Source organism: Squalius cephalus (genome assembly GCF_949319135.1).
Source record: "Squalius cephalus genome assembly, chromosome: 14".
NCBI lineage: Eukaryota > Metazoa > Chordata > Actinopteri > Cypriniformes > Leuciscidae > Squalius > Squalius cephalus.
The window spans coordinates 30162501-30406293 of NC_137135.1; the positions used below are offsets into that span (position 1 = coordinate 30162501).

The 243793-nt window shown below is 37.5% G+C and overlaps 11 protein-coding genes and 4 long non-coding RNA genes across 21 annotated transcripts; 7 read left to right on the forward strand and 8 right to left on the reverse strand.

The window, feature by feature from the left end:
- Nucleotides 1-44965: 44965 nt before the first annotated feature.
- On the reverse strand, nt 44966-47839 carry LOC307171035. The gene is made up of 3 exons (XR_013823477.1): nt 47693-47839; nt 45349-45405; nt 44966-45256 (listed from the first exon to the last, which is right to left on the reverse strand). It is a non-coding gene; the product is annotated as an uncharacterized lncRNA (long non-coding RNA).
- Nucleotides 45233-51584, forward strand: LOC307171036. The gene is made up of 3 exons (XR_013823478.1): nt 45233-45294; nt 50910-51046; nt 51146-51584. It is a non-coding gene; the product is annotated as an uncharacterized lncRNA (long non-coding RNA).
- Nucleotides 51585-60324: 8740 nt separating this feature from the next.
- On the reverse strand, nt 60325-84727 carry LOC307171040. Its single transcript, XR_013823479.1, has 5 exons — nt 84467-84727; nt 83168-83237; nt 66680-66807; nt 66125-66263; nt 60325-60499 (listed from the first exon to the last, which is right to left on the reverse strand). It is a non-coding gene; the product is annotated as an uncharacterized lncRNA (long non-coding RNA).
- cpxm1b (carboxypeptidase X (M14 family), member 1b) lies at nt 69603-84173 on the forward strand. 2 transcript variants are annotated; one of them, XM_079892406.1, is made up of 13 exons: nt 69603-70502; nt 72890-72999; nt 73698-73837; nt 73932-74016; nt 75129-75279; nt 75732-75820; nt 76764-76887; nt 80582-80778; nt 81223-81402; nt 81562-81856; nt 83148-83287; nt 83409-83511; nt 83628-84173. In XM_079892406.1, the coding sequence occupies exons 1-13, from the start codon at nt 69875-69877 to the stop codon at nt 83936-83938; spliced, it is 2553 nt and encodes an 850-aa protein (XP_079748532.1). In that variant the 5' UTR covers nt 69603-69874; the 3' UTR covers nt 83939-84173. The 2 variants fall into 2 exon arrangements, with proteins under 2 accessions (XP_079748532.1, XP_079748533.1); XM_079892407.1 differs by lacking the exon at nt 69603-70502 and adding an exon at nt 71380-71395.
- Nucleotides 84728-84799: 72 nt separating the features above from the next.
- Nucleotides 84800-93274, forward strand: cox18 (cytochrome c oxidase assembly factor COX18). The gene is made up of 7 exons (XM_079892408.1): nt 84800-84967; nt 85635-86050; nt 87951-88051; nt 88949-89115; nt 89260-89375; nt 91073-91180; nt 92432-93274. Exons 2-7 carry the CDS (start codon nt 85649-85651, stop codon nt 92597-92599), a joined length of 1062 nt encoding a protein of 353 aa, XP_079748534.1. The 5' UTR covers nt 84800-84967; nt 85635-85648; the 3' UTR covers nt 92600-93274.
- Nucleotides 93275-93485: 211 nt separating this feature from the next.
- igfbp7 (insulin-like growth factor binding protein 7) lies at nt 93486-102961 on the forward strand. 2 transcript variants are annotated; one of them, XR_013823480.1, is made up of 6 exons: nt 93486-94004; nt 96812-96921; nt 98423-98530; nt 100302-100428; nt 101296-102478; nt 102560-102961. XR_013823480.1 is itself a non-coding variant. In XM_079892411.1 (5 exons), exons 1-5 carry the CDS (start codon nt 93590-93592, stop codon nt 101313-101315), a joined length of 780 nt encoding a protein of 259 aa, XP_079748537.1. In that variant the 5' UTR covers nt 93486-93589; the 3' UTR covers nt 101316-102961. The 2 variants fall into 2 exon arrangements, 1 of the variants encoding a protein (XP_079748537.1); XM_079892411.1 differs by having other exon boundaries at nt 101296-102961.
- Nucleotides 100343-100685, reverse strand: LOC307171043. Its single transcript, XR_013823481.1, has 2 exons — nt 100605-100685; nt 100343-100497 (listed from the first exon to the last, which is right to left on the reverse strand). It is a non-coding gene; the product is annotated as an uncharacterized lncRNA (long non-coding RNA).
- A 40-nt stretch (nt 102962-103001) lies between the features above and the next one.
- polr2b (RNA polymerase II subunit B) lies at nt 103002-113564 on the reverse strand. Its single transcript, XM_079892410.1, has 25 exons — nt 113447-113564; nt 113036-113108; nt 112719-112869; nt 112517-112629; nt 111394-111613; nt 111088-111246; nt 110788-110952; nt 110488-110684; nt 110035-110154; nt 109723-109909; nt 109464-109607; nt 109215-109354; nt 108959-109070; nt 108702-108856; nt 108417-108615; nt 108092-108260; nt 107419-107515; nt 107225-107319; nt 106661-106911; nt 106328-106417; nt 105510-105617; nt 104449-104562; nt 103954-104114; nt 103677-103872; nt 103002-103325 (listed from the first exon to the last, which is right to left on the reverse strand). Exons 1-25 carry the CDS (start codon nt 113463-113465, stop codon nt 103236-103238), a joined length of 3525 nt encoding a protein of 1174 aa, XP_079748536.1. The 5' UTR covers nt 113466-113564; the 3' UTR covers nt 103002-103235.
- Nucleotides 113565-113755: 191 nt separating this feature from the next.
- On the forward strand, nt 113756-118721 carry noa1 (nitric oxide associated 1). The gene is made up of 7 exons (XM_079893586.1): nt 113756-115088; nt 115398-115562; nt 116086-116297; nt 116457-116588; nt 116678-116794; nt 116884-117001; nt 118327-118721. Exons 1-7 carry the CDS (start codon nt 113849-113851, stop codon nt 118557-118559), a joined length of 2217 nt encoding a protein of 738 aa, XP_079749712.1. The 5' UTR covers nt 113756-113848; the 3' UTR covers nt 118560-118721.
- Nucleotides 118722-118743: 22 nt separating this feature from the next.
- Nucleotides 118744-126711, reverse strand: rest (RE1-silencing transcription factor). Its single transcript, XM_079893585.1, has 4 exons — nt 126534-126711; nt 123504-124441; nt 123314-123397; nt 118744-122495 (listed from the first exon to the last, which is right to left on the reverse strand). Exons 2-4 carry the CDS (start codon nt 124429-124431, stop codon nt 120502-120504), a joined length of 3006 nt encoding a protein of 1001 aa, XP_079749711.1. The 5' UTR covers nt 124432-124441; nt 126534-126711; the 3' UTR covers nt 118744-120501.
- A 2870-nt stretch (nt 126712-129581) lies between these two features.
- Nucleotides 129582-150421, forward strand: b4galt1l (DP-Gal:betaGlcNAc beta 1,4- galactosyltransferase, polypeptide 1, like). The gene is made up of 6 exons (XM_079893587.1): nt 129582-130600; nt 132335-132570; nt 139375-139562; nt 145475-145597; nt 148050-148154; nt 148339-150421. The coding sequence occupies exons 1-6, from the start codon at nt 130312-130314 to the stop codon at nt 148466-148468; spliced, it is 1071 nt and encodes a 356-aa protein (XP_079749713.1). The 5' UTR covers nt 129582-130311; the 3' UTR covers nt 148469-150421.
- Nucleotides 150422-161309: 10888 nt separating this feature from the next.
- On the reverse strand, nt 161310-165419 carry exosc3 (exosome component 3). The gene is made up of 4 exons (XM_079892964.1): nt 165125-165419; nt 164644-164793; nt 164387-164538; nt 161310-162780 (listed from the first exon to the last, which is right to left on the reverse strand). Exons 1-4 carry the CDS (start codon nt 165356-165358, stop codon nt 162573-162575), a joined length of 744 nt encoding a protein of 247 aa, XP_079749090.1. The 5' UTR covers nt 165359-165419; the 3' UTR covers nt 161310-162572.
- Nucleotides 165420-165936: 517 nt separating this feature from the next.
- On the forward strand, nt 165937-184553 carry tcerg1a (transcription elongation regulator 1a (CA150)). 4 transcript variants are annotated; one of them, XM_079893302.1, is made up of 21 exons: nt 165937-165986; nt 166401-166602; nt 166727-166888; nt 167746-168031; nt 171319-171555; nt 173156-173218; nt 173820-174017; nt 174608-174720; nt 174797-174885; nt 175088-175248; nt 175599-175677; nt 176188-176323; nt 178309-178398; nt 178517-178635; nt 179518-179668; nt 180502-180666; nt 180950-181132; nt 181385-181564; nt 181665-181748; nt 181939-182039; nt 183958-184553. In XM_079893302.1, the coding sequence occupies exons 1-21, from the start codon at nt 165940-165942 to the stop codon at nt 184157-184159; spliced, it is 3048 nt and encodes a 1015-aa protein (XP_079749428.1). In that variant the 5' UTR covers nt 165937-165939; the 3' UTR covers nt 184160-184553. The 4 variants fall into 4 exon arrangements, with proteins under 4 accessions (XP_079749428.1, XP_079749429.1, XP_079749430.1 ...); XM_079893303.1 differs by having other exon boundaries at nt 174611-174720; XM_079893304.1 differs by lacking the exon at nt 173156-173218.
- Nucleotides 184554-185254: 701 nt separating this feature from the next.
- On the reverse strand, nt 185255-186940 carry gpr151 (G protein-coupled receptor 151; the record flags this gene model as incomplete). Its single annotated transcript, XM_079891713.1, has 1 exon — nt 185255-186940. One exon carries the CDS (start codon nt 186938-186940, stop codon nt 185672-185674), a length of 1269 nt encoding a protein of 422 aa, XP_079747839.1. The 3' UTR covers nt 185255-185671.
- A 1749-nt stretch (nt 186941-188689) lies between these two features.
- Nucleotides 188690-242939, reverse strand: ppp2r2ba (protein phosphatase 2, regulatory subunit B, beta a). 2 transcript variants are annotated; one of them, XM_079891710.1, is made up of 9 exons: nt 242488-242939; nt 200792-200889; nt 198856-199021; nt 198288-198400; nt 194111-194288; nt 193735-193899; nt 191164-191333; nt 190507-190598; nt 188690-190374 (listed from the first exon to the last, which is right to left on the reverse strand). In XM_079891710.1, exons 1-9 carry the CDS (start codon nt 242564-242566, stop codon nt 190095-190097), a joined length of 1341 nt encoding a protein of 446 aa, XP_079747836.1. In that variant the 5' UTR covers nt 242567-242939; the 3' UTR covers nt 188690-190094. The 2 variants fall into 2 exon arrangements, with proteins under 2 accessions (XP_079747836.1, XP_079747837.1); XM_079891711.1 differs by lacking the exon at nt 242488-242939 and adding an exon at nt 215643-216250.
- Nucleotides 242940-243793: the final 854 nt, after the last annotated feature.

A 243793-nucleotide genomic window follows, 5' to 3' on the forward strand; every position in this document is an offset into this window, starting at 1 on the left:
CAGATTGTGAAGCAGCAGTGAAAAGCTCAAACAAAACAAACACAGCACAGACCCTGACTCGCTCTGACATACCCCTTATTCATAAATAAGGCTATTCGCTTCTATTGTCTTCGACAAGTGATATTCTGAATATTCAACACACAGCTATTTGTTTTTCTGGCCTCTGGTCCCAAATATGAATGTCAATATTGACGAAGTCCGAGGCATTTTCCTACACCTCAATTCTGCCACAGGTTTTTCTGGGACGTACAAAAACAGCACAAGCTCTCAGAGAAAATGCTGTTACCTGGGCCCCTGAGCACTGAACGCAACAGTCGGGCCTCTTCTCTCTCGCATAACGTCCCACGGGGGAACTTTTTCACTGGTTCTAGCAGTGAGAGAATGAGGCCTTGGGCAGCGCAACCGACACGAGCGTTGCACGGAAAACACGTAACCGCAAGAAGATGATGAAATCATGTCAGAGCTAGTTTCGAAACATATGCACCAAGTCTGTTGATTATGAATAGAGTCTTATCATTAATTCGACTGCATACGAACATGGGACATGAAATCTGCATGAGAGAGAGGGAGAGGTGGATTAGCTCCAAAACACCCCGAAGGAAGTGGGGTGTACTGAACTGGAACAAACCAGTCTCCAGCCTGAGGGAGCGGAGCATGTGTAACAAAGCAAAAACAAAGCTGCCCATAGGCCTCCAAGCACCCCCTTGTCTTGAAACACTCCACCAACTCACCTGTGCAGGAAACAATCCGAACTCAGGAGGCAGGAGCACGTCGGATTAATCCGAAACGACTGACAAGTATCATTGGAGCAAATAAGAAGATTATCATTCCGTGTTCTTTACGGCTTTATTTCAAAGGGAAACACCGTGAAAATCATCCGAACCAACATATGAACACATTTTGATAGAACGATCATTCTGTGTTTTATTGCACAGCACTGGCGAACGGCCTCGGAAAGGTTCCCATCGCAGGAAGTGACATGCAATATTATCTCTGGGCATGACAGCAGCATAAAGTATCAGAGGATGGCTAGCATCTGGATATGAAATTAAGCTTTTATTGCTGTTGCATAGTGTTGGGGAGTACCATATTTCAGGAGACTGCATGGCATTGCTTTCAGAGATATGACTTTTAAGGGATATACAACCTGATTTGCTAATGCATGGGCTGATGGTCAATGTAATATGTTAGAAATGCCTTAGATTTCCTCTAGCTCAAGAGAATGACCAAACAACATTAAGCATTGCCACAAAAGAGACAGACTGTGTCTGATAATGGTGATAAACTGTAAAAAATACTGCATAAAGAACAGGCATTGCTTTTCAACCCATGCATGCATTATGGTTCATTGAGTAAAACACTTAACTTCAGGTCGCTCCAGGGGCACTCGGAGTCACTTTGGATGAAGGTAAATCAGCAAAATGACTAATTAGCTGGCCCACACAGAATTTGCAGTCACACAATTGACACTTTGTTAAGCCCTGTCTGTTACTGACCTATCGTACCTTAAAGGTACACTGTGTAGGAATTTCTCCCATCTAGTGGTGAAATTGTATTTTGCATTTAAACGAATAGTGCTCTCTAGCACCTCGCTTTTTCAAATGCGTGTTGCAACTACGGTAGCCGTTATGTACCAAGAAGCTGACAGCATGTCTTCCAAAAGCACTTCATCGAGTTTAACGATACATGTTCTACTGTTATGCTGCCTATATAATGAATTACACAACCAAGCAATGAAAAAAAGCTAAACATTGACTTACCTGTCGTGAAGAAAGCAGGCAACTTCAGCGTCCCTTTCAAAGTCTTTCTCCTTCATTAGCTCTTTCCACCTGGGATAAGCACATTTCCTTTTAAATTCAATTTTTTGCTTTTTTGGTGATGAGGATTCCTTCTCCTGTGGCTCGGCATAAGTATGATCCTGCATTATGAAGTACCGTGCAGTGCAGCCTTTCAAATTTTCCGGGGCAGTGACAAGCGCCTCTCACTGATCTCCTTGTCCGTTTCAGCTGGTTTCAGTCACGTGACGCTGGCTCTGAACGAAAATGCGTTGTGGAAACGCGTTGAGGTAGGCTAGTGCTTTTTGTCCCTCTCTGCTATTATAGTTTTTCAAAATGGCGGAACGACATGGAAGCCTCTTTGGACTTATCCGTCCAATGTAAATAAAGATAAGAAATTCTTCGCTTACGAGGATAAGTCAGATCATTGGCAGAGGTAATTTTACACCAATGAGGACATATTTATAAATAAAGACATTGATTTTAACTAATAAAATACTTAAAAAACTGCACAGTGTACCTTTAAGCTGGATGCACACTGTATGATTTTTGCCACGATTTGATCATCTGAGACAAATTTTGTGAATCCCAAAAGATTTCTCTGATCCTAGATTTCTCTGATCCACTCCAACGAAATGGCAGTGTCAGAAGTTTTGAGGCACAGTCCTGCAGTGTGACTTCTCCAATGACAACCGTCAAATCAAAAACCAATAGGAGCGCAGAACCTGATGAACCTTGCATGCATCGGTTTATAACATGTCTGAGATCCCACAGTGACATGGCTTACAGGGGGATCATGTTCGTACAGTCTGACAAGCAACAGAAGTAAACGACCATTATAAATTGTACAGCATGCACCCAGCTTTAGCAACCACTGTCGTTCGCCATTTTACAGCCCTGGTTTCCCAAACACCTGCATATGCTCAAAGAAAATTCTCTATTGACTACTGTGATAGTAACTAAAATTCACAGTTCATAAGGAATGTGTAGGGATAGGAATGTTATTCTAGTTTTTGCATAATTTAACATTTCTTCAAATTGACTTTTTCTGAGAAAAACAGCAGATAAAAATGCTTTGCAATGTCAAAATTCGTTCCAGCCTAAGAATAAGTCAATGTGTTTTTAACACTTTATTTTACTTTTATTTTTGTTGTTTTACTCAAATAAGCTTAGCTTGTGACAAAAACTATGCCGTTTGCGAAAATCTCCTTTTCATACATGATGTTCTGTAAAGCGTGTCTGACTTAGCGACACAAAGGAGGGCGGAGCTTAGCAAAATCAATTCCTCAGGTCAATGGTCAATTCTACAGAAATCTAAATAGATTCTGCTTTCAGATGCTTTTCAATAAATGTGTAGTAGCCTACATTAAGTTTCAATTAACACACTTGGCCATGTTTTAAATCCATTATGCAGATTTTTCTCCAGAAAATCAACAAAAATGCAAAAAAAGATTGCATGTTTTATCTGGCCAGGCTAATTAGTGATAAGTATCTCTATAAAATAAGTTATTGCACATGATAACTAACTCTTCATTCTACATAATGCAGGATCTGAATTTGGTTACATGAACTAAACTTGTAAATACAGTAGAGTATGAATGGCATCTGAAATTGCAGCATCAATATTACAGAAAAAGTGTCAGTAAATGAATGAGTAAATGAATTAAGTGTGTCAAAAGAGGGATATTAATTAAGGGACTGAGTGATATAGTATAGAACAATAATATACTCATGTCCTGCTGGTTGGAATAAGCTATGAAAAACAGAAAAGAAGGAAACGTGCCCTCTGTACAAGGGCCATGTTGTAATTTGCAATCAACCGGCAAAACTATGGGAGCGAGCATGAAGGAGCCCCTGTTTGCTTTGCTGATCTGTATGAATGATATAGTGTAGTCCAGGGGAGGTGAGGATGAATCATGTTGATGGCCCGACTGCTGTTATGAAAGAGAGCCGGAAAGCCTCCACTTCCTGTATGACACACTCTCCATTTCCTGCCTGCACACATTTCTCACACAGAGGGTGGCAGAGCCGCGCAGCACTGGGACACTTACAGAGCTAAAACAACATCCTGAAGGAGGAGGTTACCGGGCCTTAAAGCCAGCGGGGTTCTCCGTCTGGGGAACGCTTGTCAAAGCTGCGTTAATAAGAACAGACGGAAGGACCGCGGGTGCAAACGCCCCTCCTGACGGCCGCTGACTTTTAAATAATCCTGTGAACTTCCAAAATCAACCAAAAGAAGGTTAATGATGCCCACCCAGGTAGAAGTCATTATGGCGGTGTCAAAAAGTGGATTATTGTGGCCCTAGGTATTGTCTAATATGTACTAACAATTTGTAATTTCATTCTCATAACAGCTGTGGAGAGGGATCGCAAAGCTTCACGACCCAAATTAGTTTATGGCATAACTTTTAATTGAAATAGATCTGTTTGCTTTGCTTATCACTCTTTAAGTTATCTCTTCATCTCTCCCGTCTCACTGAGGGATTTCAATTCACTCTTCCACTCTATTGTTTTACCAGTTTAAGGTCAAGTCTCACTGGCGTGCTGTAATCATCAGCATCCTCCTCGTAAACTCCCTAATTTGTGCTTGGTAATCGCTCCTTATATTCAAATAAAGCAATACCTGTCACAAGGGTGGGCATCTTCGCCTAGCCCTCAGCGCTACAACATTAGGAGGGGTTAATCTACACAAGATCCGCCACATGCACTGCTTATACTCCGAGTTAATAAGACTAAAGCAGTATTAGCCCGGCTCCATAACATTCCCCCGTAATAACGCCGTCGGCTGTCAATCATAGGCACAATTAAATTGTTTAATGAATAAATTTGCATAGATAATGGTGTGGCTGTAGGAAACATCTGGTTCCTGCAGTTTAATGACATACCTTGCATCAGACCCCCATATGGAATGCTAAAGAAAATGCTGTTTTGATGCTAACTAAATGAAAAGTATCACTCAGATTAATCTGGGCTTTTTGACAGAGATGAAATCACTTAACGAGAGTGATTCTGGCATGTTACAAGCCTCACAGTTAATTGCTTCAGGAGGAGCCGGCCCCGTGTCTCGCTTTCGCCGGCAAACCGAGCCGCCTGCCCGAGAAGTCACAGTTTTTTCCTCGCTGCATTTCAATATTGCAAAGGCATCAGGAATTTCGAGACAGTGCCAAATTAAATGCAAATTGGCTCCCCGATGCTATCACATCTGGCTGAACTATTCCTTAAAATCTTTATGTGCTGTTTTTACAATTTAGATGAACAATTGCCACTACATTGCTAATTTCTTCTGCATAAACACTCCACGCTGCCAAGATATACATTTGAAACTTATGGCCTGAGAACGGGACGTGCTTTTAATCATGCCGGAGGAGCTGCGGAAACGCAGACATCAGTGTCATTACCGTGCGATTCCACAAATCATGCGATACTCAGCATCGCATTACAACGCAATCGCTTGCTGTTTACAAATGTACATGCATTTGTGGAACAGATTTACTTAAAACGTCTCCGTCTACATATAGTATTCTTTCACCCTCCCTTCTCTAGGCAACTGACAATCATCAGTTTCAACTGCTTGAAGGTGTGATGAATTTAGAAAAAGTTTCATATGGCCTTGAACCAAAAACTGTAAATCATTAATTAAATGATTTTTTATATCTAAGACATTGTGATACCCTGTGCATGCATACGGAGATTGTACTGGGCAATAGTGCTACTGTCTGAGCATGTCTTGAGAGGAGTGATCTACACATGCCCTTGGATTCTAAAAATTACACCTGCATTGTAAAATAATTTCCGGTCCCACTTTATATTAGGTGGCTTTAACTACTATGTACTAACATTTAAATGAATAATTTGAAACAATGCACTCATTGTGTTCATACATGTTTTTACGTTGTACTTAAAAAATACCTGTAGGCAGCTGTATTTATTACAGCTGTAATTAATTTCTGTAATTTCATCTACAATTACACTGTTGAGCCTTCCTTACACCTAAACCCACCCTTGAACCTATACCAAACCTGTCCCTAACCTTACCCGTATCCCACCTCAATAGCAGTAAAGTTGTTTTGCAAAACAACATGAACACAATTAGTACAGTGTACTTATTTTTTATGCAAGTATATGCCAGTTAAGAATACCTAATATAAAGTGTGACCGAATTTTCAAAATAAAAATTGCATTTGATGCTAGAACTAACTTTGCATCAACATTAACTCAACTCTCAACTATTTTGCATAAAAAAATCTGAAATTATTTATATTCAATCAATAACTGACAAGTATATTTTCCCCATCTAAATATGGATAACTCTAAACCTATTCACAGTTTACACCTCTGGGGATTATATATTTTTTTAATGGCTGTCTTTTACACACACACTCTCTCTCTCTCTCTCTCTAAGTAGTCACCATACTCGCATACCAATTGCAATACAGTATGTCTTAAACTTCTTGTAGAGTTGTTCTAAACTTGTACTTCTTGTAGAGTGCAGTTGCAGGGATGGTATAAAAATCTGACCAGGAAAATTAAAATCATGAAAGATTTCTCATTATGTATTGATGGCCTAACATCTCAAGCTATACTGAGCAAAAACAACCTAAGACTAATGCAGACTGTAAAATATTATTATTATGATTTTGCTTAGTTCAACAGGACAGATGCAGCAACTGGAACAGACATCTAGTAACCCGAACTTCGGCTTTAACCCGGATTAGATTGCTGCTTTTCAGCATGTTAAACCTACTGAGAACTATGAGAACTCCAAAATGAACAATTAAATCCAGACTTAGTAATTGATGTATGATGAACAGGGAGCAATGTTTTGACAGCGCCACAGTGTTTACTATCTGTGCATATTTCACTGGGACTGGAAAAAGTATTTTAACACTGAAAAGAAGAAGAAAAAACAATACTTCACATTTAAATATTATGAACTTTCTTAGTCCCTAAACATTCAGGCCAATGGCTTGCATGGGAACAGTCCTGAAGTAATGTTTGCATACATATTTACGACATTTTATATTTATACATTTTATAATACAAGATATAGATTTTCCTTGAACATCTGACATTCAACTCAGAAGTTATTCCAAAACTTCCAAGAGAAGGCCACATGAGACTGCAAAGCAATTTACTAATCAGTATCGGCCCTATAACATCCTTTCACGTCCCTGCAGCCCGAGACCCACAGTCCGGGTCCGGTTAAAGGTCTCCTCCTCATGAGGATTTCGGAAGAGCGCAAATATTTCTCCCCTGAGAAGCATGTTGGTCAAAATGCAAACACGAGACAGCCATCGTAATGAGAAAGACGTCCCTTCAGCCAGATGATTCTGACAGAGCCAGGACCAAAGGATCCTGTAGACTGATTAAAACACACTGAGAGAAAGATTAAGGCCTTGTCCACACTAATACCTTTTCGTTTGAAAACGCATCTTTTTCGGCCTTCCGTCCACACTGAGACAGCGTTTTTATTAATGAAAACTAACCTTTTTGAAAACGCTCTCCAAAGTGGATAAATTTGAGTTTTTTTAAAAACGATAATAACGACGTAAGTGCGATATATAAATATATTGAAACCATATGTATACATGTTTATACCTGTATAGTGCCTGTTATGTGCAATTCACTTTCACACAGTTGCTAAAATATGTTACTTCACATCACAGTCCTGCAAATATGACAGAAAATTGACTCGCATTTGCTTTCCTGCGGCAATACATGAGAGCAGTTGCGTTTTAGATCAAATACACGGTGAGTAAGTGCGACCTGGTGAATCATCAGTGCGACATCAGTGAATGCTGAATAATATTAATATTTTTATAATAATATTTTGCTACATAAAATTATCCTGCGTGAAGAATTGCGCGATAACTTTATTATTTATTTTACCGTCTGTATCATCTCAGTGAGCTTTTGTGAGGGTTTACGCATGCGCAGTAAGGTGAATTTAGAGTTTTCAGAGGTTTGTGTGAACGAGAAACTTTTGAAAAACGCTAATGTGGACGGAGTTAAACGAAAACGCCATTTTCAAATGTATCCGGATTAAGAGTGGAGAAAAGGCAGCTAGAGCTCATGCACTTGATTGTGTTTCTTTTAAAATGCATTAGGTTTGGCGGAGAGGCTTGGGAAATGGGGAGCTGGATTAGGTGCTGCGAGGGAGGGGGAGGCTCATTAATGTTGTTATTATGTTTGGGACATGTTTGTTTGAAGATCCTGGTGCGCTCTGTGTTGACATATTGAGAAGGCTGCCTAGAGGGACCCTTTACACGCAGCCGGCTGCACTCGCACTCAAAGACTTATTGTTACGACCCACGTTCAGGGCGACAGAGGTCAGTGGCTTTCTCCTGAAGTCCTTCGACAGCCCGAGACCCTGAGGACAGAGGTTTTATTTAACAAAATTACAGTATGTGACCAGGTGGATTCATATTGTCATTGTTAAACGCAATAACCGACGTGTACCTGTTGGCTCGGCTATACTCCATCAGAAGCCTCTAAATCAGCAGAAATCATTGAGTCTTACAGGTCTCAAATCCTAGTTCTGATCAGTAGTTCGAGTCGTTACCCTAAACCCTAAGGACACATTAGGGCTACTTTATTTAAAGAGCAATTCTCACGGTGCAACTAATCAGAAAAAGGAGCGCGCTACCGGCCCGGGCAGCTGTGTCCTCATGCCAGAGGTTTTGAGGGCTGAAAAATGAGTTTATGGTTTCTGAAATATGTTTTGAACAAGAGAGGGTCTCCAAAATAGACAAAGGCATATCTGCCAAGATCGAGGAGTGGCTGGAATGTTCTTGTTTTTTTAGCGTGGGTTGAATGAAGAGAGGTTTGTCTGGCTAGTGTTCTCCAAACCCACACAATCTCCTTTGAGTGCATTTATGCTCAACACACACACAAACATTCAAACACACACTCACACTGGCCTGCATTGTCTGTTCAAGAGCATTCCCCACACTGAGACACACCTCAATACCACTGACCCAACCTCAGTCCGGCGTTTCCATCAAAAACACATTGCGTCAACAGCTGCTGAGACTCTCAGAAAACTCTCCTTAGTATTTTTCATCATATCATTTCTAAACCTTTTCGCTCAATGCCCAGGGGGTCAATAATACTTGATGAAAGCAATCCGTTAGCATTCCTAATCTCAATGGCACTTGCTTGGCTGGAGAAGCACAGCCCTGTTCCACGGCCATATTGTTTTGAGCCAATGACCTGAACTTAATCATGTGACTAATGACTCTAAATGCAGCAGACAGGGTACATTTCACAAATGTAAACAACAAAAGGTACTGCTAAAACATATATATGTTGAAATATTTGCAATATTCTATAATGAAATATTTGCAATTAAAAAAGCTAGTCAGCCCATTTACCCCCAAAATAGGTTCAATGGTAAACCGTCTACTATAATATAATGAAATATTTGCAAAACATTATATCTGTCAATTTTTATATAGCAAATGAATATTAAAATGAATATATTAAATCTTTCCCCGACATTGACGGAATTTTCCATCATTTATTCCAACGCTTCCCTGCCATTGATGAAAATCCATGTTTTCACTGTTATACGGTAGGGTGCGCTATTACGCATCTTCTGAAAGAATACAGAATCTCTGGATCCAAAAACAAACGAAGCAGAAGCAGAAACATGCGATAGACGCATTGCTTACACATATGTAAGCTAAAGCAATCATCAAACATCCCACCAAAACACCCAGGAACAGCACTGTGCAAGCTTTGGGGGTGTTGATAGACTTTGTCTTCTCAGTCTATGTTTTGATTATCATTCTGAAATCCATCCGGACGTAGTCTTTGACGAAATGTGATTTTCTCAGCTTTTTGTTCAAAACGTTGCCATTTTTTAAATGAAACTTACCCATATTGAAGTGTTGATTAAAAAAACTCTGAATATGCTTTTTGCAGCCAGATGGCATGGCCATGCAAACCAGCAAAACCTGGACCTCTTGATCTGGATAAGCAGCTAGTCCCACCTTAAACTCATTCCATTGGTTGGGCCAATGTTGCAAAGTCAGGTAAATCAAACAAACAAATCAAAAAGGTCATAAAGCATCACAAAATCAACCCATAAATATCTGACGTAAAGCTGTCTTGGAAATAATAAACTGCACATTAATGTATTTTGATTTTATACTGTGCATTTTGATAGCATATATTTCAACAGGATAGCATACAAAGTATGTGCTTAAAACATTTCTGCCGTAAATTAAACATAGCAATCAACTTTTCTAACTTTCAATGCTGTTCTGGAGTGTGTAGCCACAAGGACACACACCGGTTGTAGGGCCACTGTGAGTTCCCACCTTGGCACATCGAGCACCTTCGGCAGCAGACGAATTCTGCAAAAGACAGGATGGAGCGACACACGCTTCCTCTCCTCTAAAACAAGGGGGCTGAGCGTTTTCGCACTCCATGAATGCATTGCAGCGTGGCTCGGCGGGCTGTTAATCTGTTTGCACATTTGTGGCGCTAACAATGTGTTGACAACACGCTGACATCACACAGATGTCAGACGCATCTGCCTCTTCTGGCCCATGAATATTAATGCAAAGCGCTTTGTCTCCTCCCGTTTACAGCAGGCCCTCGCTTTCTGTCGGCACTCATTTACACCAGCTTGCACATGTTTTCTTTACCTCTGCACTGCTCATTTCTTTATTCGTTTTCTCTCGCCCCTTCTCATCTTATTGTTTGATCAAGTGATATGCTTCACTTTCCCTCTGTGCTGGAAACACTTGCTCTAATTGGAAAATGTTTCACCTCCGCTTTAGTAAAGGTGTCATTTTCTTTGGTTTTTCTATTCTTTTTTTATACAATGTAAAGCAAGCAAACACCTCTATAGTGCAATAAAGAAGGGATTTGGCTTTAAATCATCAGTTCTTCACCTCTATCAAACTCAGGGTGCCATTTATCCAACCAATCAAAGCTGCTGGACTATATTTTCACAGGCCCACCACATATATGATAAATAGCAATTTTTGCAACAAATTTTGATGCGTTCAAATTTATGCGATTCAGTGCTAATGCAAAAAAAAACTAATGACATCCATGACATCACACACTTTTGCTAGAACACAATTACTGCTTTACAATTTTCAGACTTTTTCTAACTTATGCTCACAAGTCATCTCACAATTTAAAAAAAGAAAATCCTCATCTATATTAGCTGACTCGATTACCTTATTTAAATAAATGTAATACATTTTCTCACAATTCGCAATGATCATTGTATGACTGAAAACCAAATGTTTAAATATGCAGGTAATCCCCATTCAACCCCCTCCACGTGCTCCTGTTTTCCCAGTGCATTGTGGGAGCAATAAGGAATCATTGGTTAAAGGGAGTATATTCTGCTCTGCACTGGGATTATCCGTAAAGTGTGGGAGATAATTGCCCTAATCAAGAGAGGTTAATTAGCCCGACTGTGTCTGCAACCAAGGAAGAGTGTTATCAAAGCGGTGCCGCTGGTGTGGTGGGGTGACACAGGCCTCACCTCTTTTGCAATTAGGGCATCTCTACAGAGGCGATAACGCAGGGTTAAATATTCACTGTGAGCACCGCTGTGGCGCTGAGAGCAGATGAGGTGTTGTGTCAGACTCCGTGCCCCCAGGAAGAGGGGAGAACTGCAGAGGAGTGTAAGCATGTCATGTGATTGCTGGACAAGGAGCCTGATTGGCTGATGACAGATGAGATGTAATCAAACATTACCACAAGGAAACATCACTCTAGCTAGGCTTTTGAAATCAATGGATTTGTTTCCAGATTAATTGGCTCAATTCTTTAGAAAACAATGGTGGCGATAAATTGAGATATTACAGACACCATAAAGTATTAAAACTGTTATGAATGATACTGTAGAATAAATGACTCAATATGTGTACATTCCCTATCAAAAATAAATGGCCTATATAAATACACTATTCTATGTGTAATATAACGAAAAATGCTTGTCACTGAGATTAATTTAAATGCCTACTTAAAGGGATAGTTCACCCAAAAATGAAAATGTTGTCATCATTTCCTCGCCCTCATGATGTTCCAAACCTGTATGAGCTTCTCTCTTCAGTTGAACACAAAAGAAGATATTTGAAGAATGTTGGTAACCAGGCAGTTGATAGCTATTGACTTCCATAGAAGGGGAAAAAAATACTATGGAAATCAATGGGTGCCGTTAAGTGGACATCATTCCAATCCAACCTCACAAGTCACAATGCCTTGGAATCGAAGAGTCGATTCCTTTTTGGACCAACTCCTATTCCTATAGCGACTTTTATACTCCATCACTACTCATGTGTTTCATATTTCAAACTTAATTTTTGCGCTAAAAAAATCCTCATCTATTTTTGCCATATGTTTTTCAATACATGACAGAAAACCAAATGTCATCTGATGTAGGACAAAACATTTGCCAACTGACCAGCTGTCCAAAAACTCTCGCGCTCGCCCAGTCATATTTGTTGTAAACAGTGTTGCAATGCGAAACAATGAATCGTTTTTCTGAAGCAATAGGCTGAATTGATTCAGAGCTTCAAAAAGCTCCGTTTCGCCCACCACTAATTCCAGCTTCAGTATTTAATTACTGTTTGGTGTAATACAATAATACATGAATTTGTTTCAGGGTACAAATCAAAACATGTAAAAATCAAGCACGCACGTGTTCAATCATGTGCACTCTGTCGAGTCCGGGTTCCATTAGGACTTTTAGTGCAACGGTGTACTACAGTTCAGAAATACTGGTGGATTCCCTGATGTTTACTTAACATTTCGTTAAAAATATATAGCATATAAATGTATATTTTTATGCCTCTTGGTGAGCGTTCAGAAAGTAAACACACCTGTGATGTGTGTTCTATTCATATTACACACAGAGTGGCGCTCTTGAGCTGATCAGCGAAGAAGAGCGATATGACATGATCCCGTCAGTGGCTGCATCCGAAATTGCATACGTGCATCCCAATTCGCGTAGGCTACGTACTTATACACTATTCTATGACGTTTTGTAGTATAAACAGTGCGAGTAGTGTGTTTACACTGAAAACTCCAAAAAGAAAAGGTGCACTTTAAATACCCGACTGATAGACTTAACCGGGGGAAAAAAATAGGGCAAGTCCGAAATTGCATACTCTCTTGAGTAGGTAGGCTACTTATTTTGAATAAGTAAATACTTCATGAAAAATTCATAAAAAAGTATGTTCTATATGAATGTATTTAGTGTGAAATCCGGACATAGCTACTACATTCGCCATGTTGCCATTAATTATGTGACCTACCAGCATCAGTTACATCGCTTCATAAATCCTCTCCCGTTGCCTCATGATGGAAAAGTGTAAATCATATGCACACATATACACACATCATATACACAACAAGTAGAAATCCGGGTACTTTTTGCCTACTCTTTTATGAGTAGGCTATTGTGAATTCGGACATACTTTTGTCACATACTGTTTTTCGCCTACTATATAGTAGGGAAGTATGCTATTTCGGATGCAGCCGAAGTGTGGAATGTTGGACACTTCATGCATTCAACTGTCGCAGCTTTAATTATGTAGCCGAGGGAGAGGAGCTATCAGACTCTGATGCTGAATGAGAAAATAACCTTATAAACTTACTACACGGTTGAGTATACATGCATAAGTACATAGTGTATAGTGTGTCATCTGGAACACAACTATACTCCCTAGGTACTTATTTTGAATAAGTATGTCACGACTGCTAAAAAAGTATGTTCTATTTAGTATGAGTGTGTGTAGTAATGTAATCTGGACGTACAACATGCGCCATGTTGTCATTATCATGTGACCTATAGTGGTGCTGGTATGATGTCACTTTGTAGGCCAATCAGCAGTTAGCATTGCACTGGTTCCCTCAACAAAACCCCAATAGGTTTTTTCCTTAGGCTTTTGGATTATCCCAAAAAGACAAGATCTGTGATCAATGTAAGTGTATGATACTTACACATTTTGTCCATCAAGATCATTTTTACAGATTAACACAAATTTTATGAATTCTGAAGCCTAAATGCAGCTGCCAGAAGAAAAAGGTAAGATAGGCTATAAACGAACTACACCATGGTCCCACAACTTCAACGTCACCACCACTAAGCTTCCGACAACTCGTTTACTTTTTTATCTAAACACTTTTTCCCAGAACGTTTGAGTTAGAATAGTTTATAAGAGCACTATTATAAGCGTAATGAGGCTGTAAAAGCAGGCTAAATTTCCCTGTTCGGGGTGATGACGTTTAATCTCCTCGACAGCATCTGTAGTCCAATTTAGCAACTTGTTAGCAACTGCCTTCAATCTAATTATGATGTTTCTTATAAAAATTGTGATTGCAATTTAAAAACTGGGTCCCACTTTATATTAAGTGGCGTTAAGTACTATGTACTTACATTGAAATTAATTATTTGATACAATGTACTTATTGTGTAACTACATGTTTTTACATTGTACTTACATTTTAAAATTTCCTGCATGTAATTACAGCTGTAATTAATTTATGTAATTACATTTGTAATTACACAGTTGACCCTTCCCTTACACCTTAAACCTACCCAATCCACCACACCTGTCCCTAACCTTACCCGTATCACACCTCAATAGCAGCAAAAGTGTTTTACAATACAACATGAACACAAAAAGTACATTGTACTTATTTTTCAATGTAAGTACATAGTACTTAACGCCACTTAATATAAAGTGGGACCAAAAACGGATTTAAAAAAATCCAGGTTTTGGATTGGAAAAACTGTAAAATTACAGTATGAATATTTATGGCTTAATTTCTCAGTCTTTAAAAGTTAAACTATCAAACTTTTATTTTGGCGGTAAAAAAATGCAGTGAACCCTTAAAGCATTAAAAGTATAAGATGTATTGGTGGCACAAGCTGCATTTTTAAATTAAATCACAGCCTTTGAGGTTTGATAATCGCACTAAACCATATCACGATTACGTTAATTGCGATTAATCGTGCAGCCCTACTTACTGCTAACTCTTAGGTAAAAAATAAAATTCCATTACGATTATTAAATATGACCTGCAATCACATTTGGTGTTTAAGCAGGTAATTTTTAGGCCTGTGCTCAAAAAAGGCGGTAGGATGACCAGGATCAACACAATTTTGATAGTTCATGATAGTTGTTTTTTGTTTTGTTTTGTTTTTTTGGTGCTGAACTTTCTAGAGTGATGTTTCCCTTATGAGACTGATATTTTTTAACACAAGGATGGTGGAGGAAATCAGAATGTAAAGGAAGATTCCACAGGGCAAAGGGGGGCCGTGCCTGAGCGATGCTCTGCGGTGGGTTGTTTGAAATAGTTCACACTGATGCAGCCTGCTGAACATGCCCAGAGGCTATTGTCCATTTCCAAATGGCAAGCCTTCCCAATTAGCAGCTCTGCACAGCCGTGAATAGATAAACACATCTGTGCCTTCACCCCTTCATTTTTAATTCTTCGTGAGAATCTGCCACCTCTTAAGCCCGGCAATTATGAAGACAGGTGTGTTTTTGGCCTCTAAAGCCTCTACCCTACCCCTATCAAGACAAATCTCTGAGATGGAAGAGGCGCAGATGCAGAAGATGACAGAGAGAGATGTTTGCTCGAAAGTAAATGGTGTCATCTCTGGCCCCCCTGTGGAGGCACGTTGCCATCACAAACAGTCTCTTAGTAAATATCACTCCAGGAAAACACACCGTCACAGTCCATTTCAGCCCGAATATTTCACGCTGATTCATGGCTAATCTTAAATAAAGTTTTAGCAAAAGATATCCAAGAGCTACATTCCATCCAAGAGCCATGTCAGTAATCATTTTTATGGTCTTCGATGATGAATTGCATCTCAGCAATTCGAACAAAGCCAGAAAAATACGACACTGTACTTCCACAATAAAACTAAATCCTCAGACAGTTCGGGTGCTTTTGCAACACACTGTATGTTCATGGAGACAGTATACGCTGTGAGCGAGACAGTGTTGATGGTGTGTTTAGGTAGAGGTGCTGCATAGGGGAGCCAAAAGCAGGTCTGATCTATAGAGCTGTAAGTCAGAATCGATCAGGTCCAGCACATTCTGGCTCTGGGGAGATCCAGGATGGATGTCTAGGTCTCCCACAGGCTCTGAGCGCAGAGGCCCGGGACTGGAAACTGAGGTTAATAAAGACAAAGAAAGAAGAGGAATCTTTCTCTGCTTTAGCTGAGGGCTGTGAATTTTAAATGTTACACCAATTTCTCCACTTTAGTTAATTCAAAGGGTTGAAACTTTGGTGAGATTCACCCCTTTTGAATTAACTAACGTGGAGAAAGTGGTGTAACAGGGGTCATTTAAAATTAATATTTAAAAAAATTATATATTTAGGGACCATTAACATTTTTCTGATATTATTCTCATGAAAATTAAGCAGAAACAGGTAAGCATTTCCACCCAAGTTCTCATTAATGCATGCTGGGGATTTTTATTATTAATTTGTAATTATTCTCAATGGTCCATCTCTGTAAAAGAGTTCAAATTAAGTCCAAATTAAAGCCAGTTATGTCAATTAAATTTTAATGGGTTTTAAAAATGCTTTATTTTCTGTATGCAAAAAAAAAAAAAAAACTATATTTTTTTAGTAATGTGAACATGTTTTTGATTGTTGATATTCACCTAAATACTGCCAAAAAGTACAGGTGCTGGTCATAAAATTAGAATATCATCAAAAAGTTGATTTATTTCAAGAATTCAACTTAACAGGTGAAACTAATATATTATATAGACTCATTACTTGCTAAGTGAGATATTTCAAGCCTTTATTTGTTATAATTTTGATGATTATGGCTTACAGCTTATGAAACCCACGAAATCAAAATCCCAGAAAATTAGAATATTACATGAAATCACACAGTAATTACACAGTGATACCATGGTCATTGAACCAGGTTTTGGTTCTTTTGGCAGTGTGGGCAGGTGCAAATCCTGCTGGAAAAAACCTGGTTCAATGACCATGGTATTACTGTGTAATTACTGTGTGATTTCATGTAATATTCTAATTTTCTGGGATTTTGATTTCGTGGGTTTCATAAGCTGTAAGCCATAATCATCAAAATTATAACAAATAAAGGCTTGAAATATCTCACTTTGCAAGTAATGAGTCTATATAATATATTAGTTTCACCTGTTAAGTTGAATTCTTGAAATAAATCAACTTTTTGATGATATTCTAATTTTATGACCAGCACCTGTACATCGTAGATTTCAATTTTAATGTTCGTAATGATTTTTTATTAGTTTAAATGGTTAGTTCACCCAAAAATGTTGTCAGTAATTATGTCATTAATTACTCACCCTCATGTCCTTCCAATCTTTTTGACGAAATCTGAGAGCTTGATGAAATCTCCCTCCAGACAGCTACGCCATGTTGATGCTTTAAACAGTTTATCGTAAAACTAATCCATTTGAATTGAGCGGTTTAGTCCAAATTTTCTGAAGAGTCTTGATCGCTTTATATGATGAACAGATTGAATTTAGGCTTGTATTCACTTTTGATCAGCGTACATAAACAGAAGCTCAACCAAACCTGCATGACGCACGAGAATAAACCTCTTGCAGAAGCTCAAAGATGCTGCATAATACGAGAACAAACCTCATTGGTTCTTATCAAAGCTCAAACGTGCTGCATAACACGAGAATGAACCTCATTGGTTCTTGTGGAAGCTCAAAGGTGCTGCGTAACACGATAATGAACCTCATTGGTTCTTGCGGAAGCTCAAAGATGCTGCGAACACGAGAATGAACCTCATTGGTTCTCGCGCGTCAAGCAAACATGCTTGAGCTTCGGGTTACCGCAACTCATGTGTGAGTTGATGAATGTTTATATGTGAATAAAAGCCTAAATTTAATCTGTTCATCATATAAAACGATTGAGTAGTTTCAGAAAATTTGGACTAAACGCTCAATTCAAATGGATTAGTTTTATGTTCTCTTTATGAACTTTTTGAAGCATCAAACTGGTAGTTGCGTAGCTGTCAATGGAGGAACAGAAAGCTCTCAGACTTCATCAAAAAGATCTTCATTTGTGTTCCGTAGATGAACGAAAGTCTTACTGGTTTGGAACGACAAGAAGGTGAGTAAATAATTACAGAATAAACATTTTTGGGTGAACTATCCCTTTAAGCTTCTGTTGGCGTATATGAAAGTTTATTTTATAAAGAGGATAATTAGGCTTTCAATATGCAACGTAGACTCAAGTAATTATTTTCCGCTTCTAACCAAATGTAGATTCTGACATTTTGTCATTTCAAAAGTTGCTCAAGTTGTCTCTCTTTTCTGGGGCCTGCACCTGCAGTGCCTCCAAGTATCTGACATCAATTAATCATGTCAAAGGTAAATGCAGAATAAATAAAAGATTTCTACATGTATGGCTGATGAATTATGCAGACTCTGTTTTTCTTAAGTTTTTCTTTGTCCTTCTGAAACATTCTTTCCAGTGAAACCCAAAAGGCATTTCAAATTAAACAACATGGTTCTCGGATGAAACAATAACAGTAACACACTTCGTCTCGGCTTTGTTATTAACGTGAAAAGATCTGCTTTGTGTCGGCACTCCCTCGTGGGAGCGAGGTAGAGATGTGAGGGAGAGACGAGAGAAAATGCTCTGGGTGATTTGAATCTCTTGAGAGGTGGAGGACAAAAAAAACAACCCTGTGACAGACTCCGTTCTGACTGGGAGCTACTAAAATCAGTGTTGATACAAGAGGAGTTCAATGTGATTTTTTTTCCCCCTCATCTTCTGAACAACAACAAAGAGTGAGCTGAAGTTTAATAAGACACTATGCTTGACACATTTCAAGTTTCTGTTCTACACACAAAGGTAGAGAAGCACCAGTTGAAGGCAGATGTTGAACGCGGTCCAAACGCCACAGGCTTACAGAAACCTGGATTCATATTTTTTTAACCCGAGGACAAGAATGCGCTGGTGCTTCTGCGTCCCTCATGATTTACCATGCTCGGTGAAGTCTTCTCCATCCTTATAAACACTGACGTACCTTCTCTCTGGTACCTGATGGGCCTCCTGTCAGGAAGGAAAGCAGTGCTCAGACAGGCAAATAATGGAAAGCCTGCTTTCAAGGGCCGAACACTGTTGCAATTATCATTATCTTCTTGGAGGCCTGAGGCGCTACTCTGACTGATGCCATCTAATCTTAACAACGAAACTTCATCTGTATCACTGCACATCTAATGTTTGTTTTATAGGAAAAAAAAGGCTTTCTGGTCTGCATTAAAGTCCTTTTAAATTTTGTCCAAAGCATTGAACTCTATAAATGAAGCATCAGCCACATCATTACCCTCAAAGTTCAAACAAATTTAACAACATCCACATTTTCCTCTGACCTTTTAACACAAACCAATGATTACTGGACGATTAGCATGCAACCTGAAATGCCTTTGCAATCACATATTCCAGCATCCTGAGACTTCAGCTTTTGAACAAATTTTGATTCACCAGAGCATTCAGTCTTTCTGCAATATATTTATAAAGTATATTTGATACAGCCTTTAAAAAAAACCTGTTGTACACAATCTTCTACATGCTTTCTGTCGTCTTATTGAAGTTTATACTTTTTAAGTAAGTTAAAGGCCTTTTAGTATAAATTTAAAAAGCGTCAACATTCAGGTTGTGAATGAAAGTTGCCGTAAATGTAAGAATCATTTTTCTTGTTAGTAATATTTCAAGATGAACACTTGCTAAAGTAAAGCAACTTATAGCTTTTTACTTGGTTATGCATATGCATTGATGATACATCAGGCTTTTGAGGAACGTCATTAAATTGCGTCGAATTGCATCATTTAATCATTAAATTGCATTGCATTATATACAATAATTATGTAAACACTACAAAGCTTTGATCATAAAACTAAGCATTTAAATATTATCTTACAAAGACAAATGAATGGGAGATTTATGATTATTATTATTACCAGTTGGGTTGAACTTTTTTGCAAGATTTCACTTTTACTGTGCACAGGCATGACTTAAATTTGCCTATTTTCACATATAGAAAATGTCGCAGTTCAGCTTTACAGCAGCATTCTTAAAAAATGTAACAGTAAAACTGTTATTTATGCAGGCCTTTTTTTTTCTCTTTTTTTAAAAGAAATTTTAAAAAATGATCTTTCTTGCAACATTGCTGAGAGAAAGATGACTAAAGAGTCAGAGGGGAATGCACACAAATCACAACAGGTTTCCACATATTCATTTCTCTTCCACACATTCTTTCTGTCCCGCTGTGTTTGCAGGTGTACGCGTGTGTGTGTGTGTGTGTGTGTGTGTACATGTAATCCAGGAGTCCTGTCTTGCGCTGATGTCCAGGGTGAGGAATGCTGGGAGAGTTCACATCGCACTGAAGCCAGCCTGGCCAGAGAGAGCCCAGCCTCGCCTCACTGCAGATCTGCAATGAGTTATAACCCGACTCTGGACAACACTGTGTTTCCTGGGTTCATGCAAATGACAAAAACATGTTCTCCGATCTCTCGCGCTCTCTTTCTTTCTGCCTTTTTTTCCCTCAAACAGGCATCAGGGATTTCAGAAAGAAGCTTGTCTCCGAGTACGAATATGATTTTTGGCATAGACTCGTGGAAAATTGTCAAATGCTTAACGAAAAAGACCCCGTTACTCAGGAAGTTCATCATGTTTAATGACAGACTGACAATGAGCAGAGCAGGAAGTAGAGCTTATTTAACCCTTCTCAGACTTAAAATAGAGATTTACCTTTTACATCATTTCATAGATAAATAAATGACCACACAAATAACAACAGAAACATGCTATCATACACATTTCAAAATTAAGATTCTTTATTGGCATCGATATTCTCTGAGCCTTTAACATCCGTGGAACATTTCCACTGCACAAAAGTGTCTTTACAGCGGAAAATGAAATGTTTCTTTAGATTATTAAAATGCTGACTTGCTAAGAAAAAAATTGGTTCTTTTATGAACTGTTCACTAAAAGCCTTCCTGTAGCTCAAACAGCGTTGGCGCTTGCAACGCCAAGGTCATGGGTTCGATTCCCAGGGAAAGCAAGAACTGATAAGAATGTAAATGTGTGCCTTGAAATGCAATGCAAGTCGCTTTGGATAAAAGCGTCTGCCAAATGCATAAAATGTAAAATGTAAATGAAAGGTTATTTGGGGAACCCAAAATGGTTCTTCAATGGCATCACTGTGAAAATCCCCTTTTAGAACCTTCCTAACTGGCAAATGAGAACGTTGATATAGTTGATAAAGTTGTAAAAAAGTTTATTTCTGAATGTTTTCTGAATTTTTTTATTATTTTTTTAAAATTGGTTATGTGAACATTAAAGGGATTCACCCTGAAATGAAAATGAAGTCATCGTTGACTCACCCTGGTGTTGTTCTAATGCTGTTTGCCCTTCTTTCTTTTATGGACCACAAAAGAAGATTTTTTGAAAAAATGTTCCACTCACACTCGTCAAAAATACAACATGATCCAACACAGCATCAGTGTACTTTCTTCACTGAGTCAAATATCACCAGACCGGAACTCTGTTTGTCCGATGACAGTTGACAGATGTGAACGCGATAACTTCATGTTACGACGAACAAAATGGATATCCACCTCAGAGAATGCCAAGTTTTTGTTAATCTTGATTTCTCACAACTTGTGTGCTTTTTCTGGGTGAGACGGAGTGAACTCCAGCGCTAACAGAGTCTCAAGACCACGCACATCGCGCAGCCGTCCAGAGAAGACCAACAGCCAGTGTCAAGAATTTTGTTAAACAATACATTAAATTTCAGTTGGTTTTTCACTAAACCCTATCATATAACCCCAGAACACTTGGGATATATGGCAAGTGTCACATGTGATCATTCAGGGATACTTTTGTATGTAATAATGATTGTAATATGTAATACTTCATTTGTAAGTCGCTTTGGATAAAAGCGTCTGCTAAATGAATACATGTAAATGTAAACACTTTTGTGTCTTTTTTAAAAAGCTTGATGCTGGTCGCTATTCACTGCCATTAAATGGACGAGTGCTAGCGGGAATTTTGTTTAAAAAATTCTCCTTTTGTGGTCCATAAAAGAAAGAAGGGCAAACAGCATTAGAACAACACCAGGGTGAGTAAATTATAACTTAACTTTCATTTTAGTGTGAACTGTTCCTTTATGGGAACTTTCCATTTTATAATTTTGCTGAATTATGAGAATGTTACCTTTAATTGTTCTTGAACATTCTGAAACAAGTAGGAACATTTAAAAAAAACATGTACAACTAAAATTTTCAGCTAAAGAAACATCCCATGAATGATGTTTTTGTGCTAACATTTTGACTCTAAATGAACATGGAAGAATGTTTGCAATGATGTTAAAGTTGCTAAAGCTCCCTGAAGGTTCCCTGTTAGCTGAGTTTATTCTGAAGAGTGTAGAATCAAAGTGCAACACAATGTAATACTAACAGCATCTGAACAACATGACAAACTCTCTGAGATGATCATACAATGACATCCAGATGCATCCGGCAATGGATTGAATTCAAAGCGTTGCCTGGTGAGGAAATCAAACAACATTTGCTACAACAAAGCACACTTAACAAGAATCATCATAATGCTCAGTGCACAGTGCTGCTGACAGCCGATACCACTGTCATTCCATGCAAACTCATTCCCAACTGTGACAGTGACCTCAGATCCTTCTGTAAGTGGTTTCATGCTTGCAGTATTAATATGGTATTGTAATATTTCTCATTTGTTGATTTTAAAGAATGTTAATTTAAGGAGACAGCGTGCAGCCCTCACTCTCAATCTAATCAGAGCAATGTGTGTACGGTAATGTGCTGTCTATATACATTACTGCATTAACACACTCCAACTCAAGTGGCCCAATTCAAAAGGACAAAGAGACATAGATATTTATAATGCATCTTGACTTTAATAAACCTCTCATAGACCCTGAGCACCCAGAGTTGTAATGCAGTTCCTTTGGCAGTTACAATTACATTGTAAAGTAAAATGAGATCTAATCCAGCTCAATCCCAGAATTCTGTTCTTGTATCGAAAGTTCATCTGCTTCCCACTGAAAGCGTTACTGCTAAAAGATCTAAATATAATTTTATAATGGGAAGCAAGAGGGAATATCCACAATTTGACTTTGGCTTCAGCAAGGTCGTGGGCTGGATTTCAAGTACAAAACTGCCTGCTTAATGTTTATTTAACCATTTCAAATTGAACATAATTGAAAGGAACTATTATGAGAAAATACAGATAAGAAAGCTTAATATGGGACTTTCTAAATCTGAACTTAAGTATAAATGGGATCTAATAAGCAAATGTGAAGTATTTATCTTGATATACAATCATGTATCAGAAAATATAACAAAGAACTGAAACGATTTTGGCATCACTGTGGCATGTGTTAAACCGTTGCATTAAATATGTGAATTATATCAATTTGAGATTAAGGCTTCACTCTAATTCACTTCATTATAAATGAAAGATCTGCTTGTTCTCTTTCCAGTTGGCTCACACAACCTTACGTGCACAAAATGGCAAAACGCACACACCTGCACAGTGCATACACATCCATATCCACATATATCAGTTATAGTCTTTAGCCAGCAGAGGTTGCTGTGTTGCCCCATGTTGGACACACACTCAGAAACACACACACACACACACCTCTCTCTCTCTCTCTCTCAGAAAAAAACCCGGTGTCAGAATCACAAAGACAATCTGTGATATGTTTTCATTTACTTGCCCCTGATTACACCCCTGATTCATCATATGAATAAAAATAAATCTAACCAAAGACTTTTCATATCAATTCTTTTTTTATTATTATTTTTTTTTTTACAAACACTCTAGATAACATTAAAACCCTTTGTGGACAGAGATGCAGCAGGGACCCCTTCTACTGTAAAAAAATTGCATGTTAAGAATGATTTATAATGTATAGTACAATTTTTATGTATTTTCTCTACTTTGTAAAGCTGCTAATGTTGCAAAGCCAATAATATGTCAAGCAATACGTCAAAATACGTTAAGCAATTTTCAACTTTTTTTATAAGTTATACAAGATTCAACTAAGTCAGTTTAATATAATTTAAAGGGGTCCTATTACGCTTTTTAATTTTTTTAACTTTGTGTAATGTTGCCATTTGAGCATAAAAACAGATCTGCAAGGTTACAAAGCTCCAAGTCTCCAAAGGGAGATATTTTATTTATCAGTGTCCACTTTTCAAGAACTACAACGAACGTCTCGATCGGACTACAACGCACTTTTTCCTGATCTTATGAAGTCATAATGTTCCTCATTTAAATAATCCCCACCCACTGAATATGCAAAAAGCTGTTTTTTCCACCCTGGAAAAAGTTTGTCCTATAAGGCTAGGAACTCTGTTACTGTTACTGAATATTATGACCTCAACGTTTGTCTGTGCGCTGCACATTTTACAGAAAACAGCAGGCAGACAGAGTACAATGCAGGCTATACGCACAAATGTAACCATTCCCATTTTGTCGGGAAAATCTGTTGTTTATGGATCACAACTTGTTAGTATGTCTTATTATGTGTAGCAGCATGTGTTTTCTATTAACAGTTCCAATTATTAGTTTTATGTAGTTGCTATGATAACCTCCACAAGCCTGCTAACTAACATTACAGTAGTGTTTACTTTAGCTTATGTACGCTCTTGCTTTTGTAAGGCTGTTCACCACCCCTTAGGAAAATAAACCATGATTAATTACTCTTTGTATTACCATATCTTTCCGACAAATATGATTATGGTGGATAACATCATATCTTTAAGAAAATAAAAAAATTAAAACATACCACTCTGAAACGTACAGTGAAAACCGTTCTTGAAACTCGTTCACCACGATCCTCTTGTTCGGCAACATTAGGGTCTGAATCAGGCTCGAAATGGTTTGAAATTTACGCCAAAGTTAATATTTACATCTGAGTAGAGCTTGCGGTTATAGAGCTGGTAAGTCCCGCCCCTTTCGCTAACCCCACTGGACCTCTAGGTTGAAAAATCGTCAATGCAAGTGAATGGGAGAAAATAATTATTTTCTGGTCCCGTTTGAATTTTGTCATGAATGTTAACATATGTTGTCTGTGAATTTTTAATATAATTTTTCGTGTAAAGAATGCTACAATTTAGCAGGTAGAAGTTTGATACGGTTAGACTTTGTGTGAGAGCACTTTGTGGACTACAACTCTTCGCTGTTTTCGACGCGAATCTGAAGAAAGAACAGCCGATTTGGTTTGAATGTTGACATTTGGGTACAAAACACACAGGCATCTCAATCTGTCTCCATATTATCGCAGCATGAGCACCGTGATTTGACAAGTGGAGGGAAATGTGTTATGGGGTGACGTCACATAGGCGACATGTAGTCTTTCTCGTTATGTCTTTTCCACAACTGCTAGCCAAAGAATCATACAATATACTGTCAAACTCGTAACATGAAAAATTATATAACAAATTCACAGACAACATGTTCACATTAATGGCACAATTCAAACGGGATCAGAAAATAATTATTTTCTCCCATTCACTTGCATTGACGATTTTTCAACCTAGAGGTCCAGTGGGGTTAGCGGAAGGGGCGGGACTTACCAGCTCTATGAAGGTGCTGGACATTTCCCGAACACGCGCTAAATGCTGCCAATCACAACATACTGGGCTAGCTAACCAATCACAGCACATTTCGTATTTCAGAAGGAGGGGCTTCATCGAAAATGACGCCTTCAACCAGACTGGGGAGAGAGGAGCTGTAATAATGTAAAATATGTGAAAAATAATGTTTTTTGAACAATCAAGCATGAAAACATATTCTAGTACACCCCAAAAACAAAACCAAGACTTCATAAATGGCATGCCATATCTCACAATGGCATGACCCCTTTAAGTTGAAATGACTTAAACATCCAAGTTGATTGTAGGCTACTTAAAAATTTAAGGCAGCAACTTTTTTTACAGTGTAATATTGTATTTTTAACATTTTCTTTTCTTTCTTTTTTTTTTCAAATGAGTCAAATCATTTATAAAGCACTTTATACAATACAGATTGTTTTCAAAGCAGCTTCACATTAATAAACAGGAAAATAACAGTTAATGTTGTAAAATTCATCAAATATGAAACTAATTCAATTTCAGCAATAAGCACCTTTACAGATAACAATAATGTAATTATCCAGCTCAATTCAGTACAAATTTTGTTCTCCAATAGTGTCAGTGCAGTTAAATTGATTTGAATAATAGTTTAAATCAAACAATTACCCCCTGCAGTACAGCGGTTGACGATCACAAATAAAATACACATCCCATACAGAATACTGTATGAGAGAATTAGACATCTTTTTTCTCGAGTCACATTACAATTACAAATCACAAAGTACAAATCCATTCAGCAATCTTAACCTGACTTTTCTCTCTCTCTCTCTCTCTCTCTCTCTCTCTCTCTCTCTCTCTCTCTCTCTCTCTCTCTCTCTCTCTCTCTCTCTCTCTCTCTCTCTCTTTCTGGCAGAGGTCATTTTGAGACAAGACCATTCCCACTAATGAAGAGCCATGGATTAGTTTTCTGCCACATTCTCAAGGTTTTGTATCCTGGCGCTCGGAGCCTGGCAGGTGGCTGGTTGGTTCTGACAGGCCCCAAGCATCCAGCAGTAAGCCCGGCTCTGCGTCTCATGGGCCGATCGTCTGTATCTTGCCTGCTCGTCGCTCCTCCATTCCGCAGCCATAATGCAGAGCGTGCCAGGCATTCCATCAGAACGAAGGACAGGAAGGGGCGGGGTGGAGGCCGCAGTGGTACATTTTGGCAGGGCTCTGCCTCTTCCCTGAGCACTTGTCTCTTTATTAGATGCAAACACAGTCACATAAACTTTCCTTTTATTTAGTTCTTTGCTTGTTTTGTTCATTTTGTTGCTGACTGAATTTAATTGCCTTTGAAGTAATCTTGGGACAATACTTTAAAGACCTGGGTATATTTTTCTCAAACCTCGGTCACTGACTGTACCATGTCTTTGGCTTTTAGGTTGGTTTACCCACAGTTTGCATATTAGAGGAGATTAATATGAGGGTGCTGTCAGAATTATAGTATGACAATGTGCTTGCCGAGACCTCCTTATGGAACTTTAGGTTAAACACACTCCTAACATACCTGAAAGGAGAGGAACAAATAAGTTATGAAAATGTATGGTCATACCTCTAAAACAAAATTGCAACATGTTTGTGTTTTGTTGTAAGTGCTTCTCATGAATATTCGGTAGAAAATTCTAAGATTAACTTGTGGGAAATAAAATGCTTTTTATATGGCTCTCTGCAATACTTGATTCTGATTGGTCAATTGCATTTTCAGTCAAAGAGTTTTGTATAATGAATGTTGAACTTAAAGGAGAACCCCGGTCAATTTAAAAAAAAATGTGTCAGTACAGAGAACAATGACAAAAATCGGTGTTGCCTACACCGTGTTATCCTCTTTTTAAAATTTGCACCCTGTTGACTTCAATGGGGCAAGTTTTAAACCTGCTTTTAGCCTCTTAACATCCTTGATGTGTCATTACAAGTGCCCAGTTATTCCTTCAGAGTGAACACGGTGAATCTGACTGCAGTAGATGTGAAAGATATGAATAAAAGTGATGTTAATTCAGCCAGTGCACATACCTGTATTTACTTCCTGTTTTCAGTCGAAGTCCACAGTAGTCGATTGTCGAGTTCACGCGCATAGGTTTAGTTACCAATGATCACGCACGTGAACTCGACAATCAACTACTTGTCGAAGAGTTGTCCTTTAAGTAGATAATGATATAATGGCACTCTTCTTGTAGTCTTTCTGTTCACATAGTAAAATTATTTCAACACTATTATTTCTGTTTTGGTTCACTTAAAAGAACCGCTTTTGATTCACTAAAAAGAAGCGGTTCATAAGAATCATTCGATTGGGAATCAAGCTACAAGATTCAGTTATATCTCACAGTTCTGAGAATTTTGAGATATAAACATGCAATTGCGAGTTATAAAGTCAAAATTGCTAAATACAATTCTGAGATAAAAGTCAGAATTGTGAGATAAAAAGTCGCAGTTACCTTTTTTATTTTATTTTTTTTGTGGCAGAAAAAAAGCTTCCATAGTGTTCTGTCTGCAACATGCGAGAGCCTTAAAAGGAATTTATTAAAAAATGAAATGTAATATGTACTCCAATAATCTTTATTTACAACATACAGTGTATGGTGCCAAATCTTTTCTTTAGGCTGCATTGACTGATAGTACCTGGAGAGTACAACATTTTGCCTCCAAACTTTAGTGCCAAATAAACTGGAGGTGTCAAGGCATCTCATTTCAGTTCCAGTGAATATGTAACTAACTCTGATCTCTTGTGTTCTGCCCACCCAGGCTTGAACGACAGCCAGAGTACTGAACAGCCGTATTAAGCAAAGGTCACGGAACCAGCCTCGGCGTCTGTCTAACGCACACATCTCTAATTCACAGAGGAAAATGCGAAATCTGTCAAATCTGACAGACATGTGCTTTGAGCTTCCCAACTCGCTCTGCTTCGTGCTCCTCGCGGCGACACCTGTTTGAATAGATTCCTGCGCCCCGAAAGCACACGCGTGTGACCGCCGCAAAGAGAAGAAGTAGCCTACCAGAAAAGACAAACTTGGGTCGATCCTATCAATTAATACCAATAAAGACCTTAAGTGACAACACAGAGACACATTAGGCCCAACAAAGCACGGCAGCTTTGTTACAGCGAGGCGCCAGCTGCCGGCCACGGGCCCGGAGGAGCCAGCGGGGAGCCGGCGGTTCTGCACCAGCGGGCTCCGGGGCCGGGAGGAGTGAGGGAGGGGGGGTGGCGGTGGATGGCGGGTGCAGGCCGGCCCCGTTCCCTGTGCGAGTGCAGTATTAATGAGGCGACAGCACGGCCCTGCTTCCGTATTCATTAGGCATCTGGGCCAGCAGATGTGAAGTGCTGCCTCAAGACGAATAAAAAATGACTTCCCATCTGGACTCCCTAAACTGGAAAAGACAAGAGCGCGTGGTTCTCTTTTTCACTCTCACTAACTCGCTCACTCCCTCTTCCCTGGCACTCTGTCTTTCAGTGCCGAGGCCTTTAGAGGTACGGCTTTTGTTGAAGTTGGGGGAACTGGGATCAGACACTGATCACGGTTTATAAACCGGAATAAAGGTCATTGTTTGACTAATGCACGCGGGCATTCTCACTGCCAGATTAACATGGGTGAACTTCAGAACATCACGGTTGTTATTAAAACTCTCTGTGGATGCATTAGAATCCACACACGACAATGTGCTTTTATTAAGTTTATGGTAAAGGGCACATACACTTTTTTTTCAACAGCACATTCAGCTTTTATAGATAACACTATTAGATCATTTCTCATATAATCACCAAGTATGATGAATATGACACATGATCAGTCTGTTTTATCACATTCTATGACACTGTCAAAAAAATGTTTGTGAAAGTTTTCAGGTTCTTACTTTAATGCTAATTATTCAAGGACACTAAACACTGTACATTTTAATTTAAGCATATAGTATGGAAAAAAAAACACATGACGAATCAGCATCCTAGATCATTTAATAATATTCTGTTTCAAATGTGCATATTTTATTCTCTTCCATACTGCATACTTCTAGTACTGCAATTCAGCTCTGCTAAAAACTATATTTCATACTTCTAATTTAAGCCACTGCAGGCGGTGTTTGAAATTCCACTGATATCATCTAAATAAGACTTTGAGTGATTGAGTTTCTCTCGCTTTTTTCCCTGTTTTATAAGATCCTCTATTAAAGGGCTCATTTCCCCTCATCTGCTTCCTGTGTGTTTTATCTGCTGAGTCCAAATGGACATCAGATGGACATGGTTCAAGCTCCTGGGCTGTACTGAGGGTTACTAGCTGGAGAGTGTGTGACTGTGAAGGTCAATGACAGATGGCAACTGCAAATGTGTCTGCAAATAGAGAAATAATTGCCCTCACTGTCTCTCTTCTCTGTTTCTCTTGCACATACACATATATACATATACACCTGTCCTTGAAAGAAATGAATAGTTTTATTCAGCAAGAATGCATTAAATTGATCAACGGTGACAGTAAAGACATTAATAAAGAGATTTCTGTTTCAAATAAATGCTGTTCTTTTCAACTTTCTATTAATCAAATAAATAATTAAAATGCATCAGTTTCCACAAAAATATTAAGCTGTTTTCAACATTGCTAATAAAAAGAAATGTTTCATGAGCACCAAACCAGCTTATTAGAATGATTTCTGACGGATATAATTGGAATCATAATATTGCTGTTTTACTGTATTTTTGATCAAATAAATGCAGCCTTGGTGATCATCAGAGAGTTTGTTTATAAAATCTTACCGACCCCAAACTTTTAAACGATATACAGTATATAGAGGGTATATAAAGGTAAAAAGATAAATACTTTTCAGTGCAACTAAAGATTTAATTTAGCAAAAAACATTAATTTGCAACACAAAAATATTAATTTGTAGATTGCAATCGTACACATCTTGGAAATATGTTATTGGCATGTAGAATAGACACTCCACATACAAATCTCAGTAATGGTGACAACCAACAAATATCATTCTCCAAGCTCTAGCAAAGCATTAACTGCATAATTTATTGATGCTGCAGGGAGTTTAATAAACTGCCAACACTGCTCAGTAGTTCAAATCAACTGTTTGTTAAACTCTGTTTGGGTAGATTGGACACATATTCCTGGTCTAACTGTGAGTTTCTTTAATGAAATTCTTAGTTTAACTTTGACTCAAGAAGCTGGATCAAATGTAATCCCTTGTTTTACAGTGTACCTGACACCCATTAAAGCGAGAAGAACCACATACTGAGGGGGCAAAGAGGCCCAATACACAAAACCTCACCAATTAAAAAAATATCTTTCTGAAGCAAGCTTTTATTTTTTTTATTTTTTTTTTATCTTGTCTACAAAATACATTTCAATTTGAGACTGCAATAGATATTCACTGACAAAACCCCTCAGTTTACAATAGCGGTCAGTCCTATTCAGCTATTCTGCTCAACATCCATCATCGCTGCATCCCCAGGAGGTGCAATTAAAAATGGATGCACGGCGATGGCTGAACAAAAACTTAATAATAGAACAAATAAAAACAGACATCAGGGCTAATAATCGGCGCTGGGTGATTTGGGTGGTGTGCGTGGGGTTGTCTGCACGGGGGCTTTACAGCAGATTGGTGAGAACCCCCAAAAACAATTTGTTTCACTCAGACGGCCAGTGTTGCATCTCCCCAGGCTGGACTAAACCTCAGGCATGGCGGCAGGCCTCCCAGCCGCTGTCATGCTCTTTATATGAAGAGTAATGGAGGAATGTGGTGGCCAAGCCCTCAAGACAAGGGCCAAACCGAGATGGAGACATTGGCGTTATCTGCTGCATGTAGATTTATCCTGTCAAAAGCGCCAAGTTATTGCATGGTGCATGAAAGCTGATTCAGCAGTAACGGCTCACATGAGAAACCCATGGAACGTGTACTGTTAAAATATGTTATTTAATTGAGATGAGGAGCTGTAGATTCTTAGCTGTTTAAGTAAAACAATGCCAGATGAGGAAATTAAATATTTTTTAAAGAAATTAATTTATGAGGAAGAAAATGTATCACATTTTCAAACATTTTACAAACATTAATTGTAAAAAAAAATAGTTTGAACTTAAACAAGTGTTCATGCTGCCTTCAAATTTTAAGTTTAGTCAACTCAAATATCCAAGTCGTCACTTATTACAACTTCATATTTCAAGTTGACTAAAATTAAAAAACACAAAAGGCAGCACGAACACTTACTTTTTTAAGTTGAATCAACTTTTTTTTTTTACAGTTTATGATTGGATTATTTGAAACAAACAATCATGTTTTGAAAAAAACAAACATGTTTTTGTTTTTGTCACAAAATCGTTTAATCATCATCATGATGCACTTTTTCTATCACGCTTTGTTAGCAAAATTTAACCACAAAAAAAAACATTTTAGTCAGTAATTTTGTTTGTAATGTAACATTAAATAAATAAATTAAGTAAGTAATGATACACTGCTACTGGTTGGGGGTGGGGGGGGTCTTTAATTTTAAAAACTGGTAGCCTACTGAAAATTGTATTACTATAATCGCATAGCTTACAGTACATTTAGCTACTTTCCATCACTTTCTTTTTGAAGAAAGAAAATGTCTGCAAAAGGGCAACTAGTGTGGATAATAGTGTGGACAACTCAAAGTTAGAGATTAAATATATAAGCGTACAGATGGAAGGGAGCAAATTTACCATAACATACAAGCAATTGCTGATGAAGAGAGGCGCTGGGTTAATAGAGGACTGACAGCACCTGCAGTCACCACCTCTCATTAACCAGCAGGAGTTAAAGAACCCAAAGCCACATAAATAGGCGCGATTTAAAGTTTCGCAGGGCAGATAGAGGGTCAGACAGAGGGGGAGAGAAGCCCTTTCACCGGGAACATCTGGAATTAGCCAGCCTCTCCAGATAGAGACACACACCATTTTGAGGATATGAAAGCTGTCACATCTTTTATATGGCGGCACTCTCATTAAAGACAGGGAGGGCGTGCGCCACGGTAATTGTTTTAATTTATTTGTTTATGGCAAAGACAGAGGGGGACGGGCACATGGCACTCAGTTTTTTTTTTTTTTTTTTCTTTTTTTTATTGGGAACATATGGAACGCATTTATCACCATTTGCAGCGATCGGCCTAAATGATTTTATTAACTAATTTGTAACTTTACACTTTTTTAATCAAACACATGCTGCGCACCGTAATGTTTTGATAATGCTCCCGGGCTTTGTAAAGGGAGCCGTGGCAGAAGCCAAAGGGAAATAAAAAGTGAGAGAGAGTGAAACGAAATGAAAATGCGGCGAAGGGCTGCCGGGGATGGGAGAGGCCGCGATGCCTCGCAGGCATTAGAAGGCGGCATCGGTAATATATGGCGGTGATGATGAAGATTATTATGGCATTCTGCATCGAGGGGAAGTCGCAGAGGGCTCGAAGGTATTTAGGATGTCATAGAGCACGATTGTTTACCTAAACTAAGTGAAGCGATACAGGCGCTGTGACAGAAAATGCAGGTATTGTTCTCTAGTGAAGTGCAAAAGGCACGACGCTGCCTCATTGCCAGGGTAATACGCGCTCCGTGGGGAGGCATGGCTACTGTGGGAAGTTATGTTGGGAGTTGAGGTAATGTTATTTGGGACTACACTCCGAGGGCATGGATAATGCTAACTGGTTGCAGGGTCCTTCTATGAAATGTGCAGAGGTCTCAAGAGATGTTAATAAGGCAGACAGCACAACTAAACCTTTGCAATATATAAATGAGGTTCTAGCATTGTAGAGGGAGAAAAGTATGACATTACTGGACATACAAGAAGGCTAAGAAGCCAAAAATTCTTACCCCACTGACAAATACATTTTTCTGATTCTAAGCATAAACGTAAAATGCAAACTTACACTAGCAATCAAAAGTTTGGGAACAGTAATTTTTTTAAAAGAAATTAATTGGCTACTATTATTCATCGATGGAACATTAAATTAATAAAAAGTGACAGTAAAAACATTTATGTTACAAATTACTGTTTTCAACATGATAATAAGAAATGCTTAATGAGTACCAAATCAGCATGTTAGAGTGATTTAGAATTTGAATTTCTGAAGGATCATGTGACACTGAACACTGGAGTAATGAGGCTGAAAATTCTGCTTTGAAATCATATGAATTAATTACAATCTAAAATAATAAGAAAATGTTAAAGAGTTATTTTAAATATATTTTAAATAATGTTTCACAATATTATTGTTTTTTCTGTATAATTTCAAAAGCATTAAAAAAAGTGCACAACCCAAACTTTTAAACGGTAGTGTAATTCAAGATATGGGCTACTCTCTAAAAACAAGTCTTAATATCTTACACAGTTTTGCTTCTCATGTAAATTGATCTTGTTTTAAGGATGTTTGGTTACTTTCACTGGAAAAAAAAAAAAACGAAGATACAAAGTTGCTGTTTTTGCCAAATGTATCTGCTCAAGCCATCACAAAACTTCATTTCACTCTGCCGATGATCACAATCTGTTGAATTCTGGGACTGCAAAGCCAAAATGTTCCCACAGGGGCTCCAAAAGCTCATAAGGGCCCTGCAGTATAATACTGTAACTCTGCCTCAGACATGGACTCTGAACGTCATCCAATTTTAAACTGCTACACAAAGAGCCATTTTTAAAGAGAAATTTCAAAGAAAACTGATTTTTGAAATTCGATGGAAGTTTAGTACATATTTGATGCCCTGTTTACACCACAAGTAGACGAGGGAAACATACTTGTTTACACCTGTTTCAAGCCTTCTCTTTCGTCCACTTTCAACCACTTCTGTCCTGATTTCTTTGAGGGGAGGGTCTACGGGCGGGTAAATGTATGGGCTTTTTAAGATCTTTCGATCTAATGGACAAAATAATCTTGTGCAATTTACATATGAACGTGACTGGAGACGACGGAAAAACATACGGAGAGGAACAGCTTTCATTTTTGCTCTGATAGCCGTTAAACCACGGCAAAGGCTGTGAGTGTGTGTTAGAAATCAGGAATGGTGAGAGAACATTTTGCTTGGTTTTTCGTCTTCAAACTAAACTTGGGTCTTCAGCCGACAAAGTTTAAATCCTGTCTGGCTAGCATGCTTCCTATAATGTTTACACATTAGATCAGTAGACGGAGAGTAGGCAGTCATTTGTGGCTGTTTGAACGCATTCGACCACACAAGCTTTTACACTTCGAAAGCAATCCGGTCAAATGCGTTTTCGACTACCTCTGGAAGTGGTCGAAAGAGGACAAGCTCAAAACGTTTTAGACCCCATTTACACCTGTATTTAGCTTCGTCCACTTGTGACTCCGACTGACCCAAAACGCATCCTAAAACCAGTTGTAAACAGGGCCTGAGATAGCTTAGCCTTGTGTTAGAAATATATATATATATATTATATTAGGGCTGTCAATAGATTACATTTTTTAATCGCGATTAATCGCACCCTTTTTATGTGATCAACTGTGATAAATCGCACACTTATCGTAAAATTAAACACTATTTATTTTGTTTAACGTTTATTTTTGTCATCATTTCACAAAATTACTATATCTAGCAAAGAGAACCATCAGAACAGTTTCAATCTCAATTCAATTTCATTTTCCTGCTTGCCAAACTAAAACAGAACACACAGAAGCTTATTTTTCTAGTAAGCATTTAACCAGCTGCTAAGGCGCCTTCATATTTATTTTTGTAATCATTTCACAAAATTGCTATATCCAGCAAAGAGAACTATCAGAACAGTTTCAATCTCAATTCAATTTCAGAAGTTTTCAGAAGACATTTAATATTGCAAACTCTGCCTAGACACCAAATCAAAAGTCACTTTAATATGAACATTTATCATCAAATTCAAAAGCAAATGACTTGAACATGCATTTGGACAGCCTGGCAAGCTTATCAATCTCTGCAGATGTTAGAAGAGATAGCTTGTGGTTTTGATGAGCCAATGTTACCATCATTTGTTGAGCCTTTCTTGCGTAGTATCCGGCTGACCATCTCGAGGGTTGAATGCCACCTTGTGAGAACGTCTTGCACTTGAGACTCTTCGCCCAGGCCATGAGCAATTTGCTGTGCTTTCAGGTCTATCATATCAGATGGGCTATGTTTGAAATGTCCGACTAATTTACGACATTTCACTAAAACGCCATCAAAGCTGCCTTCACGAAGAGCAGTTAATGCAAATGAATGCATGTGCCAGTCTTTATCGATGAGATGTGCAGTTGTACCCAAGTAATTATGCTGGCTTACTGATGTCCAGTGGTCCCCAGTCAAAGCAACACTCTTTGTTTGTGATACCATCTCTACTTTGCATTTCTTTTCGTTAATGTACAGTTTGTGAATCCTGAGCATGATTGTTGATCTTGACGGTGAAGATCTAATATATTCAGATCTAATATACACTCACCTAAAGGATTATTAGGAACACCTGTTCAATTTCTCATTAATGCAATTATCTAATCAACCAATCACATGGCAGTTGCTTCAATGCATTTAGGGGTGTGGTCCTGGTCAAGACAATCTCCTGAACTCCAAACTGAATGTCAGAATGGGAAAGAAAAGTGATTTAAGCAATTTTGAGCGTGGCATGGTTGTTGGTGCCAGACGGGCCGGTCTGAGTATTTCACAATCTGCTCAGTTACTGGGATTTTCACGCACAACCATTTCTAGAGTTTACAAAGAATGGTGTGAAAAGGGAAAAACATCCAGTATGCGGCAGTCCTGTGGGCAAAAATGCCTTGTTGATGCTAGAGGTCAGAGGAGAATGGGCCGACTGATTCAAGCTGATAGAAGAGCAACTTTGACTGAAATAACCACTCGTTACAACCGAGGTATGCAGCAAAGCATTTGTGAAGCCACAACACGCACAACCTTGAGGCGGATGGGCTACAACAGCAGAAGACCCCACCGGGTACCACTCATCTCCACTACAAATAGGAAAAAGAGGCTACAATTTGCACGAGCTCACCAAAATTGGACAGTTGAAGACTGGAAAAATATTGCCTGGTCTGATGAGTCTCGATTTCTGTTGAGACATTCAGATGGTAGAGTCAGAATTTGGCGTAAACAGAATGAGAACATGGATCCATCATGCCTTGTTACCACTGTGCAGGCTGGTGGTGGTGGTGTAATGGTGTGGGGGATGTTTTCTTGGCACACTTTAGGCCCCTTAGGTCCAATTGGGCATCATTTAAATGCCACGGCCTACCTGAGCATTGTTTCTGACCATGTCCATCCCTTTATGACCACCATGGACCCATCCTCTGATGGCTACTTCCAGCAGGATAATGCACCATGTCACAAAGCTCGAATCATTTCAAATTGGTTTCTTGAACATGACAATGAGTTCACTGTACTAAAATGGCCCCCACAGTCACCAGATCTCAACCCAATAGAGCATCTTTGGGATGTGGTGGAACGGGAGCTTCGTGCCCTGGATGTGCATCCCACAAATCTCCATCAACTGCAAGATGCTATCCTATCAATATGGGCCAACATTTCTAAAGAATGCTTTCAGCACCTTGTTGAATCAATGCCACGTAGAATTAAGGCAGTTCTGAAGGCGAAAGGGGGTCAAACACAGTATTAGTATGGTGTTCCTAATAATCCTTTAGGTGAGTGTAGATCTAATATATATATATATATATATATATATATATATATATATATATATATATATATATATATATATACATATAGATAGATAGATAGATAGATAGATAGATAGATAGATAGATAGATAGATAGATAGATAGATAGATAGATAGATAGGTCCAGTAAAGCCCAGCAGCTAGCGCTTATGATAGCAAATTTAAGCCTTCCTTTCAGGAATCCTAACACAGATGCCATAACCCCAATCATTAAAAAAGCATGCTCAAACTGGCTCGCAAAGGATCGGCATGTTGTGTGGCACAAGCGTCACGTGCCAACAGCTCCATTATGAAGGTGGCAAAGTCAATTTTGCAGTTTCGCTGTGTTAGCATCCAACGCTTCCCTGCGTTTAGACACAGAAGCGCAGAAGGTTATGAAGCGGGGGGCCGAGAAAACAATGTCAGCCTGGATGATGTCACCTGTCACCCACATAGAAGCTTGACCAAAGGCGACTCAAACTACTCTGTCTCACTTTGTTCAACAATTAGAGCCAGGAGTCTGGCAGAGCGAGGAGAGAGCGACGCTCTAGCACACATGCTACAGCTAGTGCCTGGGTAATTGAGCCCCATTTGTAGATCGACAGCTGGACAGAATTCACTATTGCAATTTGGACACAAGACAACAGCAAAGAAGCCACATGTTCTATTAAAATATGATGATGTGTGGCCCTCCCGAGGTTCTGTCTGCTCCCCAGATTGTTTGATGTCCTCCTCTTTAGGGTTCTAATGGGAAGTGCTCCGTCCTGCCACTCCGCGGGCCACGGCTCTTTGCGGGCGCGACACGTAATGGAGAGTGTCAGTTGGCACGCTCCGGCGAGGCATTGGGTGGGATTTGATGTTCTTATTTGGGGCCAGATGTTGGTGGAATTGAGAACATGTCAGCAACAGCTTCACTTCCGAGGTCTGCGAGCGCTGCGAGTTGCATAAGACGAAGCATTAAAGGGAAAATGTCAAATGAAAGATGCAAAGGATCAAAAGTAATTAACTTTAAGACATGCAGTGGCCCCAAAAAGAACTTGGACACTTAATGCTTAAAAATATGAAAATTAATTGCATTATATACATTTAAAAAAAAATCAAACCAAGTGCCATTTGCAAGTTAATGATGCTTAAGTTTCTCTAAGCCATTTCTGCAATGAATTTGAACAAACTGATGACAATGTGATGTTCCCAAAGTTCACACAGGTGTTCAAGAAAACTAATAAAAGATGTTGTTCATCACATCAACCATCAACATGATCCACCAACATTTAGCAGCCAGTAATTGTCTGAATACTTTCTGGCTTAATTTTCAATAATATTATATTACCTGTATTATATTAATTGTACATTGCCTCAACATTTTCATTTCTATGATGTTTTTGAAATTAGATACCACTTTGTGTAATATTGATAATTATTTAAAAATAAGGAAAAATAATAAAAAGAAAATAAGTACAATTTGTTTCTATTAAATGGAAATGGGTACATATGTACAGAGAAAAAAATTAAATAAAAATGTATTTCTGTTAAATGGAAATACAAGTGTACAGATAATACATATATTGGGGGAAATATAAAAACCACATATGTTTGGGAAACATATTATGTCATTTCTTATTTTGTATAATTTCCTACCTTTATTCTAATTCGGTCTATTAATTGTGAAGCCTGTGTTATGTTGAAGAGTAAGTGTGTAGTCTGCTCCTCCTCTCCCTGAGCACAGGTCCCAGGCGCCTGGTCCTGAGACGGTTTCCTGGGCGACACCTGGCCGTGGTGTTGTGATGAGAGAGCCCATGTGTTAATTAAAGCCCCATCTGCGAGGGGGAGTCCATCTTCACAGACTAAGACACAGGGGACAAGAGCGCACACACACACACACACAACACAATACACATCACTCACACTCTCTGATACCTGCGGTGCCATGAGAGAAACACACACACAGCCCAGAGCCCTCTGTGTTTTGGCCATTACGTATAACGAGTCAGTGGATAGTGAGAAAGAGGAAGGATCAGTCTCTGTTTGTTTTCGGATCAGTCTGATGTGTGAGAAATTGTGGTCACCAGATAAAAACACCCCCGTGGACGTGATGGCAAAACAAGCAGAGTCACCCTCATCGTGACCATAGAAACACGCTGCTGCTCATCCACATCATAGCAAAATTAATCTGTATTGTTTAAAAAAGAAAAGTTACATTTATTGTTAAATATTTGTATTGTACTTCAGAATTTTTTTTTGAAATATATATTTATTAATATATGTTTTGTTTCAATGGCTCAAGTTACTCCGTTACTAGCTCTAAAATTACGTTTCGGAATTAGCAACCAGAGGCGTGGGATGAGATGTGTAAGAAACTAGTCCTACACACAAGTGCATTTTAAGGACAAAAACCTGACAAAATGTCTTCTGACTTCTGAACAATGTCTTAAGGTGTGGTAACCGTATAGAATAAGCAGAATAATTGACTCCGGTCTGTGAATTAGTACAAAATAATGCACACCCGAAGTCTGCTTCGGGCTACAATTATAAAATGGCTATCGTAATGCATTTTTACAGTTGCTTCTATTCGAACTGAAAATGTTGATGATGTCTGAAAACAAATCTTAAATGAATTTCTTCGGTAGTCAACATCACGCCACATACAATATGCTCAGCTGTCAATAGAACTTAACTTGCATCGACCCCAGAACATTTTCAATACTCTTTCCATACACCTGCCTCCAATATTTGAATGGATAAACAGCAGGGTTTTCCACATTACTCAAACAAATACATCACATTTCAGAATTAAGAGTGCTTTAAATCCATTTCATACCAGCAGTAACAGCCTGAGTACATGAAAATACGATTATCTGACAGGAGCCCAAACAAACATTTCTATACAGGCTTTGGCAGGAAACAGACAGAACACCTCTCTTTCCAGGCTGCCAGAAACTCTGCGCTGAGTAATTGGAGTTTCTCCCGTAATGAATGGCTCTCCGCTGGAGAATGGCTGCGGCTCACTTTAAACTCTCCTACATGTTCTTGGACGAGGCCTTTGCGTCTTTTGACAGCTCGCTATTGTGCTGCAGGAGTTATGCCTCTAAACATATGATGGTTAATTTGGTCCCAGTTGATTGTGCAATCAAATCTAATTACATGTGAGAGCACTGGTGCAGTGCCAGCGGTGGGTAATATGTTCGTTTTTAATAGTGCACGTCAAAAGCACTATAGGCTATATGAACTGTCCTAAAAGTCACCATATGGAGTTAGGTGCACCAATTTATTTCCTTATTTCCATTTCAATTTCATCATGGAGACGTGTTCAGCGAGAACTCGGCCTCAGAGTTGCCGAGAAATTTGACATTAGGGATTCTCCTTCAGAGACTTCGTAAAGCTATTTTTTGAGGGGGAACTGGCTCACTTGGTACCCAAAGAAAAGAAAAGACTATATTGTATATATACACCTTTAGGTGTGCAAAGGTTGACCTGTTGTCTTTACCATCTGTTTCCTATTATCATTCTTGCTACTTTCCGTTTTGTCTATACTTGTTTTAAATTGAAGAGTTAATCGTTGTTCATATGGTATGCATTTGAGAAGCCACAAAATGAGTGAATGGTTGCTATGGATGCTGGTCCTGTGGGATTAAGTCAGGAGTTGAAGCAAGAGTCAGACTCTGCTTGTTGGGCCCAGATGGAGAGCTGAACCACTTCCTCTCCTTCACACTCATCCTCTCGATTTCTCTCTCCCACCCTTCCAGGACTTACGGTCCACTCCCACACTCCTCTGACAGATGCGAGATACACCCCAGGGACTGGCCATTACAAGTTTTAACATCTGAGGTTTGGGTTTTCATTAGTGCACTTGTCTGTGCATGTATCCACATAGGAAAGCCTGCTTGTATGTATATGTCTAATAACATTAAAAGGAAAAAAAATTCAAATTGACATTTAATCGTAATTGCTTCCAAACTAAATTCATCATTTAACCCTTTCATGGGTTGGTTGTAGATATACACATGGCAAACATAAAGAGACACAGGTGATAATCATAAGTAACCATAGAAACAAACAAGGACTTAATCCGTAATCAAGGAAACCAAAACTAAACAGACGAGGGAAACAGGAACTAAAGGAAACAAAACAGAATACCAAAATAAGAGTCCATAGAATGTAACATAAACCTGACAAAACCAAAGCATTATTTGAGGTATTTCATGCAGCATGATCAGTATAGGATTTAGGTATTAAAGTGTAATATTTTGCATTGTTCAAATCCCTAACTATAAAAAAGGAACAACAATAAAGTTCCCCTTATAGCACACATCAACATTTTGATGTGACAAAGTCACACGTTGACATAACAGATCACAACTATGAGAAATAATGTCGCAATTGTGAGATAAAGTTCCAATTGTGAGATACACTCTCAGAACAAATGGTACAAAAGCTGTCACTGGGATGTACCCTTTAAAAAGATTCTAATATGTACCATTTAGGTACTAATATTTACACTTTTGGTATCAATATGTACCTTTGAGGTACTAATATGCACTCTTTAGGTACAAAGATAAACCTTTTGAAAGGGTACTGCCCTATTTCTGACAGCGTATAAAGTAACGCTTTGTAACATAATGTTCCAATAGAGAGCAACAGTCGGATTCAGGAAGTAAAAACTCCATTCATTTTATCCATAGGGAAATTGATTGTTAATGATAACTTATAAACCTTTACAGACAGCCCTTCTGTGAGTTACAAGGTTGTTAAATGATAGCATTTGCCTCTGTTGAAACTGTAAGCCTGCATTATACTTTATTGTGTTTAACAGCAGACTTCCCCGTGAAAAACTACATTATGCTGTACAGAAAATTACACCAATCAGAGTCTAAAAAAACAACACACGCCAAAATATCTCTTTAACTCCGCCCATTCCCATGAATCACCGCGAATGACGTAATCGAGTCAGTCTCCCGAATCTCTCAGTCTCAAAATACTTAAATGTTTGTATATATATGCAATAAACTTATAATCAACATATAATCAACATTTGTAAATTGTCAATTTTTTTTTTATTTGATTATGTTGTTCGCTATGCTTCCCTCACTAAAGCCATTAATTACACAGTCTTGTACCTTTGCCTTTTCATCCGATTTTTTTCTTCAAATCAACGTTTGTAGTGTTGTGGTTCATGTCTTATAACTCTTTAATAAAGACTTTTTAACAAATCCCTATGGGAAAAATGAAATACTTCCGGCACCGCCACGGGCACTGTTGCACTCTGATCGCAATTATGAGCTAAAGTTGCAATTGTGAGATATAACGTTGCATTTGTAAAATATAGAGTCACAATTATGATAAATAAAGTTGCAATTGTGAGATGTTGTCACATTGTGAGATATTCAGTAGCAATTACAAGAAATAACGTACAATTGCAATTGTGAGATATAAAGTCACAATTACAAGAAACAGTCACAATTATTAGAAGTAACTGAAATGTAAAATCACAATTTCATTACAGGTATTTGAATATGAGGCGGCTTTTACCAGTAATTTTTGGGCTTGTAAAGAATCTGTTTTGATGTGCTATCATTAGAAAGATAAACAGAGCACTCGCAGATATAAAATGCTAGCGTACTTGTTCTCTTAATTTAGTTGTCCATCACCTTGAACAGACAACATGATTACTTCAACAGGAGAATTAGTTTAATATTATATTGCTCTCCTCTGGGGAAATGACAGCTAATCGCTGCTCTGCTATCATTTGCTTTGCCACGCAGCAGTTACGGTTGCATCTAGACGCCCCCAACATAAATTAATCACGGCGAAATAATGCGAGATGTCACTAATTCCACAAAAACCACGTGCGGCGATGACAGAGGAAGTAATGTGTGCGCATTAGCGCCATGATTGCGTTTAGCATGCTTTCGCTCGTGGTCATTCACCCTGCAAACTTCATTTCGACAGTATGACAAGATTTTTCCAAACAGCCCTCATGAGATTTAGGTGTAACAAAACATGATGAAAAATCAAGGCCTTTTGGTAGAAGAACACAGCGTTGTGGTGATTTTCACATGTTCGAGCCCCCGTGTTTGTGTTTACACATCGAAGTATTGATTTGTCTTATACTATTTATAATGCTTCAAAGATATTTCCCGAATGCACCGATCATGGCAAGCGTAAGAGCGGTTTGAGCAGGGTTTTTGTGCTTGTGTTTGGGGTCTTTTCCTCATATTGATCACTTGTATCGGCAGAACTGGGAGCCACCTGACTAATTTCTATTCAGCAGAGCTGTTGTGCACCATAACAGCATGTTTGGTCCAATACAGCATCCGCGATCCCTATATCTCACAAAACACGCACATATAACAAGCAGGCATGACTCTAGGGGAAAAAACTGCATTCAGGTTCAGACATTCAAGGGCTTCAGGGAGTTCAAATGAAAACAAATGTGTGACGGGGAATCAGGCTAATTATTTTTGAACAATTCCAGTGACTGGCTGACCTGCACTTGTATTAAGTGGCTACATTTCAGGGTAGCACAGCTATGCAAATGAAACCTTGTTCTTCCATTCTCTCTATCTCTCTCTCTCCTTTTCTCTATGCACCTACCCTTCTCGCCGCAATATCAAAAAACAATGACCCCGGGCTAATTATTAGCGAGCAAGTGCCAGCGCGGGGGAAGGAGCCTTTGTTTGTGGCTTGATTTGGACATTAATGATGGACTGGAGAACAAACAGAGGGAGTGTGTGTGCATGTGTGTATGTGTAAATGAGTGACTCGCTGTGGTGATACGGGATGCGGCCTCTAACCACCAGTCTAGCAGAAATAAACACGTTCAGCCTTGACTGAACAAACAGCCCCTTCAGCACTCTATAGTAGAGAGAAATACATTGTTAAAAACCAAATATAGGCAATTCAGATGTCATAAGAGGCCAAAATGTAACATTTTGCAGCCCATAAGGAACAATATATATATATCAATATAATTTCAACAATATTTAATTGCAGCACAGTTTGTAAAATATAATTTTTTGAAAGAAATTAATACTTTTATTGCATTAAATTGATCAAAAGTGACAGTAAAGACATTTATAATGTTATAAAGGACTTCTATTTCATGAAAATGCTGTTTTTTAACCTTCTATTCATGAAAGAATCAGTAAAAACTGTTTCCAACATTGAAACAATAAGAAATAAGCAGCAAATCAGCATATGAGAATGCTTTTTGAAGGATCATGTGACACTAAAGACTGGAGTAATTATGCTCAAAATTCAGGAATAAATTGTATATTGTACAATAAATAAATACAAAATAAATTTTAAATTGTAACAATATTTCACAATATTACTGTTTTTGCTGTATGTTTGATCAAATAAATGCAGCCTTGGTGAGCGTAAGAGACTTCTTTCAAAAACATTAAAAAAATATTTTTGATCCCAAACATTTGAAGTTATTTTTGTTTTTTACGATTAACATAACCAATATACTGCAGCAATTGTACACAGTATTTAAGCAATAGAGTCAAAATGTAATCTGCCAATAAAAGAATTATGAAAAAGCATGAAAAAAAAACATCTCTCTCTCTCTTTGCAGATTTGAAATCTTCAAAAACATTCATTTCAAATGGTTTCTGAAGTAGTTCTTTTGCCTTATTATTATTATTATTATTGAGCAATGTTTGGAACAACACTATACAATATATAACTGCCATAAATATTCAGATGAATTGCATCACTATGTCTTCTAGATCAACTAAAATTTCTCCCACAATTCCAAGTGATTCACAAATGCATTGTGAATCAGTTAAACTGAATCATTTAAAGAACTTCTCCCAAAGAACCATTTGTGAAACAGACATCGCAACAAAGAAAGTGAGAGGAAAATGACAAAAGGTGGAGCCAATGTCACGGTTTTGGTCTGTGTGTGTTGGGACTCTTAGTTTGACGTTCTTTCTGTTCCATTTTAGTTTCCCTTTTCCTGTTTAGTTCCTGTTTCCTTGTTTGTCATTGTTTCCTTGATTAGAGTCTCACCTGTTCCTTGTCATCCACAGTGTATTTAAACCCTCAGTTATCTTCTGTTCATGGTCCTGTGTTGAAGATTCATGCTGGTGTTTTTTCTCCTTATAATTAAACATGAGTTTATCGTTCTTCTGCGTCAAGCATCTTGTCTCGGATTATCAAGTCAAGCCTGCACGTGACAGCCAAAGGAAGTGCTGGAGAGGAACAGAGGAAAATAAATTCAAGTTTCAAGGTCAGAAAGACTCCAGCAGGTTATAGCAGAAGGGTAGAGAGCATGAAATCATACGTTATGCTGATAGGACTCGGATTCTCTCAGACCAGGCCACACAGCTCAGCTGGGACACTAGAGGAAAAAACACAATTAAAATAATTGAGCCTGAGACCTCAGGTCGGCAAAAGATTATTTACATGCTCATTAATAATAAATAGGATAGACTGGCATGAAATATGGAGCTTTGTGAGGGTGTGTGTGGTGTTTGAAATCATGAAGCTACTTATGGATTGTGTGTTCTAAGCCCCACTTGTACAGTATGTGTGTTTATTAACAGCAGGTGGTTACTCAGATTAACACACAGGTGCAGGTTACACCTCCTAAAGGTGTAAAGAGTGAACAATCATCTCTATATCAACATGTGAAGCTTTATCCTCATGTCTCCCCATAACAAATAACATTCATAGATCTTCAAATGTATAAATGTTTTTGCAAATTGTCAGACACAAAAGCTAATTTCTCGTAGAAAGCTCATTTGCATATGCAATTCTCACCCACTGACACATTTAAATAATAAAATATGTTGTTGCAGGTTTCAAAGCTTTTTGAAGTGTTTTTCAAGTATGGGCATTTTTCTGATCTTCTTTTAAAACTCAATAGTTATTGTAGTTACCAATAGTTAGTGATTCTGATCATTTTATTTAATTTGTCTATGTCTTAAATCTGTGATTTATCACTTTCAAAATCAAACTTTCTTTATATTATCATAGTTCTAAATTTAATATTTTTATAATGAATTTTCAGAGTTTAAAATTGAAAGTGAGTCTGGGATAAAGTTAAAAATGTTTGTATATATATATAAAATAATAAAAAAGGTATTTAAAAAGTAGCAAAAATAAATGACAAATGCATGGTAAAAGTTTCCAATGTGAGAAGAAACAACAACAAAAAAATCAACCCCTGAGACAAAAAAAAAGTTGAAGAAATCCATAATTTACATATTAACAACATGCCTAGCCTACTGTACCTTCGAAACTGCTTATTATCAGTGAAAAATGGATATATTTATATATTTCAACAGCTTATTGTCTCCAGTTACTCAGCAACATGCGTTGTCAGAGTTATTCTCTATCAATTTAAAACCTAATATAATTATGGACCTATAATCTAATAAAAAATCCTGGACTCATTTAAGTTGTCTGATGCAAATTTTGTTTAGCCCTGCTCCTCCCCTAATTTAGTTGGACATGGTGGGCAAACACTGACAGGATATTTTTAGATCCTGTTTGAACCCTTTTGACAGATTAAGAAGGAAACGCTGCCCTGATGTTTATCTGATGGAGAAAAACATCCCAGCGATGTTAGTGTGAAACTGGCAAGGCCGTCTGGGCGGCGTTCAGAGAAATCTTTTGGTTAGCGGTAGGGCAGCCCCTCTCTCGATCTCTCCTTGACCTAATAAAGCAGCTTTATCAGACATCAGCAGTGACCGTGTGAAAGCTGGCCTGGATAAAGCAAAGGAATGAAACCCAGGAGCCCCTGATTGATGGACTGGGCGCTTGTCAACGCTTGAGATTATAGAAACCCTGGCTCTCATCGCGCGACGCCCCTTTTGGGCCGCAAACAGAAACATCTAGAAGCCTCCATGCCAATCCTGCTACTCCTGTGAATTCCCCCCCACTCCACACAGGAATTCCAGACTGTGGGGAAATTAATGTTCGGATCTGGCGTAGAGGAGGGTAATGCAAAGCGCTGCCAAGTCATCTGAGAGATTTTTTTTATTTTTTTTATTATTATTATTTTGTTTGCTCCGTCCGTGAAATACGGCTGATTCCCAGCTCCGCGTTTTCGGCTCCCAGTCAAATCCCAGCCGTCTTTATGGATTCTCCAGATCTCATTACAGTCAATGAGCCTGCAAAGACTTTCAGATCAAAGTGAAAGACTTTTAGCACTGGTGAGAGAGAGCAAGAGTAAGCCAAATCAAGTAATTATAACCAAGGAAAGGCATATCAGGAATACCTGATAAATAAATACTGGTCAACAACAATTTAAGCCAAGGGGGGGAAAAATCAGCCCAATGCAAACAATTTCAGGGTCCTAAATCTATAGCAGCTTCATCTGAATAACATTTATTATTCACAGCCAGACACAAATTTCCAAGTTGCAGAAGCCTGCAAGCCATTATGCGATAAGACAAACGAACGCGCGGGCCTGACCTTGAATAAATCGGTAAGGCTGGAGGAGCTTCGGGTGAGCGTTCGCCGCACGAGTGTCACATCTCGATGTCGGAATTGAAATGAGGTTTTGTTTATAGACTGAAGCTGTCAGGGTTACGGATGAACCCGAGGAGTCATCCGTCAGATCGCATATGCAAGGCCGAACAGAAGGAACTGTAGCTTTTTACTGATTCATTGTCTTTTACCATGGGCTTAATCCTCTGATCTAAAATGTATGGCTTGTATCTGTTGGAGATTAGCCCGACGGGACGTGTTGCGAGATGCGAAACAGAGCGAAGGTCAGGAGGGAGCTTGTAAAGCAGAGGGCACAGCCAAACACACAGATACGTAGAGCACCTGAAAGAAAAAAAGAGAGCATCTTAAGAGCAAATATCTCAACAGCCTGATAAAATGCGTCGTTCCTGAGAGTCAAAATGCTAGTCAGCGTCAAAGCCAGACCTTCCGCCGCGTTGCCGTCAAATATTTGGACCTGAGAATGAAAAGCATTTTCTCATTACTTGTCAAGCACCTTGTAAATTTGTTTAAAAAGGTCTGCCAGACTGTTCCAGTGATTTTACAGAGCCAAGACAAACTCGATATGTGTAGTGTACACTGTTGAGTGATTGCTGAAAATAATAGGCATTTGGCTCGAAGTCCAGAGATATATTTTCTTTAGGCTATAGAGCATTTCCTCCTTTCAAAAGAAGTGAGTTAATGTTATGAGTCTATGTTTTAGGGCTCTTAAAGTTGGGTCCCTACACTCGAATCCGAGACACACTTTACGGCTCGTTCCTGTTACACTGTACATTCTCATGCCCTTATCATATATGGCTTTACAAATTGGAAAAAAATACTAAGCTCATAATACTTCGTTTTCTTTTATCACAATATCACAATAAAAAGTGAACACAGGACAAAATTTAGAGCGAACATTAACAGAGATTTTGAAGCCAAAAAAGCGCATCTATCCATCATAAGAGTAATCCATACGGCTCCAGGGGGTTGATAAAAGCCTTCTGAAGCGAATTGATGCGTTTTTGTAAGAAAACTATATTTATAATCACTGGCTTCCGGTAATGGACTTAAACGAGATTTTTTCAAGAGAAATGTCGGAGGAGCTTGAGTTTGTTACCCAACCACAAGAGGCGTCTACTCTCACCTAAGTTCACGTTACTACTACATCCTATGTCAGAGGTCATAATTTACATTTTTGGGAGAACTAATGATATCATTCTACAGGAAGTTACATAATGTTTGGTGCAAACATAACAAACGTGAGCAATATTAGCAATAGTTGTGGTCAATAGTGGAAAAAGGTATTCTGATAAAAATTGTGATTACATTTTTTTTTTCAAAAAGCTCTAGGTTTTCCATGCTTGTTTGTAGGGCTGCACAATTTGATTATATATTAATATGACTATAATTATTATTATGAATTATTAAAAATAAATATTACTGTTGTTTTACTGTAAAATTAAGTATTTAATAATAATAATGGTTATTATTAATTTATAGCACAACTGTAAAAGTAAAATAGTAATATTTATGGCCGTTTTAATGCCTTAACTGTAAACCATCAAGCTTTTATGTTGTCGAAAAAGCTTCTCTATAAGCCGCCTCTTTTGTTGACGTTGAATGTGAAGATGCTTGTCACATGTTGCGTTTAAAAAAGCACACTTAAGAGATCCAAACTCGTAGCACATGCAGATTTGAGTTTGTGTGGAGCAGCATTTACAGCTAACAGAGCTGCTCGGGACAAAGTTTAAGATATCTTAACCAGAATATTTCTAAAAGTCTGGTTTACCCTCTTTATTAAATCATAACACAGGCCATATTTTGTTAATTTACAGAGTTTAAACGGTGCAGCATCATAGGAATGACATTGCTATAATACAGGAGAGTACACTAAGCCCATAGCTGACCAATAACTTGTTAGACACAACTTCACGGGCAGACTTACAGTTCTGCACCAGCTCGCCTCGTTGCTTTGTTTGGGCCTCTTCTTGAGGGGGAAAAAAATAAAATAACATTTCTGCACCAGCACACTAATAACAACCCACTACCAGACTGCAACCCACACACATACTGCACTCCTCTCCCTCACTGCCTTCATCTCTCAGATCCCCTTGCTTGCTTCATCTCCAAGTCCCTCCATCCAAACCCCCAATGCACTCAGCATCTGCTTGCAGGATGAATAAATCAGTGCTTCTTCCCGGCTGCGGTCCCCTGACTGACAGAGGCCCGTCTTAATTGTAGCTGAAAGCCGGCTTTCTCTGTGCTAATTAGCAGAATGCGCTGCTAAATGATTTAAAAACTCGGGGCTTATACGAGCCCTGCCGATCATCACTTATTCACATGGAGCGCGGCACTTTGTGAGAACATGGCGCCCGAGGTAAATTAATTTACTCCAATTAGCAGGCCCTGTCAGCGCGCATCAATGTCTCTTCCTAGACATGCCTCTGAAAAAATAATGCACTTGTTTTGTCCTCTGCTTTGGTTACATCTGGTGTGCAGTGGAGGGGAATCGGGTGAAGCAACCGTAGGAAAACATACAGCTCTTGTCTTGGACGACTAAATACCTTCATAATGCCATCCGAGATGAAGCGGAACAGGAAGTGGTCACTCTGAAGGTGGGACTTTCAACCACATGCATGAAGAAATCAGAAAAATGGGGAATTTTACTATCTGTAAAAATGGACAGAAAACAAAACGAGGCTTTAAAAAGTCTTTCTAAATCTAATTGCACCAAAAACACTTAGTTAGGGTGCGTTTACACAGGACGTCCTCTTGCATAGATGTGGTGCAACACAACTGAAATCAGGGGTCTCGAGAGGCAAATTGAAAAAAACGGAGCTATTTTTTAACATGATACAACATGCCGAAAAAGCAGTGAACAAACTTACGGAATCTTACGGATGCTAAAAATTCAGCTTTGACATCACAGGAATAAATGACATTTTAAAATGTATTCAAATAGAAACAGTCACTTCAAATTGTAATAATATATTTCACAATATTACTGCTTTTACTGTATTTTTGATCCAATAAATGCACCCTTGGTGAGCATAAGAAATTATTTTTCAATTATTAATTCAATAAAACAGAAGAAAAATCCAAAATATTATGTCTATGGAAAATAATGGAGTATAAATAAAATGTAACCAAAGCCAAAAACGCAGAGAGAACAACCCCCTTTGCAACAGTTGTTCTGCCAAAACGTTACAGAAAGTATTGCCACACAGAATTCGTATTAACTTAAAATACTCAAAAGGCAACAAAAACTTCCCCTAACTATTAATCATGAGGAAAAGAATTAGTTTTTTGTTTTTTTGCCTGGCAGCGTACAACCCTTATCTCAGTTACAGTTTAGTCTTAAGATACCATAATGCTGTTCACTTCCTGTACCTATTTTAATTTCTGCAGATGCATTACAGAGGGCAAATTCCTCATCTTATACAGGGATTTGAAATGTCACTGACAGCTGAAGCAGCAGAGATCAATCTAGAGCGAGTGCACCGCTGAAAGCTGCCTTTGCCTGCTAATGATCGAGCCGACTGCAGGTAAGGAGAAAGAGTTGGAAAACACTACTGGAGCTCATCTTTTTCTCATCCTCCACAACTACTGAAAGTTGATGTTCTGATCCATCTTCTTCTCTTAAGAGACAAGCCAGCAGCCAACACAAAGGCAAGTGCCAAAAACGGTTTCATCCGAGGATTCAGACAAAAGCACGGGACAGGTTTGCTTGGAATGCCTTCCAGATGATGTCAGACTTGAGCACAGGCAAACATACAAATCCAACCCGGGCGTTTTAGAGTTATTTATGATTCCACTATGATAAATCTTGCGAGCGGTGATTCTTTACGGGGCCCTAGGGATCACAAAGCATTGTGGGAAGCCTACATGTTATCTATTGCATCCTTGTTTTACGTGGAAATTATGTTTCAACAAATGCAGCGCCTGATTATGGCCCTACCCATGATGCATCAGAACATAGATGTGAATAGTGTTTCTCCAATTCTTTTTCTACACTAAAGTAGTCAAGTAGTCAAGTAGTAAAAGAACACAGCAGACAGAAGGCCACAGCTTAAAGAGAAATAAGGGAGAAAGAACTTTTAAACTATTTTACACCCCACTATAGCTTCCTGATCCTGCTGCTGAGGTGTGGACGGTGTGAATAAAACTGACATTGATAATACGTTCTCTTCAAATTGGTATGATTGCATCAAAGCATGCTGGAATATCCCCCCCTCCCCCCCCTTTTTTTTCTTTTCTTTTCTTTTCTTTTCTTTTTTTTTCTCTTTGAAGACATAAAATAGCTCTAATAAAAAAAGATTTTTGCTGTCATATGGCAGCTGTGTAACAATGCAACACTTGAATTAAACAAATATTACTTTAATTAACTGATACGAACACACTTATGTGAGCCAAAGCATTATGACCACCTGCCTAATATGCTATTGGTCCTCCGCATGCTACAAGAAAACGGTACTCAGGCGACCTTCTTCCACTGCTCCTACTTCCAAGGTCTCGTTCCGATGATCGCGTGCCCATTGTAGGCACTTTCGATGGTTGACAGGGGTCATCATAAGAAGCTACGCAGCCCCATATGCAGAAGAGTGCAATACACTGTGTTGTGACGCATTACTCAATAACCATCATTAAAATTGTGTGTGACTTGTGCCACAGTAGTCCTTCTGATGGCTCGGACTAGAGATGGGATAGCCTTCATTGCCCTTGTGCATCCAACACCCTGTTGCCGGTTTGTGGTTTATCCCTCCTTGGGCCACTGATGGTAAATTCTCACCACTGCTGACTGGGAGCAACACGCAAGCCTTAAGGTGATGATACACAGGGCAACTTTTTGAGCAATGTTGCAGGGAATTGCTTCCAATGTTGCTTTCCCATTGAAAATGGGCAATAAATATATATCTGGATAATTTAGATCGGTCGTGGGCCCTGTGTCTCATCTGTTTGCCCACTGACGGCAACATTGCCCAAAAAGTTGCCCTGTGTATCATCACCTTTACCGTTTCAGAGATACTCTGACCCAGTCGCCTTGCCATAACAATTTGGTCCTCGTCAAAGTTGCTCAGATCTTTATGCCCATTTCTCCTGCATCCAACACATTGATTACGAGAACTGATTTTTTTGCTTACCATCTCATCTACCCAGACCTTAATCTGTTAGGAGATGATCAACGATATTCGCTTCACATGTGACTTGGTCATAATGTTTTGGCTTACAGTGTATATAAAAACTTCAATTCAGAGAAACTCTATCATAGGCTCTTTAATATTGTTCCTAAAAGCATAAAAATGGTTCTGAACTTTTTACAGTTGTCATTTTATCTTTCCCTTCATCTCCATTCATTTTTGTCTTGAAAAACAAATTATAATTGTGTTATTTATGCATAAACACTATTAAATCATGATAATTGCCTCCAAATAATTTAATAAATGTAATAATAAATTGATAATCTATAAAAAAGTATTGAGTAAATGCATTAGAGAAATTTAATTGCAATACAGCTTTGTCATATGGTTTTGTTAATATTTAAATAAACTTGTTATATAAAGTTGATCAGTAGACAGCATCAACTAATTAACCTATCAAACATGCAGCAAAAAAAATGATGTAGAAAAAATAATGTTGCCATATGGCTACACCACGCAGTGTTAAAAACCTGGTGTCACTGTTCTCTAACCTTTCCAAATGTGAATGTCCTGGATGCAAAAGCGTGCTTTACCTCCACAGTAATGGTGCTTCATGTCCTGATGATCAACTGAGCAGAAATTAAATCATGGCTTGTTTTTGGCCAGCTAAACTGAGCAAACAAGCGTCCAAACATCTGCATTTGCATTTGGCAACTGTGGAGTCGCTGTTTTGTAACCATGATCCTCTTCTGGCCCAGGTGTCTTTTTTGTTAAGCACATTTGGCTTTATTCTAGGGGCTACACCTTACTCATCCTCTCATCTTCAACATGTTTGCAGATTTAGGGGTCTTTGGAGGAGCTGGTTGGATGTGGTAAGCAGCATGCGTGTCGGTCTGAGGGCTTGTTGAAACAGCGATGTAGAAAAAGATATGGCATCCTGACAGAGGAGGACTCGCTAATAAGATGAGAGTGGGAACATTGACTTATGACACCTCCAAAACTAAATTACATGAATCAAAAGAACATAAAACATTATGAGGCACAGTCCAGATTCTTTTTTAATGCCACCCAAACAGTGTTGGCTAGAGAGACCTGGCTATTTCTATTGGACCTCCACCAACATGAAAAACAACAGCATGTATAAAAGTGTTGTGCAAAATTCAAAATTCAAAAATTATTTTCAATTCATGAGTGTGAATTTGAATCGATTAGTACCCATAAGATGTCAAATTGTAATTGTAATTGGAAGAACATTAAGAGGAATTGAATGCGTTTTGCAACTTGGAAATTAAGTGTTTTTCCACCATGATCTTAAACAATTGTGACCATAGTTAAAATGCATGATAATATTTGCAGATTCCTTGTAACATCTGAAATTGGTTGTTTGGCATGTGTTTTAATGCATAATACTTTCTCAAGGTGTAACAATGAATAATTAAGTATTATAATGTATTATAACTGTGATTACAATTATTCATGAGACCATACAATGTATTATTAATGCATTCAAAATACTTTTAGAATGCGTTATACACTAAGCAAAAACATTAGGACCAGTCACAGGTGAAGTGAATATCACTGATCATCTCCTAACAAGGCCACATATTAAAGTTGGGGTAGATTAGAAAGCAAACAATCAGTTCTCGTAAACGTGATGCCACTTTTTGTAGCTGCAGTCCAATCAGAGTGCATATGATGACCCCTGTCAGTCATCGAAAGTGGCTACAATGGGCACGCGAGCGTCAGAACTGGACCTTGGAGAAGTTAAAGAAGGTCGCCTGGTCCGACGAGCCCTGTTTAATTGGAGAAGTGATGGCACCAGAATGCACTGTGGGAGGACGACAAACTGGTGGAGGGAGTGTGACGCTGCTGAGAAACCCTGGGTCCGGCCATTCATGTGGATGTAAATTCGACACATTCCACCTACCTAAACATTGTTGCAGACCAGGTACACCCCTTCATGACAATGGTGTGGCTCTTTCAGCAGGATAATGCCCTCTGCCACACTGAACACACGGTTCAGGAATGGATTGAGGAACATGATGAAGAGTTCAATGTGTTGCCCTGGCCTCCAAACTCCCCCGATCTCAATCCAATTGAGCATCTGTGGGATGTGCTGGACCAACAAGTTCGATCCTCGGCCGCTCCACCCTGCAACCTACAGGACTTGAAGGATCTGCTAATGTCTTTGTGCCAGATACTAAAGGACACCTTCAGGGGTCTTGTAGAGTCCATGCCTCGGCGGGTCAGAGCTGTTTTGGCAGCACGCGGAGGAACAACAGCATATTAGGCAAGTGGTCATAATGTTTTGGCTCATCAGTGTATATAAAGGCTTTAAATAAAGCATTTCCAAAATAAATTGATTTTATATATTTTATATATTTTTAAATATTACAATTGCATTCATTTATTTAACAAACTTTAGACTTTAATGCATTCTGAAAATTCACATTTGAATTACAATTGTGCATGTTTGCTCAAACATCAACGACTAGAAATTAAAATGCATTCTCAATTGAATTCTGAATGCTGCCCAACCAAAGCATCACTGTTCATCAAAGCTGCCCTCGCTGCGGCGCTTTCAAGAGCTCTCCAAGGTGCTGAAAAGGCCACTTCCTTTCACCTGCGAGGCCCACTGACTCCATGTCAGCCCGTCACAGCACTGCAGAACTTTGAGCTGCCTCTTTTGCACTCACTCTTCGTCTCCTCCATCCTGAGCAGAGGACGAGTCTGAGCAGAGGGAGTCGCGGAAGACTCCGGGGTGTCTTTGTTTAGATTAATGACTTTTGAAAATGCAGCAGTCTCACGGATTCATGGCCAGTGCCCCACGCTGAGCTCTTAAGGGGATGCTGCAGAAGGAGGCAGACTGACAGTCAGGCTGTCAGCATCATTATCTGGCCTGAGTCCTCCCATTAAGGTGGCAAAGAGCTGAAGGGTGTCACCCTCCGGAGCAGAGATTTAGCCTAAAGCTCTCATCTGTGCAGACAGCAAGCGAAGAGGACCCTCCCAGGTGAGAGCGCCGGGGTGAACCTTGTTTCATTACCTTTCTGCACTAGTACATCGACCTGTTAGTAACCTTACCGTGACAGGGAAAGAGACTCTGTTAACGCTTCTCAGCTCTTTTGTCTCAGACTGACAAGCTAAACTGAAGTGAATATGGGGAATGTAGCGACAGTTTGTGTCCAAACAGGTCCTTAAATTATGATTTCTAGTTGCATTAAAGACACCTTTTCATGACAATAGGCAAACATCATCTTTTAAATGAATATAATTCTTCATGTTGCCACTACAATACGCAATATGATTATGAAATATACCTAAAACATAAAAAAATGGTGAACGCAGACTTTAGTCATCGTTTCCATGCTGTGGATCTTTTCATTGAGCAGCTGATTCAATTATCACTTTTAAAAGTATCTCAAAGCATATTTGTTCACTTTCCTTATGCAATTTAATGAATATTTCTCCTTAGTTTTGTATTTTACTATTATTAGTTCGGTAAGTTTTTTTTTTAAAGAAATTATTACTTTTATTCAGCAAGGGTGCATTAAACGTATCAAAAGTTACAGTAAAGACTTTTATTATTTTGCAAAAGATTTTTGTTTTGAATAAATGGTTCTTTGAACTTTGTATTACAGCTTCCACATAAAAACTGTTTTCCACATTGATGACAATAATCTTCACTATGGTAAGCCTATTATAATTATATTTTAGGGGCAGTGTACACAACACTGTTTTCAACTAAAAACAGATAACTTTTAATGGGTTTTGGCCGTTCATATACACAACAACAATGTTTAAGGGAAAACTGATTTCGAAGTGCAGGTTTTTGAAAACAATACCTTTATCGTCTCCATGTAAAATACAAAAACGCAAATTTGTGAAAATGGCGACATCTTGCGCATGCGTATTATGTGTTAAGTCTATAGGCGCATAGTGTATCTTTACAAAGTGACATCACAACTACTGGCCTGGCAGCATAGTACAGTGTTTTAGTCATTTTCACAGATCCATGTGATCGAGATCGTTTTGACAACGTTGTCGTCTGTATGTGAAAAACACAAAGAAAAAACTTTTACAGTTTTAGTACATCGTTGTTGTGTAAATGTACCCTTAGACTTGACGGGTGGTTTTTGTGGGAAATTGCGTACATACATCACTCGCCAATGCGTGTCTTGACATATCCTTAAATACAGAAAAGTTGCTCCGGCTACTTTGACATGTGTCAGGTGTGAGCCTCCAGGGAATCATCTGTTTAAAAAAAAATGCGACAGATCTTGAAATAAAACAAGAATCAATACTGGCTTCACTTTTCGGAGATGGCGAGAACTGAGGGATTTGAAATGTAAAAATGAAGCAAACATGGTGCTTTTATTTGTCAATTATGGATCGCTGAATCTCCTGCCTGCATAACAAATTTACTCTTGGATACTATTAAAGACACCTTGAACCAACAGGTGAGTAAGGTATTTTATAGAACAGATAAATTGCCATCTGTAGCTCTCTAACAGAGTTCATTGTAAAGCATATGTAAAGCATTATCTAAAGCATTGTAAAGCATTATCTATCTATCTATCTATCTTATAGGCCTATGTCACGAAAAAATTGAAGACCGGAAGTACGTCTTTTAGTCGGGATACGGCTCTTCCGGTTAGCTTTTTACAATGGCGGAGTTCGATAGATACCGCTGGACCAAATCTCTCCGCAACCTGCCTGAAGTCACATATGACGATGTGGTTCGGATGGTAAATGAAAACTCTCAAGCGTGAAAGCTGAGGTATGGCTGTCTACATCCTGATGCAGAGCAACCCGGTACACTACAACAACAGCTGCGGATGTAGCCTGCCATTGTTGTTATAGCTCTAGCCGTTCGCCAGTAAGGTAAACTTTTCTATGGTAACAGCGAGTTGGACCAATCAGCAGACGTTGCTGCTACGCTTAGGATTGTGGGTAGTGTAGTTTTTTTTTCATAAGATCGCGGATAAAACATGTTTTTCTTAAATACGAACTTATAGCTTCTACAGGAGCAAAAACCTTCGTTTCACAACCTCATAGTTCGTGGTCAGTCTACCTCGGATGGTTTAGACATTATGGCTGATAATCTAAATCCGTATTGAGAAATACTGTTGACGGAAGTTCTGAATCCCTACTCCGCGTTCCGGAAGCAGGAAGTGCGACATAGGCCTATTCACAGTCGCGCAGAGTAGAAGCACAACCAAAACAATGTTCTTCAACAAAATGCATGCAGTTTTGCTTTTTAAAGGGGTCATATAATGTCATTTTTGTACAAGCTAATATGATTCTTTAGGGTCTAAATTAAAAGTTTGTAATATACTTTAATTAAAAATTCTCATTAGTATAGTAATAAAACACTAATTTTACCTGGTCAAAAACAGCTCTGTTTTCAGCACTCTGTTTAAGTGCATGGGTCTTTAAATGATAATGAGCTTTGCTCACCCCGCCCCTCTGTTCTGTGCGTACACCGTTTGTAACACAATAACAATAACCATAACGCGTTGTTCATTATAAACGTGGGATTATGAATTATATTGAGAATGTCGTATATAGAAAACATGCTGTAATGTACCCTGAGTGTAAAAATGATTGACATGATTGAGTGCGGGCTATGATTGACAGCTCGCTCACGAGGGAGCGAGGGCGGGTCTGTGTTGAAACGCTGCTGTCAATCAACCATCGTGGGAGGGGGCGTCGATTTTGTGATGTCACAAAATCGAACAGCTTGATTAGAGAGAGGGGAAAACATATAAGAAGATTTAAAAAAAAACACTGGATGGATTTTTATCATTTTATGATGGTTGTGTACAGGCACTGCCAACACACATTTCAGTACAATCAACTTGTAAAAGTGCATGTACCATTATATGACCCCTTTAACTGCTAGAGGGCCAAGAGTTACACAGTGTACCACAGTTTACTGTGAGCTATAAAGACAAAAAATGTATTAACCCTTAGGTTTGAATGGGCTTCCATACTTTAATTGAACATATAAACAATTGTAACACTGAGAAAGGTGTAATTGTGATATAATGTCAGATTATTAAATATTAAGTTGCAATTACAAGAAGTTGCAATGTGTATATGTATTTTTATGTACATATTTGTCTTTTGTAAAGCGCTTTGTAAACATTATTAAGAGGTGCTACATAAATAAAATTTAACTTACTTTTACAGGTGTGCTGATCGAATTCAGTTTGTCACATTTCCAGGCCCAGTTCCCACTTCTCAGCATAATTTCGGGGTCATCTTTCATCTGTTAATTAAAAAGTGGAAGAGATAGAAAGGTTTAGGTTGTGAAGAAAACTACATTCCAATCTCATTGACAAACACAAACTCATCCCTGCTTGATTTAAACAATGTTCAAATGTGTCAATGTTTGTAACTGGACTATAATAAGCTCTAAGCTGTACAGATCATACACAACAGCAGGCAAACCATCATTTCAGTCCATTCTTGTGAATACTATCATCTTCCCAACTCTTCTCATCAGAGAAAAACAGTGCTGATGTTTGCCACATGTCACGACAGGGTTGAAATCAACACATTGCCATACACTCCATAAACAAGTCACTTCTAATTAATCTTCTCCCTGTAAGACTCAAACATGTATATGGTAAGACTTTAAATGTTTCGGCGCAGCTCTACAGCTCTAAGTAGTTTGAAGTGGTTGGTAGTGGGAGTCACAGCTAAATCAGTGGCTGTGTGGTTTATTTTTTTGGGCAAGAACCCATGGAGGAACGGCGTATCCGAGTGTGGCTTTACATTTGGAAGTGGTCTCAATAAAGGCCTCTGTGAAAACCTATACTCAACAGGAGTGGTCAGAATTAAGTGTAGAAACTAACACAAGCCAGTTAGCATTTCCACAGGCCCGGCCACATATGGCAGCAGTTCAGATGTGAGGTTGTCGTCGTCGCCTCCACTGCTTTCGCTGCTCGGGAACGCTCGATCCAGACCAGCTGTGCTGCACTGTTTAGATTAATAAGCTCAACGTGGAAGACATTAAGCACTAAGCGCTGACCATGCCAACTCCGGAGAGGACCGTAATGGCTTCAATATTACTGGGGCATGTATGAAAGAAACCTTACATTAATTCATTTAATCAGCCATTTACATCCTGTGGAGAAGGAGGCGGGCGCGTGTGCAAGCCATGAGAGGGTCGGGCAGTGATCTAGTCTCGCTGTCATTGTAATAGGGTCACTTTGACACATTGGGCCAAGTCCAGTTTGTCTGATAATGGCCTCGTTTAGTCTTTAGGACGAAAGCGTGGAGCGGATTGTGTCTGGAAAACTTAAACAACAATCAAAAGTGACATAAGTGAGAGCAGCACAAACTAAAAGATGTTTTTTTTATAAAGCTACAACTTCTGAATACTCGAATATTTGAAGTCTTTTGAGTGAGATGCCAAGGAGGAAACGGTTATTTTATTATTTGAGATGCTATGAGTTTTTATTAACATTTTGAATTATTTTGGTTAAATATTTTCCATTTTAATGTTTGTTAAAGTTCTAGAAATATTGTTTTTGAAATAAAAAGTTACATTTAAGTAACAAAATAGTTGTATTTAATGGTTTTAGTTACTATCATAACTCAGCGAGGAAACAGTAGCAAAAGTAACAGGTTGCAAGACTAAACCCCTACTCCAAAAATGTTTTTTTGCAGCCGCCTCCAAAAACCATGCAAGGAATCCTCATTGTGTCGCGGTCGGCTTCGAACAGTCCTCTTGAAGGCGTCCCTTGCGTAATTGTCAAGATGTCCTTCAGCAGCGATCAATGGGGGACCCAGGCATAAATGGAAGGCAGTTTCAGAGTTTTGTGATGATATGAATTCTCCTCAACGTCCCATCTATCAAGATAAAACAAATGCTGCTCATTACTGGGAAAAAAAAAATACACCAGCGTTCCAGCAAGGGCAATTTTGCCTCCCCAAAAAACGTGTGGGAGTTTTTAATATTGTGGAGTGGAGCGTGTGTCACCCAGGGACCCACTTCAGCTCTTCATCAATCTGCCGTTCCCCCCCTCCATCCCTCTACCTCCCACCCCCACGGACCTCGCCGGAGATCTACAGACGAATCTGTGCCTTAACGTTTTAGAACAATGCTTCTTACTGCTCACCAGAGAAATGTCCTATTTGATTTCAGGGGAAGTAAATGGTCTTTTATCTGTGGTATAAAATCGGTTAAGTTTTAGCACCAATTGTCTACCCTTGAAGAAAAGAAAAAGTATATCACATATTTAAAGATTTATGACTAAGATTTTGAGAGTTTGATTGATGTTTCAGTCATACAAAACCCACCGTTTTCATTTTAGATGTGCAGGCTGTTACTGTATTTATCAAGGTGGCACATGGAGACAAGAAAAAGTAAAGTGGGTACACAGAAAACGGGGCACGGTGAGAGCATGAAAACGATTCATCTCACCTCTTATACTGGCCTACAATTTGATTGAAGGACAGACAATAGACAAAAATTGGGGTTTTCAAGGGGGGCCACAAGGGGGTGCAATAGGGGGGCTGTGGATATGTTCAGAGAAAAATTAATAAAACTTCTGTATTAAAATAAATGTTTACATTTACTGACTTGCCATTTCAATCTTGATTTTCAAACAATAGTTAGAAATCATGAAAAAATAAATCTATATTTTCTATTGGTGTATAACATACCACAAAAGATAGTTGACTTAATAGAAAGTAAACATTTTCCAATTAATATTTTAGACACAATTTGTAAATTGTAAATAAATGGGTATTTATAGATGGCTTTATATTTTAGGAAGGTGGCCCTCACAAGAAGATCATCATATTTTGGGGTTTGTGGCATCAGAAAGTGTAAACCCCCACATCTAAGTGACCCGATCTTGGTCATTACTCAAATAGTGCTAGTTTCTGCATTTTGCTGTGTATTTGTACTCAATTTGATTAATCCAAATACATTCTCTTAAATCTCTACGCTCCCTTATTATTTTTCTCAAACAATTTCCTTACTATGTGTATCTGCCGTTGAAGTCTAGGTACACTGATTTAGCTTAGTCCGGAACTATGCCTCATTCCCGTGGGCTTTTGGGATCTAAGCCATCTGGTTAGCGTTCTCACAGTCCATTTCCCCGTGCTGCGCTCTCCACAACACTGGCTGAGAGGAACTAATGTGAAAGTGAGGGAGAACCATTGAGCACAAAAGCTCATTATACATCTACACCAGTCCGAACAGCTTTCGCTGGGTCACACACCAAGCAACAAAAAAAAAGATGCACATAGTAGGCTTTATTTAACAACCAGAGGAAGGGATTCTTTCCCATTGACAAGACTTCGCCTTAACCTTGCGCTTTTCTCCTCGGCTCGTCCAAAGTTTCCTATCACGATGCGGTGGAAAATAGCCCTGGAAAGAAAGGGATTAGAGATCCTTACACACACAAAAAAATCATTTCCATCTGGACAAAGAGAGGTGGGGGGGCAGTGGGAGGGAGGCATTGAGAGGGGTGGGGGATTTCTTCCCAAAAAAACATCTGGAGAAGCAATTTGGTGTAAATAAGGAGACAGCAACTCACTGCCCACCCAATAAATAACACACAGGGAAGGAGCTAGTTCACAATCTGGGCTTCCCCGGAACATGACACTGAATTAGACTCAGCCAGCAAGTACAGGGAAAGCTGGGAAAAGGGTGGACACAAGTGCGCATACAGCGTTTCCTTGCGTGCATGTGTCTGATTTGCCTATCCTGGTTTTGTCTTTTGGCTGCGCGACAATAACTGGCTGGTAACACACATTCTCCTCTCCTCCACACAAAAAAAAGGCCTGCCTTCTTCCGTTCTCGAGCAGAGGTATCGTGCTGGAGAGAACACAGCTCCAGTCTGCCCCTGTGGGACTTTCAGCGCCTCTCTCAACTAGAAATATTTGTTTTCTCTGCTCAGATAGTGATTTAGGTAAACAGCATATTGCCTGCTCAAGTTGGCACAAACATGGTTTGTTAATTACATTTTCCATGCCAGACAAACATTCAAAGTAAGGCACATATTTTTTTGTACGATTTGTGAACAAAAACAAATATTCTTGTATCACAGCAGCCGTTTTTCAATCATTTATAACTGCTAAATGTTAAAAAACATTCTTATATCCTGGTTTAATATGCAAAGACGACTACAAGTAAGCCGTCTGAAGGTTGTTTTACCTGAAAAGTCTCAGTGGTGCTGTCTAAACATGTTTGTTTGAGCATCCCGACCAGCAAGACACAGCAACATTGGCTCAACCAATGGTGTGGGTTTGGGGGAGTGGCTATCTGTTCATGCGGCCAATGATAAGTTCAGTTGGGGAAACCTGAGGATATTCAGATTTACATTTTAAAGGTTTGGGGGTGGAAAGATTTTTAAAATGCTTTTGAAAAAAGTCTCTTATGCTCACCTCCAAGGCTGCATTTATTTGACCAAAAATACAGTAATAGTATTAATATTGTGAAATATCTAGTTTTCTATTCTAATTTATTTTAGAATGTAATTTATTCATGTGATGGCAAAGCTGAATTTTCAGCAGTCTTCAGTGTCACATGATCCTTCAAAAATCATTATAATATGCTGATTTGGTAATTCTTTCATTAATTACTCACCCTCATGTCGTTCCAAACCAGAAAGACTTTCGGTCATCTTTGGAACAAAAATTAATATCTTTTTGATGAAATCTGAGAGCTTTTTGTCCCTCCATAGACAGCTACACAACTACAACTTTGACGTTTCAAAAAGTTTATTAAGAGATTGTAAAACTAATCCAAATGAATAGACCGGTTTAGTCCATATTTTCTGAAGAGACTCAATCACTTTATATGATGAACAGATTGGATTGAATTTAGGCTTTTATTCACATATAAACATTGATCAGCGAAGATAAATAGATGCTCAACCGAACCTGCTTGATGTGTGAGAACAAACCTCTTTCCAAAGCTCAGATGTGCTGCGTAACACGAGAATTAAGTTGCGTAGCTGTCAATGGAGGGACAGAAAGCTCTCAGATTTCGTCAAAAAGTTCTTCATTTGTGTTCCGAAGATGAACGAAAGTCTTACGGGTTTGGAACGACATAAGAAATAATAATAATAATAATTTGTTACATTTATATAGCACTTTTATAGGTACTCAAAGCACTTGGGGGAATCTCCTCAACCACCACCAATGTGCAGTATCCACCTGGATGATGTGACGGTACCCATTGTGCGCCAGAACATCCACCACACACCAGCTTACTGGTGGAAAGGAGACAGAGTGATGCAGCCAATCAGTATTTATATGGGGATGATTAGGAGGCCATGATGATGGACAAAGGCCAATGGGTAAGTAAGGATGCTGGGGTTACACTGCTACTCTTTTTCGAAGGACATCCTGGGATTTGTAATGACCACAGAGAGTCAGGACCTCGGTTTAAAGTCTCATCCAAAGGACAGATGAGGGTGAGTAATTCTAATTAATGACAGAAATGTTCATTTTTGGGTGAGCTAACCAAAAATGAAATGAAAATTAGTGTAAATTGTGATACTCTTTGTCAAGATTTGCTGATGAATAGGAATTTGAAAAGAACAGCATTTATTTGAAAAGCAAAAGTCTTTCCTGTCACTTTTGATCAATTTAATGCATCCTTAATGCATTTAATGCACCATAGCTGAATAAAAATATGTTTACTTATTTAACTTTACTTGCCCCAAACTTTTGCAAGAGAGTGTATATTTACGTATATTAGCGAACGCAAAATCCTAAAGCATACAGTATATAAGAAATTGCACAAAGACACTATTGCAGTATGCCACATTCATGAATTAATTAAAAATTCCCTCTTCTATTTAAACATAAGATTGTTTAATAAACTTCAGTCACAAAAAAGTTAACTTTCAGTTTACCAACTGGCTGAAAAGTTTCAGCAGCCACAGCATGAGCTGGTTTCTTGCAGCAGAAGAGAGCTGCCTCGTGCACACGGACTCCCAGCGCCCAGCGGTGGAAGTGACAGAGGCAGATGGCACAGGCCCGGGTCTAAGGAGAGGAGCACGGGGTGCCAGGGCTGCACGAGCAACCCGGGACAGACTCTCAAGGAGCAGTAGGCCACCTCTCTACATCTATCAGGGCCGGGGTGTTAATGAGAACGACGGAAGGAGGAACGCAAGAGAGGGAGGAGAAACACAGACGAAGGACGCACTGATAAAAATGACAAAAGAACAGATGCAGGTGAACAGGTAGAGAGAGAGGGAGGAGTTGAAGAGGAAAGGTTGAATGTCACTAATGATAGCTGTGAGATTACTAGAAGTGCATGAGAGGGGAACGTGAGGTGCATAATGGGGGGGGGGGGAACGTAAGAATTTCCAGACTTGGAATTGAAATAAAAGGGAAAATTCAGAGCTGGTCTTCACCACAGGAGATCATGCTTATATATCCCATCATTCTTTGCTCTTGCAGCCAGGTGTGTGTTTTTGTGCGAGCGAGCCCAGCAGAACATCACACATGCATTATGGGATGCTGAGGGGGCGGGGGCAGGAAGGGGACAAGAATCATGAATATTTTATACAACATGAGAGGGACCAAACTGGGGTCGTCAGGAGATCATCAGCTGAGCCCATCAATATTACATGACACCTCTACATTTATTGTTCATGGAAGGGGAAATGTCTTGGGAGGGGATTTCATCCATGTATTCTTTTCGGATGAATCAGTGGAAGTCGAGGGAAGAAAAGTTTTATGGTGGGTTAAACTTTTTCTCGTAGATTTTTACATATGGTCAACTTGACATTTACCAGAAAAGCTCTGCCAGATATAAGATTACAACTTTTTAATTCTCAAAGTGGAAAGTGCAGCATGTTGATGCCATAACGTGATGGTTGGGAAGCGTTTGCCACCTGCTGATCGCAGCTTCCGTTTCTCTAAAGCACACCAGATGTATTTACCCGATTAATCTCGATTATGCAATGCAAATTTTAGCAAGATTTTTACTTCAAAGGCTTTACATGGGAGTTAAATAATAAAAACAAATGCCAAATTAGCATAAATTGACACATGCACTATTTTGTCTGAGAAACATCCCATGCAAAGATATATTAGGCTACATTAAAAATTGTATACACATATATTAAAATATTATATTATTATGATAATATTAAAATAAATATTTCAAATAAATACATTTAAATAATAAGTATTGCATAATGAATAAATCTATTTTAATTAAACTACATTCAATTTTCTAGAATTTACTTCCCAAATTCTTCTGAACAATCCTGAGTTTCGATACTTTTATAAGCCTGCTGGAAATCAATAATTGAGCAGTGCGGTATAGCATGCATGCTGTTAGATTTTCAGGTGAGGGGAAGATTGAATATTTATAATTCTGAATTCCTGTAGCGTTCAGGTAGTACACCGTGGTAATGAGAGGACACATCGAGCAGATCCCAGAAAAAAATAAATAAAGCTGTACAAGAACATGAAAGAAACATCTGAAGGCACTTTACTCACTGAGTATGTCCTGTGTTTTATTTGCTGTTGTTCACATCTCTGGTTTTAGGTCAGGACAGTGCGGTTTTCATCGGGAGGTTAAATTTCTCAAGCTGTGGAGGTCTATGACGGACTCCTGTGAATTGATGCAGCTCACCTGCTGTATGAGTGAAATTGTGGTTCATTTGAGTGGTACAGTAAACTGAAATGAGAGCACAAAGTCAGTGTTTCCTCAAAATCTCTCTCTCTCTCCACTTCTTTGTGTGAAACTGACACTTTGTGGCTGTGTAGTTTTATTAGACAGAACATTGACTTTTCAATTCACACATAACTACCATTACAGATGTTAAGATGCAGAACTGAAACTGACATCTTTAGCAAACAAACTCACTTAGTGTGAATCATAAAATGTACAAGAACTGATCAGAGAGTAAGCTATCAATAATTCAAACAACAATCGTGCCATAAAACTCCCCATACACACCCTCAAAGTCTTGTCCCCAGCTCTCTCTTTCTCTCTCTCTCTCTCTCTCTCTGTGTGTGTGTGTGTTGCAGGCTGGAGTGTGGGCCCCTCACCTGGCTTAGATCAACAGAAGTTGCTCAGCAGGTTCTCAGGTTCCCTGTGTATGGTCTGGGTCCACAGCTCTCATAGGTCATTAAAGGAGCGGCATGCAGCTAGCTCTCACACAACCGCTGCTGGGTCACTGTACAGGATGGACACACACACACACACACACACACACACACACACACAGTCAGACCTGCTCCTAATGAAACTCTCATGACTTCAGAACTTACAAAACAGACCAGCTGAAGAGTGCAAGGTACCAGACATAATTTTAGAAATTATGTACTGTATATGTGTGTGTGTGTGTGTGTGTGTGTGTGTGTGTGTGTGTGTGTGTGTGTGTGTGTGTGTGTGTGTGTGTGTGTGTGTGTGTGTGTATGATGAATTATCTATTTATTTTAAATATATTAGATATTTTATATTGTCAATTTTTTTTCTGTGTGTGTATGTATATATATATTAAATGGAATATTTTACATAATTTCAAATTGTTACACTCTCACACACACATATACACACACACACACACACATACACATATACATACATACATATATATATATATATAAATACATACATACATCTACATATACATATATATATATATATATATATATATATATATATATATATATATATAAATACATACATACATCTACATATACATATATATATATATATATATATATATATATATATATATATATATATATATATATATATATATATATATATTAAAGACGTTTAATGCCTGATATACATATATAATTGCTTAGACCCTTGTTTAGAGGTTATTTAATTGATCAGTACAATCAAAGTCTAATTAGTTACTCAATTTATAGAGCAATAATCACAACAACTATTGCCAAGCAGACCGATGGGAGCAATAAAGCATTTGCATTGCAGTTCCTACTAATCCAATTTCATATATAAGACCATCAGCCACCTGACAAATACATCACTTATGGTTTGACATGAATAGTTCACATACACTAGTAAAGATGACCTCGGCTCATATGTACAAAGAAGTCATGTTAACACCTATTCAGACAACATAACAGCACAACAGACACTATAGCACATATATATTTAAGGAGCGGAGCAGGTTATGAATATTTCGCAGTGTTAAGTTTCCTATTAAGCGTTGACATTTCACTCCTCACTGTAGGTGGTACTGGGGGAAACTGACAGGTTGAGGAAAGAAATTTCCATGCAAACTTCATGTTTTTTCTCACATCCGGTGTGTGCATGTGTTAGAGAGAGAGGGGGAGAGAGAAAGGGGTAAATTGAATTTTTCAGTAAACTACACCCTCCAGCGCATAAACCTTAATACATTTTAGTTCTATGCAGATACTAGCCTAATAGCCTACATATGCCTTCAAAATTAAAAAGCACTAGGCCTGTATAATCAAATAATACATATTTCCATCCTCTGAGTTTATTAACCTTCAATGCATAATGCCACTAAATTAATTTATAATGTTAAAAGACACTCTGAAATATTTATTGAAAAAGAGAATCTAGACCAAGCATTACTAAAAGAAAAGATGAAAACAACACATTCAATAATTGATAGATCATAAAATGATAAACTGCTTTAAATGCTCAGAATTGTTTGTCTGTTTTTCACATTTCTGAAATGGTTGTATGAAGTTTATTGATGCGCGTAATGCATTAATAATTGATGGTGATGTGGTCTTTAACCTCGTTACTATATGGTAAAGCGCAGCGGAGCTCAGTTTTGGACATGAAAGCCACGAGTCACCAGTGCAAATAACATCTTTCCATGCATAAACAACATCTTATTGTATTTAATTGATCAGGACTGTTTGGGCATTTTATTTCGTTTTGTCAAAACAAAAATTAATCAAAACTCTCCACAATATCGGCCCTCGTGTTTTAAGCGTTCAACCTTCACGTCACCTTAAAAAATATACAGTGTTTGGTCGCCATCTAGTGGAAGGTTTTAGGTAGCCTAATTATATTTTTTACAAATTGTAAGTGTAAGTTATGTTTGGAATTGGATAGGCAACGTTACTTTGCTATTCGTTATTATATATGTTCGTTATTAAAAAAATAACATTTTAACATCAACAACACGACATTGTTGTCATTCCTGACAATTAAATTCTGACCATGAATTTTTCCAAATGGAAGTTTCTTGAAAGTCTTATGTCCCGAAACTCACTTATTTAGGCCTACAAACGGTCTGTGAAAGAAGATGAAAATCTTCAGGAAAGAAATCTTCATTGCTACAAGCTGTTTGCTGTTTTATTTTGTATTCATTTTATATGGAGGTTTGCAGAAAAATGCAAAAAAATGTAGCACATGGGTTTTAAAAATATTTTTTATAATAAGTATATGACAAAATTAAACGAAAATTAAAATGAAATATAGGCTACAAAATTGGAAAAAAAAAAAAATATATATATATATATATATATATATATATATATATTTATTAGTAAAAAATAGGGAGAATGAAACAAGATTACTTACTTCCAGCACCGCTGAAGAATGCGTTCAAATGATGATTTTCTTTGACGTCGAAAATGTTAAGGAAATTTACATTTTTGTAATTGGGATAAAATTAAACTTTAACAGGGTAGCATGCAAAATATGGGACACACCGACACAACTAAAAGGCTAATGTGTTGTTGGTAATTGAAAATATTCTTTGACGTCTTCATAATGGGTTAATTTTATGTTAGATAATAGTTTATATCAGACATATCAGGTTGCTGTACAAAGCATTTTTTCCCAATGTTAACATTCCAGTCAGTTATTAATCTTAAAAAAGTCTGATCTGTGGTCGCCACTAGATGGCGCGCTGCTACAATTAACTGGGAGTACAAGCCTTCAACATTTTTTGAGTGGAAAAATGGCAATAAATGCCACAAGTAATAGCGTTAAAACAATGTATCACATTTGGCGTGATGCTCCAAATTAGATTTTTTTTAGCGAACTCATTCGTTCTTGGAGAGAAAAAAGCGCAATAACAGAAATTCAGCAAAGGAATGTGTGCGGCACACATTTAGCCCCTCAAACACTCTCTCCTTCTATTCACAGTAATATGGTCTCACATTTGCTTTGCAACTCGAGTGGCGCGTGATTTTGCAACATTACGGGGTTCATGCGTTCGGATAAAGCAACATTTCTGGGGGGGATTTTACATTAGTAAGGAGTAAACAGTGCGGTGAACCATGGCACCAACCGTTATACTTTTATCTTTGTTAACTTGTATTGTTGTTTTAGTTGGAGGAGTAACTAACTCACATTCTCTTAAAAAATCACATAACTTAAATAACACTCAGACAACATCTGCAACTGCAAGCGCGAGAACCGGCACTTATGGAAACATCTCACCTAACGTTAGCAGATTCTCCAAGACGATCAAACCCACTGAGGCGACTTCCAGACCCCTGAAACCCACTGAGGCTAGCACCAAAACTCTGAAAGCCACGACATTTAAACCCAACCAGACCCAGGGGACCACCAGACCTCTGAAACCCACTGAGGGCAGCACCAAAACTCTGAAAGCCACGACATTTAAACCCAACCAGACCCAGGCGACCACCAGAGCTCTGAAACCCACGAAAGTGAAGCCATTCAAGTCAAAGGAACCCACGAAAACTCTGAAGCCCACAGTGAAATGGACTGAGGTGAGCACGAAAGCCCTTAAACCAACAACAGTGAAGCCAACAGTAACAGCCACAAGGACGACGACCAGCCCGGTGCGCTTCCACACAGAGAACCTGAATGAAAACATTGATAAAAACGTGGAACGGAGAGTTTGGCACAAAAAAGAAAGTGAAGAACCACCGGTATTTGGTAAGTAAATGTGATTTATCTATCCATCTATACATATATACATCACTCATCTATCAATCAATCAATCAATCAATCTATCTATCTATCTATCTATCTATCTATGTATCTATCTATATATTTATGCATCACCCATCCATCCATCCATCCATCTATCTATCTACTATCTATCTATGCATCACCCATCCATCCATCTACCTATCTATATATCTATATATCTATGCATCATCAAACAAAAGAAAAACAAAAACTCCCAGATTATCAGTTCATAAATTTGCTTGCAAGCATTGTTACATAATTCTGGCCATATTCAAACACTGCTCTAATAGTCCATTTCCTGTTTCAAAAGCCATTTGGGTCACTCAGTCAGTGAACTAGTTTTCTCCACTAAACAAACCACAGAGCTGAAAAGCATGATTTTCCAGATTATATTCAACTTCAGGAATTCTATGGTCAGAATTATGAGAAAATCTTTGGTCATGTAGGCTACCGCATGTTGTATCAAGTTGACTAAAATGAAGATGTGCAAAACGTCTGCTGGAAATATAAAGCTACAGTTGAAGTCTTTATTATGAAGACAGACCCATTCAAGAACAAATCGTCTCAATGAAGCGTCACAAGCAACAGCTCATCTTTTCAACTTCTTTTATGTTCTGCAGAATTGGGGTGTTTTAGCTGATTTGTAGGGGGAGGTGGTTGTGTAAGAAGCCCATCCAGACCTCCCCAAACACCTCTTAAAGATGAGCCCAGTGGCATTTCACTCCACAGCCGTGCTTTCTGTCCACTTGGAGCATAAAACAATTGTAAGGGCAACAGGACAGTAGTCCAGGTCAAAGTATTTGGGCCATCTAAACAACCATCAGTGCCAGGAAATCTCCCCACTTTCAGATGAATTGGTAAGGAATGCTGACTCCGCAAACCATCAGACTGACTCACCCACAAGAACCAGATGTGCATTTCTCTCACTGAGAGCCTGATCTCTTTTACATGATGTCCCGATACAAAAGTTTGAATGCAAACAATCAGCTGCAATAATGCTAACCAGTAACAAACAAGATATTTCTGGAAATGCTATCCAAGCTTTTTGCTCATTAAACAGTTCACATGGTTAACTGGGAGATCTACATATAAAAAATAAGTTAGTAAAGAGAATCTTTAAACTCCTTAAACTTGCATAAAAAGAGCATGATGTCCCCAAGCAGCAGTAAATTCTACTGGAAATTATTAATATACAACATGAGCAGGATTTCCTGCACACATTTTATTTGAGTGGCATTAAGGCTTGTGTATACTGTGGTATAAGTACTGTATATCAATTATTATTATATTATAAACTAAACATCGTGGCAGGAAGTGGTATATCGCATGCAGTTAGTCAAGTATTGCTTTTGAAAATTATTTTGTTCACAAGTCAAAGTTATATAGGAATAGGAATTAATACTTTTTTTAATAAGAGTGCTCAAAGCAGCTGAAGCAAACCATGTTCATATTATGACCAGTTTTGTGTTTAAAAAGTTGTTTAGAGGGCCTGTGAATGATGTGCCCTTCAAGTAGAGTCAGAAATATCAAAACGACGAGTCCCAAGCACATGAACTACCAAGCAAAGTTAATATTTACAAATGGGAAACTCAGAATTATAGATGATACACAAGTTAATGGTGTTGGAAGGGGTGATTCTATTTGAAACATGGTTGAAACACTGATAATATAGATGATATCATGTAAATATATCTATAATCTATATAGAGATCAGTGAGTGGAAAGCAATTCTGTATGGTTCCATGGTTTGCATATAGTACTTGTGATAACATGTATAATAAGTGATAGACATATTTTTCATCATTTTGAATTCAGATGTAGTTATTTAAGTTTATAGTCCACAATATAATTCATTTGTTTTGTTTAGGCTACTTCCACGTTATGTTGAATGCTTGACTTTATAATGAACGCCTGACTCGTAGGTATATAGTTTCACAGGTGGATTTGAAGACAGTATCAAACCAAACATAGATCCCTTCCTGTAATAAAGTTAAATTACTGGCCACATCCATCTCAACCATTTGTGCTGGGTTTGTCACACATTGGAGTAGCAGTTTACAGATCCTAAAGGCTTCAAAAACACAGGGTTTTTTTTAAAGAAAGAATGAGAGAAAGTATTTGGAAAGCAGATGGGACAAGCTGAACTCCTCAAAACAACAGTTTCCTGTCTGCCCTGCAGCTGCATCGACTGTCAAATATTATGGACTGATTTTACTCAAATGTTTTTTATAAATTGCATTCAAAACCCATTGGCTCAAAAATCTGAGGGGCACATGATATGATGCTTGTGCTCTCAATCGTTTTCTCTATTTCCTTCCTCCTCTTTAAATCATATCTCTTCGCCTTCTCAGAGTGTCCTCCTTTGGGTCTGGAGTCTCTGAAAGTTAAAGACTCGCAGATTCAAGCCTCCTCTTATAAGCGCATGGGCCTGGGGCCCCACAGGGGCCGACTCAACATACAGGTGGGCCACACAGCAGAATAAACCTCATATGTATATTTATTCTCTGCCCAAAAGTTTGGAGTCAGTAAGGTCAGTTGTTGTTGTTTTTGGGAAAAATGTATTAATTTTATTCAGAAAGGACACATTAAATTGATCAAAAGTGACTGTAAAGCCATTTATAATGTCACAAAAGATATCGATTTTAAATAAATGCTGTACTTTTGAACTTTATATTCATCAAAGAATCCTGACAAAAATGCATCACGGTTTCCACTGAAATATTAAGCAGCACAACTGTTTTCAACATTGATAATATTAAGAAATGTATTCTGAGTATTAAATCTCATATTAGATTAGAATGATTTCTGAAGGATAATGTGACACTGAAGACTGGAGTAATGATGCTGAAAATTCAGATTTGCCATCACCAGAATAAATTACATTTATTATTAAATATGAGTTATTTTAAATTGTAATAATATTTCACAATATTACTATTTTTCTGTATTTTTTTTTTTTTTTAAATATGTAGCCATAGCAATTAGAGATGTCTTTCAAATAAATAAATATAAATAAATAAACAAACTTTTGAACGGCAGTGTATATGCATGTCATCATCAATATAGCATCAATTATGTATTCATCAGCATATTTGGCAGTTTTTGGTGTTTATATTAACATAACCATTGTTTCATCGTTTTTCTTTTCTTCTTTTGCAGTCTGGTGTGGAGGATGGGGATATCTATGACGGAGCTTGGTGTGCCCAGTATGAAGATCAGAACCAATGGTTACAGGTAGATGCCAAGAAGCTCACACGGTTCACAGCAGTGATACTACAGGGTCGCAGCTCGATATGGAGGTACTTCATATCATGATATATGTCTCTACCATAATATCATAATTAAAACAATATGTTAAATTGCAATATTAACAATGTCTCTCTTATTTTGTAGCTGGGACTATGTAGAAACCTTCAAAGTTCTGGTTAGCAATGACACCATTAAATGGAAGCCATGCATGAACGGGACAGAAGAGGCGGTATGTTGTTCTCTTTACCATCAACTGTAAAAAATAAAATAAAAACACTACCGGTCAAAAATCTGGAATAATTTTTTGATGTTTTTGAAAGAAGTCTCTTTTGATCACCAAGACCATATTTATTTGATGACAAAAAACAGTAAAACAGTAATATTGTGAAACGTTTTTAAATTTGAATATGCTTTAAAATGTAATTTTCAGCAGCCATTACTCCAGTCTTCATTGTCACATTCACATTTCTCAGAAATCATTCTAAAATCTTTTTAAAAACCTTAATTATTCCAAACCTTTTACCAGAAGTGTATATTACCCTAAAGAAGTTATTTACATAATTCAATTTCAATTTCACATTTATTTGTATAGCGCTTTTCACAATTACATCGTTTCAAAGCAGCTTTACAGAAAATGCATCCACGTTACAAATCTGTTATCAGAGATAACTGTCTTAGTTACGCATTTCAGAAATGTACCTATACAAATCACAGTTAGCTAAAAATGTATTAAATCAGTGTAATAATTTAAGGCAGAAACAATAAACTCATTGAAGTAATGAATACTTGTTTGTTAACAAATGATTATGACATATAGAAAATTGTAGCATTGGTGTTGATTCAGAGTAATGATGTCAGAAAGGTGCCATTTTTGCAGCTTATTTTTAATAAATAATCTCTTTCGACTTAAAATTTAGTTCTGAGAGTTACAGTATTTTCAGAGAACAATTGAATAACAATAGTATTATGAGGCTACATTACAATTTTTCTCTCATTTAACGGAAATCACCTAAAATAAGCCCCCTTTTCCAGACAGTAGGTTGTGCCATTCACCTCTGCTGGTGTATATTAGCCTCAGTATCTTTGTGACATCATTATATCCATTCAGTTTCCAGCTGGCACAGAGTCTTTTAGACTAACAAAGGTTGGAGGCAGGCGCTGGCAGTAGTTGGCAGGGTTAAGCGGCTCTTTTGAAAAGAATAGCCTGCCCACTGCGTACTGAACTGTGCCAGCCTCTCGTGTGCCCTCCTTGGACACTGACTGTGCCAGCTGCCACTGGCAAATGTCACTTGGATCGCATCAATAGGATCACTCACCAGAAGTGATCTTGTATGCTAACAGGTGTTTGAGGGGAACAAGGACACCGAAACGTCAGTCTTGGCCATTCTGCCCAAACCAGCAGTGGCACAATACATACGTATTAACCCTCAGACCTGGTTTAAGAATGGGACCATCTGCCTGAGAGCTGAAATTATGGGCTGTGAGCTGCCAGGTATGCCAAACACAAACCTTTCACTGATCTCACATATGGAAGGTCTTTCTTTTACACATCATAAACGCTACAGACTGTGTTTAGCATCCTTGTTAGGGGCTGGTTACATAAGCAAATGATAACAAAAAAAATGGCCACAGTAAAGGCCCGTTCACACCAAGGACAATAACTATAATGATAGCGATAGATTCCACACCACAACTATAACGATAATGGCACAGAGGAACGATATCATTGGAATCACTTTCAAAATGATTTTTTTCCAGCTGATGAACGATAAAAACATCGGCAGCCAATCAGAATCCATTAAGCTTTTAAGAGCTTGAGCATTTATAGCAGCGTTAACGTTCACCAGTGTTGACACAAATATTTATCGTTATGGTCATCTTTATAGTTATGTTTCTTGGTGTGAACAGACCTTAATTTTCATGAACTGTACATCGTGTTTTAAGATCCAAACAATATCTACCCGTGGCAAGCTGAGGAAGGCACCAAGGACAAACTGGACTTCAGACATCATAACTACAAAGAGATGAGGAAGGTGAGGAAGATTTCTCCTCTTGTTTTGTTGTTGCTTAGTCAGCATGAAATGGTGCAACCCAATGACATACTGACCATTAAAAATAACAATACCTACATATATTTAAAATGAAGTGTTTTGCTAATGAAAGGAGAATTATGATTCATAAATTGCTCTTTAAAGTGAGAAGCCCTACATGCTAACAGTCCAACCTCAGATTGACAGAGATGGATGACTGCATGATCTAAAAACCAAGCCCTGGCTAGAAAACAAACATTTTCCCAGATTTTCACGTCAGTATATGAGCTGCCTTGCGAATCACTTGCGGTCAAGTCTGACCACCATCATGCAACAGTGTCTACATTAACACAAGCCTGCGGGCAGGTAACAAAAACCACATTTATATACACACAGATAAACGCAAGGAATGTTTTAGTTTATTCTCCAGTCCTGGATACTTGTGCTTTGTCATACTTCAGAAATTTGGGATCGGTAAGATTTTGTAATGTTATTGAAAGAAGTCTCCTATGCTCAAAAAGGCTGCATGCATTTATTTAATAAAAAATACAGTAAAATCAGTAATATTGTGAAATATTAGTACAATTTAAAATAATTTTCTATTTTAAAATATTAAAAAATTTAGTTTATTCCTGTGATGCAAATCAGATTTTTCAGCATCATTACTCCAGTCTTCAGTGTCACGTGATCCTTCAGAAATCATTCTAATATTCTGATTTGCTGCTCAAGAAACATTTATTATTATTATAAATGTTGAAAACGGTTGTGCTGATTAATATTTTTGTGGAAAATGGGGGTTTTTTTCAGGATTTTGATGACTGGATAGATGAATGGAAATGTTTTGTAACATTGTAAATATCTTTACTCACACTTTGAATTAATGTGTCCTTGGTGTACATTATGTAAGAATAAGCTGTGAAAAAGTTGATCATCATTTGTCTTTCAGCTCATGAAGTCTGTGAACGAGATGTGTCCTGATATCACCCGCATTTACAGCATTGGCAAAAGCTACATGGGTCTTAAACTGTATGTGATGGAAATCTCAGACAATCCAGGCAAACATGAGCTGGGTGAGTTTGAGTCCCAACACAAGTTAGCCTACCACTAACTATACAGTGTTTAATCATGCATTAACCTGGCTAATTTAAATTGCAAACATTTATGATGAATCCAAGAAATTACAAGTTTTCAACTGTTTTAAAATAATGCAACCTTTTATTGGATAAAAGCAATTCTTTCAACGTGTTTGAACTATACTGGTTAAAAACAATTAAAAAAAACTTAGTAAACTTGTTTGGTGAGTAAATTTAAGGGGAAATGATACCAGCCCTCTTCAAGCTATAGGATTCTAATGTTATAAATCTTTGTATTAAATACCCGGGTGGAATATACAGACTTTTCAATTTGCAATGCAAATTTTGGTGGGAAAATCTGTGGAATTCCGGAATGGATTTAAACATGGTAAAATATATTGAACTAAATGAACATGTAACAACAAAGGGTATGTGGAATTTTCTGTGGTGCTCTTTGGGCATGGATTCGACGTGGGCGCAGTTATCAGTTTTTATGCTGTAACTATAGCAATTGGAAAAGAGCCCAAAAGCCTCTCTTTCACTCACTCTCATTCAGTCTGATTTGCCCTTTCTATTTACACTGGGCAACTCTAGTGTTTGCATTGGCCTGTGGGCAAGAAATTGGTTCCTCGGTGAGAGAGGTTGCCAGCTCTGGCAGTGGTTTACTCATCTCCTGCCAGCACTCATAATGCAGGCTGGAGCCAGGGATGCAATCGCAGAAGGCCATGGCGGCAGACCTCAGAAAGAGTCTAGAGAAGGAAAGTGGGAAGAAATAACCTCACTCTGTGTTATAAAATCATAGAGAATTTCACGAGTGGATCAAAGCACGTGGCGATTCTGTTTAAGAGGAGATTTGACTTGATTAATCTAAAGTCTCTCCAGGCACAGTGGAGAAATGCCAGCCTAGAATCCACAAGTTATGGCCTCTTTGGAAATATATTAGCTTTTTGTTGGCTGTGCTTATGAAATTAGAACAATATGAAAGTGCATTTGTGTGCTCTAGTGTTACAAGCCAGCCACACACATCATGTCTGAGGTCGAATAACACACCCAAATGTCATTATTGTAATAAGCGCTTTTTCGAAACACATTGACAGTCCTTTCGTATTCATTTTCATTGTCTGGTCTCCACATAACTGAACCATTAATCTTTTCAAATCTGTTTTGATATGTAAATATAAAGAGACAAAATAAGCGCAACAGTGACCAAATACTTTTTCAGCAGCCTTGATCCTCAAGTTCTATGCCTTAAACCAAATCAACAAGCTCAGAGATGAATAACAATGTTAAAAAGTACAAAAAGATACAAAACAGCGTCCTTAACATCTGATGGAATTAACTGCAATAGATCACTGTGAATTAATGATAGTTGAATCAAAAACGATGGTGCTTTGATTAGTATTAAAACAGTATATTTTACATTTAGCGAATATACTGTATAAACAAACACATACAAATTTACAAGACATTTGAGAGAGACTAACTAGCTGCTTTATAGATTCATTGAACTCGTTTCATATTTGATGATCTTTACCCAGTTATTGAACAGAACTGAATCAACATTGAAATTACACTGTTTTCTTTTAAGAGCAGAATTGAATTCTGTGTGCATCATTTAAACATTATTTTCCTGTTTATCACAGTAAAACTGCTTTTAAACAATCTGTATTGAATAAAGTGCTATATAAATAAAGGTGTCGTGACTCAAAAAAATTTGGTTGAATTTAAATTGACTAAAGGAAGCAAATCAACGAAATCAGTTCATGGCACATCTGTCTTGAAAATGTTATACGTTACTGGTAAATAAATACAAATTTCTTTGGAGAATGATTTTTTTATTTGTAGATCATGACTGCTGTGCTCTACACAGGAGAGGAGACATTTTCATTATTTCCTAGCCTGTCTGATGGGTATATCATCTTTTTTGGTTGCACGCTCAATATGAATCAGCCGCTTGTTGTTTCGGGGGTTTCCAGACTCATGCGTTTCCTGCCTGCATTTAAATCAATGGCATATCAATGCTGTGGTCTGCATGTGGGGGTCAAAGTTCAGTTAGTTACTCCTCTGGAAATTCCTCCTCTTTGGCGGGATGGGTGATGTTTTCTCAGTGAGGCTAACGAGAGCCAGATTGCTGAGACTGAATGGGTCAACTGTTAGCCAAATATTGCAGAAAAAGAGGAGGGGGATTTAACCTTGCAGAGGACCTGAACCTAATGACGCTCAGTTTCACTGTCAAAACAGACGCAACTTGTGCTTCTCTTGGTTGACAAAGAGGCAGCAAGCTGCAAGCCGAATCAATATTTATAGAAATAAATCATCCATGCTTGGTTAGATATGCACAGCTTAGCTGCACATAGGCTATTTCCTGTTTTTGCTCAAAAACTCTGAGAGATGGCACATAAATGTGCCTGTTTTTTTTTTTTTCATTGTATCCTAAATTTTATCCTAAATTTCATGATATTGTAATTGAAAAAGGTTACAAATCCCTCAATCCTTCTTTATCATTATACAGTATATCATTTAAGTATCGCTTTTCTGAGACAGAAACTGGTGACTACAGATTCATTTTTATGTTTTAGCAAGCTACTAATTTATTAGCATTGTCAAATCTATAGGTCATGTTTTACCACATTAAAAAGCATTTTTCCCCACTTTCAGTTTTACACTATTTAAAAATAGTTGTTTTCATTTTACATAGGTCTAATGAATGGTAAAGTACTGAATGCTTTCAGTCTGCTAGCTATCAAACACTGTCGTTTGCGAAATACAATATTATTCTCCACCAATACACTATCGTTCAAATGTTTGGGGTCGGTACGATTTTTAAAATGTTTTCAATGTCATCAAGGCGGCATATTTTTTATCAAAAATACAGTAAAACAGTAATATTTCTCTCTGTATCCCAGCTATTAATCACTGTTGTTTGTGAAAAACATTAATCAATGGTGGAAAATACTGGTGCAAAAAGGGCATTCCTACAATATAATCAGAAACTGAACTTTTTTTCTAATAATCCACTCCAATAAGTGTCATTAAAGTCCAAGGCTACGGACCCTTTTCACAGATTTCCACATTTATTACCATTGTAAATCTAGCAAAGTTTTTTTATGTTCTTTTTTTTTTTAATTATGTATATTTATAACACTATAATTTAAGTTATATTGCCTTGGCATTAAATAAAAGAAATCTAGTTAATGCTGCTGTGTGAGTGTTTTTATACTATGGCTAAAGGAGTGATGGCAAATTTGACATCTTTCTCCCTCTGAAATTTAATATGTATATAGGTAAAAGCTTTAACTCTTTCCTAAAAATTTAACTTTTTGCCTATTTTGTTCTCCCAACCAGAGAACCACTGATAAAAACCCTTATATTTTAAAACAAAATGTCAGCCACAGACATTATGCCTGACAAATTATGAAAAAAATAATTAACTTGAAAACAAAACATTTAACAAACAAGCAGAGATGTCTGCCTCTCTGAGCTGCTAGAGAGAGGGTGCCAGATTTCAGACACCTCTGTTAGCACACTCTATAGAGGAGGTGGAGAGAATCTGGGCAAAGCATGGAGTTACTTTTCAAAACAGAGCCACACATCTGGATAAGTACCATAACACTCCTAATAACTGCGCACACCTAATCCAATTTCTGTGACAGAGCTTGACAATCTAAAAACAGTTTGGCTCCCCCTGCAGGTGAAGCTGAGTTCCGCTATGTGGCCGGTATGCATGGAAACGAAGTGCTCGGGAGGGAACTACTGCTCAACCTGATGGAGTACATATGCCAGGAGTACAAACGTGGAAATCAGCGCATAGTTCACCTAGTCAAAGAGACACGCATCCATCTTCTGCCCTCGATGAACCCTGATGGCTATGAAATGGCTTACAAAAAGGTAGAGTGGGGAAAGCAAGGGATATTCTGGCATTTCCAAAATGTTTCTCTACCAATACACTACCGTTCAAATGTTTTTGAACGGTAAAAATCAAAATTCAAAAAAATCTAATTAAAAAAAAAAAAGTATGATTTATTATAGCTTGTCAAATTTGCCCCTTTTTGGTTGTGAGCAAAAACGCACTGTTTTTGACTTGACGTGGAGTTGGTGAAGAGAGACAGTCTCGTCCAGGGCGGGCACTAGTGACTCACAGGGCGGGCCAGGCCCCCCAATGCCCGCCCATGGCGTCGGGACTGCCGGGGACCCGAGTATAGCACTTAAACATGGAAAAAGTCCGATTTTCATGATATGTCCCCTTTAAATATTTTAAACCAAGCACAAACAAGCTCAATTAATCAACGACTTCATAACACTTGTGTTTTGTGAACATGTTTTGTTTTACAGGGTTCAGAGCTGGCCGGATGGGCACTGGGTCGCTATAATTATGAAGGCATTGACATGAATCACAACTTTGCAGATCTGAACACAGTGATGTGGGACGCCATCGAGCTAGAAACAGACAAGTCAAAACTAATCAATCACTACTTTCCCATTCCAGAGTACTACACTTCAGAAGAAGCTTTTGTAAAGTATTTCTTTTTATAATTCTTTACAATCATATATGAGATCTCACTGATTAAAACAAACACCCTTCCATCTTTAAACGACTTCAAATCATCATTCTCATGTAATTTGGCCATAATATTTTAAATAAATCACATTATTCTTGTCTTTATATTGAAGGTGGCTCCAGAAACGAGAGCCGTCATCAGTTGGATGCAGACTATACCATTTGTTCTCAGCGCTAACCTGCATGGAGGAGAGCTGGTGGTCACGTACCCGTTTGACATGACCAAAGACTGGGCCCCTAAAGAGCAAACGCCCACCGCCGATGACAGCTTTTTCCGCTGGCTGGCCACCGTTTACGCCAGCACCAACCATGTGATGTCCAACCCAGACCGAAGGCCCTGCCACAATGAGGACTTCCTTCGTTACAATAACATTATTAATGGAGCGAACTGGCACACTGTACCAGGCAGTGAGTACTGCTGCTCTTGTGGCTTTTGAGATCATCAAGGGACTTAGTCTTTGCTTATAAAAGTTCACATATATATATATATATATATATATATATATATATATATATAAACTAAAAGAAAGTAAAAAAAAAACACATGACACCCACTGCTTAGGGCCTAGCACAAAACAAACAAAACTCATAAGTTTTTATTAAAAAAAAAGGAAATCAAACGAAATGGGTCAGATGCAAACTTTTCAATCTTCCAGCCTTCATGTGGCATTCCCTTTTTTAAAACTGATTCTTTAAGTGGCAACACCAGTGCAGATGCATCATGCCAGTTATTGGTAGTGTTAATTAATGAGGCACTCTCATTGATGCACGCATATACCTTCAGCATATAAGAAACAAACTATTTATTTTGTAAGAAAATCAAGGTTTTAAAGTTCAGACAGGCAGCAAGAATCAGCATATTTTGTTCAAATCTGTCAATTTATTCATAATCTGAACAAAAGAAAAAAAAACTTTATTCAAACCATATTTGTATTTTGAAATGTGGTTAAAATATGATTTTTGGAAATGCATATCAGTCTGAATGGTCAGATCTACCAAGTTGTTTCATCATACAGGATGGAATATCTATGTAATGCTATATTGTAGCTAGAATTTCCTCATTTTCACTCACTATTTCCCTTTTACCAATGAAATATAGTAATATAATTTGACGCCACTTAAATTTTTTATCTTTACCGTTACATCTACGGTCCAAAACATACTTTTTGCCTAATATATATATACTCAGCAAGGATGCATAAAATTGATCAAAAGTGACAGTAAAGACATTTATAATGTCACAAAAGATTTCTGTTTTTAAATAAATTCTGATCTTCTGACATTTCTATTCATCAACATTTATAATAATGAGAAATGTTTCTTAAGGCAGCAAATCAGAGAATGATTTCTGAAGGACCATGTGACAATGAAGACTGGAGTAATTATGCTGAAAATTCTGCTTTGAATCACTGGAATAAATTACATTTTAAAATATGTTTCAAATATAAAAAAGTTACTATAAACTGTAATAATATTTCACAATATTAGATGTTACTGTATTTTTGATCAAATAAATGCAGTCTTGGTGAGTATAAGACACTTCTTTAAAAAACATTACAAAAGACTTTTGAACTGTAGTGTGTGTGTGTGTGTGTGTGTGTGTGTGTGTGTGTGTGTGTGTGTGTGAGAGAGAGAGAGCAAATATTAACCCTGATTACATGAATTTAATGCTTCATGTGACCTGTGTTTTCATCTGTAGGCATGAATGACTTCAGTTACCTGCACACCAACTGTTTTGAGGTGACCGTGGAGCTGTCCTGTGATAAGTTCCCTCATGCCAGTGAGCTGCCTATAGAATGGGAGAACAATAAAGAATCTCTCCTTGTCTACATGGAGCAGGTACAATATATCGCAAACAAAAACCCAGCAACCACTAAACATTTGTCTCAGATATGTCTAAACACCTGAATGTGTCATTAAAAACAATACAATCAATGCATTTGTCAATATTTGTCAACAGGTGCACAGAGGAATCAAAGGAGTGGTTAGGGACAAAGACACTGAAGCCGGCATCGCTGATGCCATCATCAAAGTGGATGACATCGACCATCACATAAGATCAGGTAATGCTACTCAGAATAATTAAAACTATCAACCAAATATTCATAACTTGGATAGAAACAAAAAAAACATCTTAAATGGTCTCATTTAAATAACACTCAAATCTGTCTTTTTTCAGCTTTTGATGGGGACTTCTGGCGTCTGTTGAACCCGGGTGACTATGACATTACAGTGACCGCAGAGGGATATTTCCCAGCCACTCGAAGTTGCAGGGTCGAGTACGAGCATTACCCCACTATCTGCGACTTCCAACTTACCAAGACACCAAAACAGCGGCTGAGAGAGATCCTGGCCAAGGGAGACAAGATTCCCAAAGACCTGCAGCTCCGATTGCGCCAGCTGCGCATGCGGAAACTGCGTGTCAGTACTAAGCTTATTAACCGACGCAGGGAGTCACAGCAGCGGAGGGCTAGGGGGGCCCACAACTAGACTGACCTTTAACCTTTGACCTGTTTTGCCGGCCAAGTACAGGATTAGACTGTATTAATGTCTAGGGAAAATGCAGTTTAGATGGGCCTGTAAATAGGTTGCCCTTTTCTGTGGTAACATACATTGTGTATTGAGGAGCAGATTTCACACCAAAATGTCTGAAAACTGTTTTATACTTTTATACAAGACATTGATAACGTTAATTAAAAATAGACCGTTGTTGGAATGTTTGATTTTTATGCTAATCTGTGCCCACATTTGTGCATAGAGGTGCAAATACATCTCAGTCTGGAACTGATGTTTTGTCAATTGGTTTCTTTAGCTGTATAGTGTTTATATTTTGTTTGCTATATTTCAAACAGTTTAACCTTGAAAGTCATCAAGAGTTGACATCTTCTGAAATATATACTGAAGAGTTATTTATAATGATCATAATAGCACTTGGATGTTTTGTTTTTAAGGAAATGCTGCCACACAAAAAATAACTAACAGCAGAGATATCAAGATAAACAAAAAAAAACAACATACCTCAGTATGACAAGCACTCGTAACCAAATATGAGTAGTTCCGAATGGAATGGGAATCATTTGTACTTAACTAAACTTTTGTAATAAAGCAATTCTCGAAGTAAACAAGATGAATGAACTTGGCCTTGTACTGTTTATCTGGACGCCACTGTCTCTGTTGAACCTGTGGCTGTCAACAGATGGCGCTGTGGTGCTTTTGGGCACAGAATTATAGAAAAATAAATAAATACGCTTTTAGAATGCATTGAATCTACTCTTTATTTTGTAATACTTGTGATACATTCTTACCTATTTGTTTTAAATAAAAAGTGAGTGATTGAGTGAGTGACGCAAATGGTTTGCGAAGTTCGTGACGTCATATTCAAGCGACTTGTCATGCCTTGCTCATTTTGACATTCCGAAGAAAAAGGATGACTGTGTAAACTATCTTTCAGTAAACATTCAACGCGCGAAGGATGTGATAAACAACATGCTTATCTAAAGTTTGGAACTGCAAACGAAGGTGAAGATTTTGTTACGCTTCTTCAAGTTGACCAGCAGCCGGTTACTTTACTGTAACAGTCTTACCAGGTTAAATGTGTTATCTTTGTCTGGTGATTTTATTATTAATCATATACACACACACACACACACACACACACACATTTCGTCTATTTATTTTTTCACAGTTTTTTCAATTTCACAGTTTTTTCCATGGGTTGAGTTTTATTATAATATGATTGGTCTGTTTAATTAAAATATTATTTGAATGCAGAATATGCAGAACATAAAAACGTGAATTATCTAATATATGGCCGGCATATAGTTTGTGTGTGAAGATCAAGAGAGAGCTAAAGTATATGAAACATAACAGGTTATGATATATATCAATAAATAAAAAAAGGACACCAACTAATCTATAATCAAAAACAGACAATGAGCAATGGATTATTGCATGTTGTTATCATTATGCCAATGCTGTAGCTTTAAACAATTACTAGGCATTTGCACAAACAAAACTCAGATATTTTCTACAGAAAAGTACAAACACAGGATACGTGGTGACGGTGTGATGCTAGAATAGTTGGATATGTTCATAACTTCATAATGTGTGCCTAACTAGAAACAAAACGGTTTTGCTTTTGTGTGCAGACATTTCTGAGATTCCTCCTTGTTATTTTTATTCAAAGGTTCATCCATAAAGATGTGGCCAAAGCTTACGGGGTCGGTGACCTTTGTGACGCTACGGATATGTCGCCAAAGCAACCTAGCAACACTGAGGCCTCACATCAGAAGCATCTCTTATGGTTCCTCCTGCCTGGACAGCAGAACTCAAACCATCCAGCCTGTCTGCAGCAGGTCTGGCCATCCCTCCATCACACCGGCCCTGGGGCTTCAGCCCAGAAGAACTATAACCACAGACCGGTCGAGCTGGTATGAGAGCATTGCAGACTCCACGCCCGTATGCCTCACGGAGCAGCTCCTCGTGTCCACTCAGCAGATGACGGGACTGCCGTGGTGGGCCAGCATCGTGTGCACTACACTGACACTGCGCACCGCTATCACTCTCCCCCTGGGAATCTATCAGTCGATCATCATTGCAAAGGTGCTGCTAGATCATTTCAGCAAGAGGCTGTTGTAGTCATTGTCCGTGTCTGGATCTGTGGTTGCGTAAAATCCTGTTGGTGTTTTTTTTTAGCTATACACAACCATTCAAATGTTTGGGGTCGATAAGATTTTTTTATGTTTTTAAAAGAAGCCACTTGCATTTATTAGATCAAAAATACAATAAAAAGTATTATATTACAATTATTAAATTATTACAATTTAAAGGAGCAGTTTTCTACTTTGAATATATTTTAAAATGTTTATTTTTGTAATGCAAAGCTGAATTTTCAGCATCATTACTCCAGTCTTCAGAGTCACATGATCCTTCAGAAATCTTTCTAATATTCTGATTTGATATAATGTTGAAAAGAGTTGTTGAAAACTGTTTTTGTGGAAACCATGATAAAAAAAATATATTCTTTGAATAAAAAGTTATAAAGAACAGCATTTATTTGAAATATAAATATTTAATAACATTATAATTGTTTTTACTGTCACTTTTGATCAATTTAATGCTTCTTTGCTGAATAAAAGTATTCATTTCTTTCAAATAAAAATCTCACTGACCCCAAACTTCTGAACGGTAGTGTATGTTGTGATGAATGCCTTGTCATCTAATACTTTTCACCTATTTCTGCTAATTCACAGGTCCATTTAGTCTTTTCTTAAAAAGGATATATTTTTTGTAGAATTTCATTATATCCCTCTTTTAAAGTCTGCTTTCTCCTAAATATTTTGATTTGCATGGCCATTTTCCACCTTTTTTCTGACCCCTCACACTGTGTACTAACCAGGATGCGATAAACAATAAAATGGACAGTCATGGCCTAATGGTTAGAGAGTCCGACTGGTAACCCGAATGTTGCGGGTTCAACTCTCAATACTGGCAGGAAATGACTGAGGTGCCCTTGACATCAAGGCACGGAACCCGCAACCAATCACTCCCTGGGCGCCACAGCAAATGGCTGCCCATTGCTCCGGGTTTTGTGTGTGTGTGTGTGTACTACTCTAAATTTGTGTGCACTAACTTGGATGGGTTAAATGCAGAGGACAAATTCCGTGTATGGGTTACAATACTTGGCTGTCATGGCACTGTCACTAAAAGCGTCAAGTGATGGATGTCTATTCCATGTTCCATGTTCTGGTGATTTCTGAACATTTTTCATTTTCATAAATAGTCTGAGTGGGCTAGGGATGGAGCTTTGCCATGTGAGTGGCTGGTACATCCAACGCAGATTTCAAAAGCTCACTAAAAGCTATTTTCCACAATATGTTCCTTTCAATAAGTATATACTTGACTAGATTTAAAGTGAATCATTGAGTAAACAGCCCCTTCTCATGTGAATTTCTTTGTTTATCTGCACTTAGTACATTATGGGAGGCACATCTTGGAGGTCAGCAGATATCGCAGAGAAAACACTGGAGATTATGTGCCTTATTAAGAATCTCTCTCTCTCTCCCACTCTCCCAGCTGTGGGATGTTTCTCTTGTCAAGAAGGAGAATTGAAGGAAAAGAATGTTCCACCCCTCTTTCTTCCTTCCCTACTGATGTCCCACTGTGTGAGAACATTATCATGTCAGACCGTCTCTTTAAACCGATGTCTTGATATCAAAACAAGCGGAGATGAGGCCAAATCAGTTGTCCTTTTTAAATCGAGTTTGATCTGTAGCCATTGAAAATATGCGTGGGTGTCTATCTCTATCTGAAAAATGTTGCAATTCATTAAACTGAGTCCAAACACTGGTCCATCCAGGCTGTATTTCGGTTTTTAGTACCAGTGGCAGTGTCCAGTGTATTACAGATTTCATAGGCCATGGACTTTGTAACTGTTGGAAATACTTAAAAAGGAGTTCAGGCTGGGAAAAAAGTAACCCATGTGCCCTTTTGCCTCAGCTAGGTTGAAGCTCTGCAGAAGGAGATAGCTGTGTTAGCCCGCCAGTTACGCTTTGAGATCTCTGTGAAAGCCAAAGAGAAGGGCTGGTCAGAGAAAACATGCAGGTAGGAGATCATTTTTTCATGCCATCTACTTTGACTGCCTCCAAAAACTCTCTTAAATAGAACTTTGTGAGCGCTAAAAAAGTATGTTATATATAGTATGAATGTGTGGAGTATGAATGTATTCTGGGACGTCAGATGACCAACCAACGTCAGTTGCGTCGCTTCACTGCCATTCACAAATCCTCTCTCATGGCCTCATGGGATAGTAAAGTGTCCATCGTATGCACACTTCAGAATCTCGCCAGAAGTAGTAGGTCATCCAGGGATATTTTACCTATTCTTTTATGAGTGCTGTGGATTCAGACATACTTCTTTCATCACCTACTGTTTTTCGCCTACTATATAGTAGGGAAGTTTGCGATTTGGGACACAGCCTCTGTCTTGGGTTAAAGTCTTTGTCATATGAAAAGCCCATATTAAAGGTCTCAGAAAATGAGGAGTCTCATTTCACTGCAAAAACTTTTTGTTTTCATTTACTTGAAGCAAAATTCCATAAGATACTAAGATTCGTTTTCAGAGAATATATATTGTTAAATGCATGTTTTTTGTTTTGTTTTTGTGAGATTTTAATATAATGATGGTGATATAATTGTCAATGGTGGAAAAAAAATAAACAATACATTTTTTTTTTAAATATGAAATATATTTATTTTCGAGTTTTAAATATTTCTAAACTTAAAAATAATATAACGAAAGGTACATTCAATATGAAAACAAGTTGTAATATCTAATGCATTTTTTAAAGCTGTTTATATATATTTTACTGCAAAACATGATTCACTTCCCTCACACCAAAATGGCCTGATAAAAACAGTATTATATTTCATTTCTCGGCGACACTATAACTTTGAAGGATTTAGTCAACCTTTTGCTTAATTACAACAATTGCATCTACAGGTTTCATTTTAAGAAGAATCTAAAGCGAATCGTGTCTGAGCTTTATGTTCGAGATAACTGCCACCCATTCAAGGCCAGTTTGCTGATCTGGGTCCAGCTGCCCATGTGGGTGTGTCTGTCTCTGGCCCTGCGTAATCTCAGCCTGGGAATGGGACATGTTCCACTTGGTGAGTCTCATCCAGTAGTCTATTACATTTTCCAGATATGCTCTTATATTTAGCAAATAATAGCAATGCAACCAACTTCCCCATAATCACCTGAAGAAAGTCTTTTAATGAACTAACATACATATTTCTGCACACACTCTTCAGCATCAGAAGCCGGTTTAGCAACAGGGGGCGCTCTGTGGTTCCCAGACCTCACTCTCCCAGACTCTACCTGGATCATTCCCGTTTCTCTTGGCCTCATCAACTTGCTCATCACAGAGGTTACATATCATCATATTTGCTGATGATCATTTTTTATATATATATATATATATATATATATATATATATATATATATATATATATATATATATATATATATATATATATATTAGGGCTGTCAAACGATTAATCGCGATTAATCGCATCCAAAATAAAAGTTTGTTTTTACATAATATATGTGTGTGTACGGTGTATAATTATTTTCTATATATAAATACACACACATGCATGTATATATTTAAGAAATATCTGCATGTATATACTGTGTATATATATTTATATTATATATAATTTATATTATATATAAATATTTTGTATATAAATAACACATTTTTCTTAAATATATATGCATGTGTGTGTATTTATATATAGAAAATAATTATACTCCATACACACACATATATTATGTAAACACAAACTTTTATTTTGGATGCGATTAATCACGATTAATCGTTTGACAGCCCTAATATATATATATATATATATATATATATATATACATACATACATTATATAGTATTTATTTGTTTGCATTTGTTTATTTTTCTTAATTTTTATATAATCATATAATAAAATTTTCTATAATATATTATAATTGTTAATATAATGTAAAATTATCATTTGTTAACATTAGTTAATACATTAGCTAACATTAACTAACAATGGCTAATATATTTTACTGCATTTATTCGCCTTTGTTAACGTTAGTAAAAATCATATTGTTTGTTCATGTTTGTTCACAGTACATTAACAAATGTTAACAAATACAACTTTGGATTTTAAAAATGCATTAGTAAATGTGGAAATGACCATTAACCGAGATCAATAAATGCTTTAGAAGTATTGTTTATTGTTAGTTCATATTAAAGGGTTAGTTCACACAAAATTCTGCCATTAATTACTCACCCTCATGTCGTTCCAAACCCGTGAGACTTTCGCTCATCTTCGGAACACAAATGAAGATCTTTTTGATTAAATCTGAGAGCTTTCTGTCCCTCCATAGACCGCTACGCAACTGACACTTTGATGCTTCAAAAAGTTCATAAAGATATCATAAAAAAAATCATATGATTTGAGCAGCTTAGTCCAAATTTTCTAAAGATACTCAATCAATTTAAATGATGAATAGATTGAATTTAGGCTTTATTCGCATATTAACATTGATCAGCAAACATAAACAGAAGCTCAACTGTATGTGATTTGACACGTGAGAACAAACCTCATTGGTTCTTGAAGGAACTCAAAATCTAGACTAAACCGCTCGATTCATATGAATTATTATTTTACGATCCCTTTTTAAAGCGTCAAAGTGGTAGTTGCGTGGACTGTAATTGGAGGCATAGAAATCTCTCAGATTTCATCAAAAAGATCGTCATTTGTGTTTCGAAAATGAACGAAAGTCTTACGGGTTTGGAATGACATGAGGGTGAGTAATTAATGACAGAATTTTTATTTTGGGGTAAACTAATCCTTTAACTACCATAGTTAACCAATGTTAACAGATGAAACCTTATTGTAAAGTGTTATCAAAGTCTAATTTGAATAAATTTTTCTCATTTTCAATTATTTATTTAAATTAAAAAATTTGGGGTGAAATATGACTCATTATTGCCAGGTTTTATGAGGTTCACCTATTATTTTACAGTTAATGTTTTGCTTATTTCTTATCTTTTATTTCTTGATTTGGTTTTCCAGATTTTTGCCCTGAGACAACTAGAGCCTTCAAAGTTCCAGAAGTATGTGACGCACTTCATCAGAGGAATATCTCTGGTGATGATTCCTATAGCCGCCACAGTCCCGTCAGTGAGTATCCCGGCACATTCAACTATTATTTGCTCTATCTGTAAACTGTAACTTTACATGTTTCAACATGTATGACATGAATAAATATCACTCACGTTTTCAGATGATCATGTTTTTCCAAAAGAGAAGAAAACAGTATACATGATGTCTGTACATAGAGAGATATGCTCTGTTCTGACACTTTTGATCATGTGAAAGAAGGGGGATATGAAAGGTTGTGTTTTTGAAGCCCACCTGGTTACAAAAGGCAGATGTTGTACACCTTTGCTTTGATATCTCCAGCAGATGTACAAATCGATGTCTCCTGCAAATCTCTCTGTAGACGTATTTGTGTTGTGTCTCCAGTCCTTTCATACGTAAGAGCAATAGATGAGATGTTGGTCATGAGAATGCTTCATAAAAAAACAGCACAATGAATTCTAAGCAAATTCAAATGTTTTAAAGGAATGGTTCACCCAAAAAATTTAAATTGTCATCATTTGCTCAACTTCATGTCGTTCCAAACCCGCAAGACTTTCGTTCATCTTCGTAACACAAATAAAGCTTTCACAAAGAGCTTTCTGTCCCTCCACAGCTACTCAACTACCACTTTGACGCCGCAAAAAGTTCATAAAGAGACCGTAAAACTAATCCAAATGAATTACGTGCTTTAGTCCAAATTTTCTGAAGAGACTTCATCGCTTTATATGATGAACAGATTGAATTTAGGCTTTTATTCACATCTAAACATTCATCAACTCACACATCAGTTGTGGTAAACCGAAGCTCAAGCATGTTTACTTGACGCGCCAGAACCAGTGAGGTTCATTCTTGTGTTACGCAGCATGTTTGAGCTTTGACAAGTATCAATGAGGTTTGTTCTCATGCATCAAGCAGGTTCAGTTGAGCTTATGTTTATGTTTGCTGATCAAAGCTTAAATTCAATTTGTTCATCATATAAAGTGACCGAGTCTCTTCAGAAAATTTGGACTAAATGCTCAATTCATATGGATTAGTTTAACAATCTCTTTATGAACTTCTTGAAGCATCAAAGTGTCAGTTGCGTAGCGGTCTGGAGGGACAGAAAGCTCTCAGATTTCATCAAAAAGATCTTCATTTGTGTTCCGAAGATGAACGAAAGTCTTACGGGTTTGGAACAACAAGAAGGTGAGTAATTAATGACAGAATTTTTTTTTTTTTACATTTTTGTGAACTATCCCTTTAAGGGGTCCTGATGATTTGTTTTGTTCTTTCTGTTTTCCTGATTCATAGTCCATGTCTCTGTACTGGCTCAGCTCCAGTTGTGTTGGACTGGCACATAACCTGCTCCTGAGATCCCCTCGTTTCCGGGGCGTCTGTCGGATCCCTCCAACACGTTCAGACTCAGAAACTCCATACAAAGACATTGCAGCTGCCTTTGTAGCCAAATACATCAAATAGATGGAACCCGGACATTGCAGATTATTAGTGCATCATCTTCTGAAAATGTGGAACCAAACATGTGGATGTGTGCAAACCGGTAGATTCATCCAACATGACACTGTAACCAGAGGAATATGGCAAAAAAACAAAAAAAACAGCTGCCTTTCTGCCAGGGAAAGAGACTCCAAGTAATACAATTTTAAGATGATGTTAAAAATAAAAAATATTTCTGAAAAAAGGAATAGTCCTCCATTTTGTTGTTAGTGTTGTTACTCATACTTGGGTTCATGATTCTGGCCTGGCAGAAACAAATCATTGATTGAAGAAGTGACATGAGCCATGTACACTGTAACTGGATAGTTAAATATTTTTGAAAGAAGTATCTTGTGCTCACCAAGGCATACCCAAAAAATACAGCAAAATAGCATTGTTACATTTTTAATTGTGTTCTAATTGAATCTATTTTAAAATCAATTGAATAACTTCTTGCTGAATAGAAATAAAATAGAATTAAATCTGAATTTAATGTTTCTCTCCATGTTTGTACATCTAATTTTACTTGGATTGGAGTACATTTGAACTGAATTTGAACCACTTTTTGGTTGTAAATTGGTTAATTTTGTTAACAGTATGTTATCTATAATATCATGCTTAGTATTATTTTTACATTATATAAATGTTTATTTGTTCATTCAAATATATCTGTCACATACTTGAAAGTGGGGTCCTTTGACACCCTGCTATCCAAAATACCCTAGCAATCACCAAAAACTTCTTATAGCTAAATCCATCAAAAAACCCAATCCGTTCCACTGTATCATAAATAATACCAATAACAACAGAACCACGAAATGTAAATGAGCTTCCAAAATCATTGCCAAAAAAGGAGGGTAGCATTAGTTGTGTTTTTGTAAGTTTATGTCCCTGCTGGGCGGGTTTTAGTACCTCCATCCCAAGCAGAGAGAAGCAGCAGACTTTGAACCAGCCTGAGACCCTCCACATCTCACCATGCTCTGCTTTCTGCTATTAACACTGTTCGCGGTGTCTTCAGCGGACCGGCTGCCCCGCAGCTGCGGCACCTGTGACCCGAGTCAGTGCGCTCCGCTGCCGGCCGAGGGCTGCTCATCCGGGGCGCTGTTGGACGCGTGCGGCTGCTGCGAGCTCTGCGCGTCTGGAGCGGGAGACCCGTGCGGGGGACGCGGACCCTCGGCCAAGCGATGCGCGTCCGGACTCGAGTGCGTCAAGAGCGACAAAGACAAGAAGAGTAAATCAGGGGTCTGCGTGTGCAAGAGCAACTATCCCGTGTGCGGCACTGATGGCGTCAACTATAACAGCGGCTGTGAGCTCAAAGAAGCAAGTGTGAAAGCAGTGAAGGAGAAAAAACCCGAAATTAAGATTCAGAACAAGGGCAAATGCGCTCAAGGTGAGATTCTTTAACATTATAAGAGCCTGTCTGCATTTATCAGTCAACACTTTAATAACTTGAATTAATAATTAAAATGTTTACATTAAATAATGCTTATCAGTAGTAGAAGTGCATGTGGATAGAAATGTCATGAAAGTTATCATTTATATCATGGGCTATATGGGATTCCAGGTTCCTTGTCACACTTTTATTCCGGTGAATATGTGTATATATACATATTTAGTCATATACAGTCAAAATAACCCTTGAATATTTTCAAATTGCCTATAGGGAAACAATAATAGTGTTTGTGACAACATGCAATGCTGTCAATTGGAAGGCTTTTTAGCTCAACAGTGAAACAAATCATGAGGAAACAGCAAAAAATGTTATCATACAAATTTTTATTTAATAAACTGTACAAGTAATTTATAATATTTACAAGCACATGTGACAACTCGCCCTGATAATGGAGGACTAAAGTCACAATTCCAATTTCAGATTCTGCTGTTTTGATATGAGTCTTTACACAAAGTTAGTGCATGCAATGGATGTAATGCATTATGTATTTATGTGATGCAATGGAATTCAGACATTTCCATGGGTGTGATTTAAGCATCCGAAAAATGTTTCGGGGCCACTGTAAACTGTTGACAAATTTTGTATACAGTGATGTTGGTTAATTCATCTTTATTTGACAACTCATTGATTAATTATGTTTCTTGGGCCCCAAACCAGAAGCAAAAAAAAACCATCATGTGCCTATGGTAATGAAAACTATAATGGCTCACTGTTTATGTAAGAACATTTAGTGTTTTGAAGTAATGACCCGCAGCCATTCAAAGTTCAGTTTTGTATTTAATCCAGTGTAGAGGCTTGATATACAAGGATCAGATTGTACGTGCAGAGAAATGAAATGCTGGCCTTTCTGCACAGCTGCGTCAACAACTTTCCTACTTCAGATTCATTTTTGCCTTGTTAATGCCCTATGATCCAATCGCTCACATGATTCAGCTGTCATGTGCTTTGTGTTTAGGTTTCTTTTCTCCCGGGATCACTCACTACACTGACCTGTAATACTAATGTCCTGTACTTTCTCCCCGGGACAAATAAATTGTACACACACATAATCACATATACACTGACAGTGTGTATTAAGGCAACAACGGAACAGGCCAGAGGCCATTGTTTTCACACAGGGTGGTAACGTTCTGCTATCCCTGAACAGACATGTCTGAAATTCCAGCCTCTCGGGTGGATTTTCATTAGTGAAAAGGGAGATCAGCCCTGATCAAATAGCAATGTCTCGATTAGCAAAACACGCAGGCAGACTGTTGCTTTAAAGCAAAGTCAGACCGCTTGAATCAGTGAACCTGCATATAATTCATTATAACCGCATTCTGAGCCAGAGGATATGGAAAAGCTCTAGCAGAGCCTTCTCTGAGGCTTCTGCTAATAGACCCATAAGTTTACAATATGATAGAAGTTGAACTCAGCAGGAGAAAAGAAGGGGTGCAACCAGTGCACAATGATTTGTTTTAACTTCACTGTAAGAAAAATCCAACATTTTTTACAGAGAAAAACTGGCGGCTGTTAGCTGTGGCTAAAATAATGTAATTATTATTCATTTAACAACATAAGGTGTAACATAAAACCCTGTACATAGCCTAACTGATAAAAAACAACTTCAGAGAAATATAATTATTCAAATGAAAACCCATCAAATGTCAAGTGTCACATGGAATTCTGAGGATGTCAGTTTACGACATTGTAAGATGATTTGTTATTTTTTTACTTATAAAAACAGTATATTTAAAAGCTTTTTTACTGTACAATTAGGCTAGATGAAATGCAAGGTTAGATCTGTTTTTCCCTGTTTAGTAAGGGGAGGTTTCAACAAAACGTCAATGATTCAAAGAGCTTGTGAGGTAATAATAAAGCTTGTTCAATGAAATTGAGAACCTTTGTCTAACTTTTATACTTTGTCCAGTTTACAGTGGGACAAGTTTTAATTACGATGGCTAAATGTAGGCTAAACAAATTGCATTTTTTGTTGTTGTTGTTGTTGTTGTTGTTTGCGTATCATGGATGAGAATCCTGTGGGCACAAGACATTATCTCACTTAAAGTAATCTCAGTCACTCAGTCCATGTGGGGTTCTTACAGGTTTAACAGTAGGTCTACATATTACATGCTTGAGGCATTTGCGTATTTTAGTGTTGATAGTATCATGACATAGAAATTAAAGGATAAGAGTGTAAATAAACTTGTGGACAAAAAATACTGATTGGAGTTAAAAATATTTTTATAATTTTATATTTTAGCGCTAATGTCATCTGAAGTCATTTTTAATACAGTCACTGAATCAGACACTATGGAATGGAAGCTTGTTTCCGCTACGATTTTTATTTTATTTTTAAGTTATTGCAACTTTTTATCTCACTATGTCTGACTTTATATATATTATATTTTTCTTGTTTAATCGGCCATAAAAAAAAACAAATATTTCCTCCAGACATCACTTTTGGACACTGCAGTATAGGCCTACGTCACAATAGGGGGAAAAAGACTATCTCAAATTCCGCTTCATGCCACTTTAATGGAAACAACATCGGAATGAATTCATAATGTTGTGTTCAGTGGAAGAAAAAGTCATTTTGACACTAGTTCTTTTCATTTTTGAGAGAACTATTCCTTAAGGAACAACAAGGTCATTGTCTGTATTACAATCTCTCCGTCACTGTATCACTGTCCCAGAATTCCTCACTCTTCCAGACATGCTAATAACCTTAGTGTGGCATTTTGTGTCTTTCATGTCCAATGCAGGACCGGTTATAGAGACAGCTCCTGGCGAGGTCTGGAACGTGACCGGTTCACAGGTCTTCCTAAGCTGTGAAGCCACTGGGATACCAACACCTGTGCTCACCTGGAGAAAGGTAGAGAATAAATTAAAAAAAAGGCAGTGAATCTTTCTATATTGCTTTTGTAAGTAACGTATGAGAGCTGTTATTTTTTCATGTATCAGATCCTACGGCACAGGCCCAAGTCTCGTATGGAAAAGAGGAAGGATGTGTTTGTGTGTACTGAACGGCTTCAGATATGTCAAAGGATGTCCACCTCTATGAATAACACAGCACAGAAACAATAGCACCAAAAACAGAGGAGGGCTCAGGGCAGGAAGCACTTTATCAAGCATGTCATCCGCCATCACATTTTTCCATTCTAGACGGGGTTTCTCCTTAAAGATAGAATCAAAGAATTCCATGGGACTGGATTCTCCTTTGTACTGAGTCACTAATATGAAAAGCCACAGCGCATAACCGGATGCAAAAAATAACGAGGTGATTTCCCAGGAAAAGGCAAAAAGCTCATAATTAACCCCTCTCAGCTACAGGAAACCTGAAACCCTGAAAAATATTAGTATTTAAAAATAATTGTTTGCTCTAACTCATATTTTCTATCCATAAATTAGTTTAAAAAGTAATCTGGGCTGTATTTTCTTATGGCGTTTCTGATGATCAGGTTAGTCATGCTTCATTAAAAGTGGAAACTAGATTATGTCCTGCCTAAAGAATTTCACCCTTGCCTCAGACTGAGAGGCCCAGGGATATTTTTATTACAGCGATGAAGCACTGTAGACCCACACTCACTCAAAAACTTCAGATCAAGGAAGGAGATTAAAAAGTTCAAGCAATAAAAACCAAGTCTGGTGGACAGAAAAGAGAAAGAGTGAGAGGATTTTGAAAAGTAAGATACATTCTCATTGCTTTCGTTTATTTTATTCTATTTAATATAATATAATGTCCAATGAAAAATGTTTATTTAATTAGAAAAAATCGAAATAGAAGCATTTTACAGTGTTTTAGAGCTATAACTTAAGTAAGCCTTATCTCAAAATATCGGTTTAATTCACCATTTACCACATGTTAAGCATTTCCAAACCTAAATGGCCCTGAGTTTAAAGGGATAGTTCACCCAAAAATGACAAAAAAAAAAATCTTCAGAATATCTTCTTTTGTGTTTAGCAGAAGAAAGAAATTCACACAGCTTTGGAACAACTTGAGGGTGAGTAAATGACAAAAATGACAGAATGACAGATTTTTAATTTTTGGGTGAACTATCCTGATTTCAGATGGCTGTTGTTTATCATGACAGCATATAAAACTGCAATACATCATCTAGTTTAAGATTTATTGTGTCTGGTTCCACATGTGGTTATAGTTTAGAGAAGGAAAAAAAACATTGCTTATCTGTACAAATGAAACATTTCTTCTTGTAGTCTGGTGAAACTTAATGACGCATAACCAAAGAACGAACAAGCTGTAATTTGCTGCAAAATCATGTGCTTAGCTATTTATACAGTGAAATTTGTTCTGCATTAACCCACAGAGTGTAGCCTATAAGTAAAACTCTTTATGGCTGTTGTGATTCTCATAGGTATCCGACAGCAAAGGAAAGTATGTGCCGCTCCCAGGAGATAAAGACAACCTGGCCGTCCAGACCCGTGGAGGCCCGGAAAAACATGAGGTTACTGGCTGGGTGCTAGTAAGTGTGTTTATTAACTAAATATAAACTCTTAGCTTATCTTTCCACGTATAACTACAAGCTTTCTGCTACAAGTTACGAGTGATGTTTATTGCGCAACACAAAACCGTTACTTACAGCATTTATTTGGCAGCGCTGCTCCGAAAACATAGGCTCATCTCAAGTTACATTTGTTTGGAATTCTTTGTATGGAAGTAAAATAATGTCAAATGTTTTTGAAACAAAAAGCCTGTTGCACTACTTGAAAAAAATAGAGCGTTTCGTGATGTACTGGCACAAAATCAACACTAGATCAATTAATACTATCACTTTATTTTCCCCTCTCTCTCTCTCTCTCTCTCTATATATATATATAGTATAGTATAGTATACGTGTATTGCATTAGCTTAAACTGTGAAGAGTCATAGCACTTGCATATTGTTGTCCTCCTATTGTTAGTTTTAACTGTAAATCGCTTTGGATAAAAGCGTCTGCTAAATAAATGACTAAATGTAGCCTAATAAATGTAAAATTGGCTTGACATTGGACATTCGCACATTTAGGGGCCGTCTCTAAAGTTGCATACAACATTGGCATACACGTTTCTAACTTCAATAGCAAACTTACATTTATTTGAATAAATATCAAAAATCCAAAGGGTGCGCATTATGCCTGACACTACATGAACACTTTACAGTTGGTTTTATGACTGTAAGTCGTTCTATTCAAATGCTATCGAAGTTAGAAACGTGTATACCAAAGTCGTGTACACTTTAGAGACGGTCCCTAAATGTGTGAATGTCCAACGTCAAGCCAACTTTATGCCAGTCTATCACTGAGAAACGCTCAGCATTAAGCTTTGCGCGTTATTCTGAGTCCATCTGCTTGCCTGCGAGTTTGATCTTTCATATCACTGTAATTAGTCCATTAAGCTACGTTAAGTGTTTTATATGTTCAGCTGGGGAATCCTTAAGTATTGAGGGAAACCCCAATAGCTTGCATGCAGCACATCACCACAATATAAAGTTAAGGCAACTAAACAACCAAGAGAAATATATGTCAACCTCAAAAATGTAACATTGGATCTGTATATCCGCATCGGGGAATAGCATCATAATCTTGTTCACGGTAGAGAAAGATGCTTGTAGGCTACACAGGAAAAGTAACCGTGAAGACACTGAATTTAACATAAAACCGTCCTCATAATAATCACAAATACACTTACATTGCTCTTAAATGAGTTTTATGAATGAATGGCTTGTTCTAACTGTTGCTGTTCTTCGTCAACACGCGCTTTTGCACCCCCTGCTGGTGGGGTTGACTAGCAGCAGATGGAGAGTATGCTCGGTAATCTACTGCTTTTCCTGCAGTTCCGTTGAATTTACTGTCGAATTTGAACCACTGAATTTGTGGAAGCGAAATTAAATGGACCGAAAATTGCCTGTTGAATATTATAGGTTGTATTTTTAAACAGTTTGAATATTTTGGAAGTGAAATATGAAAGGTGAATATGGATTATTGAATTTTTAATAATGAAAATGTGTTTGAAATGTTCACAGCTTAAATATTCAACCATGTTGAATTTCAGCCCATAAAAATACAAGCCCTAAAAATACAATGCATTAAAATGCAAGCATGGTTAATGCAATGGCTATTTTTTTCAAGTAGTGCAATTCAACAGGCTTTTTTATTTCAAAAACATTTGACATTATTTTACTTCCATATCTCTGCACTTATCGAAACATTCGGAACAGATTGGATGAAAACTACGACTGATGGCCATCTGTTGCAGATATCTCCTCTTACCAAGGATGAGGACGGCTCCTACGAGTGTCACGCCAGCAACATCAAGGGCGAAGCATCGGCTGTGGGCATCATCCACGTGGTGGATTCCATCAATGACATTCCTCCCAAGAAGGGTGAGTGAGTGCAGTTGAACCACAGTTGACTTATCTGCAATAAATCAGTCCATTTGCACCTACTTCATGCTTTAGGATACATAAAAGACATTTGCATTAGTAGAGAATGTGTGCTGCACATGGCTGTATTGAACATGTCCCATCATGCCAAGCTGTGTTTTTTTGGCCCACATCACCTGCCAGTTCCCTGTCAGCAAGATGGTTGCAGTGACAAGTTTCTAATGTTGCATTGCAACAACCCATGCATCAACTTGCTAAGGAACATTCTCTGGTTTTCAGTCAATCAACATGTTGCTACACTTAAGGCATGCTCTATAGGGCACAGCTGATTGGTTCCTGCTGTATCAGTAGCCAATGAGCTCGCTGATCAACCTTCAGATAGCCTACTTGGTCAGCATTTACTGTAGTAGTTGCAGCGCACTTTCAGAAACCCTCCATCTTCCCCAGCTCCACCTGTTCAGATAATTCACGTATGCTATTTTGTACAGCAGCAATTTCAAACATATAGACCTTATGAGCCAGAGAAACAAGCACGCAGCCATCTTTAGAATATTTTTTGCGGTCGCTCTGTATATCATGGCATTGCTGTCGAGGAGTAATTAGCTGGTGAAGTGGATTTACTTATTGTAAAGTTAATAAAAGTTATCATGTGGATTGTAATGCTTAAAGCAGATGTCTTAAATGTCAGTAAGGACCGGAAAATATAAAAATAAAAGCAAATTCAAAATATTAATACCTAGGCCTACTATTATAGCACATACGATTTGGAATAGCACATTATGAACTACAATAATTATTTTTTGTGCAGCAAACTACAAAACTGTAAGACTTCATTGTCATTGGTGTCTCTTGTCTGTTTGTATGCAGTGAAGGATAGCAAGCTGTAAGAGGACGTGGACTCTGACTGAGATGAATCGCACTACGTCTGTGCACTGAGGACAAGCACGTAGCATCTAGTGTAATCACTGCTCACACACACCGCCTGAACCACAAACAGCAACTCGCACGTGGGCACTTTATTTTATAGAAGTTGTTCAGGCACACTCGCAAAAAAACAGACTCCGACATTTCTCCTTTTGTATTCTTTAACTCACTCTACAATCTGTCTGCCCGCAGAACAACTTCGATACTGTAAAGCGCTGAACGGGACGACCATCAGATTGATTTTCCAAGAGATACTCTCGCACATACACATCTCCATGCAAACATTCACACTGTGTCCTAACCAGACGCGAGGCGACAAGATTCCAGCGCAGCGACAAATAATTTGTCTGTCCAGTAGACGCGACTGCAAGATGCGTCACTCAAACTCAATCAAAACCAACAGCCAATCAGAACAGTGTGTGGGCGGAGTCTCGCGAGCATGTATTTTAGGCAACATAATCAAATTCACAAATATTACACCGTTTTAACATTATTAAAAATACATAGGCTGAGTTACTAAAACAATCTTTGTTAAAGATTAATCTTGTTTGTTCAGTTTGAACGTTCTTGTTTCCATTTGTTTAATTTCAAGATCTGAGGTGAATTAGCCTATCCATTGTTGCTTTTACAGCTACAAAGCTGGGAGCACTAAATGATATTCAAAGTCACATTACACGCTTTTAACATTAAATAAAGCACATAAACAGTAGCCTACTTGAGATTATCTTTCCCAGACTTTGTGTTTGTTGTTCCATCCGCGACGTCGCAGAAAAATAGAAACCGTTTTTAAAATAGAATCGTCGCGTGTCGCGGCTGGTTAGGACAAAAGCTCTGATTTACATGGAAAATATGCCTTTTATCGCGCGTTAAGGCATGCACACTGAATGCATTTGAGGCACTCAAATATCTCGTCTTCACTTATCATATGCATGCTTTGCGTGTTTTTGGGGATACAAATATTGTACTCATTTCTTTAGTTTTCTATTTTGTTTTTGATTGACGTCTATGGTGCTGAATGAACAACTTATTTTGAACGTCAACTGTATTTATGCACAAACTTTTGGACGCTGTTCCTTAAAGATTTAATTAAGACAAAAAGCTTTAAGACTACTTAATCTAAATCAGAGTTGCCCAAAAAATTTTGCAATAAAGGGCCACAAACCTAACTTGATTGAGGGCCATGAGTCATGGCCCTCAATCAAGTTAGGTTTGTGGCCCTTTATTGCAAAAAAAAATTGAGCGTAGGTAAATGTTTCATTATATCAAACTACATTATATGAAAATTTAAAGCTCACTTATATTATCTGCCTTTAAATGCAAAAGATAAATTAAATCAAACCGACAGAGAAAAAGAAATACACTTTTTCAACTTATGACAAGTTCACTAAACAAATCACAAATACTGTAGCTCAGAGGTTTAGAATAAGTTTCTGGGTTTTAAGAATTAAGAGCTCATTTATCACTGCTATAGACTTCCTTCTATTCTGTTGGTTTCTAAACTGCAGTAGAATTAAGTATTGTCCTCTAAAAGTCTGAGCATCTAATGCATTTGTTTGTATGTTTTGATATTTGTATACCACCAATGAATAAAGATGTACTTTGAGAGGCATGGAGTTTGTGGTGTCTGTGCAAAAAACTAAGCAATTAAATCTTGATGAGCACATCATTCATTTTATTTAAAAAAAGAAGCTTTATTTTATTCTAGGTTGAACAGCCAAAACACCTGTTTCAGAACTATAACAACATATGAAAAACAACAAAAACATAAAAAGTTCACAAGCCCAGCAGCTACCGCAGGAAGTGCTGTTGGGATCCATTCAAAAATAATTTTCACTGTGATTTGCTCCTGGTTCCTGTTTTCCATTATTCATCAGTGAGGTCGTTTAGCTGGTCATCATCCGTGGGGCAATGCTCATAGACATCAGCTCCTGGAATAAGAGCTTACAGGCATACGGCATCCTCACCAGAGAGATCTGAAAGAACAGAGCAGAGGAAGGGGTCATGAAAGAGCTCATTTTAACATCTTGAATATGAGTTCTATAATATGCTCATTAGACCATTTAAAGTAAAAGCTCATGGCTTGCTACTTGTGGGAATTGAACCAAAAACCATCCTTGAGCCTTTAAAGTCTCAATAAAATAGTAGTTAAGTAGAGACAGATATTTTCTTCTGTATAGTGATTAACAGAGTGAAAATGATTATAGAGTTATGCATAGATAAATCATTCACAATAAAATATTTTTAAAATTGATAGCGTGAAATAAAATTTTATACCAACTTTTGACCACTTGACCCAGTAAGATCGGATAATAGCGGTTACTCACCTGTGTCTTGTTGCGGCAGCCCCTGCACTCATAGGTGTGTGTGCGGGTGTTTGCGATGGCCATGAGGCCGCACAGGTTGCAGACGTGGACCTGGTACGGGTCAGAGGCCTCAAAAAGCCTCTCTTTTAGGAACTGAGCGGCACCGTGAGCGATCTGACAATCACGTTCCATCTCTCCAAAACGCAGCCCACCATCACTGAAGGAAAGAAAACAGTTAAGATCTGACAGGTGATTTACACATAAAAAAATTGCTAGCATAATCGTGCTGTCATCTCACCGTGATCTACCCTCCATGGGCTGTCTGTTGAGGATCTGGACCGGACCACGGGCCCTGGAGTGGATTTTATCGTCCACCATGTGCTTAAGACGCTGGTAGTATGTGGGTCCAATGAAGATCTGTGAGGTGAGCTTACGGCCAGTGAAGCCATTATACAAAACCTGCAATAATAGATACTACCATTAGAACCACGTTTCAACACATCTAATGCATTTTTAAAGGAATAGTCCACCTAAAAATAAAAATTCTGTCATTTACACACCCTCACGTCATTGCAAACCTGTATGACTTACTTTATTCAGTGGGACATAGAAGATGATATTTTGAAGTCAATGGGAACCGAAACTGTTTGGTTGCCAAGATTCTTCAAAATATCTTCTTTTATGTTCCACAGGAGAAAGTCAAACAGGTTTGGAACTACATGAGGGTGAGTAAATGATGACAGAATTTTCATTTTTGGGTGGACTGCCACATTTGCAGGTAGGAGCTCTTCACCTCATTGCCTCTCAGATGGTAACCATATTCTGAGAGCAGGTTGGAGACCTTTTGTACATTCACAGCATCGTTGAATGGCGTGGCATCACCAATCTCTCCTTTGTTAGCAGACACCTGAATTGAAAAGGAAATAAAGGGTTCTGAACTGCATATTTAACACACAAATGACTAGAGTTGTAAATCAAGAATTGGTTCTTATTCAGTGTAATGGAACCGAATTATGGTTTTGTTAACACCTCTTTCAATTGATTCAATTGATGGTTTAATTGCATGCAAAAAGTATGCAAAAGTATGACGACTAGTATATAGTTTGATTTCTAAACAATTGGCTCTTATGAGTTATCACTCACAAAGACTCTCAAATCAAGTCTCAAACTCATGAGTTATTGGTTCAAATCAGTCTAAAAATGTAACTAATTAAAAAAAGATGTTATGTCAACCTTTAAAAGAACTAAGAACTGTTATTGAGTTTTGTACTAGACGTTTGAGTTAGAACTGGTTGTAGTTAAAGATTAAAAGGCATTTATAACATCTTTGTTTTGTTAAAATAATAAATTTAAAAAATCATTAACTACATTAAATAACATGAACAATGGAAAGAAATTATACTTCTTGGTTAATGTTAATTTCAACATTTACTAATAGACTTTTAAAATCAAAGTTATCTCTGTTGATATTTAATGGACCTGAGATAACAAGAAATAATAAATGACAAGTTGTATTTTTATTATCATTAACAAAGATTAATAAATACTGTAACAAACGTATTGCTCATTGTTATTTAATGTTAATTAATGCATTAACTAACATTAAGTAATGGGAATTTATTGTAAAGGCTTACCAAGAAGTGCATGTGCATTGATAGGCATAAAAACATCTTTGTTTTGTGTGTGTGTATATATATATAGGATTAACTGTGGAATGTGTAATAATTTAAAAAAAGATTCTTTGTAGGGCACTTTTCTGAACACATGTTCCCAGAATAAACATCTGTCAGTAATGTAGACAACGAGTTGGAAAGAAGCACGATATGCAGTATTAGGAGCAGAAAACCAAAGTACCTTCCCTTGCAGACACTCGATCAAATGGCCGACTGTCATTCTGGAAGGGATGGCGTGAGGGTTGATGATGATATCTGGGGTGATTCCTTCACATGTGAATGGCATGTCCTAAAGAGAGGAAAATTCACAGCTTGGGTCAGACACACACTGCATCTGCGTTTGGGTTTCATAGAGACTGTTTACAATGCCTTCAGCTGTAAGAGTCTATGCTATCACAAGCTGTTTAAGAGCCACATCCTGTGTACAAACCTTCAACTGCAGGCTAGTCTAAACAAAGCTAGCAAAAGCATACACATTCAGTCTCGTTTACAATAAAAATGAGCACTACAACATTGCATCTCCCATTACACAAGTTGAGTCAGTAAGACTTTTTTTAAAAAAAACTTTAATACTTTTTTCAGCAAGGATGCCTTAAATTGATTAAAAATGACAAGATTTGTATTTCAAAAAATGTTGCTTGTATGAACATTCAATTCAAAGTACCACAGCTTCCACAAAAATATTACAATATAAGCAGAACATCTGTTTAAGCATTAATAAGAAATGTTTATTGTGCATCAAATCAGTACATTAGAATGATTTCTGAAGGATTATGTGACACTTAAGAATGGAGTAATGATGCTGAAAATTCAGCTTTGCATCACAAGAATGAATTACACTTTGAAATAGAAAACAGTTCATTTAAACTGGAATATATGTTACAGTATTACAGTTTTTGTTGTATTTTGCATCAAATAAATGCAGCCTAGGTGAGCATAAAAGACTTTCAAAATATATTTTTTTAAATCATACCGACCCCAACGGTAGTGTACACTTACCTCTTGTCTGTACTGGATACCACAGGTACCCTTCTGACCGTGACGACTGGCAAACTTGTCTCCGATTTGTGGTATACGAACTGAACGGACCTACACAAGACAATTTACATTTATGCTTTTACACTAAAAGTGTTTATTAATAAACACATTTTATGCTGATCTTTGAAAGAAAAAAACAACAGCATTTGGGTTTGGAACAACTGAGGGTAAATAATGTTCATGTTTGAGTGAAATATTCCTTCAAGATTGGTAAAAAAAAAAAAAAAAAAAAAAAAAAAAAAAAAATAATAATAATATATATATAAATTCATTCAGATTCAAATCAGTACATACTCTGATTTTGCAAAACTTGTAGCCCTCCTGGTTTAGCGTGACCATGACTTGATCAACGATTCCGGTTTCGCTGGTGCGCAGGAACGTGCTGCAGTCTCTCTTAGTGTAGCGACGGTTGGTGCTATCCAGCTCATCATCATTCTCTGGAAGAGTCACGGTTTTGCCAATGATGACGTCCTCACCAGACACACGCACACCGGGAGCAATCAAACCATCGTCATCCAACTTGTCATAGATGGCATGTCGCATGCCTTTAGAGAAAAAAAGAAATGTTAATAACATATAGCTTGCAGAAAGGTTCTGTAACACCATGTTCTAGCGAAGCATGATGTAATAAAACATCAAGCAATAAATCACATCTCCATTTTAATCTGAAGATTTTCAGCAAATATCAACAGTATTGCACAAGATATTCAAACTGAAAACTCATTGGACCACAAATGTAGACAAATATATTTTGTTGCTTCATGCAGTAGAGGACAGAAAAAAAAATTGTAATGCTACAAATAAGCAGCATTGTCACTTCCTAGGATGAAGAGAAGAGTAAAATCACTAGAATTGCACCTTGACAGGTCTCTCGGGTGGGTTTCTCAAAGATCTCTTCCTGGTCAAAGCCTTTCTTAGATTCCTGTTCCTTGTACGAGCGGTAGAACACAGACCTGAGATAACAGACAGTTTAATCAAAACTTGAACTTTGTGAAAAGAAATTAAGCATAGTTTCACATTGATTTTGACAGCTAAATTCTAGTATCAGATACCTGAAGAATCCACGATCCACAGCCGAACGGTTCATGATGACAGAATCTTCCTGGTTGTATCCAGTATATGATGCAATAGCCACAATGGAATTGATACCTTTTAAGAAAAATGTGCATACATATTACAGTTTTTGAGGTTAAATGATGTCTGAATCATTGATAAACTACTGTTCAAAAGTTTGAGGTTGGTGACATAGTTTTTTTAAGTCTCTTATACATACAGTAAAAAGAGTAATATTGTGAAAACTTTTCTTTTTTAATAAAATGTAATCATTTCTGTGATGGCAACAGCCATTTCTCCAGTCTTCAGTGTCACATGACCCTTCAGCAATCATTCTAATATGCCGATTTGGTGGTCAAGAAACATTTATTTTAATCAATGTTGAAAATAGTTGTGCTGCTTCATATTTTTGTGGAAAGAGTGATCATTTTTTTCAATGTTGCTTGATGAAAGAAGAGCATTTGTTTGAAATGGGAATCTTTTGTAACATTATAAATGTCTTAACTGTCACTTTTGATCAATTTAACATGTCCTTACTGAATGAAAGTATTAATTTATTTATTGAAAAAAAATCAAATAATTATACATATATCTACCCTTCTAACTCCAAACCTTTGAATGGTAGTGGAGATACGGATGCAGCACTACTGTTTAATGTAAGAAATAGATTACCTGCCGGCAGCTCTCTGAAACGTAGATACTCCATAGAACGAGTCGTGACTAAGGGTTTCTGGGGGTAGTAGAGCACATGTGCCAGGGTATCCATTCGCACATGGAAGTTGGTGATGTAAACTCCCATGGCTTGTTTACCCATAGCAGACTGGTACGTGTTTCTGGGAGACTGTAAACAGGAGAGTGCATCATTTAGACACTTTATTATGCAAGTTCTTCATAGTTATACTAGAGAATTTGCAGGGTTGCAGATGTTAAAATTCTCTAAAATGTTAATATATCCACAATACTCCAAGTTATAAATAGGTATTATATGGGGCGGTACCTGGTTGTGATCAGGGAAAGGAATAATGGATGCACAGACACCCAAAATCATGGACGGGTGGATCTCACAATGCGTGTAGGTGGAGCAATAAGCCACGCCCTTCTCCTGAAGGTCATCGGGGGTCATGGCCAACATTACAGTTTCCTCCTCTAGTGTGTCAATATATTCAACCACACCACTGGCTACCAGGTCCTGCCAACTACACAGGAGACAGATACTCTGTTATAGAGGAACAAGAAGAATCTGAAACCAGTCTGAAATTATATTCTTCACATATGTATGTACCTGTAATTGTTGTACTCTCTCTCTTTGAGCTGGTCAATGTGTCGTCTCTTCAGCAGAAGTTTCTGTTTTTCCACAATAAGCAACGGACGGCAGATCCTGCCAGCGTCTGTATAGATCCTGATCTCCCTCTCACGAATGTCTCTGATCATTGACACCTGGACCATGACGAAAACAAGATCACAATTAGGTGCTGTACACAAAATAAATGTTAAACTGGAGTGGTGCAAAAACAAAAACAGGGAAAAGAGATGTCACACCTCAGACACGATGATGTCCATCTGTCTCCTCAGCTTCCGTAGAGTGTTCATCAGCTGCTCAGGGTCTTTGTGAATACCCACCCAGCAACCGTTCACAAAAATCTTAGTTGCACTAAAGGAACAAACACAAATTAAATTGTATAAATTCAATAAAGATTTACAACAAAAAATTGCGCAATCACAAAATGTTTCACTTGTAAAGCGTGTCGATTTCAATGGTGTGGTGCTGCCCCCTATAGAACAGGATGACACTCACTCTGCAATAGCAGCAGGGGAGATTTCCTCCAGGTTCTCCATGCTCCACTCCTCCAAGAACTCCAGGATGGGAGACGGCTGAGATCCCACAGAGATGTAGGCCATGAGAGCTAGATTCTTTACCAAACCTACAGCATGGCCCTGCAACAAAACAATTACACTCCATCTTAATTACCTTCAGCAATTATACTCCACCTCACTGAAAACTTGAGCTGACATTCACATGCATACTAGTGTTCAAGGGTCCTACCTCTGGGGTCTCCGCAGGGCACACCATACCCCACAGTGTGTTATGAAGCTGCCTGGGTTTGGCCAGCTTGCCGTCTCGTCCTATAGGCGAGTTTACGCGGCGCAGGTGGGAAAGAGTGGAGGCGAAAGTCAACCTGTTCAACACCTATAAACAAAATAAAGTCAATGAGGATAGTGTGTAAACTGTTAGCAAAAAAGTTTAATAAATGTATGCATTTGTACATAGTAGAGCAAAAGAAGGAAAAACAAGTAAACATCACCTGAGATACTCCAGCTCTGGCCTGATGGGCTTTCTTCACATCCCCCCAGTTGCCTGTGGCCAGGGAGTACTTGAGGCCGTCAGAAATGATGCGGGTCTTAATGGCCAGCTCAAGATTAAAGTCCTTCCCCCTGTCAATAAACTTCTGTGCATAGATCCTGATCTCCTTCAGCAGGTTCTTGAACATTCTGGGAAAAACACAGATGTATAGATTTCAATGTTGGATGGGATGTCATCTTGAAACATGCACAAGCATTATTTTATTAATGAACCCTGAATGCATTGCTTAATGAAAGTTTTTTTTGCTTCTAACCCTCTGAAAAGGAACGCAAGCAAAGGTCCAGCAAGATCAAGCCTCTTGTTGCCATAGTGATCTCTGTCATCCAGCTCTCGTCTGCCCAGAGCAGCCAACAGTAGTCTGTGAACCATGTAACTAAATAAAGAGAAAGCAATCAGTTTGTACATGCATTACACAGAATACAAAAAATTAAGTAGATATTTGTGTATACAGAGTGTATACATATATACACACACACACACACACACACACACACACATACTTTTTACTAAAGACAGTTTAATTTGTGATAACATACTGCAAAATATTAAGATTCTGATCAGAAATACAGTAAAAATAAAACACATTAAATTGTGTTTTGTTTAGTTTTTTGCTGTATTTTTTTCTATACTATATGTTTTTCAAAATCTTACGGACCACAAATGTAGAAGTGTAAGACAACAGGACAAACTCATAAAGCTATTTTACCCTAGAAAATAAGCTTTCTTGGTCTCGCAGAAATCTGATACACCAACATGTGGCAACACCTCCTTCTGCAAAACCTCTTTAGCATATTTGATTCTTCTCTCTTTGGTGACACCAGGTTTAGCCCCTCTGGAGCCAATGAAGTTCAGAGCCACATTCTGTTCCTGAATCACAAAGGCCTCGTCCAAAGATGGCTTCACCTGGAGGGAAAAAAAGCAGAGTATGCCATTTTTACAAATTAAATCGTAAGGGAAAACTCCCTTATCAAAAGAGTGCTTCATTTGGACATTTAAGGTGACATACCATCTCCATCATCTCAGGATCATCAAAGTCATAGATGATGTGTTCAAGGATGTCTCTATCAGACACAAATCCCAAAGCACGGAACACAATGATGATGGGAACTTCCTGCCGGATGTACGGCAGAGTGGAAACAATCCTCTGGCCGATGGCACTTTTCTTAACTCCCTGGACAGAAGAAAAAACATATAAGAAAATAGATGCACAATATTCAGAGCAAAAATAGTCAATGAATCCAAAAACCACACAACTTGGCTCAATCTGCAAGTGAAATACTTGCTTTTACAGTCAGGAGATACTGACCTGTCCTCCACGGGCCATCATGCTGACCCAGATGGTGCTGGTGGGTCTGGAGGAGTTCTCCAGACATGACCTGCACTCTCCAGTGTAAGCATACTTGGAGTCTTTCTTGGCAAACACATACACTGTGTTAGTGGCCATCTTCTCTTGAGCAATCAGGACCTGGACAAATGACAGAACACATTGATTTAAAACACAATTTGTGTTATACTGCAACTGACCAATTATTTGCACAAGAAATAATTATTTTGTTTGTGAAATAATTTTGCGATTATGTGTGTGATTCTGTGTTTTTGAAACAAAACCAACCTTCTCTGAACCATTGATGATGAAGTAGCCTCCAGGGTCCAGTGGGCATTCGTTCAACTCACAGAGATCACGATCTGTCAAGCCGCTCAACAGACAGTACGTGGAACGGAGCATGATGGGAATTTTGCCTATAAACGTTTTCTGATGCTGCGTCTGCTGTTGCTCTTCTCCATCCTTTATGATAGTCTTTGTGATGTCCACATACAGAGGGGCGGAATACCTGCAAGTCACAGCGTGCATTCAGATACACTGCCTGCTCTTGTGAAACCTGTGGGAGTCGGACTTTTAAAGTTCACACTAAAACATGCAACTTGAGAATGCTGTAGTTCAGCTCTAAAGGCTACTATAGCATATTTAATGCACAAATTTATAAGATCTCAAAATTATCAACAGGATCAAAACTTTGATGTTGTACAAAATCTATTACATGATTTATGTTGACTGACAGTTCATTCTGTATCAGCAAGTAAATAGGCTTTTAGTATAATTCTAAAAACATCCCCCTTCAGGTTGTGGTACATGTTTTTAATGTGAAATCTTTTACCTGATTTGCATAGTTAACTATTATATTGTTAGTAATATTTCAAGATGAAACTCACTGGACTGAAGTAACTTACTTTACATGATTTTTTTTAGAGCGAAACAAATGATACATCAGGCTTTTGAGGAGCATTTATTTGTAGATCTAGTCATCATTGTATTGCATTATATTGTATGTTTTCCTCCCACAAAAAAAAATTACAAACCTTACTAAGACATATTATTAGGACATATAGAGTAACCACTGATATCTATATGCACTTTATGAAAGTAGATGAGATCAAAGATCTCATTGATTGATTTGATAAACTATCAGAATTTATATATAAATATCAGCAACAAATTGCATGTTTTTGCTTGATTTGGATTCTATGGAGAAAAAAAAAATTGGGTTTTTTTTCTCTACAAGTATGATCTACATAATCTCCTATATCATACTTTATGAGCCATAAAAGCCTGATCTATCAAATATGATACTCAACAAAAAACATTAAAAAATAAATAAATAAAAGTTATCGTATTTTTTCATACGTTAGGCTTTACAGGGTTAAACTGCTCTCAAACACTTAAGGACATCACTCACGTGAGATTTCGGAGTCTGGCTTCGTTTGGCATCATAGGTGAGGGAGCACCATCTCTTTCCCAGTGAGTGGGTTTAGACAGGTAGATTTGCTCAAACTTCAGCAAGTACCGAGGCTGCAGAAAATAAATCAAATAAAAATCAGTCAATTCATTTTAGATAGCATCATAAACACATATATGATATCAGACATCAAATCACTCACCGGTTCCTCCACCTCTCCAGATGTGTGCTGGGCCTCAGCCTGCAGGTCAATGGGTGGAGCATCCTCCACAATCCTCTGCACAGACATCTGGATGAACTCATCGAATGAATCCAGCTGCTGTCGCACCAAACCTTTCTCATCAAAATATGAGCTGGAAAGAGAAATGTGACAAGAAACTAGCAAAGCAATGTCAATAAAGTTTAAGATTTCTCTTATTACCTTTAATACTGCATAGACAGATAGATAGAATTAAGGTTAAATTAAAGTTATAGCACAAAAGCAATAATGACAGCTATTCAACAGGTTTTTTTCTTTACCTGATAACAATCCAACAGGCCTCCTGCCACAGATCAGGGGTGATTTCATCATCATCTTCATCATATTGGATATCTACAATAATTACAGAAGTTATTTACTTACACAGAGTTAATACACGGAGTGCAAAACAACATTGTTGCTGACAAATTATGCTTACTAACAAATGCATTAACTTCACTCTATAAAACTAAAATGGAAGACACTCATTAAATACTTGTTCTAGATACAAAGGTAGAATTATTATAATATTAAGTTTGTTTTTCTTAGCATGCCCATTTGCGACAAAGCTAACCTTAGCCTGTTAGCCAATAACGTTGTGTTAACGCTTGAAACTATCGTATCTAACCACACATTTCACTGCAATAAAACTATAAATAAACACGTATTGCACTTATATCGCCAAAACATACCTTCGTCTTGATCATACATGATATTTACTGGTGAAGAACTTTATTTCTGTTTAGACTAAAAGGAGGTTATCCGCGCACCCCACTGAACGGCGCTTTATGTCTGCGGCTGCACTGCTATGAGTATGATGAACACAAACGGCTACAGAATTATACGTCACTTCCGGACAAGTGTTTCTATTTTATTTATACACAAGCATTTACACGTCTGTGATTAAGTAAACCATAGTTTGAATGTTAAATATGTTACATAAAAATAAAATATTGTACATAATATTCTTTGTCCAAATTTTTTTTCCGGTGACGTATATTGTACGCGCGGCTCTCGGAATTCTCACACATGGGTTCGTTGTTTTCAAGGTTGTAGTAATTGAAGCGATGTGATTGTTATTTTAACATACAATAATGTACAAGTTATTGAGAGCGTCGACATTCCAATTCTACACTCGTGCGTGTTTAAAACATGTTTCAAGACCGGAACATGAATGGATGTGGCGCTTTCCACGGTCATTTGTTTCCAGCTTATCAAAAGACTGTGTAACCCATTTGGGCACAAACCAGAGGTGCAGATCATCCAGATGTGGGGTTTCAGGTCTGAGGTGTTACAGCAGTCAAAAAGGAGCTAGAGTACCAGCATCAAATCAACCGCAGGAATTATACACATTAGTTGAGCCAGAGAAACAAGAACAATTTGTGTTCCCGGACTTTGATGAACCAGTGGACAATGAAGAGGATAAACTGCCAGATCATCTTCTTTTAAATGAGCTCACGAGTAATGTAGAAACAAAGCCAGTGCATGAAAAGCCTGGCAAAGACATGCACATTAAAGGACTGGAAATGCAACTGAAGCATTTAAAGGGCTCTGCAAAGTCTGAAGTGGAGGAAAACTCATTGATTGAGTTCCACGATGAAGGATTCCCACTGGACCGACGCACCAAATCAAAGAAGGTTAAAAAGCAGCAAAAGATCTATGGCACTCCTGATGTGGAGGTGGCAGTCAGCGATTCCTGTTGCTCTGGCTGCGGGGCCCTCATGCACTGCACTGACCCTGAAATCCCAGGCTACCTGCCAAGTGAGAAATTCAAAGTGTTAGTTGAAGAGGACAAACTGAAGAAGGCAATATGTCAGAGATGCTTTTTAATCAATCACCACCAGAAGGCTTTGAACGTCACCATGTCCAAAGAGGAGTACCGGGCGATTGTCAAGAGAATTAAATCAGAGAAGGCTTTGGTGCTGCTGATAGTGGATCTTCTGGATCTCCCCGACTCCATCATCCCTGACCTTCCAGAGCTTGTTGGGAAGAATAAGCACATTGTTATTTTAGGAAATAAAATAGACTTGCTGCCTGGAGATGCTGAGAATTACCTGCAACGTATCAGACGTCAGCTGGCGGCATACTGTGCCAGCATGGGCATTTCTATCAGTGATAGCAAGGACATCCACCTAATCAGTGCCAAAACAGGTTATGGTATAGAAAACCTTATATCAAGACTGCAGTCAACCTGGAAGTACAACGGAGATGTGTATTTGGTCGGCACAGCCAATGCTGGCAAATCCACGCTGTTTAATACTTTACTGGAATCAGATTATTGCAAATCCAGAGCCTCAGATGTGATCCATAAAGCTACTATATCTCCATGGCCTGGTGAGATATTGCATTTGAGTTAATTGGTTGCTTTTACAGACAGATACCATATTTATGATTACATAAGATATGTAATATGTTGACTAATGCAATGTTTGCAATTCTGTTTCACAAGTATATAAGAACAGGATGTTTCAAGGCACAAAAAAAGAGAACAAATACCTTTTTAATGAATGTGCTTGACCCTTTTAGGACCTCGTTTAGTAATGCGTGGTGCATTTCTGAATTATAAAGCTGTTTAATGTATGAGATTGCTGTCCAAGTTATTTAAATTGTTAAAACATATCTATCTGTCCTCTGTAAATCTAGGAACAACATTAAATCTGCTGAAGTTTCCCATCATCAACCCGACCCCCTACCGGATGTTCAGGCGGGCGGAGAGACTTAAACAGGCGTCTCTTTTGACTGAGGAGGACATGAATCCTCAAGAGCTGAAGAGAATCAAACAATTCAGCAAGCAGGGATACTTGGTTGGTGAGTTTGCAAGTTTAGTTTTTTTTAGGGATCCACAATATATCTGTTCCATATCAATTATTGGCTGATATTATAGACTTTTAATTCATCTCTATCGGCTGATATTGGAAATTTAACTGTGCGTGGTAATTTACACTATTTTTACATTTATAAAACCTTTGCCATCTAATGCTCAGTAAAAGTTCATCTTTAAAAACTCTTAATTCATAAAATAATAAATACGTGTTAAATAAAATCACAAAATTAATATAAACTTTTCATACTGTACTTTGTAAAGTTGTGATGCCTAAATACACTTGTAGCATTTAAAATGATTTATTTTATTTTATTGTTTACTTTTATTTGTTTAAATGTATCATTACTCTCCATTCAATAATAAAATATAATAACATACACACACACACACATATATATATATATATATTTGTGTGTGTGTGTGTGAATGTTATTATCTTTTATTATTATATAATATTATAGTTTTTAAGTTAGAGGAAACTTAATTTTATCCATTGTTTTTTTTTAGGTCATATTGGGCGGACATTCCGAACAAATCAGTCACTCAAGAAAGACCTTGTGGAGTTTGATCCTGACAGTCTGAGCTTTGGAGAAGACGCGGAGGAAGGTGTTAAACAGAATCCGTCCTCGGACTCCTCCACAGACGCAGAGCTCAACTACAACGAAATCAAAGATGCACACTGGTTCTATGACACCCCAGGCATCATGAAAGAACATGACGTGAGTCTCTCCATTCAAACTGTACTCACATAATGTGATATAATTATGTTCATAACTGCAATAATTTCTATGTTCCCTTATTTTAAAACATCTATCATTATCATCTATCATTATGAATCATGTGTCACAAAGGGTTTTAATCAAAATGCAACTTTCCAGGTGCTCAGCCTGTTGAATGAGCAGGAAGTGAAGCTGGTGGTTCCTACACATGCCATTACACCGAGAACGTATCTAATGAACCCTGGTATGGTTTTGTTTTTGGGGGCTTTGGCACGCATTGATTATTTGGAGGTAAGAGTCTGTTTGACTTAGGAATACTGAATGTTTTGCTGCATCTGCCGCGCACTAAGATAGTTTCAATGTTCTGTGACTCTCTCTAGGGGAAAAGCTCTTGCTGGTTGACAGTTGTTGCCTCATCTCACATCCCGATTCACATCACCAATTTGGACAAGGCTGATGCAGTCTACCAGAAACATGCTGGGAATACCCTTCTTGCAGTATGTGTATACTGTATATTATATGTGTGTGTGTGCTTTGTTATCAGTAAAATTAATTCTACATGATACTCCATTGTTTTTGTGATAAGGTCCCATCTGGTGGTGAGGAGCGCATGAAAACTTTTCCACCACTTATTGCTCAAGACTTTGAACTCAAGGGGCAGGGCAGCAACACCGCAATCACTGACATCAAGATCTCATCAGCAGGTGATTTTCTGAATTTTCAAGCAGAAAAGCAGGCTAAGCAATGTTGTTGTGTTGCATAAATCTTGTGATTCTTTAAAATTATTTCGATCTTGGTGCCTGCTGCCTTTCCAGGTTATGCTGGATGTCTATATTGAATTGCTTGTTTAGATGAGACACAAATCTGGAATTTGATTATAACTTTTTTACAATATCTTTTTACTTTTGCAATATGTATTTTTCCACAATAAAGTTTCAAAAATTCCACTAAAATTTCACAGTATTATATTTTTTTAAATGTGACCCTGGACCACAAAACCAGTCTTATGGGTATTTCTTTTTAAAATTGAGATGTATACATCATCTGAAAGCTGAATACATAATCTTTCCCTTGATGTATGGTTTGTTAGGATAGGACAATATATGGCCGAGATACAACTATTTAAAAATCTGGAATCTGAGGGTGCAGAAAAATCTAAATATTGAGAAAATCGCCTTTAAAGTTGTCCATTTCTATTGGCGATTGTGCTGCATCCTCTCACAAAAATATTTTTTTTATATATTTAAGGTGGGAAATTTACAAAATATCTTCATGGAACATGATCTTTACTTAATATCCTAATGATTTTTGGCATAAAAGAAAAATCAATAATTTTGACCCATACAATGTTTTGTTGGCTATTGCCACAAATATACCTGTGCGACTTAAGACTGGTTTTGTGATCCAGGGTCACAAATGTGCTTGGTTAAACCAAGACCTTCTTTGAATTACCAGGGTTTTTTAATGGTACTCATATGGTATATTTGTGATACTGATACCACTACAGTACTTTTGTAAGGGTTTATAGTAAGTCTTTTAACCAAACCACATGGTCAAGTCTTAAAGTCCCTCTGTAGTCAATCATTTAAAACTTATCTTTGATCATCAAAACGCTTATTTCATTGTTTTGTCCTGTGAAAATAATTCCGTCATACCTTAAAATAACTTGAATGTAACTCTACACCCTTTTTCATTTAGTCTATGCGGCTCCTTAAATATGCAAATTAGCCCCGCCTCCACTCACTCACAGCAGCTCGGGCCTCCTGATCCTCATAGAGAACAGGGGCGACTTCAAACCGCGTTTTTGAGACTGTCTTTGGTTCACTGCAGTTTTAAGGAGAAAATACTCAGCAATGGTGTTAACTTGTGCTTTAAGACAAACCATGTGCAAATTCATATTTAAAACACCACATAGACATATAAACAACATTAAAAAGTTGATTTTCACCACAGGTGTGATTTAATTTAAAAAAATAAATTTTAAATATATTTGAAGAAACTTTAATTTGTCATAATTCTTGTTTCTTAGGCTGGGTTGCTGTGACAGCAGCTGAAGGAGATCAGCTGTTTTTGAGGACTCACGCCCCTGAAGCAGCAGGACTTTGTTTGCGCACCCCGCCTTTGCTACCCCACATTGTGAATCGGAAAGGACAGCGAATCAACAAGTCTCCCGCTTACAAGACTAGAAAGCCACAGGCGCTAGTGGACATTGGTCTGTCTGTGAAAGCAGCCGAGAGACTCAACGTGAGAAGGAAAAAATGAAGAACAACATATTTTAGTGCTGCTGAAGTGCAAATTACTTTTCAAAATGTTGTTCTGATTCAACAATGTATTGCTTGTATGCTACATATTTTTATACTAAATGTTTATGAATTTACCTGACAATGAAATGTATTTATATATTCTGCCATTAAAAATGTCTTTAAAATAAATAACAAAAACATAAAACTGTGGCAATAGTTTTTATTTTATTGAAACATCTTCTGCTAAGCATACAGGTCACATAGCAAACTGTTTTTGCAGATCATTCATAAAAAGCCAAATCAAGGGGACAACTTTATATAATATTTCAACTGATATAATTTGACTGCTATTGCTACGAAATGAAAAAGACAGTCAAATACTTGATTACAAAGATGTGTAAATGACAACAATCCAAGTTGTGAATTGGCAATATGCTATTCTAAAAAAGAAAATCAAAAAATGCAGTGCTTAACAAATAATAATAAAAAACATTTTTTACAGTGATAAAGTATCCAACCGTCCAAGAGTTTTTCAGGGGCCCTGTGGATGGTTTTCAAGGAGCAACACACCTCCGTCTGAGGCCTGGGATTTTGCCCATAAAACTCTACCAACTACATCTTGCTTTGGTTATATACCCAAAAATTCAATATTGCACAATGCACTAAAGGCAATTTATTTCTATAACTTTTCTCTAACCGTTTTTTCTCCTTTTTAGACAATGACATGGCACATTTAAAGGTTTGTGACAACAACATTCACACTAATAAAAAAACAAAAGAAAGTCAGTCGATATCAGTTGAAAGTCATATGATTAGATAACCTTTGGATAAACATTTTTGATGCAGATAAAAAATTTGATATGGAAGGGAATGTTTTACAGAAAAAAAGACAAGACATTCATTCTTCTGATGGTAAATAAGATCTACATATCTGAGAAATGAATTAAAATGCTCAAATTGATTGTCTGAGGCACTGAAGAGCAAGTAAAGAACAGAAATATGTACAGTTTATATACAGACAAAAGCAACAAAATCTTTGGACTGAGGATGAAATTGAAGCATTACCAGAAAATTTGACAGAAAAAAGACGCAAGAAAAAAAAAATCTACAAACACAAGTGTAAAAATCTTTGAAAGCAAATATACAATGAAAGAAAGTAACCTACTACTATTCAAACATTACAAACTACACACTACTTTCCTCAAAAGGCAGAGCAGCCTAATCAAAGAAAGACCTCTAGGAAGTGTACAGAAATGTTTTTTTGTGTTTAAATGAAATGTTCAGCTTATGTGAAACAGAGCCTCAAAGGTAAGATTATGGTTAGTTGTCAAGTGCTCTCTAAACTGTAAAAGGGAACAAAGAAACAGTTGAATACAATGACATTAGCCAGCTTTAAACACACTCCGTCTCTTGCTGCCCAGAGATGGAGGCGCTTCAGTGGAGTGGAACAGCACAAAGACGCTGAAAACCCCATTATCTTCAGGGCTATTCAGTGCTGGACCACCTGGGTCTGACTAATCTGAGCTCTCTGCAGGGATGGAGGGACAAAGTTTACTTGCTTTCAGAGCAGCCCTCCTTTTTTGTTGTCAGAGTAGTGTGACAAAAAAAAAAAACGCGGGAAAAAACGATGACCATTTCGTCATGGCGCACATGACTAAGCGAAGATTCAGTTAGTTTGGAATACATTAGACAATAGGATCCTACCACAAGTTTACAATGGATTGTAATCTCGAATTGAAGGAATACTATGGTAAGAAATCTATTAGTTTGACATTTCATGTTGCATCATGTCATGGCAAGCTAAAAACTAGAAAGCATTGATGTGGGCGTCTATCATGAGCCGTAAAGCCAACAAGAACAGACAGGAACCTCATTTTTTTTTACAACCTGAACAAGCTTTATTCAGTTCGGAAGTCTCTGAGAACCTCATAAACTGCCTTGGACACAAACAAAGATACTCCTCACTTGTCACCCTGAGCTGCCCCCTCCAAGTAGTACACATTTACTAAATGGCGGTTCAAGTGGCGACGGTAGTCCATCTCTAGAGAAAACGTACGGTCACAGAAGATACACGTGTGACTGAGCAGTTTGGTTGAAGATGGGAGCTCTTCTGTTGGAGTCTCTGGAAGTTTCTCTCCACTCTCGGTGGCAGCAGCCAGTCCGTTAAGACCGGAGTCGTAGCTTCCTTCAGAGGCACTATCGCTGATGTCACTTCCCCCATCATTACTGTGGATACCCTCGTCATCCTCTGCATCCGTGGATTTGTGACCAGGCGGACCAGGAAGTTCAAGAGATGAGCTGAAAACAGGCTGCTGTTGGCTGAAACCTGGAGAGCTCTCGCTGTCAGTAGGTGACGGCATCTCACTTCCACTGTCTACTTCTGGAATTTCTTTTGGTTCATGTGAGATCTTGTTCTCGGTTTCTTTAGGTTGTTCTGAGGGAGGATCTTGGGGTTGGAACGAGACTGTGGGTTCCTCTGAAACAGCAGTTGTCTCCTTGTGATTTCTATCACCTTGATTGGTCACATCAGTAGGTATCTGCTCGTCTGGTTGGGTAAGCACCTTCAGTGTTTCTGTGGTGAGCCCTTTTTCAGCTTCTGGAGGGCTTAGCTTCTCTGGGACTTCATTGGTCCTCTCGGTTTCAATGACACAACTCTCAGGTTTGTTTGTACTTGCTTCAGCATTCTTGGTTTTGCTCTTCATGGCCTGTAGAACCTCAGGTATGGTGCGATTTCTCTCTGGAGCACCAGAACTTGTTGATGGCTTGGCTGTATATTTCTTCGTGCGCTTGACCCGCTTTGAAGGGCAGGTTGGTTCTGAAGAATCAGTCGCTAGTACATCCATGTTCTCTGCTTTTCTTTTGACTAGTTTAGTCCTGCCTTCTTTCATTGCCTCTTTACTCTGGGTATCACTGTTGACCTTTGACAATTTTGTCTGCCTCTTGCATGGCTTCTTGGTTGGAGATTTCCTGCAATCCTTTGCACTTTCTTTCTCTTCAGTCTCCTTCACTTTATCATTCAGAAATCTGTTTTCCTTTTGTAGCCGCTCTCTTTCTTCCTTGTCTTTGTGGTGCTGCTGTTTATCTACAAGGTCTTTTTCCACTCTTTCTTTGTCCAAATCCAACCTTTGCTCTTCAACAATGGGTTGAGGTTTTGCAATAACTTCATTGGCGGTCTCCTTTAATGGCTTCTCTTTCTTAGGACGACCTTTCATTACTTTCTCCACAGATTTGACTGATTTCTCTACCTTCTTCAACTCCTTTTTATTAACTTGTTTGCTATTGCAGCCCTCTGTTTGTGTCGAGGCAAGGTCCATAACTTTCACCAAAGTCTTTCCTTTAACCTTCTTACCGGTTTTGTCTTTCCCCTCATTTTTCGCCATGGCCTTTTTCTCTGCAGTTTTCTCGTTGGGTTGCTGGCTTGGCTTTCCAGATTTTTCTTTCACAATGATATCAAGATTTTTCTTCGAGGTCTTGCCAGTCAGCTCAGTCTCCACAGCAGAGGTGGGTTTACTAGATTTCTTAATGGAGAGGTTGATGGGGCCTGATTCAACGTCATCCAATTCTCCCAACTGCTTTTCCTCACTTCGCCTTGCTCCTGCCTGTTCTGTCGCAAGCTCATTTGGAGAAACATCCTCGCCGTCAGTCCTTTTGACACGCAGTCTTACCTTTGACACGTCCATCGAGATATCAGTGCAACCTGGGTGTCTGGACTTGATGTGATACTGTAAGTTGCACTTCTTGGACGCAGCATACTTGCAGACTGGACAAAGAAACTGGCGAGGGTTGACATGGAGCTCAACATGCTTTTTAAAGTTGCTGCGGTCGGCTGTCTTGTATTGGCAGTAAGGGCAGCTTAGGGGCTTGGGTCCATTGTGGACCTGTCTGGCATGGCGTGTCACCTCGTGCTGGTTGGCTGCCAGGTAGCTGCAGTTGTCACATTTGAAAGGCCTCTCACCTATTGTGGACAGACCATAAGGAGAAGGTCAAGACAGAACAATCAGTCTTTTATTTCAACATTTTGAGAGAAACACAGACGCAAGTCTCATGCGGGGAATACAGATAAAAGACGGGCAAACACATCACAATATGGAAACACATTCTAATTCAATCTGTATACCACAAACCGTGTACCATTTTATCCAAAGCCATCTGGCTCCACGGAGAGCAACAAAAGAGAGAAACATCATTGACAAGATCAAAACACAAGCCTTGAGTCATAGCTGATTAACAGCACATTTGCTATGTCCCAAAACCCAGAGAACTCCCTCACAAATCTATACACAATTTCCATGACTAAGATTTAATTCACATGATTTTTCCCAAACATGGAAACCACAGTTTTAAATCCTACACAATACTTTTCACAGAATGCATCCCAGAATGCACTGTGACAGGTTCAATGAAAAAACAAATCCAAGATGGAATTGCCAATTGTGTCAAATGATTAAAAAATGTATTTAACAACAATACTTATTTTTATAAATAATGAATCAGTGTAATTAAAATGATTTAGCTATTTTCTAATATTTGTAATTGATAGATTTGTGCATTCTGTGTATTTTTATTCAATTAAAATATACTGTTAGCTGTTATTGGCTAAATCTATTGAAATTTATTGGAACAAGGCAGCTCAGAAGGTTTTGGAACAGAGTTATTAAATCAAAATGTGGACTGGAATTTAACAAACTAGCTTATAAATCCAAAAATATAACTATATACACCCTAGATCAATTTTAGAACAAGAATGTTTCAAAAGACAGACAAAAGACTCACCTGAATGGGTTCTCATGTGTCTGGTCAGATGAGTTTTTTGGGAGCTGGAGTACTCACAGTATATGCACTGGAACGGACGCTCACCTAAAAGAAAAATCACGTAAAATCAAGTGTTTGATTTTTCATACATTTCTGATAATATAAAAGGACACTGAAACGTGAACTCAAAACCTTTCGATTTTAAACGCACCAGTGTGGGTCCGGATGTGCTGTATGTAGTTATTTTTGCGGTCAGAAAAATATGAACACTGGTTGCAAGTGAAAAGCTTGCTGGGAAAGTGGTTCCTCAGATGTTTCTTCCAGTGGTACTGACTGATGGTGGTATAAGCACAAATGGTGCACTTGAAAACTCTCTGATCTTCACCCTCCTTAGTATGATGTTTAAGGTGAGCCATGTAGTGGTCATAACGGTTGGTGTTGTATCCACAGCGCTCACAGCGGATCACACCTTTGGAGTTACTCAAACTTTCACTATTCTCTGGGTTCGGTGTCTGAGATTGTCCTGACTCACTGGCCAGATCGTCATCAGAGTCAGCCGCACCATTTACCACATTCATTTTCTTTGCGCTGTGAATGCGGATATGGCGAATAAAGTCCTCCTCGTTCTCGGCCTGGTACTGGCAAGGTTTACAAAAGAAGGGCTTCTTCTTCTTTTTGTTGGATTCGAAGATGACGACCGGGGTACGCTTACGTTTTTCTGCCGGCGAGGACTCAGATGGGGCCTTTTCGGACGGGTTCGAGAGATCTTCTGCTCGCTCCATTTCAACTTGCTCCAGCACTCTTTCTGTAACATCTGCCTCAACCCGAGTGGCCTGCTCAGCGTACGTGTCCTCGGACATCTCCGAATTGTCAAGGCTGTATCTGATAACACCCTCTTCCTCACTGTCAGAGTAGTTGTTGCATCCAACAGTCTTGAGTTCAACCATTTGTTTCTCTTCTGCATTGTAGTCTGAGGAAGACGCCTCTGATGATACCACTACGTTAGCGAGCATCACTAGCTGAGGGGCGGCCACATCATTCCGAGGCATCTCAGGAAGGTCATGGCCCACCTCCGGTAGTGGGATGCCTCCAGGCATGAAGATACCAGCAGTAGCAGGATACACCATCTGAGCAGACATGCTCAACCAACTGAAATGTAAATAGAAACACTGATTTTAGATAACACAACAGTAACTTAATTGTAAAAATTGCATATTTGTATTATCATAAATCTTATAAACAAATTATGTGTATGTGAAATGAAAGAAGAAGTTTGAAAAGAATCTGAGAACTGTGATCTTTTGAGAGCAAGTCATCTGACTATGACAAAACAAACACTGCGATTTCATTGAAGTTAAATAAGGGTCAATGATTTGACCTTTCTGAGATGAGAGTCTTAGTTGAGCCATTATCTGTTGATTAATCAATGAAAAAGCAGATTGTTTGAATTGCATGCACGCTAACACATTTAAAAAGAAGCAAACAAAGCCTAAATCAACACAAATCTATAAGAGCCAATAAATGACACTGTTCTTTCTTGTATGAAGTCCACTAATAAGCAGCTTTAACTCTGGGTTATTTTAGGGAATTACAGCAGACAAGTGTCTATGTTACAACAGCTCCAACAATCCCGACCATGTATGGTAATGTTCCTCAAAAGTAATGATTCAATTCTTATGGCATTACTTGTTTAAGATACAATCTAGGACAATCAAAAACCTTGAATTTTTGTGCACATTATGGAAAAACAAAATGTATTAAAAACTGTGCAATTCAGACATTTATTTCAACCCAAAATATGTTAGGCCTATTTTATGTACCATATTTCAAAAAGAAATCTAGTTTAAAATGTTATAGCCTAATATAGTAACTTAAAACAAAATACTATTAAAACGAATTACCATGTACGCAGGCTATTCAATGTTTTATACTATTACTCATGTAATAGTATAGCATTTCTAAATACTACAGGCTATAACTGATTACATACAATTACATGATACATAACATTAAGAGACACTATATGTGTGTGTGTGTGTGTGTGTGTGTGTGTGTGTGTGTGTGTGTGTGTGTGTTTGTGTGTGAGTGTGTGTGTGTGAGAGAGAGAGAGAGGGGGGGGTTTAAAACACTCAATGCTACATACAAAATATGATTTTTTTTTTTTGATTTTTTTTTTGAGTGTTGACAAAACAAAACAAACAAACAAAAAAAAAATCACTAAAACTTTCCAGTTAAAGTTTAATTAAATCTGTTCTATTAAAAAAAAAAAAAAAAAAAATTGGTCATGGCAAACAGAGTCAAGCATGTGTGATGAGGGCCTGTGAGCTTTGCATGCTCAGAAATGTGTGTTCGGCCATTTTAAAACAGCACCACCAACTTCAGCCAGCGGAGGAGGAAAAAATACAGACGATGTGTGAACTGAAGCAGCTTTACATGAAAGTTAACTGAGATCAACTCATTTAATCAGCAAAGCACTAAACGTTTAGTGCTAATATGCGCAATCGAGCTTTAAGTGAAAAGATACAGTGACTGTGTTCAATCAAAACAAGGAGTGAAAAACTTTGACCTTGTTGGACAGCTCCAAGCACGACCCATCTGAATCAGACGAAGAGCGAGCTCCACTTTACACGAAATGTTACAGGCATAACAATCAAAAATCACTCACTACATGAAGTCTAAAATCAAATGAAGTCGCATTTCACGGAAATATTGGTGATTTTCGAATAAACAAAACAAAGACACCAAAAAAAAAAAAAGATGTGATTTACTGTAAAAGTGAAAGGATTGTCATTTTTCAGCTGGAATAATAGTGGAGAATACAAATCTAGTCAATCTGACAGCAAAAGTTGCATTACGAACCTTCAATAAGAAGAAACAAATACTTTTCCGGAAACTGCATGCATGCAACAACAACAGTACACACACACAACCCTGACAAAGTTACACTTTTTATTCAACATAGTCGATCGTAGATCATGGTGAGGTTTTTGTGTTTCATTTCTCATTACTTTTACGCATTTTTTCACTTTTAATTTGGTCAGCGTGAGTGTGTTAGCCGTGGTCCTGATCTGATCTCTCTCCGTGCTGAAATCAGCCCTGGACAGCGCCTCTCCCTTTCAATGCAACCCTCCATTTTCACTCCACTTACTCAAACTTAGTTGGGCTCGTGCGCGACACAAAACAACACAAAACCACACCCTAATGAGCACGAAACCCCACGGAACCAAGCCCGCGTACTCACCGGAGACGTTCACTCGTTGTTCGGCGATGTTCTTCCAGAAACAAGTTTCGGGAGAAGTTATTTCCAAACTCTCAGATCGGTCGAGGAAGTGCGCGAGACTCACGCATTCCAACACATCGCTCTCGCGCAGCGATCGCTGGGGATGTGTGACGTCAGCGCGCTCGCTCACACAGTGCGCGCTCATGTTCTCGAGCTCTCGAAGTTTGTTTTTGTAGTGTGGGCAGAGAGTGACAGACTGCTTTGAACAAATAAACGAAAATATGGCGAAGATATTTTGAATGGGTCTGAACTGTATAGCAGTAGGTCAGCAATGTACAAGGCAATGTTACTTTTTGTGTTGGTATTTTTACAGGATGATATTAGGCAGCTGAACTCACAGGATTAATACAAGTGCTAGACAAACAACTAGTAAAGATAGGTGGGGGGTTCTGTTTATTTTCCATGGTTTTGTCCACACTTTTAACCCTTTTGGTGCTTTGGACACATTTTAACCATATTAAAAGTCGTGAAATGTATTTTAGAACAACTTAACTTATGTATTATTATGCTATTAGTTGAATAATATCTTACAGCTACAAATGTATTTTTAATGAATGAGTGTCTGCATCATTCCTGGAGTGGAATTCTTGGTTGTGCTATAAGCGAGTGATCTACCAAGGCACTAAATTATGTTCTATTATGGCTTTTAACAAGCTAAATATAACTAAAGTAAACATGCTCAACAGGATGATATCACGGTTTGTTTGTCATTCATTCAGAAAGGACACTCTTTTCATGGCCTGCCCTGAAGTTTGCCTTTTTAAGGATTGATGACTCAGATGTGTGTTCAAAGAGAAGGGAACCTGACAGATTTAGCTTAATGTGCCAAATTAAATTGTTATAGGTAAGATTTTAGAATTTAATGTTACATTTGTATTTTGTTTATTTAAGGTCTTTTTACACAAAGATATAAAGAGCTTATAAGGTCCCAGCCAAGGCCAGTTAAATTGGAACAGGGTATAAAGTCTAAAGTTAGACCTTGATGCCAGGGCCCTCTGGATGTGTGAGGACGTGTGTGTTGTTGGAGTCACAGTGAACAGAAAAGCATTCTGCTTCGCAGCACATGGGGAAAACATGATACCATGAGGATCTGAAAGGTATTTTTAAAGATGAAAATCACGGTTAGCCGATTTACCATCTGAAACATCATTACAGTTTTTTTCATTTCAGTCAACAATCTCCGAACTACACAGCAACAAACCTCAAACTGTCACCTCAAAATCCAATATTTTAGTCAAAAACGCCTTTCATCACTTTTGTCGGAATCAAACTTTGGCCTCAGATGACTCACAAAGCCTAACAAATACAGACTTTCCAGATATCAATTCATAGCTTTGCATGCAACAAAAACCTCAAAAATTGGGATTCAGGAATGATTTTGCAGCTAAGTGTCTATTGCCATAATGAAAGAGTGTATATGCTACAGTAAAATACAACAAAGAGCTTTAGGTAAAATTAGCCACATACACGTCAAAAACACACAGATGTGAACAATGTAAAACACTATTTTGTGTCTTTTGCTTATTCAGTGTGCAGTGAAGTGCACAAATACACACATGCACAGTTGATAAACTTCACAGTTACTGAACTGAACTGAATAAACACTGAACTGACTTGAGCTGAATAATGACACTATTGACTTGTAGAGCTGCTTTTCAGGAGAATTTGAATTTGTTACTATTTTGTGAAGCCGCTTTGAAACAATCTGAATTGTATAAAGCTCTATAGAAATAAAGATGACTTGTGTGCATATTCAGTAAATTTGTACAAAATAAACAGAAATGCAAGGGCGAAGAATGTATTTGTTTCTCAAAACATTGAGTTTTGATTCGTAATTGATCAAATTGGTATATTTAAACTAGAAACAAATGCAAGAGGCTAAAAATAAATGATTTCTTTCTCAAAACAATGAGTTTTGATTTTTAAGTGATCAATTCATGTACAAGTGGTTTTTGTGGCATTTAAATGCCACAACCAGAGCTAGTTTTGCATGATGTGTCTAATGTAAAAAAAACCACTTTTTTTTACCACTTTTAGTATGTAAGCTGTAACTGTAATCTTTAGGCCTACTCATGGATCGTCCACATTGTGACACTTGAATTAATTTTAGGTTATTATGCGAACATGCGAACTGAATGAGAACATGGTTAAACAAGTATAAAATGATGGCATTTTTGTGTAGAATTTTTGCAGAAATTATAAGAAAATTGGAATATGAGTAAAAACAGGTGAAATGTGTGAAACGTTTTGAGAACTATGATAGGCCTATATATGTTTTGATAAAATGAAATGAATAGTTTGGAAATTGTGACAAATTAATCCGTTATAGTTTGTTACTTAGCAATCGGGGAAAACTGTATGAAAGCTCATGCCGTTGTATTTCACATTTATGGTGTTATATTCCTTTTAGACCACAAGGCTGCGCTGAACATCTACGTGAGAAACGCTTACCATTCTGAAAGAAAGAAAGAAAGAAAGAAAGAAAGAAAGAAAGAAAGTGTCTCACACACGAGTGACCAATCATATTGGTCATCACCATTAATTTGTTTTATTACCAATTTATTCCCACTGGGGATTTGTGTGCTTTTGAGTTTGTGAACGTTTAATTTTACTTTTGCTTTTTCATGGCTGGTGTAAATAGTCACATGACCAGAACTGTTGAGTTTGCCTCTCTGAAAAATTATGCCAGTGACCAAAAGCATGCAAATAAGTGCTGATACAAATACAACTAGGCTACCAAATTTGGTAAATTTCGACTCCTAGTGGTGTATTTCCTACTGGTTTCACAAATAAAGCATTTTACTGGGCTGTCCAAGGAGCAAAATAAATATGCTGGGAATGAAATGGAATTAAATGCGATAAGCAAAACATTTTAAATTGAACCGCTTCAGGGCATGCTTTTATTTTGAAGCCGAAGTTCCATCCGCTGTAGCTGGCTTCATTTGATGACGCAACTAGCTCTTCCGCTGATCTACAAGTCATAATCAACGACAAATCCGCCAGCAGAGTCTCTACAGATCGCATATCAACCGATCTAATAAAAGCTCTACGCGACGCGTTACTTCACGGACTGACTTGGAATCTGTCCGGAAACTTTTCGCCATCTCCCTTGCGATATCATTACCGCGGATTGCTCTGGCACGGAGATTTACCATGTAAAACATTGGGGATCTGGAGATTTTGTGGGTTTTTAAGAAGATGCCGTCGGCTGACGTTTAACTTTATCTGGAGTTTTACTTCTGTCTTCGTGCCGTCCACAGTCTATGGTGCCGTCAAGTCAAGTGACTCCTACAAACTTTATAACGGACTTATCTTTTTTGCGTTCATACACGTTTAAACGTCAACCATGATCGGGACTGAAGTTCAAGTTTCGGTTTTGTAGTAGTTTTACTTGTCATAACGTTGACGTTTTAATTCAAGGAAATAAGCCAAATGTAGTGGGTCGCGTGTTAGTAGCTGAGAACTGAGCTAAGCTGTTGAATTATTTAAGATTGGGTGGAATCGGTTGAAACGTTTGTTTAAATAAATATTATACTACATTGTATTTTATTTTTGAATAATTAAAACAGCATGTGATAGGGGGTTTAACTTGTGACTTTGTATATATATAATGATATGTTCCTCAAAAATCCCAGGAAGTGGGAAATATATAGGAAGTGACTGGGTTAGATTGTAAATAGCTTTTTTTTTCCTTTTCTTTTTAAAATATATATTCGAAAGCATATCCAGGATTTCTACAATGCCGGATGCAGTTGTGAATTTCAGTCTTTTGCACAGGACTTGCTCTCTGGTGGTTGTGCTGTGTTTCCTTCACATCTCTGTAACTCTCATATATTATATGAGAAATTCAGATTCAAGGCAAGCCTTCGTACAAAATCAGCAAACTCCTCAGTTCCACAGGAAACTGACCGAACAGAAAGTCACTACCGAGGAGATCAGACCGAACAGTGTGCCTCTGCCATCTGTTACGAATATCACAGAAACTGAAAGAAAGCTGGAAACATGCCCTGACAATCCACCTCGCTTGGGTGAGTAGCTGTTTCAAAGATCTATATTTAAAAAAAAAAAAAAAAAAAAAAAATATATATATATATATATATATATATATATATATAATATGCTATTGTTTATTTAGAAAATTAGAATATACATCCTCAATAAAAACTGATGACAATGATTTTCAGCATCATTACTCCAGTCTTCAGTGTCACATGATCCTTCAGAAATCATTCTTATATGCTGATTTGCTGCTTAAAAAATATTTCTCATCAACTTTTGTTGCTTAATATTTTTGTGGAAACCATGATTCCACTACATTTGAAAGTTATACACTAGCATTCAAAATGTCAGATAAAAAAACTAGATAGATTTATTCACAAGGATGCTATAAAATGAACAAAAATGTCTATTCATTATGTTACAAAACATTACTAATTAAAATAAACGCTGTTCTATTGAACTTTCTATTCATCAATGAATCCTCAAGCATAAGGGGCTTCTTTAAAACATATAAAAAAAATCTTAATGATTCCTAACTTTTCACCAGAATGCCATTTCTAACTATTGTAATGCACATTTAATTATTAATAAGTTAAAAATATATGTAATACTAGTTGATGTTAGCATTGTTTCTTTTGTTTAGTTGAGTGAGTCTTCAAGACATTTGAAAATTAAGCCTATTTAAAGGAACATTCATTGTTTTTGTATCATGAGGCTGTTTTCATGACAAATACAAGTTTAAAGCAGGCTTAATTTCCAATATACAATTTTCATTGTATTTTGGGTTTAAATACACAAGGCATGTTCTGGACAGATTTCTCATTCTGTGCTATTGGCTGGTTTAGATCGGTTGTTTTTAAATAAAAGTGTCTCTCTCTCTCTCTCTCTCTCTCTCTCTCTCTCTCTCTCTCTCTCTCTCTCTCTCTCTCTCTCTTTTTAACCAGAATCCACTTACAATTGTCCTTGTCTATTATTAATCAACACATTTTAGTATTTCTGAGAAACTTGTGTTTGTTATAAATGATGTGACCTGTCACTTTGTCTTCCCTCAATCCAGATTCCAAAAACAAAAGCATGTTTTTACAGCTGTCGAGTCTCTGGATGTTAACATTTACCCCTCTTTGTTTAATTTTTTTTGACAATACAGCAATTTCTTATCTTGCATAAGTGTCACTTGGTAGTTTTCACATTATCTACTGGTGCTGATGAATCGGCTTCCCTGAAGCTCAGTGTCGTAATGGAAAAATTGTGTCTGTTATTTTGTCCTGGCTGGCTATCTTTCTCTTTTGTCAGACAACATTGACACTGCTGCCGCTTGTAGCAACAGTAGTATGATAATGTAATCTGATACCACCATAGTGTGTGAGTAAGAATGAGTTCTCTAAGGTGACATGGTTTACTTTAAGACACAATAGTGCTTGGTTGGTTTGTAATGGTTGAAGTCATTCTCAAAAATGACAATTCTGTCATTATTTACTCACCCTCATGTTGTTCTATGTTGATTATTTCTTCTGTTGAACACAAAAGAAGATATTTTGAAGAATGTTGGTAACAAGACAGTTCACGGTTGCCATTGACTTCCATCGTAGGGAAAAAAATACAATGGAAGTCAATGGCTACATTCTTCAAAATATCTTCTTTTGTGGATATTTATATAACAACTTGAGGGTGAGTAAATGATGACAGAAAAATTGAGATTTAAGAAAGTGAGATTTATTTAGTCTCCATAATAAAGCATGTAATTTGTGTCTCGGCTCTTCTAGTGGGTCCACTCCGGGTTGAGTTCTCTGACCCGGTCACCCTAGACCTCATTAGGTCAGAGAACCCTGTGTTGCAGCCCGGCGGGCGGTTTAAACCCACAGACTGCATCGCCCAGCAGAAGGTGGCAATGATCATCCCTTTCAGGAACCGTGACGAGCACCTGAAGTACTGGCTGTATTATCTGCACCCCATCCTACAGCGTCAGCAACTGGACTACGGCGTCTACGTCATCAATCAGGTTTGTCTTTCAACCAGTGCAATAAAATCTTTGACCTGTTAGCTCCTACAAATGCTTTATCTGCAAGCACACAAGGGTTCAAAGGCCTGTGGTACAGTCTGATGGTATCATTGAGTCAGAAGTTAAATACCGGTGCTCGTTTGTAGAAATACACTGGGAAAAAAAAAAAGACTGGTGTAGGATTTCCTTTGAAACTATTTTCACTTAGAAATTGCCTGCACATTTCACAAATGCTGACGAAGAAACGGCAAGTAATACATTGAATAAATGTAAGATTTTGAAGAAGAACAACTAAAATAGTATTTTCTTTTAAAACATACTCTTATAATCTTTAGAGTGTAGGTTTTTATGTCTGATCGGATGCAAGTGGCTACACCCATTGCTTTTTAAAGAAGATGCATAACATTCAAGAGCTTTGTTTGTAAATGTCATTTGATTGGAAATGATGGCTTAGATAAAGCAAGGCAAACATCAACTGCCGCTTGACTTTATTTAAATCCTCTTGTCACTGTGAAAGTAAACTGTATCTTGGAACATAAGACCTGCTGTTGAACACACCAACACTTTGCTCTGTTTGTTACCAGTAATGATGAGTTCCTCGTAAAAGCTCTGTTTAACATCACTCACTCCTTTAAATTACATTGTCTACTCCCTTTTGTAAATTCTGGAATGTAAACTCTTTGTTACACAGGCGTGCCGGGGCATGAAGTTTGGCATGTGTTTTGCTAAGTGAGCTCTTTTCTCAAAGTCCTCATTTGTCTCTCATTGGCCAGTTAGAGAAATGTAGCTCAGAGTATTATGTTGTAAAAACGATTTTAACAGCAAGACCCCGCTGTGCGCTTTTGTGTGTTGATTTTGTAGATTTTACATTTTTGCATAGGTCTTGACCACAGGAAAAAACTAATATCCAGCTGAACGCTTGTTTGTAAAAAAAAAAAAAAATCTGTTATTTTCTTTACATTTTGTAAATGAAATATTTAAATGTACATTTTTAGCAAAACCATGTTTGAGGTTGATTAATAATAGGTGAGCATTTGGATTCTCTGCCTGACATACTTACCACATGCACCAGCCATGTTAATGATCTGTCCGTCACAGATTGTTTGACTTTTTCAATTCCTCTTTTTTTTATTATTTTTTTTTATTTTTTATGAGAAACTGACTAAGAAAAATTTGGTTGACCAATTTTTGGTCGACTGTTAGGGGGCAGCCCTACTTTTGATATCCTTACATTGAGGGAGGCATGCCATGTACACTTATATTTAGCATTTTAGCAGAGGCTTTTATCCAAAGCAACGAAATGAGGAACATCGGAAGCCATTTTCGCAATACACAGTGCCAAACTTTATGTGAAAGAGTAGAACAGAAGCTCCCAGTATTCAGATTAGTGAATATTTATTGGATGGTGTTTTTTTTTATGGACTCAATCATTTACATTTGATCACCATAATCTTAAATATCTGGTTGCGTCCTTGAGTTCGGGAATTCTTCAGAAAGTACAGCTAATAAATGCTAAACCAAGGTAAATTACACAGTAGTTTCCCAGACTGTGGTAGAGACCGCTGCTGTTTGAGGTTGAGCGTCCTTTAAAAAAAAAAAAAAGTTGAACTGCCTTTTGTCATCATTTTAGTAAATGCCCATGACATTACAGACTGGAAATAGGTGAGACCGAGTGCTTCGGTTCTTGTCTCTTTTATTTGGGACTCACAGGCAACAGATGTCTTCATTGAATCCATTTCAAACAGCCAGCTATGTTCCATGGGAATGTTCCAAGTAAATGAAAAGAGTAATGTGTGTCTTCTGTGCGGGTTTCACTAAAAGCATCCTAATGTGCTCGCCAAGAAGGTCTTGGACCTGTCAGAGTGTTTTCTCAAGTGTTATGTGATTGTTCTTTCTAATTATTCTCTTGCTCTGTTTGCCACCCCTTTCTTTTCTCTGCACCTTGCATTTCTTTTTCACCCTCCTATACTACATTCCTTCCCTTGTTCCTCTTCAAACCAAAACCTTTTTATGCACGTCAGAGGCCCTTGCACTCAGGAAAAGGTGAGACGTCTGCTTGCTCTTTCTCTGGCCAAACACACTACGCTTCACTGGCTGCGTCTGACGAATGGTAATGTTGGCTTCTTGATTATCTGTTTTCTCTTTGTCGTTTTCATTTCATCCTTGTTTTCACTCTTTTAATTTCCTCATTTGCCATGGATGCCAGTTCTGTGCCAAAAATAGCAATGCTTTGTATTGCGAAAGAGTAATTTGATCACATTATCTCATTCTTTTGGAAGACTGGTGACTTTTTAAAATTTATTTTTTCTTTATCTGTTTATTTACTGATGAAAAGTTAATATTCATCCAAAAATGACTCGCAAACCATTATGCTGCTAGTTTTTCTGTCGAACATAAAACCAAATTATTGAATGAAAAAGAAAGAGTAATTAAGTACGGAATTTTTCATTTAATTGATTAGCCTGTGTTTATTTTCTTTGCTGTAAAGCAGGCCCTGCTGACCTGTCCTGTTTGTCTTGTCTGTCCTGTCTCTCCTATCCATCTATTCTATAAGAACAATGGCACTCTTCGTCACTTTCAGTTCTTTGTGTTCTGGTTCCTCGAGTCTTAATCCTTCTTTTTTAAGTCTACTATTTTTTTTTTATTTGGGAAATCCCTAAAATGGGAATGAATCCTCCAGTGACGCATTACAAGCGGACAATCAGATCTGGGTGTTGACATATGAGAACACTACATTATGTTGACTGAAAAGATGGCCGTAGAATAGGACAATCTGGTTCTTTAAAGCGGAGTCTCGCTCTGAATGCACAGGCCACATCTTCTAAATCAATCATGGATGTCTTCTTCTCCACTAGAACAAGCACACCTCAGTTCGTTCAGGGCAGCTCGTTTGAGTTTCCTGTGTGTTATAAAAGAGAAGATGGCTACTCTCTGTTGGGTGCACAGGAGGTTAACAGATAGCGCTGCACCCCTGAGGCTCCACCGTCATTAAATTTCATTCCACGAGCTCAAGTGCTGCCTTGATGCTCTTCAGATGAAGAAAAGGTGGACTCTAGACAGGGATCGCATCCATTAATCATGAGTAGAAGGCCCAAAGCCAGCGAAAAGTCATCTTTTGGACTCTTCAGGATGTTCTTTACAAAAATGCATCATGGTAATCATAGTTTGTAAAAATTAATTTGTATAATTAATATGATCTTCTACAACCACAGTTCTTAGAAGTTTTCAAAATCATTGTCTTTTTGTTTATTTTATTTTATATATATATTTTTTAAATAGCAGCAGTGGCAAATACCACATTAGTTTTATTGTGGTGACAATAACTAGGATGTTTTGGCTGAAACTATGATTAGCCTACATGGGAATAGGAATTATGTGAAATTCATGTAATCTTCCACACAAAGGCTATAAATGTTAATCTAATAAAACGTTTTACCCAGTAGAACTAACCGTTTTATTTAGTTATATAGCAATATAATATACCAATATTACTGTAAAACTTTACTGTAAATTTACAGGTAGCTTCTAACAGTATTATAATGTATTTTCTTAAAACGGTATCATACTGTATCTTTTACTAAATATCTGTAAATATACAGCAGTTTTCTGTTTTCAGCCGGTTTTTTATTCGTAATACGGTATCATACTGTAGAGGCATTGATTTATGGGATTGATTTTCTTTATTTTATTGATTTTCTCCCAATGCGATACGTTTTTTATGTCTACTATTCTAAATTTTAATAACATGTTGTATAAACAAAAAGCATAGGAATGTTTGTTTGAAGTGCTGCTGTTTATTAGGAGGGGTGTGGCACTAGGGGCCTCCAACATAAATTTTCCCTAGGGCCTAAATGTCTAGAACCGGCCCTGACTCCGACACTAGGGCTATTAAGAGTCGAGGAATCAACTTTTTTTGGAGTCGACTTCTCATCACTAATTTTGCGCCAGAATAATCAAAACATTTGTGCCTGTGTCGAGGATAAGTGGAAAGCGGAGCGTGAGAAGAAGGATAAACGATTGTTCGTCTGTGTATATGGTAAGTCAATCTTTTCTGGAGCTTTTCGGTCTCGTGTCTGCTTTTTTCATGATTGGTTTGACCAATTTTACGCATTTTATTTGCACTTTTGTTTTGTCCTGGGCATACGGTTTACTCTGTTCTCAACGCTTTCACGGAATAACATTGATCTTTCACGGCAAAAATTAACATGCATTATTCTTACAACATGCCTTGGAAACGGTTAGTAACTGTTGGCGATTGTTTTTTGTCATTTCAGGCTGAATCATCTGATGCAGATCCAGTGTTAACGTAAGTGGTGTGCTTAATTTCACAATTAACGTCACCAGGTCGTCTATATATATGTGTGTGTGTATATATATATATATATATATATATATAATGTTTTTTCTATTTTTCTTTGCTTTTCTGGCTTTTAGGCACTTTGACATCAACCCTGAACATGGATCAAGAACCAAGAATGGGATTGTGACTTCCAAGACTGGCAACATTGTGCAAAAAAGAGCAGTATTGTTCATTGATAACTAACTGCACTTTAAATGTTTTTAAATATTGACATTTCAGCTTAAAAAAATAAAGGTTTTAAAACTTTTAAGACTCCCATTTCCTTTGCCATAACAAATAACATAACAAAAGTATGACATTTTTATTTACTGAATGACAAATGTAATATAAGTAGTTTGAAAACCAGGAATTACAGTATTCCCCTGTATAAATGCAATGAATTGCTGTAGACAGTGTAATACTGTAAAATACATATTACAGCAGGATACTGTATTTGGTAATAACAGTACTATACTTTAAATGCTTACAGTTGTAGTCCTGTAAAGAATACAGTGGCTAGCAACCCAGCTGCCACTGTTTTACTGTAAATTTACATAAAGTTTTACAGTACTTGTTATGTTGTTTAATAATGGAATTTTAAATCATTAATGTTGCACTTTATTTTTTAAACAGCATGTATTTAATTTACTGTAGAAAATATATATTTTTTAAAACTACTTTTAAATAATGAATAACTTTCAAAACCTGCATAAGTATACTATAAATAATTTTCCCAGAAATGATTTGCATTCAATATCGGCTTAATCAGACAAGTACAGATCAAATAACGAAAAACAACAACGACATTGCACTACTGGAAAGTTCACTTAGAGAAAGAAATATATGCTTGAAAAGCTTGTGTTTGCCAGTAGTTTAATTTGTCTCCTAACACCTTAACCATACCAAGCAAATAAGTACTGATTTTATCAGTTTAAACAGACACACCTACTCTAGCAAAGAGTGTTTTATAAACATTGTATGACGTTTCTTCCACCACTCCCTCAAATGTGATTTAATTTGCATTAAATTAGGGATGCACCAATACCACTTTTTCGAGTCCGATACTCCCATTTTTGGTACTCGTCGATACCGATACCGAAAACCGATACCTGTATTTTCACTGCATTTCTAATTTTTTAATGTTTACAAGATAAACCAAAAGAATATAAATCATATTAGTTGGCTTAATTTGTTCATCAAATATATATTTCCTTCAGTTATTTTCATGCTTAATTAAGCCTGCTAAAATGCATTGTATGAGCTTCTGTTACTTTCACTGTTCATTCTATTGCTCTGTCATATTTTATCTTTAATTTAATAGCACATCACGTATTTAGAGCAGCTCCAGAAGGGCTCAGTGCTGAGGATTGGGTCAGTGGTACAAATGTTTAGACACCAGTGAAATATCAATTCTTTATTCCAATTTTGATACAAAAACTACCAGCCTAATTAATGTGAATTTAAAACATTATTAAAGACAAGTAAGCAGTCAGTAATAAAATAAGAACAAATAATCAAATTACACATATATAGCACAAATAAATACAATAGAACAAAGAAAGGCTACAAATGAAATAAACAGTGTTTTTAGAGTTTTTCGGGTAGATCTAACAGGTACAGAAATGTGAAAGTAATCAAATGTGAAAAAACATTGCATATTCTATATAATATTGCATATTATTATTCAGTGAGTAATTTATTTGTCCTTTGTTTGAACACAGCAGCAGGTTTATTAAACTGCTGCCCCTTTAAGACCGAACGCACGGACCCCATTTGAATATACGGTCTACGTTTACTTGAGATATAGCCGACTTTGTTTACTGGGATACTCGCCAAGACGGGCGTTTTTACATAAACTTGTGTGAATTCGTCCGTACAAGCTCAAGACGTGAAATACAATTCAATTTAGTATTTTGAATTTGCTTAACTACAAACTTTCCTCTGACTGTGAAAAAGGGATGCGCTCGACCAGCTCGCACATCTGTGCCGCTGCACGCTCAATTATTTACAGTATTTTCATCAATTTCAATCCACTGCGTGTTTTCCTCTTATTTTTTCATTTTTTCATTTCTCTTTTTATTCCTTTCATGAAAAAGCATTATTTATCCAAGGCACATACAATTCATTTGATTTTTTTTTTTTTTTTTTTTTAATCTTATCAGCTCGTGCACCACAGCTATATAGGCGTTTCTATATTTCGTTTAATATTCCACTAATAAGATACATTTACTTCATAGACAGCCTTCTTTTTTTTATCCTCATTATACTCTGTTGTCAGTGTTTCCTTGTCAGGACACATGAACCGTTTACACGCTGCCTGGTATCGGTTGTTGGTATCGGAGCATTTTTACGAGTACGAGTACATGAGATCAGTATCGGGCCCGATACTGGTATCGGTGCATCATACTTTAAATATGAATTTTGCAGCTTGGCCTCATCCTCTCTTTGTATCCTTGTATCATCAGGCGGGTGAGGAGACGTTCAATCGCGCCAAGCTCCTCAACATTGGATATGCGGAGGCTCTGAAGGAGTATGACTATGATTGTTTTGTCTTCAGCGACGTTGACCTCATTCCAATGGATGACCGCAACTTCTACAAGTGCTATAATCAACCCAGGCATCTGTCTGTGTCTATGGACAAGTTTGGCTTCAGGTATTTCTGTTTTTTGTTGACTGTTGTCTTATGCCATGGCTAAATGGTGTATATTCAGCCCCCAGAATGTGTCAGTATGTATTCAAATTTATTTGGATTACAAATGCATGTCGGCTGTGGTGTACATATTTGCATGGCAGGGACTGGGACAGTTTACATGTTGAGCATAATCATGGAGAAACATGGAGTAATGTGAAAATGCAGAGCAGGACATGTCCCAAACTGGTCAAAATGAGAAAGAAGTTCTTAAAACTGAGCAGTTTAGTCCAAATTTTCTGAAGAGACTCGATCACTTTATATGATGAACAGATATAATTTAGGCTTTTATTCACATTTAAACATTGATCAGCGAGAGTGTGTATTAATTTTTGGTCAAGATATTGTATTGATAATGCAAGAGTCAAGCACTCTGTAAAGTTTACTGCAGCACATCCCAAAGACTTTCAATGAATTAAAGGTCATGAGCGGGAATATCTGTCCCTGATCTAGCTTGTGCTATCTTGAATGATGACTGGACCTTTGTATTACTGGCACTTCTCGTGATTATTGCCTTCTTAAGATGAATCACGGAGCGAACTTGTCAATCCATCTTGATGGATGACGTAGAGGAAACTCTGACCAATAAGAGGACAGTTTTACTCACATGTGACTTGCATAAGAAAAATGTATATTCTTTGAAATGTTGCCTTGTGAAAGTGAACCGAATCAAGAAGAAAATCCTACGTTGTATCAAATTAAGTCCCTGTTTTGGAACAAAGCAAACGATCTACAGGTCTGAAAGCGCACTTAAGGCTTATTTGTATTATACCTCTCCATCGAACCTATGCCATAGGCTGTGTGTAGCATGTGTAGCCCATGGCGTAGCCTGACGTGCATCTCTCCAAAAATGTAACAACGCGTCAATTCTACACGGACCGCAAGTGCTGTGATTGGTCTGCTAGAACCCCTCCCTCAGGTAAAAAAAAATCTGCTATAGCATCGCATTTCCTCGTACACATTTCCGCTTGCGACATAACTAGTGAAAACAAAGATTAAATAATAAAGATTAATAACCTGTTATTAAATAATACATTTATTTATTATTTATTAACACTGCCTACTAATGGTCTGCGTGTGTAATTGCATGTTGACGCGGACAACGACGCATAAGTATAAATGAAAACTGGCTAAAAATAATAGGCTTAAAATATAATAATAAGACGTGGTAATTTTAACATATAATCATTTTTGTAAAATATATTTAATTTCATTTAGTTTAAATTGGTTACATTTCTTCTTAGAAATTATTTCTCATATTCAGCAAGGGTGCATTAAATTGACTGATTAAAGTGACAGTAAAGACATTTATAATGCGACAAAAGATATGTTTTACATTTTATGAACTGTATTTCAAATAAATGCTGTTCTTTTGAACGTTCTATTCATTAAAGGATTCTGGAAAAAAATATATATCACGGTTTCCACAAAAATAGCAGAAAACTGTTTTCATCATTGATAATAATGAGAAACGTACTTTGAGCAGCAAATCAGCATATTAGAATGATTTCTGAAGGATCATGTGACACTGAAGACTGGCTTCAGCTTTGATCATAGAAATAAATTACATTTTAAAATATATTCGAATAGAAAACAATTATTTTTAATAGTAATACTATTTCACAATATTAATATTTATCTTTACTAAAACATTTGATCCCAAATGTTAAATCCCAAACATTTGAACAGTTGTGGATAGACAGTCACAGTGATATGAAACAACTCAACTGATATAAGATCTTCTAAATACTATTGTATATGAATTTAGTACATTCACTACCATGGAATATATCAAATAACATCTGTATGTACCATGGTACCACCACAGTACTTTTTGTAAGTCTAAGATATCTGTAGTCTTAAACATAGTCCAGTAGTCAAAACAATCTATTTTATATTATCATTAATTTTGGTCTATCACCACTGTGACCTTAAAATAATATTCTGGGTTAAATTACTGTAAATGTTTTTTTTATTTATTAATAGTTACTGAGGGACTAGTCAACTTTATTTTTGTTGGTAATCCACAGCAGGCAACAGATGCTGTTGATTTAACCTGGTCATATTTAATCCAGAATATCCTTTAACCCCCATTTATTCCAGCAGGATTTGACCTGTAATAAACGAGTCACTTTAGATAAAACCGTCAGATAAATGATAAAGTAGCAGCGTTTGGTTGGGAAAATTCTAGCGACGTCACACATGATTCAGATTAGAGCCCATTGGGAGCTCAACTCTCTGTCTAAAGGGAAACTGTAGCTCATTGGAGCAGCTTGTACCACTGACCTCCAGCACAAGCTTTGTGTAATATGAGTATGATGTATGTGAAGGCGTGTGTGCGTTCACGTGTGTCCTTTTGTCTGTAATGAAGAAATATATGATAAAGGTTAGGTTTTAAACTTCCACACACTGAAACAATTGGGTAGCTCTTTTGTAACGGATGCCAGCAGTCCTTTATAAAGTCTTTACAACGTTCACCACTGTTAGCATGGGCCGCAGAAGCAGGGCAGCTTTCTTCTCACACAGAACTTCAAAAGCATCTGGATGTAATTTGTAATTTTCAAGAGTTATCGTGCGGAAGAACGTCAGACAAGAGCGGGCCAGGACCCTGGTGTAGGATAGTGTTTACTCATTTATTTCAAACAGAGACACCTTTATGTAGAGCCAATCTTGTATGCAAAACAGCAACCAAATCATAATGAAGGCCATTTATGATATTGGATCGACATTTGGCCAAAAAAAAAGTATGTTTTTGCATACTTTCCTCCATAATTGTCTTGTTTAACTTTGAATGTATTTAAAGGTCCCATTGCATGAAAATTTCACTTTATGAGGTTTTTTATCCTTAATATGAGTTTCTCTAGTTTGCATATGGTCCCCCAGTGGCTAGACGTTTTGATGGGTGTAAACCAAGCCCTGGGTATTTTTGAGAAAATGAAAGCTCAGACGGGCGAATCTAGAAATATAAAGGTTACTTCCCCTTTCTCTTCTTTGCTCGCAAAAAGAATTTGGCCCGCCCATGAGAAAATGAGCTGCGCGAGCGCGATATTGGTTTTTCCTCGAGAGACACCATGGCTTGCAAACGAGCGAAGCATGGCAGTTGCTCAGTGTTTGGATGTACAAATGAACACAAAAGTATTTTTTTAGTTCCTTCATCCGAGCCTCTGAAGAACCAGTGGGTTATGTGAATTTCTGATGTGTAATTGTTCAAGTTCAGACAGATAATCTTTCTCTCAAAGTCATTCAATACTGTTTATGCATCAGTAAATCAAGCCAGTGACTAAACGATCAACTTCACGTCGTTTCTCTTAGTAGGATGAAAATAATCTTACTTAAACTGTGATTAATATATATACAGAAAGCGATCAAAGAACAATCCCTTTCCAATCGCCCAAGCTGTCAATCACACAGCGTGAGTTTATCTGGACACTTGCCAAAACTCGTTATGAAATCAATGATGCTGTTACACTGCACAACAAAGCTCTTACTGTACTTACCTCATGTTTGCATTGGTGAAATCATTAGTGAGAGTGCAGAAACTGAGTTGTAATGATAAGATCTTCATTCACGCGATCAACAGGCTGTCATCTGCTCAATGCTCATCACTGCAACTTTATGTGATGGGAATAGATCTAAATACTTAAAAAACTTCTCACGATTTGTTAATCTCGATAGCTGTAATAGTAAAAACGTATAATAGCTGTAATAGTAAAAGTTTTCGAGAGAGTTCCACATGTAATGCTAGATATTTCATATGCAAGCATGTCAGCCAATCACAGCAGTGGGCGTTTACACTGAAGTCTCACAGCAGACACGCCCCTTCAAACAGAGCGTTCAAATCAGAGGCTAAAATCAGGCTAGGAAATATGCCTTTTATTTCTAAATTATAACACCTTTGATCTAAAAAACATACTAACATTATAAGGGCACCCCAGGAAACATTCTAAAATAATCCATGCAATGGGACCTTTAAATGCACTCCATTTATTCCAAGTCAATAGCTAATAGCCAGGGCACATCAGTTGTTGTTGTTTTATTCCAGTGAATTACGACTTTAAATCGAAATCTAACAAATAGATTATGCATAGACTGTTATATAGCTCGCAAATCATGCAGGCTACTTTTATGATTTTACTTTTTTCATGCGGATTTAAAAGTCACAAGATTAATAAAGTAATGACAGAATTTTCTTATTTGAAAATTTCTTTAAAGGTGCTTATATTGCACATTTCTGTTTGATATTCCATTTTATCATAGCCAGTGTTTGCTGATGCTCTTTAGTATTTTGCAAAAGAATATGTGACTTGATATAGTGATTTACAATAGATATTAGCAGCAAAGCTGTACATTAATCCATTCTGGTGTTATTAGTTTCAACTCCCAGTTGAATCTTCAAGTGGTTGTCTTGTGGTGACAATCAGGTTTGCTAATATTTTTGGAAAGCAGTGTGGGTGTGTGTGGTCGAAGGGATGGGGTGATCTACTGCTGTGTCCAAGTCACGTCGAAATTACTGTAATTATAGGATAACAATTTCATTCAAATTCAGAGACAAGTCAGACTCAAAAATTGTTTGGTTCTAGATTAACGGCAACACCAAAATGGATTCATCTGTAGATTAGCTGTTGTTACTTGTAAGTTGATTTTATTTCAATGTTAAGATTATATAATCTCTCATTGAAGTATCAGGAAATTTCAGTCCTTAAAGTCAACATTTCAGTAGTCAATATAATTATTCTACTTATGCTCAGATTTAAAGTATTTATTTGAATAGAAATGTCTCTTTTTGAGTGTGATCTCTATAAAATAATACAAAATAAATCCTTATTAAAATGTATTACATGGCTTGGCTGAATTCCAATGTAGAATGCGGTCTGTTATTTCTTGATAACAGACCGCTGCGAAGTATAACAGACCGTTGCCATGAAAAACAGCGCGTTGCTATGGACGCGGAACGGACTATTTTCTTTGGCGGAAGCAATACAATCGTTTTTAAATCAATAAACTCCTTTTTAAATCAATAATTCGTGGCAAATTATTTATTTATTTTGTAGGTAGCCATGTAATAAGCGGGATAATGTATAGAGAGGCGGTCTTTATAGCGAATAACAACCCCTTCAGGCTGATTCAAGACCCCTCCGCTTCGCGTCGGGGTCCTGTTCAGCCTGTCGGGGTTGTTATTCGCTATAACGACCGCCTCTCTATACATTATCCCTTACATAATGTATTATAGTATAATAATTATTTTTTTTCCTATTTTAGCCTAGTTCATTTGAAATGGCCATGCTGTGTAACGAATCCATTTTTAAAAGTTAAATTTTGTTTACATTTTGTTGTATTATGTATGTAACACAAGATAATGCTTAAACCGAAAATGTAATGTCAACTACTCATAATTTTTTATAATATAATATTAATAAATTGATGAATAATTACATTTTATTTCTTAAAATATCAGGGAATTTCAAAAGTATAATTTCCAGAGCTCTGTTCAGATATAATGATAGACAATACATCTCTGGTGCCTTTAGTTTGGTCAAAAGTATCTCACACCATCCGTGTAAACTGCAGTTCTTGACACAAAACTATTGCTATGGTTATCATCACTATGTCGACCATCCCGCGTGTGGGTTATCAGGAGTGACACCTCCTGATAATTTACAAGAGCAACTGGCTTACAGGAAAGCACAGAGGCAGCAGTTGCTTTCGGGCTCAAGTTCGGCCCCCTGCCAGTTCTCATTACTGCACTGTCATTTCCCTGCAGAGAAACACCAAGCTGTGTGCTGCACTTCTTCTGCACCTGACCTAACAACTGCCACACAACACGCAACTGTTCCTCATAGTTTCTGTCTCTCTCTCTCTCTGTCCGTCTCCAACAGGTTGCCATACACGCAGTACTTTGGTGGCGTGTCATCACTGAGCAAAGAACAGTTTCTGAAGATCAACGGCTTCCCAAACAACTACTGGGGCTGGGGAGGGGAGGACGACGACATATTTAACAGGTTCGAGAACCCTTCTAAAGGAATATTTCACCCAATTATGACAGTTCTGTCTTTTTTTTACTCACCCCTCATCCTGTTCCAAACCCATTTGCTGATTGGAACACACACACAAAAAATGAGTTTTTTAGAGAATCTTCACAGATTTAAGTGATGTGATGTGTAGCCAAGTATGGTGTCTCATACTTGGAATTTGCGCTCTGAATTTATACCATACAACAACATACAAGCACTGTAAAAGCCCCATAAAAGTAGTTCATTTGACTTGTATTTGGAAGTCATACGATAGTTTTACGCAATGAACAGACCAAAGTTTAAGTAATCTTTTCACTTGTTTGGATGTAAGCAACATCAAACATCATTGTTCATCAAAAAACGAAAAAAAAAAAAGAGCAAACAAGTTTGGAGGGAGAGAAAAACATTTAAAAATGTAAAATGTGAAACGTCTTTGCTTGCGTTGGCGTACACCCACGTTCCAATGCGTATAGATGAAAGTGAATGGAGTGTGAAGTTTAGTGTGAACGCCCCTTTCTATTAAAAAACACACTTTAATGGTTTCGTCCTAGAGCCGAGCTCATGTCTGCATTCTAGTGCGATTTAACCAAGGAAACCTCTGATCCAGCAAAAAACGGAAGCGTACGTTCATCTGAATGTTCCATTCTGAGCCTCACACATCCTGTGGCTGTGCTGTAAGCATGGCATTGCACAGTCAAAAAGCTCAAGCATGTGATACAGAGTACACACTACAATTCAAACGTTTGGGGTTTGTGGTTTGTTTTTTGTTTTGTTTTTATAGAAATTAATACTTTTTTTTCAGCAGTGATGCATTCAATTGATTTAAAGTGACCGTAAAGACTTTTACATTGTTGCAAAAAATATATAGATTTTTCAAATAAATGCTGCTCTTTTGAACTTTCTATAAAGGATCCTGGAAAATATTTATAATGGTTTCCACAAAAAATATTATGCAGAACACCTGTTTTGAACATTGATGAAATATTAAGAAATATTTTTTGAGGATCATGTGACACTTAAGACTGGAGTAATGATGCTGAAAATTCAGCTTTGCCATCACAAGAATAAATTACATTTTAAAATATATAAAAATGGAAAGCTAAAATAGAAATGTCAAAATATTGCTGTTTTTTCTGTATTTTTAAATAAATGCAGCCTTTGTGAGCCAAAGAGATTACTACTTTTTTTAAATGGTTACACTTTATTTTAAGGTGTCCTTGTTACAGTGTAATTCTATATTTACGTATGGAGTAATATTGATTAACAACATGTACTTACTATAGGGTTAGGGTTAAGATTAGGGTTTGTTTGAGGGTTAGTTGCATGTAATTATGCATAATTTACTGTCATTACTATGGTAAATACATGTAACATAAGTAAATAAGTCAAATAAAGTGTTACCAAAAAAAAAAAAATCTACCGACGCCAAACATTTGAATACTAGTGTAACAGAAATGTGGTTCTGTTCCTGGTTGTAATATTTCTGCCACAAGCAGGAAGGGGCAGATAAAAACCCTTATCATCGGCTTATCAGGGTGCAGACGGAAGACAAAACCTGTTTAACGTCTTATTTGCACGTCACAAGAATACTTTCCCACAGCTATCTTATCATGTGTACTTTTTTATTTTTGAGGGCCTTTCGACGCTGTTATTCAAAGGATAGTGGAGAGTTACACTGAATTAGATGAACTTCACCCTCATGAACACCTGCATTTGTCAGCTGCTCAGCTACAGCCTTGAATGTTCAGGAAACGTTCAGAAAAATACTTGCAGAGCAGGAAACAGCTTTTAAATTTCAAATGCAAAAGAGTACTAGGTGATAGTCCAGTCTGAACTAAACTCTCTCCTTAAAAATTTAAACAAATACTCCCAAAAAATGTCCCACTGTTTGTGCTACAGACATAAGTTGTGTGGTTTGTTGAGGACGCAAGTTCAGCTCGTATCTACATGAATGAGTAAATAAATATCAGTATCTTTGAAACTGTTTGCCATTGTTAGTGATAGTTCACCCAAAACAAAAAAAAATGCTTGTGTTTTTGTCCATACAATGAAGATATTTTGAAGATCAACCAAACAGTTGATGGACCTCTTTGCCTTCCATAGTATGAAAAAAAAAAAAAAAGAATACTATGGAAGTCATGGGTTTCATTAACTGTTTGGTTTCTGACATTCTTTAAAATATCTTCTTTTGTGTTCAACAGATGAAAGAAATTCATACAGGTTTGGAAAAACTTGAGGGTGACTAAATGATGACTGAATTTTCAATTTTGGGTGAACTCTCCCTTTAAGCAACGAGAACGGTTTGGCCCGACAGTGGAAAAGCGGCTAATGTCTCTGAACTGTTATGACATGAACTAGATAATTATGGATGTTTATTCTCTACACATGCATTCAAGAGTGTTTAATCAAATTAACTGAACAGCACTGCATGTTTTCACAGGGTTACCTCCAAAGGGATGTCTATATCAAGGCCCGATGCACTCATTGGGAGGTGTAGAATGATCCGTCATGAACGAGACAAACAAAACGACCCCAATCCACAGAGGTACCTAAACATATTACAGCTTTCTGACAACGTTCTGTAAAACCTTAAGTGCTTTGAAATGCATTGCAGTTGAGTGACTGCTTTGTTAAATGGTTAACAAGACTGTGCAAATAGAGGCCACTTAAACAACTACTTAATGCCCTCCTGCACTGTGGAATGTTAATCATGTCATTTCCCGTTACAGGTTTGACCGAATAGCTCACACAAGGGAAACTATGGCTATAGATGGGATCAATTCACTAACATACACAGTTGTTCAGACTGAGAAAGACCAGCTATTCACCAAAATCACAGTGGATGTGGGAAAACCATAACTCCGGCATAGAGACCAACTCAAAACTGAGTGAAACCGCAGCTCTGGCTGTCAAAACCAAATGTGCCTTGATTATATAAAATCAACTGGACAATTTTCAAAGTGGATTATATATTTTTAAAAAGACGTGTAAGAACTTTTTGTTTTGCCATCTTTGCACATGCGATGGTGAACACAGGGGTCCGGACTCCTTTTGCCCAGTGTATCGGAACTGTTCGGCTGCTAAAGGAGAGACACAAGGGTTTCATGTTGCCCTCAAGAGGCGACGGGCCATCCTTGTTCTGTCTCAGATACTTCTGCTGAGGAAAAAGCCTATATTTTGAGCCATTTGATGGAAGCAGCATATTAAAGTGATCTGAATTGAAAATGTCCTTATGGTAGGACAACGAATGTGAGTTGCTGTGTATGGGATTATTTAGTTTGCGTGTTCGAAAGTGAATATTTAAAGGATAGTCAGCAAGCTAAGCAATGCAAAAAAAATCTGGGATAATCAATCAAGGGCTGTAGATATTTTATAATCATATACCAGCAAACCGGCATTTTTGGGCTGTCACCTTTTGTTTACTTTTATTACGAATTGCATCTTTATTTGTATTTTACAGAGCCTTTAAAATGACTTCTCTCTTTGTTAGGGATGAGATGTCTGAATGTATTGGCCCGAATTGTTGGACCATTATCATGTTTGCTGGAGCACCAAAGTGATACGAGTGCATCTTAAAAGAGATTAGATTCCTCCCTTCTGTTTGGTGCATTATCTTTGCTGTATTTGGATTTTTGGTTGCAATTCTATCAAATCAAATGCAGCACTATCAGGTCAACCTTTCAGTTTTGTTTTGTTCCCTTTCGTTGTTTTTAGTCCTTTTTATTGCATTGTGATTTTCTCAGATCTATGCTGGTTATTAAGGGCACAAGAATATTCAAGCTCTCTACTGTAATGAAAACATGAAGCCATTGAGAACTTTGCTGAACTGACCTGTTGATACTTGTATATTTTTTTTTTCCTCTCTTATATGTGCTGGTCTGCTCTTAAATTCTTCTTTAAAACAAAGAAAATGGTGTTTTGTTTTAAAACCTGTCATTGTGGAAACCAAAAATGCCTTTCAACTCTGTCAGGGGATGAAATGCAGACGGAGCAAATGAATGTATATCAGCTGTTTGCTCAAGTGCTTTTCAAGATGGCGACTAACAGCCCATACAAAATGTACAGAATGTGTAAGTTGCACAGCCAAAAGATTTTCCTCCACGCCGAGCACCCCGAAAGACCTATAGTTTTTCTTTCCAGCTTAAAAACTCTCCCATGCCTTATAAAAACTCCTTTGCACCAGGGAAGAAAACTACCTCTCCACTCGGCACAGCACTTGCAAGCAGGAGGGATTAGCGGCTAATGCTGTCTCTCAAACCAAATGCTTTGGCACAAAAATCTTTGGCTTTTTTCCCCGCTTTGGTCCGTTAAAGTGAGGTTTAAATCTGTTTAGACAATGGTCTTTGTTTAAGGGCCAGCACATAATCAACTTTCTTTTTCTTTTTTAAATTTATTGTTTGACTTTTTTTTCTGCTTTTCCAACACAACTTTTATGTTTTCCATTTTGTATGCCTATGTTCCTCTTACTTAAGTGTAATGCAGTGAACAATTAACTTAATTTTGGAATTATGGAAATTAAATAATTAAATGGTGTTTGATTTAACTCTGCTTGTGGCTTTACTGTGGTGTGAAGTCAAATAAAAGACGGTAACGCGACACGTTCGGCAAGAGGAAGTCAACATTGCCTTTTCAGTAGAAGAGAGCCGATAGGCAATTGCAAATTTCCATGCACACAAAACAGTTAACTCTTGCCTAACCACCTATGTGATCTGGCCTCAGATCTAATGTTTTATTCCTCTTGTTAGTAACATAAAAGTGATGAATGGATCTTTAAAATAAACATTTTCATAATTCTGAATCAGTTGACACATCAGATTGCTGTGTTTTGCTGATGTATTATTTTTAACTGCCAAAGAAAAGACTTGTCATCAGGAAGTCCTCAAACAATAGGTCATGCTTTGCTTTTCCCAGGGTGGGGTGGATGTGAATTTGAGCCAATGAGAATGTCATTAGCTGGCACTGTAGTTAATGTTCAGTTGTTTTTATGAGGCAAAGCATATCCACGGGCTTCTGCTTCTGCTTGCATGATGCAACACTAGGCACTATACATAGGTTTTTTGCACATAGTCTATTTTAACTACTCTAACAGTGAATCTGAAGTTAAAAGCCATCCCTTGCCATTAGGATGTTTAATTCTAGGTTGTTCTTGCTAAAATAAGATCACAGGTGTGCAACGTACAATTCCACATGAAATCCCCATAACTGCTCTGTCTAACCATCCAAGACAAATTATACCTGGGGGATTCTTGAGGACACAGAGGGAATTGGAACACTGTTTGTACTAAGTCAGTCCTTGCCCTGAGAGAGAAACCTGTTTGGAGGCCTAAACAGGCCAAACAAGTCTTGGTGGACAAACATGCCAGAGACTCTTAGGTCACTTCGGTGAACAGAAACCAGCAAGACAAGATTAATGGTCCATGTTTTTAACAACCTCAGTGTGGCCTTCTGGTGACCTGTTGAGAACATATGTGGCTCATATTTCACCCTAAAATCAAAAGAATTTTAATTAAAAAAAAAACTAAATGACAATTAAGCACATTTCAAAATTCACAAAAAAGCACAAAAGTCTAATTACGTTTATTCTGATAAATTAAAAAAAAATTAGCGCTTTTTACATAATGGTAGTATTTTGTATGGTTAATTATTATGAACATAATTATTATAATACGTAATATAATACATAATAATATAAATCCTTCCCATCTAATTGCAAAAATGTACAAAATAAATTGTGTTAATGACATTTTAAAGTCACATGGCAACTCGCTATTATGGCTCACTAATGTTTTACTTTGTAATATTAACAAACAGGCCGTTTTATAATAATGATGCGTACATCAAGAGTTCAAACAGGTGTGTGTGGATGACATTGTTGACCTTTCAAAAAGTCATATAATACATGTGTAGAGTGAGCACACAGCAAAACTGAATGAAAGAATAATGGCGTCTGATGGAGCAGCTTGTCCTTAGAAACACAAGTTTTTGTGAAATTTTGTTGAATTTGTGAAAACGGTGACGTCATGTGGATGCATATTATGTGTTCAGTGTTTTTTATTTTCTAAAAAAAAATATATATATATTTTTTTTTTTACACAGTGACATCGCCAACCACTGGCCTGGCAGCATAATAGAGCGTTTTTAATAATTTTTGTTGTTGTTGTTGTCGTGTGTGTGTGTGTGTGTGTGTGTGTGTTTGTCTTGGTTTTTTTGTGATCTGTACTAGTCTGCTTGCTTATATAGAAAGCAAATAATTTCAGGGAAACTTATTTATAGTATACACTTCCTTATGCAGGTTTTGAAAGTTATTTATTATTTAAAAATAGTTTAAAGAAGCCAAATACATATGAACATTAGTATGAATGCTGTTTAAAAATAGTGCAATTTGAATACTTTCCATGTACCTTGGTCTGATCAAATAAAATAAAAGAATATTTAAATTAAATAAAAAACAGCATTAAGTTTTGCCAAATACTAAAAAATAAGTGCAATATTATTGATTTGAAAAACGATTATTAAACAGCGTAACTGTTTAATATCAGCCATCATTTTAGCTATCAGCCAGAAGTATATTATTGGATTGGTGTATTATATTAGTAGCCTATGTATAACAAAACTACTAGAGTAAAAAAGTTTTACTAGATTAAAGCCACTTTTTTAGCCTTTGTGTGGAAATGACATAAATCTCACATGATTCCTTGCTCAACAGAAAAGAACGCCATGGTTGACGATGGTAAATAATTATTTAGCAGTTTTCGTGGATCCATGTGAACGTGGATCATTTTGACACTGTTGTCGACTACGTGGAAAAACTTTTCCGTTTAATACATTGTTGTCATGTTACCGCACCCTAGTTTACTTTATGTTTGAATTAGATCTTTATCCCGATAAGGCTAGAAACCTGTCTAAAACCAGTTTACTTGAGATTCATCTCCACGTCTTTGCTTCTGCACCAATCAGATTGCACTGGTGACTTTTATACACAGCTGTGTTGATTTGGAGGGAGAGTATAATTTATGTTGTCTGCTGCTTGTGACTCTAAATGCCTGATTTTATTGCTGTGAAGATTCATTCAGTTGAAGATTTGTAGTTAGATGGCTACTAAGTTTGATTTAACTGTGTTTTTCAGAATAATCTCTGGGAAATTTATATGTTAGTATGTGATGTCGTGTACTTGAAAGCCCAAATATTTAGTCAAAGTCCTTTTTTGTAATAAGTGATAAACACAAGTAAACTTTAAGGCAGGACACTTCTGTAGTGTTTTATCAAATGTCTCTAACATACATTCTCAGAATTGCCAAGCTTTAACTCGATTTGTATTTTGGTCTGGTCCAAAAAGAAAAAGGATCTTTTCCTCCACAAGAGCTGTTTTGATGCAGTCACTCCTCCTCAGTGTTGGCTAAAAACACAGCTGCCTTGCGAACTTAAGCGTGTCACGGCAATTCGTACGAATTCTATGAGGTGGCTAATTCGTACGAATTCATACGACCTCACTCGTATACAGGCACGGCGCCAGGATTCCAGTTTTGGATGGGCCAGACCAATTGTGGGTGGGCCTTAACCCCTTAACGCCTGAATTTATAAAGCTGTATATAAAAAAAAAAATTCTGTGTGTTTTTGACTTTAAGTAGATGGTAAATAATGTTGAGATTATCCATTTCACTTTTGCACAACAAATAAATAGAAATTTTGGTATGTTGCAAATTTGCGACAACAGGCATTTAGGGTAATTTCGGTATGTTGCAAATTTGCGACAGTGGGCATTTAGGGTAATTTTTTACAAAATGGAAAAATTAATAAAACACATTTTCCCATCTCAGGAATGTAGATTTTATTCATGGCACAAAGTTGTTAGAACTTATAAACTTTATACTTATAAACTTTGACAAATTAATGAATCTTGACAACAGCAAGAAACAAAACACTCTCCTACTCCCTAACATTGACAGTAGTTTTTATACATTCCATGTTACACTCTGTTTAACTCTTTCCTTGTTTCTCCAGTGCATACATTATATATTCTTATAGTGTTATATCCTAACATGCTATTTTTTTGTGAAAAAAAAAAATATATATATTTTTTGGCTGAAACCATCTAAATACAGCATTATTATAATATGTAGCCATTAGCCCAATCCAGCCGTTATGGACCAATGTCGCAAATTTGCTACAAACAGAAATCTACAAAGTACGTAAAAAATATTCGTCACATGAAGTCTATATGAATAACATAGCTATAGAAGCAATCAATAAGCTGGTACATATTTTTATCTTAGCACAACTTAACTCATTTTGGGAAATTTCTCCACATTTGCGCACTTGATATGCGGATTTTGCAAAACAAAATATTAGCTTCGGTGAACCGGATGTAGTTCCCACTCCGACCGCTCCTACGATAAACCAGTGCGTGCAAAATGTTCCTAGGTATGTATCGAATGTGCACAAACAGGCATTGGGGGAAAACACACGCTATCTCGCCTGCAGTCTGAATGGAAGGGGTTTGTTGCAAATTCGCGACAGTGGGCGTTAAGGGGTTTTAAATTAAAAACGTTATCAAATCACTGTTTAACCTAATAAAAATTATTGACTAATATACTGTTATATTATCTGTGAGTATACATAATATAGATTTTAATAGCTTGATGCTCTTTGAATATTTTGTTGCATTGTAAAAAGTTTCGGTGCGTACAGAACTATTCGCGATCGCTCTCCATGGTTCTGACCAAAGAAGAGCGCTTTGGAATCTCCATAACGCATCATAGCTGGCTTTGTCTCTTAGTGCGCTATGAAGACTCTTAAGGTATAACTTAACTAAAGGTATGCTACCACTAAAGGTATTGCTAGGCGTCTTCAGGGCTATCATCCACTCGCGAGGCAGAGGCGCTGGCGCCCTCCGAGCAACGGCGCTGGTCGCCCCGAGAAAGATATGACATGGAGTGGGTAAGACATGATTTTATGGAAGCTTGTTTCCGCCACAAACTAATAATAAAAAAAAGATAATTGCGACTTTTTATCTCACAATTGCGAGTTTACATCTCGCAATTCTGACTTTATTTCTCAGAATTGCGAGGTATAAAGTCAGAATTGCGTGAAATAAAGTCGCAATTGCGTGTTATAAAGTCAGAATTGCGAGATATAAAGTCAGAATTGCGTGAAATAAAGTCGCAATTGCGTGTTATAAAGTCAGAATTGCGAGATATAAAGTCAGAATTGCGTGAAATAAAGTCGCAATTGCGTCTTATAAAGTCAGAATTCTGACTTTTTTTCTCGCAATTGCAACTTTATATCACGCAATTCTGACTTTATAATACGCAATTGGGAGATATAAAGTCAGAATTGCATGATATAAAGTCGCAATTGCGTGTTATAAAGTCAGAATTGTGAGATATAAACTATATTCTGAGGTAAAAAAAAAAAAAAAAAAGTCCGTCTTTTTTCCCCCCCTTAGAATTGGACTTTATATCTCACAATTGTGAGTTTATATCTCACAATTCTGAGAAAAGATGTCAGAATTGCGAGATATAAACTCGCAATTATGTGTTAAAGTCAGAATTGCGTGATATAAAGTCGCAATTGCGAGAAAAAAGTCAGAATTCTGACTTTATATCTCGCAATTCTGAGAAATAAAGTCAGAATTGCGTGATATAAACTCGCAATTGTGAGATAAAAAGTCGCAATTATCTTTTAAAATGTTTTATTCAGTGGCGGAAACAAGCTTCCATATGATTTTGACCACTTCATTGAGTTTTTTTTTTTTTTTTTTTTTTAGAAAGACTCTTTTTAAAAGGTTTTCGTTTTTTATAAATTGTATCTTAATTTTGATCAATGTTTTATCAACCAATTACCTGCATTTAATAAATGAGAAGGAAATATATAGCAGACAATGTAGCCTAATAAGGCACCAACACGATCACTTGCATTGCACGTGAACTGGAGGGCGCCGAAACTCAGCTTGTGCCTCACAGATTTTAGAAATATAGGCTATCTATTATAGAAAGCTTGAAATGTCTACTTTTAAACGAAAATATTCAAAACCAAAAGAAATAGGCTACTCTCTGATTATGTAATCCATATCTCCATCCATCTCCAATCCATCTCTGGCGTTCATGGCGAGTCCGCATCGTCAACTTCATCTTTGCAGCGACACAGAAAACACCAGTTTATTAATAAACAATTAAATGTCTCCTTGCTATTTTAGACACATTCATAATCATTACTTTTACCGGTTCTTTGTGGCAAGCTTTATGTGCGGTCGTGCGCTTGAGTGCGGCTATATTACGTAAACGCTCATATCCTGTTTAAGTAATTAAAATAATATACGATTTGTCCACGAATGGCTTTATATGAAAAACTACTAGTCGACTAGAAAAAAAAATTAGTCGGAGGCAGCCCATATTCCGCATATTTTCGAGCCAGGCAGCAGGCAATTCTGGGTTGAGCGAGCGACCCTGCGGAATGAGCGAGCGGTGCGGAATATTCAGAAATGCGCTCTCCGCTCACGAGCTCTGATCGGAACAAACCCGAACCACTGTCTGCTGAACTTGCGCAGAAACATCAAAATAGATAACAGCTTTTTAAAATTGTTTTTAAAACTAAACATTTAGACTATTTTAAGCACAAATGATGAGCTTATTGTATTTTTTTATAATTCTTGACAAACTTAGAATATATTAAAAGTTTTTTTCTTTTTGAAGAAAAGTTTTGGGTGGGCCTGTTAAAAAGTGGGTGGGCCTAGGCCCATCAGGCCCACCCATAACGCCGTGCCTGCTCGTATACGAATTAGTACGATTTTTGCTAAATCGTATATTTTACGAATTGCGCAATTCGTATGAATTCATACTGACCCCACCCCTAAACCTACCCATCACGTGGGTTTAGACAATCGTACAAATTCGTACGAGTGAGGTACGAATTTGCCACATTTTTATCACTCGTACGAATTGGTCGTGAGATAGCGTTGATACTTTACATAATGCATTGTTGCCTTTATTAAATGTCTGAGAATTGTTTAAATTTGTTCAGACTATGAATTTGAATTGCTCTGGCATTAGACACAGTCGAGTTTTCCACACGTAAAACAGCAGTCCTGAAAATTAAGGTTGCATGGCATATAATCAAGTTAGCTGGCAACGTGTTAACGTTCCTGAGATTTATAATGAACTCGGCTATATTAATGCTGATATAAACAGACTATGAGTAGGCCTTTCTTTTTCCTGTGTGGGATTGAGGTGACCTTGAGCGCCTGCTGCAGGAAACCGACCCACCTGGCTGACATGTCCTAAAATACGGAGGCCTCTGAGACCACATGTCCTGTCTGAATTCCAAGCAGGCGAAGTCCCGGTTCAGGGAACAGAAATTCAACAGGGAAGTTTTAGCCACAAATACCTAGCAGAGCACCAGGAAGGAAAAATCAACATACTGTGTCACCTCTGTCAACACTTGAGTCCAACAAACCAGACCAGTAACAATGTTTTATGTATAACACGCTTCCCAAACTCAAGGACAGCTTTAAGAACCAAAATAATATCATTCGTATAAAACACACAGACAATTCCAAAACCAACACAGTCGAATTAAACAAAATGAAATACCAGCGCAGTGTTGGCAGAGGTTATTTACACTAACTCCGACACCATTGTCAGTTTGAAAATGACAAATGAAACCGGTCTGATTCAAGCAGTAGTGGGGGTGGGGTGGCATTACCTTTTGATGCCATACTGACTGGAGTTCGAATCCACCTTTTGCCGAACTCACTCTTCTTCCTTTTCCCATCGAATATCAGTTTGGAGAGGTTTAGGAAGAAAATCTTTGAATTAAATAAATGTAATAAATATAATAATTTACGTTCTATGCTATTATTGCATACCGTTTTAATATACAACAACACTGAGGTGCAAATAGGATCTGCCACTATTTATATTTATAAATCGCATCTAACTACTATTTACACTTAGCCTATTGCCCAAATATATATTTTCACTTAGTGTAAATATATTCTATTGCTATTTAAACTTATAGTGTAAATAGCAGCTATTGCTATGTGCTCTTTGCACTTAGTGTACATATAGCATCTATTGCTATTTGCACTTATTGCAATAGCCACTGCCTAAAAATTATTCTGTGTTGAAGTAAATGCTACAGAATTATTTTTATTTTTATTTATTTTTATTTTTTTATTTCTACATTAAATAAGTTAGTTCAGGCAAGAATATAAAAAAGTAAATTCTATATTAGTAGGCTATACTTAATTCAAGCGTGTAGAAACCAAAGCTTGAAATTCTAAGTATTTACTTGGAATTGTTTATGTTTACAATTATTCTTTGAGTAAGTTTCAAAGTTATAAAATGAAGTATAAAACCTATTCTACTTTCTGATACTAGTGTTCCCATCATGCCATGCATAGGGCATGAATAATTAATAATAGTTAATGAACACAGATTAATACGGTTGCATTTTACACTGTTTTCTCGTTCGTTGTTTTATTCTTGCTTTTGTTTCTATGTTTAGTCACTTGCTGTTTTGTGACATCTGGAGTTGTTAGGGAGGTAGAGAGAGAAATTATGATGTTTTCATATACATTAGGCTAGTATATCATCGATTTATCTAACTAAATCATACTCTCAGGGCAAAATAACCAAGGGCTGTGTATGTAAAAGTGAGTATGAAAATTTCAGGGTTTGTGCCCAACCATCCAATCCACATCATTTTCCATGTTCAGATTTGCTATGTGTTTATGTACAGTAAATACAGAGGCCAAACCGACTTTGATCCAGCCAACCTTGTAAGAGCTAATGAGAAGCAGAGATGCATCCAATTTGTTGAGGGACATCTGTTTGCACTTTAGGGTAAGTATTCAGATGAATGTGGAAGATTCTGGCAAGCAGGGAGGTGAGGAGGTGGAGGAGGTGGAGGAGGTAACGAAGAGCTTTGAGAGAGATGAGGAAGAGGATTCTGGGAAGCATATGACCACAACTGAGGCTGGACAGCTGCAGCTCTGCACAGGCAAATGTCCAGCGAGAGCATGACGAAAGCTTTTCACAGCGAAGGGAGAATATTCAGCCAGTTAACAGCCTTATTCAGGCTCTTACAGCATATATTGTGCAATCTTAGTACACTTTTAAGGGAACAGGGAGGTTTCCTGTCGTTAAATAATGACTAACATCAAACTAATGATAATGAAATGTGATTGTGACGTGCTAAAGGTCAATATTCAGAATATGTGCATAGAAAGCCACCAGAGCCATTGTGTCCACTCAGACAACAGGGTCGTCAGTGTCAAGCTTGTGTTTGTTATTTAAGGTTTAGCAGCGTTTTCTCTGCTTGCGAGAGAGTGTTTGGCTAATACTCTTTCCTCGGCAGGGATTATTATTTTTGGCACCGAGCGCACGGCCCATGATTCAGAGCTGCTCATGGGCTCAGGCCCCTGGAGAAGCGTTAAATGCACATTCATGGAATATGCAGACGCAAAAGACAGTGGCAGATGGAGAAAGAGAGAAATGTTTGCACTCTCTCACCTAGCCTGAAGCGTCCTGCACATCTGACTATTTCCCTGGATTAATATGTGATATTCAATGATCCGAGATGAGAGGAGAGAATCATTTTAAAACGATAGTGCACCAAAAAATTCAAAATCCCTCGCTTGAAACTCGAATGCAGTTTTATTTTTCGTGGACAACAAAAGTTATTTAGAAGAAAGTCAAAATCTAAAAACACATTACTCTCTTTTCAAAGTATTCACAATACAGTATGCCTTATCATGATGCCTTTGGTGACTATAGGATTACAATTACATTACAATTACAATATTGCAATGATTTTTATTTGGTTATTCAGTTCCCTAAAGACTGTGTCATTATACTTATTGTTTCTTCCATGTGCTCGGATATATGAGGACATGTATAAGCAATTTTTACATTTAAGTAACAAAACTAATTTATTTTTGTAACTTTTGCGTCAATCCGTCGTCCATTTCAGTGAATTGATTCAAAACTCAATTGATTTCAAAGATTGTTTTTTTATTGTCACTCAAAAAAAATGTTTACAGAAGTCTTTGTGTGAAGCTTTTGTATCGGTGCAGATGAATAAAAAATCATTATTATTTTAATTATATAAAAAAACGTTGCAGAAAACGGCTAGATTTGTTTTTTATTGTATTTTACTAAATTTACATCAAAAGAATAGAATTGCTACATTGGCTGTTTATTAAAAATGTTGCTTCCTCTGATTGAGGAAAACACATTTTTTAAGGTATTTACTGTAAAATATCAGAATATGTGTATTATTATATGTCATTTTATTTCAGTTTCCATTATTTGTAAGACACTTGCAGGAAAGTAGCCTAATGGTCAATAAATTTTAACTTGTCTTGCTTTATACAGAAAAGAAAAAAAAAATACAGTTTGGAGTAAGGCAGGCTAGACAGAATTGACATTTTTGGTGAACAAATCCCTTTAAATTCGTCAATGTTTCCTATTATGCAAATCTCTATTTCAGCTTTCATTTGACTGTCAAGTGAATTTGTATGAAAGCAAGACCTTTTGCATGTCATAGCCTTTCTTTACATTTGAAAGCAAAGAAAGCCCACCTGCCACACTCAGTGTTTTGATTCATGAAGTGAGAGGAATTCAAGAAGTGCTCGTCTAAACAGGTTCATTTTGGACCCACAAATACTTTAGTGTGGGAAGGAATTTGCAGAACCTGTACGTAAAATGCCTGCAGCATAAAACACATACACCTTGGCTTTAATCATCCACATAAACCAGTCAAAATCTGCTTTTCAAGAAGCAACAATTGACAAAACCAGGATGGCCACCGAAACTGCACCAAATGTAGTTTTCAAATAAGTCTGATAAACTTGATTATCTGGTTCAGGTATGGTTAGCCAGGGTTGAAGTCAGGTATTGTTGCACCCCTGGCTTAAACAATACAAAGAACATATTTCTCCTGCTGTGGGCTAATGAACAGAAAGCTTTCAGACATTAATCACATACTTTTCCATGTTCGGTAAAGACATGAAAATGCGTCATGCATCAAATATCTGCAGATCAGGTCAAACTTATTTTACAAACCAGAAGCCTACAGCCTTTGCACATCTAATGCGAGTCAGATTTGTGTTCTAGTAGAATCAAAGCTCAAATACATTGTTCTTGCAGTGACTAAAATCTTCCATGCCCCTGGTAATGCCTTGGAAGCTCGTCTGCATAAATCAGTCAACCAATGAGGAAAACGTGCCCAGACACATCTTTCCATGTTGATCAGCACATTACAGATTCATTTACGAGACCTGAAACTCAGAGCCCATGGGCTCTCAAAGTTTACATGGCCAGATTCAATAAGCATCTGGCTGTGTTGCTCCATCAGTTCTTCCCTCCTAATCAAACCATAAATGCTTGTCTAAATAAGCATTATTACACTCTCTGCTCTCTGGAATATTGTGGCATCCTGCAGTCAAATATATTTGTATATTGACCTCTAAACTACTGACCATTGACCATTAAATAAAATAAAAAAAAGTCCCTTTATTTATATATTTGGCAAAAAGTCATGTTATAGGTTTAATAATGTGCAGTCAGGGTCAGGAATTAATCAGAATTTTGAGGTAAAATGTCACTGAAAGTGACAGATGCTGCAGATAAAATGTGAGAGAAGAAACAAATACTTCTATTCAGCAAGGATACATTAAACTAAGTGACAGTAAATACTTCTACATTGAAACATTTTTTATTTCATATGAACGCTAAATGTTCTATTTACCCTGAAAAAAGGGTATTGGTTTCCACAAAAGCACCATATCAGCATATTGGAATGATTTCTGAAGGATTGTGTGACACTGAAGACTGGAGTAATGATGATGAAAATTCAGCTTTAACATCACAGGAATAAATTACATTTTAAAATATATTCAAATAGAAAGCAGTTCCTATAAGTCGTAATATTTCACTATTTCTGATCAAATAAAACGTGAAAGGGGTTAAAAAAAAACATTTGAAAACAGTTTGGGGACTTTTGTCTTTTATATAATTGTGTTTTAAATGCTGATGCAATAAACACAGTACAGATCTAGCCTTCAAATGTATCACTGAAATATCACTGAGACAATAGCCTTGCTGTAGAGTAATTGTTAATGTTCAATCCGCCTGTGAATAAAGGGATCAAGGGATAACTGGATATAAAATGACGCTGGTTACAGTTGTACAAACATCATGTAATTTCCTGCAACTACCAGTAAATCATCAGCAACTTTTAAAAACGCAAGCCAGCTAAAGAAATTGTAGAACAAGTGCCCCCTTCTGGACATGAAGAAACAGACAGAAATCATGAAGACTTTTTTAATCACTACAAAAAACAGTTTTCATTAACTGCTTCACCAAGGTTTTATTATTTTTAAACTATAAAAAAAAAAAATTCAGAAATAAAAGCAAAAATATTTGTTTTGAGAGAAATGATGACTTCTCCTCTATGGTGGACAGACAGGGTGAACACTCCAATATCCAAAGTCACTTGTTTGGTCTTCAAAACTGGACAGATTTCCATTATGGGCTCTATTATTTTGAACATTTTCAGAGGCTTTACCCAATGTTCATCTTAAAAAATGATGACGGGTACTTTAAAGGGATAGTTCACCCCAAAATTTTTAATTCTGTCATCATTTTACTCACCCTCATGTTGTTCTAAACCTGTATGACTTTCTTTCTTCTGTTGAACTCAAAAGAAGATATTTTGAAGAATGTTGGTAACCAGACAGTTAACATTAGCCATTGACTTCCATGGGATTTTTTTTTTCCTACTGTGGAAGTCAATGGCTACCATCAACTGTCTGGTTTCCAAAATTCTTCAAAATATCTTCTTTTGTGTTCAAAGGAAGAAAGAAACTCATTCAGGATGACAGAATTTTAATTTTTGGGTGAACTAACCCTTTGAGCATGTGTGGCACCAGTTCTGGGAAAAGTGATCTTTCACATGTCCTCTAGAGGGAGCCTTCTGCCACTCTCCTGAATAGTGTCTGTCTCTGTTGAGAGGTCATGTTCTCGCATGTCTCCAGAAGATTGGCCACTATCAGCGTCTGCTGAACTGTCTTTGCTTTCACCCACACTCTGCCATTCATTCCAACAACCAGCTCAAAGGGGAAAATCTTCTCCAGGTCCTTCACTATTTCACTCTGAGGAGTCAAAAGTCTGATGGGAAGAAAAAACAATTTTTTTTTAGCTTTTTAATTAACCATGAAATCAAAATGGACAATTCTTGTTTTTATGGAGAATTTATTAAGCGATTTATCAGAGCATGTCATTTTTTTAGACAGCGGTTATTTGCACAATCACGATAAATGCTATTTAAACTAAGTGTAAATAGCAACTAGATTCTTAACACCAAGTGAAAATAGGATATTTTCTTAGCAATAGATTCTATTTACACCGAGTAAAATACCAGTATTTTCTTTACAGTAAGTGTAAATAGTAGTTATATGCTATTTAAATAGGGGCAGATACAATTTGCAGCTCAGTGTTGTACATTAAATGTTATGAAATAATATCAGTGTTAATTATTATATTTATTAAATGGATTCATGTGCCCTCATAATCTTTAATACATTTTTTTCCCTTCTTTCTTGCAGCAACATCTCTTCTCTTCTCTGATGACGTGTTTACTGGCGTGAGGGCCACTCACATGTGATCATAGCAATAGCAAACCACAACCATACAACCAATGGACTAAATCAAATACATTTTTTTCTGTTTGAGAAGCCGTTTCACTCAGATATACAGTACAGGTCAAAAGTTTGGAAACATTACGTTTTTTTTATATTTTTGAAAGAAGTCTCTAATGCTTATCAAGGCTGCGTTTATTTGATCAAAAATACAGAAAAAAACAGTAATATTGTGAAATATTATTACAACTTAAAATAATAGTTTTCTATTTGAATATACTTTAAAAAATAATTTATTCCTGTGATGCAAAGCTGAATTTTCAGCATCATTACTCCAGTCTTCAGTGTCACATGTGACATCCAGTCTATCACATGATCCTTTAGAAATCATTCTAATATTCTGATTTATTATGAGTGTTGGAAACAGTTCTGCTGCCTAATATATTTGATGAATAAAAGGTTAAAAAGAACTGCATTTATTCATAATAAAAAAATATTTTCTAATAATATAAATCTTCTTTACTATTACTTTTTATCAATTTAACACATCCTTGTTGAATAAAAGTATTGATTTATTTCAAAAAAAGAAAGAAAAAAATTACTGACCCCAAATTACTGACCAATAGTGTATATTGTTGTTACAAAAGATTTCTACTTTTAAAAAATTTGCTGCTTTTTTTTTTTTTTATTCATCAAAGTATCCTAAAAAAGTATCACAGGTTATGAAAAAATATTAAGCAGCAGAACTGTTTCCAACTTTGATAATGAATCATCATATTAGAATGATTTCTAAAGGATCATGTGATAGACTGGAGTAATGATCCTGAAAATTCAGCTTTGCATCACAGAAATAAATGATAATTTAAAGTATAATAAATTGAAAACCAATTATTCTAAATTGTAATAATATATCATTCACAATATTACATTTTTTTCTGTATTTTTGATCAAATAAATGCAGGCTTGATGAGCAGAAGAAACTTCTTTCAAAAACATTAAAAATAGTAATGTTTCCAAACTTTTGACCTGTACTGTACATCAAAATGGGAAAGAACTATCGCAACTTCCGACTTTAAGTAAGCTAAGCTTGGAAGTGTATAGATCACAAAGCTGTATTACATGGACAAATCACAAACCTGCGCACTAGTCCCAGAGATACTTTAAAGAGCAGCCCATCAGCTCCAAACACCCCCATCCCGTTGGCCCTGCCACAGCTGTCTATACACACCAGCTCGGGTTCCATATCCTTGTTTGCAATTGTGAACTGGCTGTACACCAGATCTCCAACCTGCAGAACAAAGTCACATTATCAGTGTGTACAATCATAACGCAATGTAAACAGTGTGAATTATTACTTTGAGTGGGGTGTAAGAGTGTTCATATAAGCAAGTACCTGCACATTAGGCCTGTTCCTCTTGGTAGCTCCCTCGAATGCAAGGTACGAGAGAGATGCTTGCTCACTTCCTCCCACGTCCACTTTAAAGATATCTCCAGACTTTGCAGTCACAATGCCAATCACACTTTCACCCTTGGCTGGTACATACTGGAAGAAATAAGGATCAGCTTGAGGATGTACAAACCAGATGACAGATGAATAATACTAAATTAGTTGGTTCAAATCTAGTTAGCTCCTACTGTGTGACAGCTTAATTTGGGCCAGATTTATTTATTTTTGTTTGTCTCTCTCTCTCTCATACACACACACACACGTAATGCAATGCATGATCATGATCATTGGGCATTTGTTGAAAAAATAAAGAGAGAAATTACAAAATGTCTCAATTTCCAGTACTGTCCTAAAGCAGAACAAACCTTAGCCAACTTAAAATAATAAGTGCACAAAAGGTTATTGGTGTGTGAGTCCAGTTCCTCACCCGTCTCTGCTGAGAGTCTATCCAGTACAGATTTGGCTGTTTATGCCGCAAAATTCCACTTTTACACACTCGAACTTCCTCTCCGTTTCTCCGGAGCCCTGGACCGCATATTATTTTTTCGGGTTTGATATTAGCATCACCCTCTCCATCCTCAGGCAATCTGAATGAAAACACATCTCCAGGTAAAAGTACTTCACCGATTTTCTCTTTGAAACGAGCATGTACGGTGTCCATTGCAGAAAAGCAACGTGAGCGCCCAGTGTTTGTGTACTTCCGGCATCGAGAAGGACTCTTGTTATTTCCAAAATAAAAGTTAATAAATGAAATAAAAAAGTTATTTTATAACAGTTAACGGTTTATTAATCCATCAAACCTGAATGAATGAATGCATGAATGAACAAATAAAGCAAAAAGTCATATATAATTCTCTAAAAAAAATATTAGTAGGATGTATATACAAAAAATCAGGATTTTACTGATGAAATCAAATAGGAAATTATACGTTTTTCTGACGTAGTCCGTCATATCACCTGTTTTTACTACACTTTCCTACAAAATATTATGAGTAACTTACAGTCACCTCGTCTCTCAGCAAATCTAAATTAAAACATTGTCCTGATGAAACCAGTTTGGGGGGAAATATATTTACAAACAATTCAATTAAAACTATATTGATTATTCAAAATGATTTGAAATGTAAAGGTATCAGCATTCGTGACTCGGAGTTTAGAGTTTGAAAACCATTTGGCGGCCGTGCACGAGACTCCAACGGAAATGCGTCAAGGGGACTTTTAATTTGTTTTACTATTCCCGTCATGGCGGATCACACAGAGGCAGAAGGCATTGGCCTGGCCGCTAACAGGTGCGGATTTTGCATTATATTTCATACACCGGTTAACACGAACGACCAGTTATACTTAGTCTTGTTTTTTCCTTAATAGTCAACTGGGTAGTGTTTCCCAGTTGGCTAATTTGAATCTTTTTAAAGCCTCGTTTGGCCTGTTGGTTCGTGGACAATGAAAGCAGCGTAACAACACACGACTGAATGTTCTTATACCGTTATTTATTGATTTTTTCATTGCACTTCAGGTTATAGAACGTGATTTAAGATACAAATGCACATCATATGAAGTCTGTTATGTCAACTCAGGAAGGTTTAAACGGGAGTATGGTTCGTAAGAATGAGTTAACTCTTCTGTCTGTCTGTCTGTCTGTCTGCAGTAGTCGTTGTGAACTGTACAGATATTATTGTTAAAGTTTATTTTCACTTCACCAGCATGGCCCAGCAGCCAGCACTGCGTTTCCCTGCCACTGCACCTCCTCCTGCCAGCACCTCCACCCGCAGGCAGCCTTTACTGAGCACCCCTGTGCCTCCCTTTGCTATGATGAGGGGTCCTCCACCCGCTGCCCGACCGCCCTTCGGACGGATCCCCTTTGACCCCAGTGTGCCCCCTCCAATGGGTGCCCCACCTTTACAGGTATGAGTAGTAGTATATCAGATACCGTTTATTGTGTAATTCTTTAACTTTGTGTTAATTGGAATAGAAAGAGAAGGTTGGGTGTTTGGAAGGTTTCGCTGACGTCTATGACTTTCATTTTAAGAGACCCCCGTTTATGCCTCCGCCCGGAGGATCCATGCCACCTCCACCTGGCATGATTTTCCCTCCAGGAATACCACCTACAGCCTCTCCTGCTCCTGCTCCTGCTCCTTCCATGCCCTCTACAGAAGAGATCTGGGTGGAGAATAAGAGTCCAGAAGGAAAGGTATAGATTCTCATTCTTAATGGAGTAAAAAAAAAAAAGTGTTGATTCCCAAAAGTCTTGAGATGAGAGGATTTGTTTAAGAGCAAATATTTGTTCTGACAAGACAACGTTAGATTTGGATTATAGTTATTTCTTAAACACTACCTTTTAGAGGGCTGGGGTAGGAATTTCTTTTAAATGTTTTTGAAAGAGGGCATGTTTAATGTTATTTGCTCACCAAGGTTTTAAAATTATTATTTTTTTTCTATTTTAATATATTCCAAAATGTAATTTATTTATTTGATGTCAAAGCGGAGATTTCACTATAATTACTCCAGTCTTTAGAGTTGCATGATCTTTCTGAAATAATTCTTATTATGCTGAATTGGTGCTCAAGAAACATTTAATTTATTAGTATTATCAGTGTTGAAACAGCTCAAAATGAATAGAAAGTTTAAAAGTACAGCATTTATTTGAATAGAATTTTGTTACATTATAAATGCCTTTACTTGTTGAATAAAAAACAACAACTTTTGAACAGTAGTGTATATTATATATTTTAAGTAATATCTTTATATAAATATGCTAAAGGATTTGATGTAACTGGAGAGGAAATTGTTGATTTTTTACAACTAAAAACATATAAATTATTGTATTTTGCATAAGAAATGAATGCATAATCAGGTGGAAATTGCATAATGGGTTTTTGGAGTTCATGATGCCTTGTATTTTCCCAGCCAAATCGCAAGCGTAATGCACTGTTGCATTGTTAGTCTCTTTACTTGATGCAGTTGATACTAAAACAAAATACTTTGTTTCTGTCTTTACAGTGCACACAGTTTGATCTATAGCCCTCTTCTGTTTGCTTCTCTATTCAGGTGTATTATTACAATGCACGTACAAGGGAGTCGTCCTGGACGAAGCCTGAAGGCGTGAAGGTGATCCAGCAGGCTGAGTTGGGTCCAATGATGCTGAGCCAGGCGGCGGCGGCGGCGGCAGCAGCCAGTGGAGGTTCCACCGGGCCCGGTCCATCTATCAGCATCCCAGCTGCAGTCAACAGCACTACAGCCACACACACCTCCCAGAGCCTCTCCACATCCATGAGCTCCATCTCCTCTCCCAGCATCACAGCAGCTTCACCTCTCCTCCCAACACCTGTATCAGGTAAATGTCATTCTCGTGAACTTCTAAAGCCCAAAATATACTTTGGTTTTTACAAGTAAGCTAGTGTATGCTTAAAATGCACGTAACATAATCTTCTGATGACGGCAACACGTCTAAACGAGTATAAAGATTTTTTTTTTTAAATCTTCAAGAATTTATAACGTATAACTTGTGTAGAAAAATCGCACAAACATTGGATAAGGATAAAGCTTTCTAGAGTGCACTTGTCAAGCGCCTGTATTCGTGTTCGAGACACACCGTGTCCTAACTAGGGCTGTTGATTTAACACGTTAATTTAATTAGTTAGTTATGAAAAAATATCGTGTTAAAGATTTACTGCACCCGCCCAAGACCTACGTAGTTCATCCAACATTTCATACAGTTGATTGGTGAACGGAGCAGGGCAACAACTCACTGTGTGTTGGAGCCTATAGAATGCAGTTATAAAATTATATCTTTATCGCCTCATATTTATATTATATGATATAGTTAAGCAATAGCGCAGTTTTGCACATTGCTGTTTTTGTCCCAAGTAGCACGAGTGCCAATTAGGGTGGTCCTTATCAAGTCCAATTTTTTTTTTTTTGCAAAATGATAGTGTTTTAACCTTTTAAAATGTTCCTTTTAACTTCAAAATTAGAAATATGCAAAAATGTTGCCAAAAAAATGATATTTAGAGGTAGCTCAATCGTGTGGAAGATTGCCTATGTTAAGCTGTGCGGCGTTATTGTGATATGCAAGTAATATTAAAAGTTACTGCAAATGAACTACATTTTATTGAAATCAGAGCAACACTGACATGTCTGACAATCTCAAAAAAGCACAAAGTTTTCAACAATCCCTCATTTCTGATGCTCAGCAGCCAGTGTTGACTTTTTGCAGTCTGGATAGATCCGTCGGTGATCTTCCACCACATGAAGGAGAAACTGCAATTGTTCTTCAGAGTGTGTGAGATAGCCATTGTATTCTTGAATCAGAGCCACTCCTCTCTCGGCGTGATCATTGATTACTTTCATTGCATGGTTGCCTGTGCCTCCTGATAATCTGCTTAATTTGGCCAAAGTTCCGGGTCAATTTCAAGGAACGTAATGTAATTTTTTAAACCAAAAAATGTGTTCTAAACCCAAACAATAACCAAGGTGATCATCAATAGAAATATGTATTGATTCCACCAGGAAAGGTTAATCTGCTAAACCGGGTCATGGATGGATTAATTTGGATTTAGTTTCTACAATAAGTAAACTGAGATATGTATCTAAAATACATATTTAGGAATATATGGTGCATTAGATGCTTTTATGGAGTTTTTTTGGAATTTTACTAGCCAGGTACAATACCAAATCAAATGATCTGTTTTTACGAAAGTCATCAAAATCTCAGAAAGTTTAAATCTATTGAGCTACCAGTAATTATTATGTTACTGCCATAAACATTGGCATGCTGTATTTTCTTATATAAAGGAACAATTTGAAGGGTTAAGAGCATGACAATTGGATATCACATTGGCACTAGGGTGGTCCTTATTTTTAAAGTATTACTTTAAAAATAAGGACCACCCTAGTGCCAATGTGATATTGATTTAATGCAACATTTCAATAAATAAGAAGTTAATATTGTGTTTTATTTTAGACACTATATTGTCTGTTTCTGCTAAATTTTGCCAACAAAAAACGAAAAAGTGTTCAATTTCGGAATGAATCCGTGTTTTGAGCCAATCTGGAAGCCAAGAGCCAAGAAGCGCGAAGTCCGCACACTAAAAAAATAGCAGCTCCAAACAAATTTTTGTCCTGCACCTGAGCCCAATTAGGGTGTTTGGGACTCACCCTGCGTCCCAATGTGCATACTATCCACCCTATCTGCCCTAAATAGTATTGACAATTACTAATGTCACATACTATTTAGGATGGATAGTATGCACATTGGGACGCAGGCAATAATTCATTTAGACATTTACTGCCACCTACTGGCAGTTTTAGTTTCTTATTTAGACTATAAAAATATAAAATTTCATAAAAAAAAAAAAAATCATATTTTGGGGATAGTAGTTCTGTTTGTTTACATTGACTTTTTTGCAGAACATAAAAAGATTCAACATTGAAGAATGTTGGTAACCAAACTGTTTTGTTCTGTATGTCTAAATACTAATTCAGATGCAGCTTTAGAAAAAAAAAAGTTTGTGTAATAAATTCTGTTGAATAAAATAAAATATTTGTAATGTCTATTTGAAGCTTTTCTCATTTAAAACAATAATGACTTTATTGACACATTTTGATGTGCACAATCATGTGCAATTAATTAATTAATTAATTAATTGTCACATCATATAATGAATTGATTCAAAATATTTATGAACTTGATTATGCACTACTTTTGATGAGCTTTTTTCTTCCTGTAGTCATGTTGTTTGTTGCTGAAATCCTATTGCATTGTGTCTGGTTAGGGTTAGTAAAACACAAAAAAGCAAACTGTACTTTGAGGTTGTAGTTTTTTTTTTCCAGCAAGGCTGGCTTTATTTGATCAAAAATACATTATTATTGGCGGAAAATATTCCAATTCAAAATAATCGTTTTCTATTTAAATGTTTTTTTTATGTAATTTATTCCTGTCAGTTCCTGTGTTTGTTTTTTTAGGTTTTTAATACAGTAATCATTTGAACATTGCCTTACATTTGGATTGGTACCTGAAGTCTTTAATAGTACATACAATCAACAATTGAATATATTGGCTGAAAAAAATGAAGAAACAGAAATTACATCCATAATAGTAGTAATAAATATTATAAGAAAACAAATAGACAGAAAAGACATCAATTGTGGTAACAGTACAATATGTTGCAAAGTAATGTTAGCTATTACAGTAATACAGCTTTTTTTGTAATTCAAAAAGCAATAGTTGTATATTTATTACTCAGATTGGGTACCTTTTACATCAGTTTTGGCTTCTTATAATGTTGTTGTTTTTTGTTGTTTTTTTCAACTATATATAAAAGGAACCTGAGGATGGTATATTTGACTCCAGAACTACTCTATTCCTAATATGGGTATTTTTATTCAAACTATTACTTCTTCCTTATTTCTTTCGTAATATACTTTGGGTTAATTATGAATATTTATAATCTTTTCTGTCATCTGTTCAGAAACAGAAAAAATATTTTATTTCATTGATCTCTGTTGGGTTTTGCAGAAAAATTATTTAATCAGCTCAGCAATTGTTTATTAATTTTGCTTTGTTTTCAAAAGTAAATCACAAGTGTTACCATTCTGTATTCTCAACTGTTTGAATTGTAGCCCCTGACGTAGTGGAGATGCCGTCAGTTGTAACCACAAGCCCCAGTCCTATGGCAACCTCAATAGCAGCTGTCAATCCACCAACGGTTACGGTCTCCATGACTGCAGGTCCGCCACCGATGCCGGTGGCATTGTCTCATACTGTGCCACAGCCCACTGCTCCAATGCCAGGGTTCCCTCCTGTCATGGTGCCACCCTTCAGAGTGCCCCTACCTGCCATGCCCATTCCACTGCCTGGTAGGTCTGACCTTTGAACTTGTTGAATCAATTGTACCCTGCTAAAGGAATAGTTCACCCTAAAATGAAAGTTAATGATACGTTTACATGACAACAATGTACTAAATATGAAAACGTTTTTCCTTTGCCTTTTTTCGCGCACAGACAACAACATTGTCAAAACAATCCCCGTTCACACTGATCCGTGAAAGCGATTAAAAATGCTGTCTTATGCTGCCAGGCCAGTAGTTGGCGATGTCACTTTGTAAAAAAAATTAATATCATCGGTTTCACAAATTCATGTTTTTGTAGTTTACACAGAGACAATAACGGTATCATTTTCAAAGTTTTTGCACTTTGAAACCCGTTTTCAAAAGTCAAAAAGTTCAGACCCCCAAAACGCTGTTGTCGTGCAAATGAATGGCCAAAAACGCATTAAGTTTTTCATTTTTCAAAACTATGTTGTGTAAATGGCCCCTTAGTCATCATTTACTCACCCTGGTGTTGTTCTAATGCTGTAGTGCATACCCTTCTTTCTTTTTATGGACCACAAAAGGAGAATAAAAAAAATAAAATAATAATGTCCCGCTTGCGCTTGTCCATATGGCAGTGAATAGCGACCAGCATCAAGCTTTTTAAGTATCTCAGAATGATCCCATGTGACGTGCTGTATTCTGTATTCTGGAGGGTTTATGATAGGGTTTGGTGAAAAACAAACTGAAATTTAATGTATTATTAAACAAAATTCTAGACCTTGGCCTTTGATCTTCTCTGCACGGCTACACGACAGTTCACTCAGTCTCGCCCAGAAAAAGCAATCAAGTTGTGAGAAATCAGGACTAAGTAAAACACGACAGACCCTCAGAACACTTAAGATATACGGCACGTATCGCATGTAATCATTCGTTTAAAAAAAAGAAAAAAGCTTGATGCTGCTTGCTGTTCACTGCCATTATATAGACAAATGCGAGTGAGACATTTATAAAAATAAAAAAAAATCTCTTTTTGTGGTCCATAAAAGAAAGAAGGGCAAACAACATTAGACCCACACCAGGGTGAGTAAATGATAACTTAATTTTCATTTTAGAGTGAACTATCCCTTTAAGAATTCTTTAGCTTTAGTGTACTCTGAATGCAACTGCCTTTCTCTCCTCAGTTCCTTGTCTTTCTGTCTTTTTCTTACTATCCAGAGCATGTCTGTAGTTTGACAGGAACCTGTAGAGTCGAAAAGATGCCCATTTCTGCTTATTGGATGAGTTAACTAACATCATTAATGAAATCGTATTATGTAGAAGATGATTAAAAGCAAGCTCTATTGTAATAAATATATAACAATGTGATAAATGCAGTCTTAACTACTGCATTAATGTTGTAGTGTTGCAGAAATGTCTTCTATAGATGGCTGTAATTTGCCATTTTCATGTGCAGTTGTTGCCAAGCAACATAGGCTGGCGTTATTGCCCAAATTCAATTGAATAAAGATCAGTTAGCAATTTAAGATAATACTGTAGTATTTTCATCATAAATGATCTAGCATTTACTCTCCTGACACCTGAAAGCAGTAGATGACGTATGTTTGTGTTTTTTCCAACACTCTGTGCTTGCTTATACGCTCTTTCAGGTGTAGCAATGATGCAGATAGTCAGCTGTCCCTATGTAAAGACTATCTCTCCTACCAAAAACGGTAATTCCCTCCCCGTTATGGCATGTTAGTAACTGTTGTGCATCTCTATGCTTTCTTTCAATGTAATTATTTCCAATTAGAGGCCACTCTGTTTCTTGAGACATTATTTTAACAACATCATGCCACTTTTATGACTTGTTTTTGGCTTAACATGTTACATAGTTGGAGTAAATCAGTTTTTGTCCCCTTGAAAACTTTTAAGTTACAGTTGAGTTGTAGGCAGTAACGTAGATAATAAACTGCTATAGAACTTCAGATAACAGTGTTTTGATTTGTTGTAAATGTGTTCCTACCTTGTCCCTTTTTTCTTTAATTGTTTTAACGTGATGTTGTGTTGGTATTGTCTTTGCATGCCTCATTCTCATATTTAATTTACTGTTTAGATTTTTTGTTATATTTTGTGCAGTAATTAAATCATCCAACACAGATTATACAATGGCTAAATAAATTTGTTTTTCAATTTCTGACATTACCCTTTTTTAACTTGTTTTAACCTTGTTGTTAATACAACAATGTAAAATATTTTTTCTGTCATTCTGATTGTAGCAGAGAAGAGCTACATGTCTTGAACTGATTCTGATTTTGTGTATGTTATATCAAGGTATGCTCCATGGCATGGCACCACCTTTAGTACCCATGATGCCCCCTCAAATGGCGATGGCCGGGCCCTCAGGACTGCCTGGAGCTCTGAGCACATCTGAGTGGTCTGAGTTCAAAACCCAAGAGGGAAAGTCCTATTACTACAATAAACACACACAGGAGACCACCTGGGACAAACCAGAAGAGCTCAAAGAGACAGGTTAGAGACTGGGACAAAGGCTGCATTTACACTGCAAGTTTTAACACAGATCAGATCTTTTAATCATAAAAGATTTGTAATTATCCCACTTGTACCTTTATCACTTGCCAGCATGGACAAGTTAAAGCTGTCAAAAATGTGTGGAAAATTTGACTGAATGGATAAAAATAACAGTAGTTTTTGGTAGTTATTTTATTTATGGACTGTTAGATCTAGAAATTATGAAGTGATACAAGGCATGGAAAGTTTCAATTTATTTGAAGTCCACACATTCTGTGTTTGCATGTGTGCAACAATATCCAATCTGTGTCTGATGTGAGTAAAAAATAGTAGTTTTTGTGCAAGTGTAAGTGCAGCCAAAAACATGAGGCAATCACCCATGTTGTGACTCGGAAATAAAAAAAATATATATTAAATGGCAATGACATTTTCTTTTTCAAAATTGTTGTTTTTAGAAACTTCAGTGCTGAAATGTCTTAGCCAGCAAATATCATTTTAACATATTAGTTATAGTCTGTTTTCTTGAATACAGCCCTCTGAAATTAGTCTTTTATGAGATTTTACAGTTGCTCATCTCCATGTTTCCATAGCAGAAAAAGAGAGTGAGAAGATCAAGGATGCAGTTGTTGACATGATTGATGCTGAAATCATGGACATGGAAGATGGAAGCCCAAAAATCCACCCACCAAAAGAGCAGAAAGAGGTTGGTAACAAACCTAGTTTTCTAAATTGTCTTGTACAAACAAGAGTTTTTGACATGATCTGTGCATTACTCAAAGGAGCTGAAAGACGAAGAGATGACAGAGGAACAGAAGGCAGCAAAAAAAGCAAAGCCCGTTGCAACCACACCCATTCCTGGCACGCCATGGTAGGCAACCACTCGTGCCTGTTAAATCAAAACACATTTACTTGATTCAACTACATTAAATATGCAAAAGTTTTATTATTTGTAAATCACCCTCAAAATGAGTTCACAAGCAATTAAATGCCAAATGATATAGTTGGAGCTCTTGAATGCTAGCTCTTTGTATTGGATTGACCTGAACCCAATGCTTATGCCTATGTGTCAGGTGTGTGGTGTGGACGGGTGACGAGCGGGTGTTCTTTTATAACCCCACCACACGTCTGTCCATGTGGGAGCGACCAGAGGAGCTTGTGGGGCGGGTTGATGTAGATAAAGCGATTCAGGAGCCTCCGCACAAAAGAGGCCTGGACAACAGCCACAAAATGGGTAAAAGTCATCTCCCTAGAAATGCATGTGTACATATCTCTCCCATCAAGTGTTTGCATTTTTTCATGACAGATTATTCATGTATTTATTGGCAAACATCTAGAGAGAATAAAAATAACACTGTATCTAAACCATATCTAAAGTCAATAAGAACAAATTTGATAATTTAATATTTTGCACCAGTGAGTTTTTTCTAAACCTGTGTCTATGGTACATCACAGCAGTTCCTGTCCATTCCTGTCTTAGTCAGCTGTGAGCATGAAGCGCTCTCTATCCATATCTGACTCATTCAACAGCTTTTTAATAGCAGTCTAACCTTCTGTTGCATTTTTTTGTTTCCTGTGACACAGTGTTGGTTAAAGAGGAACAGGAGTTCGCTATTGCAGATGACATACCTGATGATGAACCCAGTAAGGCCAAGAAACGAAAGTGAGAATTTTTTCTGTATTTTCTCTGCTTTATAAAACCACGCACAATGAGACCACGAATTTGATTCAAGAAAGTAAACAGGGATGGTTTTGACTTTTTGTTTAATTTAATGTTCCACGTTAGAGGAAATTGCATTAAAAATACTTATGTCTCCCAGCACTAAAGGCAATGGACACCAAGTCAGATACAAATGAAATTAAAGTAAAATATATATATATATAAAAAATAAAATATAAAAAATCCACATCAAACCTGTCAAATTAGAATTTCATCATTCTCTAAAAACATTTTGTATACCAGAATAAATTGTTCCGCATCTGAACAATCTAAAAAAAAGTCTAGTCTCTAACTAGAAAGGACAGCTGATTATTATGATGTTATGGACTCTGTGTCCAAAATAAGTTTTGACATCTTATGCATGTTTTTAATGCTGAAAATTCTGACTTGATGTGAATATGCCTGTTTATGCTCAGACATGTCTTCTGGCTGATTAGTTGTTTTGTGTCTTAGGATAGAGGAGAAGAAAGAGGTCGACTCAGAAAAGGAGGCAGCCATGGAGGCTGAGCTGAAGGCAGCGCGCGAGAGAGCCGTGGTACCTCAGGAAGCTCGGATGAGTCAGTTTAAAGACATGCTGCTCGAGCGAGGGGTAAGGCATACACATTTTAACTGTGCGAGCACATTAAGTAATATATATTAGGGCTGTTAACGTGTTAACCCATGCAATTCATTTTAAAATCCTTAACGTCCATCTGGTTCTGTTCTGTATCGCAACTTGACTTGTCTAATATGTAAACAAGCTCTTTGCTGTTGCATTGTACACATATTGTACATTGAAAAGTATTTTTTTCTGTAATGTGCTTTGGTGTGCATTAATTTTTTTTTTTTATTGACTCTTCTTATCATTTGGTTATTTGGTGTGCTTTTGGAGTCTCCAAGTGTCTTTTTATGTAAAGACACCTAAATTTACCTTGGAAAAAACCTTGCAGAAAATAGTGTTGTGAGAATCACCCTTTTCAATCTGATGGTTTATTTGATGGATATAGCAAACGATGACAAAATGAACGTGTTAAACAAGATAAATGGTGTATTCTTACTTTCATGATAAATGTGTGATGAAACGCACAAAATTATGCAATTAATCGCGATTCATTTTTTTAATCTATTGACAGCCCTTATATATATATATACATACACACACACACACACACACACACACACACATACAAAGTTTAAAGATTTGTGGTAAGATCTTTTTTTTTTTTTTTTTGTAATTGATACTTGTCACGCATTAAACGAAAGTGATGCTTCAATAATGCTACAAATAAATGCTGTTCTTTGAACTTTCCATTCTATCAAAAAATCTTGAGAAAAGTGTTGTCACAGTTTCCACTAAGATATTAAGCAGCATAATAACTGTTTTCAACATTGGTGCTGGAAAGGAATGTTTCTTGAGCACCAGATCAGCATATTAGAAATAATTCTGAAGGATCATGTGACACTGAAGACTTGAGTAATGATGCTAAAAATTCACCTTTGCCATCACATGAAAAAACTACAATTGAAATATCAATTATCAAATTCTCAATATTCTGTTTTTACTTTTTTTTTTATTTTTTATAAATGCAGCCTTAAGAGAGCATAAGAGACTACTTTCAAAACTATAACAAGAAATCTTACCAACCCCAAACTTTTGAGAAGAGAGTATATCTTTTTTTCATAAGTATAACATGAATCATGTGAGATCGTTCTGCTCTTAACAATACTTACACAAGGCAGAACTGTGTTTACTCCTCAAATACTCTAGGGCTTTTTCTAAATCCAGTTTATACTGACATACTTGCAAATCAACAAACTGTTTAATGCCTGAGATATTTCATAACAAAATGGCGGAGAGATTTTGCTGGGGGTGATTCACACAGTGTAGTTTATATATTTATTTTCTGGTCTGAAAGGTCAAACCCATCATTTGTTTAAGCTTCGGTCCTCATTAAAATACTTACCTGACATTTACTAGTGATCAGAGAAGAACTGATCAGTGGAGTCTCACATCTCCCGCCTCTTGGCAACAGATTTGATGTTTCAACTATGAAATATGGATAAACGCATATGTCGTTTATGTAATGGAGATCCCTTCAAGTCTGTTGTAGAGAGCTATCTGCCCTTTGCATCACCAGCCTATGCCAAAGATGAAAGGCACATTTGTAGTCAAAGGGTCTCATCATCAAGGTAAGACCCCTTCCCCCTCTTCTCCTCCTCATCCTCGGACCCCCACTTGTCTGAGAGGTGCCGTACAGCAGCATATAGCCAACATCACTCCAATAGACGAGCTGCCCGTTCACCCCCCATCTAATTACACCTCTCTCATTGCGCCAATTAGCATGGTGGGAAAAGAAAGGGTTGGAGGCTGAGAGAAGGAAGCTGAGGACCACCTGTCGGGTTTGTGTCATTCATTAGGGATGGTGGAATGGAGGATGAAAAGCAGTGGGCTCACACACCCTGACTCCAGCTCTGCAGGAGGGGGACGCGCTCAGAGGGGCTCACCTACTGAACGCTCTCTTCGTGTTAATGACCCTAATTAAGAGGAAGGGGGGTTGAAATGAATCTCTCAACACTTTTCTCGTCTTTTATCAGGTCTCTGCATTCTCTACCTGGGATAAGGAGCTTCATAAGATTGTATTTGATCCACGTTATCTGCTGCTCAATCCCAAAGAGAGGAAACAGGTACACGTTCCACTGTATTTAGCTGATACCATGTCCACAATGTGAAAACAGGTTCATATCAGCCTTCAAATGTATTGTATATTAGCCCACTCATCTCATGCCACTGTCCCCTCAACAGGTGTTTGATCAGTATGTGAAGACACGTGCGGAGGAGGAGAGGAAAGAGAAAAAGAATAAAATCATGCAGGTCAAAGATGACTTCAGGAAAATGATGGAGGAGGCTAAACTTGGTGTCAGGTAAACAGTACAACATCAGGATAAACCTAATTTGTCAATGTTGGTAATATCGTTGTGCACTTTTTGTGTTGGTTTATTTCTGATTAACACCTTGAAATTGGAACCAGGAAGGTTATTAAACAATAATTTTTTTTTTAAATGTTTGGCTTTGTGTGGCATCTTAAAAATGTGCAGTGCAAGTTGTTTGGCTATTTCATGTTTTTGTCTGCTATAATATTATAATGTTTTTTAATTCATGTTGAATTAATCGCAACAAATATTGAAATGTTGACTAATAACTCTGATTAATTAATGGCATATCCATGTACATTACCGTTCAAAAGTTTGGGTCAGTAAGAATTTTAAAATGTTTTTGAAAGAATTCTCTTATGCTCAACAAGGCTGCATTTATTTGATCAAAAAATACAGTAAAAACAGTAATATTAAATACTATTTTAATTTAAAGTTTCTATAGAAATCATTCTAGTATGGTGATTTGGTGCTTAGGAAACATTTCTCACTCATTATTATCAATGTTGAAAACGGGTCGAAAATATTGCTGAAAACTTAACATTTTTGTGGAAACTGATCAATTTATAGAATGTTCAAAAAGCTTTACTGTCACTTTTGATCAGTTTAATGCATCCTTGCTGAATAAAAGGATTAATATCTTTAAAAAAAAGAATCTTTCTGACTGCAAACCTTTGAACGGTAATGTAATTAATTTGATTTAAATAATAATTGATTGGCAATTTTAATTTAATGTTAATCTGATAAGGGCTCAGTTACCACAACATCAAAGTTAAGTCATTATTTGTATAGCTCATTTCACATCCTCCTCTTGCATTGCAATGAATGTACAAATGCTAAATGCATAACATAACTACTTTTTTCTCTTCACAGAACAACTTTCAGTGAGTTCGCTGCCAAACATGCCAGGGATTCGCGCTTTAAGGGTGTTGAAAAGATGAAAGACAGAGAAGCCATTTTCATAGAATTTATGACAGCCTTCAGAAAGAAGGAGAAAGAGAACTCAAAGAACCGTGGGGAGAAGGTGAGGAACTAAAGTTAATACACAACTGTTGCCTTATTTTACCAAAAGCTGAGTTGAGATGTCAGTCTTATTAAACATTCAGAAGTGGCCCTTGTTATTTAACTGACATTTAATACAATAGAAACAAGTGCTCAATGGGTAGACCAAGAAAAAAACAGGACAACCTACCAAAGCATTACACATTGAATATCTCTTGGTTACCTCACATCCATTGTCATGTAATACTCTACATGTTCACAGACAAATACACTCGTAGGCTGAGACTAAGAGACTGTGAGAGTTTGTAAGTTGTTTATGAGCTGTAATCTGCCCTGGCGTTTGGTCTACATATGCGCTGTCTTTGTGGCTAGGGTTAAGTGCAGAAAGTCTGGGCTGATTGGCTTTGGCAGCTAAAGGTCAGCCATCAAACATTAATGCCAGTGAAATGTCACCTGTGTAGGGGGGCCATAGGTTAGGAGGGAGTGTTCACCAGGTGGGGTTCACCAGAGGATGCCCATCTAATTCCGTGATTATTAAACCGTATTAACAATGATCAGGTTGACAGTAGTGACTCATTAACCACTGGCCTTGGAAAGGTATAGTTCACAAGTAATGAAACTGTCCCAGTCTCCAACAATATATTACTCAAGTTATACAAGTGATCACTAAGCAGACTTTCCCAGCTCAGTGGTGCAATTGTGATGAGAAGTTGTTGTCCCCATGTGGGATTTGAACCAACATCATTTTGCATTCCAGCCTTGATCTACACATGCCAAATTCAAACCTGCGTATCTGCACTCTTATGTGTTGGGGACATGTCCCACTACATTTATGTTGTTATTGTTTTCTTTAAGGTCAAGCAAGACTTTTTTGAGCTCCTGTCAGATTACCATGTGGATGGTCAGCAGCGCTGGAGCAAAGTGAAGGAAAAGATGGAGACTGACCCTCGCTATAAGGCTGTGGAAACCTCTGCAGCTCGAGAGGAACTCTTCAAGAACTATGTGGAGCGTCTTGCCAAGGTTAGAGAAGCTTATTCACATTACACCATGTTTTGGTGCCAACCCAACGCTGTGCTATTTTTAGACAACAAGAGAGAACTACAATTTAGAAAAGCATGAAAACATAGGGATATAGATACTTTTACAGAATGGATAAAAGATGCATGTACAAACACAAGTATTGACAACTCCGTACTCTTCATTTCACTTCACAACACTTTATTTATAAGCATTTACTTTAGTGATGAATGTTATTTCTTCTTTGGGGAATTTGTCTTGATCTTTGATTTTGATTCTCCTCCAGAATCCAAACTCTGAGAAAGAGAAAGAGCTAGAGAAACAGGCTCGGATAGAGGCCAGTCTGAGGGAAAGAGAGCGGATGGTGCAGAGATTCCGCTCGGAGCAAACCAAAGAGATTGACCGGGAGAGAGAGCAGCACAAAAGGGAGGAGGCCGTCCAGCATTTTAAAGCTCTCATGTCTGATATGGTAATAGAAAGTTTGGCTTCGTGTCATGATGCCAGATTGAATATCTCATACCCATATACAATGGAAATAAGCTTAAATAATTATTCAACCACTAGTGAAAATTAAATTTTTTCCAATTTATGAAAAATGTTTGTATATTTGTATGTAATGTGATAGAATGGTTAAAACACATCACCATTATTTATGTATAACCTCAATCTTAAATCTAATATTGTAAAATTGTTTTTGAAAATGGTTTTCTGTATGTGATAGGTAAAGACGCCTGATGCCGCCTGGTCAGACACGCGCCGTAGCCTGAGGAAGGATCATCGCTGGGAGTCATCCTCATTGTTGGAGAGGGATGAGAAAGAGAGGCTCTTCAACGAACACATTGAGGCCCTTGCAAAGAAGAAAAAGGAGCATTTCCGCCAACTTCTGGACGAAACAACCTCGGTACACAGTGACATGGGTCACTTGTCTAACTCGTTTCGTTGTCAGTTAATCTGTTGTATTCAGTTTATTCAACTGACTCATATTCCTTCCTCTACATCAGATCACTTTGATGACGTCATGGAAGGAAGTGAAGAAACTCATTAAAGAAGATCCGAGATGCATCAAGTTTTCAAGCAGTGACAGAGTAAGGCCTGTCTTTGCCTCTTGAACTTTTTGAATGAGTTGTACTCCTTTTGTCAAAAAGTTGTCTTTATAGTAAGTCTATATAGTTATATCTTTATAGTAAGTCTATATAGTTATGTCTATATATTATGTCTTTATAGTTATGTCTTTATAGTAAGTTTCTGTACCTGCTGTTCACCTTTTCACCATAGAAAAGACAGAGAGAGTTTGGTGATTACATCAAAGACAAGTACATCACGGCCAAAGCAGACTTTAGAACTCTCCTGAAAGAGACCAAGTTCATCACCTACAAGTAAGAAGCTTCAAATATATGATTATGAAATTCTGGATAATTTTCAGGAATCATTAAATAATTATATCCTATATAAATCCAATTATTTGAAATATGAGAAAACAGTAAATGTAAAAACAAACTGTCCTACTTTATATATCATAGTACAGTTGCAATCAAAATTATTCAACCCCCTTGACCTGAAAGACATTTTCAAATTGGCTCTAAACATTTGTGTTCAAAATTACTCGGCCCTGAAAAGTAAAATTTTGTGCAGAATTTTTTATTCTTTATAACCTCCAATAAACGCTCCCTGCAAGTCTTTACTACAATCTTGGCCCATTCCTCGCTTGGAAAAAGCTTCCAGATCACTGATATAGTCTTTGGTTTTCACGTTACCACTGGTTTCTTTAATTACCAAATATTTTCAATGAGATTAAACCTGAAGACCGTACAGGCCACTCAAGAACATTTTACGACTGATCCCTGAACCAAGCTTAAGTAGATTTGGGGTTATACTTTGGGATGGCTGTCCTGCAGGAAAGTCCATTGATCATCAAGCTTCAGTCTCTGCACCGAAGGCATCCACCATCTTTGCCAAAATGGCTTGATACATCAAAGAATTCATGATGTCCTTCATATAGTCAAGATTTCCACTTCCTGCAACAGCAAAGCACTCCCATAACAAGACTGGAGTGCCTCAATGTTTGGTCATGGAGATGGTGTTCTTCTGCTCATAAGCTTTGCCTTTTTTGCACTAGACATACTGCTGATCCAGTCCAAAAATTTCCATTTTGGTCACATCACTCCATAAAACATTCTTCCAGAACTCCACAGGTCTATCCAAATTAATTTTAGCATATTCAGGTTTGCATTTTTGTTCTTCTCGGTCAAGAGTGGCATTCGGTAAGATGTCCCAACATGAAGGACATGCTTGTCTAGTGTTGTTCTTATGCTCTACATTGAAATGTTTTTTCTTTCCTTTCATCAGGCTATTTTGCAAGTTTTTGGCAGTAAATTGAAGGTTTTTCTCAGTTGCTCTGGTCAAACATTGTTGTGCTTTTTCTTCAAAACCCTAAATGGTTTTCCGGTACAATACATTTTAAACTTATGAATATGGCTGCCAGCTGTGTCTCTAGAAACTGTTAGTGTTTCGGAAATCTTCTTATAGCCATAAACTTTCTAATGTAATAAAACAATTCGTTATCTGTAACTTTTGTGAGAGCTCTTTTGACTTGGCCATATTTGCTACTCAACTTAAGCACATGCATGGACTAAATGTATGTAGGTGTAACAGCACAAGCTAATTCAGTTTTTTTTTAATAGTTTCCAAAGGCTTAATTGTTTTTTAACAACTTTGTACCATACCATACAAATAAGTGACTTAAAAAAAGCAGAGTTGAATAGGGGTTGAAAAATTATGACCGCTATAATTTACCACTTAACTGTTATAAATGCAGCTTTTAGAAAACTCTGTATCTTTAGAAAAGCCTACATTTGTGTAAATTGTTACAGTCTCCGGGTGGTTTAATAATTTTGTTTTGCAACTGTATTTCATCTTACAATAATGCCATTACTATTGTAATTGAATTAATAGAACCAAGTTTTTTCATTTTCCGAAGAAAGTGGTCAAAATTTAAAAGAAGTTGCCTGCTCTAAGATGTGCCACTTACAGTTAAGGTGTTGTGGAAGTATTTTAGCAGGGAGCTATGCAGTTGCTTGGGTTTTCTGAGTGGCTCTCTGGTGTTTATTTATTAGCCCAGGCCAAAAGAGCCCACCTGCAAATCTATTATATTCTGTTTGTGGTTTTGCCTTCAGTTTGTCTATGTGAATTTCACAGATTAAACCGCAAGTCTGGTTCCAAAAGTAATAGCACAATCTCCACAACAGGGTTGAATGATTTAAGTTTTGACATTAAATTTTAATTTTGTGTCTTCAGATCGCACAAGTTGATGCAGGAGTCAGAGCAGCACTTGTCGGACATTGAGAAGATCTTGGAAAAGGATAAAAGGTACCTGGTTCTGGACTGTATGTCAGAAGAGAGGCACAAACTCCTCATGGGATATGTGGAGGAGCTAGACCGCAGGGGACCACCTCCTCCTCCCACTGCCTTTGAACCTGCTCGACGCTCCACTAAATGATCTCACATACACCTCCCAGATATTTTCCCACACTACCACCATTCACATTATAGACTCTCAAAAACATAAAGATAAATCACTCCAGTCCAAAGGTTCTACTTGTCAAACCTTTGAAAGTGAATGGTACATACCCACTTGCCCCCTCATGCCATAAAGAACATCATGGGATAATGACCAATCAAATCAGCTGAGTATAAGACACCGAATAAGTATTTGGACCAACTGGAAGTTTTTGTTTTTATGATGCATTTCCAGGTCATCTCCATAACGAGCCACAGTATTTTCATGTCCTTATCCTGTCTTACACAAACACTTTATCCGTCCAGTCGAAAGGGTTAAATCCGCATTAGATGCTAAATGGTGATTGTAAAGAATCTGTCTCGTGTTTGGGTAACTGTCCTGAACGTCTTCTGGAGGTATCGCCACCTGGTGCCTGTCGACCCTTTTTTTCCTCCAGCCACGGTCTCAAATCACGAACATCAATTCAGTTTCACATGTCACACTTCTGCTCCAAACTGTTTAGAAACTGTGATTTGTTGAAATTGGGAGAACCTCCCAGTTTTGTGAACATTTTTTGGTGACTTTAGTCACCCACAGGGATATTCGAGAATTATGAAAGCCTCTCTGTGTATGTCATTTTAACTGACTGTTGGGTTAACATGAAAGATGTTTCTAGATGATGAATATGTATGAGTAATATGTATTCATTAGTTTGTTTACAATGTGTTATGACTGACCGTATGAGCACTGGCAGTTGGCCATGTCAACTGGTCTTACGGTTTAATTTAATTGTTCAGATGTTTCTTAAAAGGATATTGTTTTTCGGACTTGCTTTATGTACAGCTGAAGTTGAATAAAAGCAACCCATTTTTTTAACTTATGTTGACTGGATTTTACATTTTGCATCCGTTTGCACAAATATGTATAGAATGGCTCATAGCAGACCACAAAAACAACACAACTCAGTTGGTAATATATTACAATTTATTTTACACGCATGCATTTCCTAAATACTTTTTTATAGCATATTCATTCTGTAGACATTTTATTGCCATCTTATTGTGTGAATATTGTCACGATAAACAAAAAGGGGCAAAATGCAGGTAGCAATAAAAGTAAGATTTCAACATTTCAACTTTTTTTTTTTATTAATACAATAGGCAGGAGAGAGTTATGCACAGCTTTTCAGCATTGTTATTGTCTTGGTGGACTCCTGCGCACAAGATGTCACAACACACTGGTTTCTTTAGTGATATCTCTACCTATTTTATTATGTAATACATCATTTCTAACAACATCACACAATACAAATAATACAGTCATTTCCATTTACTCCTAATAAATTATACCAAACCAGTTTTCTCCATTTTTCTCTTTTTAAGAAGAGTTAAACACACAAAATCAAATACATTCATAATTTATGAGGTGAGGTCTGATGTGTTGTATGTGTTTTTCTTTTATGTTGGCAAAATGAAAAAGGCGGTGTAGATTCAGACTGTCTTACTGTTTTCCTTATTTGGCATCCTGGTGCTCCCAGGGTATAGGATCATTTTCCTGTGACTGGGAGCCGGTTTCCCTCTCCTGCCAAAACTGCTCTAGATCTGGCAGTACAATTCCATCCTTGTTGGTCGGACTCTCCTGCAGTCCTTCACACTGGTCCGGTTGCTTCTCAGGCTTTTGCTCCTCTGTTTGCCCTGGCTGGTGTGGAGGGAGGTGGGCTGATCTTTCAGGTCTTGGGGTTGGCGACTTCGGGGCGGTCGGGGTGTGTGGTCCTGGCTTGTGTTTTGCCGGTTGCTTGCGGAGGGTGAGCCTACGCCACAAGCCTATGTAGCCCTCCCTGAATTCCTCTGAGAGGGCGAGAACAATGACAGGGTTGACTAAAGAGATGGAGAACATGAGGAGCTGGGCGGAGAGAGTGAAGAGCACCGGAGGGAAGGCACCTTCGGTCTCCAGCGCGTGCCGCATCCAAACCCAGGAAACCCATTGTGGGAGCCACATGGTGGCCATGGCCACCGTCAGGCTGAACAGCATCAGGGTGAGTTTGCGGGATCTGATCTGTGTCCGCAGGTTCTGGGTCTTGCTGGACCTGCGCTGGCATCGTCCATACGCCTTCCAGAAGTAAAGTAGAGCAAAACTCAAAGGTGTGCAGTAGGTCAGAAGAGGGTACACCTTGGCATACACGGACATAAAATCATGGGCTTCGACAGGCACTGCTTGAACACAAATCATTACGTTTCCTTCTCTTTGCAGGGTGGAAAAAAGCCACTGGGGAATTGGGACCACGCAAGCCAAGAGCCAAGTGAAGAGGAGGACAACCAGGATAGTCTTCAAACGGATGGTCACTTGCTTGGTGGGGTTACTGACATACTTGTAGCAAGCTTTGGCCATGATGGCCACGGTGAAGCTCTTTGCAGCCATGCAGGAGTGCAAGAACCAGTCACAGGTCTTACAGACAAACAATCCCAGGGTCCAGCTGGCACGGGAATAAGCAGTGGCTTTGAAGGGAACAGCAAATGCCAAGACCAGACCATCAGCCAGCATGAGGTTGAGGATGAGCGCGTTGATCAAGGACAGCTTACCTTTACGCGCGTTAGTAATCAGCACTCCTATAGCAGTTACATTCCCGGTGAAACCCAGGACGCAGATGATTCCTAGCACCACTGGAATCAAAACCTTCAGATCTCCGTGATCCAGGTGCTGATAGCCACTTCTCTCCAGAAATGAGCGTCTATCCACAGAACTGTTGACGGCACTGATGTTCATAGCAGGTAATTTATCCATTTTCACTGTGATTGATTGGTAAACGAAAGACAGAGTTGACAGTATGTGCAGAAAAGAGAGAGATGTGCTCTCTCAAAACTGCCTCTATACGCGAATAATCTCCGCGCGCTTATGGAACGGGTCCTTGCGCTGTTTTCCCGCCTTTGACTAGACGGCGCGAAAGAGGAGCGACTTTATAACGGACGTTTTGATTGACAGGTGCCGTCCCCAGCTGGCTGACAGCGTTTCATTTCGCCCGTCGCGATCCTCCCGAGGCCAATTAAAATGATTTCGGGTAATAAGCACTGACGGCTACACACGGAGTCAAACTTATTGCTTCTATTGTCACTGGAAATTATGGATTTTTTATTTCCTGCAGGAGACAAAGGCTTGATGATTGCAAATGGAAATATGGAGTAGGCTAGCAATATGAATGAATTTTGATGAGATTTTACCTCAGCAACAAAGACAAACTGATAGGCTGTAATGTAGCCTATTTTAATCTACTTTGACATATTGCTTTGGTAACACTTTATAATACGTTATTAACACCTTTTATAATGTTTGCCATATTTATAGGATTGTCTAGTAGTAGGCTAGCCTACATTTATTTCCAATTAAGAGGACGGGAATACTTTTCAGTTTTTACTTAAGTTTAAGTAAGTGAGTTTTTATTTTATTTTATTTTTTACGATAGCTAACTTAAATGTTTAAATTTGAATTGTAGGCTATATGTAAACATGGGCCAACATTTAAGTGCCACAAAAATATTGAACAACGACATATGGAAAACCATTGGGTTAGGATTTGTGTCGCATTAAGTGGGCATGTTGTCACACTATGTAAATGTATACATTTAATTTACTCATATTTAATTTACTCATGTCTGATACTGAAATTTTAATTTGGAGGACAGAATTCAGAGAATTATTATCATTTATGACCGTCATTTAGTGTAATTTGACTTTTGACTCAACCAAAAAAAATTATAACGAGACTTGTGGGATTAGCTAGCCTCCCTTACTCCCTTATAGACTTTTTATTAAATTTGTAATAATTTGTATGCATAACTAATAATATATTAAGAATTATATAATAATTAATATTTGTTAGTGTTATTATCAATGAAAGTTATTATGAAGTGTTATTAGTATTCTATGAATCCAACAACCTTGCATATTAACTCAAAATACTAGCCTATATTTATGCCTACATCAATTTTTTTTTTTTTTACTAATTGCAACTGTAAAATCATAAATTAATGTGGAATCTTCCTCTGACATATAAGCTTTCAGATTTTTTTGAGTCTTAAATTTGTTGTGTAGGATTGCAGTGAAAGTGGTTGTCCGTCCCTAATATGCTGACAAATATATTCAGTAACACTTTATTTTACAGTGTCCTTGTTACATATGTTACATGTACTTACCATAGTAATAGCCTAACAGTAGGCCTACATTTTGCATAATTGCATGCAACTAACCCTCATCCAAACCCTAGTCTTACCCTAACCCTTTAGTAACATGTTGTTAATTAAAATTCCTCAGTGCTTAAATATGTAATTAAACCGAAATTGTGTAACCAAAATTAGTTTTGTGCTCTGCAGAGGAAAGAAAGTCATGGGTTTGGAACAATGTGGGTGAGTACATTTCAGAATTATTCATTCTTTGAATTTGATTGATAGGGAACATGTGTGTCTCTTAAACTGTCACACGAGGGCGCCATTGTTTAATTCACGTGTGGTGAAAAGGAGAGCAGGAAACAGCTTTATTTCAACTTCCTTTTCGTTTCTTTTTATTTCAACGAATTCCATTAAGCATAAAGACTGCATGGCAAATAATTGGATGTAGATACATTCTGAGCTATAAAACTTTGTTTCATTAAGAAGTTTACAACTGAAGTTTTATTCTTCAGAAGAGAACATTACTGGTTTATTTGTACATAATAAAATTCCCTGATATCATTTAACCTTCACGTCATGTATAGGCTACATCATGATACCGGCATTCCTGTCATCCTCAGGCCAAAGTGACGTAATTGAATGATGATGTTTTAACAGTCTCAGACAGATGCAGCGGAAACCATGTAAAAAAAATGACATCTGATTGTTACAGGTTCATTTGATGGTGCGGAACATATATTTTCTTCATTGGCTCATTATAGATGACATGTTGCATGCAATACGGTAATACTTTTCACCCAGCACGGCACTGAAGAATAAAAAAAAAACAGGGTATACTGTAAAGTTATGAGCATACTGAGATAAAGTGGAGACTATAATGCAGAATTCAAGTACTTCAATTCTGTGTACTGTAAAATCATGTCGCTGCAATTCTTTCCCCTTCTTACACAAAGCTATTCTTCACATTTCTTGTAAAAACATTCACACTTCACAACCCAAATACCACCCTTCCAAAACCCTCCCACCCGCCACCCGTCTGCCGCCCCAGTACCCACATACGAAAAGAAGGCACCACAGCTTATTAATGGTTACATCAAAATTAAGAGGACAACATGGCATGACAAAACATAACCAATGGGATTGACTTTTACTTCAGAGCTCCATTCAAGAGGGCCAAATAGGACACTAAATGCTGTGATTCCATCCACAGATTGTTTGTCTCAACACTACAATCAGCGCAGAGTCACATTCTTAGTCTGTTACGGACCAGTCAGACACTTCGGAGGAAGTTGGAGGGCATTGTGTTTTAAGGGAAACGAAAATCCATTGTTTTTTGTAAGTAAAGGCATCCCTTTGATTCTGATGTCAGCGGAGGCCCGTCTTATTCACGGTTTGTTTTTGCCTTATTAAAGATTCTTCATAGCATTGCAATGAAAATGCACGTTTGTCCAGATTTAGGACATGTCAGGTATTTCCTTCCAGCAGAGAAATGAATAAATACGATAAATAAACAAGAGTTCGTGGAAGAGGAAATGCAGATACTTAATAGCGGAAGAATGATTGTGCAGGGCAGGATGCTTCTTGTTCGTGAAAGTCTGGCCGCATCCTTGCACAACATGGCCTTCTTATCCAGCGTCATCTGTTCATACTTCTCCCCACATCATAGGTAACTTCATGTTTCTCATCACAAAACACACCCTGCAATATCCTGCAGGGCTACAGCTTTTTCCCTCTTTCTCTCTCTTTTCAGGAACATGTGGAGGTGGTACAGTTGTGCTAGTTGACCTTATCCTGGAATATGTAAAGGTTATTGGTGGCTGCCACAGCGATGATGTTCTCATAAGGATGCCAGGCGGTGTGGAGAATTTTCTTGCTGAAGTCCAGGCTGTCCACACTGATTTCATCTTTGCGGCGCTTTCCGCCCACACACACCTTACGAGGTTTCAGGATTGCCCGAGGCTTGCTGTTCTCTCGGGACGCCTCCAGTGTCACATCACGCTTCGTATTTCGGTCGAACATTCGGAAGAAGTTGTTGTAGGAACCAGTCATTATCACGCTGGAAATAGAACAAAATGAATATTTTTTTCCATTTATTTTAATTTAGTAACTGTGCACTGATTTACCATTCACAATAAGACCAGTATGTGTAGCAAAGTGAATATTTAATACAGCTGTGTAAAACACTGACCTGTCGGATCCATTCCAAACACATTCAAATTTGTCGAAGATGCAGTCATTCTCATACAGCGAGCAGAGCTTACTTCTTAGGTAATCATGAACCTGGTGGAGGAAACGATCACCATTTTAATTTAGTAAACACCGGTTTACTCTTTTTAGACAATGTGTGATTTTTAAAGACCCCATGATATTGTTGTCTTATTTTCCAGCCCATTGGTGGAAGATGTCCCACTTTGTGCCTAACTGGCTGGCCGATACATTAAGTAAATTAAGCCACCAAAGTAGTACATTTAGAGAAACCAAAGATGAAGCGTGATTTGCTACTTGCTATTGCTGAATGGAGGTAGGTGGATTTTATAATTTGGGGGAGATGACCTTCTCATTCTAGAGGGCATTTTATTGGGCAACATTTGTGTAGAGAAAGATGAGGCATCACTTTTGGTCTGTTTTCCTGACTGTAGATTTTAAAGGTTTATGTATACTACAATATTTTATTTGTCTATTTGTCTTTATTTTATCTTCTTTTAGGAGCATACAAGCATATAGATGACCTCAAAGCTACCAGACATGGATTAAAAGCTAGAAAAGCCAAGTTTGACTTCATGGGGCCCTTAAAATTGGGCATTAGTCAATACTTTGTTAAATGCAATGAAATGAAGTGCCTTACCTGATAGGTTTCCAGTGGTTTGCTCTCCATGTTCAGATCCCAGACCTTTACTGTCAGGTAGTCACGTGTCATCAGGTACCGCCCACTGTGGCTAAATTTAACGTCCGAGATGGAGGAGATGATTTCAGAGAAAAAGGAACGATTGCTTGGGTCTTCTGGCTCCTCAAAAACTAGGTGAGAATAATTGAGAAATAAAATAAAGAAACACTTTTAAAACGAGGATAAAAACATGTCCTGTCCACACTGAATATCCCATCTCGCTCAGAAATATGTCACATTAAAGAAGTAAAATAGATTGCGAGTGCTTTGTCATGTTGGCTTTAATAACAAGCGACTGGCCAAAGAAAGTTTTTCTGAACGAGTTTCACCAATTGCTGTATAACACATCATAAATCTGCCGGCTCGCCTGGGAAATAATACACCTGTCAGAGAAGAGAAACAGATATTTATCATCCACTATCGATTATCCCCTCACTGTTTTGTTGACTTAGTTGTGGATTATCCTGTGATGTGTCGGCAGGCATCTACACAGCGGATGAAAAAACATGGGCAGAGGGGGAGGAAACAGATCAATGCTTGCGGGGATATTTGGGCACTGGTGGACTGCAGGTGTTTGTCATGAGTGTGCCTTGTCACATTGTGAGCCTGTCCACCTGCAGTCTTGCTGGGTGTCATTCAGAGGGGGCTAATGAGTCCTCTGGGGAGTGATATGAGGAGATACGACCCTCCGCCCAGACTCGGAGCCCTGCTGGGCTTGGTTAGCATCCCCCGCCTGCCACCGCAGATTGATTTTTAAGAATATTCTCTGGGATGTCTAGAAGATTTATTAGTGTGGATGGAAGGAGCAGCACACACTATGCGATAGAGAAGACATTGAGGAGGTCTTTCCTGAGGCAAACTGGCAGATCTGCCTGCTGTGAGGTCATGTACCAGGGAAAACATTGACAGATGTGTGTATAATTTAGGTCAGCGTGGTTCTAGAGATACAAACCAAGGCAGCTAAAACTCAAGCCCTCACAGTTGTTACCCCCTCCAGCAAATCTGGCCTTTTAAAATTCAGCAGCAGTATGTAAATGTCTATTCAACAGGATGCGAACGCATGGACCAGTAAGCACGTCGATAAAACTAAGGAAATGACCGAATTCTTTGAGCGGTGAGAAAACTATAGGCATTGCGATCTCCCCTTGAGCATTGATTTTTATGCCAAGCTTAAATGTCAATGCATTCAATCTGATCATCAAATGCACATGGATGTTTCCCACCTTAAACTGGAGACCCGAGCATCTATGACTTAAGAAATGGAAATCTGTCAATTTGTGGTTATCAATCCGGCCATGTGCAGCCAAAGGGGATGCCACTGTATACCATCAGTATAGGTTCATCAGTCTGCATTGTGTCCAATCCCCAAATGAAATTAGCCAGTTAAGCTCAAGGAGACGCAATCATATTAAAAATTTGCATAATCCTCACCTCCAACGCCCTCGCCCTAGGTGGAAGAGAGGCTAATCCCTGTCATGGCGTATGTACTGGCTGTGCTCTCTAGAGACAAGTGTTTCTAGAGCTGTACTGCCCCATAAATATGTAAAATTACAATAAATGTTGGTAGAATGCAGTAAGCACTCATTTAAACTGGGACAAAAATATCTGCAACATGTTAAGGACCTCAGAGAAGCTTTAGTATTGGTGTTTGCTGTTACCTACCAATTGGGGGTTTGTTCAAATCCCTCATCCTAAGTATAAAATGTCGGTGCATAACTCATTCCACACCATTTGTGTAAGAGACGTGAATGGTACTTTAAATCCTACAGTATGGTGATTAGATGTGTGCTACCGCTTTTCTAAGCAATCAGCCCTTTCAGCAATCAGCAATCTCAATTGTCTACAAAGTCTGAGATTTCAATATGAACTCAAACATTTCTCATCAAATTCCATAATGCAAATTACCTGAGCTAAGCTATTCACGTTCATTTTATAAGTGTACACTACCGTTCAAAAGTTTGGGGGTGGTAAGATTTTTAAAATCTCTTTTTTTAAGTCTCATGCTCACCAAGGCTGCATGTATTTAATCATAAACACAGTAATATTGTGAAATGTTATTACAATAGAATAACTCTTTTTCTATTTGAATATATTTTATAATGTAATTTAACTTCCATTTTATTACAGATATTTTGTGCCAAGGAACACATGGGATGGAAATGCTGCTTTATTCACAAAATTTGGTGCATAAGTTAAATTCGCAACTTTGGATGGAAACATAGGTAGTGTCACATGATCCTTCAGAAATCATTACAAAATGCTAATTGGTGCTCAAGAAACATTTCTTATCAATGTTGGAAGCAGTTGTGCTGCTTAATATTTTTTCCCCCGAAGAACAGCATTTATTCAAAATATAAATCTTTTGTAACACTGTAAATGTCGTTGTTGTCACTTTTAATGCATCCTTGCTGAATAAAATTATTAATTTCTTTTAAAAAATGAATCTTTCTGACCCCAAACTTTTGAATGATAGTGTATTTCAACACTTGTCTCATTAATGTCTTTTTTCCCTTTAGGGTTGCACTGACTCACATTTCGAGTGGTTGTCACAGAGGGCTGCTGCCCTCATGTCACACAGACGTATGGAGCCTTTACTGCTACTGTAGACGAAGGTGTTGCACTGGTGTGGGTGAAACTCTGCTGCCGTTATCACCTCCGTCAACTCCTCCATGTTTGCTGGCTTAATGTCTACAATGTCTGAAAAAGCAGCTCAGGAAAACTGGCAGGTCTAGTAGTAGCAGCACAATAAATCATAAATAATAGTCATATGAGAAACCGGCAAATGGGGGAAAAGACCAATTTAGGTTGACAACTAAGTGCTTTACAATTGTGCTGTGCCTAGTCCTGAAGGTAAAGTTTATTTTTCAAAAACATGTTTCTGTCAGATTTAATGACATACAAAGGATACTGAAGCTTCTGTTTGTGATCTCCAGGTTCCACAGGTTGATCCTTAAGTCATCGGTGGACATGAAGGTCTCGTAGTCACTGTTGACAGAGATGGAGTTGATGTGGTACGTGTGCGCATTGGAAAACACTCTCCGGGGCATGGCCTCAACCATGAGGTCCATGGGCTGCAGTACTGGCACCTGAAGAAATGAAAAGACAGAAAAAAATGTCAGAATCTGCTGTAACAATTACAACAGCCACAACAAAGTCATCCTTTTTTCAAAGATTGTTGGTCATGTGACCACTAGTTGGTTTATCTTCTTGTATTTCATCGGCAAGAACTGGGACATAAATAATAAACCACAACTCTATTTAAAGAACGCTGAATTGAACAGCAGGTCAGAACAGGGAGACAGTTTAGCTTATTTTAATATTCTAGTTTAAAAGACCCAATGAACCCAAGCTTTATGGATGTTTGCATTTGCTTTGAGGTCATATGCTAGCACACTCCAAAAAGTTAACCAAATTGACTTCATATGCACCAAAAACATTGACACATCTTGCACTATACAAATATTTGTTCTCTCTGGAAAGAGAATGTCCTACTTCCTTTAAATAATAAATTAATTTGGCTACCTTCCCAAACATCAGTTGCGAAGAAAGTGACTGTATTTTATTAATTTTAAAAAGTGTCATTGCTTTCATCCATAGTACAAGCCGTCAAGTATGATATTTGGGTCGGAAATGCAAACTAAAGGCTATTGACTACATACAGTGCTATGCATAAGTTTAGACACCCATGCTAAAGTTGACTAAAAAGAGGAATAAAAAATCATCTTTTGGAAATTGAACTTAATGCCTTAATTTAAAAAATTAGGAAAAATCCAACCTTTAAGGACACCAATTTTCTTTGTGAATGAATAATGTATCGTAAATAAATAAATGTTATTCCTTAAAATACAGGGTGCATAAGTCTGGACACCCCTATGTTAAATTCCCATAGAGGCAGGCAGATTTTTATTTTTAAGTATTTTTTTGTAAAAATTTTTTAGGATACTATGCATCCTGATAAAGTTCCCTTGGCCTTTGGAATTGAAATAGCCCCACATCATCACATAGCCTTCACCATACCTAGAGATTGGCATGGGGTACTTTCCATAAGATCATCTCTCAATGCAAATCAAACTAGCTATTAGGCTAACTGAAATAAAACCATGCCAATCTCTAGGTATGGTGAAGGCTATGTGATGATGTGGGGCTATTTTAATTCCAAAGGCCAAGGGAACTTTATCAGGATGCATAGTATCCTAAAAAAAAAAAAAAAAAAAAAACTTAAAAATAAAAATCTGTCTGCCTCTATGGGAAATTAACATAGGGGTGTCCAAACTTATGCACCCTGTATTTTAAGGAAGAACATTTATTTATTTACGATACATTATTCATTCACAAAGAAAATTGGTGTCCTTAAAGGTTGGATTTTTCCTAATTTTTTAAATTAAGGCATTAAGTTCAGTTTCCAAAAGATGATTTTTTATTCCTCTTTTTAGTCAACTTTAGTATGGGTGTCTCAACTTATGCATAGCACTGTATATTAACAGAGGAATGGAATCTTAACTCCTCAAACCATTTCATGGGGGTTTTAATAATTGGTACAACTGATTAAAAATGCATGATTAACCTTTTTTAGAGTTCTATTTTGCTCTCGCATCTAAGTGGGGCTAATGACCATTATGATGGTGCTCAATGTGCGTTTGGCATTTGTGAGCTGGAACCATCCGGCGGGACACATTTATAAGAGTCCGCTGTATTGCACTTCCTGCTGTTAGCCGGTGCCCAGAACAGCACCAGCTCTCCACCCGCAGGTCCTAATTGCAGTATGCAGATGTGGGCTGTTTAACTGACGCTGATGTTTAGAGGCAGCATATGTCATCCCAAAAGAGAGTCACTCATTACCACATCACAGAAGCACCTCTGCCTTGAGTGAGACGCATTCAAATCAGTCCTTAGCTCTGAAATTACCCTTCAGTTTTTTGAACCACTATTATAATGTTGCATTCAAATGCAGAGCTGAATGATTCTGTGGTAGCTTTTAGAGAGGAACGTGTATATCAGGATGGTTTGATTTAGCTGTGCACGCCTAAGTGCATAAATTAGCATTTCATGCGCTGTTTGTTTGACACGCTGACAGATTTATGTGTCATTCTTTTATTATTATTAGTCTCAGCATAACACGGCACATCCATGGACCACCCACAGTTTATTCGCTGACCATCTGATGCATATTTTCATGAGTAAGGCTTCAATGTCTTGGATTTGTCCACTAGTCAATGGATTTGCCAGGTTATCATCAACTCTTTGAAAGAGGAGGCACTTAAATCAGATGAGCAGAACCATTATGCCAGATAACAACACTTCAAGAAGCTTCAAAAACCGTATGTTCTTCAGTAGTTATTGAGCGGAAAAAAAGAAATACACATTTTCATCTTAATTGTATGTTTGTTTTAGCGATATAAGTAGATTATATTGTTTAAATATAATATAAAAGTTTAAATTATTTTAAGCCATGGAAGTTTGCTAAATGGTTGAGAATCACCGCTTTAAAACAACATTAACTGTCAGTTAGATGATAGTGGGTGATTTTTAGCCAGAATAAGTTGGAAACATGCCATTAGTCATAAGTCTTGCGCTACAGGAATTTGTCCTTTTCTTTATGAATAAAATATCTGGGAATCTGTATCTAATGTCTCCACCTGAGAGAAAATAACTTCCTGTGCCAAATTTAGCAGTCAGCCAGAAGTTCAAAGAGCAAACGGATCACGCAGGAGAAAAGGAGAGAGTGAAAGACCATGGTAAAGATAATAAAACATGTTTATCATCTACCGCTAAGACAGGCAGGGGGGTGGGGGGGGGGGGGGGGGGGATTGGCCAACACCTAGCTTTCCGTTTTTATGGCACAGACAGCATTAGTAGGTCAAATAGGACAAGAATCCATTATGATTTGCTGTATTGTTATAAAAGGTCAGGTAACCGCTGGCTTTAAATGGCACGGCAGTCACACCTTGTATCACGTCACCTCATGGATTGTAGAAACCAGTCCACTGCGAACCTTAGGGGTAAAATCGCATACTGAGACAGGAGTAAGATCACAGCGCTGGCAATGGTGACTGCCAGAACACATGACATGTGTGTCTCATCCTTCCCCTCCTCCCTCACTACCGGAGCTCCATGATAAATCCGTCTCCACATCTCCACCGCACATACATTTCACGGTCCAAATGGGATTGCCGCCCGCTCCATGCCATCACCCCGGTGTCAGGCTAATCTTCTGCCCGGACAGACAATGGTGGAGGAGTGGAGTGCTTTAATCCATTAGGCCATGGAGCAGAAAACAGACACCGCACCAAACATTAATGGCTACTCGGAGTCGCGCCCTCTTTGTATCTGTATTCAATTTGGAGGGATGAGTGGAGAACGAGTGAGAAGGAGAGCAGAGCATGATTGTGAGCCCCTTCACTGCACATTATCATCTCTCTTTGTCCTTGCTGTTTGATTATGAATGAATGGCTTTCGGTCGCTGACAGCTCATCGTTTGTCAGCTTCATGTGAGAATTTGAGCGAACAGCAGCAACTCATCAAAGCGTTAATGAGAACATGCACCAGAAGATTTATAATAAACCTCTGACTTCTTGGTACAGGATTCAGTGGAAGATGAAATGTAACTGTTCAGCTATGTGCCATTCCAGCTAAAAACAAGATTCTTCAAAAGCTAAATATGGATTTCATCATACATTACTGTCAGCTAAACTGCTGAAATACTTAAACACGGATTGTAGGAGTGCATCTTAAGAAACCTTTGAAGAACATATCTGAGTCATGTTAAATTTTAAAATCAAAATAAATAAGAAATTATATCATGCTTAAAGAAAATGAAGCCTATTTTAAAGACCATTCATATTTTCATGACAATTAAGGACATTCTCATTACTGTAATGGATGAAATTTCAATTAATTATGAATTATATGAAAATATTGTTCCTTAAATAGACTTCATATTTTTTATGTAAAATATATTTTCTTTATTTTCTTTTTCTTTATTTTTGTCAGAATCAACCTTAGGTGTTCTGACATATCTAATGAACAAATATAACACATTTTGAGTATCCATATTTTGCAGGTGGTGTTAATACAAGCATGCTGACCCGTAATGAGGTGATGGTGGACGGGTCTCTGATTCTTCCATCTTCATCCTTTAGGTTATATCCCTCCGGTCTCTTATCCCTCTCACTGATCTTCCACAGTTTCACAGTTTTATCTGAAAATAAACAGGTACACACAGCTTCAATATACCATTTGGAGGGAGCAAGACATGATAAAAGGAGGAGAGATTAAGAGAGAGAAGAAAATAAAAAGGTGGGCAGTGAGAAATTTAACAGTCTGTGGGACACAATCTGGCACATGGCTGGAAAAAATCCAGCACCAACTGAGTATATAAACCGTAGCCATACCATCTGAACATGGGGAGATGTCTGATGTCATTGGAAGACTTTACTGTTCCAACAATCTTTTGTTGAAATGGCAGCAAATATTGTTGTTTGGACTTCACTGACTTTCAAATATCTTCTTTTGTGTTCCACACAAGAAAGTCAGTCATACAGGTTTGGAACAATGTGAGGATGAGTAAACGATAGCAGAACGTTTTATTTTGGGGGAACTATCCCTGTAACAGCATTTTTTTTTTTTTGCACTGAGATCTCAAACGTCACTCACCATTGGTGGAGAGCAGGAAGTAGGCAGCGTTCTGCTGAGGCAGCCAGCGTATCTTATTGATCTTCTCCTCGATCTCTAAACTCTTCAGATAGTCAAACTCCGGCTCGTGACTCTGAAACGTGCTGTAAACATTATACTCCCCACGTCTGTGAGGCTGGTTCTTGCTCTGTGGGTGAGAAGAGAGAGGTTTCATCTATCTAGGTGGTTTGTTCAGTTGCAAAGACCAACATAGCTCATTACTATCATTTGTTTTGTTATGGTAATATAGGTATTAAATATGGGAGGAGATCTAAATTCTTAACAGAAAACATCAACTAATTAGCTGAAAATATATAATAAATGAACCTGGAAGAGACACAGGATTTGGAACTTTGTTAATAATGAGCATTGAGATTAATGGAAATCTACAGGGCTTTCCGCATGTGAATATCACATAATGTGCTGCTGATTCTGTTAACGGTTAATTGCAGGTTTCCTGGTCACAGTTGGACTATTACATTTAATGTATTCGCAATCAATGACAGCATGGAAATAAGGAAGTTTTCACAATGGGAACCATCAAAATCAATAATTGTGAAAACCACTCATGCAGTTAAATTAAAGTAAACAGAGAACAGTCCCTCTCTAGAGAGGGTTATAACAATCTATCCGTGTGTGTGTGTGTGTATGTGTGTGTACTAGCGTTTTGGGCATGTTCGTATGTGTCTGGATTTGCTGACAGCATGCCATCTATTCTACAGGCAGAATGAACTGAATTGAAAAGAAAAGCCCTGCTTCAGTGTTGAGGAGTATCTAATAGTTGTGACAGTAGTTTAGTAATGACTGTTTTCCAATAACAAGCTACTTTTTCCAATGAGTATCAGTGTACCTCGACCAAACATTAATTTGCTCTTTTAATGTCTCATTGTATTGTGCACACAGCTTTATCGTTGCGCTGTCCTAAACGACTAACCCTCTCAGTGAATCTGGTTCATTTGGACAGTTTATTTGGCATTTCAGGCCTTTTAGAGCTAAATATTTACAATGAATACAGGACACTTTTTGTTAACTTGTCATTGACGTTGTTTTTAAAATGTGAATCAAATAGCTAAATCAATAACCTCCCATACTAGTTTAGGATGAATTTAATGCAGTTTTTAGTAATAGAAAAATATTCACATACAGTATAGATATAAGTGTATCTCTTTACCTGTATTGACCCTTAGTTAAATGAATCTGTTATATACTGCTGTATGTTTTGTAACTGAATTATGTGTCATTTATTTTTTGTATTTTTGTCTAGTTGTGTATATATCTGTTCAAGTTGATGCTGTCATCCTAATTAAGATTTTTCAAAAACCTATTTTTGTCCTAAAAATACAACTCTGATTAAATTAAATATAATTGTATAATTATTTATATAAAAATATATAGTTCTCTTGTTTCCAAACAGGTTTGGTTATGACTTCCAATATGTGTTGAAAAAAAAAAAAAGCACTGAGGTATTTCTCAATATCTTCATTTTTGTTCCACATAAGAAAGAAAGTCATACAGGTTTGGAACGACAACCGTACATGGTGACGAACTCTTCATTTTTGGGTGAACTATCCCTTTAAGTTGCTTCAGTGTACTTAGTTCCTTAGTAGCTTGTAGTGTATCTACCCTCTAATTCTAAAGAAGCTTCCCCAAAACTGTTTGCTGTTTAATGAATAAACAGGTGACAAAAGCTTCACGTCTGAGCATGTGCACCTGAGGTTTATCGAGACCTCACCTGTGTTACCATTGTGTGTCTATTGAAACCTTGTTCAAAGCCACAGGAAGTTGTGTTACAGGGTGCGACCCTGTGGTTTTTGCTCACACAGTAAGAGAAGTACAGATTAGATTGATCTGCTGAGTGCCACCTTTTTTTTAACAGGAATGAATGCATGATGTGAAAGATTTCATGGTTTCGTCTTACCTCTTGCTCCCTTTGGAAAACCACAACTCTTCCTCCCTTGTCTCCCGTGGCCAAGAGCTCTCCAGTAGAGTTGAACTCCACAGTAGAGATGATGTCAGCTGCAACACAACACAAGAGAGCCTTTATGTATACAAGACTTACCACTCTTTATAATGGATAATGTACAGTGAGCTGGTCATTATCATAAAATTAACCACAATGATTGATCTTGTATGTCACTTAAGGGGTTTATTTGGTGATTAATGACTGGCTCTATACGTTAAACCACTTATTTACACAGCTACATGAAATATTGATTTGAGAGTAAACTATTTTATTATGCAAGAAGAAAGAGACCATGGAGTCATATAAAACATCTAGGAAATTGGTTAATTATACAGCTTAGTTTTCTAAAACATATTTAACCACAGAATGCTGCAATTGATGAATCAGAATCAAGTAAGAGAGCTGAGTAATAAGTTAATATGCACAAAGCCCACACTCCAGTGGCTGGAATTTATAAGTCTTCGAACAACATGCGTAATATGCAAGTGTATTTACTTTTGACGTGTTGCAATTGGTCACAAGAGACATTAAAAGTTAAAAACCAATGGCATGTTTGGCATCATTGTCATCAGACCTTGTGTGCACATCTTGACACGCCATATGAATGTAACAACATGGATTGTGAAAAGTGCTGTACAACTAAAAATGACTTATCTGGACTTGAATGTCAATGAGATTTGAGAACTGCAATGAAGGAAAAGATTATCGATTTCTAACATCATAAATACGTCTTTTTTCTTCACACTAAGCTATTATTCTGCTAAACCTCATACGTGGAAAAGAAAGTCACACAGGTCTGGTGTGAGTAATTTTATAAATATCTTATAAAAAGATGGTATTAGGAATATATATGAAATATTCAGATATCCGGGCTATTGTGTTCTGCAACATCAGAATCCAATAAATTATAAGCTCTGTTGATTTTATTAATCACAGCAGAATTAAAAGGTACAGTGGTTAGCGATCATAAAATGCATTGGTTGCAAAATACATGCGATTAGTCAAAAAACAGCAATTAGTCCTCCATCTAAATTCGCATAAATCCACATGTGTTAAATCTGCATATGTTAAATGTCTGCCTCTCTTAACAATTTTAAGCTGTCGATACCGACTTGAAGAAATGCATGTGTTCTAGTGGCACACATTTGTGAGAAAAAGGTTAAAAGAGACTTAGGAAAAGTACTGAATTTTTTGTGCTTACAAATACATAAAATAATCCCCAAAAATCATGTTTAGCAGAAGATTAAATACTTCTGGAATCCCTGCATCAGACCAAAGGCCTGAAAAAAAATTCCGTGCACTTAAACAGATAAAGAGAGCAAGAGCTGTCGTTCCCACAGCATGAAGAGCTCAGAGATCTCAGAAATCTCCACCCCACAGAGAGCCTACGCTCCCCTCCTCCGACTACCCTTCCTTCCATTCATTATCATCTGACACAGAAATACACAACATCCTTCACGTTCAACACTAAATCCACGGGATTCACCGCCGAGGACAGAAACTGCCTCATAATTTACATACGACAGGATTAACTCGAGACATCTAATAAATCAGTTTCTAGAAAGATTGATTTTAATGCTGGTACACAGAGAAAGATAAGCAAGTCTTTCATCTTTTCTAGGCATACAATTCAAAATGAGCAATTTTGTGATGGATTGTTTTCATCCAAATGTTTCTGAACCTCTGAATCTTAGGTTACTATTCACATCTGTAGGAGGGTTTCCTACCTTTCAGAAATCTTCTTTTATCTTCCTCTAAAAGATGCATTTGTTTGAAGGGTGATGAGCTCAAAACAGTAGATTACATGGCTTGATTATTCTGTATCTTTCTGCAAACAGACATTGCTTTCGTAGATGTTGCGTCTTTAGTGGCATCCGTTAATAATGAAAGACGAAGGGGTCGAGATGTAACAAGTAGGAAAGCGTGCTTCAAATTATTATTATTATTTTCATTTTTTTTTGAGAACCCACACACCCTCAATGAATTTATCGCTTGCTGAATTGAAAACGGGAGGAAGTGGTTGCCATGGAGACCCCTTCCATTACTGTTGTGCTACATTTGACTGGAAGACTTTGCTGTGTGTGTTAAACAGCCCGAATGCGTGGCTTACAGCGTCTGATGCCGGTCAATGGCACAGTGGGGGAGAGACTGAGAAAATTAAGTCTATTTTTGAACATGGCTGCTGAAATACTGCTGAAACCGTCCTGAAGTATTGCAAATAGCTGCAGAACACTGTGATTTATTCACAATGGCACATTCTTTCTATATTTCTATGCTTATTTTGGTTTATTTTGTCTATTTTTATTTAATTTTAATAATTTTTTTGTATGATATGGATGGATACCCAAGTGAAAAATAAATATATATACCAAAATGTATTTTAAAATGTCTAAGTATACTACAAATACATGTATACATATGTATGTACTTAATATAAATACCCTGCAATTGTACTTTTGGTATACTAAATTGATATACCTAAAGTCTGTTAAATTAATGCACTTTAGTTATCCAGAAGCAGGCAGACAGACAGACAGACAGACAGACAGATCGATAGACAGATAGATAGATAGATAGATAGATAGATAGATAGATAGATAGATAGATAGATAGATAGATAGATAGATAGATAGATAGATGGATGGATGGATGGATGGATGGACGGACGGACGGACGGACGGATAGATTATTATTATAAAATGTATTGGACAGTGTAATGTTGCATTGTTAATCTATAACTGCATGAATATGTTTTCTCTTCAGTTTTAGTACGCTTTACAGTGGCGTCATATGGGAAGGGCGTCCGGAAAATCTTGCTGTCCTAAATGACGATGATGAAGGACTCCGACTGGGAGGATTCGGACATGGTGAGACTCTTATTTCTCAGGCACGTTACTAAATGAATGATGCATTAATAGTCTAATACTCGGCATAAAGATATGTCATTCCCTTGCGAAAATAAAGCAGATATTCAACGTCTAAGCCCATTGATCTGGATGCTGCATTTCTTATCTTTGTTTGCACAGAAATAGACTATGAAACCCCCTGCTTCTTGAGGGAGGGCGAGTTGAAGTCATTACAGTCAGAATAAATTGTATTCATTTACTAATTATCTTGCTGTTCTTTGTTTCTCAACAGTGAGTGGCTGTAAAAAAGACTCAAAGCGCCCTGAAAAGAGTTGGATGTTGCATAAGGTAATGATAAAGTAGCTCTGGGAAACAGCAACATTTGATCAATCGTTGAGGAGCACCTGACCGTACACACTCTGCCTGGCAATAACACAGGTCTTTCTCATTATAAACACATTAGCACACTGAAGTCTGAGACAGGGAGAAAACTGATGACAATGTTTTAATGAGTTTGCTCAATTACAGACATGCTTATTTCTCATCTTACTCTCAAGGATAAATGAGACAGCAGAGAAGGAAAGGGAAATAGAGGAACACAACAGACAGAGAGGGAGGGAAGGGGGGGGGGGGGGGTCCTATATTATCAAAGTGTTGACTTAGAAAGAGAGAGTGATTTCATGAAAGCAATTTCAAGGCCCTGTGGTCCAGCATTCCCTTGCGTGAAACTGTTTGACAAGAAATATCCAGATAAAGAGTATTTCACTATTTGTTATCCCTGTTTAACTTGATTCAGTGACTCTGAAGAACACTAGGGATGTGTGTGTATATATATATATATATATAATTTCTATAAAATTCTAAATGATTTTTCTATTAAAATCTTTTAGGGTGATCCAGACATGTTGTTTGCGTTGTGAAGTTCAGAGGGAATCATATTTGAATGTCTTTATATAAGTTGCCTATGACAAATAAAGTGGGCAGTGGATTACTGAGTGCAGTTAATAAATCCTGCGGGCACCGATGTCTGCAACAGCAGGGTCAAAGGTCAGGGTCTCATATACCCAAAGTGCTTCTGGGAAAGAACAGATCTCTCTCGTGCTGTAATTTGCAGCCGCTCTCATTACTCACACACCATAAAGTGGGTTACCGTGCCAACCTGTCTAATCCCAGCAGCCCCGACAGCTCTGGAACATATATGATCATGGCTTCCCCATCACAAAGGCATCATGGGAAATATCATGTTCACAATGGCATATTAGCATACTATTTAAGCAGTATGTAGCCTATAATGTGGATAGTATGTACATTTACTTTTTTTTTTAATTAACCACGATTTTTTTAATTTTAACACTGTTTTGACTGATTGATTAAAATGCCACAAATTATATTGGATTATATGAAATAATATGAAAATTGGATTGCAAATGCAAAATAATCATGTTAATAAGCCAAGATGTCACTCGCTGAATTAAAAATGTCACAACAATGCAGCAAACTACTGTCTGAAATTATACATGCATACTGTTTCACATACTATTTTCAATAGAAAAAAGAAAGCTGTATGCAGTATATTGCAGTATGCTGTAAGCAGCTTCCACTCCAAACACAGCCGGGTTATAATGTCCTGCTGTTTAAAGCATGCCAAGAACATCCACAGAACAAAGTCTAATATAGTCACACTTAGCTTATATTGATCTACAAATTGATTTTCTTTGCCTTCGCACAGGCAAAATGAGACTGAGATCAAGTTGATGCACCATATAAAGACGTTAAATGCCACTATGCAGTGAAAGAGGACAGTGGGTCAACAAAGATCTGTAGGAAAAACAGCAAGTGGAATGTGTTTTAAAGTATAGCTTCTACCGCCAGCCCTCACAAACAGTCTAGATCTCATTGAGGTTTCAGCATGGCACAGCTGTCTGCAACATAAGAGAGAGGCTGGTTCATGGAAAAGTAGGTCAGTCTGAGTCTAGTGAGCCCGTCTCCGGCTACAGAACATCCAGTCATTTCCAAAAGACAAAATCAATGCTTGTTTTGAAGTTAAGCCAAAATGAAATGATTTTGTGTAAAGCCTGTGTGGAGGCATGTCTGCGTGGAATCTGCAATTATCACAGGACCTGATAGAGCACTGTGCTGTAATGCACAGTTGTACGTTCGGCATTGTCTGCGAGATTAAAGCCCTTTCGCTGAGTTCAGCGTCTCAACGGATCAGCCCGAAAGAGAAGATTACAGCTGCCTTAACCTATCAGAAGTGTTTAACATCTATTCAGAATGATAGATTGGTTAGGTGCGCAACAAGATTGTATGAGATAGATTAAACGGCTCGTACAGACAAAAATGAAAATTCTGTCTTCATTTAATAACCTACAAAAGAGAAATATGAAATAAGAAGAAAGCCATTTCAATTAAATGAAAGCAAATGGGGACTGATGGCATCAGACTCAACTGGAATAAAAGTATTCCACTAATAGACAGACCCACATTTAAGTCAATATAAATAAATAAAAATTCATATATATATAAAACTTGTTTTAAATTTTTTGTTATAGTATTAGTAAGTATAAATCAAATCTACACTACCGTTCAAAAGTTTGGGTTCATTTTTTAAAATAAATGAATACTTAAGATTTATTAATACCTTGGTGAGCATAAGAGACTTCAGCATGAAAACATGAAAAAACATGAAACATGAACAAATCTTACAGACCCCAAACTTTTGAACGGTAGTGTATATAAAAATAAAGTATATAGTTTTATAAATTAAATAATATTATTATGAATTCATGTATTCATGTAATCATTGATTTTCATTCATGTTTTATGTAAGGAGGAAAGTCATACAAAATTGATAATCATTGAGGGCATGTTAAAAAATGACAGAATTTTCATTTTTGCATGTACTATTTCTTTATATTTCTGCTACATTGTTCAACATGCACACTGAACTTCCCAGGCAAATTAAAGTTCGGTATGCAAGACTAGTCAAGTGTGCCCAGATCTGCCTTTATAATTAAATTTTCATGGGTCTGTGTCTAGAAAATTCCCCATATTCCCCTGTCCATGCACTGTTGCCTTGTTATTTAGACTATAGATCTAACCCCTGGCCAAAGATGCGTAGAATGTTCCCAACAGGGTTCTGTTGTAAAAAAGCAATCGTATACCGTACAGTCATAATCACTTAGATTCAATTAATAGCAGAGAGTATACACAGGCAGTTTTTGATGTACCTTCTTTTTCTTTTGATTGTTCAACATGAAAATCAATTCATATTGATTGATGAATCTATACTTTACAGCCAGAATAGCAAACAAAACAACATGCAGTTCACTGCGCCTGCTGTTTTGTTAACGTGCCTGGATTGCATCGACTTGCTTTAAGTCAGTGTCTGGCGGTTTCAAAGCCAGTGGAATAAAGACTTGCCTTTGGCCCGCTGCTAAATGATGCAGGTCTGGACCAATTTCACCAGACATGGGCGTGATTTGAGCTGGTTATAATAAGCTTGACCACCTGCTGATCGACAACAATGTCAGTGACTCTCTGATACACACAGTCATAGCACTGCCTGCATCCAACCACAGCAGAGAGACTGCGCCCAAAAAAAAAAAAAAAGCTAATTAACCTTATTTCTTGGAAAAATGCCCTGTGGAAATGGGAGAGAGGTGGCGTAGTCCTCCGGGGAATGGGAGGGGTGGGTGAATATGTGTTGTGCGTGTGTCGGAGAGAAAGGCCGCATGTAGGGGGTTGAACTTCAAGCGGAGGAAAACTGGTTTGAATTTCACACGTCATTAACAGATACATAATTTAACTACAGATGTGGAGAACTGAAGCTATAGGACACCACAACGACCATAAGAAAAGAGACAGACTGCGTGTGTTTATAGTATCTCATTTAAATTTAGTGCTTCTTTCCTTATTGCCAGGATACTAAAAAGGAGTACATTGGGATTGTAAAATTTAAAAGGATAAATTAGCTCTGGCCCAAAACCTAGTGAGCGGACTACAGTCTCTTATGCTCACCAAGGCTGCATTTATTTGATTAAAAATACAGTAAAACAGTAATAATGTGAAATATTACAGTTAAAAAATTGAATAAATTTTATAATGTAATTTATTCCTGTGATCATTACTCTAGTCTTCAGTGACACATGTTCCTTCAGAAATAAATGTAATATGCTGATTTGGTGCACAAGAAACATTTCTTATTATTATCATTATCAATATTAAAACTTTTTGTGTGTGTGTGTGTGTGTGTGTGTGTGTGTGTGTGTGTGTGTGTGTGTGTGTGTGTGTGTGTGTGTGTGTGTGTGTGTGTGTGTGGAAACCCTGATACACTTTTTCAGGATTCTTTGAGGAATGGAAAGTTCAAAAGAACAACATTTATTTGAAACAAAAGTCTTTTGAAACATTGTCTTTACTGTCACTTTTGATCAATTTAATGTGTTTTTGTTGAATAAAAAGTATTAATTTCTTTCAAAAAGAAAAAAAAGCTTACTCATCCCAAATTTTTAAATGGTAGAGTATATAGGTTTAGCTTTTTATGTTTTGTTTGCTATGCACTGCAATGAACTTTGCATATAGTCACCCAACGGTGGAGAAAGCGGGAGAAATGCAGAATATATTTATGCTTCTATATCATACCTTAAAATACTGAAACAAAATCAGATAATTCTAAATACAAAATTACTATCTACCTTTATGCACAATAAAATACAGTGCTATTAGCTCAGCAACATGCAACAATGTAATACAACACGAGTTGTAGTCTCTAGCTTATATTTTTGTTATAATTGCTATATGTAGTGTGTTCCAAATCAGTATTTTATGAAGTACCATTTCAGCTAGAATGCAGTCTTAGAAGGCAGCTGCCTATGTAGGTAGTAGATAGCAAGTTAGCTCACTAAATTCTGCAACAGAGCCATTGTGTTTGCATGTATGTGAATGTAGTTCCTACTGTTAAAGAGCCTGATTGTAACTTTTCTAAGGCTGTCTACATACAGATGATTTTTAAGTCATTCTTTAGTTGATGAGTTTAACTTTCTCCTCATGTTTCATTGACTACATCCCTCAATAAAAACCTCAATCCGAGTTTGACAGCAGTTGAATGTTTAATGCGACCGGCCCCTCGCTGTTTGTCCTCCTCATGCACTCAGCCTGACGCTGGGGAACAACATTAGTGCCTCACTGTTTCCCTCTAAATTATAAATGGGGGTCCTTTTGGGCTGGAGAAATATTTCTCTTTATGATTAAAGTCTTAAAAGTGTAGCCTGGGGCCGTTTGTGTTGGCGACCACTACTGATGCAGTCTGTCTGTCACTCTCTCTGTGCCTTGAATAATAGTGTGGGGTAGTGCATGTCATTATTCCTAATGTGAGAGCATGGGGGTGTAAATTGTATTGCAGGGGTTAGAGTGGCAGGGTCACCCCCGCTGGGCCGCTCTGTGCTGCGTTCTCCCTACTGATGAACTGCACAGATATTTTAAAGTAGGCCATTACATGGTGACAGCAGAGAAGTCTATGAACCGTTTGAGGGAAACATAACACGTGGTAAAATGTAGAGACAAACATTTGATAACTCATAGAAATGAAATGGGGTTAGATGCCCTCAAGGAAGAATGTAAGGTTTATAGTTATGACTATGGTTTGTGTGTGTGTGTGTGTGTGTGTGTGTGTGTGTGTGTGTGTGTGTGTGTGAGATCATTTTATTCCCTTGATGTGAGGTAGGGCTGTTAAACGATTAATCGCGAATCGCATCCAAAATAAAAGTTTGTTTTTACATAATACATGTGTGTGTACGGTGTATAATTATTTTCTATATATAAATACGCACACATGCATGTATATATTTAAGAAATATTTGCATGTATATACTGTGTATATATATTTATATTATATATAAATATTTTATATATAAATAACACATTTTCTTAAATATATATATGCATGTGTGTTTATTTATATATAGAAAATAATTATACTCCGTACACAGACATAAATTATGTAAACACAAACTTTTATTTTGGATGCGATTAATCGCGATTAATCGTTTGACAGCCCTAATGTGAGGCATTGCAAACATATACTGTCCAAACCACCAATGTTGTGAGTGGGTTCAGGATTAGTGAGGCTGACTAGTGAGTTTATCTAGATTTGTTTTGTTTTGTTTTTAGCTTTTATATTTTCAGCTGTGGTGCTTTAAAGGAAACAAATTTACAGATATTTAAACACTGGTATTAAGATGCATTTTGGTCGATCGGACCACAAGTTGAAGAGGGAAACACATTCCTGTTTACACCTGGTGTTTTGATCCGTCTCTTTTGTCCACTTTCAACCACTTCTGTCCTAAATTTCTTCCAGGGGAGGGTCTATGGGCGGGTAAATCTATCTTCATATGAACGCGACTGGAGACAAAAAAAAAAAACACGTAGAGCATCAGCTTTCATTTCTGCTCGGATAGCCACAAGACGACGCTGAACGCTGTGAGTGTGTGTTAGAAATTAGAAATGGTGAGAGAACATTGTGCTTGGTACATTTTTGTCTTCAAACCATACTTGGGTCTTCAGATGACAAAGGTTAAATCTCATCTGGCTAGCATGCTTCACATGATGTTTATGCATTAGGTCAGTAGACGGAGAGTGGCTGTTTGAACCCATTTGACTACACAAGCATTTACACTACGAAAGCAATCCAGTCAAATGCGTTTTCCACTTCCTCTGGAAGTGGTCAAAAGTGGACAAGCTCAAAACGTTTTAGACGCCTTTACATCGGTATTTAACGTTGTCCACTAGTGATCAGATCGACGAAAACACATCTTAATACCAGGTGTAGACAGGGCCTAAACTCATCTTCTTTAAAGTGCAGTGTTTCCCAACCTTTTTTTGTCTTATCTGCACCCATAAATCTATAAGTAACGTTTGAATAGTGTTCCTGTTTACTGGTATTAAACATTTACATTTGGCAGACACCTTTATCCAAAGTGACTAGCATTGTATTTAAGGTATGAATTTTTATCAGTTCATGCATTCCCTGGGATTCCTTTCTCCCATCTAGCGGTGAAATTGTATTTTGCATTCAAACGAATAGTGCTCTATAGCGCCTAACGCTTTTTCAAATGCGTGTTGCAACTACGGTAGCCGTTATGTACCAAGAAGCTATGACAACATGTCTTCCAATAGCACTTCATCGAGTTTTCTTTCGAGTGATGAGGTACGTTATTTTGCTTTTTTGGCGACGAGGATTCCTTCTCCTGTGGCTCGGCATAAGTATGATCCTGCATTATGAAGTACCGTGCAGTGCAGCCTTTCAAATTTTCCGGGGCAGTGACAAGCGCCTCTCACTGATCTCCTTGTCCGTTTCAGCTGGTTTCAGTCACGTGACGCTGGCTCTGAACGAAAACGCGTTGTGGAAACGCGTTGAGGTAGGCTAGAGCTTTTTGTCCCTCTCTGCTATTATAGTTTTTCAAAATGGCGGAACGACATGCCTCCTTGGACATGCCTCCAAGTCCTCCTTGGACTTACCTGTCCAATGTAAATAAAGATAAGGAATTCTTCGCTTACGAGGCTAAGTCAGATCATTGGCAGAGGTAATTTTACACCAATGAGGACATATTTATAAATAAAGACATTGATTTTAGCTAATAAAATACTTAAAAAAACTACACAGTGTACCTTTAAGTTTTGACAATTATGGGTCCATGCAATTGTATCTGATTATTAGTGATTTTTTTTTATTTTATATAGGTTTATCCAGGTACCTTCTGGGACCTACTGGACCATGTTGCCAAGTCCACAGTCTTCCCGCAGGAATTGGCTACTACTTTAAGTTGTTGTTGTTGTTGCTGCAGGTTGATTTTTTCCCCCACAGTTTGATTCCACCCCCCACCCCCGTACAATTTTGCCTCTGGCCAAACCCTGCTACTGGAGTACATGTACTCCTGGTTGGGAATCGCCACTACAGTTACCAAAACAATAATTTATCAAGATAAAATATTAAGTCCAAAACAATATTTATCAAGACAATTAGTGTGTTACTTCATGTGTCTGTTGAAAGCAATGTACCTGTTATTTATGTACCCATCAACATCCCTAGTTGAGGTAATCTTGTATTACAATGTAGTGAGGTAAGAATGAGGTAAGACTGTGGTGAGGTTAGACTATATTAAACGAAGATAAGATTGGCCTAGAATGAGGTAATCTTATATCTTAATGCTGCAATCTCCTCCTTTTAGTGCACTAGTGCCCACATAAGCAGTAATGCAACTGAGCCTGGGCCAGCTGTCTGCGCAGAACCATGAGGCCAATACTATCTATCCAGGCTAAGTTCTGCTGGCTTCGGGCCCTGCAGTGCAGATTGGAGTACCGCAAAGCTTTTTCCCTGCCAGGCAATATTTTTATCTTTCTCTCTCCCTGTGAGTTTTCGAAGCTCAGCTACTTTGCTAGCTTGCAGCGATTGATGATCTTGTCAGTGTTTCAGGGCGTTTTCTCATTCATTAGTGTGTTGTGTAGCGTGGGTGGTGGAATGGACTGATGTGTAAGCAAGTAGGGGGGATCGTTCTGGTCAATTACACCCATGCAACCTAAAAGACAAACTGAATCTCTTTCTCTTTCTCAGCATGGTCGCATCCATCCTCCAGCCATTAGTGCTGTCATGCCGAAAGCATCTGTGTTATGCTAATGAAACTAAATTTCATTTATTTTAGTGCTTTTTATTCCACTATAGATGATGTTTATCGCTGCATATGCTCTGCTTGTTTCAATGCAGGAAACGCTGGGATTCCCTGTGCAAATGAAATGCGGGAGAATTACGCCGCCGCAACTTGAATGTTCCCCAAGTGTGAGCAAACACGACTCCCGTTGGAAAGATGCAATAAAAAAGGAGAAGCTATTAAAAAACTAATATCCAGCTATGCATGAGTTTTCATTGCATATGTGAAATAATAAGTCCACACCTAAAAGGTCTTTATGAACCCCCATGGCATAATTTGATATTTCTCTTTGGCGTAAGAAAGGGGATGCCAATATTGGGTGTTCCTGAAACACCCCTCTATCACCTATCTGTCAGGGCTTTATTAGGTTTGGGACCCAACAAACCACTACTGGGACTACAAAGTTACCCCTGCGAAATCCAATTACAACAGCCATGGCACTTCAGTGAATTAGACAAATTGGGGAAGAGAAGAGGTCCTTTAGTAGGTCACGCTGCTGGGTCATAGGGCAGATAGCACTGGTTGTTTCAGAAAAGAGTGCACTCGATAATCAAAATCAAACCATGCTCGGAATGTGCATCAACACACATTACTCTCTGATGTAAGTGATCCCAATGGAGAATTCCAACCACTCCGAACTCAGATGCCCATTTTCTATATGTGTCTATTGACAGAAGCACACAAGGGTTATAGTGCCGCTTTATTGAACTCTGTCTATCACAGCCTCCACAGCCTGCGGGAGAGAAACACTGAGCGAGAGTAACCCTGAACCTCAATTACGCCTCTGTGGAAGTCTGCAGTGGGGAAATACCACCATCATCTACCGCATCACGTGAGCAAGGCAGTATGGGTATGCACATAGTGGTGAGGGGGCGGGGTGAACGAGTGCAACCTAGATTGTAACAGCTAAATGCAAACACATTTATGCAGGATTTTGGGAATGCCATGTTAAAACCATAGTCTAGCATTGTGCAAGAGTTGTGACGAGGAATACTTAAACCCAGGACTGTAAAAACCACAGACAATGACCATTTTTACATGCACATCATTTTACGATTGAGATCCATAGGTCCCTTTTTCTGTACATTCTTAAAAATAAAGGTTCCAGCAGACGGTTTTCATTGAGTAATCATTCTGGTTTCCCCAAAGAACCTTTTAGTGAACTGTTCTTAAGAACCATTATTTTCTTAGTGTAACAAATATTTTAATAATATAACGAACCCTTTTTCCACTATAAAAACCTTTTGTGGAAAGGTTCCATGGATGTTAAAGGTTCTTCACGGAACCATTGATCCCAATAAAGAGCTTTTATTTTGATTAAGAGTCTAAAAGACTTTTGCATGATATTCAGCTACTGGAATTTTCTATTCAGCCAGTATGAAAATACTGGAGATGTTCTTTCATGCATTCTTGTAATTTTGGTCAGTAACTTGATCAACTTAACTAATAATAACTTCTCATTTATGTTAAGAGTAAAAACACAAGCATGGTAATTTGCAAAATGTAGGCCAAGATGTTCTTAAAATTCTTGCTCCAAAAATAGTTAGCCTTTTCTGTCTGAATCTGAAATCACCCAGAATCACCTTTGTTTGGACATATTTAGGTAATATGTTCAAATGACACACACATCATTGGAATATGACCAAATGACCAAATTAATATTCTTGTGCATGTAAGCACAGTCATTGTAAGGGATGTGCATCCACATTTATTTAGAATAATGGTCAATCAATTAAATTGTAAGACCCTTTGATCTTCCCCAATCTTATATACTTGGTTACATCCTAGCTTGTACTATAGTCATGCAACACTAAACCACCAGCTTCTGTGTAATTAGGACAGATATCAAATTTTAGCTCTCCCCAAAAAGCACCAAAACATCTGAGAACAGCACTGAAAACAGCTGGGAATGATGGGTGAAGCCACATATACTGCAAAGAGAACTGGTAGGGTCTAAAATGTATGCTTTGAGATGGTCTTTTAAAACATAATTTATACATATTGTGTGGGATAAATTCCTAACTGCCAGTGATTAGCATAAACTGCTTATGATTTCAGGTACCAATCTTAATGCAAACAGAATGCAGTCAGCCACACTCCTTCGAGACCATATCAGCGAGACAGCGAGGGCCACATTTGCCGGTGAAAGACACTGTGCGGCTTATGGTATGTGAGGGTGTGTGCGCCTGAGCAAACGCTCCACCGCTACTGTGTGATTTACAGAAAGCCGGGGTGGGCACAAGACAGGTCATAAACCAAGGAAACCAGGGGCATTCGAGTCCAACAGCTATACAGATTGATTCTGCTCATTAAGTCTGTTTTGCAAAACCTCCCACAGCCATTAATCACTGCCCAGGAAGATGCCCACCACCGCCACCACGCCCAGAGCTAGCTTTCCTGCTATACATCTACGCTCCAAACATGACAGGAGATTGTTCACCTCAAATGTTTGCATTAAACGTGCCAGGCTTTATCTTGCACCTGCATTTTAATGTGGCTGTAAAACATGTGGCTGTAAAACAGACTGAAGATTGAGTCATTGGGTTTACAAACTCCCATACATTACACATGTGAAACTACAACTAAAGTATGCATAACTTCCATTAATGTAGATTATATTATATCTTATGAAGCTCTTCTCAGACACACGCTCACTCTCCAAAACCACAACATCTCTGTATCACTGCATTTCTAATACAGGTTTACATTATTAGATGGGAAAATAACTGATTATTATACCTATTTTTTGTTGCAGTTTTACTGTGGATTGGCTGAAACAGAGCACCAAGATAAGAATAAAGAATACAGTTTTTTATTTACTTGCTTAAAAGCAATTTCAAATGATGATATTGCCAAATGTACTGTTTTGAATCTTTTAATAATCACTCCAAAAATGTCTGCGGTGTTCTGTTATGCCAGTCATACCTGACTCATTGTACACGTCACATCTCAATGGCCACTGCCCCATAGTAACACCTAAAACCAGAGCTCAGACTAATGCAAGGTCTATATATAGTCCTCCTAAGCCCATAAAAACAGGAGAAGCATCTGGGGTCCAGCACACTGTGTGTGTGAATGCAAGACTTTCAGATCACAAAGTCTGAGAATCATCAATGCACCAAAAAGCACTAACGCCCAATGTTCAAGCAACACATTCATATACAGGAGAGTCTTAAAGAGAAGCCCCCCGCCCCCCACCGTCACCGTCATCGTCATTAATATAAGTGAGAATCGAATTCAATTCAATTTTCCAAATACCTTCGGTTGCATAGTTGTGGTCCCGAAGGAAGCTGTTGTTAATTTTGCGACTGTCACTCTCCTCCTCCATTTATGATTCCGTTATATGGGAATGCTGAAGTAGACACGCAGGAATCCATCGTGGACCCTGAACATCAGCAGGCGGTTTGCGGGTCCATCGCGCTGTCTGTCGCCCCTCTCATGAACGTGACGGATGATCTGATGCCCGGGGTGATACAGCTGGAGCTCGTTTGGTAAAAAAATCCCTCAGCAATACATACTTAACGCATGTGAAGCACTTCTTAAACAGGTGTGCTGGCGAATCCGTTTAGAAGATCTCCTATCTTGAAAGGAGATTAATGGACAACGAATGCGTAAAGGTGTAAAGAACCCTGGTACCCTGGTAAACGAGGTGCGCTGAATGTGGTAAACTAGGGCAGGATTTCCACCTTCTGAGCCGAGGAGGCGGGGTTATGCGTCAAGCGCTCGATCCATCCATCTCTCTCTCTCTCTCTCTCTCTCTCTCTCTCTCTCTCTCTCTCTCTCTCTCTCTCTCTCTCTCTCTCTCTCTCTCTCTCTTTCTCGCTCTCTCTGCTGCTGAGGACATTCAGTCTGTTTCATGGGTTCATGTGGTTCTTCTGTCGTTCTAGAAGTTCTGCCTGAGCGCGGGCTCCTCCCAGTCACACAGGCGCTGTCCAGTGCTGAAATCACCGCACGTGCCAATTCAAATGTTCCCTGACCACCACAGCGAGCAAATGACGTAAACACGATAATTGCCAGTGATTTTACGCAATTTGCTTTATACGTAATTGGTTGCACTTTTACAGCCCCTGAAACCAAAATAGGATAGCCCTACCATGAATGAAACCCCCCATTCCCTTTATTCAGTTAATTCAGCTTTAATCTAGATGCCGTTAGCAGTTGATGGCAAAGCAAGAATTTTGAGGACCACTGAGATGGAATCAAAACAAGGTTGGGGGATTTTAAAGTATTTATTATTTTTAAACATACTTGTATGGACGTTTCAACAGTTAAATCACAAGTTCACTCTAAACAATGCTGGGTTGCTTCAATTATTTCATTTTAAACCCAACGGTTGGGTTTGCCCATATTTGACCCAAACATAGGTTGAAACCTGGTTGAAACAACCCAGTATATATATTATATATATATATATATATATATATATATATATATATATATATATATATATAATATATATATATATATATATATATATATATATATATATATATATATATATATATATATACTGGGTTGTTTCAACCAGGTATTTTTTTTTTTTTTTTTTTTTTTACTAACCCTCTGAATTGGCGCTCGTGAACAAGCGCATGCGCGCCTGATAGCCATCTCAACAGTTATACGCGCTTTTAGGATCAGTATCGGGCGGTACACAAACGTAAGTCCTGTCAATATTTATCACTTTATTTTAGGTTTTATGTAACAAATATACCACAAAAAACTTTAAAAGCATAAAGGTTTGTTTAAAGCAACACCAAAATCATTTCAAGTGGTTCTTGTAACAGGGTGAACGACACTTCTGCATTCGCTTTGCGACCCTTTATCGGCTATACCGCACTATGCAAGTTTGCCAGATCGGGTAGCGGATCTGTAGTTCAATTTGACTTGCTTTACGGCAAGCGTTACAATAGCAAAAAAAAAAAAAAAAAAAAAAAAAAAAGTAATTATTTTGTTTTTCTTCGTTTCTGATGTCGCAATACATCATACTTTCATAAAATCACGCAACATACTCTACCTTGTCTGTGGACATTGTTATTTCCAAAGCCGGAGCTGGATAAATAAATACGGTAGGCTGCAGTAGGCTAAATTATTTAGACAGCGGTAATGGACAATTCCGCTTCCAACCTGTAGGGGGAAGGAAGAGGAAAAGTGCTTTGGTGTTGCTTTAAAAGTCAAATTACAAAGGATTTTGATGGAAACGTCTTAAGAATACATTAGCCTACTGTTAGCTAATGAAGCTAGCTGCGAAAAAAAAAAGTTGCACAAGATTAACATGAAGCAATTTTTGTCTCCAGCAAAATTACTATACATTTTTATAAAACAACAAAAATTCCTCAAACGTTCACCCCCGTGAAAGTCTTTGAATAATAAAAAAGCATTCTGGTGTATATTTTGTGGTAGTACGCTACATTCCATCTAAAACTATTCTAAACAGTATTTAGCTGATTCTTTCACAATTCAAATGCATGCATTAGTTTAATGTCTTAATCAAGAAACTAAATTGAATATTTGTAGTTTAGTAAATTATTTGTCAACCAGCAGGACAATTTAAAAATAAACTATGTTTTAAGAAAACATAAAAAGAACATAAAAGGTGACATGTTACAGGGTCTAAATTAGGCCTATGCACTTTGCATTTACACTTAAATCTTTATGTTGATAAAAAATTTTTTTTAAAAAAGGATATTGACGGCATAGCATTTTACTATTAAATCTCCCTCTCCCTTGCTTTCTTCCTTTCTGCCGTTACTTTCAACACTATTCTTTGGCACACTCTCCTTGAATCACTGATATTTCCTTGAGGAAATGCAAATCTAGTTCGTTTTCAAATGTGAAAACAATCCACTTGATTTGGATAAGTGATACGTGAACAGAGGATTCGCAAATCTGTCACACTGGATTCTATTTAGATCCCTTTAGGGTCTCATTCGCCTTAAGTGTGCAGACCAGACGAAGATTAATTCGATTAGAGCCCAGCCGCTGGCGCGTTCATTTTGGATAGATTTGATTTACATGCTGATTTTAATATGAATCTCTGCAGGGACTTTCCCCTGCTACTCTCATTCTGTCTTTAAGCATATTTTCCACTGTAATCTACCTGATGCCAGTGTCCAAAACAAATCTGCTTTGAAATTCAAAACCAAAACACAGGCATAATAAATATGCAGAGGATCCTAAATGCACCAGACATTTAATTCCAAAAGCCAATTTACCGATACAATCTGTCTATCGGCCCTTTCAGACAATTTCATATAGTCCATCATCACATGCCATTTTCCACTTAATCACCCATTAGTTTCCATTAGAATGCATGTGTGCAACATCTCTGGGTGAGCTGTAATCAGGCATATTGCATTGCACCTGTTTTCATGTGATTTTCAAACCTTTCCACCCCACTGAATGCATCTGAAGCGTCCAAGCCCAAAACCCGCATGCCGTTTCCCTCGCCTGACAACAATCCTTATCATTATTCCAACAGGGCGACAAAAATCAATGATTTTCTGTCAGGGGAGAGGGAGGACCAGGACGATGACAAATTCCAGTTGGCATCTTTTAAAGATCAACAGGGAGAGCAGCTATCTGTCAGTCAGAGGGAGAGAGGGGGCGAGAGATATGGAGGGAAAGACGGAGATGCATTAATAAAAAAAGAGGGAGACAGTCGAGTGGGGCAGACTGTTTTACACAGTATAATTAGAGTGAGAGCTGCGCATTGCCAACAGCATCAGCAGTCTGCTTTGAGATCAATGGTGGTGCTTTAATTAAAGTCCTGCCGTTCTGACTTTCCATTCCTCTGTAGCATTGGCTTAAAGAAATAGTACTACGCCCAAAAATGAAATTGTGTTATTTACTCACTGCCTTCGTTACAAACCTGCTGTTGTTATTTTATTCAGTGGAACACAAAAGGAGAATCATAAAGCTTTTTATACAATGGCAATTCACAGCATGTCTGCCAAGCTCTTAAATAGGACAAAATAAATGTAGTCTGTATGACCCATGCGCTATATTCCTATTATTTTGAGAACATACAATAGATTTATGAAGGGAACAGACTTTATTCAAACAGCATACTTGATTTAAAATTTCAGTTATATTAGTAGCCCAATTTATATTTAAATACGGTTTTCAGTCAGCAATAAATTATTCATCGCACAAAACTATTATACAACTTTAGAAGACTTGCAAAGTATTGCACAATTTGTATAGACAACAGTAATTTTACTGAATGTTTGTCCTTTTTGGAGTCTTACAGATGTGGTCTATGAACTATGTAAAAATTGTGTAAAAATGACCCCCCCCCCCCCCCCCCCCCCAAAAAAAAAAAAAAGTTTTACTTTTGAAACAACACCAGGGTGAGTAAATGATAGCTAAAATGTCATTTTTTGGGTGAATATTCCTATAAAAAAGGCTCTAGTGTTGGACTGCCTATGCATGTCTCTTCAAGGCCACCTGAGACTCTCTTCCACCCTGCGTTTATACTCTGTGAACAATGTCGGTTTAAGTCTTTGCTTCCTGAATAGCATATTACAACTAAAACAGCAGTATCAAATATGAAACGATCAATATATACTCTCACAAATGGGATTTCTGTGTTCCTGGAAAACCTTTGGTCTCACAGAGATGTACGATGCTATTTAAAACACTTAAGGCCTGGGGCTTTCTCTTGCATCTCAGCCCATCCAATGGTGTGCATCAAGGCTACAACACAAAACATGAAGATAATTACAATGCTGTGATATCTTCATGGCCAATTGCTCGCACTGATGTGCAGTGGCCTGAGGACGCCGGTGCTTTAAAGCCTTGAAAGCCAGACCAATCACTGAAGCTGTAACAGAGAACAGTCATGGTGGTAATTCCACAATGGTTAATCAATACATCACTATTGATCCTTAATCCGCAATCATGCATCCTGCAGAAATAGATTATTTGTGGGCTGTGATTAGTGACTTTTTCACCCCAAAAAACCAAAATGGATATAAAACACTTGAGTTGTGTCCCACATGACACACTACACACTACAAACTGTATACTCTATTGTCTAGTGTATGATTTTTATAAGGTTATTTTGTCATTCAACATCAGAGTCTAATAGAGTGCAACAGTGCACGCCCACTTATTCAGCGGAAGTATTTTTTACATTCATTTCTCTGATAGGGATTTTTAAAAAATTCTTTATTAAAGTGTTATAAGCTATGAACCAAATCAACCAACAACAAGGTGAAACATAACATTACAAACTTTGATTTGAAGCAAAAACTTGTTTAAAAATCAGACAGAAATACAAAGGCACAAGACTGTGTACTTAACGGCTTCAGTGGGAGAAAGAACTACAATCCCACGAAGCACTGCGAACAGCATAATCGAATTTAAAGGGGTGGTTGATTATGATTTCACTTTTCTAACTTTATTCTACCTATTCTACATTTATTCCACCTTTTCTAACTTTCATTCTGACGTAGAAGCTGAAAGTGCTGCGCTGTTTACACCACGTCAACAGCGTAGAAGAATGAGAAGAAGAATTTTGCGCACAAAAATGATTCTCGTCGCTTCATAACATTAAGGTTGAACTGTAGTCACATGGACTATTTTAACAATGTCTTTACTACCTTTCCGGGCCTTGAAAGTGGTCGTTGCATTGCTGTCTGTGGAGGGGTCAGAAAGCTCTCGGATTTCATTGACAAAATATCTTCATTTGTGATCCGAAGATGAACGAAAGTCTTACGGGTTTGGAACGACATGAGGGTGAGTAATTCATGACATAATTTTTAGTTTTATTAAATAAATACATCATCTGGGTATTTGAAGTGCATTTTTTCTTTTTGGAATTATCAGTGTGAACACTACTCACACTATACAACAAAAAAATCATAAAATAGTGCAGAAAATAATACCCAAATTGGGTATATAAGTTAATGGATCCATCTGTTGAAGGTGCGTGTAAGGACTAACCAATACTGACTAAGATCCATTTCAGAGCAGCTGACTCAACAAGACCTTTATATCTAATATGTGCTTCTTCGCTCTATGAACATACAGTATATAAAGTATAATCCAACTGTGACATTTATCAATGTAGACAGAGGTGACAAATGTTATAAACAAAGAAAATAAGATCATCATGGGAAGAGAATGAAAAGAGAGTGAAAGAGATGGAGCGAGAGAAAAAGATGGGGGTTGGGAGAGACAACCAGATGGATGCATAGTTTGGGCTGAACGTTTTAAAACCAGCCCAGAGGCAAGTGCCTTTGTCAGGCCAGTTTACATGTGAAGTCATTCCAATTAAAAGACTGAGTAGCTCACTCCATCATTCGTATAACACACTGATACAAACACTTGCATGCTGGGTAGATTATTTATAGGGCAGACAGGTCAACTACACAACAATATTTACATACATATACACAAGTAATTAATATAATGGCTTGATTAATTAGATAAAAGATGAAGAGTGGTGTTTACACATGATGGTAGGGTGGTTGCAATGGCATATAATTGAATATAATATTAACATTTTATATATACTGCATACCAGTGTGAATACCAGCCTATAGCTCGTGCGAAGGTAATTTGGACGTGCGAAGGTAATTTGGACCTAATGGGCGGAGCTAGAATATCCAACCACACCCTAAGCTGGACGTCATTTGACTCTGCAGTGAGTATCACTTGGCATTAGTGGTGGGGATTGTTCAGCGACTCTTTCCAGTAGGTGGCGACAAATGACTGTCTTTATGACTGAATTAGTTACTTGTTTACTCAACCGATTTATTAAAACACCCTGATTCATTCAGGAACTAAAACAAGGGACTGTTGCTGACTTCGGAACCGCATACTAGCATACTACTCTTCCTATTCCTGCCATAGAAAGATGGTAAAAATAGTAAGAGTAGTATGCCAGTGTGTGGTTAGCTGTGCATAGCTGTGTTCGAAAACATTACTTCGCTAAGATAGTCCACTTGAAGGAGTGAATGAAAACGAGTGAGTGTATTTGGACACTGAGTGCGCCGGAAAGGCTGTCGATTTTGCATAGTTTGTGCTTACTGTTTAATAATCATTTGGCACTCAGCAAAATGGCAGCTTCAGTAATGAAATCATTTATACAATACAATACAATACAATATAAATTTAATTTCTATGGCACATTTAAAACAACTGCCGTTGACCAAAGTGCTTAACAGCATAGATAATACAACAAAAGCAATACAGTCACGCACACAAAATTAAAACCTGATCACTCAATCAGTTCTAAAAGCCATACTAAAAAGATTCGACTTCAAACTAGACTTAGAAACATCCAGAGATGGGGAAGATTTAATGTGCATTGGAAGAGGGTTCCATAAGCGTGGGGAATATTCCATAATCTTGAACTCTGTCATGGAAACTATGTATAATCTTTAATTAAACAATTTCATAATCAATTAAAAAGGAATTTATACCTGTATGATATTACCCTGTACCCAAATTGGACCATCGGTTTGGAAAATGAATGTATGGATGATTCAGATGCATCTTCTGGTCAGACGCAGGAATTCATTCAGCACGAGCCTCACAGTGCATTATGGGTATTCTCTAACCGTTGAGAGTGCATCAGTTGTACACTTGTTATTGCTGTGCATTATGGGATTGAATGAGTGCACTCGATAACGTCCACCATGGTTTCGGACTCCATTACAAATGGCTGTCCCCTCAAATAGGGCTCTGTTATAGGGGGCGATTTCGGACACAGCCCAAGTCTTTATGAGTTATTGAATCGCTATTTACTCGGAGATACATTGTTTCATCCTAATTTGGTTTATTTGGAACTAAAAAGACCGGCAATACTGTGTCTAAAATGTAAGTTTAAAAGAAATAGCATACAATCACAACTGTGCTGTTGTTCCGAATATCAGAAAACATAGGCAAAAATTGTATAGGCTCATTTAAAATTTAAAAACTGCTGTAAGATTTTATTTTATATTTTTGAAAGAAGCCTCTTATGCTCACCAAGGCAGAATTTATTTGATCAAAAGTCCAGTAAAACAGTAATTTTATGAATTAAGTGGAATTTTCAGCATCATTACTCTTCACTCACATGATCCTTCAGAAATCATTCTAAGATGCTGATTTGCTGCTGCTGTTGTGCTGCTTAATATTTACATAAATGAATATAATTTTATATATATACATATTATATATAATTAGAAATTGTATAAAAGAACAAGAAGGAAAGTCAAAAGAAAGGAAAGGAAAGGAAAGGAAAGGAAAGGAAAGGAAAGGAAAGGAAAGGAAAGGAAAGGAAAGGAAAGGAAAGGAAAGGAAAGGAAAGGAAAGGAAAGGAAAGGAAAGGAAAGGAAGAGAGCAAATACAAACAAGTGTGTGCTAATCTCAAAAGACCTGTGCAAATATTCTGTTTGTGCCCCAGTAACACCCACACACACATTTTCACTCGTTTCCAAGGTAGTGTATTACTGTGAATCCCAGAATAATAAGAAAGAAAACACAGCGTTTCACAGCCATTCCCAGTTGTTGCGATTGAAAGGAAGATAACCATAGCTGTTCAATCCTTTACCATCACACCGGTTGCTAGGAAACTGCTTATGGAACAAAACATTGCTATGCAGCACAACAGCTGTCTGTGTAATTGGATCATTATAAAACCTAAACGTCATAATTTAAGCCATAGCTGCTCTAATGCAGTTCAAGCATGCCTAACATGAAGGTTAATCATCCAAGCAAGAATGAGAGCTGAAATGACCTGTTTTATAGGTGAGGAACTGATTTACTACAGTAAACGTAGAGTAATAGTATTTTAATATGATTTTGCTAATCACATTAAGGATTAGCGGAGAATATTTTCATGCACAGAATTCTTTTTTTGAGCTACAGGGAGATGCAAGCATCCTTGTGGGTTATTTCAGGACAATTTAAGACAGACCTGGAAACTACTGTCTCTTATATTGTCATCTAGACTTATAATTGGCCCGCAGTGACCATTAAAAACCTGTGCCACTGGAAAAAATCAAATAAAATAATAACAGCAAAAAATTGCCTTACTGTAAGATAATAGATTAAACTAGGCTTGTAGGTCAGAACACTTTTTTCCATGTCTGAATGATGTTCAAATTTGCACCATTATAGTAATTATGTGTAATCATTTAATTGTGGCCTGTAGTAATTATCTACAATGGCTGCACCATCACCCGGCGTCTCTGCTCTACACCAACCAGATCTATTTTTCGGTCAGCCAATTATGGTATAAAAAGCATAGCTCTTCATGTTGGCAGTCTGTCTCCAGGGTTTTCCGTCTGGCATGACTGGAATAACTCTACTCCAATGATGAATATTTTAATAGAGACTGGGAGAGAACAGGGGTTTAGATCTCTTGAGTCTGTCTCAACAACTGTGCTCTGCCAGAGCCCTAACAAGCCCCACTAGAGTTACCGGCGGGTTTTTACACAGCCCTGCGCAGCCCGGAGCCCCTCCCCTCTCTTCCGGACCCCTCCCCTCTCCTCTGCCCCAACACAGACCCTTAATCTGCAGGACAATCCCATTTGGCCGAGCAGCTGCCAGGACTGATCACAGACAGGCTACAGCAGTCTTCCCCCGCGGGGATGCCAAGCTGTCCACCGAGAACCCCACACGGGCCACCCGCTCTGTTTCCCACTCCTTCTCTGCCTGTCTTCTTCAATCACTCTATCCTCTCCCTCTCTCTCTCGGTCGTCAAATCTCTCACTCTCACGTATTCACGCCCCCTTCCCCCCTTTCACGCTTCTGTGCCCAGGGGCGCTTTAGGACCATAGTCTTCCTCACTGTTCCTGCTCTCTGGCACAGATCTAGGGTTACCGTCTGATAGCGTGATGACAGAACCATTATAATAGAGAACACTGACTGAAGTAAATCACATGACAAAAGGAGCTCAATGGAGTTGTGGTATAACAAAAAAATCTATTTTTATGACAACATTTTGATTAATGAAATGAATTATAGTAAAAGAAATAAAGCATTCAAGCAATAGTTAACTATATAAGGAAGGTAGATTTTAACCTAAATGTAATAGTACGTCAGTCAGGCTAGTATGGAAGCTTGTTTCCGCCACAGAATAAAAAATAAAAAAGGTAATTGCGACTTTTTATCTCACTCTGACTTTTTATCTCAGAATTGCGTGTTTATATCTCGCAATTCTGACTTTATAACACGCAACTGGGAGATATAAAGTCAGAATTGCATGATATACAGTTGCAATTGCGTGTTATAGAGTCAAAATTGCAAGATATAAAGTCGCAATTGCAAGAAAAAAGTCAGAATTGTGAAAGTCAGTTTATTTCGCACAATTGCAAATGTATATCTCGCAATTCTGACTTTATAACATGCAATTGCGACTTTATATCTCATAATTCTGAGAAATAAAGTCAGAATTGTGAGATATAAACTCGTAATTGTGAGATAAAAAGTCGTAATTATCTTTAAAAATGTTTTATTCTGTGGTAGAAACAAGCTTCCATAGGTTATGGTAGGTTGGCTCATGGTTTTAAATGTTTTTATATATATATATATATATATATATATATATATATATATATATATATAGAATGTAAATGATTTGATATATTTTATGAATGTCAATATTAAAAACAATGGTTTAATATTTTTTATATATTTACATTTACAATGTTTGCTGATAGGTAATGAAATATTTATTTATTTAATGGCAGGAACTCAACGGTATGTTGTCACAAAATAATAAATGAATGTTTTTATTTAACATTAGTTAATGGACTGTAAACTAACATGAGCAAACAATGAACAGCTGTAATTATATTAACTAACTATAACAAAGATTAATAAATACTGTAACAATGTATTGCTCACTGTTAGTTCATGTTAGTTAATACTTCAACTAATGTTATATATAGTCTATATTTGTAGCCAGGTGAATAAATATTTACTGGAGTATAAAGTATGACAACTACCTCCCTTGTAATAAATGAGCGTCACATAATAAGTAAGTAAATAGTTAAATAAAAATAATAATAATTGTTCCTTTATAGAGCACCTTTCAAGTAATTCAACCAAGCCGTTATTGATTACTGTGAAGGTCACATCAATACAATGACCCAATGATCTGCTCAGTGTATGCTGCATGGTTGTGATCACACACAGACTGTGTGTAATTTATCAGAGTGTGTGAGAGACATTGAGCTGAGCTGTGTGTGACAGTAGAGCATGAGGATACAGGTGCTCCAGGGAAAGCAGGCTTTGCACGCTACAGCGAGTCTGGCTGATGGGATGGGCTGGTAACATATGGTGATGGCCATGTGGCAGTCAGCGGCACAATCCTGTCATTTATAGTGAGACAGACCCCGAGTGTGAGAGAGACTTGAGCCTACTTTAAATATTTTGCATTTAAATTCATTCTCATTGTATATTTTTTTTCCCCCCATTTTATTTTTTACCCCCTCCCCCCTTCATTCTACTTAATTGTCTTCACTTTATTTATTAGTGGTGCTTGTTAATTGATGAGACACTACATTTGAACAATTTGATGATTTTGTGAATTTCAGAGCGTTATCACCCTGGAACAAAATGATATGTCACAGCACCATCTGCTGGTTTAAACTTCATACAACAATACTGTGAACCATGGCACCAATGGCAACTGATATTGCTATATCGTTTCATAATATATCGAAATGCTTCAAAATGTATTGTGGATAGTGACAATCTGTATTGTGTGTATTTCACCCAAAATAAAAACTTTCTGTTTCGAGTTTACAGAGTTTTAGTGTCAGTACTACATTACACTACCAGGCTATATAAGGTAACACTTTATTTCGATAGTCCACTTTAGACATTCTACTAACTATCAGTAGGCTAACTTTGCAACTACATGTCAACTAACTGTCATTAGAGTATTAGTAGACTGTCTGCTTAATATCTGCTAACACTTTATTTTGATGTTCACCAACAGACATTCAACTGACTATGGGCCCTATTTGAACGATCTGAAACGCAAGTATCAAACGAGAAACGCAACCCAGACAGCAACATAGCATCGGCCCAGATCCGGGCCACATCCGGGCCGTGTGGAATCCAGGTATGCCAGATGTGGGCCGGATCTGGGCCGACAATATGTTGCTGTCTGGGAAGTAACTTTGTGGGCGGATCTTGGGCGCTGCTGCTATTATACCGGCGGGATAAATGACTCTTGCGCCCGATGCAAATCTAAAATGGGTTGGTCTGAAGTAGCTACTCATAGGTGTGGTTTGGGCGTAACTTGAAATAAACCAATCAGAGCATCATCTCACATTCCCTTTAAGAGCAGGCGCGCTTACATGGCGGATTGCTATTATAACGGCGGATTTGCCAGGCGCACGCCAGGAGCGGTTCACAGCCGAGGAGACCGACGTTCTCATCAGGGCCGTAAAAGACAGAGAAGTGACATTGGGGATGGGAGAAACCCACCCAAATTAGCTTTGGTTAAACAGGCGTATAATAATTTGGGTAAATGTGTGAGCTAGATTTATGGCTATTTTTATTACATCTTCATGGACACCACAATGATTTCCCTTGTGTGGTAATATTTTTCCTTAATTATGTATGCTTCGCAAAAATGGGAACTGCTGCGTCTGTGTAGATTAAGAAGCAAAGTGTACGCATGTTGTGCACACGCTACATTATGGCCAAGCATGCGCCCTTAAAATAACATCTGAATAATGCGCCACTGACTTTAGACTAGGTTTTTCCTGGTCAGTGGCGGAATTGTTTTCTGAAACTACAAAATAGCACCAGGGAACGTTTGCGCCGGAACACGCCTCCTCTTTTCGCTGAACTGCCCTGGGAGCCCAAGTTCATTCCCTAATTTACCGACATGCGTCTTTGGAGGGACAAGTCTGCGGTGCGTCGGATGCAAAATAGGAATGATACATGCGTCGGTGTACAAAGTCAATTGCGCGGGGTGCAAGATAGGGCCCAATAAGTACCTATGCAACTACAAGTCAAATTATTCTACTAACAAAACCCTATAACACCTAACCATAACCTTACAGTCTACTGACAGTCTATACAGTCTACTAATACTCTAATGACAATTAGTTGACATATAGTTGCAAAGTTACTTATAGTTAGTAGAATGTCTAAAGTGGACTATCGAAATAAAGTGGAACCCTATATAATGTTAAAATGTAATGTATAATAATGCAGTGGGGGGATATTTGTGGGTCCTGATAATGCCAATTGCCAAATATCTGTTACCAGTAAAAAGTGGCCGGCATTATTTTAAATATATCTAGTCAGTGACGGAGTGTAAGCATATTCATCTAAAATAATTATGTATTTTCAGCTTCAGAATCATGAATATTCTGGTGTCATCATTGTCCATCAAGTCCATTCATTTCCACCCCCAATGTAATACCAAATTTAGCATTTTAATCAACAGTAATTTTTTGTTAACCTTTTACTATTTGTCTTGGAGTATTGCAATATTGTATCATTGGTTCAGTATCGTGGTAGTATCGAATTGTGACATGAGGGTAGTTACACCCCTACTAATTGCAATACCATGGTACTGATTTTTTAAACAATATTCAGGATGGTAAGTTATTTATATACTGATTCATTCAGGCACTAAAACAACTGTCTGTCTTTATAAGTGAGTTACTGCATAATTATTAAAAATAAAAAATAAAAAACTGATTAATTCAGGAACAAAAACCACTACTGCATGAAGATAGTTTTTGATCCTGCTTTGGTTCTAAATAGACTAACTGCCAATACTGTGTCTAAAATGTAAGCTAATTTTAACTGCTGCATAAAAGCAATATCATACACTCGCAATCATGCTGTTAGCATATGCACTTCAAAGAATCATATAGTGCTACCATGGTATGTACATGTACAAAAAAATGGTATTGCAATAGCATGTTAAAAAATCTACACTCAAAAAAGTTAAAAGTAATTCTCCAAACTGAGCAGCAGAGAGCGCTATAACACAAAAATAACACTCCACAACACTTGATTTTAAGAGTACACCTATGAAGAGTTCAAAGTGTGCTGCTATATTTACTCCATCTTCATGACCCACTGTTACTCTCTGCAGTCTGAGTCAAAGGTCAATCCACCAGCCTTCATGTGTGAGTATACAAACACACACACACACACACACACACACACACACACACACACACACACACACACACACACACACACACACACACACACACACACACACACACACACACACACACACACACACACAGTGACCCAGAGGATAATGTTTCTCATAAAAACTGTAATGAGAAATAAAATTAGATACAAATGACATACAAATAGACAAAGTACATGACAAATTAAATCAGAATACAGAGCTATAAAATTTATGTGAATATCATAGCTCAGATTTGGATGATAAATGTTTAAGTTCATATTGAGATTTTAAGTTATTCTGGCAATTCCAAGCACAGTTCAAGACATTGTTGGGATCTCTTTTGAAGCTCAAGAAGACACATGTGAGAGGTCTTGTTCTCAGGAGAAAGCATCTATTTGATTGCTGTCTAGGAAAAGCAATTTAGATGAGACCATACCCCTCATTCATGCTTGTTCAAATGTTGTTCTTGCAAAACAAAGCAGACTTTCACTGTCCAATAAAACCCAAGCCCAAACAAACCAACTATTTATCTCTTTTTGAAACACACACACTCTCACATGTACATGCACACAAGCATTCTGAACTACAATGTACCCGTTTTATGTCATATTTAACAATATGACAACCCCGTGTCCCCAGTCTACCCCTGAGTGCCTGGAGCGTGAGCTTTTGAGAGCAAACAGAAGTGGATCAATGCTCTGCTGTAGGACTGTTTGCTGTCCTGAGGCTCCAACTGTTCCACTCTAAACTGCATCAGAGCAACATCAAAAAACTCGGTCTGTACTGGAGATACCCAGATACGTCAGAGATGACAATGAATCCCTTTTGTTTTGCTGATAAAACCCATTTGGCATGTGGTGGACCAGTGTGCGAGTCCAACACAGATGGTTGCTTATTGCTGTTAAGTGAAGAATATATTTCAGATATCCACCTTATTTTTCAACGCGTAAGTGAGCTATTTTCTGTGAATGTGCAAGATATCAATATTTACAGGGTTTTATTTTTCCTTACCAAAAAAAAAATTACCCAATAGACTTTCCACCGACAAATTCACTCTTACACCTTCATTAAATACATTGGCAGCTTTAAAGTCCCCAAGAAATCAAAATTGACCCTATTTACTTTGTTAGCGCATATTACTAGTCTTGTGGTGAACAATTAATCCGTGCAAGTAAATATATATTAAAAAAAAAAGAAAATTTACCATGGTAATCTTTAATCAAAATCTGAAAAGTTACTTCCGGTCTGGAATGGCGTCTTTTTCTGATGATGTAGGTTTGACGGCTTGGTTTGAAAAGGCTTAACCACTCCCCTCAAACAGTTAGTCTGCTATGAGCGAGAGATTGAGAGGAGGAGCGCTAAGTAAAACCCTGCCCTCTGTTCAATATTCCTTTTCACTGGGAAATACGTCATAACACTGGAGAAAAGTCGTTTGCAACTTCCGGTTCACGGGGACTTTAAACGGATCATGGGCTAAAATGGGCCATTTTTGTCTATGCACTTATAATTTTAGTTATTTTTTTTATTTTTTTGGCTGCTGTGCATTTAATTATATGCAAACATCCTCTTTGCATGAAATAAGTAACAGTGCATTGCTCGGGCTATGGGTTTGCTGTTTGGTACAATATTTGTCATTACAAAGCCTGCATTACATTGGCTAACATGTACACAAATAGTCATAAGCAGAGTACGAAAACATCTTTAAACCCATGCTCTGTAAAAAAAAAAAAAAAAAAAGTATGACCAATAAGTTGACAACATATTTTTTTATACGTTTTTTTTATACAACATACGTTTTTACATTGCTTTAACTGCTTTAACTTGCTTTAAGCTAATTTTATAAGCAAACTTATAACTTATAAGTTAGCCTATATAAGATTCAACTCATTCAAGTCAGTTTAATGTAATTTAAGTTGAAATTACTTAATCCAAGTTGATTGTACTTAAAAATTTAAGGCATCAACTGTTTGTTTGTTTTTTAAGCATAGCTACTTGCTATTACTTATATTTTTATAAGACATTCATTTGTACCCCAGCAGAAAAAAAAAATCATCTTGTAAGCCTGTTTGCTGCTGTTTTTATTGACTTGCATTGAATGTGAAATGTTTGCCAGTTCTAGAACCGCCTTCATTTTGTTGCTAGAAGCATAACATAAATGTGGCTTCTTCTGTTCCAGCATGTTTTCAAACCCGTGACGCCCGAGCAAAACAGGTGTCATTGACATGTGGTCACTTGTTAATGAATTCAACTGTTTATTGTCATGAAATTGCAAAAGTCAAGAACGAGGCTTATTTCCAATAGATGGTCTTTTTGGACTGTGGAGGAATTGTTGAACTCTGTAAGTTACAGTTTGTTTTCATAGTGCACTGACCTCAAATGACTTCTCATTATGTGACTCCTTTAAGAGAACAAATCAGGTAGTTGTGATGTTCTTTATAGAGCCGCCGCATGTATTGATTCCAGACTTCTGTTCCTTACACAGAGTACTTTAATTCCTCTTTGTGAATGTGCTTTAAAGTCTTTGAATGAAAGCTTTGAAGTATTACTTTAATGAAGCTGTATTTATATTTAAGACATTTGCTGTTCGAATAACTCTTTTCCATACATCAGCTATAAAACTAAGAACTACGCGCATTTCAAAACCAGCCTTCTCCAGCCTTGAGAGGTTTGATGTTGAGCCTTTGATGGAGAGCTGAAAGAGAGAACTCTCATCTAAAAACACTTTTTTTTTTTCTAAACCAGAACAGCAGGACTGGACCTGCTTGAACTGAAACCAAATGCGAGAGAGGTAATTACCTTAAAATTAGAGTCCTCTCACAGAGTTCATGACACGAGAAGTGGGCCATATAGATATATCGGGTGTATTAATCTGAGAACAAAAGCCCAGACTGGAGCAGATCTGGTGTTATTGAGGTGAAAAGAGGAAAAGTGCTCATTAGCTGTGTAAATAAGCACTAATGGGGCGAGGGCATTTTGTTCTGCTTTGATCATACCAGCAGAATCACGGTGTCTCTATGACAACCTGTGCTATGACACAGAGAAACAGCCTCGTCTCTTAAAGTCAAGATGACATTAATATTGACACTGGTTACTTTCTTAAAGTCACCGTGAAATCTTGTTTTTTATGGAATATTGCTGTGTTGATTATAAACGAATTATCCGTGCACATTTTTTCTTCTTCTTTATTTAAAACTTCTCTCTTGCAGCGACATCTCTTCTCTTCTCTGACGACGTGTTTACTGGCGTGAGGGCGGGACAACCTGTCACTCACATGACAACACAACCATCCAATCAATTCCCCATGGACAAAATCAAGTCCCGCCCTACAGTTTTTATTGATTGTGAAGCCGTTTCACTTGAATATCATTCACAATAGGGGAGAAATGACCATCGCAACTTCCGTTTCATGCCGACTTTAACACGTGCCTGGTTTTACTGTTCATCAGTAGGCTACTCATTATTCTAAAATTAAAAATGGTCATCTTCGTCTTTTTTTGATTAAAAAAGACTATGCACACAGCTTCAAAAATATTACAGTAATATTAAAACTGAAGTCCACCGAGGTCATTTTCACTTAGCATCTGTTTTAGTTAGATGGAAAAGCCAAATATCCGAACACGGAATGCCGTGACTGGCCAATCAGAATCAATCTTTCAAGAGAGCAATCTAAAAATGTGAATCGACAGAGTAATGAAACGTTATCAGTTGGAAATGTCAAGATACTCTAGACTCGAGAAGTCCCGGTCTCTATCTCAGCTCCCAGCAGGTGAAGGCTCAAATAAACATGACCTGATTTCTGGGACAACATTCTCATCCTCAGCAAACTCGCATTCAGGTCTGGCTTCATTCTGGTATTTTCACAATCGGATCAATTCCCGATATATTCTCTTTCTGCATAAAACATTCTAAAACATGCCACTTGTGGAAGTAAACTTGCGTTTTATACTGACATGTGCACAAAAGATAAACGTGTCTTTGCAAGTGTTGATGAAATCTAGTGACTGTCACTGGACAGGCCAAATATTAAAACTTTTTTTCATTTGAGACATTTTGTAAAATACTTTTAAAAAGTCTTGAGGAGGAAGGAAATCCCAAATGTTTAGAGAATAATGTATTCTTTTTTCACTTTCATGCCCTCTTCCCTTTTAAAAACACATTTTCTTTATAAAAAAAGTATAGTCCCACCAGTCTAGTCCTCTTTTTAAAGCTCTACCAGGCTTCCTTTGCCTTTATCTTTTCACCCTATTTCTGTCTCTCTACAACATAACCGCACCAAAATATGAACCTGACAAGCATCCTGAAGGAGACAAAGCAATGTTTGCTGAGATGAACATCATATTAGCACTAGATTGCATAAGACTTTGATTCATCATGTCTCTGTTTATGTCTGTAAATGTTTTAGGCTCTTTGACCTGGAAGTGCATGACCCAGATGTGCATTTTTTTTCCTGATCCCAAAGATTCCATTCAATCATGCAAGGACAATCCTCAATCCCTAATCCCACTAGCCGGAGGGAAATCACGCAGAGTGGTGAGTAAAAGGGGGGATTACCAGACGCAACACTGCTCCTGGACCTTGCATGTAAAACACTTCCCAAAACCAAATTTCCCTATGAAAACACAAACATTGGCTTTCTTTATCTCCGAAGGAAAGAAGTCACCTCAGCACACAAACATTCATGAACACGGATATCTGTCTTGACACGCATTGAAATCAATTAATAGGCATACAGCACTGCCTGACCCAGTGGAAATGATGTGAGCTAAGAAATGGGTTAGAAATCAGCAGTTGTGTGGTCACGTGTATGACTTACTTCCAGCAAAACAACCTTATTTTTGCCATTCGTTTACTCTCATTTATGATGATATACGATGCATTACAATGATGTGAAATAAGGTAGGCCTATATGATATGCTCTAATGGTATGCTACTATATGTGATGTGATGTGACATTATTTCAAATGTACTATAATATGATGCAATATGATTAGAAATATACACTATCCTTCAAAAGTGTGGGGTGAGTACGAATTTTAATATTGTGAAATATTATTAGAATTTAAAATAACTCTTTTCTATTTGGATATATTTTGAAATGTAATTTATTCCTGTGATGCAAAGCTGAATTTTCTGCATCATTACCCCAGTCTTCAGTGTCACATGATCCTTCAGAAATCATTCTAATATGCTGATATGATACTTAAGAAACAGATTCTTTAATCCTGAAAACAGCATTTATTTGAAGTGGAAATCTTTATATATAATTGAAATGGAAAACTTTATAAATGTATTTACTGTTACTTCCAATTTAATGCATCCTTGCTGAATAAAAGTATACATTTCTTTAAAAAAATCCAAAACTTTTGAATGGTTGAGTATGTAGAAATGTTATATATGATATGCATTTTTTCAATTTATAATATGCTTGAAATTTAGTTTTTCTTGAGCATTTTAAATTTTTTCTCTGAAAATTAGAATTAAACACCCTGTTTTTGCTACTGTATCTTTAAGACTTCTTAATGGAAACAAATTGTTATGACTGGCAAACTTTTGATGTGAAACGTGGGTAGTCGTATATGCTAATGTCCTTATTGTTGTGACATCATCACTGTGATGATTACCTAATGACCCATTTTGGCAACTTTTTAAATGTTCTGGATGGACTATAGAGGGAGCTTTGTGAACTTCACAGTATGCCTAGAAATCTTATTTTTCATGCCATGTGAATGATTTACTGTTAAGAGATTTGTCTTGTTTTCCTATTCGACTAGAGAAAGCCAAAAGTGAAAGCAAACCTCCTCTTAAGATGGCCTCAAGAGCCTGTCAATCATGTGTTGCTGCATGGCTGTGTGAGTTTGACGCTGTGTGTGTTAGCTATGATGACTCACACACCACTAACAGAGAGAGGAGGAGGGTCCTCATCAAGGCCCTGTTAGATCTATTCTGAGTCCTCCAGTCCAAAGGTCATTAGCATAAAACTTGTTATATAAAAAGATCCGATGGAGGTTGATGGGTTTTTGCGTCACATCGCTCAATTAGTCAAATGGATTGGACATGAAATAGCAGGTGTCTGATCAGCTCTCCTAATACACAATGTTTCAAAGATGCAACGTGCTAATAAATATCACCTTTCTCCTGGTTTGAACAAGCTTGAGCTTTAAACGTAGTCCATAGTTTTGATACTAACCATGTTGATCAGACATTTTTGTAAATGGACATTAAATATAGATTTTCTTGATTTGAGGTTTAAATGATTTGTAAAAATATTTATAATTTATTTACAGTACCATTGAAAAGTTTGGGGTCAGTTATACTAACCCTTAGAAATGACTATTTTTGTATTAAGAAGTGACAGTAAAAACATTTATATAATGTTACAAAAGATTTCTATTTGAAATAAATGCTGTTCTTTTGAACTTTCAAAGAAATCTAAATATAATCAAAAATATTAAGCAACCCAACAATTGATAATAATAAGAAATATATCTTTAGCAGCACATCAATAATTTCTGAAGGATCATGTGACACTGAAGACTGGAGTAATGATGCTGAAAATTCAGCTTTGCATCACAGGAATAAATTGCATTTTACAATATTTTCATACAGAAAAGCATTATTTACAAATAATTATTAATAATATTTCACAATATTACAGCTTTACTGTATTTTTGATCAAATAAATTCAGCCTTGGTGAGCATAAGAGACTTCTTTAAAAAACATTTAAAAAATCTTACTGACCCCAAACTTTTGAACGGTGGTGTATATAAAAATATTTATATAACAAAAATATATTTATATAAAGAAATTATTTTAAATAAATAATACATCCAGTTGCCCAAGACAAACAGTCAATTATGCAGTTTAACGGTCATTTAAACAAAAATATTTGGCATGCATATAGTCCAACTGACTAATCAAAATGTAATACTCCACAGCTCATTTGCATATATAATTTTAAATTGTGGAACAAAAAATGTTAAGTTGTAAGGTTCAGAGACAGAGTGGAAAACTTCATTTCAAGGTCGTCTAACAATATTAGTGGACTTCAGTGATAAATATGGCCCCTTTTGAAGTGCGTGTTTGACAGTTTTCCAGCATTTGTTCTTTGGTACAGCGAGATGACCTTAGAGTCTGTCACTTTATATAGTGTGGGAGTTTGGTATCGATGTTTTCTCCGAACCGCACGGCGCTCGTGATTCATCAGCTGCAACGGGCCTGGCGCCTCTCCGAGAACTTTCATTAAACGTGAAGAAAAGCCTACTCCGGTTCGGCCATCCTGGGTATAAATAATTTTACAGGGGGAGGGAGGGAAGGAAGTGAGGATGCATGTTTTTTGCATAGCATATTAATGGATTTTCCTGGCCTACTTATTCAAGTGCGCACGCATGAACACACACAGCATTATGCAGTGACAACTTGCATGTATCCTCACCTACAGTATATTACATCAATAATTAAAACTGGCCGTCTGTGCCATTGCTTTCCTTTGAAAGAAAGAGCAAAATATGCATGTGTGAAGTAGAACAACAACACATCATTGCAGAAATCAAGATCACGCAACAAGGAAATATATAGAAGCAGTGCTGGTTAATTTGGCCCGTGTCTGTCTCTCCCTGCTTAGTCATGTGCCAGAAGGGGAAAAAAATGTAATTGATCCAGTAGGTTTATTTTTAAAGCTGTACTTCCCTCCAACTCAGTGTTTCCTGGATGAGCAGAATATAGCCAAGACAATAGAGCTCCTTATCTAAGAACACTGCAAAGCTTCAGCCCCCAAAACGTCTGCGAGACGACCATAAATGTAGGTAACATGCATTGAGGAGTCTCTCTCTCTCTCTCCTCCCTCTCGTTCTTTCTTCCTGGAGTCTCTTCACAGATCTGAATCAGCTGACCTGCCCTCAGTCTGGAGAACACAAAGCAGGATTTGTGCTGCTGTGGTTTCTCGTCTCTCTCGCTGAAAGAGTGGACGGAAGACTAATGCATCCACCTCTTTAGAAAGGAAACTGATGCAGGATTTGGACAAAGACAAAGTGTGTGTGTGTGTGAGTATGTGTGTGAATGCACAAACACCTGGCTTGGAGAATTTCAATGCTTGAGCTGATGAATCACGGCCTACTGTGAGAGATTTTAGTTTACAGTGGCCCCAAAACATATTTGAACATGCAGGCCACACTTAAAAATGTTTCAGAAGCGGAACGTTTGCCAAGCAACACACAGTAGTGTGTGGCGCAGTAATACTGATGTAATGCGGTCACAGGTATTATGGTGTATGTTTGTATAGTCATTTACGATGGTTTCGAACGCGGCTCAACCAACCATAATCAAGGACTGGAACTATTTATTTAGAAAAATATAGTTTTAACATTTGAAACCTATTGAAATACTTTGTGGGAAATATTTTATTTGAGAAGTGTGCTTGTGATATTTTTCTTTATAATAAATGTGACTTTGTTTGATATTTTGCTAGATAATGCAAGTAATTCATTGACACGTGACTTAAGTGTCCAAACACTTTTTGGGGAGAAAAAAGCAATTAAACAAAATAAAATAAGTTGAAGTTGAATAAAAGATTAAAATAAAAAATAAAGCTAAATAGAAATATTTAAAAAAAACTTACTGACTGACTGAAATATATATATACATTATATACTGAATATATATATATATATATATATATATATATATATATATACTGAAATATATATAGATATTATTTATATATAAACTGAAACCTGAATATATATATACACTGTATATAAATAATTTAAATTTAATAATAATAATAATTTAAATGCTAAAATTATACTGGCTGAAATGTGTAATATTTTTGTATTTAAATACTTTCTCCCATTTTTATTTGCATTTGGATATACTACTAAAAACTAAAAATGGATTACAATATGTAAAAGTAAGCCACTTGTAGGTTGATTCCTTTAAAAATGTGAACACTGTTGCTATTAAAACATTGTTTTGTTTATCTGAGCACCACAACCTGCCCAACCTTAACCAATGGTTGTAGATCGGGGGCGGGGCTGCCCATTTGGCTGGCCAATCACAGAAGGGGGGAAGTGTTTGAGAAACTGTTTGAAAAAACAATCATTATTTTTCCAATGAAAGGTAACATTAGAATACGAGCTCAAGCTAATTTCACCTCATGCGTCCCATGAGGGTGAACTCTGCAAATTTGTGTCTCGTGAAGTGACCAATAGAAGATTGGTAGGCCTACATCATGGCATGAGTGGGGTAGATTGCATAATTTTAGATGTATTTTATGTTGAATAATGTTTTTAAAAAAGACATTGACATCATATTGCGACTGTTTTAATGTCCGTATAAATTTTGTGTGCTCAAAGTCTAGTGTGACCATGGCAGTATTGGAGTTTTGATATTTGTCAAGATACTAAAGTGTGCAATCAAAAGTGTCAATATGCACAAATTCTTCTAAAACAAAATATCTGAGCTAATGCTATCGTAATTCATTTTAATGCTCTATACTCTACTTAATATCTCATTTATGCCTTTTTAAATTTCTCTTAAGAAATTTTAAGAAGAAACATCAGAGACAAAGTTGATGCATAAATGAAACAGCGATGAAAAAGCATCCTCTGAGCAATAAAATTACACACACACAGCCTCTCTTACAATCTGTTTAGTTAAGAGGTTATGTGAGCACTTTGAAAGATCGACCTGTTCTCTGTGTAATGTGTCTACAGTCTGATGTCTCTCCTCCCCCACTTAACCTCTCATAAGTCTTCCTCTTATATCACGATATCTACTTTATAGAACGGGCCGTACACACACACACACACGCTCTCATGTTGTATAATTCCCAGTGAGGCTTCTCATATGTGCATAGAACAAGCCGCTGCTTGTTTTTCTCTGACACAAGCAAAAGAAGTGGAATTCACCAGTGTTTAAAAGATAATCCATCAAAAATGTTATTGATCATCCACCACACACACATATACACACACACACAAACTCATGAATAACCCATCAGAAAGCGTGCACCGACTAAGCATGCTGACTTCCTCCTCAAGTCAACAGGGGTTCGGAAAAAACAATTTATCAGTCGCCACACACCCAGGTTTCTGACCGTTTGCTTGCAGGTGCTATAACAGCAGTTCTGGTTCAATCCACATCTCATGCTGAAACAAACGATCTAATGCCCGGCCTCTAGGCCAACACCCTGATATTACATTAGCCATTCATCCGACGAACACAAAAACAAGCAACCTCAAAACAAGTTCGCATCTGTGGCGGGGCTGGATGGATCACGGAGAAAATTCACTTCGGGGCCTCCGGGTCCTTTCACTAATGAACGACCGGATATTGAACGCTGAAAGCTCAGCCGGACCTCTGGGCATTGACAGACTGCGCCGTTCCGACCGTCCTCGTCGGATCAGTTCGGCTCCCAACCTTCCCAAAGTGCACTTCATTAGCCTGATGATGAAGCTGTTTTTTAAAAGATCCATAGCACCCGTTTCAGGCTCATGTCATCAGAGTCATCGCCGCTGACCTCTGTTACACAAACACAAGCTCTCTCGCTCTTTTACTCATCAGTTTTTCTGCACACTTGCTGGTGGCTACAGCTGAGCTTTTAATGCCGGTCAGCATACAGCTTCTTTCAAACAGTGTGTCAGCTGTATTATTTTGTCATTTAGGATCGGGAAGCCAACATGACCCCGTTTGGCGCTTTGAAATGCTGGATTATAGAGGTTACAACTGTTTCAAAATAACCAGGAGCATAAGGCAGGCTTCTCTAAAACAGACTCACCGCCGGCACGGCTGAAAGTAAGCCAGCGATGAATAATTAATGTATCATTAAAACTGCCCGATATATTTGCGACTATCACAGCTCTAAACAGAGGCATATGATAGCTCAATCTAGCACAATCACTGTAAAGACTCACTTTAATGTGACTTGTTTACTCCACACTGTAAAATAAAAAAGAAAGCTATCCGTTAGTTATCTCATTAATAATAATATCAATATAATACACTCTAAAAAATGCTGGGTTGTGTTAACCCAATGTTGGGTCAAATATGGACTAACCCAACGTTGGGTAAAAATTCAATTTAAAAATGGACAAACCCAGCCGTTGGTTTACATTTTTAATGTAACCAATGCAATTTGTCCATTTTTAAATTGCATTTTTGTCCATTTTTGATTTTGTCCAAAATGCAATTTGTCCATTTTTAAATTGCATTTTTCAACCCAACGTTGGGTTAGTCCATATTTGACCCAAAATTGGGTTAACACAACCCAGCAGTTTTTAGAGTGTATAAATAACACAAGTAATATTGTAAATTTAATTGAATTAATACATTGTATCAAACTGAGAAGACATTAACAGTACAATGAAGTGTCCGGAGTGTGTAATTATGGCATCTATCAGGACTAACGGCACCATGACAAACCTTGACCCTTGGTTTCACGCTTCATCTACTACAAGGAACATGCTAACGTTAGACACACCAGGTGCCTTGACAAATAGTCCAGGTTTTGGCTTTTTGCCTTTTATTGTATCACAAATGAAGAACAAACAGGAAAGTAAGGGGAATATGGTCATGACATGACGCAGGCCGGATTCAAACCTGCACAATGACTCTTTATGTCTTTAATGAGCACACGTGCACTGTCTGACGTTTACCACAGTTCTGACATCAGTTTAACCTTTATATTCAGGGTGAGAAGTTACCACATAGCTGTTTGCTCACAGGAAACCAGGTTGCTCCTCAGATAAGGGCAATGCAGGTGATCATTTTAATAACAGCATCAGTTTTCTGGCCTTCTGTTGCACTAAATCTGACCACAGTGTCCAAAGAAATAATCTAACACTGATTTACAATATCAGGCTGAGGAAGTGCAGCCTCAGGCTCTGCGTTTGAGTCTGTTTTCATTCTTACACAGCGCAGATCAATAAAAACACAAACATGTATCTATAGAGATAATACAGTATATAAATAGCCAGTGTTCTTTTTGTGAATTTAAAAAGGGTCACGTTTTCCTGTTGAATGGTAAACGGCAACAGAGGGCAAACATAAATCAGAGTTTTATGGTCGACAAGCTCTGCTGTTCGACAGTGTTGTAAAGAAGATGTAGGGCACATAAAATTCACACCTATTCACAAGGATGTTTCTTATGCCAAATAATATGGCTTTCTCTAGATACGTATTTGACCACATTTGCCTGTTTGACACAGAGTTGCACAACCAGAAAATATAAAAGCGGCTTTTATGACTGTACAAATCTCCAGGTCAGAAGAACAGCATGGATTCATATTTGAAAGGTCATTTGTTCGCTCAGGTACTGGGGGCTTATGAAATAAAGTCTCATCTCATTCATATATAGCAATCACAATCATATACGATCATCTTTAATCTACATCTGAACATCCTATAACTTTCTAGGGAATAAACACTTCTAAGTCACTCAAAGAAATGAATCTATATAGCCTATACAAATCGACTTTTAACCAGAAGGAAAAACTGGATTTTTTTTTTTAACAAAAAGAATAAATTAAGTAACACATTATATTATCATCATCATTATTATTAATTGAAAATAACACTTTGGGTACAATTCTCACAGTATTAACTATTATTTTTGCTTCAATAAACTCCTAATTACAGCTTATTAATAGTTAGTAAGGTTTGGGTAGGACTAAGGGATGTAGAATATGCTCATGCAGAATAAGGCATTAATAGCCAAAATCCTAGAAATAGGCATGCTATTAAGCAGCAACTAATAGTGAGAATTGGAGTGTTGCCTCATTTTATTAATAAATATATTAATGCATTAATACAGCTAACATAAAAATCAACATGTTCCACTCATCCTTGACAACATACTCCCACAGACAGTTGTAAGATAAGCATTGCTCATCATGAACATCCCTTGCACTTCCAAACAGAAAGTTGTCATTACGCAGCATCCCTTCAGCACGCGGTGACCCAGCAAAACCACTCTCCAGCTCCAGTCTTACCTTCCGTGTGACAGCTCGAGGAGAGCAGGGTGCTCGGGGGTCGGAAGATGTAAGGCAGGTACCGGGAGAAACATTTCATCTTTCTTTCGTCCGTTTTCCTTTGGGAGGGTCCTTTCCCACCATCCGCGCTGCGATGACAGCAGAACCGGACCGGAGGAGGGATGATAGGCTATATATGCTGATGCTCCCTGGATGCGTGTGGAGTCACGGCAGCATCCTAAACACTTCTCACGCGTGTGTCAAGAAGACGTGCTGTGTGCATCCTCACAGTTCATCATGTTTTCCTCCCAGAAGGACGGAGGGTTGAGATGTTTTCCTGAGCTTCGGTTGGGAGGGGCAGTCACGCTACATTACCCTATGAGCAGGAATATACTGCGCACAGCCCGACTGATCATCAGGCTTTATTTAGATGCGCTCAAAGCATGACATGAAATCACCCTCATGCTTGAGAGAGTGACCGTAAACTTTTTGCTGTTCAATTTAAAGCTGTCCAACAGCGCCATCTCATGGTTGGCCGCCATGTATACCGCCATGACATCCTTATTGACACGTCTGTCAGTTTCGGTCAATTTAAATTCATGTTCTGTTTAACAATCAAATGTTTATAGTTTTTGGCTAAAAAAACATAAAGATAACGTATATAAACACAAAACACTATCATAATGTGACATCAATAAACATCAAAAATGTGACGTAAAACATCCTAACAAGATATGAGTTTAAATAAAGTAATCTGGGAATTTACTGTTTTTCAGTCTGTAAATTAAAATGTTATTTCTACATTATACTTACAGTGATACTGTAAAAAAAAAAAAATCAGAAAAAAGGAAAATCCGGTAAGTTTAACCCTAAAACACAACACAATGCATCGCGTTTCAAAATAAAGAGGGGCGAAAAATGTCTACGGAAAAATCACTGTAGGCCTACATTGGGCCCTATATTTACAGTGTGCAATACTTTACTGCAAAAGTAGGTAAGTTGTCAAATTAAATATGTTGGTAACTATATACAGTGCATATTCACTGTAAATAATTAGATAATTGATAGGCTACTTGAACCAGGCCTGGACAATGCCTACAATGCAGTAGACCAGAATTACAATCAACATTACACTGCATTTTAAATGACAAATTGCCATTGTTTATGCAGAGTAAATTGCATCCTATTTGTTTCTGTTCTGTTTAATATATGCACAGAGGTGTCACACTTATTCTTCTGAGTAACATAAACCTGCTCAACCATCTAAAAGTAAGAGTAACCAACCGTCTCTTGTGAAACACCAACCATCTCAAATTACCACCTTAAA

Bases quoted from the DNA above. Each gene is read 5' to 3' on its own strand.
- noa1 (XM_079893586.1), top strand. From the start codon at position 113,849: ATGTACAAGTTATTGAGAGCGTCGACATTCCAATTCTACACTCGTGCG. The intron at 116,795-116,883 runs GTATGTGTATAC...TTTTGTGATAAG, and splicing joins CTGGGAATACCCTTCTTGCA to GTCCCATCTGGTGGTGAGGA. The intron at 117,002-118,326 runs GTGATTTTCTGA...CTTGTTTCTTAG, and splicing joins CATCAAGATCTCATCAGCAG to GCTGGGTTGCTGTGACAGCA.
- igfbp7 (XM_079892411.1), top strand. From the start codon at position 93,590: ATGCTCTGCTTTCTGCTATTAACACTGTTCGCGGTGTCTTCAGCGGAC. The intron at 98,531-100,301 runs GTAAGTGTGTTT...CATCTGTTGCAG, and splicing joins AGGTTACTGGCTGGGTGCTA to ATATCTCCTCTTACCAAGGA. The intron at 100,429-101,295 runs GTGAGTGAGTGC...GTTTGTATGCAG, and splicing joins TGACATTCCTCCCAAGAAGG to TGAAGGATAGCAAGCTGTAA.
- cpxm1b (XM_079892406.1), top strand. From the start codon at position 69,875: ATGGCACCAACCGTTATACTTTTATCTTTGTTAACTTGTATTGTTGTT. The intron at 76,888-80,581 runs GTGAGTTTGAGT...CTCCCCCTGCAG, and splicing joins TCCAGGCAAACATGAGCTGG to GTGAAGCTGAGTTCCGCTAT. The intron at 81,857-83,147 runs GTGAGTACTGCT...TTTCATCTGTAG, and splicing joins CTGGCACACTGTACCAGGCA to GCATGAATGACTTCAGTTAC.
- rest (XM_079893585.1), bottom strand. From the start codon at position 124,431: ATGTCTGCTCAGATGGTGTATCCTGCTACTGCTGGTATCTTCATGCCT. The intron at 123,398-123,503 runs GTGCGTTTAAAA...TTTTTCTTTTAG, and splicing joins GCACATCCGGACCCACACTG to GTGAGCGTCCGTTCCAGTGC. The intron at 122,496-123,313 runs GTGAGTCTTTTG...TGTCCACAATAG, and splicing joins ACACATGAGAACCCATTCAG to GTGAGAGGCCTTTCAAATGT.
- cox18 (XM_079892408.1), top strand. From the start codon at position 85,649: ATGTGGCCAAAGCTTACGGGGTCGGTGACCTTTGTGACGCTACGGATA. The intron at 86,051-87,950 runs GTGCTGCTAGAT...TGCCTCAGCTAG, and splicing joins AGTCGATCATCATTGCAAAG to GTTGAAGCTCTGCAGAAGGA. The intron at 89,376-91,072 runs GTTACATATCAT...TTGGTTTTCCAG, and splicing joins TCAACTTGCTCATCACAGAG to ATTTTTGCCCTGAGACAACT.
- tcerg1a (XM_079893302.1), top strand. From the start codon at position 165,940: ATGGCGGATCACACAGAGGCAGAAGGCATTGGCCTGGCCGCTAACAG. The intron at 178,399-178,516 runs GTACACGTTCCA...TCCCCTCAACAG, and splicing joins ATCCCAAAGAGAGGAAACAG to GTGTTTGATCAGTATGTGAA. The intron at 181,133-181,384 runs GTAATAGAAAGT...TGTATGTGATAG, and splicing joins AAGCTCTCATGTCTGATATG to GTAAAGACGCCTGATGCCGC.
- b4galt1l (XM_079893587.1), top strand. From the start codon at position 130,312: ATGCCGGATGCAGTTGTGAATTTCAGTCTTTTGCACAGGACTTGCTCT. The intron at 145,598-148,049 runs GTTCGAGAACCC...ATGTTTTCACAG, and splicing joins GACGACGACATATTTAACAG to GGTTACCTCCAAAGGGATGT. The intron at 148,155-148,338 runs GTACCTAAACAT...TTCCCGTTACAG, and splicing joins AACGACCCCAATCCACAGAG to GTTTGACCGAATAGCTCACA.
- ppp2r2ba (XM_079891710.1), bottom strand. From the start codon at position 242,566: ATGAAATGTTTCTCCCGGTACCTGCCTTACATCTTCCGACCCCCGAGC. The intron at 198,401-198,855 runs GTGAGTGACGTT...GTTTATTTTCAG, and splicing joins CTTCCTGCTCTCCACCAATG to ATAAAACTGTGAAACTGTGG. The intron at 191,334-193,734 runs GTGAGTCAGTGC...ATTCTCACCTAG, and splicing joins CTGTGACAACCACTCGAAAT to TTTTTGAGGAGCCAGAAGAC.
- polr2b (XM_079892410.1), bottom strand. The intron at 111,247-111,393 runs GTTGGTTTTGTT...TCATTTGTCCAG, and splicing joins TCATCAATGGTTCAGAGAAG to GTCCTGATTGCTCAAGAGAA. The intron at 109,355-109,463 runs GTAGGACCCTTG...GTTTTGTTGCAG, and splicing joins GCCCTGCGGAGACCCCAGAG to GGCCATGCTGTAGGTTTGGT.
- exosc3 (XM_079892964.1), bottom strand. From the start codon at position 165,358: ATGGACACCGTACATGCTCGTTTCAAAGAGAAAATCGGTGAAGTACTT. The intron at 164,794-165,124 runs GTGAGGAACTGG...TATTTCTTCCAG, and splicing joins TAGACTCTCAGCAGAGACGG to TATGTACCAGCCAAGGGTGA. The intron at 164,539-164,643 runs GTACTTGCTTAT...TTTGTTCTGCAG, and splicing joins GGAACAGGCCTAATGTGCAG to GTTGGAGATCTGGTGTACAG.